Source organism: Rhinoraja longicauda, chromosome 7 (genome assembly GCF_053455715.1).
Source record: "Rhinoraja longicauda isolate Sanriku21f chromosome 7, sRhiLon1.1, whole genome shotgun sequence".
NCBI lineage: Eukaryota > Metazoa > Chordata > Chondrichthyes > Rajiformes > Arhynchobatidae > Rhinoraja > Rhinoraja longicauda.
Window position 1 is genome coordinate 3,891,415 of NC_135959.1, and position 288,358 is coordinate 4,179,772.

General features: G+C 46.9%; 3 protein-coding genes and 2 non-coding genes across 15 annotated transcripts; 2 read left to right on the forward strand and 3 right to left on the reverse strand.

Annotated features, from left to right (window-relative positions):
• Positions 1-5,050: 5,050 nt before the first annotated feature.
• trnap-agg (transfer RNA proline (anticodon AGG)) lies at positions 5,051-5,122 on the reverse strand. The gene has a single exon. It is a non-coding gene; the product is annotated as a tRNA-Pro (tRNA).
• A 4,767-nt stretch (positions 5,123-9,889) lies between these two features.
• On the forward strand, positions 9,890-9,961 carry trnap-agg (transfer RNA proline (anticodon AGG)). Its single transcript has one exon. It is a non-coding gene; the product is annotated as a tRNA-Pro (tRNA).
• Positions 9,962-57,019: 47,058 nt separating this feature from the next.
• On the reverse strand, positions 57,020-86,357 carry LOC144595044 (52 kDa repressor of the inhibitor of the protein kinase-like). Of its 3 annotated transcripts, none has more exons than XM_078401993.1 (5): positions 86,121-86,357; positions 75,826-75,946; positions 73,127-73,240; positions 72,975-73,011; positions 57,020-67,345 (listed from the first exon to the last, which is right to left on the reverse strand). In XM_078401993.1, exons 1-5 carry the CDS (start codon positions 86,210-86,212, stop codon positions 63,519-63,521), a joined length of 4,191 nt encoding a protein of 1,396 aa, XP_078258119.1. In that variant the 5' UTR covers positions 86,213-86,357; the 3' UTR covers positions 57,020-63,518. The 3 variants fall into 3 exon arrangements, with proteins under 3 accessions (XP_078258119.1, XP_078258120.1, XP_078258121.1); XM_078401994.1 differs by lacking the exon at positions 86,121-86,357 and adding an exon at positions 78,714-78,828; XM_078401995.1 differs by lacking the exon at positions 86,121-86,357 and adding an exon at positions 76,047-76,143.
• Positions 86,358-93,866: 7,509 nt separating this feature from the next.
• emsy (EMSY transcriptional repressor, BRCA2 interacting) lies at positions 93,867-221,337 on the forward strand. Of its 9 annotated transcripts, none has more exons than XM_078401999.1 (21): positions 93,867-94,084; positions 100,106-100,216; positions 101,854-101,953; positions 104,179-104,253; positions 107,834-108,009; positions 112,021-112,173; positions 114,401-114,660; positions 115,884-116,130; positions 119,960-120,136; positions 123,349-123,492; positions 124,298-124,474; positions 125,780-125,925; positions 127,166-127,339; positions 129,855-130,068; positions 131,974-132,024; positions 138,588-138,749; positions 140,556-140,711; positions 144,955-145,121; positions 145,768-146,193; positions 151,507-151,980; positions 158,261-160,226. In XM_078401999.1, the coding sequence occupies exons 2-21, from the start codon at positions 100,147-100,149 to the stop codon at positions 158,468-158,470; spliced, it is 3,759 nt and encodes a 1,252-aa protein (XP_078258125.1). In that variant the 5' UTR covers positions 93,867-94,084; positions 100,106-100,146; the 3' UTR covers positions 158,471-160,226. The 9 variants fall into 9 exon arrangements, with proteins under 9 accessions (XP_078258125.1, XP_078258129.1, XP_078258127.1 ...); XM_078402003.1 differs by having other exon boundaries at positions 114,401-114,549; XM_078402001.1 differs by having other exon boundaries at positions 93,867-94,079.
• Positions 221,338-247,723: 26,386 nt separating this feature from the next.
• LOC144595445 (transforming growth factor beta activator LRRC32-like) lies at positions 247,724-264,437 on the reverse strand. Its single transcript, XM_078402949.1, has 3 exons — positions 264,085-264,437; positions 251,186-251,277; positions 247,724-249,659 (listed from the first exon to the last, which is right to left on the reverse strand). Exons 2-3 carry the CDS (start codon positions 251,270-251,272, stop codon positions 247,785-247,787), a joined length of 1,962 nt encoding a protein of 653 aa, XP_078259075.1. The 5' UTR covers positions 251,273-251,277; positions 264,085-264,437; the 3' UTR covers positions 247,724-247,784.
• Between the last annotated feature and the right edge of the window lie 23,921 nt (positions 264,438-288,358).

The window sequence follows — 288,358 nt, forward strand, 5'->3', positions numbered from 1 at the left end:
CTCATGGTTTCTGATTCATCGGAGTGCTGTTCCAGTATCCAGGTCGGCATCGAGTCATAGAGTAATGAGGAGGAGAGGAGGTAATCAATAATACAAGAAATTATTAGACTTAGACTTAACTCATACATTCATAAGTTCCAGGAGCCGAATTCGGTCATTTGGCCCATCGAGTCTACTCCACTGTTCAATCATGGCCGACCTATCTATCCCTCTCAACCCCATTCTCCTGCCATTTCCCCATAACAGACGTACAGCATAGAAACAGGCCCTTCGGCCCAACTTGCCAACATGTCCCATCTATACTAGTCCCACCTGCCGGACACTTTAGAGATACAGCGTGGAAACAGGCCCCTCGTCCCATCGAGTCCATGCTGATCAGTGATCACCAAATACATTAGCACTATCCTACATGCTAGGGGCAATTTATAATTTTACCGAAGCCCATTAGTCTACAAACCTGTACTTTTTTGGAGTGTGGGAGGAAACCGGAGGATCCGGAGGAAACCCATAAGGGTCACGGGGAGAATGTACAGACTCTGTACAGACAGTGACCGAGGTCAGGATCGAACCCGAGTCATTGGCACTGTAAGTAGACAATAGACTATAGGTGCAGCAGGAGGCCATTCGGCCCTTCGAGCCAGCACCGCCATTCAATGTGATCATGGCTGATCATTCTCAATCAGTACCCCGTTCCTGCCTCCTCCCCATACCCCCTTACTCCGCTATCCTTAAGAGCTCTATCTAGCTCTCTCTTGAATGCATTCAGAGAATTGGCCTCCACTGCCTTCTGAGGCAGAGAATTCCACAGATTCACAACTCTCTGACTGAAAAAGGTTTTCCTCATCTCAGTTCTAAATACGCGTATTAGTAGGGTTGCCAACTATCTCACTCCCAAATAGGGGACAGGGTGACGTCACCGCCCCGTGCCCCACGTGACCTCACCCAGCCAGCTGCCCGGGCGGCCGCCATTGGTGGAGCGGGAGCACGTGGCCGGTGGCTGGGTAAGGTCATGTGGGGTGCAAAGCGATGACGTCCCTTATTTGGGAGTGAGGAAGTTGGCAACCCTAACTGGCCAACATGTCCTGAATACACTAGTCCCACCTGCCTGTATTTGGTCCATATCCCTCCAAACTGGTTCTATCCATGTACCTGTCTAACTGTTTCTTAAATGTTACGATAGTCCCAACCTCAACTACCTTCCTGGCAGCTTGTTCCACACACCCACCACCCTTTGTGTGAAATATTTACCCCTCAGATTCCTATTAAATATTTTCCCTTTTACCTTAAACCTGTGTCCTCTGGTCCTCGATTCACCTGCTCTGGGAAAGAGACTCTGTGCGTCTACCCGATCTATTCCTCTCATGATTTTATACGCCTCAATAAGATCATCCCTCATCCTCCTGCGCTCCATGGAATAGAGTCCCAGCCTACTCAACCTCTCCCTGTAGTTCACACCCTCTGGCCCTGGCAACATCCTCGTAAATCTTCTCTGTACCCTTTCCAGCTTGACAACATCTTTCCTATAACATGGTGCCCAGAGATGAACACAATACTCCAAAGGTAGACACAAAAAGCTGGAGTAACTCAGCGGGTCAGGCAGCATCTCTGGAGAGAAGGAATGGGTGATGTTTCGGGTCGAGACCCTTCTTCAGACTGATGTCAGGGGGGCGGGACAAAGAAAGGATATAGGTGGAGACAGGAAGACAGTGGGAGAACTGGGAAGGGGGTGGGGAAGAGAGGGACAGAGGAACTATCTAAAGTTAGAGAAGTCAATGTTCATACACAATACTCCAAATGCGGCCTCACCAATGTCTTATACAACTGCAACATGACCTCCCAACTTCTATACTCAATCGGCTGACTGATGAAGGCCAATGTGCCAACAGCCTTATTGACCGCCCTATCTACTTGCGAATCCACCTTCAAGGAACCATGCACCTGCACGCCTAGATCCCTCTGCTATACAACATTCCCCAGAGCCCTACCATTCTCTGTGTATGCAAAACAAAGCATTTCACTGCACCCAGGGTGAAGGTGATAATAAGCTATAATTGAAGGGGATCACAAAATGCTGGAGTAACTCAGCAGGTCAGGCAGCATGTAGGAGAGAGGGAATGGGTGACGTTTCGGGGCCGAGACCCTTCTTCAGACTCAAGGTCTGAAGGAGGGTCTCGACCCGAAACAACACCCATTCCCTCTCTCCTAGATGCTGCCTGACCTGCTGAGTTACTCCAGCATTTTGTGATACCGCAGTATAAGCTATAATTGAATGATTGGGTTATCGATGGTCAGAATACAGCCGGGTGGGCTGAAGGGCCTGCTTCCACGCGTCAAACGTCCTCTGTCCATTTCCCTCCACAGATGCTGCCTGACCCGTTGAGTTTCTCCAGCACTTTGTTTTCTACTGAAGAGTTGGTCTCGTCCCGCCAGCCTAATTTTACTAATCCCTCTTGGTGCCTCCTTAATGACAATGTTTGCTCTGTACTACCTGCCTGTTGTTTATTCATTACTTACCCTTTGAAGTAGTTATTACATTACAAAGAATAAGAGACCTCTTCCTTCATGTGCCCCATTAAAGTGATAACCAATTCTTGTTTACAGGTAGAGATTTGTTTAGATTTTAGCTGCAGTGATCAAAGCCTTAACACACAAAAACATCAAGTAATCCCAGCGTTTAGGAACACAGATTTTTTTTCTCTCTCTGTGCATAAGAGAAAAGGTTTATTGTTTAACTCTTTCTCAACTCCAGGAGAATGTAGCAGTTATTCACAGGAATGTGTAGGGGAAAAAAACTGCAATAGGCAATAGACAATAGACAATAGGTGCAGGAGTAGGCCATTCGGCCCTTCCAGCCAGCACCGCCATTCACAATAGACAATAGACAATAGACAATAGGTGCAGGAGTAGGCCATTCAGCCCTTCGAGCCAGCACCGCCATTCAATGCGATCATGGCTGATCACTCTCAATCAGTACCCCGTTCCTGCCTTCTCCCCATACCCCCTCACTCCGCTATCCTTAAGAGCTCTATCCAGCTCTCTCTTGAAAGCATCCAACGAACTGGCCTCCACTGCCTTCTGAGGCAGAGAATTCCACACCTTCACCACTCTCTGACTGAAAAAGTTCTTCCTCATCTCCGTTCTAAATGGCCTACCCCTTATTCTTAAACTGTGGCCCCTTGTTCTGGACTCCCCCAACATTGGGAACATGTTTCCTGCCTCTAATGTGCCCAATCCCCTAATTATCTTATATGTTTCAATGTGATCATGGCTGATCATTCTCAATCAGTACCCCATTCCTGCCTTCCCCCCATACCCCCTGACTCCACTATCCTTAAGAGCTCTATCTAGCTCTCTCTTGAATGCATTCAGAGAATTGGCCTCCACTGCCTTCTGAGGCGGAGAATTCCACAGATTCACAACTCTCTGACTGAAAAAGTTTTTCCTCATCTCCGTTCTAAATGGCTACCCCTTATTCTTAAACTGTGACCCCTTGTTCTGGACGGGGATCGCAGGTCGACGCGGACTCGATGGGTGAAGGACCTGTTTCCACTCTGTATCTCTGAACTAAAATATACTAAAGCTTTTGAGGGCAGGATTGAACCCAGGTCTCTGGCACTGTGAGGCAGCAGATCTACCAACTGTACCACTGTTCCACCCTGAAGGTTTACGGTTACATAGAAAATTGGTATCAGTTTATTATTGTCACGTGCACTTTGCATGCTACCTAGTCATATCATACTATACATGAGTACAATCAAGCCATACAGAAGTATAATTTGATAGTGTAAAGAGAAAAATACCAGAGTGTAGAATATAGTGTTACAGCTTTATGGTATTACAGTTATAGAGAAAGTGCAGTCTCTAAAAAAAAGTGCAAGGTCCGCAATGAGATTAGGAAAAAGGGAAGTACAACGAGACCTGGGTGTCCTTGTACACCAGGCTCTGAAAGTAAACATGCAGGTACATCAGGCAGTGAAGAAAGCTAATGGCATGTTGGCCTTCATAAAGCGAGGATTTGAATATAGAAGTAAAGAGGTCCTTCTGCAGTTGTACAGGGCCCCGGTGAGACCACATCTGGAGTATTGTGTGCAGTTTTGGTCCCCTAATTTGAGGAAGGACACCCTTGCTATTGAGGCAGCGCAGCGTAGGTTCACCAGGTTAATTACAGGGATGGCGGGACTGTCATATGAGGAAAGATTGGAAAGACTGGGCTTGTATTCACTGGAGTTTAGAAGGATGAGAGGGGATCTTATAGAAACATATAAAATTATAAAAGGACTAGACAAGCTAGATGCAGGAAAAATTCTCCCAATGTTGGGGAAGTCCAGAACCAGGGGCCACTGCCTAAGAATAAAGGGGAGGTCATTTAAAAGTGAGATGAGAAAAAACTTTTTCACCCAGAGAGTTGAGAATTTGTGGGATTCTTATATTTAATGTACCGAGCAATGAAGGCAAGCATGCCGTACGTCTTCTTTACCATCCTATCTACTTGTGCTGCCTCCTTGAGTGAGCTATGAACTTGGACTCCAAGATCACTCTGCAATCAATGCTGTTAAGAGACTTGCTCCTCAACTCTCTCATTGAAAGTTAGATAGAGTGGATGTGGAAAGGATGTTTCCACTGGTGGGAGAGTCTAGGACCAGAGGTCATAGCCTCAGAATTAAAGGGCGCTCTTTTAGATAGGAGGTGAGGAGGAACTTCTTTAGTCAGAGGGTGGTTAATCTGTGGAGCTCGTTGCCACAGAGGGCTGTGGAGGCCAAGTCAGTGGATATTTTTTAAGGCGGAGATAGACAAATTTGTGATTAGAGCGGGTGTCAAGGGTTAAGGGGAAAAGGCAGGAAAATTGGATTAGGAGGCAGAGATCAGCCATGATTGCATGGCGGAGTAGACTCGATGGGCCGAATGGCCTAATTCTACTCCTATAACTTGTGATCTCCCCTTATATTCAACCTTCCAAAGTGCAACACCTGACACTTACTCGGGTTAAACACCATCTGCCCTTTCTACTCCTGTTGTATCTTCCAACTTCCAATTCTGGTGTGGAAAACGAGGGCTCGTCCGGGATTTGAACCCGGGACCTCTCGCACCCTAAGCGAGAATCATACCCCTAGACCAACGAGCCAGATATGTATGTTGCATCTATCATTGTCATGAATACAGTTGCAAGCTTCATGTGAACAAGGAATTTCATTGCACTCTGGTTTATATGACATTAGAAATAAAGAAACATTGAAAGTAGGTGCAGGAGTAGGCCATTCGGCCCTTCGAGCCAGCACCGCCGTTCAATATGATCATGGCTGATCATCCAAAATGAATACCTCGTTCTGATTTTTTCCCCATATCCCTTGATTCTCTTAGCCCTAAGAGCTAAATGTAACTCTAACTCTCTCTTGAAATTAAATTAGTTTAGTTTAGTTTATTGTCACATGTACCGAGAGACAGGGAAAAGCTTTTGTTGGAAGTTAACCAGTCAGCGGAAAGATTATACATGATTACCATCGTGCCATCCATGGTGTACAGATACAGGGTAAAGGAAATAAGGTTTAGTGCAAGATAAAGTCCAGTGAAGTCTGATTAAAGTTAGCTCGAGGGTCTCTAATGAGGTGGATGGGAGGTCAGGACCACTCTCTAGTTGGTGTGAGGATGGTCCATTTGCCCGATAATAGCTGGGAAAAAATTGTCCCTGTCCTGCTGTTACTCCAACATTTTGTGTCTATCTTCAGCATTGGAGCACATGGTATTGGGGGCAGGGTATTGACATGGATAGAGAACTGGTTGGCAGACAGGAAGCAAAGAGTAGGAATTAACAGGTCCTTTTCAGAATGGCTGGCAGTGACTGGTGGGGTGCCGCAAGGCTCGGTGCTGGGACCCCAGTTATTTACAATATATATTAACAATTTAGACAATAGACAATAGACAATAGGTGCAGGAGTAGGCCATTCGGCCCTTCAAGCCAGCACCGTCATTCACAATCAGTATCCTGTTCCTGCCTTCTCCCCATACCCCCTGACTCCGCTATCCTTAAGAGCTCCATCTAGCTCTCTCTTGAATTTAGACAAGGGAATTAAATGTAACATCTCTAAGTTTGCAGATGACACAAAGCTGGGTGGCAGCGTGAGCTGTGAGGAGGATGCTGTGAGGCTGCAGGGTGACTTGGATAGATTGGGTGAGTGGGCAGATGCATGGCAGATGCAGTATAATGTGGATAAATGTGAGGTTGTCCACTTTGATGGCAAGAACAGGAAGGCAGATTATCATCAGAATGGTGTCAGAGATGTTCTATCTCTGGAGAACATGGACAGGCGATGTCTCTGAATGCTTTCAAGAGAGAGCTAGATAGAGCTCTTTAAGGTAGCGTAGTCAGGGGTATGGGGAGAAGGCAGGAACGGGGTACTGATTGTGAATGATCAGCCATGATCACATTGAATGGCGGTGCTGGCTAAAAAGGCAGAATGGCCTCCTCCTGCACCTATTGTCTATTGTCTATTGGGTCGGGATGCTTGCTTCCATCTGCATACTGAACGATATTGATCAGGCACCATTTGATCTACTGTGTAGGAATGAACTACAGATGCAGCTTTACACCGAAGATGGACCAAAATGCTGGAGTAACTCAGTGGGTCAGGCAGCATCTCTGGAGAGAAGGAATGGGTGACGTTTCGGGTTGAGATCCTTCTTCAAACTGAGAGTCAGGGGAGAAGGAGTGTGGAGACATGGAGGGGTAAGGTGTGAAAATGATGGATCATAGGAGACCATGATAAGGAAATGTGGAATGGTCTGAAGAAGGGTCTCGACCCATTCGTTCTCCTGTGCAGCTGTTCCTGCAACACCTTGTGTCCATGTTAGATCTACTGCACGCTCAGACGCCAGCTCAGAGATGTACAACACAACTTGCTGCCCTTGGATGGTTACCATGGTGAGGGCTTGTTGTACACTTCCTCAAAGGAATGTTCCAAGGCAAAATGCAGAGAGAAATGAATTGGCTGTGTGAGGAGTGGGGTTGACAGCAGTCGGGCAGAACGCCTCTCCTCTGTTCCTCAGCCAGCTCTAGACTTGCTGCAAAGCTGGCCCACGTCTCACCCCACCTGTTTGCAATCTGCCGACGTTCAGCTTAGTTTACTGTAGTGTAATGTAGTGTAGTATAGTGTAGTGTAGTGTAGACTAGTGTAGTGTAGTGTAGTGTAGTGTAGTGTAGTGTAGTGTAGTGTAGTGTAGTGTAGACTAGTGTAGTGTAGTGTAGTGTAGTGTAGTGTAGTGTAGTGTAGTGTAGTGTAGTGTAGTGTAGACTAGTGTAGTGTAGTGTAGTGTAGTGTAGTGTAGTGTAGTGTGTCGTGTAGTGTAGTGTGTAGTGTGTAGTGTAGTGTAGTGTGTAGTGTAGTGTAGTGTGTAGGTGTAGTGTAGTGTGTAGTGTGTAGTGTAGTGTAGTGTGTAGTGTAGTGTAGTGTAGTGTAGTGTGTAATGTAGTGTAGTGTAGTGTAGTGTGTAGTGTGTAGTGTAGTGTAGTGTGTAGTGTAGTGTAGTGTAGTGTGGTGTAGTGTAGTGCAGTGTAGTGTAGTGTAGTGTAGTGTGTAATGTAGTGTAGTGTAGTGTAGTGTGTAGTGTAGTGTAGTGTGTAGTGTGTAGTGTAGTGTAGTGTAGTGTGTAGTGTAGTGTAGTGTAGTGTAGTGTAGTGTGTAGTGTAGTGTAGTGTAGTGTAGTGTGTAGTGTAGTGTAGTGTAGTGTGGTGTAGTGTAGTGTAGTGTAGTGTAGTGTGTAGTGTAGTGTGTAGGTGTAGTGTAGTGTAGTGTAGTGTAGTGTAGTGTAGTATAGTGTAGTGTAGTGTAGTGTAGTGTAGTGTAGTGTGTAGTGTGTAGTGTAGTGTAGTGTGTAGTGTAGTGTAGTGTGTAGTGTAGTGTAGTGTAGTGTGTAGTGTGTAGGTGTAGTGTAGTGTAGTGTACTGTAGTGTAGTGTGTAGTGTAGTGTAGTGCAGTGTAGTGTAGTGTAGTGTAGTGTAGTGTGTAGTGTAGTGTAGTGTAGTGTGTAGTGTAGTGTAGTGTGTAGTGTAGTGTGTAGTGTAGTGTAGTGTGTAGTGTAGTGTAGTGTAGTGTAGTGTAGTTTAGTTTAGTTTATAACCATATAACCATATAACAATTACAGCACGGAAACAGGCCCGTTCGGCCCTACCAGTCCACGCCGACCACTTTCTCTGACCTAGTCTCATCTACCTGCTCTCAGACCATAACCCTCCAATCCCCTCCCATCCATATACCTATCCAATTTACTCTTAAATAATAAAATCGAGCCTGCCTCCACCACTTCCACTGGAAGCTCATTCCACACAGCCACCACCCTCTGAGTAAAGAAGTTACCCCTCATGTTACCCCTAAACTTTTGTCCCTTAATTCTGAAGTTATGTCCCCTTGTTGGAATCTTCCCCACTCTCAAAGGGAAAAGCCTACCCACGTCAACTCTGTCCGTCCCTCTTAAAATTTTAAGAACCTCTATCAAGTCCCCCCTCAACCTTCTACGCTCCAAAGAATAAAGACCCAACCTGTTCAACCTCTCTCTGTAGCTTAAGTGCTGAAACCCAGGCAACATTCTAGTAAATCTCCTCAGCTTAGCTTAGTTTAGTTTAGTTTAGTTTAGTTTAGTTTAGTTTAGTTTAGTTTAGTTTAGTTTAGTTTAGTGGCATGGTTCTCATAAGTGATAGGAGCTGAATTCTATTGGAGAATCAGGGATAAAGGTGAGGTCGGAGATGTAATGCTGAGGCTCTACAAGGCGCTGGTCAGACCACATTTGGAGTATTGTGAGCAATGTTTGGGCGCCATATCTGGGGAAGGATGTGCTGGCTCTGGAGAGGGTCCAGAGGATATTTACAAGAATGATCCCAGGAATGAGTGGGTTAATATATTGTACTGTAATTAATTTATTAGCCAAGTGTGTAAAAACATACAAGGAATTTGATTTGCAAAATATAGTCATACCAAAAAAGCAACAAGACACACAACTACATAAAAATTAACATAAACATCCACCACAGCGCACTGTGATGGAAGGCAATAATGTATTATCTTCTAGTATAAGAAGATAACTGCAGATGCTGGTACAAATCGAAGGTATTTATTCACAAAATGCTGGAGTAACTCAGCAGGTCAGGCAGTTTCTCCCGAGATGCTGCCTGACCTGCTGAGTTACTCCAGCATTTTGTGAATGTATTATCTTCTTCTTTCTTCCCGTGGTCGGGGCATTCCAACCATCCACATTCGTGGTGATCGAAGCTCCCGCAGTCGGGGCGGTCGATGCTCCCGTGATCGGGGCGGTCGAAGCTCCTGTGGCTAGGAGCTCCCGAAGTCGGTCCCTAACCAGAGACCGCGAGCTCCACGATGTTAAGATGGCAGGCTCCCGCAGTTGGTGCTCCCGAAGTTGATCCCTGACAAAAGTATCGCAAGCTCCACGATGTTAAGTCCGCAGGCTCCCGCAGTTGGAGCTCCCGGCATCGATCCCCAGCAAGAGACCACCAGCTCCTCGATGTTAGGCCGCAGTGCGGACGGAGATACGATACGGACAAAGTCGCATCTCCATCGAGGAAAGAGATTTTTACAGAGGGATTGACTGGATACTATTCGTGATTATGTTATGTGCAGAGTCTGAATGGATTCGGAAGGCACTTTTCTGTTGAAAGCAATCAGCAGAAAACATTGATTACAACTGTATCAATCATGCACGGAAAATAGAACTGACTTAGCCTTATGACTTTAGAGGTACAGCGAGGAAACAGGACCTTCCGCCCACCGAGTCCCGCGACGATCAGCGATCACCTCGTACACTAACACTATCCTAAGCACTAGGGACAGTTTATAATTTTACAGAAACCAATTAGCCTACAAACCTGCACATCTTGATCTAATCTGGCTCGTTGGTCTAGGGGTATGATTCTCGCTTAGGGTGCGAGAGGTCCCGGGTTCAAATCCCGGATGAGCCCTTAATGCGGTGTTGGCTCAAAGGGCCAAATGGCCTCCTCCTGCACCTATTTTCTATGTTTCTAAGTCTTTGGGAAGAAACCTGAGCTCCTGGAGAAAACCCACGTGGTCAGGGGAGAACTTTCAAACTCCATACAGACAGCACCCATGATTAGGATCAAACCCGTGTCTCTAGCGTTGCAAGGCACAACTGTGCTGCCTGCCCTCGAGCTTATTTCACAGTGGGGTTAGGCATATCTTGAGGTAATTTTGTGGTGGAGTGAGACTAGGGTTGCCAACTGTCCCATATTAGCCGGGACATCCCATATATTGGGCTAAATTTGTTTGTCCCGTACGGGGGGCCGTATTAGGCCCAGGGGGCGCTGTGGGCCCGGACACTGTAGGCCTGGGGGCCGTGGTAGGCCCGGACAATGTAGGCCCGGACAGTGTAGGCCCGGAGGCCCAGGCGCTTCCTGACGGAGGTTGCATAGCAACCCGCCTCCCGGCCTGGGCGGCCGCCATTGGTGGAGAGGGAGCACGTGGCCGCCGGCTGGGTGCGGTCACGTGAGGCTCAGGGTCAAGGGTCAACTTTTGTCCCTTATTTGGGAGTGAGAAAGTTGGCAACCCTAAGTGAGACATACCTTGAGGTGATTTCACAGCAGAGGTAGGCATAGACAATAGACAATAGACAATAGGTGCAGGAGGAGGCCATTCGGCCCTTCGTGCCAGCACCGCCATTCAATGTGATCATGGCTGATCATTCTCAATCAGTACCCCGTTCCTGCCTTCTCCCCATACCTTGAGAAAACTCTTCATTATCCTTTTGACCTCGCTGAGACTGCCATTGATGCCAGTCTGTGCAGAGTTTGGAAGCAACGTCGAGAGGCACCCTCATTGCTTCTGGTCTTTTCCCCAGATCCATCACGGACATCAAAGACTAGAGCCGTATCATCCCATCAATCTTTTGGATTGGAAAGCCAGATTGCAAAGATGAAAGAGCAAAGTGCTAATATCAAACACGCCCCTTGGCCTTTCTCTCCCCTCACTCTCACACCCTCGTGTCTTTCCCGTGTTGGAAGGGGGCCAATGCAGGGCCCACATCAGCGAGGTTGCCTAGGCAACAAGGCCTGGATGCGGTCCATGCGAGCCTAGCTGTTCCGAGGAGTGAATACTACCAGCAACTTGTCCTGGACAAGAACGGTTGCCAACTGTCCCGTATTAGCCAGAACATCCCGTATATTGGGCTAAATTGGCTTGTCCTCTATGGGACCACTCTTGTCCCGTATTAGGTCCGGGGGACGCTGTAGGCCCGGACACCGGAGGCCCGGACACTGTAGGCCCCGACGCTGTAGACCTGTACACTGTAGGCCCGGACACTGTAGGCCTGGACACTGTAGGCCCGGACACTGTAGGCCAGGACACTGTAGGCCCCGGGGGCCGCGTTAGCCCAGACATTGTAGGCCCGTAGGCCTGGGCGCCGCCTAATGGCGGTTACGTAGCAATCCGCATCCCGGCCCGTGCGGCCGCCATTGGTGGAGCTGGAGCACGTGGCCTCTGGCTGAGTGAGGTCACGTGGGGCGTGGGGTGGTGGCGTTACCTTTTGTCCCTTATTTGGGAGTGAGATAGTTGGCAACCCCTAGTCGCCGCCAAGTCTCACATATGAAAACACAGGCTTGTTTTACACCCTGAGCTCCCAGCCAAACCTCTGCTACCGACATCAAAGGCAACGTGAATCAGAGTTGGCAAATGTCCATCAGTTCCCTTCACGTCTCAGTAGCTGAACAAACCTTCTCAATGACCACTGACTCCATCGACTCGTTCAGTTCAGTTTATCGTCACGTGTACCGACGTACGGTGAAAGGCTTTTGGTGCGCGCTAACCAGTCAGCGGAAAGGCGCAGCTGACAAATATTTGAACCCCTCCCCCCCATCTCCCATTCCCACACTGACCTTTCCGTCCTGGGCCTCCTCCGCTGTCAGTGTGAGGCCGCACGCAAATTGGAGGAACAACACATTCCGCAGACGTACAGGTTTGTAGGTTAATTGGCTTGGTATACACGTAAACTGTCCATAGTGTGTGTGGGATAGTGTTAATGTGCGGGGATCGCTGGTCGGTGTGGACACGGTGGGCTGAAAGGCCTGTTTCCACACTGTATATATGTAATTCTTTTTTGTGCACAATCCGCAGGCATTGCCACTTTCATTTCACTGCATACACTGCAGTGTACAAGGCCTGCATGCGGTCCGTGCGAGCCTAGCTGTTCCGAGGAGTGATACACTGGAATTTAGAAGGATGAGAGGGGATCTTATCGAAACGTATAAGATTATTAAGGGGTTGGACACATTAGAGGCAGGAAACATGTTCCCAATGTTGGGGGAGTCCAGAACCAAGGGCCACAGTTTGAGAATATGGGGTAGGCCATTTAGAACAGAGATGAGGAAAAACTTTTTCAGTCAGAGAGTTGTGAATCTATGGAATTCTCTGCCTCAGAGGGCAATGGAGGCCAATTCTCTGAATACATTCAAGAGAGAGCTAGATAGAGCTCTTAAGGATAGCGGAGTCAGGGGGTATGGGGAGAAGGCAGGAACGGGGTACTGATTGAGAATGATCAGCCATGATCACATTGAATGGCGGTGCTGGCTTGAAGGGCCGAATGGCCTCCTCCTGCACCTATTGTCTATTGTCTATTGTGTATGAGTATGTGACAAATAAACTTGACTTGACTAAACTAAACACCTCATATTTCGCTTGGGCAGCTCACAACGCAGCGGTATGAATATTGATTTCTCGAACTTCAAGTAACCCCCTTGCTTTCCCTCTAACTCTGTACCTCCCCCCCATCCTAGTTTTCTGACTAGTTTCACTGCCTCATTGTCACCTTCCTCTCAGATAACAATGGACCATTCTCCATTTTCCTTGACCATCCTCACTTTTGATTTGTGTTTACACACCGTACCCTTCTATATCTCTATGTCTCCCTCTCCCCCGACTCTCAGACTGAAGAAGGGTCTCGACCTAAAAACGTCACCCATTCCTTCTCTCCAGAGATGCTGCCTGTCCCGCTGAGTTACTCCAGCACTTTGTACCTGTCCATGTTCTCCAGAGATGCTGCCTGTCCCGCTGAGATACTCTAGCACTTTGTACCTGTCCATGTTGTCCAGAGATGCTGCCTGTCCTGCTGAGTTACTTCAGCACTTTGTACCTGTCCATGTTCTCCAGAGATGCTGCCTGTCCTGCTGAGTTACTCCAGCATTTTGTGTCTATCCTGCGGTATGAATGTTGATTTCTCTAATTTCAAGTCACCCTGCGCCCTCGCTCTCTCCATCCCTCCCCCACCATGGTCGTTGTATCCGTATAATCCCTCTTCCACAGCCAACAATGGACCGTTGTGGGCTCCACCTTTCCTTGGTCACCGGTGCTGGCTCTGAGTTGTTCTGAACCTTTTCAAGATACAGATTAGCCAGAAAAAGCAGCCTACCAGAGAACTGGGAGAAATTCAGAGTCCAGCAGAGGAGGACAAAGGGCTTAATTAGGAAAGGGAAAATAGATTATGAGGGAAAACTGGCAAGGAACATTAAAACTGACTGCAAAAGCTTTTATAGATATGTGAAGAGAAAAAGATTAGTTAAGACAAATGTAGGTCCCTTGCAGTCGGAAACAGGTGAATTGATCATAGGGAACAAGGAGATGGCAGACCAATTGAACAAATACTTTGGTTCTGTCTTCACTAAGGAAGACATAAACAGTCTGCCGGAAATAGCGGGGGACCGGTGGTCTAATGAGATGGAGGAACTGAGGGAAATCCAGGTTAGTCGGGAAGTGGTGTTAGGTAAATTAAATGGATTAAAGGCAGATAAATCCCCAGGGCCAGATAGGCTGCATCCCAGAGTGCTTAAGGAAGTAGCCTCAGCAATAGTGGATGCATTAGTGATAATTTTTCAAAACTCTTTAGATTCTGGAGTAGTTCCTGAGGACTGGAGGGTAGCTAATGTAACCCCACTTTTTAAAAAGGGAGGGAGAGAGAAAACGGGGAATTATAGACCAGTTAGCCTAACATCGGTAGTGGGGAAAATGCTAGAGTCAGTTATTAAAGATGTGATAGCTTCACATTTGGAAAGTGGTGAAATCATCGGACAAAGTCAGCATGGATTTACAAAAGGCAAATCATGTCTGACGAATCTTATAGAATTTTTCGAGGATGTAACTGGTAGAGTGGATAAGGGAGAACCAGTCGATGTGTTGTATCTGGACTTTCAGAAGGCCTTCGACAAGGTCCCACATAGGAGATTGGTGTACAAACTTAAAGCACATGGTATTGAGGGTTCAGTGTTGAGGTGGATAGAAAATTGGTTGGCGGACAGGAAGCAAAGAGTAGGAATAAACGGGTCCTTTTCGGAATGGCAGGCAGTGACTAGTGGGGTACCGCAAGGCTCAGTGCTGGGACCCCAGTTATTTACAGTGTATATTAATGATTTGGACGAGGGAATTGAATGCAACATCTCTAAGTTTGCGGATGACATGAAGCTGGGTGGCAGTGTTAGCTGCGAGGAGGATGCTAGGAGGCTGCAGAGTGACTTGGATAGATTAGGCGAGTGGGCAAATGCATGGCAGATGCAATATAATGTGGATAAATGTGAGGTTATCCACTTTGGCGGCATGAACAGGAAAGCAGAGTATTACCTGAATGGTGACCGATTAGGAGAAGGGGAGATGCAACGTGACCTGGGTGTCATGGTACACCAGTCATTGAAAGCGAGCGTGCAGGTGCAGCAGGCAGTGAAGAAAGCGAATGGTATGTTGGCATTCATAGCAAGAGGATTTGAGTTTAGGAGCAGGGAGGTTCTACTGCAGTTGTACAGGGCATTGGTGAGACCGCACCTGGAGTATTGTGTGCAGTTTTGGTCTCCTAATCTGAGGAAAGACGTTCTTACCTTAGAGGGAGTACAGAGAAGGTTCACCAGATTGATCCCTGGGATGGCGGGACTTTCATATGAAGAAAGACTGGATAGACTAGGCTTGTACTCGCTGGAATTTAGAAGACTGAGGGGGGATCTTATAGAAACATATAAAATTCTTAAGGGGTTGGAGAGGCTAGATGCGGGAAGATTGTTCCCGATGTTGGGGGAGTCCAGAACCAGGGGTCACAGCTTAAGAATAAGGGGGAAGTCTTTTAGGACCGAGATGAGAAAACATTTCTTCACACAGAGAGTGGTGAGTCTGTGGAATTCTCTGCCACAGAAGGTAGTTGAGGCCAGTTCATTGGCTATATTTAAGAGGGAGTTAGATGTGGCCCTTTTTGCTAAAGGGATCAGGGGGTATGGAGAGAAGGCAGGTACAGGTTACTGAGGTGGATGATCAGCCATGATCATATTGAATGGCGGTGCAGGCTCAAAGGGCCGAATGGCCTACTCCTGGCCATTGTTTCTATGTTTCTATGACCTCTAGCTTCTCTCTCAAGTCAAGTCAAGTCTAGTTTATTTGTCACATACACATACACGATGTGCAGTGAAATGAAAGTGGCAACGCCTGCGGATTGTGCAAAAAAAATTACAATTACAGCATATAAATTTAAATTAATACAGACAAAAAAAATGTAGTCCCTGGAGTTATAAAAGTTAACAGTCCTGATGGCCTGTGGGAAGAAACTCCGCCTCATCCTCTCCGTTTTCACAGCGTGACAGCGGAGGCGTTTGCCTAACTGTAGCATCTGGAACAGTCCGTTGCTGGGGTGGCAGGGGTCCCCCATAATTTTGCTGGCTCTGGATCTGCACCTCCTGATGTATAGGTCCTGCAGGGGGGCGAGTGTAGTTCCCATGGTGCGTTCTGCCGAACGCACTACTCTCTGCAGGGCCATCCTGTCCTGAGCAGAGCTGTTCCCAAACCAGACTGTAATGTTGCCGGACAGGATGCTCTCTACAGCCCCAGAGTAGAAGCATTGAAGGATCCTCAGAGACACTCTGAATTTCCTCAGCTGTCTGAGGTGGTAAAGGCGCTGCCATGCCTTACCCACCAGTACGGCAATGCCCCTGATTCTCAGTCCGAAGAAGATTTTCGACCCGAAACGTCACCTATTCCTTTCCTGCAGAGGGTAGTCGCACAGGCCCGATCCACCCGCTGAACAACCGTTCCCTCGACGATTGGATCGATGACCGGTACCCATCCCGGTAGGCCCGACACCCCCCACAGGCCACCCAGGGGACTGCGGAGAAGCCAGGCCGCAAGGCCTGCCTAGACCTCTGAAGAAGCCTCAGTAGCGGCAGCAATGGGAGCCTCGGCAGCGGAAGCCTCGGCGGTAGCAGGCAGTGAGGAAAGCTAATGGCTTGTCGGCCTTCATATCGAGAGGATTTCAGTATAGGAATAAAGAGGTCCTTCTGCAGTTGTACAGGACCCTAGTGAGACCACACCTGGAGTACTGTCTGTGTGCAGTTTTGGTCTCCAAAGTTGAGGAAGGACATTCTTGCTATTGAGGGCATGCAGCGTAGGTTTACTAGATTAATTCCCGGAATGGCGGGACTGTCGTATGTTGAAAGACTGGAGCGACTAGGCTTGTATCCACTGGAATTTAGAAGGATGAGAGGGGATCTTATTGAAACATATAAGATTATTAAGGAATTGGACACGCTAGAGACAGGAAACATGTTCCCAATGTTGGAGGAGTCCAGAACCAGGGGCCTCAGTTTAGGAATAAGGGGTAGGCCATTTAGAACGGAGATGAGGATTTTTTTTTTTCAGTCAGAGAGTTGTAAATCTGTGGAATTCTCTGCCTCAGAAGGCAGTGGAGGCCAATTCTCTGAATGCTTTCAAGAGAGAGCTAGATAGAGCTCTTAAAGATAGCGGAGTCAAGGGATATGGGGAGAAGGCAGGAACGGGGTACTGATTGTGAATGATCAGCCATGATCACATTGAATGGTGGTGCTGGCTCGAAGGGCTGAATGGCCTCCTCCTGCACCTATTGTCTATTGTCTATTGCCATGAAGAACAATGGAGGACCCATATCAGTGTAAATGATAAGGGGAATAACATTTAGTGCAAGGTAAAGCCAGCAAAGTCCACACTGACCATCGACCACCCATTCACACTAGTTCTATGTTAGTCTAAGTTTGGCACCGTTCTTCAGACATCTTTTTTGTAGTTTGTAGGAAGGAACTGCAGATGCTGGTTTAAACCGAAGATAGACACAAAATGCTGGAGTAACTCGGCGCGACAGCCAGCGTCTCTGGAGAGAAGGAATGGGTGACGGTTCTGGTCGAGACGATCACAATCAGCCACAATCACTATCATACTTTATTAGCCAAGTGTGTTTTGCAACATACGAGGGGCTTCATTTGCCGTAAAGCCACAACAATAAAAAGCAACAGGACACACACAATACATTTTAACATGAACATCCCCCACAGTGACTCCTCCACATTCCTCACTGTGATGGAAGGCGAAAGAAAGTTCAGTCTCTTCCCTTCTTTGTCCTCCAGCGGTCGGGGGCCTCGAGCCTTCCGTTGATGGGATGATCTTGACTCCCGAGGCCGGCGGCGAGCCTTCCTCGTCGGGGCGATCAAGCTCCTGCATCCGGGAGGGGGGGAGGGGGGGAGGGGTCTCAGCTATCCCGCGCCAGGCGATCTACCCCGGGTCGGGGCCTGTCGAACGTCGTGCGGCTTTTGGAGCTCCCCGACGCCTGTCTCAACCCGAGACTGCGAGCTCCGCGATGTTCTTCTTCAGGGAAAAGGGAAATAATATGGTGCGTGATATAGGGAGATATAGAACGAATGAGTAAAAAAAGGAACAACGGTAAAGGGAACAGGCCACTGCTAGCTATTTGCTAGGTGAGAACGGGAGCCTGGTGCAGAGGGATAGAGAGAGAGGGGATGCAGGGGTTACTTGAAGTTAGAGAAATCAATGTTCATACCGCTGGGCTGTGAGCTGCCCAAGCGAAATATGAGATGCTGTTCCTCCAATTTGCATTTGACCTCACTCTGACAATGGAGGACAGAAAGGTCAGTGTGGGAATGGGAAGGGGAATTAATGTGTGTAGCAACCGGGAGATCAGGTAGGTTCAGGCGGGCTGAGCGAAGGTGTTCAGCGAAATGATCGCCCAGTCTGCGTTTGGTCTCGCCGATGTATAGGAGTCCACATCTTGAACCAAGCTTACAGTAGATGAGGTTGGAGGAGGTGCAAGTGAACCTCTGCCCAACCTGAAAGGACTGTCGGGGTCCCCTGGACAGAGTCGCGCAAGGAGGTACAGGGACAGGTGTTGCATCTCCTGTGGTTGCAGGCGAAGGTACCTGGGGAGGGGGTGGTTTGGGTGGGAAGGGATGAGTTAACCTGGGAGTTGCGGAGGGAACGGTCTCTGCGTAAGGCGGAGTGGGGTGGAGATGGGAAGTTGTGACTAGTGTTGGGATCCCGTTGGAGGTGGCGAAAGTGTTGGAGGATTATGTGCTGTACGCGACGGCTGATGGGGTGAAAGGTGAGGACCAGGGGGACTCTGTTCCTGTTGCGACTAGGGGGAGGGGGAGGGGGAGCAAGGGCGGAGCTGTGGGGTACTGAGGAGACATGAGTGAGGGCCTCATCTATGATGGAAGCTAATGTAATGTAATGACAGCTAACAATGGCCTGTTTCCTTTACCATCGTCACCAGGGGGCGCCGCACGGTGGCTGCCTCGCCTACAGTCTGTCTGTCCTTTTCAAACTCTTTTTGTTATTTTTGGTAAGTTTTAAAAGTTTTTATAAATGTTCTCTGGTTTGTTTTATGTGGGGGGTGTGGGGGAGGGGGTCGGGGGAAACGTTTTTTTCAGTCTCTTACCTTGCCGGAGATGCGATTGTTTTCCGGATCGTATCTCCGGTCGCTCTGCGGCCTAACATCGTGGAGCTGGCGGCCTTGCCCGAGACTGATTTTGAGCCCCACCATGGGGCCGTGGACTTACCATCGGAGCCTGCGATCCCTTGCCTGGAATCGACGCTCCAACCACGGCCTGCAGACTTTATCATCAAGGAGCTCGCAGTCTCGGGTTGAGACCGACGTCGGGGAGCTCCAAGCCGCACGAAGTTCGACAAGCCCCGACCCAGGGTTGATCGCCCGGCGCGGGGGAGCTGAGATCCTCCCCCCTACCGATGCAGGATCGTCCCGATGAGGAAGGCCCGCCGCCGGCTACGGGAGTCAAGATCGTCCAGTCAACGGAAGGTTCGAGGCCCCCGACCGCTGGAGGACAAAGAAGGGAGAGATTGAACTTTTTTTCGCCTTCCATCACAGTGAGGAATGTGGAGGAGTCACTGTGGTGGATGTTCATGTTGAAATTTATTTTGTGTGTCCTGTTGCTTTTTATTGGTATAACTGTACGGCAAATGACATTCCTCGTATGTTGCAAAACATACTTGGCTAATAAAGTATGATTGTGATTGTGATTTTAGCGTATCTTTCATTCATTTGTTCTATATCTCTCTACATCACTGTCTATATTGCTCGCTTCCCTGTCCCCTGACGAGTCTGAAGAAAGGTCTCGACCTGAAATGTCACCCTGAACATAGAATCAGGAGCAAAGAGGTCCTTCTACAGTTGTACCGGGCCCTGGTGAGACCGCACCTGGAGTACTGTGTGCAGTTTTGGTCTCCAAATTTGAGGAAGGATATTCTTGCTATTGAGGGCGTGCAGCGTAGGTTCACTAGGTTAATTCCCGGAATGGCGGGACTGTCGTATGTTGAAAGGCTGGAGCAATTAGGCTTGTATACACTGGAATTTAGAAGGATGAGGGGGGATCTTACTGAAACATATAGGTTAATTAGGGGATTGGACACATTAGAGGCAGGAAACATGTTCCCAATGTTGGGGGAGTCCAGAACAAGGGGCCACAGTTTAAGAATAAGGGGTAGGCCATTTAGAATGGAGATGAGGAAGAACTTTTTCAGTCAGAGAGTGGTGAAGGTGTGGAATTCTCTGCCTCAAAAGGCAGTGGAGGCCAGTTCGTTGGAAGCTTTCAAGAGAGAGCTGGATAGAGCTCTTAAGGATAGCGGAGTGAGGGGGTATGAGGAGAAGGCAGGAACGGGGTACTGATTGAGAGTGATCAGCCATGATCGCATTGAATGGCGGTGCTGGCTCGAAGGGCTGAATGGCCTCCCCCTGCACCTATTGTCTATTGTCTATCCCCGCAGGGTTGCGTCCTTAGCCCCCTACTGTACTCCCTGTACACACATGACTGTGGGGCCAGGTTCAGCTCAAACTCCTTCATCAATTTTGCTGATGACACTGTGGTGGTGGGCCGGATCTCCGACAACGATGAGAAGGCCTACCGGGAGGAGGTGGCTGATCTGGCACTCTGGTGTCAGGACAATAGCCTCCTCTTGAATGTCAAAAAAACTAAGGAGCTGATTGTGGACTTTAGAAGGGCTCAACATCCAAGGACGTACACGCCACTGGAGATAAATGGGTCTACTGTGGATAGGGTGAGCAGCTTTAAATACCTGGGAGTCCGCATCGCAGAGGATCTGACATGGACAACACACATTGCCGCACTGGTGGGTAAGGCAAGGCAGCGCCTTTACCACCTCAGACAGCTGAGGAAATTCAGAGTCTCTCTGAGGATCCTTCATTGCTTCTACTCTGGGGCTGTAGAGAGCATCCTGTCTGGCAACATCACAGTCTGGTTTGAGAACAGCTCTGTCCAGGACAGGAAGGCTCTGCGGAGAGTAGTGCGTTCGGCAGAACGCACCATGGGAACTACACTCGCCCCCCTGCAGGACCTATACATCAGGAGGTGTAGATCGAGAGCAAGCAAGATTATGAGGGACCCCTACCACCCCAGCAACGGACTGTTCCAACTGCTACGGTCAGGCAAACGCCTCCACTGTCACGCTGTGAAAACGGAGAGGATGAGACGGAGTTTCTTCCCACAGGCCATCAGGACTGTTAACTTTTATAACTCCAGGGACTAAATTTTGTCTTCTCTGTATTAACTTTATTTATATGCTGTAACTGTAATTCCTTTTTGTGCACAATCCGCAGGCATTGCCACTTTCATTTCACTGCACATCGTGTATGTGTATGTGACAAATAAACTTGACTTGACATTCCTTTCCTCCAGCGATGCTGCCGGTCCTTCTGTGTTACTCCAGCATTTTGTGTCTTTTCATGTGGTTTGTTAAGAATCGAGTAACCAACTTGGGCGGCACAGTTGCACATCAGTAGAGCTACTGCTTTACAACGCCAGAGACCTGCGTTCAATCCACACTACGGGTGCTGTCTGTGCGGAGTTTGTACGTTTTCCCAGTGACCTGCGTGGGGTTTTTTTCCCGAGATATTCGGTTTCCTCCCACACTCCAAAGACGTGCGGGTTTGTAGATCAATCGGCTTGGCATAAATGTAAACATTGTCCCCAGTGTGTGTAGGGTAGCGCTAGTGTGCGAGGATCGCTGGTCAGCGTGGAGTCGGTGGGCCGCATGGACCTGTTTCTGCGCTGTATCTCTAAACTAAACTAAACTAAACTAAACTCTGCCAAAGAATCGCTGCACAGGCAAGTCCGTGTGAAAAGACAATGAAACAACAGGCAGGAATGTTTTCCTTGCTGAGGATTAAAGTGGGATCCAAGGCTGGAAAGGGATTAGATTCCATCTGGAAGCTGCTTGCATCTGATACACATTAAATAATATTTCACACATGGTGGCTGTTATTTTTCCAACCTTCCGTGTGGCTGATCAGTCATTTAACTGTTGTCCACCTGGCAGTGTTCAACATCGTTCTGTCTTCAAAGTTTACCGACTCTCCAAAGATTTCTTTCTTTGCTTTGGGCTTCTGAGGACTGGAAACTGGACTGCACGGTGGCGCGGCGGGTAGAGCTGCTGCCTCACAGTGCCAGAGGCCCGGGTTCGATCCTGTGTGTATAACAGTGTTCGATCCTGAACTCAATTATATTTTATTGCCATATGTACCCTCCCACACTCCAAAGATGTACAGGTGTGTAGGTTAATTGGCTTGGTAAATGTAAAAATTGTCCCTAGTGGGTGTAGGATAGTGTTAAATGTGCGGGGATCGCTGGCTGAAAACTTTTTCAGTCAGAGAGTTGTAAATCTGTGGAACTCTCTGCCTCAGAAGGCAGTGGAGGCCAATTCTCTGAATGCATTCAAGAGAGAGCTAGATAGAGCTCTTAAGGATAGGGGGTACGAGGAGAAGGCAGGAACGGGGTACTGATTGAGAATGATCAGCCATGATCACATTGAATGGTGGTGCTGGCTGGAAGGGCCGAATGGCCAACTCCTGCACCTATTGTCTATTGTCTATTGTCTATACAGCACCGCCTTTGACACCATAAATCACTCCATTCTCCTCACCCGACTTGAAACCTCCTTTAACATCACCGGCACAGCCCTATCCTGGTTCAAATCTTACCTCTCTGACAGGCACCAGTTCATCTCCATTAACAACTGTAAATCCCCCACCGCTCCCCTCCCCCAAGGTGTCCCCCAAGGCTCAGTCCTTGGCCCCCTCCTCTTCATCCTCTACCTGTTCCCCCTTGGTCAATTAATCCGCCGTCATGGTCTCAACTTCCACTGCTTCGCCGATGATATCCAGCTCCTCATCTCCACCAAGTCAATCTCCACCACCACACACTCTACACTGACAAACTGCATCACTGAAATAAAATCTTGGCTTCAATCAAATTTCCTCAAACTCAACTGCAACAAATCTGGAATCATCATCATTGGTCCAAAAACGCTCACCAAATCCACCCAAAACTTCATCCTCAATATTGATGGTCTCCCAGTATCCACCTCCCCTCACATCCGGAATCTTGGAATCATCTTTGATCAAACCCTCTCCTTCGACAAACACATCAAACACATCACAAAGACAGCCTTCTTCCACCTCAAAAACATTGCCCATCTCCGTCCATGCCTCTCCTCCACAGCTGCAGAAACCCTCATCCACGCCTTCATCACCTCCCGTCTGGACTACTGCAACAGCCTCCTCTATGGCGCACCCTCAAAAATCATCAGTAAACTTCAATACATTCAAAACTCCGCTGCCCGTCTACTCACCCACACCCCGATCCGTGACCATATCACCCCCATCCTTTACAAACTCCACTGGCTCCCCATCCCCCAGAGAATCCAGTACAAAATCCTCCTCATGACCTACAAAGCCCTCCATAACCTGGCCCCATCCTACCTGACCGACCTCCTCCACAGGCACACTCCCACCTACACCCTCCGCTCTGCTGCTGCCAATCTCCTATCCCCCCACATCCGGACCAAACTCAGATCCTGGGGGGACAGGGCTTTCTCCATCGCTGCTCCCACCCTATGGAACTCACTACCTCAAACCGTCAGAGACTCCTCCACACTCACCACATTCAAAACATCACTGAAGTCTCACCTATTCAGTACTGCCTTCAACCACTGAAGGTCACCTCACCTTCTGTCTCCTTTCTCTGTTCGTTTACTTATTTATCTATTTATTCACTTCCCTATGTTCTCTAAATCCCTGTAAAGCGTCTTTGAGTGTATGAAAAGCGCTATATAAATGTAATGTATTATTATTATTATTATTATTATTGTCTGAAGAAGGGGCCCGAAACGTCCCCCATTTCCTTTTCTCCAGAGATGCTGCCTGTCCCGCTGAGTTCCTCCAGCATTTTGGGTCGATCTTTGCTCCAATCCACACTGTCTGGCTTTCCTCACCCCCTGCGGTTCCCTCCCTCACACGTTGCTGAGGCTTGGGACCCGTCCCATTGCTCTCTGTCACACTGGCTAGAGTTCGGACAGACAGTGCAGTCTGGCTTCCCCACGCTTCCAGCATCACTCACTCAACACTGGAAAGGAAGAGAGTATTGACACTGAGAATATCACGTCAAGAGCGTTTAATTCTCACATGCGTCGACAATGGAACAATTAAACTCTTTACTTGCTGCAGCTTGACAGGCCTGTAAACGCAATACACAACACACCGATCAGCACAAAACATTATGGCCTGATGAGCCAAAACATTATGCCCACCTGCCTAATATGCTGTTGGTCCTCCGTGTGCAGCCCCATACGCAGCAGGGTGCGATGCACTGTGTATTGTGACACATTCCTCCCGTGACCACCATTAACATTTTCCGTGACTCGTGCCACAGTCGACCTTCTGTCGGTTCGGACCAGACGGGATAGCCTTCGTTGCCCTCGCGCATCGATGAGCCTTGGGCGCCCAACACCCTGTCTGTCGCCGGTTTGTGGTTTGTCCCTCCTCGGGCCACTGTCGGTAGGTACTCACCACTGCTGACCGGGAGCACCCCACAAGCCTTGCCGTTTCAGAGATGCTCTGACCCAGTCGTCTGGCCATAACAATTTGGCCCTTGTCAAAGTCGCTCAGGTCTTTACTCCTGCCCATTTCTCCTGCATCCTACCCATCAACTACAAGAACTGCCTAATATATCCCACCCCTTGACAGGTGCCATTGTAACAAGATATTGTTGGCTCGAAGGGCCAAATGGCCTCCTCCTTCACCTATTTTCTATGTTTTTATGTTTCTATGAGAACACAGACATGTGATGTTTAGGGTCGGGACCCTTCTTCAGTCTGATTTGGCCACACGATCTCTCAGCAATGAGGGAGGTCACAGACAACGGTAGATGTCACCTGTTCCATTCCTATACAAAACGTCACCTATCCATGTTCTCCAGAGATGTTGCCTGACCCGCTGAGTTACTCCAGCACTCTGTGAAACGTCACCTATCTATGTTCTCCACAGATGCTGCCTGACCCGCTGAGTTACTCCAGCACTCTGTGAAACGTCACCTATCCATGTTCTCCACAGATGCTGCCTGACCCGCTGAGTTACTCCAGCACAATGTGAAACGTCACCTATCCAGAGACCCGGGTTCAATTTTGACCACGGGTGCTGTCTGTACGGAGTTTGTACGTTCTCCCCGTGACTGTGTAGGCTTGGCCCGGGTGCTCCGGTTTCCTCCCACATTCCAAAGACGTGCGGGTTTGTAGGTTAACTGGCTTCTATAAATTGTAAACTGTCCCTAGTGTGTGCAGGGTAGTGCTGGTGTACGGGGTGATCGCTGGTCGGTGCGGACTCAGTGTCCCGAAGGGCCTGTTCTAAAGTTTAAAATCATTGTTTCTTTTATTATCTGCAGACAGTGGTAATGTCAGCCAAAACATTATGACCACTGACAGGTAAAGTGAATAACATTGATTATCTTGTTATAATGGCACCTGTCAAGGGGTGGGATATATTAGGCAGCAAGTGAACAGTCAGTTCTTGTAGTTGATGGGTTGGATGGAGGAGAAATGGGCAGGAGTAAAGACCTGAGCGAGTTGTTGGGGGACATGCCGAACTTCCATAGCCTTCTAAGGAAGTTGAGGCGTTGATGTGAGCTTTCTTGGCCATTGCTTCAATATGGCTGGTCCTGGCCATGGGCGTCACGGTGGCGCAGCGGTAGAGTTGCTGCCTTACAGCGAATGCAGCGCCGGAGACACAGGTTCGATCCTGACTACAGGCGCCGTCTGTACAGAGTTTGTACGTTCTCCCCGTGACCTGCGTGGGTTTTCTCCGAGATCTTCGGTTTCCTTCCACACTCCAAACACGTACAGGTATGTAGGTTAATTGGCTTGGTAAATGTAAAAACTGTCCCTAGTGTGTGTAGGATAGTGTTAGTGTGCGGGGATCGCTGGGCGGCGCAGACTCGGTGGGCCGAAGGGCCTGTTTCCGCGCTGTATCTCTAAATCTAAAAATAATCCAAAAACAGTTGCTGGTGATATTTACTCCTGGGAACTTGAAGCTTGCAACCAACTCTACTTTGACGCTGTCAATGTATGTTGGGGTGTGTGAAGGTATTCGCTTCCTGAAGTCCAGAACCAGGGGCCACAGTCTAAGAATAAAGGGGAGGCCGTTTAAAACTGAGGTGAGAAAAAACTTTTTTACCCAGAGAGTTGTGAATTTGTGGAATTCTCTGCCACAGAAGGCAGTGGAGGCCAATTCACTGGATGAATTTAAAAGAGAGTTAGATAGAGCTCTAGGGGCTAGCGGAATCAAGGGGTATGGGGAGAAGGCAGGCACGGGTTACTGATTGTGGATGATCAGCCGTGATCACAAATGAATGGCGGTGTTGGCTCGAAGAGCCGAATGGCCCCTCCTCCTGCACCTGTTTTCTATGTTTCTATGTTTCTAAGTCGACTACTACCACTATCTTTGGTATCACAAAATGCTGGAGTCAGGGCCGTCTTAACGCATGGGCCTGATGGGCACTTGCCCGGGGGCCCACGAGCATAGGGGCCCCATGCTGATCTGTGTATGTTAAGTGACCTGCAATTAAATAAATACTACTTTAAAAATGTAGGTTCAATAAGTGCTTTTTTCGCAACATTTTCGGTCCCTAAGTGCTTCTCACAGCGATCTGTAAGTGCTTTTCGCAACAATGTAGCACCCTAAGTCCATCGCTAAGTGCTTTTCGGTAAGTGCTTTTCGCCGGCACGACAGGGGGGGGCTGGTGGGGAAAGGGGGGTGGGGGAGAGTAACGGTAGGGGCCCCAGTACACTGCTTTGCCCGGGGGCCCATATTGCTGTAAAAACGGCCCTGGCTGGAGTAACTCAGCAGGTCAGGCAGCATTTCTGGAGAGAAGCAAATGTCACCCATTCCTTCTCTCCAGAGATGCTGCCTGACCCGCTGAGTTACTCCAGCATTTTGTGATACCTTCGATTTGTACCAGCATCTGCAGTTATTTTCCTATACTACCACTATCTTCATCACTGTCTCTATGGTTGTGTAACAAGCTGCCGAGTGTCCTACCTTACAACAATGAGGACACTTCAGAAGTAGTGGTGCCATGCCTTGGGGCACGCTACAGTTGTGAAACGCCCTGGACACCTTTGCCTTTCTTATTCCTCAATGCGTTTGCTTCTCTGAAACGTCGTGAATGACAGGGTCTTTGATGAAGGGGACAAAGCAGATTGGGTGGGAGGGCTGTGGCCCAGGATAGAGTTTCGGGCATTGTGGAAGTGGTACAAAGTCATCGGAAACTCTACCGCTGTGTCACAAGTCAAACCTCTATTGAACTGCAGGTCGACACAAAATGAACCAAAGTCGAGTCGAGTTGTGCAGGAAGGAACTGCAGATGCTGGTTTAAACCAAAAACGCTGGAGTAACTCAGCAGGTCAGGCAGCACCTCGGGAGAGAAGGAATGGGCGACGTTTCGGGACGAGACCTTTCTTCAGACTGACGTCGACGTTGCTGCAAGGAATGATCTTCGTTGTACCTGTAACCTCAGACCACAACAAACTCAACTTGAAAGTCCGAAGAAGGGTCTCGTCCCGAAACGTCACCCATTCCTTCTCTCCCGAGGTGCTGCCTGACCTGCTGAGTTACTCCAGCGTTTTCAGTTTAAACCAGCATCCGCAGTTCCTTCATGCACAACTCGACTCGACTTGACTTTGGTTCTGGGCACACGGCTCGAGAAAGCATTAGTGTGGAAGGGAATAAGAATGGAATGGGAATACTTTATTGCCACGTGTGACTGGGCACGGCAAAATTCTTTGCTTGCATACACATTGTATACAAACAGCGGCCCCCTACGACGCTGACAAGTTACAAAGCACGTCGGCTCCCCCTTTAGTTCTCCCATCCCCCCACGGCGGTCACCCCTCTCCGGCCTCCCATTGTCCTTTGTTCCCTCCCCCCCACCCCCACGCCGGTCCTCCATTTTTCTTCCCCCTCCCCCCTCACGGCGGATTGTCCACACCGCGTGGTCGCCGCGGCGAAGCTTCGCTGCCGCACGGTGGTGCAGCGGTAGAGTTGCTGCCTTACAGCGAATGCAGCGCCGGAGACTCGGGTTCGATCCTGACTACGGGCGCCGTCTGTACGGAGTTTGTACGTTCTCCCCGTGACCTGCGTGGGTTTTCTCCGAGATCTTCGGTTTCCTCCCACACTCCAAACACATACAGGCATGTAGGTTCATTGACTGGGTAATATGTAAAAATTGTCCCTAGTGTGTGTAGGATAGTGTTAATGTGCGGGGATCGCTGGGCGGTGCGGACTCGGTGGGCCGAAGGGCCTGTTTCCGCGCTGTATCTCTAAATCTAAAAAAAAAATCTAAACCCACCGGGTCACCTCCTTGGATGGAGAGCACTGTAGATTCAGTAGAGATACGCTGAGCCAGAGGGATAAGTCACAGTTGGCCAGTCTTGTATCTGCTTGCGTGTAGAAGATTAAGGGTTGAGCATCTGAAGCTGATTAAAGGATTTGCAGGGAATGCCAATGGTTTTACTGCACATCGCCTGCCTGTAGACCAAAGCAGCCCACATTGCAATCTCCTTGTTGTAACACACACCTTACCCTGTCAGCAGATCCCTGCACTCCTGACCTTCATGTTGTGTTTACACCGATCAGCCAAAACATTATGACCACCTGCCTAATCTGCTGTTGGTCCTCCGTGTGCAGCCCCATACGCAGCAGGGTGCGATGCACTGTGTATTGTGACACATTCCTCCATTGAAATTTTCTGTGACTTGTGCCACAGTCGACCTTCTGTCGGTTCGGACCAGACGGGATAGCCTTCGTTGCCCTCGCGCATCGATGAGCCTTGGGCGCCCAACACCCTGTCTGTCGCCGGTTTGTCCCTCCACGGACCACTGCTGACCGGGAGCACCCCACAAGCCTTGCCGTTTCAGAGATGCTCTGACCCAGTCGTCTGGCCATAGCAATTTGGCCCTTGTCAAAATCGCTCAGGTCTTTACTCCTGCCCATTTCTCCTGCATCCAACACAGCAACTTCTGTTCACTTGCTGCCTAATATATACCACCCGTTGACAGGTGCCATTGTAACAAGATAATCAATGTTATTCATTTCACCTGTCAGTAGTCATAATGTTTTGGCTGATTGGTGTATAGTGGGACTCAGATAGGACACTGCACAACCTCCAAGTCGTTTAGAAGGATTAGTTTTAGCTTTAGTATTAGTGATGCAGCACAGAAACAGGCCTTTCAGCCAAACTGAGTCCACTCCGACCAACATGTCCCACCTACATTAGTCCCGCTTGCCTGCGTTTGGCCCATATCCCTCCAAACCTGTCCTATCCATGCACCTGTCCAATTGTTTCTTAAACTTTACAATAGTCCCTGCCTCAACTACCTCCTCTGGAAGCTCGTTCCATGCACCCACCACCCTTTGTGTGAATAGGATACCCCTCAGATTCCTATTAAATCTTACCCCCCTCACAATAGACAATAGACAATAGACAACAGGTGTAGGCCTTTCGGCCCTTCGAGCCTGCACCGCCATTCACTGTGATCATGGCTGATCATCCACAATCAGTACCTCGTTCCTGCCTTCTCCCCATATCCCTTGACTCTGCTATCTTTAAGAGCTCTATTTCACTCTCTCTTTAAAGCATCCAGGGAATTGGCCTCCACTGCCTTCTGAGGCAGAGAATTTCACAGATTCACAACTCTCTGGGTGAAAAAGTTTTTCCTCATCTCCGTTCTAAATGGCCTACCCCTTATTCTTAAACTGTGGCCCCTGGTTCTGGACTCCCCCAACATTGGGAACATGTTTCTTGCCTCTAGCCTTACCTTAAACCTATGTCCTCTGCTTCTCAACTCCCCAACTCTGGGCAAGAAGGTACAAACTCCATGGAGACATCACTCGTAGTCAGGATCGAACCCGGGTCTCTGGAGCTGCCCTTACAATGTCCAATGACACTGTTGTATAATTTGAAGTCTTTGATGATATTGGCTGTGTTTTTGAGGCAGCGCCTCAGGTCGATCCCTTCAGTGGTGGGGAGGTCAGTATCCGTGATAGGCCGGGCGGTATCTACCACTCCTATGCAACCTCCTTCGATCCTGGGCATTCGAGTTGCCGAACCAGGCTGTGATGCAACCAGCCAATATGCTCTCCACTGAACACCTATAGCAGTTCACGAGAGGTGTCAACTTCTCTACATCGGCGAGACCAAGCGCAGGCTTGGCCATCGTTTCGCTGAACACCTCCGCTCAGTCCGTCTTAACCTACTTGATCTCCCGGTGGCTCAGCACTTCAACTCCCCCTCCCATCCCCAATCTGACCTTTCTGTCCTGGGCCTCCTCCATTGTCAGAGTGAGGCCCAGCGCAAATTGGAGGAACAGCATCTCATATTTCGCTTGGGTAGTTTACACCCCAGCGGTATGAACATCGACTTCTCTGACTTCAGAGAGTCCCTGCTTTCCCTCTCTATCCATCCCCTCCCCCTTCCCAGTTCTCCCACTAGTCTTTCCTGTCTCCGACTACATTCTATCTTTGTCCCGCCCCCTCCCCTGACATCAGTCTGAAGAAGGGTCTCGACCCGAAACGTCACCTATTCCTTCTCTATACGGTGTTTCAGTTCCAGCTTTAGTTTATTGTCGCTTGTACCGAGGTACAGTGAAAAGCTTTTGTTGCGCCAGTCAGCAGAAAGACAAAACATTATTGCAATCGAACCATTTACAGTGGAACCGATACATGATAAGGGAATGTGTGCAGGAAGTAGCTGCAGATGCTGGTTTAAACTGAAGATAGTCACAAAACACTGGAGTAACTCAGCGGGACAGGCAGCTTCTCTGGAGAGAAGGAATGGGTGACGTTTCGGGTTGGGTCTGAAGAAGGGTCTCAACCTTCTTCCACAGGGGTGGAAGGGGCCACAAGGGGCCACAGTTTAAGAATAAGGGGTAGGCCATTTAGAACTGAGATGAGGAAAAACTTTTTCAGTCAGAGAGTTGTGAATCTGTGGAATTCTCTGCCTCAGAAGGCAGTGGAGGCTAATTCTCTGAATGCATTCAAGAGAGAGCTGGATAGAGCTCTTAAGGATAGCGGAGTCAGGGGGCATGGGGAGAAGGCAGGAACGGGGTACTGATTGAGAATGATCAGCCATGATCACATTGAATGGCAGTGCTGGCTCGTAGGGCCGAATGGCCTCCTCCTGCACCTATTGTTTATTGACTTGTTTTAATACAGTGAGGAGTTTTGTTTGCGTGTTATCCAGACATATCATGCTTACAGAAAATATTTCTCTTCCTTCAAGCAACAATTAGTCAAGCAACAATTAGTGGCTGAGTTACTCCAGCATTTTGTGAATAAATCAATTAGTGGTCAGCTTTGGGATCTAATCGTGCTCTTTCAAAACCCAAGGACAAAAGCCAACTTCCGCTCAAACTGTAATCAGTTAATCCACTGAAGACTAGAGATGGAGTCTTGGGATCGTTCTTATCTTTGTGCTCGTGGCCAGTGGAACGGCTGATTAGTAGTTGGCCAGGTTCCACCGGCAGATGACAAGGTTACCAAAACCCGGCATAGGTGCCCTCTCTAGTTCACGATCAGCCCGAAGAAGTGTCTCTACCTACGGTTGCCAACCTCCTCACTCCCAAATACGGTACAAGGTGACGTCACCGCCCCGCGCCCAACGTGACCTCACCCAGCCAGCGGCCACGTGCTCCCGCTCCACCATTGGTAGAGCAGGAGCAGGTGGCCGCTGGCTGGGTGAGGTCACGTGGGGCGCCGGGGCGGTGACGTCACCAGTTGTCCCTTATTTGGGAATGAGGAAGTTGGCAACCCTACTAATATGGGACAAGGGCGGTCCCGTAGGGGACAAACTAATTTAGCCCAAAATAGGGGATGTCCCGGCTAATACGGGACAGTTGGCAACCCCATCTCCACCTGAAATATCACCTATCTTTCAAGGCAGATGTAGATGGATTCCTGATTAGTACGGGTGTCAGGGTTATGCAGGGAATGAGGGGGATTTGGATCACGTGCAGGCAGAAGAGATTAACTTAGCTTAATGTTCAGCACAGTAATTGTGGGCCGAAGGGCCTGTCGCTGTGCTGTACTCATAGAATCATAACATTTTTAGTCAGAGGGTGGTGAATCTGTGGAATTCTTTGCCACGGAAGGCTGTGGAGGCCAAGTCAGTGGATATAATTAAGGCAGTGATAGATAGATTCCTGATTAGTGCAGGTGTCAGGGGTTATGAGGAGAAGGGAAGAGAATGGGGTTAGGAGGGAGAGATAGTTCAGCCATGTTTCTATGGGACAAGTCTGTGATTATGCTGGCTGTTTTCCTGAGGCAGCGTGAAGTGTAAATGGAGTCAACTGCGACCCCTGGTTCTGGACTCTCCCGACACGAGGAACATTTTTCTTAGAAAGGCTGGATGCAGGAAAAATGTTCCCCATGTTGGGGGAGTCCAGAACCAGGGGGGTCACAGTTCAAGAATAAGGGGTAGGCCATTTAGGGCTGAGATGAGGAAAAAAGTTTTTACCCAGAGAGTTGTGAATCTGTGGAATTCTCTGCCACAGAAGATAGTGGAGGCCAATTCACTGGATGCATTCAAGAGAGAGTTGGATATAGCTCTTAGGGCTAACGGTATCAAGGGATACGGGGAGAAAGAAGGAACAGGGTACTGATTCTGGATGATCAGCCATGATCATATTGAATGGCGGTGCTGGCTCGAAGGGCCAAATGGCCTACTCCTGCACCTATGTTCTGTTTCTATGATTGAATGGCGGAGTAGATAATGGGCAGAATGGCCCAATTCCTCTCCTATCACTTATGAACCGATGAATTTATGAACTTATCCATGTTCTCCAGACATACTTCCCAACCCATTGAGTTACTCCAGCACTTTGTCTCCTCCCTAGTTCTTCATTGTTATCTTCCTGCAGATGAAGACCCTCTTCCCATCTCAATTGGAATGTTCCCATGGCTCCAAAGACAATTTATTTTTAATAAAAGGAGACACATAGTTCTGGAGTAACTCAGCGCATCAGGCAGCATCTTTGGAGAACATGGATGTTTATCAGGCAACTGAACCGTCCTACCACCAACTAGAGAACAGTCCTAACAATAGACAATAGACAATAGGTGCAGGAGGAGGCCATTTGGCCCTTCGAGCCAGCACCGCCATTCAATGTGATCATGGCTGATCATTCTTAATCAGTACCCCGTTCCTGCCTTCTCCCCATACCCCCTGACTCCGCTATCCTTAAGAGCTCTATCTAGCTCTCTCTTGAATGCATTCAGAGAATTGGCCTCCACTGCCTTCTGAGGCAGAGAATTCCACAGATTCACAACTCTCTGACTGAAAATGTTTTTCCTCATCTCCGTTCTAAATGGCCTACCCCTTATTCTTAAACTGTGGCCCCTGGTTCTGGACTCCCCCAACATTGGGAACATGTTTCCTGCCTCTAACGTATCCAACCCCTTAATAATCTTATACGTTTCGATAAGACCCCCTCTCATCCTTCTAAATTCCAGTGTATACAAGCCGAGTCGCTCCAGTCTTTCAACATACGACAGTCCCGCCATTCCGGGAATTAACCTGGTAAACCTACGCTGCAGATGAAAGCATATCGGTCCTTTCATGGTGAGTGCTGGATCTCAGCTGGCCATTTGAAGTTAGTGTGTAATTCTGAGTTCAATACCCACCTCCTTTCCGCACCTTATTTTTAATCCCTCATTGATGGGTCGGTGTTGCTGGTAAGGCCTCTCTCGTGAGCTCAGAATCCCGGTAATTATTTGAGACGAGGCATGTGATCGGTGCAGGTGAGTTTACTTGGTGAAAGACACATCCTGGAGATGGGTGGCACGGTGGCGCAGCGGTAGAGTTCCCGCCTTACAGCGCCTACACTCGCCAGAGACCCGGGTTCGATCCTGACCACGGCTGCTTGTCTGCACGGAGTTTGTACGCTCTCCCCGTGAGTTCTCCTGCGTGGGTTTGTATTTGGGGCGTGCAGCGTAGGTTTACTAGGTTAATTCCCGGAATGGCGGGACTGTCGCATGTTGAAAGATTGGAGCGACTAGGCTTGTATACACTGGAATTTAGAAGGATGAGAGGAGATCTTATCAAAACGTATAAGATTATTAAGGGGTTGGACACGTTAGAGGCAGGAAACATGTTCCCAATGTTGGAGGAGTCCAGAACCAGGGGCCACAGTTTAAGAATAAGGGGTAGGCCATTTAGAACGGAGATGCGGAAAAACTTTTTCAGTCAGAGAGTTGTGAATCTGTGGAATTCTCTGCCTCAGAAGGCAGTGGAGGCCAATTCTCTGAATGCATTCAAGAGAGAGCTAGATAGAGCTCTTAAGGATAGCGGAGTCAGGGGGTATGGGGAGAAGGCAGGAACGGGGTACTGATTGAGAATGATCAGCCATGATCACATTGAATGGCGGTGCTGGCTCGAAGGGCCAAATGGCCTCCTCCTGCACCTATTGTCTATTGTTTTTCCCGGGTGCTCCAGTTTCCTCCCACACTCCAAAGGCGTACAGGTGTGTAGGATAATTGGTTTGGTATAAATATAAATTGTAACTCTGAACTAAAACTAAACTGAACCACAGATGCTCCCTGGTACCTGGCGTTGGCAATCAGTTCCTGAGGCCGGGAGACAGAGTCCAACGATGATCATAAGGGCATAAATGATAGGAGTAGAATTAGGCCATTCGGCCCAACAAGTCTACTGTGCCATTGAATCATGGCTGATCTATCTCTCCCTCCTATCCCCATTCTCCTCCCCATAACCTCTGATATCTGTACTAATCAAGAATCTATCCATCTCTGCCTTAAAAATATTCATTGACTTGGCTTCCACAGCCTTCTGTGACAAAGAATTCCACAGATTCACCACCCTTTGACTAAAGAAATTTCTCCTCATCTCCTTCCTAAAACATAATTAGTCCTTTAATTCTGAGGCTATGACCTCTAGTCCAAGACTCTCTCACTAGACATACACATAGACTATAGTTGCAGGAGTAGGCCACTCGGCCCTTCGAGCCACCACCGCCATTCAATGTGATTATGGCTGATCATCCACAATCAGTACCCCATTCTTGCCTTCTCCCTCTATCCCTTGATTCCGCTAGCCCCAAGAGCTCTATCTATCTCTCTTTTTGAATGCATCCAGTGAATCGACCTCCACTGCGCTCTGTGGCAGAGAATTCCACAAATTCACAACTCTCTGGGTGAAAAAGTTATTCCTCATCTCAGTTCTAAATGGACTTAAACTGTGGCCCCTGGTTCTGGACTCCCCCAACAAGTAAACCACTAGTGGAAACATCCTCTCCACATCCACTCTATCCAAGACTTTCACCATTCTGTATGTTTCAATGAATTCCCCCCTCATTCTTCTAAACTCCAACGAGTAGCAATAGTTGAAAGAGAGACTTGACCAACACCTGCCCATCTGCGTTCGAGGAGAGGTGAGATGCGAGGAGAGACTTGCCTGACACTTCAATGGACTCTGATGTGTCGGTGGTGACAGGTAGAGTCATGGCAGGGCAAGGTGTCGGCTTACCGCTGTAGTTGATGTTTGAGGTTCTCCCCTATCTGGAAACAGCAGCTGGAATTCTTGTGGAAACATTAAAAGCCGTAGCTAAATGGGTGGCTCTCTCTGCTCTGGTTCAGAGGGCTGTGGGTTCAAATCTCACAGGAGACGCCAGCACATGGGTCTTGGCTTTTGGCATGGTGCCCAGTGCTGAGGGAGGGCTGTGCTGCCTCGGCAAGACCAGTGGCATAATTAGGGACCTGCCCCGGAAAGACCAGCAGCATAATCACGGACCTGCCTCGTAGGGTTGCCAACTTTCTCTCCCAAATAATGGATAAAAGGTGACTTCACCGCCCCCCCACCCCCCCCCCCCCCCCCCCCCCCCCCCCCGTGACCTAACACAGCCATCGGCTCCTGATCCACCAAATGCCGGCCGCCCGGGCTGGGAGGTGGGTTGCTACGCAATCTCCGTTAGATGGCGCCCGGGCCTCTGGGCCTACACTGTCCGGGCCTACAGCGGCTCCTGGGCCTACAGTGTCGGGGCCTACAGTGGGCCTATTACGGGACAAGGGCGGTCCCATGTGGGACAAACCAATTTAGCCCAAAATACAGGCCGGCTAATACGGGACAGTTGGCAACCCTATTGCCTCGGCAAGGCCAGCAGCAGAATCAAGGACCAGTCTCACCCCTGTCACTCCCTCTTCTCCCCTCTCCCATCAGGCAAGAGGTACAGAAGTTTGAAAACGCACACCTCCAGATTCAGGGATAGTTGCTTCCCAGCTTTAGACTTTAAACTTTAGAGTTACAGCGAGGAAACAGGCCCTTCGGCCCATCGGGTCCGCGCCGACCAGCCCGTGCACTTGCACTATCCTACACATTAGGGATCATTTAGGTTTTTTTTACCAGGCCAATTAATCTACGAACTTATACGTCAAAAGATCGTAAGTGATACAAGTAGAATTAGATCATTCGGCCCATCAAGTCTACTCCCCCATTCAATCATGGCTGATCTATCTCTCCCTCCTCACCCCATTCTCCTGCCTTCTCCCCATAACCTCTGAAATCTGCACTAATCAAAAATCTATCTATCTCTGCGTTAAAAATATCCACTGACTTGGCCACAACAGCCTTCTGTGGCAAAGAATTCCACAGATTCACCACCCTCTGACTAAAGAAATTTCTCCTCATCTCCTCCCTAGAAGAACGTCCTTTAATTCTGAGGCTGTGACCTCTAGTCCTAGACTCTCCCACTATTGGAAACATCCTCTCCACATCCACGCTATCCAAGCCTTTCACTATTCTGTTTGTTTCAATGAGGTCCCCCTTCATTCTTCTAAATTCCAGTGAGTGCAGGCCCAATGCCGACAAACGCTCATCATAGGTTAACCCACTCATTCCTAGGATCATTCTTGTAAACCTCTCCAGAGCCAGCACATCCTTCCTCAGATATGGTGTCCAAAATTGCTCTCAATATTCCAAATGTGGCCTGACCAGCGCCTTATAGAGCCTCAGCATTACATCCCTGTTTTTGTATACAAGCCTTCTTGAAATAAATGCTAGACCTTTGAAATATAGAAACATAGAAAATAGGCGCAGGAGCAGGCCATTTGGCCCTTCAAGCCAGCACCGCCATTCATTGTGATCATGGCTGATCATCCACATTCAGTAACCCGTGCCTGCCTTCTCCCCATATCCTTTGATTCCACTAGCCCCTAGAGCTCTATCTAACTCTCTTTTTAATTCATCCAGAGAATTGGCCTCCACTGCCTTCTGTGGCAGAGAATTCCACAAATTCACAACTCTCTGGATGAAAAAGTTTTTTCTCACCTCAGTTTTAAATGGGCTACCCTTTATTCTTAGACTGTGTCCCCTGGTTCTGGACTCCCCCAACATTGGGAACATTTTTCCTGCATCTAACTTGTCCAGTCCTTTTGCAATTTTATATGTTTAAGCATCTTTAATCAGACTTTATCTTGCACTAAATGTTATTCCCTTTAACCCGTATCCACGGTTGGCCGAAGGGCTTGTTTCTGTGCTGTATCTCTAAACTAAACGAAAAAAAGACGCAGAGATTATTTGTTGCGAACAAGATGGCTTTGACAATGTAATTAATGGGGAAAGCCTGTTACTTTTGCCTGTCCACTATAAGTTTTTATCGATCCCAGATTTTGGTATGTAATAATCATGCTGAGATTGCTAAAGTTCGTCTCTGTTGTAGAGAATAATGATATCCTGCTGAGACTGACTGATGTGGCAGATTTGTGAGGCATTAGAGGGCTATTCAAGAGGGATATGACCTCTGGAACGGCCAAAATGGAGCTCAACAAGGTCAAGAACACACTGACATCAATATCTTGGCACAGCTACTTTTACTGGGATAAAGTACAGGAAAACATCAAAGGAAGCACAGAGGGTGTTAATAGCCAAATCGAGTGATTGAGATATGCTTCAAAGTGTAGCTAAATGAAAGATAATCACCGGTGGCTCTACATGGAGTCTTTATTAAAAAATTGACCATGGTTTTAACGGATTCAGTGTCTTCAAATTCCTGACACAAAGCTTTCTTGCAATGACTCCAAGTTGCAAATAAAATATAGGTGCTATTTAGGAGGGCCCTGACCCACAACATCTATATACTAAAACTCTTGTTTGTTTGTTTGTTCCTGAACTACAACCAAAACGGTACACGATAGCGCGACAATTTTAGGCCCACCTTACTCACCGTCGTCCCTTTGGTGCTAATGGAAGAAGTCTCATTGGAATCGGTGTTATATTTTTAAAGTTATTCACATTTAAAAGTTTAAATCTATCGCATAGGGAGGGAGGGAGGGAGGGTAGTCGAGGGAGGGGGTGGAGGATAAGGGGGGTTGAGGGGGATGGAGTGGGGGGGGAGGGGAAGGGAGGTTGAGGGGGAGGGGGAGTGGGAGGGGGAGAGGGAGGGGGAGGGGAGGCAGGAGGGGAGGGGAGGCGGGAGGGAGAGGGGAGGAGAAGAGGGGAGGGAGGGTAGTGGAGGGAGGGGGTGGAGGAGGGAGGATAAGGGGGGGTTGAAGGGGATGGAGTGGGGGAGGGGAAGGGAGGGTTGAGGGGAGGGGGAGGGGAGTGGGAGGGGGAGGGGGAGGGAGGGAGGAGAGGGTGCTGCACCAATGCAGGAGATGTTTGGGCCCAACAGGTCCACTTGGTCTAGTTGTCTTTATTGGTGTGGATTTATTATTGCCATATGGACTACGATATGGTGTGAATGGTGATTTTTCTAATCTCAAGTGCCCCCCTTAATCATGTTCATAAGTGATAAGAGCAGAATTAGGCCATTCAGCCCATCACTGCCATTAAAGCATGGCTGATCTAACTCTCTCTCCAAACCCCATTCTTATGCCTTCTCCCCATAATCTCTCTCTCTCCTCACCTTATTCCCTCTCTCTCCATCCGTCCCCCATGCTAGTTGTCCAGGCAGTTCCACTGTTCGCTACCATACATCCCTTCATTTTCATCCCTTCCACAGCCAACAATGGACCATTGTGGGCTCCACCATTCCTTGGTCACCGGTGCAGGCTCTGTTTTGTTCTGAACCTTTTCATACCTCTAGTTTCCCTCTCCCCTGATTCACAATCTGAACAAGGGTTTTGACACGAAACATCATCTATTTCTTCTCTCCAGAGAGGCTTCCTGACCCGTTGAGTTTCTCCTACATTTTGTGTCTATCTACAATGAGAATGTCCATTTCCCTCCACAGATGCTGCCTGACCCGCTGAGTTTGGCTTAGTTTTAGTTTAGAGACAGCAAGGAAACAGGCCCTTCGGCCCACCGAGTCCACGCTGACCAGCTATCCCCGCAGATGTACACTACCTTACGCACACTAGGAACCATTTTACATTCGTACCAATTAACCTACAAACCTGTACTTCTTTGGAGTGTGGGAGGAAACTGAAGATCTCAGAGAAAACTCACGCAGGTCACGGGGAGAACGTACAAACTCCGTGCAGACAGCAGGGCCGTCTTAACGCATGGGCCTGATGGGCACTTGCCCGGCGGCCCACGAGCATAGGGGCCCCATGCTGATCTGTGTATGTTAAGTGACTTGCAATAAATAAATACTACTTTAAAAATGTAGGTTCAATAAGTGCTTTTTTCGCAACATTTTCGGTCCCTAAGTGCTTCTCACAGCGATCTGTAAGTGTTTTTCGCAACAATGTAGCACCCTGAGTCCATCGCTAAGTGCTTTTCGGTAAGTGCTTTTCGCCGGCACGACAGGGGGGGGGGGCTGGTAGGGAAAGGAGGGTGGGGGAGAGTAACGGTAGGGGCCCCAGTACACTGCTTTGCCCGGGGGCCCATAATGCTGTAAAAACGGCCCTGGCAGACAGCAGCCATAGCTGCTGTGCCACAGTGTTGCCCAGAGTTACTCCAGAAGGATATTTTATTGCAGAATAACTTCAAAGAAAGTCAGATGGTGTTAATAGCCAAATCTAGTGATTGGGATATGCTTCAAAGAGTAGCTAACTGAACGGTGATTGCCAATGGCTCAACATGGAGTCTTTGCAAAGGTTTTGATCTAGAGATTAGCAGAATCATTGGCTTTAAATTCCCAACACAAAGCTTCATGCAATGACTCCAGATTGCAAACTAAATATAGGTATAATAAACAAGGTTCTGACCGGAAACATTAGCTGAACAGTAAACCCTCATTATCACAGACCTCTTTATAACGGATTTTGGTTATAGTGGACAGACCTTTGTTTAATCTGAAGAAGTGTCTCGACCCGAAACGTCACCCATTCCCTCTCTCCAGGGATCCTGCCTGTCCTGCTGTGTTACTCCAGCTTTTTGTGTCTACCTTCGTTTGGTTTAGTTTAGTTTAAAGATACAGCGCGGAAACAGGCCCTTCGGCCCACCAAGTCCATGATGAGCAGCGATCCCTGTACACTAACATTATCCTACACCCACAATTTACAATTATACCAAGCCAATTAACCGACAAACCTGCACGCTTAGAGTGTGGGAGGAAACCGGAGATCCCGGAGAAAACCCACGCAGGTCACGGGGAGAAGGTACAAACTCCGTACAGACGGCGCCTGTAGTCGGGATCGAACCCGGGCCTCCGGCGCTGTAATGCAGCAACTCTACCGCTGCGCCACCGTGCTGGCCCTCGTGTCTCACATCATGTGATGTGTTGATATTACAAATGAAAAAACACTAGTGACAAAAAGTTAGCCAATGTGAAATAGGAAAAGAACTAAGTTAAAATTAAGTGCAGAAAGAAATCACGAGGATATTGCCAGGACTGGAGGGATGGAGATGTGGGGAGGAGGTGGGCAGACTAGGATTTTATTCCTTGGAGCTAGGAGGTTGAGATGAACTTATGGACTGAGGTGAACTGGTGAACGGAGTTTGTACGTTCTCCCCGTGACCTGCGTGGGTTTTCCCCAGGAGCACCGGTTTCCTCCCACACTCCAAAGACATGCAGGATTGTAGGTTAACTGGCTTGATAAAATTGTAAAAATCATCGCTAGTGTGTGCTAGGATAGTGTTAGCGTGCGGGAATCGCTGGTCGTCGCGGACACGGTGGGCCAAAGGGCCTGTTTTTGCGCTGTGATTTCCCAATCTCGTTGTACCCCTGTACAATGACAATAAAGATATATTGTATTGTATTGTGTCTCTAAACTAAACTAAAGACCAACCAACATTCAACTTGCCACCTTGACATTCCTATTTGGCTGATTTGATTCCCATCAAGTTTAAGCTGCGAGATCAGCGAGATAAGTTAACAGAATAAGCTTGAAAAGGATTGCAATACATGTTTGCTTGGGTTAATAATTAATAATAAATCCCAAAGAAATTGTGAAGAGCAATAAGCAAATGCAACCTGCTGCCTTGCACACGAATGTTTGCATCGTCTGATGTTTGCTTCTGCCTGAAGAAGGGTCTCAACCTGGAACGTCACCCATTCCTTCTCTCCAGAGATGCTGCCTGTCCCGCTGAGTTACTCCAGCATTTTGTGTCTATCTTCGGCATAATTCAATCAAATGTAAATTGGGTAAGATGGGACAAGATTGAAGGTAAATTCAATGCTGGCATTTATGTCAAGAGGACTGGAATACAAAAACAGAGAATGCCGAGGCTCCATAAGGCGCTGGTCAGGCTGCATTTGGATTGCTGTGAGCAAATCTGGGCCCCACATCTGAGGAAGGATGTGCTGGCTCTGGAGAGGGTCCAGAGGAGGTTTACAAGAATGATCCCAGGAATGAGTGGGTTAGCATATGATGAGCGTTTGACAGCACTGAACTCTAATCGTTGGAGTTTAGGTTGAGGGGGGACCTCATTGAAACTTACAGAATAATGAAAGGCATCGATAGAGTGGATGTGGAGAGGATGTTTCCACTGGTGGGAGAGTCTAGGACCGGAGGTCACAGCCTCAGAATTAAAGGGCGCTCTTTTAGAAAGGAGGTGAGGAGGAACTTCTTTAGTCAGAGGGTGGTTAATCTGTGGAACTCATTGCCACAGAGGGCTGCAGAGGACAAGTCAGGGGATTTTTTTAGAACGGATGTCAAGGGTTATGGAGAGAAAGCAGGAAAATGGGATTTGGAGGCAGAGGCAGAGATCAACCATTATTGAATGGCGTAGTCGACTCTAAGGGCCAAAAGGCGTAATTCTACTCCTATAACTTGTGACACAAAAAGCTGGAGTAACTCTGTGGGTCAGGCAGCAACTCTGGAGGCGGCACAGTGGTAGAGCCCCAGGTTTGATATTGACTATGGGTGCTCTCTGTACAGAGTTTGTACGTTCTCCCTGTGACCCCGTGGGTTTTCCCCGGGTGCTCCAGTTTCCTCCCACGCTCCAAAGAGATGGAAGGGTAATAGGTTTGTAGGTTAATTGACCTCTGTTAATGGTAAATTGTCTCTAATGTGTATAGGATAGTGCTGGTGTACAGGATGATCGTTGGTTGGCATGGATGCGATGGGCCGAAGGTCTCTTTCCACTCTGTATCTCTAAAGTCTAAAGCCTTATTTTTTTAATGGTGTCATGCTTGTCACATTTTGTAATACCTCAAATCACTTTTCAGATAATTACGAACTTAAAAAAATGTAATCTCAGTTGCAATGCAGGGAACATTGGGATTAAGTTTATTCAGGTCATAAATGATAGGAGCCATTCGGCCCATCAATAGATAATAGACAATAGGTGCAGGAGTAGGCCATTCGTCCCTTCGAGCCAGCACCGCCATTCAATGTGATCATGGCTGATCATTCTCAATCAGTACCCCGTTCCTGCCTTCTCCCCATACCCCCTGACTCCGCTATCCTTAAGAGCTCTATCTAGCTCTCTCTTGAATGCATTCAGAGAATTGGCCTCCACTGCCTTCTGAGGCAGTGAATTCCACAGTCGCTCCAGTCTTTCAACATACGACAGTCCCGCCATTCCGGGAATTAACCTAGATGGGCCGAAGGGTCTGTTTCCACGCTGTATCTCTAAAGTCTAAAGACTTATTTTTTTAATGGTGTCATGCTTGTCACATTTTGGAATACCTCAAATCACTTTTCAGATAATTAAGAACGTTAAAAATGTAATGCAGGGAACATTGGGATTGGGTTTATTCAGGTCATAAATGATAGGAGCAGAATTAGGCCATTCGGCCCATCAAGTCTATTCTGCCATTCAATCATGACTGATCTATCTTTCCCCCTTAACCCCATTCTCCTGCCTTCTCCCCGTAACCACTGACACCCGGACTAATGAAGAATCTATCTATCTCTGCCTTAAAAATATCCATTGACTTGGCCTCCACAGTTTTCTGTGGCAATGAATTATTATTGTCACGAGTACCGAGGTGCATTGAAAAGCTTGGTTTTGGATGCTAGGTGAAATGCATAGAATACAACGTGCTGGAGTGACTTAGCCAGTCTGGCGACATCTCTCGACATGGATAGACGTTTCCAACTCTGGCTTGTGAGGCAGCAGCTCTACCAGCTACGCCACTGTTTCGCCTTAGAGAATGTAAAGAGGGTGTTCATACAACAGCATCACCATTGTTTGGTTTAGTTTACTTTAGTTTAGAGATACAGTGCGGAAACGGGCCTTTTGGCCCATCAAGTCCACGCTGACCAGCGATACCCGCACATTAACACTATCCTACACACATGAGGGAACAATTTTGGTCTCCAAATTTGAGGAAGGATATTCTTGCTATTGAGGGCATGCAGCGTAGGTTTACTAGGTTAATTCCCGGAATGGCGGGACTATCATATGTTGAAAGACTGGAGCGACTAGGCTTGTATACACTGGAATTTAGAAGGATGAGAGGAGATCTTATCGAAACGTATAAGATTATTAAGGGGTTGGACACGTTAGAGGCAGGAAACATGTTCCCAATGTTGGGGGAGTCCAGAACAAGGGGCCACAGTTTAAGAATAAGGGGTAGGCCATTTAGAACTGAGATGAGGAAAAACTTTTTCAGTCAGAGAGTTGTGAATCTGTGGAATTCTCTGCCTCAGAAGGCAGTGGAGGCCAATTCTCTGAATGCATTCAAGAGAGAGCTAGATAGAGCTCTTAAGGATAGCGGAGTCAGGGGGTATGGGGAGAAGACAGGAACAGGGTACTAATTGAGAATGATCAGCCATGATCACATTGAATGGCGGTGCTGGCTCGAAGGGCCGAATGGCCTCCTCCTGCACCTATTGTTAATTGTCTATTGCCTAATTGTTACATTTACACCAATGCCAATTAACCTACAAAGATGTAAGTCCTTGGAATGTGGGCGGAAACCGGAAATCCCGGAGAAAACCCACACAGGTCTCGGGGAGAATGTGCAGGAATGAACCCAGGTCTCTGGAAATGTAAGGCAGTAAGTAGCTCTACAGTCGACTTGGTCAATTCTAAAGCCAATAGTCAATTCTAAAGACAGATAAAGCATAAACAAAGTATTTAGTAGCACAGAGACTTGATTAATGGCAGCAGATGGTGTGTGGGTGATATCATGGCTCCCTCCCAACGTAAGTAGGGTCATGCATCCTTTAAGGCACTTTGCCTCATGATCCTACCTCTAACCTTTTGACCACCTTTAAGTTTGAAGACTTCAGCTTGTGTTTTGAGTCTCAGCAGGCAGCCCCTTGCCATGTCGGAGTGCAATGGCTCCAAGCTTTTCCAGGTGTCATGTGGTCTGTAAGCAAGCCCGCGTGCTGAGCCCATGCCTTCCCTTATCACTTTTCTCGCCCACTGAGTAAACTCTTTCAAAATGATACATGTCACTCCCCTGCTGTCTAATGGCACTTGACATCAGCTGGGAGATCAAAGGTTAACACCCAACTCTATTCAATCCAATATCCACATATTAAACATTAACTGCTTTTCGGCAAGCAAAGTTTTTTTTTTAAACCTACTTGCACTAGATGCACAGGGACTCTTGCCCAAAGTCGGTGAATCAAGGACCAGAGGACATAGGTTCAAGGTGAAGGGGAAAAGATGTAATCGAAATCTCCGAGGGGTAAATTTTTCACACATAGGAACAAGCTGCCGGAGGAGGTAGTTGAGGCTGGGACTATCCCAACGTTTAAGAAACAGTTAGACAGGTACATGGATAGGACAGGTTTGGAGGGATATGGACCAAATACGGGCAGGTGGGACTAGTGTAGATGGGACAGGATGGATGGTGTGGGCAAGTTGGGCCGAAGGGCCTGTTTCCACACTGTATCACTCTATCACTTTAGTTGTAGCGTTAGAGTTGCTGCCTTACTGCACCAGAGACCACGGTTCAATCCTAACTACAGGTGACGTCTGTACCGAGTTTATATGTTCTCCCGTTGACCTTGTGGGTTTTCTCCAGGCGCTCCGGTTTCCTCCCACACTTCATAGATGTGCAGGTTTGTCGGCTGATTGGCTTCGGTAAAAATTGTAAATTGGCCCGAGTGTGTGGGATGGTGCTAGTGTACGGGGTGATCACTGGTCGGCACAGACTCGGTGGGCCGAAGGGTCTGTTTCCGCGCTGTATCTCTGAAGTCTAAAGTCACAGATGGGTAGGATACAATCACAGAGAAGGGCCTTATTTGTAGAAGATTTGGGTTTATTATTGTCACCTGTACTGAGGTTGTGTGAAAAGCTTTGTTTCGCTTGCTATCCAATCGAAACAGATAAACGTATAAGATTATTAAGGGGTTGGACACGTTGGAGGCAGGAAACATGTTCCCAATGTTGGGGGAGTCCAGAACAAGGGGCCACAGTTTAAGAATAAGGGGTAGGCCATTTAGAACTGAGATGAGGAAAAACCTTTTCAGTCAGAGTTGTGAATCTGTGGAATTCTCTGCTCAGAAGGCAGTGGAGGCCAATTCTCTGAATGCATTCAAGAGAGAGCTAGATAGAGCTCTTAAGGATAGTGGAGTCAGGGGGTATGGGGAGAAGGCAGGAACGGGGTACTGATTGAGATTGATCAGCCATGATCACAGTGAATGGCGGTGCTGGCTCGAGGAGCCAAATGGCCTCCTCCTGCACCTATTTTCTATGTTTCTATGTAACTAGTGTACTTGGTGAGCAAAGGGCTTTTTTCATGCTGTATCTCCAAAGTAAACTGAATTCAGGAGGTCAGACGGCATCTCTGGAGGACAAGGTGAGATGTCATTAATGATTGAAGAAGGGTCCCAACCCGAAACGTCGCCTGTGTTCTCCAGAGATGTTGCCTGACCCATTGACTTACTCCAGTGCTTTTGTGTTCTTCTATTGCCAAAGGAAGTTCTCTCCGGCCTGTAAGATACTGCCTGAGGAGAAATCAATGGTGACAATGTGGTTGTACCACCAGACTTGTAACCTAAAGGGTCTGAATAAGAAGCATGGATTAATACATCCCCAGATAATCAGGGCAATTAAGTGCCGTTAATTAAATAAATCCAGCATAAATGGCCATCTGATTCATTTTAGGAATGTCCTTCATGAAAAGCAGTCCTTACCTGGTCTGGTCCACATATGACATTGGACCCACAGCCCATTGAAATAGCCGAGCAAACGTCCCAGTCAAAGTAACTTGCTGCAATTATTTCAGAAATAATGGATCCCAAAAATGTCCCATGACAATATTGCAGAGGGGAGATTTCCCCGGGTGTTCTGGTTTCCTCCAACGGTCCAAAGACGTACAGGTTTGTAGGTTATTTGGCCTCTGTAAATTGCCGCTAGCGTGCAAGGAATGGAGTGGATGTGAAAGTGGGATGACATCGAACTAGTGTGAACAAATGATCGGAGTGAACTCAGTGGGCCGAAAGGCTCGTTTCCATGCTGTATACCTGAATCAAACTGAAAAGAAAATAAACTCCCTCTCCCCTTAATCGTTTAGTGCAAACCTTTATTCCCTCCCTTATGTACATCTCCGGCTTCCTTCAATGTAATATATTCTGTTTGATTTTATGTTGTAGGAAGTTCCAAATCCTCACCACTTGTTAGATAAAGAAATTTCATCCGAATTCCCTATTGAATCATTTGTAAAGCAATGGGAGAGTGGGTGAGTCTTGGACTAGAGGTCACAGCCTCAGAAGGGTCTCGACCCAAAACGTCACCCATTCCTTCTCTCCAGAGATGCTGCCTGACCCGCTGAGTTACTCCAGCTTTTTATGTATACCAGAATTAAAGGACGTTTCTTTAGGAAGGAGATGAGGAGGATGATGGCGGCACGGTGGCGCAGCAGTAGAGTTGCTGCCTTACAGGGAATGCAGCGCCAGAGACTCGGGTTCAATCCTGACTATGGGTGCTGTACTGTACGGTGTTTGTACGTTCTCCCTGTGACCTGCGTGGGTTTTCTCCTAGATCTTCGGTTTCCTCCCACACTCCAAAGACGTACAGGTTTGTAGGTTAATTGGCTGGGCAAATGTAAAAAATGTCCCTAGTGGGTGTAGGATAGTGTTAATGTGCGGGGATCACTGGGCGGCGCGGACCCGGTGGGCCGAAGGGCCTGTTTCTGCGCTGTATCTCTAAAACAAAATCTAAATTTCTTTAGTCAGAGGGTGGTGAATCTGTGGAATTCTTCACCACAAAAGACTGTGGAGGCCAAGTCAGTGGATATTTTTAAGGCAGAGAGATAGATTTTTGATTAGTGTGCGTGTCAAGATTAGGGGGAGAAGGCAGGAGAATGGGGTTAGGAGTGAGAGATAGGTCAGCCATGATTGAATGGCAGAATTGACTCAGCTCCTATCCCTTATGACCTTATGACAATGGGTTTTATAAGAAGTGACTGGCTCAGTTAATTAAAAGTTAATTGGTTAAAAATATTTTTTTTTCTCTAATGTCTAAAAAGGTGCTTTTACATTTTAAAATCCAGTAAAATTGCCCTAATTTTTTTTTTTTTAGCAGAAATACAATGGACATGAGATTGTTTACCACATTTTAAAAATAATTAATTGGCCTAAAGAACGAAGTGCTTGAGAAACTCAGGAGGTCAGGCAGCATCTGTGGAAGGTAGACACAGAATGCTGGAATAACTCAGCTAAGACAGGCAGCATCTCTGGATAGGAGGAATGGGTGACGTTTCAGGTCGAGACCCTTCTTCAGACTCGGTGGAAGGAATGGACAAACTATGTTTTGTGTTGGAACTCATGATTGATTGGGGTAGGAGGGAGAAAGCTGGGCAAAGAGGTCGGGGCGGGACAAAGCCTAGAAAGTCATGGTAATGTAATAGGATACAATATTTTTCCATTACTAATGCATTAAGTAATATATAAAAACAAATCCTTGCAAAATAGAGAAATATGGATTAATGCCATTGAAACAAAAATGGCGCAGGTATAAAGTAGACGTATCAGTCTCGCATGTTTTTTGATTTGGCCAGATCTCACTCCACGCTGTGTTTACTAAAAGCACTATTTCAAAATTACTGTCTGATTACAATTGGGTTCTTTCATGGTGAATTCTTTCCGGTTGCCTGTTTGCTTTGATGTCACGTTTTTCTTTGATCTGCTATACACAAAGCTTTGCCAGAGAGAGGGTTGGTCAGGGGAAACTTCAATGGGGAAAATAAACTGCTGAGCAGACTGTTAAGCAGAGATTGTTTACACTAACCTCCAGACCCAGAGGTAACTGTAGTCTTAGGATAATAATCCGTGTGTAGTGCTTTACGACTTTACATTGCAAAGAAGCTCAAGAGAGCAGCTGGATAGCAAAGGGCCACCTAAGTACCCCACCAGGTCTCCTTAATCTTCTAAAGATACTGTCTACAGTAACATTGACATGCGCACTCAAGTTTTGTTTTCGGCCAAGAATGCCTTTCAATGAGTGTAGATAGATGGCAGGTCAGGACCACACTCTAGTTGGCGATAGGATGGTTCAGTTGCCCGATAACAGCTGGGAAGAAACTGTCCCTGAATCTGGAGGTGTGGCTTTTAACACCTGTACCCCTTGCCTGATGGGAGAGGGGAGAAGAGGGAGTGAGACTCATCCTTGATTATGCTTAGGAATCATAATCATCCTTGATTATGCAGATGCTTGTATACACTGGAATTTAGAAGGATCTTGTATACACTGGAATTTAGAAGGATGAGAGGGGATCTTATCGAAACGTATAAGATTATTAAGGGGTTGGACACGTTAGAGGCAGGAAACATGTTCCCAATGTTGGGGGAGTCCAGAACCAGGGGCCACAGTTTAAGAATAAGGGATAGGCCATTTAGAACGGAAATGAGGAAAAACTTTTTCAGTCAGAGTTATGAATCTGTGGAATTCTCTGCCTCAGAAGGCAGTGGAGGCTAATTCTCTGAATGCATTCAAGAGAGGGTTAGATGGAGCTCTTAAAGATTGCAGAGTCAGGGGATATGGGGAAAAGGCAGGAACGGGGTACTGATTGAGAATGATCAGCCATGATCACATTGAATGGCGGTGCTGGCTCGAAGGGCCAAATGGCCTCCTCCTGCACCTATTGTCTATTGCTGGTTTACACCGAATATAGACACAAAATGCAGAGGTAACTCAGTGGGAGAAGCAGCATCTCTGGAGAGATGGAATGGGTGACATTTCGGGTCGAGACCCTTCTTCTGACTGGGAGTCAGGGAAGACGAAGTCCAGAGATATGGAAGGGTAAGGTGTGAAAATGGTTGATGATAAGTTAAGAGTAAGGACCAGCTCCGCTAGGCGGACAGTACTGGTGGAGGGAAATTGGCTGGTACTGTGGTTGAGGAAGAAACGGCCAGCTTTAAGTCCTTCCTGGTTGGGTATGAATGCGCAGTGTGACTATCACCAGGTCTCCTTAATCTTCTAAAGATACTGTCTGCAGTAATATTGACAGGTGCACTCAAATGTTTTCGGTCAAGAATGCCTTTTATAAGAGAGTGTTGGTAGATGGTAGGTCAGGACCGCTCTCTAGTTGGTGCTCGGATGGTTCAGTTGCTTAATAGCTGGGAAGAAACTGTCCATGAATCTGGAGGTGTGTTTTCACACTTCTGTACCAGCCCTGTTGCCATCTGTCTTAAAGCACATGTATCAAAGAAAATTTATCAACTTATTGGGTACGGCATTAAAAGAACTTCGACATCAATTGCCTATCCCTAATTAAGTCTGCATGTTAAGATTGCCGGTAAACACCGATCAGCCAAAATATTATGACCTGATGAGCCAAAACATTATGACCACCTGCCTAATATGCTGTTGGTCCTCCGTGTGCAGCCCCATATGCAGCAGGGTGCGATGCACTGTGCATTGTGACACATTCCTCCAGTGACCAACATTAACATTTTTTGTGACTTGTGCCACAGTCGACCTTCTATCGGTTTGGACCAGACGGGATAGCCTTCGTTGCACCCGCGCATCGATGAGCCTTGGGCACCCAACACCCTGTCTGTCGCCGGTTTGTGGTTTGTCCCTCCTCGGACCACTGTCGGTCGGTACTCAGCAATGTTGACCGGGAGCACCCCACAAGCCTTGCCGTTTCAGAGATGCTCTGACCCAGTCGTCTGGCCATAACAATTTGGCCCTTGTCAAAGTCGTTCAGGTCTTTACTCCTGCCCATTTTATGGCTGAGGGGCTGGTGCAGAGAGCAGGGATTTTGATTTCTGGACCACTGGGATCTCTTCTGGGCTAGGGGTGACTTGTACAAAAGGGACGGGTTACATCTTAACAGCAGGGGGACAAACATTCTGGCAGGCAGGTTTGCTAGTGTGACACCTGTGGCTTTAAACTAAGTAGTGGGGGGGAGGGGTTGACAAATTGTGAATATGAAGATGAGGTAAAAAAAAGGGAATACAGGAGATATTGCAAAAGACTCTCGGAAGAATGGGAACAGAAGTTCTAGAGGGGAAAAGAAATTAAGGACAGGGCCAATTGTGACCGATGTGAGAGGGGAGGTGAATACAGAAGTTAAAGTGTTGTACTTAAATGCGCGTAGTATAAAAAATAAAGTGGATGAGCTTGAGGCTCAGTTAGTCATGGGCAAGTATGATGTTGTAGGGATCACTGAGACATGGCTACAAGAGGACCAGGGCTGGGAACTGAATATTCAGGGGTACACAACGTATAGAAAAGACAGACAGGTGGGCAGAGGGGGTGGGGTTGCTCTGATGGTAAGGAATGATATTCATTCCCTTGCAAGGGGTGACATAGAATCAGGAGATGTTGAATCAGTATGGATAGAAATGAGAAATTGTAAGGGTAAAAAGACCCTAATGGGAGTTATCTATAGGCCCCCAAACAGTAGCCTCGACATAGGGTGCAAGTTGAATCAGGAGATAAAATTGGCGTGTCAAAAATGTAATGCTACGGTGGTTATGGGAGATTTCAACATGCAGGTAGACTGGGAAAATCAGGCTGGAAATGGACCCCAGGAAAGAGAGTTTGTAGAGTGCCTTCGAGATGGAGTCTTAGAACAGCTTGTACTGGAGCCTACCAGGGAGAAGGCAATTCTGGATTTAGTGTTGTGTAATGATCCTGATCTGATAAGGGGACTAGAGGTAAAAGAGCCATTAGGAGGCAGTGATCACAACATGATAAGTTTTACTCTGCAAATGGAAAGGCAGAAGGGAAAATCGGAAGTGTCAGTATTACAGTATAGCAAAGGGGATTACAGAGGCATGAGGCAGGAGCTGGCCAAAATTGACTGGAAGGAGGCCCTAGCAGGGAAGATGGTAGAACAGCAATGGCAGGTATTCCTGGGAATAATGCAGAGGTTGCAGGATCAATTTATTCCAAAGAGGCGGAAAGACTCTAAGGGGAGTAAGAGACACCTGTGGCTGACGAGGGAAGTCAGGGACAGCATAAAAATTAAGGAGGGGAAGTATAACATAGCAAAGAAGAGTGGGAAGACAGAGGATTGGGACTCTTTTAAAGAGCAACAAAAGTTAACTAAAAAGGCAATACGGGGAGAAAAGATGAGGTACGAGGGTAAACTAGCCAATAATATAAAGGAGGATAGCAAAAGTTTTTTTAGGTACGTGAAGAGGAAAAAAATAGTCAAGGCAAATGTGGGTCCCTTGAAGACAGAAACAGGGGAATTTATTATGGGGAACAAAGAAATGGCAGACGAGTTAAACCGTTACTTTGGATCTGTCTTCACTGAGGAAGATACACACAATCTCCCAAATGTTCTAGGGGCCGGAGAACCTAGGGTGATGGAGGAACTGAAGGAAATCCACATTAGGCAGGAAATGGTTTTGGGTAGACTGATGGGACTGAAGGCTGATAAATCCCCAGGGCCTGATGGTCTGCATCCCAGGGTGTTTAAAAAAAAAATCCATCTGGGGAAGATGTTGTTGCTATTTTAATGGTCCAGTTAATTAAAATACAGGTCTATCTCAACGATTTTCCGGCAAATGAGGAACCAACACCTCCTTTAACCCGGACAAAATATGTGAGAGAGCACTTGGAATCTCCTCCCCCCCACCAGTAAATCTGGCGTCCAGGCCGGTGAGGCGGCCGATCTCAACCTCATCGGGACTTCTGCGGGCGATTGGCAGAACAAATTTGCCCCCCTGCGGCCGGGGCTCTGGACCTCCAGCCCGGCCGGAGCCGGCAGATCCGTTCCCATGACCTACTTCCGAGGCCGGGCTTTGCGGGCCGGTATCTCGGCTCGGTGGCCTAGGCGGAACGTTCCGGTACCGTTGGACTCCTGTCAGAAGCCGTGACCTCTGTTGGTCCGGTAAAACGGATAACCCAGAAAGGCTCTGGAACCAAGGGTGCCGGAATATCGGCTGTGGACCTGTGCCAAGTTTTCTTTGTGCTCTTTCAGACAGCAAGAGCAGTGTGCAATGTCGCCTAATTGCTCGTGGATTGTGATTAACTTCCTTGCTGATTTGGCTAAGAGGTAGTAGGATTTGGGATGGGAATTGGGCAGTCTACCTACTCACTATCTGTTGTTAACATGGAGGTAGCATGTGGCTTGCAGTGAACCCTTCCAAGTCAAAGCCCACGGAGACACATTAGGTAACAAGCAGCCTGTTTGTTGATAATTACAGTTGCTTGTGGAAATAATTCACAGCATATATTTGGAAAGAGTGAAGGGGGGAAACAATACTTTTTACACCAAGCTGTATTTTGATCCTGTCTTCTTGGAGCATTCTGGTGATCAGCACTTGTTCTTATCTGAAGTTGCATCATCAGGCACCTTGGGTATCCACCATCTACATGGGGGGGATTTTTTGAGTATTTTCCTATTAAACCAGTTTGTTCTTTGCTGGGAATTTGAGGGCGGAAAGCAATGGATTCAGATAAATTTCTAATCTATCAGGCTAATTTCCTCAAGGGGCTACAATGGATGATATGTAGGTATCACAAAATGCTGGAGTAACTCAGCAGGTCAGGCAGCATCTAGGAGAGAAGGAATGGGTGACGTTTCGGGTCGAGACCCTTCAATCTATTGGCATAGACAATAGTACCCAATGCAGCAGTTATGCTTGAATTTTGTCTTTAGAAACCAGGAACTTCAGATGATTAATACTGGAGTAACTCAACGGGTCAGGCAGCATCTCTGGAGAAAAGGAAAAGGTGGCGTTTGGGGTTGGAACCCTTCTTCAGACTTTGTTGACGGAACAGTCCAGTCTGGTTGACAGACAGAAAGCAAAGAGTGGGGATAAATGGGTCCCTTTTGGAATGGGAGGCAGTGACCAGTGGGGTACCGCAAGGTTCGGTGCTGGGACCCCAGCTATTTACGATATACATTAATGACTGAGACGAAGGGATTAAAAGTACCATTAGCAAATTTGCAGATGATACTAAGCTGGGGGTAGTGTGAATTGTGAGGAAGATGCAATAAGGCTGCAGGGTGACTTGGACAGGTTGTGTGAGTGGGCGGATACATGGCAGATGCAGTTTAATATAGATAAGTGTGAGGTTATTCACTTTGGAAGTAAGAATAGAAAGGCAGATTATTATCTGAATGGTGTCAAGTTAGGAGGAGGGGGAGTTCAACGAGATCTGGGTGTCCTAGTGCATCAGTCAATGAAAGGAAGCATGCAGGTACAGCAGGCAGTGAAGAAAGCCAATGGAATGTTGGCCTTCGTAACAAGAGGAGTTGAGTATAGGAGCAAAGAGGTCCTTCTACAGTTGTACCGGGCCCTGGTGAGACCGCACCTGGAGTACTGTGTGCAGTTTTGGTCTCCAAATTTGAGGAAGGATATTCTTGCTATGGAGGGCGTGCAGCGTAGGTTCACTAGGTTAATTCCCGGAATGGCGGGACTGTCGTATGTTGAAAGGCTGGAGCGATTGGGCTTGTATACACTGAAATTTAGAAGGATGAGGGGGGATCTTACTGAAACATATAAGATAATTAGGGGATTGGACACATTAGAGGCAGGAAACATGTTCCCAATGTTGGGGGAGTCCAGAACAAGGGGCCACAGTTTAAGAATAAGGGGTAGGCCATTTAGAACGGAGATGAGGAAGAACTTTTTCAGTCAGAGAGTGGTGAAGGTGTGGAATTCTCTGCCTCAGAAGGCAGTGGAGGCCAGTTCGTTGGATGCTTTCAAGAGAGAGCTGGATAGAGCTCTTAAGGATAGCGGAGTGAGGGGGTATGGGGAGAAGGCAGGAACGGGGTACTGATTGAGAGTGATCAGCCATGATCGCATTGAATGGCGGTGCTGGCTCGAAGGGCTGAATGGCCTACTCCTGCACCTATTGTCTATTGTCATTTCTCCTGCATCCAACACATCAACTTCAAGAACTGACTGTTCACTTGCTGCTTAATATATCCCACCCCTTGACAGGTGCCATTGTAACAAGATAATCAATGTCATTCACTTTGCCTGTCAGTGGTCATAATGTTACATAGAAAATAGGTGCAGGAGTAGGCCATTCGGCCCTTCGAGCCTGCACCGTCATTCAATATGATCATGGCTGATCATCCAGCTCAGTAGCATGTACCTGCCTTCTCTCCATACCCCCTGATCCCTTTAGCAAAAAGGGCCACATCTAACTCCCTCTTAAATATAACCAATGAACTGGCCTCAACTACCTTCTGTGGCAGAGAATTCCACAGACTCACCACTCTCTGTGTGAAGAAATGTTTTCTCATCTCGGTCCTAAAAGACTTCCCCCTTATCCTTAAGCTGTGACCCCTGGTTCTGGACTCCCCCAACATCGGGAACAATCTTCCTGCATCTGGCCTCTCCAACCCCTTAAGAATTTTATATGTTTCTATAAGATCCCCCCTCAGTCTTCTAAATTCCAGCGAGTACAAGCCCAGTCTATCCAGTCTTTCCTCATATGCAAGTCCCGCCATCCCAGGGATTAATCTGGTGAACCTTCTCTGTACTCCCTCTAAGGCAAGAACGTCTTTCCTCAGGTTAGGAAACCAAAACTGCACACAATACTCCAGGTGCGGTCTCACTAAGGCCCTGTACAACTGCAGCAGAACCTCCCTGCTCCTAAACTCAAATCCTCTTGCTATGAATGCCAACATACCATTCGCTTTCTTCACTGCCTGCTGCACCTGCACGCTTGCTTTCAATGACTGGTGCACCATGACACCCAGGTCACGTTGCATCTCCCCTTCTCCCAATCGGTCACCATTCAGGTAATACTCTGCTTTCCTGTTCTTGCCGCCAAAGTGGATAACCTCACATTTATCCACATTATATTGCATCTGCCATGCATTTGCCCACTCGCCTAATCTATCCAAGTCACTCTGCAGCCTCCTAGCATCCTCCTCGCAGCTAACACTGCCACCCAGCTTCGTGTCATCCGCAAACTTAGAGATGTTGCATTCAATTCCCTCGTCCAAATCATTAATATACACTGTGAATAACTGGGGTCCCAGCACTGAGCCTTGCGGTACCCCACTAGTCACTGCCTGCCATTCCGAAAAGGACCCGTTTATTCCTACTCTTTGCTTCCTGTCCGCCAACCAATTTTCTATCCACCTCAAAACTGAACCCTCAATACCGTGTGCTTTAAGTGTGTACACCAATCTCTTATGTGGGACCTTGTCGAAGGCCTTCTGAAAGTCCAGATATAACACATCGACTGGTTCTCCCTTATCCACTCTACTAGTTACATCCTCGAAAAATTCTATAAGATTCGTCAGACATGATTTGCCTTTTGTTTTGTTTTGGCTCATCGGTGTATATGACAATTAAACTTTCTTTACTCATAGTCATAGTGTAGAAACAGGCACTCGTCTGCAGAACTTCGTCTCCTCTGCCACTAACTAAAATGGCAGGATTACCAGATCCACAGATATCAGTAAAGATAACATTCAATAGCCATGAGGAGCTAATCCATAACAATTTAGTGTCAGCTGTCAGAACGACCCAACTGACATTGCAGGAAGTGTTTAGGAAGTGCAGATGCCAGTTTAAACCAAAGATAAACACAAAGGTCAGGCAGCATCTCTGGAGAAAAGGAATAGGCGACGTTTCAGGTCGAGGCCCTTCTTCAGACTGAGAGTCAGGGCTGTTTTATCCATGTACGTTTCTTAAACTTTGCAATAGTACCTGACTCAACTGCCTCCTCCGGCAGCTCGTTCCATACACCCAACACCCTTTGTGTAAAAACGTCACCTCAGGTTCCCCATTAAATTCCCCCCTCCCCCTCACCGTAAACCTATGTCCTCTGGTCTTCGATTCCAACCTTTTCAGCTTGACATGGTGCACTGAACTGAACAATACTTTAGACGTGGCCTCACCAACGTCTTATATAACTGATTCCCCTACTCTGGGCAACAGACTGTGTGTCGATAGCAAGATAATGTTTGGAAGCTTAGAACAAGTTGCGGTCCATCTTCAACGTAGGGTTGACCTTATGAATAGGATTGAAGATAATGGCTTCTGATTTGTGTATCTAAGTAGAGTAAACCTCTACTCATCCAAACCTCAACGCCTGGCAGGTCGAATGCAAAACAGAGGCAGTGGAAGAGTTGAGACACAATGTCACATAGTTTCTGTATCAGACTCGGATAGAGATATATTTGGCGGCACGGTGGCGCAGCGGTAGAGTTGCTGCCTTACAGCGAATGCAGCACCGGAGACCCGGGTTCGATCCCGACTACGGGTGCTGTCTGTACGGAGTTTGCACGTTCTCCCCGTGATCTGCGTGGGTTTTCTCTGAGATCTTCGGTTTCCTCCCACACTCCAAAGACGTACAGGTATGTAGGTTAATTGGCTTGGTAAATATGAAAATTGTCCCTAGTGGGTGTAGGATAGTGTTAATGTGCGGGGATCGCTGGGCGGCGCAGACCCGGTGGGCAGAATGGGCTCTGTTTCCTCGCTGTATCTCTAAACTAAACTAAAGAGAGCTTGTAACATAATGGGCTAGTTATAAAATAAAGGCCGACACGAAATACTTGAGTCTGGGCAAGTTCCATCTTTTCATGAAAAAAGGAGGAAGGAAAAAGGTTTGAGAAGGGAGATGGTGGGAGGTATCTAAAAGAAAACACATCAATCTTCTAAAATTTCAATTTATTGTAAAATACAGATACACGCAAAATGTTTTCAACATCTAGACTGCAGAAATAAGCCCAAGAAGCTATAGTTTTTTGCAACACTGAACATAAAACAGGAACACGAAAGCGTGACTTATCCCATTGCATTTACGTACCACAAAAGGTAACAATTCTGACAAAGTTCTTTCATAATTAATGAGAAAAAGTTATAAGATTAAACGAGTGCATGTTCGTTTCTCAAGTACTTATAGTTTTGAGGGCCAGTGGTGCATTGAACCTGTAGCAGATCAATTATAAGAAGTGTCCCACACATTGTGTAGAAGGACCTATTCAAAAGGAAGACACCAGCATTAACACAAATGATCACTATTACTACTTGCACCAGGAGCTATCGATATGCCTTGTAATATTTTATTTTAAATGACAAAAAACAGAGCAACAAACATTCCCAAACAAGCTTTACAATTTGAAAATAGATGCGATTCATTGTACTTCTGGTGTAAAGCTGATCGTTGTGGGAGAGAGGAAAAGACTCGGCAGTTCTTCAAAGCAGCCCGCTGTACTTGGGGAGTGAGAAAGCAGAATCCCATTCCTATGACGTCAAGACAGACTGAATTCCATGTTTATTAGTTTTTTAAACATACAGCTCCTTTCAGGGCGACCTCTGGAGAAATGGTGTGTGTGTGTGTGTGTGTGTGTGTGTGTGTGTGTGTCTGTGTCTGTACGTGTGTGTGTGAGATATATATATATATATATATTTTGGGAATTCCAGGTATGTTTGGATGTTTTTTCATCCACTTCTGGATTTTCCCTTTTTAAGCATCTTCTCTTGAAACTTAAAAACAATAGCTTTACATTTACTCAAAGTGAACACGTCAACTTCCTTGCAGCTGCACTATGCCGCTAACTACTCACAATCAGCGAACGTTTATCCAAAGAACCAGCATTGCTCCACGCCATCCATCCCATTCTCCCCCCCGCGCTTGCCATCTTACTTGTACACTGACTATTTACATCGGCAAGGATTCAGATTGGGTGTCTTGTCCTGAAAGCGACAAACTATAATACACCATTCGTACAATCCTTCCAGTACTTTTTCACACAGACTGTCGTCATTGGACAGCAGAAGTCTCGACGGTGTCAAAATGCTACATAACACCCATAATAATCAATATGAAACTCACCGAGAGCAAATGGAAGGAGGAAATTTAACTAAACCAATCCCAACGTTCAAAGCAGGGGATAATGCGATGATTTTAAAGCCCCCCCGGCTGTAACGATGGTCAACTAAGTGAAAAATATATAAATTAAGCACGGTCTCTCCTTTACTGCTTGCAAGTGCTGCCTAGATTGCCAAGTTAGAAAATACCTGTGCCGTTTAATTTTAAAACAAGCGTGCTGTAAAGAACATTACAAAAGAATCACACCACGTTACCAAATCTGTTTAAGCGGCTTACAAAATGGACCCGGGTTTTTTTAGGTTATTTTTTTTCACACACACACACACAATACAAATTTGACACTGACAAAAGGCAGTCTTTCGAAACACTCCAAAATTTAAAAAATGCACACCCTTCTGCAACGGTGTGTTAAATATATACAACCCACTCATGAAGTGAAGTTTTATATGACAGAAACAGGTTAATAAATTAAACCATACAAATCGGAGTGGAATGTGAGAAAGAACCAACCTACTGAAAAACAAGTCAAAAGACCAATGTTCATCGTGATTATTTATTCACAAAGTGCTAGAGTAACTCAGCAGGTCAGGCAGCATCTCAGGAGAGGAGGAATGGGCGACGTTTCGGGTCGAGACCCTGTTACTCCAGCACTTTGTGAATAAATATCTTCGATTTGTACCAGCATCTGCAGTTATTTTCTCACACTAATGTTCATCGTGATGTCAATAAATTCTCCAGGTCACTAGGAGCATGAAGAGAGCTCCCTCTTGTGGCCTGGCCTGAAAATGAACAGCACAAAGCAATAGACACAAAAAGCTGGAGTAACTCAGGCGTCTGAAGAAGAGTCTCGACCTGAAACGTCACCCATTCCTTCCCTCCAGAGATGCTGCCTGCCCCTTCGGTTACTCCAGCTTTTTGTGTCTATCTTCGGTTTAAACCAGCACCTACAGTTCTTTCTTACACAGCACAAAGCAATATTTGGTCCCATTTGTTCCCTCCTCAGCTAGTCGACTTCTATCTGGTGGCCACTGAAACGTTCGTAAAAGGGAGCCCGCCAGGCATTTCACCCCCTGTTAATACCAAGGTGAACATGCGCCAGAGGCAAGGCCAGACAACATTAAATTCAAGGAAAGACACATAAAATGCTGAGGTAACTCAGCGGGTCATCCCTGGAGAACGTGGACAGGGTGATGTTTTGGGTCTGGACTTTAAGAAGGGTCTCAGCATGTTAAGTTGTGCAGGAAGGAACTGCAGATGCTGGTTTATATCGACGATAGTCACAAAATGCTGGAGCAACTCAGCAGGTCAGGCTGCAGCATCTCTGCAGAAAAAGAATAGGAGATGTTGCGGGTCAGAAACCTTCTTCAGACTGGACTGTTCCGTCAACAAAGTCTGAAGAAGGGTTCCAACCCCAAACGCCACCTTTTCCTTTTCTCCAGAGATGCTGCCTGACCCGTTGAGTTACTCCAGTTTTTTGCCTCTATATTAATCATCTGAAGTTCCTGGTTTCTAAAGACAAAATTCAAGCATAACTGCTGCATTGGGTACTATTGTCTATGCCAATAGATTCTAACACAGAAACCAGGTACAGTGGTTTCCCCTATATACACATCACCCATGTTGTGTAGGAAAATAACTGCAGATGCTGGTACAAATCGAAGGTATCACAAAATGCTGGAGTAACTCAGCAGGCTCAGGCAGTATCTAGGAGAGAAAGAATGGGTGACGTTTCAGGTCTCGACCCTTCCTCAGACTGTTGAAGGGTCTCGACCCGAAACGTCACCCATTCCTTCTCTCCTCGATGCTGCCTGACCTGCTGAGTTACTCCAGCATTTTGTGATACCTACATATCATCCATTGTAGCCCCTTGAGGAAATTAGCCTGATAGATTAGAAATTTATCTGAATCCATTGCTTTCCGCCCTCAAATTCCCAGCAAAGAACAAACTGGTTTAATAGGAAAATACTCAAAAAATCCCCCCCATGTAGATGGTGGATACCCAAGGTGCCTGATGATGCAACTTCAGATAAGAACAAGTGCTGATCACCAGAATGCTCCAAGAAGACAGGATCAAAATACAGCTTGGTGTAAAAAGTATTGTTTCCCCCCTTCACTCTTTCCAAATATATGCTGTGAATTATTTCCACAAGCAACTGTAATTATCAACAAACAGGCTGCTTGTTACCTAATGTGTCTCCGTGGGCTTTGACTTGGAAGGGTTCACTGCAAGCCACATGCTACCTCCATGTTAACAAGATAGTGAGTAGGTAGACTGCCCAATTCCCATCCCAAATCCTACTACCTCTTAGCCAAATCAGCAAGGAAGTTAATCACAATCCACGAGCAATTAGGCGACATTGCACACTGCTCTTGCTGTCTGAAAGAGCACAAAGAAAACTTGGCACAGGTCCACAGCCGATATTCCGGCACCCTTGGTTCCAGAGCCTTTCTGGGTTATCCGTTTTACCGGACCAACAGAGGTCACGGCTTCTGACAGGAGTCCAACGGTACCGGAACGTTCCGCCTAGGCCACCGAGCCGAGATACCGGCCCGCAAAGCCCGGCCTCGGAAGTAGGTCATGGGAACGGATCTGCCGGCTCCGGCCGGGCTGGAGGTCCAGAGCCCCGGCCGCAGGGGGGCAAATTTGTTCTGCCAATCGCCCGCAGAAGTCCCGATGAGGTTGAGATCGGCCGCCTCACCGGCCTGGACGCCAGATTTACTGGTGGGGGGGAGGAGATTCCAAGTGCTCTCTCGCATATTTTGTCCGGGTTAAAGGAGGTGTTGGTTCCTCATTTGCCGGAAAATCGTTGAGATAGACCTGTATTTTAATTAACTGGACCATTAAAATAGCAACAACATCTTCCCCAGATGGATTTTTTTTTTAAACAAAAGGGAAAAGGACATCTCATTTTCCAGATAACGTTTGCATCGAATTAAACTCCAATGAACTAGCCTGCAATTTCAAAATATGACTAATATGTCAGTAAGTGTCGTTGTTCCCTCCCTCTCCCCAGACTTTGTTAATTTTACAAGTGCACAGGATGTGTATTTGGACAATTGCTCACATATATATCTAAGATAGGGAGCCAAGAGTTCTTGTCCCAGTGAATATTTTTTATTCAATCTTTCAGCGGGTAGGGTGTTTTTATTCCATTATGAACTTCGATTAAAATACCTGTGTTCGCAGCAGATTCCTCCCTCTCCCAAATGAGCCAGTTTCTCAAATCACTTTACTAACACATCCCTGGGATGGCGGGACTGCCATACGAGGATTGGAAAGACTGGGCTTGTATTCACTGGAGTTTAGAAGGATGAGAGGAGGTCTTATGGAGACGTATAAAATTATAAAAAAGACTGGACAAGCTAGATGCAGGAAAAATGTTCCCAATGTTGGGGGGAGTCCAGAACCAGGGGCCACACAGTCTAAGAATAAAGGGGAGGCCATTTAAAACTGAGGCGAGAAGAAACTTTTTCACCCAGAGAGTTGCGAAATTATGGAATTGTCTGCCACAGAAGGTAGCGGAGACAAAATCACTGGATGAATTTAAAAGAGAGTTAGATGGAGCTGTAGGGGCTAGTGGAATCAAGGGATATGTGGAGAAGGCAGGCACAGGTTACTGATTGTGGATGATCACAATGAATGGCGGTGCTGGCTCGAAGGGCCAAATGGCCTCCTCCTGCACCTATTTTCTATGTTTCTACGCATGAATGGTAACTCCATCAATGTTTCCCCACATCTCCCCCCAGTATTGAGACGGAGTTCATGGAAAACAAATAATTTAAAGTAAGTAACTCCTGGTGGTCATGAGATGTGATCTATTCGATTTAAATGCAGTATTTTCTCCGGTGTTAAACGGATCTAGATTAAGTAGCCTTTTCTCATTTTTAACCTTGATCATGAGAATGGGTTGAATGTGTTGAGTGGTATGGGCATAAAAACAAGTGAACTAGATTATTTCGGAAGACATTCATGAATTGCCAACGAGTCTGAGCGTGAAGGAGGACACATTGGCATCTCTACTGGGGAGACTGGATATGATGCAGAACAACAAAGAATGTTCACAGAAAACTAATAGCAATAGACACAAAATGCTGGATTCACTCAGCAGGACAGGCAGCATCTCTGAATGGGTGATGTTTCGGGTTGACACACTTCTTCAGACTCGACCCTAAACGTCACCCAATCCTTCCCTCCAGAGATGCTGCCTGTTCTGCTGAGTTACTCCAGCATTGTGTGCCTATATTCGGTGTACATCAGCACCTGCAGTTCCTACGCAAGGTATTCTAAATACAGGTGCTCCTCAGCTTACGATGGGGTTCCGTTCCGAGAAACCCATCACAAACCAAAAATATTGTTAGTGGAAATGCATTTAATACACGCGATCACGTGGCCGGAAGCGAGCGGCGGCTCGCTAAGGGTCGCTGCCCTTTGCACCATCACAAAGTCGAAATATCGCAAGTGGAAGCATCGTAAGCCGGGGAGCATTGGTACACGATTACTAATGGTTTACTATTTAGAATATCTCATGTAGAGAGAAAAATAAAAATTCACCGATTGGCTTCCAATACTGAAATTTAGCAACGACAGAACAATAGTTGAATCATATACTCTGCTTAATGTTGAAAGTGGGGAGGGAGAAGGGATTGGAAAGATGGAAGATCAGCTTGGCGGAAAATGTTTGCACTCACAGCTCAGAACCCAATGCATGACTGAAGAGGTCTGGTAATTCACAGCACAAGCTCAGACAGAGTACCCAGAGGAATGCCACGCAGCCATACCCTCACATACCAAGGCTCGACGGCAGCCAAGTTCAACGTTCAAGGGGTAAGTAGACCTAGGCAAGGACGCTGCATACTTAAACAGAGTATTTCACACAAACAAAAACGTCATTCATGCATCACGTTCAGTTTTTATCACCTGCATACCAACTTTTTAAGAAACTTAACATTGATAATCTCGGTGGGGACCGTAGCTGAAACAACGCATGGCGCTCTTTTAAATTATCCTCGGGCAGGGCTTTACACATGGATGGGTCTTTGGCAAGTTTCTCTCCGTTTTCTTTTGGCCCAGGCAACAATGCTCAAAATCAGAGATGATTGAAGGTGGACGGAATGGCACGGCATGGAAGGGGAAGCCTTAAAGATAATTTGGGGGGGGGGGGGGGGGGAGGCAGAGGAGGGAGGTTAAGTAAATATAACAATGAATGAAAGCACTCCAAAATTAGCATACTCTCCTCATAATAAACATCTCTGAGAAACCCATGCAAGAGTCATCATTTAAACATGCCCAACCCGACTTGGTCACAAGATTTAGATGCACTGTATTAAATTTACTCAAAAGTAGCACAGAAACATTTTATTGTACAGCTACTTCAGAACTATTTACATTACTTACACTAGAAATGTTCATTTCTGAATTTTCTTCGGAATTTTTAGCCTCCAAAATCTTTATTCCTTCGTCATTAACATCCTGAGTGCAAACACTCACACTGTCCACTTCCACCGTGCTGTCCACTGGTGGTTCCTGTATTTCCACTGTCTCTGTACAGTGCTCCACCTCCACCTCCTCCACAGTCCCTGCATCCGAGCCGTGCTCCAATTGCACCGTGTCAACCTGCGGACAACCCTCGATCACCACATCGGGCGACTGTAACTCCAATACGTTCGGTACGGGGTACTGTTGTGCGTTACTGTCACCCGCGTCCGAATGGTCCGTGATCTCTGCAGCGTCAGGCGCAGGGTGCTCCGGGATCATCAAGGCACTGGGCAGAGGGTGGTTGTGTATCTCTGTGACTGTAGCCTCTGGGTGGTGTTGGATCACCACTATGGTGGACCCCGGATGCTGGTGTATCTGGGCCGTCACGCACGCAGGATGCTGCTGTACCTCCGCAGCGGCGGGCTCAGGATGGTCCTGGACGACGCAGGCACTGGATTCCTCAGCGACGGGCTCAGAATAGTGCTGCATCGTCGCGGTCGCAGGCTCGAGGTCGCTAGGAATGACCATGGCACAAGGCTCCGAATGCTGTACCTCAGAGGTGGCAGACTCCAAGTGGAGCTGTGTCTCTGAAATGACTGCCTCTGAAGGGTGCTGGATTACCGGGCCGCTAGGCTGAGGATGGTGCTGGATCTCTGTACTGGGAGGCTCGGGATCTTGGTGCATCTCTGTGGTGACCGATACTGACTGGGGTTGGATTTCCAAGACTACTGGCTCTGGGCATTGATGCATGGGCGTGTCACTTGGCTGCAACTCTGCCTCACCTGGTTCGGGAGGGTGCAGCTGGTCTGCAGCCACAGGTTCCAGACCGCTCTGCACATCTCCCTGCCCCGACTCTGGATGGCACAAAATCTCTGCCGTGACGGCTTCTGGCTGGTGTGGCAGTTCTATGGCAATGGGCTCCAGAGGTTGCTGCAAATCTGCGGTACTGGGCTCGGGGTACTGGTCCACCTGCATGACGCTCTCTTCTGCATGTTGGCTCAACCCTGCAGCACTGGTCTCGGGGTGATGCATCTCCTCCGCCCTGCCTTCAGGGTGATGCTGCAACTCCACAGTACCTCCCTCCATGTGGTGCTGCAACGTCACGGCCACCTCTTGCACGTGGTGGGGCAGCTCCACGGTGCCTCCCTCCAGCGGCGCCTCGAATGCCACCACCCGCATGTCCGAGTGGTGGCTCACCTCCACTACCTGGTGCTCCAGTGCCAAGCCGTTCACCTCGGAGCCCTGCTGTATCTCCATTCCGTTCACCTCGGAGCCCTGCTGTATCTCCATGCCGTTCACCTCCGAGCTGTGCTGTATCTCCATGCCGTTCACCTCGGAGCCCTGCTGTATCTCCATGCCGTTCACCTCCACCACTGTGCCCTCCACGTGGTGCAGGACCTCGACGTTGCTTCCCACCGGTTCCTGCTCGGGCTCGGGCTCAGCCTCGGGCCCGGCCTCCTGCGGATGGTGCTGCAATTCCACGCCGCCTTCTGCCGGGTGCTGGGTGACGATCATGGTGCTGCCGGCGGGGAGCTGCTGCAGCTCCACGGTGCTCCCCTCCGGATGCTGGGCCACCTCAATGACACCCCTGCTCGCATCGCAGGCCTCCAGGATGGTTCCAGACGACGGGTGGTGCAACACGATCCCGCTGACCATGGTGTGACTCACCACCTCCATGCAGTCACCGTCTACCTCATACAGGGGGCCAGTGTCTGCAGCCAAACTACTTATTTCCACCTGGGTTCCGTCGCGATTGTTCACTTCCACCTGAACGCCATCCGCGTCCGCCATGTGAGCCAACTGCATTTTCTCCGGGTACAGCTTAGCGTAAGTGTCGACCATCATGTCATAGTCATGCTTGGCGTCGTAGTTAATGTGGATCAGTGCCAGGCTGCTGGTCCTTTCCTCGGCTGGAGTGGCTTTCAAGTAGGCTTTGAGTCGCCTCCTTCCAACGTCACACTTGTCCGTGTCCAGCTTAATGATCGGAAGGTTGGAGATGATCTTCAGCAAAGTGTAGACGTTTGGAAAGAACTTGATGTCCGGGTGACGAAGGGTATCAGATATCGTGCTTGGTAGCTTGACATCTCGGCTGCGATGTTTCCATTTGATCTTCCAGCAGTGCAGCTCCGCGGAGAGGGTTTCAGGATTTGGGAGGTCATCTTTGTACATGTCAGCCATGTTTTCCTCTCCCGTGTTATACTTCAGCTGTGCCATAACGGAGGGCACCAACGACAGGCACTTGAGGGCCCTTAGCTGCTGCTCAGCGAACATGTCCTCGATTTCTAAAATAATGTGATCCAGAAACGGGGCGGTGATGGCTTCCTTGTAGTAATTTTCCGGATTCTCCTCGGACATCTCTTCGTTCTGGGGCGGCCGACGGCATCTCCACGGCAACTTCAACTCGATCCCCATTTTGAAGGACAGGTTGGTGGCTTCCTCGAGCCAGAACTCGTGGTACACTTCAATGTTGTCCCTCACCTCGTTCAGTGAGTGGAGGACGGCAGTCAGAGTGCTGGAGGCAAAGTAGGTGTCCAAAGCCTGAGCCTGGAGGTTTTTGCCGAAGGCCCTCGTGTAAGAGAGGACGTTCTTCAAGACCATGAGAGAGACGATTATTTCGAAGTCTCGCATGGTGGATGACAGCATGCTGGCTTGGGTCACTATTGCCGCATTCCACCTGCCGCATGTGTCGTAGCTGATCTCGTCCAGGCACGTCACCAGCACCTCGTAAATGTCCACCAGGATCTCAAAGGTGTTGTGCCTTTCGTACCAGTTGACCTGGAAGAGCTTTTTCAGCTCTTTCGCCTTTTCCTCGTTCGTTTGGTAGGCAGTATCAATGCCGACTTCAAAAACCTTCTGGAGCTGGGGCGATACACAAAAAAACGATACTATGTTATCCATCAAGTTCAGCACCATGTTGATACCAAAAATCAAGCTGGACTTGGCCATCCATATATTCAGCGGGTACGAGGAGCAGGGAGTACACAGTGCCTTTGGACACTGTTGGAGGATGCTCGCCACGACCACTTGCTTCTTGTAAGACATGGTCCCAGAGCCGTTGTAAGCTTGTCCACGACAGTAGTACATATTCAGCCCCCACTTCTCCGTGAGGGTTTCGTGGATCCGACTTGCCAAAAGCTCCCCTTCTAGCTCGCAGGGTAGGAACCCAACAAACTCTTGCCGCAGGGAGTCAGATTCATCTATGAACCTAATGAGCAGAGTGACGAAGTCAACCCCGGCTATGTTGATCACGTCATCGGTTATGATCGAGAAGAAGTTGCTGTCGCGGATTTCTCTCAGGACCTCCTCCCGTATGCACATCTCACAGATATCCAAGAGGTCCTTCTGCAAGGACTTTGGGCAATACACTGCGTTCACAGCAGTCGTCTCAAACCTCTTCCGTAGGACCTCGTCGCCTGCGTTCATTCTGAATTCCAGCAGTGCTTGGATGTTATCCGGACTACTGCACAAATTACCCACGTTTTCAGAGCCAGATCCTCCCAAGGGAACGTTTTGCCGCCCCAACAGCAGTAGAGTTTCAAATAAAACTTTGAGAAATTCTTTATTCTCTCTCTCTTCAGGCGTCTGGCTCACAGGCTCTTGCAGAAGAGCAGAATCCTCAAGGCCTGTTGCACCCTCCAGGTCAGATTTCTCCAGTTCGTTGGCTGGCTCCTGCTTGCATTGTAGTCCTCTCAAGACATCACCGTCAGCTTAAAGATTAAAAAGAGATGTGAAACCTTTAATGCAAACATGTGAATGAGGAGCAGGCCCGGGTCACTCAGAACCAAAGCCAGCTCCACCATTTAATGAAATCACAGCTGATATGATTGCAGCAACAACTACAAGCTCCTGTACACCCCTGTTTATCAAAAATCTCTACATTAAAAGAATTCAGATTCAGCTTCCACTATTCTTTGGGGAAGAATGCAAAAAGTCACCTGAAAGAAACCATTTCCCTCATCTATTAGTCTGAAGACCCAAAAGGACATCTGTCCTTTACCTCCACAGATGCTGCCTGATCCGCTGAGTTTCTCCAGCACTGCTTTACTGAAGACTCCAGCATCTGCAGTTTCATATGTCTCCCTCATCCCATGCCTTTTTATTTTTCCGGCCAATTTGCAGATTTTCCCCACATTAAATTCCATTTGCCGACTTACTGGACCTGTATCCTTTTTTATTAATCGATATATACGGAGTTTGTACGTTCTCCCCGTGACCTGCATGGGTTTTCTCCGAGATCTTCGGTTTCCTCCCACACTCCAAAGATGTACAGGTATATAGGTTAATTGGCTTGGTGAATGTAAAAATTGTTCCTAGTGTGTGTAGGATAGTGTTAGTGAGCGGGGATCGCTGGGCGGCTCGAACTCGGTGGGCCGAAGGGCCTGTTTCTGTGCTGTATCTCTAAATCTAAAAAATCTAAAATATCATTTGGGAACAAAAAATAATAGTTAGGCAAACTTTTCATGGGTAGAATAGCCTTAAAATAAAATTTAAACATGACTAGAGGTACTCACCCAGTTACTTATTAAACTAAGAAAGACACAAAAAGCTGGAGTAACTCAGCGGGACAGGCAACATCTCTGGAGAGAAGGAATGGGTGACGTTTCAGGTCGAGACCCTTCATCAATAAAAAACGCTAACTCTCGTTTTCCACTTCCCGTGACTTTCAGTCTGAAGAAGGGTCTCAACCCGAAATGTCACCCATTTCTTCTCTCCAGAGAGGCTGCCTGTCCCGCTGAGTTACTTCGGCATTTTGTGTCTATCTCTGATTTAAACAAGCATCTGCAGTTCTTTCCTACTTATTAAACTAATTTAGGGAGGGTCGGGTGTGGGGGGGGGGTTGTACAATTGCAGTTACCAAACTCAATTACATTTCTACTATAAATTTGATTTCTGTCAACCGTAAGTTCGAAACTCAAAAAATTAAAGTAACAATGCCAAGATTGAAAGGAAATGGCCAAAGACTGAATGAACGGCTATTGTTTCAATGATATAAAATAATACGCAATTCAAAAATCACAAGTTCCAAAAATCAAAACTACAAGAATGTCTTTGGGTTCTGATATGCACAATTAATTGTCAGCAAATATTTAAAAGGACTGAAGAAACTGTAATATGAGGGAATTCATGAATTCATCCATTAAATTCTCCACATGATTAACGCTAAATCATTACATATAATCAAAACCAGGATAAAATTACCCACAAAATGCTGGAGTAACTCAGCAGGTCAGGCAGCATATCGGGAGAGAAGGAATGGGTGACTTTTCGGGTCGAGACCCTTCTTCAAAATTACCCATACAGATGCAAAAGTGGGTTTAAGAGGCTTTTGGGATAGGCACATGGATATGCAGGGAATGGGGTGATATAGATTATGTGCAGGCAGGTAAGAGTTGGTCTTGGCCTCATGTTCGTCAGACATTATGGCATAAAGGGTCTATTCCTGTGCTGTACTATTGTATGCATCGCATCCAAAGCACAGGCGATGGAGATCAGGCAGGGAGTAGTCAAGTACATTAATTAGCTCAATGATCTTACGATAGTGGAGCAGGATCAAGGAGCAATTACTGCTCCTCTGTTATGTACTTTAAAAAAAACACCATCATCACTGAATCAAAGAATATTAATTTTCAAAACCATGTACGTATTCATTATAAATTAGCAACTGGAACAGGATAAGCTTACTTCACACAGGCAGCAATAAGGTTGATGGCATGTGCAAATTATTTAAAGATTTTGACCATTTTTTTTGTTTTTAGATGCGGTACTTCTGGTACGTTTTAGCAATTATTTAATGATTTTTAGCAATTATTCATGACATAAATACCGCAAAGTAATGCCTGGAATACAAAATTTAACTAAGAATAACAGATTAATGAGTTCAAATCAATGAAAGATCAACACAAAACTCAATGGCAGAGTGATAAGTGCAGGGAATGGTCAGCCAGATGTGTTCAGGAGGAGGAAAAATAATAGAATAAATTTAAGATCCAAAAAGAAATGCCACATTAGCAGTCTGACATTCTTGAAGATATATTCGGACAGAGCACATGGTCTCCATATTCTGTAATTATCCAGTGTGACCTGCTACATTAAAAAAGTAGTAGGATTTAGAGTAAGAGAAGGTCGGGACATAGCTTTCAAAATAAGCTTTTGCACAAAAGCCCTGCTCTTTATTATCAAAAGGAAATGGAAAAAAAATGCTTGGAAATATGTACAAAATAACGTCCCCTGCCCAGCCCGTTATTAATTAGCCATCAATTATGACATTTAACAAATTCCTCAGGTACTTCTCTCTGTCACGAGCACCCTCGTTAAACATTGCATTGTGATTTCTACATTAAATGCAACCGCCTTTGCCCTTTTCCACCAAGAATTTGCTCCGTTATTCCCTTCAAGCTCATACTTCCAATGTTCCCAATCTCTCATGGTCACACGGCTCCCAGGATTATTTCTAAAGCCCCTTTCAATCACATTATTTGCAAAACTTGCACATGAGCTTCCCAAGCTCGGTCATTGTACTGGACTCAAAACCTCCAAATTTTGTTTAACATAAAAACGGTCACAAAATAAACGCATATTTTTATGGCTCTGACGTGGGTTATCAGGAACGAACCTGAAACACAGGTAAATCTAGTTTAGTTTATTATTGTCACCTGTACCGAGGTACAGTGAAAAGCTGTGTAGAAAAGAACTGCAGATGCTGGATTAAATCAAAGGGTGACACAAAATGCTGGAGTAACTCAGCAGGACAGGCAGTATCTCCGGAGAGAAGGAATGGGTAAAGTTTCGGGACGAGAGCCTTCTTCAGACTGACAGTGAAAAGCTTTTTTGGTGCATGCTATCCAGTCAGCAAAAATACTATATTGTCAAGCTTGAAAGGGTTCAGAAAAGATTTCCGAGGATGTTGCCAGGACTAGAGGGTGTGAGCTACAGGGAGAGGTTGAGCAGGCTGGGTCTCTTTTGCATGGAGCGCAGGAGGATGAGGGGAGATCTTAGAGGTGTACAGAATCATAAGAGGAATAGATCGGGTAGATGCACAGTGTCTTTTGCCCAGAGTAGGGGAATCGAGGACCAGAGGGCATAAGAAGGGGAAAAGATTTAATAGGAATCCAAGTGGTAACTTTTTCACACAAAGGGTAGTGGGTGCATGGAACAAGCTGCCAGAGGAGATAATTGAGGCTAGGACGATCCCATCGTTTAAGAAACAGTTAGGCAGGGACATGGATAGGACAGGTTTGAAGGGTTTTGGACCAAGCGCAGGCAAGTGGGATTAGTGTAGCTGCGACATAAGCAAGTTGGGGCGAAGGGCCTGTTTCCGAACTGTATCACTCTATGACCACACGTGATTATAATCAAGCCGTCTACAATGTATAGATACAGGATACAGGGAATAACGTTTAGTGCAATAACAGAGTTGCAGAAAATCACAAGATTGCAAAGGCAGTCAATCTTAAAAAAATGTAAATTAGCCTACCACAAGAAATGATACAAAAGTGAGTGGTTGATGACACAAAAGTGAGTGGTTTTGCTGATAGTGAAGATGGTTGTGAAAGATTGCAGCAGGATCTACATCGATTGGCCAGGTGGGCTGAGGAATGGTTGATGGAATTTTATAGAGAAGTGTGAGGTGTTGCATTTTGGGACATCGAACAAAGGCAGGACCTGCACAGTGAATGGTAGGCCTCTGGGGAGTGTTGTAAAGCAGAGGGATCTAGGAATGCAGGTGCATGGTTCCTTGCAGATCGAGTCGCAGGTAGATAAGATGGTCAAAAAGGCTTTTGGCACGTTGGCCTTCGTCAGTTAGAGCACTGAGTATAGACGTTGGGAGGTCATGTTACAGTTGTATAAGACATTGGTGAAACCGCATTTAGAATAGTGTGTTCAGTTCTGGGCACCATGTTATAGGAAAGGTATTGTCAAGCTTGAAAGGGTTCAGAAAAGATTTATGAGGATGTTGCCATGACTAGAGGGTGTGAGTTATAGGGAGAGGTTGAGTAGGCTGGGTCTCTATTCCTTGGAGCGCAGGAGGATGAGGGGTGATCTTATCATATCATATCATATCATATATCTACAGCCGGAAACAGGCCTTTTCGGCCCTCCAAGTCCGTGCCGCCCAGTGATCCCCGTACATTAACACTATCCTACACCCACTAGGGACAATTTTTACATTTACCCAGCCAATTAACCTACATACCTGTACGTCTTTGGAGTGTGGGAGGAAACCGAAGATCTCGGAGAAAACCCACGCAGGTCACGGGGAGAACGTAGAAACTCCTTACAGTGCAGCACCCGTAGTCAGGATCGAACCTGTGTCTCCGGCGCTGCATTCGCTGTAAAGCAGCAACTCTACCGCTGCGCTACCGTGCCGCCCACCTCTTATAGAGGTGTACAAAATCATGAGAGGAATAGATCGGGTAGATGAACAGTCTCTTGCCCAGAGTTGGGGAATCGAGGACCAGAGGACATAGGTTCAAGGTGAAGGGGAAAAGATTTAGTAGGAATCCGAGGGGTAACTTTTTCACACAAAGGGTGGTGGGTGTATGGAACAAGCTGCCAAGCAGGTAGTTGAGGCTGGGACTATCCCATCGTTTAAGAAACAGTTAGACAGGTTTGGAGGTTTGGAGGGATATGGACCAAGTGCAGGCAGGTGGGACTAGTGTGCTGGCTGGTGTGGGCAAGTTGGGCCGAAGGGCCTGTTTCCACACTGTATCACTCTATGACTCTAACTCTAGCTACAGTACCATTTGTTAAAAAACTATATATCCAGAGTGTTTTATTGTCATATGTCCCAGATCGAGCAATGAAATTATTTCTTGCAGCAGCACAACAGAATATGTTACAATATAATAAACAAGACAAACAATTCAGTCTGTGTATGTGTATTTTATTTATTTATATATGTATGCGTGTGCGCACACACACACACATCCAAGATTGCGCCCAACCCAGGCGACTATTTGTATGCTAGCCACAGAAGCAGATCTATAAACTCATATTACAATCACTCCATACTTTTAAATCTTTATTCCTACGGCAACATTTCTTACTTTAACTATGATATGCCCTTGTTATGTATCTATACGCTGTAAATGGCTCGATTGCAATCATGTATTGTCTTTCTGCTGACTGGATAGCACGCAAGAAAAGCTTTTCATGTGCACCTTGGTGGTACACGTGACAATAAAGGAAACCGAAACTCACACTTACACATAAAAACACCAAATAAATAACAGTGCAAAAAGACAAAACCAATGCCCCCAAGTTTCTATAGTTACTATATAGTTATCCCCATTACTGCTTGGGATATACACCTTCATCTCACAATGCAGTACTTACTTCTTGGGGCCTTCACCCTCAACAGATCTTCCTCAGTCTGCAACAAGGGAAGATGAAGACATTTTGTTACCGTAACGTTTAAATGTTCATTTTATGAGATGCCTCTTAAACGATGATCATCATTGCAAACGACGATTGAGATAATAACTTACCAGCTCTTTTATCAGCTTATGTTTTCTGTGTTTGCCTTCAGGTTTATTCAGATGACTTGTCAAGTCAAACAAGGTTGGCACAGCATTATCCTTGAGGACTGTTCTGTAAGGGCTCTAGAAGAAAATTGTATGATATTAAATGTTTCATTTTGATGTCAAACACCTTATTTACGTTAGTTTCTATTTCTCACTTTCTCCATTCCTCTATCACAAAGCTCCAACAGCCTCAGTTTTTTATTTTGCTGCCCGAACAAAAACTATAAGTTATTCAATTGCTACAGACATCTTATAAAAGAGCGTTTAATTTTTCAGAAGTACTGAAAACAGAACAATTATTTTTTTACTTGCAGCGGCATTACAGATCTGTAAACAGTACTCACACATGCAACAAAAAGTCAATAATCTTTTAAAAAACCCACCATTAATGCAAAACAAAAGCCCGACATTCCTAGTGCAACCAAGACGTAGAAACATAGAAAATAGGTGCAGGAGGAGGCCATTTGGCCCTTCAAGACAGCACCGCCATTCATTGTGATCATGGCTGATCATCCACAATCAGTAACCTGTGCCCAACTTCTCCCCATATCCCCTGATTCCAGTTTGTGGTTAATGGGCAGTTTGTAGTGTTCAAGAGTTCGAGAGCCTGATCGTTGTTGGGAAGAAGCTGGTCCTGAACCTGGAGGACCGACATTTTTGATCCCGAGATGCATTAGTATTTTGTCAAAATAATATACTAACTTTACCTTGTGATACTAGTATCTCTTCACACATACACATGTGTGAAAAGTTTTGACTGATGCAAGATGAACTAAGCAGCTTTTGAATGGATACAGAACAAAGCAAGCAGAAGGAGTGGAAGAAAACAGATTAAAGACCATCAATTTGTCATAATTCCTTATCAGCGCAAAATTAGGCCATTCAGCCTATTGCTCCACCACGCAACCATTTTTTGATCTATTTTTCCATCTCAACCCCATTCTTCTACCTTCTCTCCGTAACATTTGACACCCTTACTAATCAACTTTACAACGAAAAAGTGAACCTATAACAGTAGATGCACGAGCTGTCATCGTCCTAAATTGCAAAATAGTTTGTGCAACGTGGCAAATGTAAAGTAGATAAGGGAAAACCAATGAATGTGGGGCTTTGGACTTTTGGAAGATCATTGATAAAGTCCCAGGCAAGTGGTCCCTGTGAAAATTAAAGCACAAAATTAAAGAGAATATACTGGTCTGGATTTTTTTGAATGGCTACAGACAGGAAAAAGCAGGGATAAAAAGCAATTATTTGCTACTATAATGGAAATGAGTGCTTTTGGGCACAGCTTTTCACAACATGCATCAACAATTTGGATAAGGGAACTGGAACTAATACCTTTAGTTTTTCAAACCACACAAAACATTAGGAAGGTAGGATTGAAAGGATGCAAATAGAGTTCAAGGCAATTTAAGTAAATTGAGTAGATATGTAAAACACATCTGGCCCTAACGAATGATGGACGTGGCTAAAAACACCAAATGACTTACTCCTGTCCCTATTATCTATGATGCTGGCTGTAATGTGCAGAGTCTCTTACCCAGAGTAGGTGAATCGAAAACAAACGTTTAAGGTGAAGGGGAAAATAATTAATAGGAATCTGAGGGGTAAAACAAAGGGTGGTGGGTGTATGGAACAAGCTGCCAGAGGAGACGTTGAGGCTGGGATTATCCCAACATTTAAGAAATAGTTGGACAGGTACATGGGATAGGACAGGTTTGGAGGGTTGTGGACCAAACGCGGGCAGGTGGGACTAGTGTAGCTGAGACATGTTAAGCACGTTGGGCTGAAGGGCCTGTTTCCACACTGTATCATTCTATGACTGTAACACTGAAATACCAAGGTAAACTATTATTCCATCTGCAGAACACCCCTTCTCACTCGCCATCATTCCCTGCTCAATCTGGTCAAGGGCATAGTGATCAGGACTTCAACACCTTTATTAGTTCTACAATTTATTCTAAGTACAGCAAACCCTCATAATAACGGATCGCGGGGGGGGGGGGGGGAGAAAGAGGGAAATTGTGTCTGTTGTTGCCGATTGTCTGCTATAACTGGGTGTGGGGGATAAATAGTAACAAGTTGAACCTAAGGCTGGATAAGAAGAAACACAGCATCTGGGGGGAGGGGTTAAACCAACAGGAATTCATAGGCTGGGAGGGGGGGGGGGGGGCAAAGTGCCTCCGGCCCCACACACAGTGTGCCTGGGATGGGCCCAGTTCTCATGCCACCTTCATGCTGCTCACCCTCTCCACTCCCACAACCAGAAACGCGGCACGTGGCGCCAGCTCTTCGGGTAACCTCGCTGAAGCGGGGGCGGGGTGCAACGGGAGCCTGGTGGTTACCGGGTGACTGAGGCACGTGTTGCCTGGATGACGCAGGTGCAGTGACGTGCTGCGTCTGCTTCCAACACCCCGATATCTCGCTTTGCGGCAGCCGATGCAAACCCGTGCTCAATGCAACGCTTTTCAAGAGAGTCTTACTGCTCGCTCTCATCCCGTCGACACCTTTCCACTGCCCAACACTGTGCGGTGTGCTGCGCGCTGCCCACCTACCACCACTACCACCAATGGACCAAAATCCATTACGTAGAGGTCCGTAGTTTCGAGGGTTTGATTTGATACAATTTTCAAAAGCTTGCCAAAGTATGAGTTCCAACTTACATTGGTGCATATTAGATACTGTTCGAAGTGTCTCGCACACAGCCTGTACTGTTTGTGAAGCTGCTCTGCGGAACGGTTTTCTAGATCGGCTCTCCGACAGTTCTCCACCCATTTCTGGCACCTACAGTAATACAAGAAGAGTAATATTGCATTTTACCCAAGAGTTCTCAAATTTTAAATGACTGTAAAATAAAATCCGTGCCAAGAACGTTTGCTTTTACCAATATTTATTTAGAAGATCAAAGGTCTGCCCCAGTATACACCGATGGATAGTACAAACCCTCAACATTCAGATCCACGTGAAAATGATTTACTTTCACTATTGACTGGAAAACTTTAGTTATCCAAGGTCCCGACCAGCAACATCACCTGTGCATGTCCTGTTCTGTTCACCCATCCTGTTTTGTTTTTACACATAGAGTGGGGACCTAGTAATGGAGACTTGGAACGCAGTGCCAGGGGTGTTGGTGGAGGCAGATTGGATAGTAGCATTTAAGAGGTTTTTAGATAGACACATGGAAGGTAATGGATCGGGTATAGGTAGACAAGATCTGCTTCACTTGGCATCATGTATTGGCACAAACATTGTGGGCCGAAGGGCCCATTCCTCTGCTTTACTATATTCTCCAGGGATGCTGTGGGACTTGCTGAGTTACTCTAGCACTTGTTATTTTTATATAAAGTGATAGACATTGCTCGTTTCTTTCTCACACCAGCATCATCTTAAATAAATTAAGTTGCATTTGCCTATGCAACTGCATTTAATCAATTTTTCTATCAATATTTTTATCTTCTAATGCTTCCATGTATCATGGGACATCTTCCCATCCTAAAGGCAGTAAGCAAATGCACAATTGTGTCGTTGACTTCCATCAGGAATGAGCACCGTCTATCTATTCAAGAATAGAATTGATCCTCTCCATCTGTAGTTACAGGGATAGGAAAGGTTTCAAGGGAAATGGGCCAAACACAGGCAAACGGGACTAGCTTAGATGGGCCACCTTGGTCGGCATGGACGAGTTGAAATGAAGGGCCTATTTCCGCGCTGTATCACAAAAACTTTTGTGACTACATCACAAAAACCCGCGGACCAGAAAACTCAAATAGAGCATGGGCCAGGGTAGAAAGGGAGGAAAGGAAGCAGCAACTGTGACTTAATAATTTGATTTATTCAAGATTTATTTCATACTTTGTGGGAGTCTTTAGCAAGGCCAGGATTTATTTCCCATTCAAAAGAGTGGCAAGCCATTTTCTTGGAACTACTGGAGCTATCTGGCAAAGGTCTCTCACAGTGCAGTTGGGAAGGCCATGCCACAATTTGACCAGAGCAATACATTATCTAGGCAGGACATGGTTTGGGGAGGGAAAAGGCAAGCCACGGGTCTTGGAGTTTCAATGAGCCTAGGTGATAGGATTTGCTGGCCTGGCATGTAATATCAAAGCAATCTTGATGAGTAACAGCAGTATCATCTGTAGGCCGTATGGACTATAGTCACAAAGGGCTGAGGTGGAGGGAGTGAATTTTTCGGTTTGTCCATGTTTTGTCCTGGAGATAGACACAAAGTGCTGGAGTAACTCTGCAGGTCAGATAGCATCTCGGAGAAAAAGGATGAGTGACGTTTTGGGTTGAACCCTTCTTCAGACTGAAAGTAGAGCCCCCTCCCATCTGAAAAAGGTTCCCGACCGGAAATGTCTCTCATCTCTTATCTCCAGAGATGCTGCCTTACCCACCAAGTTACTCTAGCACACTTATTCCAGTGTCTATCTTCATCAATAAACAAAGCATTTTACATCCAATGGCTTTTGTCTGAATTCGGTCTGGATTATTTTGCTCATCTGTGCACAGATGAAACAGTGCCAACACTGCCATTGTGGGATTTGCTAGGAAAGGATTTTGTGTAAACCAGCATCTGCAGTTCCTTCCTACTACTTTGATTTGTCCTGGATTGCTTTAAGCTTCTTAAATTGTACAGACAATGGCCCAACTACTGACTTGCGGCAGAGAGGCATGCACTGCGGACAATTGCCGCAGAGGCACAGATGTGGCACTGGCTGTGGCAAAGCGACGGCAGAACGTCACACGAGCAGAAAAAAAAGGAACTTCTCTCATCCAGGCACATGGAAAGTAAAAGAAATTCTGGACATCACAGGACAGAAGAAGGCGAGGCGGTAAGTTTTGATGAGGAAGGAACTGCAATGCTGGTTTACACCGTAGACACAAAATGCCGGAGTAAGTCAGTGGGACAGGCAGCTTCTGAAGGAGGGTCTCACCCCTTTACTCCAGAAATGCTGCCTGACCTGCAAAATTATTCCAGCATTTTGTGTATCTTCGGTGTAAATCAGCAGCAGCAGTTCCTTCCTAAACAAAAAATATTTTCACTGTAACTCGATACACATGACAATAAACTGAACCTAAACTGATTTGAAGTGTGTCCTTCCCCTCCTGTCTGTGTGACAATCTGTATTTTGCCTCTACTGTATAAACCAGCATCTGCAGTTCCTTCCTACACATCTTGCCTTGCCCTGGATTGATTTAAGCTTCTTGAATGGAGCTTTACGCATCCAGGTAAATGGAAAGTTAAAAAAAAAAAAATTGAGGACATGACAGGACTAAAAGGTGGAGGCGGCGGCGAGGCAGAGTTTTGGTGAGGGGCAGGAAAGTAGCTGAGCACTTTCGCGCCTGCGCTGCTGGACGGCGAGGCCTGGCGTCGGAAAGTGGAAACACAAGCCTGAAAATGATCTGTATTTTTTTAATATATATAAAACGCCACCCTCGACGTCTCCCTCCCCCCTCCTCACGGCATCCACGCGACACTCCCCACCCATCCCCTCCCCTCTCTCCCGGGACACTTTAATGGGAGGGGGAGGGGGAAGGAGTGAGTGCTCACCTCTCGGGGTCTCTGGGAAACCTGAAGAAGGGTAGGTCCGGGTAATTGGTGCTGCCCCTGCTACAATTCGGGGCCGCGCAGAAATTCGGCATGTTTTGTATTACCCCCCCCCCCCCCCCCCCCGGGCCCTCTAGCCTGACCTCCCCCCACCACCCCGTCAATTCGAGGAGGGGAGCGGGAGCCGCGCTGAAGCTGCTGGGCCGGGAGGTCCGCCCGCCTGGTCCTCCCACAGTCCACAATGCGCCGCGCCACCGCGCCAAAATCACTATGTATCCAACTGCGGAAAAATGATACAAAGTGCTGGAGTCAAACTCAGCGGGACGGGGGGGGGCGCCCGCCTCTGGAGGGGGCGCCTCTGACCTCTGGAAGGGCACCTCCTTGTGTAGGAAGGAACTGCAGATGCTGGTTTACACCGAAGATAAGATACAAAAAGATTGTAGTAACTCAGCGGGACAGGCAGCAGCTCTTCAGAGAAGGGAATATGTGATGTTTTGGTTCCCTTCTTGTACTCAGAGTCGGGAGAGGAAGATTAGAAGGTAGACACAAAAAGCTGGAGTAACTCAGCGGGACAGGCAGCATCTCTGGAGAGAAGGAATAGGTGACGTTTCGGGTGGAGACCCTTCTTCAGGGAAGGGGGCGGGACAAAGATAGAATGTAGTCGGTAAAACTAGTGGGAGAACTGGGAAGAGGGAGGGGATGGAGAGAGAGGGAAAGCAGGGACTATCTGAAGTTAGAGAAGTCAATGTTCATAACGCTGGGGTGTAAGCTACCCAAGCGACATATGAGGTGCTGTTCCTTCAATTTGCGCTAGACCTCACTCTGATAATGGAGGAGGCCCAGGACAGAAAGGTCAGATTGAGAGTGGGAGGGGATGTTGAAGTGCTGAGCAACCGGAAAATCAGGTAAGTTAAGACAGACTGAGCGGAGGTGTTCAGCGAAACGATCGCCAAGCCTGTGCTTGGTGTCGCCGATGTAGAGAAGTTGACACCTGGAACAGTGGATACAGTAGATGAGGTCGGAGGAGGTGCAAGTGAAGCCATGCTTCACCTGGAAAGACTGTTTGGGTCCTTGGATGGAGTCGAGGGGGAGGTAAAAGGACAGGTGTTGCATCTCCTGCGGTTGTGGGGAAAGTACCTGGGGAGGGGGTAGATTGGGTGGGAAAGGATGAGTTGACCAGGGAGTTTTGGAGGAAGATTAGAGACATGTGAAAGGGTACATCAAAGCAGACAACATTCAAGGAAATGTATAGGAAGGAACGGCAGATGCTGGTTTAAACCGAAGACACTCAAAGTTGGAGTAACCTAGCGGGACAGGCATCATCTCTGGATAGAAGGAATGGGTGACCTTTCGGTCGAGCCCCTTCTTCAGATTGGGTGTCAGGGGAGATGGAGTGTAGAGATATGGACGGGTAAGGTGTGAAAACGACAGATCAAAGCAGACGATGAACATTTTGGGTCTATCTTCGGTGTAAACCAACATCTGCAGTTCCTGCCTACACATACGGAAATGAACATTAGTTCATTGTTGGTGACAATAATAGATACAATCAGTAAAAGGAATCAGGATAGTGAAACTAGTCAGAGAACTAGGGTGGCGTAGGGACAGAAAGGGAAAGCAAGCTTTACTTGAAGTTAGAGAAATCTTTATTGATACCACTGGGTTGTAAGCTGCCCAAGCAAAATATGAGGATTATCATTTATCAAATTGGATTTTAAACATGACCCATTCTGGTGTAATCCCCTTTAAAAAAATTTTTTTTTAATCTTGTGTTTAAATAGGCCCACCTCGCTTATGTTCACCTATAGGTCTATAATAGTGATGTTTAAAGAGTCGTTTTTTAGGATTTTAGCTTTGAAGGCGTTATCAATACAAAAACAGATCTCAGTGAAAAAAGACATCCACAAAACTTTCAATGGTGCTCAGCTTCAGGGCAAAGAGGCATTGGAGTATTTTCAACAATTTCAAATTTCTGCAGGAACAGCATTTAGTGACCAATGGTTACTGGAAAATCCAATTTTGACATATTTAAATTGACTTTTGGTTTAAAAATGGCATTGACACGGTTAGGATTTTAAATGAAAGTTGATCTACGTGGTTATGCAAATTAAACCTGCTTCTCACAACATCCTTTTTTCTATGATTGTACAGAACATGCCCTTAAGCTCAATTTGCTCATGCTGACCAAGGTGCTTTCCTAGCAGAGAAGCAATCCCAGGGGAAAAGTTGCTGGATAGTGACAATCCACCAATACATAATTTTTTAAACAAGTGATTTTGTTCAGAAACCTATCTGATTCATATAGCTCAATTACATATTCTTTATCAAGCAAACAAAATATAATGTAGAAACAAGGATCTGCTGATGCACGTTAACAAAAAAAAGGGACACAAAGTGCCGAAGTAATTCAGATGGTCTGGCTGCGTCTCTGGAGAACATGGACAGGTGTCGTTTTGGATTGTGATCCTTCTTCAGGCTGATTGTAGCAGGGAGGGGGAGAAAACTGGAAGAGGAGAGGCAGGACAAAGCGTGCCAGGTAATGGGAATACAGGCAAGGAGTGGGGGTGGTTGATAGGCAGATGGTTGGAACAAAAGCTAGAGATTAAAACAGGTATGAGACGAAAGGATTGAATAGTTGTGAATTGTTAAGCCAGAGGAAGAAATGTGGGTGGAGGGAGAGGGGAGAAATCAGCGCAAGTGGGGAACAGGGTGGGATGGTGGGGGTGGTGCAGATATTATAATATTACACTTGGTATTTAACAGCTCATTAAATGCAAGGCAGATAGTTAGCAAGTTTAGACGATCGATATTTCATAGGCAGAGTGTGGTTATTAATATATCAGACCCAACAAATCATACTTTAATGTGAAGGCTAAAATTGATGCAGTGCACAGGGCAACAAAAAGCACAATTTCATATTACAATAGGATTGAGCTAACAGAAACAGACAATTTCAAATATGAAATGAATTATAATAGTTGCAGAATTAACAGACAATTATGGACTGGCTCATACTACCATGGATTAATAGTCTGTTGGTTTATTGATAGCAATAATCTTATCAGTTTCAAAGTTGTATTGTATCTGTGTAAACATACAATCAATTTAATGTAAAGCCTGTACTGGAGTTCTGCCTTAAGCCACAAAGAACCATTGAAGAGGCACGTGGTTTGATGCGAGTCTGGCAGTTTTCTGGAGCAAATGGGGTGGGGTGGGAGACAATGCTAGTCAGAGGGTTTAAACAACCATCACAAAATAGAATACATGATAGTGTGTTTATTCTTGAACAACAAATGTAAGTGTCTATACGCAGAAGTGGTTAATGATCTGAAGTACTCGGAGAATGTTAAGAAAATATAAGCAAGGAAGGTGATAATGACTTAATCGTAGAAGTCTCCCGGAATGATCAACACAGAAATAAAAATACAGGCTAGAGCCAGACCAAAAAGAGACAAAACAAATCTCCATTGTAATATCATTTAGGTATCAGCCATGAATTGCAAGTTAGTTCATTTCAGAGTTTAACATGACATCTCCAGTGACATACAGGACAAACGGCGACTCAACCTGCAAATTAATCTTTTGGGAATCCTGCATCAGCGCTCCCAAAAGCCTTCGCTCTGATTTCAGAATCCTCTCGCCATTTAGATCTCATAGCCTATGCCTTGGAGGGAAGAGTCGACAATATATCCAAGCACGGTTTGCATACTGCTGCTCAGCTACTGAGGTTTGAATGAGTTCTTTCCTACACATTTTCTCTGCTCCACTGCAAAATCTCCTCAAGGTATGACACGAAAAGCTGGTATTTATTTCACAAAATGCTGGAGTAACTCAGCCGGTCAGGCAGCATCTCAGGAGAGAAGGAATGGGTGACATTTCGGGTCGAGACCCTTCTTTAGGTATGCCTACTTTGAGGAAGTTCTCCTCCTCTCTCCAACGCGGGTTCTGCAACACTCTCTCGCTGCTCTCCCTCTGTGATTCCTCCTGCTCTCCAGCCACGTTTTAACCCAGACGCATTAGCCTGCTTTGATCTGTCGTTTTCACACCTTTCTGTATCTAGCTAGTCTCCCTCTCCCCTGGCTTCCAGGCTGAAAGGTCTCGACCCAAAATGTCACACATTCCTTCTCTTCAGTGATACTGCCTGTCCCGTTGAGTTCCTCCAGCATTTTGTCTATCTGAGGTTTGAATGAACTTGGTTCAGGAGAATAGTTGTTGTTGATTGAGCAATTTCCCCATTAGTTCTGAAGATGTGCTCTACTCCCATGGAAGGTCTGTTGGAAGGTGAGATGCAACATTGGAGTACTGTGTGCAGTTTTGGTCTCCAAATTTGAGGAAGGATATTCTTACTATTGAGGGCGTGCAGCGTAGGTTTACTAGGTTAATTCCCGGAATGGCGGGACTATCATATGTTGAAAGACTGGAGCGACTAGGCTTGTATACACTGGAATTTAGAAGGATGAGAGGAGATCTTATCGAAACGTATAAGATTATTAAGGGGTTGGACACGTTAGAGGCAGGAAACATGTTCCCAATGTTGGGGGAGTCCAGAACAAGGGGCCACAGTTTAAGAATAAAGGGTAGGCCATTTAGAACTGAGATGAGGAAAAACCTTTTCAGTCAGAGTTGTGAATCTGTGGAATTCTCTGCCTCAGAAGGCAGTGGAGGCCAATTCTCTGAATGCATTCAAGAGAGAGTTAGATAGAGCTCTTAAGGATAGCGGAGTCAGGGGGTATGGGGAGAAGGCAGGACCGGGGTACTGATTGGGAATGATCAGCCATGATCACATTGAATGGCGGTGCTGGCTCGAAGGGCCGAATGGCCTCTTCCTGCACCTATTGTCTATTGCAGTAAGAAAGATTGAGAAAAGGGACTAATATGCAATCTTGTTTGACGCTTTTTTGCCGAGGCTCTTTTATAAACCTATTAGTTAATAGCATGGCCTGTACACTACCATGGAATAAACGCAAGTGGAGATAAATCTGTGTCCAGCCAAATTTGAGAAGCATGTTCCACAATAGTCATACAGTAATTCAGCAAGGAAATGGGCCATTCAACCCATGGTTGGTAAAATTGTAAATTGTTCCTAGGTGTGGGGTGATAGCTGGTCGGTGTGGACTCGGTGGGCCGAAGGGCCTGTTTCCATGCTGTAAATCTAAAGTGTATAGACTACTGAGCTGACCTGGGACTTGCTGAATCTGTCGAAAATGAGGTAGGGCTGGCATGAACACCACCCCCACTATCCAACGCAGGCCTCCAAGAGGATTAGAACGGCACTGGAATGGTCTGCCTAGGTCGCTGAGGAGGGGGGGGGGCTGAGATACAGGTCCGCAAAAGTCTGCCTCGGAAGTCGAATACGGGAATGGATCCACCGACTCCAGCTGAAGTTCCAGAGTCCCGGCCGCAAGGGGCAAATTTGACCCGCCAATATACGCGCAAGTCCCAGTGAAGTTGAGATCAGTTGCCTCACCAGTGTAGGTGCCACATTTTAGGGGGAACTTCCGTAGGGGTAGGGGAAATTTCAAGTGCGCTCTTGTAACCTTATCCTGATCAAAGGAGGTGCCGGAAAATCAGTGGTGGACCCGTATTCCTGAACAAAACACAATACCGCTGAATGCTGGTGACATTTTCTGAAGTATTTTTCCAGTCCTTAACAGGATGTAACACACTGGGATAGGAAAGATGCGGAGAGTCATGCCCCAGGCTCAGACAAATGGGACCAGCTCAGTTAGGTGATATGGTGAGCTTGGATCATTTTGGCCAAAGAGCCTGTTTCCGTGCTGTATAGCTCCATGATTATTTCCTTGGAGCAGAGAAACTTAAGAGGTAAACTGTTCATAATTTCCTAGATGGTGAAAGGCTTTGATGGGGATAGGCGAATGAAAAATACCAAATATGGAATGTAACATTCATTCATTATACTTGCCTCACTGACAATTGAACTCAAACCATCTTTTCACAGCTTTTGATCCATTTTTCAGCCTCACTCCATCAAAGATGTTCATCTTGGTCTATAACTCCCACACTTTCTCTGCAAACTAAAACTAGTTATTCCCCTTTCCCAACTTCAGCAAAGGTGTTTAAGCTTAATGTCCATTTCTCATTTCACAGATGCTGCCTCGCCTGCAGAGGATGATTTTGACTTGCCTATCCCCATGAATGTCTCCCACCACCAAACCTGCACTTCCTCTAACCTCATCTATTGTATCCGCTGTTCCAGATGTCAACTTCCCTACATCGGCGAGACCAAACGCAGGCTCGATGATCGTTTCGCTCAACATCTTCGCTCAGTCTGCCTTAACCAACCTGATCCCCCGGTGGCTGAGCACTTCAACTCCCCCTCCCAGTCTGACCTTTCTGTCATGGGCCCCCTCCATTGTCATAGTGAGGCCCACCGCAAATTGGTGGAACAACATCTCATATTTTGCTTGGGCAGCTTACACCCCAGCAGTATGAACATTGATTTCTCTAACTTTAGATAGCTCCTCTGTCCCTCTCTTTCCCCTCCCCCTTCCCAGTTCTCCCACTGTCTTTCTGTCTTCAACTACATCCTTTCTTTGTCCCGCTCCCTCTCCTGACATCAGTCTGAAGGGTCTCGACCAGAAATGTCACCCATTCCTTCTCTCCTGCCTGACCCGTTAAGTTACTCCAGCAGTTTGTGATACCTGTCACCTATCCATGTTCTCTCTCCAGAGATGCTATCTGACATGCTTAGTTACTCCAGCACTTTGTGTCTTTAGACTTGAGATATAGCATGAAAACAGAAACTTCAGCCCACCGAGTCTGCGCCGACCAGTGATCACCTCCATACACTAGCACTATTCCACACTCGACACAACTTACTATTTATAATAAAGCCAATTAACCTACACAGGTGGGGGAGAGGGGGCGGAGGGAAGGTGGGGGAGAGAAAGATGGGTGGAGAGAAAGAGGGGGGGAGAGAAAGAGGGGGGGGGAGAGAAAGAGGGGAGGGAGGGGGAAGGTGGGGGAGAGGGAAGGTGGGGGAGAGGGAAGGTGGGGGAGAGGGAAGGTGGGGGAGAGGGAAGGTGGGGGAGAGGGAAGGTGGGGGAGAGGGAAGGTGGGGGGGGGGAGAGGGAAGGTGGGGGGGGGAGAGGGAAGGTGGGGGGGGGAGAGGGAAGGTGGGGGGGGGAGAGGGAAGGTGGGGGGGGGGAGGGAAGGTGGGGGGGGGGGGGGGGGAGAGGGAAGGTGGGGGGGGGGGGGGGAGGGAAGGTGGGGAGAGGGGGGTAGGGGAGACCTCTCAGTTGCCTTGTCCTGCGCATGCGTGCCCCCGGGGCCCGCGGGCGGGCGAGTCCCGACTCCCGCTGACGGACAGAGACTCCTCTCCCTCCCTCCCTACTCCCCCTCTCCGGGCCGGCGGAACATTCTGGAAGCGGCACCCCGCGCCGCGCTCACCTCTCCGGGTCTTTGGGGAACCTGAAGAAAGGGATCTCGGGGCAGTTGGTGCTCTTCCTGCTGCAGTTGGGCGCCGCGCAGAAGTTCGGCATGGCCACTCCGCTCTATCAGCGTTTAAACACGACGCCTTTGTCCGCTCTCGGCGCCCCCTTCTCCAGCCTCAGCGGGCGGACGGACGAGCGGGATGACTGTAGGCCGCAGCTCCTGCCGTCGCCAAGGGCCGCCCGACGTGCTGACGTCACCGCGCAAGCTGGCTGACCGTTCGGGAGGTCCTCCAGTATCCCACAATGCAAGCGGGAGGCACCAAAACCCCGCAGATGCCGCAACCCCGAGGCAAAAACCCGGCAGATGCCGCAATCTCGAAGCAAAAACCCCGCAGATGCCGCAATCCCGAGGCAAAAACCCGGCAGATGCCGCAATCTCGAGGTAAAAACCCCGCAGATGCCGCAATCCCGAGGCAAAAACCCGGCAGATGCCGCAAACCCGAGGCAAAAATCCGGCAGATGCTGCAATCCCGAGGTAAAAACCCCGCAGATGCCGCAATCCCGAGGCAAAAACCCGGCAGAAGCTGCCATCCTGAGGCAAAAACCCGAGAGGAGAGCCATGTGTGTGGAGTGATTCCGACCGAGCTTACCCCCGTTCTGTCGGAATTGCTCATAGGACCTATGGCCTGGGTCCCTTCCCGAGAGCCGGCCCCAAGCAACATGAGCCGCCATTCCGAGGTGCCCAGCGATCCGTGACGTGGAGAGGCGCGTATTGTACAGGCTGCTCCTGCACACACTCCACCTCCCCGCCCTCGTCTTCCGTCCGGACATGCCCTGGCGGTCCATGTTACCACCTGACGGCGGGAACGGTCCCCAGTGCAGGTTTCTCTATGAGGGTGTCCTCCCCCTTTACATCGGGGACCTGGGGTGCAGAGTGTTGCACAAAGCCATGGCCTGAGCCGGTTCACGGACCCGTCAGCCGCTTGTCACTTATGCGGCGAGGAAGAGACCGTGTACCATTTGTACTTACAGTGTGAGAGGTTTCAGCCCGTTCAAGTATCTGAAGGGGCTGCTGCTCAAGTTTTGGCTCCATTTTAGTTCCATGCTCCTGATTTTTGGGCACCCAGTACAGAGAGGGGAGGGTCGGGAGAGGGTCACCCTGTCGGTCTGCTCCAGGGCCTGGCCACGATGGCCCTTCGTGGGTCCAGGCACCGGGCAGTAGAGTCGACGGCCGCACAGGGGTCAACTGCCGACCCCTTTTCCGGGCTTACGTCCATGCTCGCATAGCCCTGGAGAGGGAACACGCAGTGTCCACGGGGACGCTGGAGGCCTTCCGTGGGAGGTCGAATGTATTCTTGACAAAATTGGCGGAATTTAAATTTGCTACCTTTTGTTTGTAAACTGCCAATATATGCAGATTTTGATTTGATCGCGTTACTACTTTGTATGTTTGTTTTTGTTTTGGAATGAAGTATTTGTATATTTATCAAAAAGGTCAGGGGCAGAGTTTTGCTCTCTCCACATGGCTGGGGAAAAAAGAGGCAAAAAAGAGGCAGTTGCTGCAATCCCGAGGCAAAAACTGAGCAGATGCCGCAAACCTGAGGCAAAAAACCGGCAGATGCCACAATCCTGAGACAAAAACCGGCAGATGCCACAATCCTGAGGCACAGCGGTAGAGTTGCTATCTCACATCGCCAGAAGCCTAGGTTCAATCCTGACTGTGGGTGCTGTCTGTATGGAGTTTGTACGTTATCCCCGTGACCACGTGGGTTTTCTCCGGCTGCTCCAGTTTCCTCCCACACTCCAAAGATGTACATGCTTGTACGCTAATAGGCTTCAGTAAAAGATTGTAAATTGTCCCTCGTGCGTAGGATAGTGTTAGTGTACGGGGTGATCGCTGGTCGGTGCGGACGATGGGCCGAAGGGGCAATTTCCACGCTATTTCTCTAAATTAAACCTGGCAGACACTGCAATCCCGAGGTACAAAACCCGGCAGTTCAATTTAGTTTGTTGTCACGTGTGCCGAAGTACAGTGAAACGCATTTGTTGTGTGCTAAGCAGACTGCGTGAATCCGGAACCAGGGGTCACAGTTTAAAAATAAGGGGTAGGCCATTTAGGAATGAGATGAGGAAAAACTATTTTCACTCAGAGAGTTGTGAATCTGTGGAATTCTCTGCCACAGAAGGCAGTGGAGACCAATTCACTGGATGTTTTCAAGAGAGAGTTAGATTTAGCTCTTAGAGCTAATGGAATCAAGCGATATGGGGAGAAAGCAGGAATGGGGAACTAATTTTGGATGATCAGCCATGATCATATTGAATAGCATTGCTGGCTTGAAGGGCTGAATGGCCTACTGCTGCATCTATTTTCCATGTGGTCTATACATGATTCGTCCTTGGTCTACTCAGCGCCCCTTCTCCAGACTCGGCGGGCGGGATGACTGAAGGTCGCAGCTCCTGCCGTCGCCCAGGTCCACCCGACACACTGGACTTCACCGCGCAAGCTGGCTGACCGCTGGGGGAGTCCTCCAGTATCCCACAATGCAAACGGGAAGAACCAAAGCCCGGCAGATGCTGCAATCCAGAGGCAACAAAAAGCAGTGGAGACCAATTCTCTGAATGCTTTCAAGAGAGAGCTAGATAGAGCTCTTAAGGATAGCGGAGTCAGGGGGTATGGGGAGAAGGCAGGAACTGGGTACTGATTGAGAATGATCAGCCATGATCACTGTCACTGCACTGAGTAGCTCCTTCAGTGACAGTCTCCTTCGACCCAAGTGTGTGAAGGAGAGATATAGGAGGTCCTTCCTTCCCGCTGCTGTGAAACTGCACTACTAGCACTGCACCCAGCAGACGAGTCAACAATAACAGCTAAGAACACACAGAAAACTGATGGCAATTTATGTATTTTTATTTATGATGAATCATCATATATATATCATATCATATATATACAGCCGGAAACAGGCCTTTTCGGCCCTCCAAGTCCGTGCCGCCCAGCGATCCCCGTACATTAACACTATCCTACACCCACTAGGGACAATTTTTTACATTTACCCAGCCAATTAACCTACATACCCTGTACGTCTTTGGAGTGTGGGAGGAAACCGAAGATCTCGGAGAAAACCCACGCAGGTCACGGGGAGAACGTACAAACTCCTTACAGTGCAGCACCCGTAGTCAGGATCGAACCTGAGTCTCCGGCGCTGCATTCGCTGTAAAGCAGCAACTCTACCGCTGCGCTACCGTGCCGCCCTATGATGGAGTAACTCAGTGGGCCAGGCAGAAAAAAATGATCTCTTGCTCTATTGCTATCCACTTTGCTACTGTAACACTAAATTTCCCCGGTGTGGGACGAATAAAGGAATATATTATTTTTATTATTGAATGGTGGTCCTGGCTCGAACGGCCAAATGGCCTACTCCTGCACCTATTGTCTATTGTCTATGTTGAGGCAAAAAAAAATGGCAGATGCTGCAATCCTGAGGCATGAAACCCGGCAGATTTACAATCCTGAGGCAAAAATCCCGGCAGGTGCTGCAATTCTGAGGCATGAAATATCCGGCAGATGCTGCAATCCTGAGGCATGGAACAAACTGCTGGAGCTGCTAGAAGTCAGGCAACTTCTGTGGAGGCGAATAGACAGACGGTGATGGGTCTGTCTGCTGCAGTTTGCCTGTTCCCCACTATGCAAAGTGCTTGACTATTATCTGCGGTTTCTACATGAAGCAACTTCTTTGACATTGGTACCTTTCCTTGAGGCAAGAAATAAACTGCCATAGAAACTCAGCAGGTCTACTTTAGTTTATTTTAGAGATACAGCGTGGAAACAGGCCCTATGGCCCACTGAGTCTGTACCAAACAGCAATCACCCATACACTAGTTCTATCCGACACACTAGGGATAATTTACAGAAGCCAATTAATCTACAAACCTGAGATAGACACAAAAAATGCTGCAGTAACTCAGCAGGTCAGGCAGCATCTTTGGAGAGGAAAAAATAGTTGGCATTTTTGGTTGGAACCCTTCTTCAGTCCAACCTGAATCGTCATCTATTTTTTTCTGCCTGGCCCACTGAGTTACTCCAGCATTTTGCGACTATCATTGGTGTAAACCAGCATCGGCAGTTTGTTCCTATACAACCTACACACGGGGGTTGTGAGAGAAAACCAGGACTCCTGAAGAAAACCCTCATGGTCACGGAGAACATACAATCTCCGTACAGACAGCACCCGCAGTCAGGATCAAACCCGGTTCTCTGGCGCTGGAAGGCAACAACTCTTCCACTGCATCACCATGGCACCCTCATTTCTGGGCAGGCAGCATCTGTGGAGAGAAATAGATAGATGAGGGTCTGTCTAGCAGCTTTTTGTCTGTTCCCCACAATGCAAAGAGGTCAACTGGATCAGCCGCTTTGCTTCTTGTACGGAACAATCCTTTTTGACATTGTCACCTATCCTTGCCAAGCAAGTCTTACAATATTTCTGTGTACATAAGCTTGGTACATGTTCAGAGAGCACCTTTTCAGTCCTATCCTAATGCAGGGTTTTACACAAACCTTTGCCCCAATAGCTTCTTCCCCGCTGTTATCAGACTCCCATAAACTAGGATGTTCCATAAACTATTCTTCCAACCTACCTCATTTTGTACATTGGACTTTTGCTCTGTAATTGTATTGTAAAGCTGTAAGATTATTTTTTGCATGACTTGTTATACTTGTGTATGACTTGATTGCACTCATTTTGTTTTGAGTTTTAGAGATACAGCGTGGAAACAGGCCCTCGGCGACCAGCGATCCCCGCACACTAACACTATCCTACACACACTAGGGACAATTTACATTTATACCAAGACAATTAATCTACAAACTTGTACGTCTTTGGAGTGTGTGGGAGGAAACCGAAGATCTCGGAGAAAACCCACGCAGGCCATGGGGAGAACGTACAATCTCTCTGTACAGACAAACATACCTGTCGTCAGGATCGAACTCGGCTCTGGCACTGTAAGGCAGTAGCTTCACCGGCAGGTCACTGTTGCACGTTGTTTATTGTATGTCATCTATAAGTATTGTGCTTACTGGGCCGTTATGTTACTGCTTGTAAGAATTTTTTCCCCCACCTAAGTAGGTGCTCATAGAATGGCAGTAATGATAGGGAATAAAGGTAATAGTTTTGGTGATACCAATATCTGACATCTATGACAGTTTGCCTGTATAGAAAACACTAGTGAAGGTATATATGGTTTTACAACTTTTTGATTATTTTTGAAATATTTTTAGCATGTTTTTGTTCTAAAGAGTTAAACTTTTTAACTATGTGCAGTCTTTCAGAGCACCAAGGACTTATGGGTTTTTGTGCTAGCATTGTGGTTATTAATTATATGCTGGTTAATACACAAAGTGCTGGACACAAAGTGCTGGAGTAACTCCGCAGGTCAGGCAGCATCTCAGAGAACATAGTAGGTGACATTTCGGGTCGGGACCTTTCTTCAATTTGATTACAGGCTGGGGGAAGAAGAAAGCTTGAAAATGGGATTGTAAAGGTGGGCAGAAGAAATCTGGAAAGAGGAATTGTAAGGCCGGGTCGAAGAAAGATGGAAAAGGTGATTGTAAAGGGTGCAGGGGGAGAAGACGGCTGGAAAAAGGTCCTTTTCCAGCTTCTCCCTCTCCCAACAGTCTGAGAAGGGCAATGTGGCAGGCAGCACCTCTGGAGAGAAGGAATGGTTGACGATTCGGGTCGAGACCTTTTATTCAGCCTGAGAGTCAGTCTGAAGAAGGGTCTCGACCTGAAATGTTACCCATTCCTTCTCTCCAGAGATGCTGCCTGACCCGCTGAGTTACTCCAGTTTTTTGTGTCTATCTTTGGTGTAAACCAGCATCTGCAGTGCCTTCATACGCATTTAGTCCGAAGAAAGGTCTCAACCCAAAATGTCATCCATCCATATTCTTCAGAGATGCTGTCTGACTCGCTGACTTACTCCAAGACCTTGTGTCCTATTCCAAAGAGCACTATCCTCCTTTCCTAGTCTAACCGAGGAGCTGAAGCCCCAGATTGTTGGAACCATAAATCACCCCTATTCCAATTGCAGATACCATTGTTTATTTTTTGAGTATGTGTGTATATATTGTGTGTATATATGTGTGTGTATACATGTGTGTGTGTGTGTGTATATATATATATATATATATATATATATATATGTGTATGTGTACTTGTATGTGTATATATACACACTGAACTTTGTTTACTCTCTCGTTTATCATATTGTTTACAGTGCACTGTTTACATATTCTGTTGTGCTGCAACAAGAATGTCATTGTTCTATCTGGGACATATAACAGTAAAATACTCCTGACTCTTGATAGACGCAAAAAGCTGGAGTAACTCAGCACGTCAGGCAGCATCTCTGGAGAAAAGGAATGGGTGACGTTTCAGGTCGAGACCCTTCTGCAGTCTTAAGACCCAAAACGTCACCTATTCCTTTTCTCCAGAGATGCTGCCGGACTTTGCTGGCTTGCACTTTACCTTGCACGAAACCTTATTCCCTTATCATGTTCACTGTAAATGGGTTAACGCGCAACAAAAAGCTTTTCACTGTACCTCGGTACACGTGACAATAAACTAAACTGACCCGCTGAGTTACTCCAGCTTTTTGTGTCTATCTTCGGTTTAAAGGGGTGATAGGTGAGAAGGCAGGAGAATGTGGTTAGGAGGGAAGAGATTGATCAGCCGTGATTGAATGGCGGAGTAGAATTGATGGGCTGAACGGCCTAATTATTCTCCTATCACTTATGAAGTTATGAACTGCATGGGGTGGCATGGTGGCACAGCTGTTGGAGGTTACTGCCTCACAGCGCAAGAGACCCAGGTTCGATCCTGACTCCGGCTGCTACCTGTATGGAGTCTGTACATTCTCCCCCGTGGGCTTTCTCCAGCATCTGCAGTTCCTATAGAGACGTATAAAATCATAAAAGGATTAGACAAGCTAGACGCAGGAAAGATGTTCCCAATGTTGGGGGAGTTCAGAACCAGGGGACACAGTCTAAGAATAAAGGGAAGGCCATTTAAAACTGAGATGAGAAGAAACCTTTTCACCCAGAGAGTTGTGAATTTGTGGAATTCTCTACCACAGAAGGCAGCGGAGGCCGATTCACTGGATGAATTTAAAAGAGAGTTAGATAGAGCTTTATGGGCCAGCGGAATCAAGGGATATGGGGAGAAGGCAGGCACGGGTTACTGATTGTGGATGATCAGCCACGATCACAATGAATGGCAGTGCTGGCCTCCTGCACCTATTTTCTATGTTTCCTTCCAACACCTCTTCCAATTGCCCTTGACCCAAGACCATGTTCCCAATGTTGGGGGAGTCCAGAACAAGGGGCCACAATTTAAGAATTAGGGGTTGGCCATTTAGAACTTTTTCAGTCAGAGAGTTGTGAATCTGTGGAATTCTCTGCCTCAGAAGGCAGTGGAGGCCAATTCTCTGAATGCATTCAAGAGAGAGCTGGATAGAGCTCTTAAGGATAGCGGAGTCAGGGAGTATGGGGAGAAGGCAGGAACGGGGTACTGATTGAGAATGATCAGCCATGATCACATTGAATGGCGGTGCTGGCTCGAAGGGCCGAATGGCCTACTCCTGCACCTATTGTCTATTGTCATGGATGGAGCTCAATGGGAGAGCAGGCGAGCAGCTGATTGGTCGAGCCCCTCCCCCACTGAGCCCGCCCCTTTGGGAGGACGGCGCCGTGCATGTCGGGATCGTGGAGGACCAGGCCGTCCGTCCATCCGTTGGCGCCATCACCCGCAGTCGAATATCGGCGGACTAAACCCCTCCCACGCTCCTGTTTTTTTCCTCCCTCCCCCCCCCCCATTCGAGAGGGGCGAAGATGAAAGAAGGACAAAGGATGCCGAGCGTTTGGAGCGGGATAAGCGCGGGGGCTCGGCGGCTCCAGGTTGCCCGGACTCGGAGAGCCCGTGAGGTGAGGTGAGACCAGGAGGCGGCTCCGGGAATGTTCCAGAAGGTAGAGGACGGGAGGGAATGAATGTGGCTGTAGTGAGGGGGTGGTTGGGGTTCCTGTTTCCGACGGGTGGCGGCGGCGGGGTCGCGACGGTGGGGACCGGCTAGGCCTCGCCGGGCAAACACTGGCCGCTGCGCACGCGCGGCCGGCGTAATCTGTCTGACTAATGGGATCCGGATCTAGGACGCCTCCACCTCCACCCCCCATACACCACACCTCCCACCTCCACCCCCCTACCCTCCCACACCCTACCCCCCACCACACGCACCCCCATACCCCCCTCACCCAACCAACCCAACCCCCCCACCACACCCCCAAACCCCCCTCACTTCACCCCCATACCCCCCCTCACTTCACCCCCATACCCCCTCACTTCACCCACCCCACCCCCCTCACCTCCATCCCCCCTCACCTCCATCCCCCCTCCCTCATCTCACCTCCTCCACCCCCATCCCCCATTCCCACCCCCATCCCCCATTCCCACCCCCCAAGCTAAGAGTGTTGTTCAATTGTCACAGGTAGCACCCACACAACAGTGAAGCTTAGTAGCAACAACGGTGTTGTTCAATTGTCACAGGTAGCACCCACACAACAGTGAAGTTTAGCAGACACATGAGTGTTTAATTGTGACAGGTAGCACCCACACAACAGTGAAGCTTAGCAGACACACTAGTATTTAATTGTGACAGGTAGCACCCTCACAACAGTGAAGCTTAGTAGCAACAAGAGTGTTGTTCAATTGTCACAGGTAGCACCCACACAACAGTGAAGCTTAGTAGACACATGAGTGTTTAATTGTCACAGGTAGCACCCACACAACAGTGAAGCTTAGCAGACACATGAGTGTTTAATTGTGACGGGTAGCATCCACACAACAGTGAAACTTAGTAGGAACGAGAGTGTTCAATTGCCACAGGTAGCACCCACACAACAGTGAAGCTTAGCAGACACATGAGTGTTTAATTATGACAGGTAGCACCCACACAACAATGAAGCTTAGTAGGAACATGAGTGTTCAATTGTGACAGGTAGCACCGACACAACAGTGAAGCTTAGTAGCAACAAGAGTGTTGTTCAATTGTCATGGGTTGCACGCACACAACAGTGGACCTTAGTAGCACCAAGAGTGTTTAATTGTCACAGGTAGCACCCACACAACAGTGGACCTTAGTATCACCAAGAGTGTTCAATTGTCACAGGTAGCACTCACATAACAGTGCTTAGTAGGAACGAGAGTGTTCAATTGCCACAGGTAGCACCCACACAATAGTGAAGCGTAGTAGGAACAAAAGTGTTCATTTGCCACAGGTAGCACCCACTAGCAGGGAACCTCCTTGCCTGAGATCTTCTGTTGGTGGCATGATTTGTTTGGCCTCTCTTCCAGTTTTTATTCAATAGACAATAGACAAAAGGTGCAGGAGTAGGCCATTCGGCCCTTTGAGCCAGCACCGTCATTTAATGTGATTATGGCTGATCATTCACAATCAGTACCCCGTTCCTGCCTTCTCCCTATAACCCCTGACTCCACTGTCTTTAAGAGCTCTATCTAGCTCTCTCTTGAAAGCATCCAGAGAATTGGCCTCCACTGCATTCTGAGGCAGAGAATTCCACAGATTTACAACTCTCTGACTGAAAAAGTTTTTCTCATTTCTGTTCTAAATGGCCTACCCCTTATTCTTAAACTGTGGCCCCTGAATCTGGACTCCCCCAAAATTGGGAACATGTTTCCTGCCTCTAACGTGTCCAATCCCTTAATAATCTTATATGTTTCAATAAGATCCCCACTCAGCCTTCTATATTCCAGCGTATACAAGCCTAATCGCTCCAGTCTTTCAACATATGACAGCTCCACCATTCCGGGAATTAACCTAGTGAACCTAAGCTGCCTGACCTCAATAGCAAGAATATCCTTCCTCAAATTTGGAGACCAAAACTGCACACAGTACTCCAGGTGTGGTCTCACTAGGGCCCTGTACAACTGCAGAAGGACCTCTTTGCTCCTATACTCAACTCCTCTTGTCATAAAGGCCAACATGCCATTAGCTTTCTTCACTGCCTGCTGTACCTGCATGCTAACTTTAAGTGACTGATGAACAAGGACACCCATATCTCTTTGTACTTCCCCATTTCCTAGGGACACCATACAGATAATAATCTGCCTTCCTGTTCTTACCACCAAAGTGGATAACCACACATTTATCCACATTAAACTGCATCTGCCCACTCACACAACCTGTCCAAGTCACCCTGCATCCTCATAGCATTCTCACAGTTCACACTGCCACCCAGCTTTGTGTCATCCGCAAATTTGCTAATGTTACTTTTAATCCCTTCATATCATATCATATCATATCATATCATATATATACAGCCGGAAACAGGCCTTTTCGGCCCACCAAGTCCGTGCCGCCCAGCGATCCCCGTACATTAACACTATCCTACACCCACTAGGGACAATTTTTACATTTACCCAGCCAATTAACCTACATACCTGTACGTCTTTGGAGTGTGGGAGGAAACCGAAGATCTTGGAGAAAACCCACGCAGGTCACGGGGAGAACGTACAAACTCCTTACAGTGCAGCACCCGTAGTCAGGATTGAACCTGAGTCTCCGGCGCTGCATTCGCTGTAAAGCAGCAACTCTACCGCTGCGCTAATTCAATAATGTATATTGTAAATAGCTGTGGCCCCAGCTCCGAGTCTTGCGGTACCCTACTGGTCACTACCTGCCATTCTGAAAGGGACCCGTTAATCCCTACTCTGTTTCCTGTCTGCCAACCAATTTTCTATCCATGTCAGCTCCCTACCCCCAATACCATGTGCTCTAATCTTGCCCACTAATCTTCTTTTATAATTGACTCCAGCATCTTCCCCACCACTGATGTCAGGCTAACTGGTCTATAATTTCCCGTTTTCTCTCTCCCTCCTTTCTTAAAACGCTTTCCTATTAGGAACAAAACTTCCCGTAGAAGTTCATAGCTGAGGTTAATCTTGTGTAGTGTTTAATAACCTGATGGTTGTTGAGAAGAAGCTGTTCTTGAACCTGGTGGTTAAGTCTGAAGAAGGGTTTGGATGAGGGGATTGAAGGCTTTGTGGATTTGGATGAACGGATTGAAGGGTTTGTGGCCAAGTTTGCAGATGATACGAAAATAGGCAGAGGGCAGGTGGTGTAGAGAAAGCAGGGACTCTGCAGAAGAACTTGGACAGATTGGGAGAGTGGGCAGAGAAGTGGCAGATGGAATATATTGTAGCAAAGTGTGGAGTCATGCATTTTGGTAGCAGGAATAAAGGCATAGACTATTTTCTAAATGGAGGGAGAATCCAGAAATCGGAGGTGCAAAGGGACTTTGCTGGTGCAGGATTCCCAGAAAGTTAATTTACAAGTCGAATTGGTAGTGAAGAAAACCAGCGCATATGTCAATAGACAATAGGTGCAGGAGCAGGCCGTTCGGCCCTTTGAGCCAGCACCGCTATTCAAAGTGATCATGGCTGATCATTCTCAATCAGTACCCCGTTCCTGCCTTCTCCCCTACCCCCTGTCTCCGCTGTCCTTAAGAGCACCTATTTTCTATGTTAGAACTAGAGGTCATAGCCTCAGAGGTAAAGGACATTCCTTTTGGAAGGGAATTAGGAATTTCTTTAGTCAAAGGGTGGTGAATCTATAGAATTCTTTCTCCAAAAAGGCTGTGGAGGCTGTCAATGGATATTTTTAAGGCAAGAGTTAGATAGATTCTTGATTAGTATGGGTGTCAGGGGTTATAGGGAGAAGGCAGGAGAATGGGGTTAGGAGGGAAAGATAGATCAGCCATGATTGAATGGCGGAGTAGACTTGATGGGCCAAGTGACCTAATTCTGCTCTTATCATTTACGACCTGATGAGCTTACGGTGTTGTCCCGTAACATCACCCATTCCTTTTCTCCAGAGATGCTGTCTGACCTGCTGAGCTACTCCAGCTTTTTGTATCTATCTTCGATTTAAACTAGCATCTGCAGTCCCTTCCTACACGGTTAAGTCAACAGTGTTTGATTGTCATATGTATCGACAAAGGAATAATGAAATTCTTACTTGCAGCAGTATAATAGGGCTCTAAATGTAATACAGATAGATAATATGTAAGAATATGCATTCAAGAGAGAGAGAGATAGAGCTCTTATGGATAGCGGAGTCAGGGGGTATGGGGAGAAGGCAGGAACGGGGTAATGATTGAGAATGATCAGCCATGATCACATTGAATGGCGGTGCTGACTCGAAGGGCCGAATGGCCTCCTCCTGCACCTATTGTCTATTGTCTATTGAAACAAAAAAAATCAATCAAATTATAACCCCAATGATAGTGTAAAAAAATTCAAATCCTTATTACATCCAAAGACAGCCCAGAGTATATAGTTGACATTAGTGTTTGTTGTCAAAATGCTGGAGTAACTCAGCAGGTCAGGCAGCATCTCAGGGGAGAAGGAATGGGCGACGTTTCGGGTCGAGACCCTTCTTCAGTCTGAAGAAGGGTCTCGACCCAAAACGTCGCCCATTCCTTCTCTCCTGAGATGCTGCCTGACCTGCGGAGTTACTCCAGCATTTTGTGAATAAATACCTTCGATTTGTACCAGCATCTGCAGTTATCTTCTTATACTTAGTGTTTGTTGTGTTCAAGAGCCTGATGGTTGTTCGGAGAAACCAACAACTTGAACCAGGTTGTCACGGTTTTTAGACTCCTGTACCTTCCTCCCAGTGGAAGGATAAAGGGTTTTTAGAGCATGGCCAGGGTAGTATGGGTCTTTGATACTGGCTGCTTTGTCAAGGCAGGGTCTCCAACAAATCCCTTTGATTAGTACATGTTTACATAGCAGTTATAGACGTACAGCACAGAAACTGGCCCTTTGGCCCACTTTCTCCACATCAATCAAACTAACAGACCCATTTGGCCAATAACCCGCTCAACCATTACTATCCATATCTCCAGCCAAATGTCTTTTAAAAGTCGAAGATGTATCCGCTTCTGTAGCTTCTCTTGGCAGCTAATTCCAGTTTTATTCTGCACTGCACAGATAGTGAGCAGATTCAGCAGATAGTGAGCACACTGTAGTGAGCAGTTTCAGATCAGTCTATAGTGAGCAAATTTCAGGAAATCCTCAAGTATAGAAACATGGTTTTTAAATAAATCTTAAACTCACAATCTCAGTTTTAGAACAACTTTAAATTTCCAGACAGGTTTTAAGCAGTGAACTGGCTTCTCAAATTGCTGCAAACCGTGTTGTGAAGAGACTCCCACAGTGCTATTAGACAAGCTTCCAGGTTTTAAACAGTGGGCAAAGAAAGAGTGGTGATATATTCAACTCTGTTGGATGAAGTGATAGAGTGCAATTGATGTAATTCTCACATGCCTGGCACTCGTGTTCATCCAGGTGCTATGAACATTACTTTGCAAAGTAAAAAGTACAGTGGGAAATTTGATAGGCATTTTTTGTGTTGTAATATTGCATTTATTGATTATTGATTAGTATGGGTGTGAGGGGTTGTGGGGAGAAGGCAGGAGAATGGGGTTGTGAGGGAAAGATTGAACAGCCATGATTGAATGGCGGAGTAGACTTGATGGGTCGAGACCTAATTCTGCTCCTATCACTTATGAACTTATTTATCGTGTCTTAGTTCCATTTTTTCTCCAGATTCAGCCTCTGTCAGATAAGATGCAATAGTGCTGTTGGTATTTGTGTTATGAACTTTATGAAACCGGTGTGCAACATTTATTGGCGCATCATTTGTTTTACTGAAATAATTGTAACACTGAGGGAGAGTTTTATTGTTACGGTGATTGTCTGAGATGATTTGCAATTGCTCCTTCACATGTGAAAATGCATCAGAAAAACAGATTCATGCAATTTTACGCAAAAAGGTGATGTTTGCTATTATTTAATTCTTATAATTCCTATAGATACTTCTATTTCAAATGTTATGTGGCAGAGTAATTAAAACTCACTCTTTCCCCTTTAGTTGCAGAGTTAGGCCAACCCTGTAGGACGTCACCCATCGCTATGCCTGCTGTTTGGCCGACTCTTCTGGATCTCAGCAGGGATGAGTGCAAGAGAATACTCCGAAAGCTTGGTAGTCAAGTTTACTGTTTTGTTTTCATATTCATGTGGAATCTTCAGAGATACTTAGAAAAGTACGTCAGAGAAACAGGCCCTACACTGCCAGTGCTGAAGATGATGCCAAAATAATCTAATCTGATCTGCCTGCACATGATCACAGAACATTATTGGGGGAGGGGGGGGGGGTGCTTAGAGTAAAGAAGACACAAATGCTGGAGTAACTCAGTGGGTCCGGCAGCATCCCTGTAGAACATGGATAGCTGACGTTTCGGGCCCGGACCTTTCTCCATGTTCTCAAGGGATGCTGCCTTTCCTACTGAGTTACTCCAGCACTTTATGTCTTTTTCTGTAAACCGTCATCTGCGGTTCCGTTTTTACATGGGGACATAGTTATGTGTTGCAATCAGCCTTGCTATCCCTGGGTTAGCAAGAAAAGGAAAATAAATGTAGACAGTGTTCCTATTTTGATTGGGTTTCCATTGATTTTCATTGATTAATCTGTTTAGATATTAAATAAATGCCTCTGGCTTTGATATCTATTGTATTTAAATAGTCCGGTGTTTCCTATTGAGGATAGGGCTTGAACAAAGATTAAAATAGTCACCAGAGGGATGGGCTAGGGAGGGAATTAAGAAAGTTGATTGGAGTAGTGAATTGGGGAGACAAGGCACTGCAGATGCTGGTTTACAACAAACAAAAAAAGACACACAGGTGCTGGAGTAACTCAGCGGGGCAGGCAGCGTCTCTGGAGAACGTGGACAGGTAACGTTTTGGGTTGGTACCCTTGTGGTAGGGGGGAATAAAGTTGGAAGAGAGGGGGCAGGACAAAGCCTGCCAAGTGATAGGTGGATAGACACAAAAGGGCTGGAGTAACTCAACGGATCAGGCAGCATCTCATTTAGAACAAACGAATGAAAGATATGTAAAAAGTAACGATGATCAAGGAAGGGTGGAGCCCACAATGGTTCATTGCTGGCTGTGGGCTAGATGATAACGAGTTATACAGACACAAACTCAACAGGACGATAATGAAACTCGTACGAAGACTTGGGTGGGTGAGGGACAGAGAGAGAAGGGTCATTTGAAGTTAGAGAAATCAATATACCAATTCGGTTGTAAGCTGCCCAAGTGAAATATGAGGTGCTGTTCCTCGGCTCCACCATTCCTTGATCATCTATACCTTTTGCATATCTTACATTCTTTTGTTCTATATCTCTCCATATCACCGTCCATATCAATCGTTTCCCTTTCCCCTGACTCCTAGTCTGAAGAAGGGTCTCGATCCACCGGAAAATTTCCACCAGGTGGCGCTGACAATGACTGTCTTGTCAACAGTCTGTCTTTTCCTTTGTGTTTTAATTGCATGTATTAAATGTATGATTTTAGTGTTCTTTTGTTTGTTTTATGTGGGGGTTGGGGGAAACTTTTTCTAATCTATTTAACTCGACGAAGATGCAATTTTTTTTCCCGTAAAGTATCTCTGTCGTTGGTGCGTATGAAAATTGTTGGTGCGCCTGTATTTAAATGAAAAATCAGAAATATGGTTGGAAGATAATCCTTTGGAAAAGACAATATAACAATATACATTTTCTTGGATGGACAGTAAGTGCGTAGATTACAAATATGATTTTCCTTTTCCTCTTTTTCTAGAACTCGAAGCTTATGCTGGTGCTATCAGTGCACTCCGTGCACAAGGTGACCTTACAAAGGAAAAGAAGGATCTGCTTGGAGAATTGGCCAAAGTTCTTAGGTAAATTATATCAAAAGAAAATATTTAAGTTCTGTGTTCTCAATTTGTGTACCTTTTTACAGATCCTATCCCCAGTCTTATTTGTTTAGTTTAGTTCAATATTGCCACATATACAGTGGAGAAACGTTTGTCTTCATGTTATCCAGTCAAAGAAAAGACCATCACTGAACACAATCAAGCTGTCCATAGTGCACAGAGAAAGGATACAGCATTTATTGCAAGATAAAGTCCAATTAAAGATAGTTCAAAGGTCTCCAATGGAGTAAATAAGAGGTCAGGACCACACTCTAGCTAACGAGAGGACCGTTCAGTTACCTGATAACAGCTGGAAAGAAACTGTTCCTCAATCTGGATGTGTGCATTTTCACACTTCTGTACTTCTTGCCTGATGGGAGAGGGGAGAAGACGGAGTAACTGTGTTAGACTAGTCCATGATTATCCTGGCGGATTTGCCGGATTTTCTTTTGTTTGTCTCCGACACATTGGCCAAGTATGCATATACAAGGAATGTGCCTTGGTGCTCCGCTCACAAATGACAACACAAACATACAGTTAACAATTAAGAATAAAGCATAACCACATCAAAACAATAAGGATTCAACATTACGGTCTAAACATGTGGGTGAAAATAAACCAGAGCAAAAAAGAGACTACAGACTTTGGTTATTGAGTAGAACTATCACTCGTGGAAAAAAGCTGTTTTTATGTCTGGCTGTGGCTGCTTTGACAGTCCGGAGTCGCCTTCCAGAGGGAAGTGCTTCGAAGAGTTTGTGGCCAGGGTGAGAGGGGTCAGAGATGATCTTGCCCGCTCGCTTCCTGGCCCTTGCAGTGTACAGTTCGTCAATGGGGGGAAGGTTGCAGCCAACAACCTTCTCAGCTGTGCGAACGATCTGTTGCAACCTCCGGATGTCGTGCTTGGTGGCTGAGCCAAACCAGATCATGATGGGGAAGGTGAGGACGGACTCGATAGCAGTATAGAATTGGACCATCATTGCCTGTGGCAGATTGTGTTTCTTCAGTTGCCGCAGGAAGTACATACTCTGTCGGGCCTTTTTGACTGTGGAGTAGATGGTGGCCCCCCATTTAAGGTCCCTGGAGATGATGGTTCCAAGGAACTTAAATGACTCCACAGATGTGACTATGGTGTTGTTGATGGTGAGTGGGGGGAGGGGAGGGGGATCTCTTCGAAAGTCTACAATTAATTCCACTGTCTTGAGAGCATTGAGCTCCAAACTTGGAGTCCCAACACGAAATGACACTTATCCATTTTCTCCAGAGATGCTGCCTGCCCCCCGGGTTACTCCAACTTTTTGTGTCTATGTTCAGAATCAAAAGTAGTGTCAGCAAAAGGGTATTTGTGCAGTAAATGTTTTGGATCTGGAATACACTTTTGATGGGGATGTTGTCTGTTGAAAAGAGGGCCAAGATAATACTTGAAAGGGGAAAAAATCTAAATCGGTGAGAACATGTATTGTCTTTAATGCAGAACTTCCCAAGTCGTTTCCAATGAGCATTATTAATTAAATTTGGGAAACCAAAGGAAGAATGTATTGCGGGGTGATTTATGGGAGGTGGAAATATGGAAAATGCCCTTTTTTCCCACCCCTGTCTGTAATTGGAGATCACCAAAGCTTGTTTGCCAATAGCTGGAGGCGATGGATAGAATTGAGAAAAAAAATGAAGATTTAAAAATAATGGTACTGCGTGACCAGATGCCAATATTCTCAGTTAGAATGGGGGGAAATAAATTCTGAATTCTTTCCGAAATCTTTTTTTCAAGAGATGTAGAGTCCCTTGCTCCAAGTAGGGAATCAAGAATCAGAAGACAAGTTTAAGGTGAGGGGGGGGAACGATTTTAATAGGAACCTGAGGGGTAACTTTTTCACACAAGGTGGTGGATGTATGGAATTAGCTGCCTGGGGTGGTAGTTGAGGCAGGTACTATCGTAACATTTCGACAGGTACATGAATTGGACAGGTTTAGAGGGATATATATATATATATATATATATATATGCAGGCAGGTAGGACTATAGTGTAGGTCGGTGTGGGCATGTTAGGCTGAAGGGCCTGTTTCCATGCTGTAAGACGATGACTAGAATTAATAAAAGGGTAGAAGACTACTAATTGACAAAGGGTGAAAGAAGTTTCACAGAGAAGCACTGGAATGGTCAATACCACCTCAATTTCAGGGAAAGTTGATGATTTTTCTTTCCCCTGCAACAGCATTTCGACAGAACGCCATCGTGCTGAAGTTCGAAGGGCCGTTAACGATGAAAGGCTGATGACTATTGCACATCAGTAAGTTTATCTGCAAAATTCAAACTTGTTTTCTGAAGAATTTACTTACCTTTTTTGCTTGGGTTGTATTCTTCAATACTTCGGTTTCCCAGTAGGGTCTTTCTTCATCGGAAGTTACCTAGTGTTCAGCACAGATATAATGGGCCACAGAGCCTGTTCCTGCATTCCACTAATCTATGTTCTATGTTTTTAATGCGTAGTATCATCACCTTGTTTACAGTGGGAACTGCAAATTAAGACACATTTAGTATTGAATCTTGCAGTTATTCCAACACATGTGCTGGATGCTTTTTGTAGCCATCCAGTTTAGATCATATTTTCCATGTGTGAAATTTGGCTGAATGCAATTGCGTTTTTATTTGACAGGAACTTACAAGTTCTACATGTATCAAGTAAGTCTAGACAGTGAATATTGATTGGATTTGAGAGAATTCTTGTGGGGAGGGAGTGATTATAATTGATCCTATTTGTATACACTCCATTATCCAGAAAAGGCTCCTACACTGTCTCCTGTACAGAGATAAATCCGATTACCATCGTTAATATTTCAGGGTGAAGACCTTTCATCACACATACAGTGCTATTATGTTATTGTCCTATTGACAAAGGATTTTAAACCTGGAAAGTTATCTCTGTCTAAAGAAGGGTTCTGACCAGAAACATCACCTATTATTTTTCTCCAGAGATGATGCCTGACCTGCGGAGTTACTCCAGCATTTTGTGTCTTAAACCAGCACCTGCAGTTCCTTTCTTCACAAGTTAACTCCATTTCTGTTCCCACAGATGTTGCCTTACTTGCTGAGCGATTGCAGCATTTTCTGCTTTAATTCCCATTTCTGTGCGTGTCCATTCCCTCAGTGCCTGAGAAGCTAGTAATCCTTGTATCAATGTAGTAGGAAAGAAAACGGCAGATGCTGGTTTAAATCGAAGGTAGACACACAATGCTGGAGTAACTCAGTGGGTCAGGCAGCATCTCTGGAGAGAAGGAATGGGTGACGTTTTGGGTCGAGACCCTTCTTCAGACTGAAGAAGGGTCTCTACCCGATACGTCACCCATTCCTTCTGGCCTGCTGAGTTACTCCAGCATTTTGTGCCTACCTAATCCTTGTATCAACGTAGATTGAGTATCCACAGCCCTCTGGAGAATTCTGAACATTTAGATGTAGCTTTCTTCATTGAAGTTAACAACTCGCTCTTTCTGGATGTGTTGCTTCATTGTAGCATACGGAGTTTGGCTTTAGGGATGTAAACCTCTCCCAGGTGTTTGCTTTTGAATACTCAGATGTGCAAGAAATAGAGGGATATGGATTACATGCAGGCCAAAGGATTGTGTCTGAAGAAGGGTCTCGACCCGAAACCCATTTCTTCTCTCTAGAGATGCTGCCTGTCCCGCTGAGTTACTCCAGCTTTTTGTGTCTATCTTCAGTTTAATTTGGCATCATGTTTGGCACAGACGTCGTGGGCCAAAGGGCTTCTTCCTGTGCTGTATTGTTCCATGAAATGCGCTCCTCTATGATGGCATAGACAGGAAAAAGAAACAAGCTTTGCGTTGCATTTTACATCCCAGATGCTTCCACATATTTCAAGTTATGCAGATCTCACACAGTTGCTTGTATGATTGCTAATTCAGGTTTTCGTTTAGTTTTTAGTTTAGAGATACAGTGCGGAAACAGTCCCTTCGGCCCACCGTGTCCGCGCCGACCAGCGATCCCCGCACATTAACACTACAACACGACCCTACACACACTAAGGACAATTTTACATTCATACCAAGCCAATTAATCTACAAACCTGTACGTCTTTGGAGTGTGGGAGGAAACCAAAGATCTTGGAGAAAACCCACGTGGTCACGGGGAGAATGTGCAAATTACATACAAGCACCCGTAGTCAGGATCGATCCCGGGTGTCTGGCGCTGTAAACATGGAAACAGAAAATAGGTGCAGGAGTGCACCATTCAGCCATTCGAGCCAGCACCGCCATTCAATGATCATGGCTGATCATCCAGAATCAGGACCCCGTTCCTGCGTTCTCCCCATATCCCTTGATTCCGTTAGCCCTAAGAGCTATATCCAACCTTCTCTTGAATACATCCAGTGAATTGACCTTCATTGTCTTCTGTGGCAGAGAATTCTACAGATTCACAACTCTAGGTGAAAAAGTTTTTCCTCAGCTCAGTGCTAAATGGCCTACCCCTTATTCTTAAACTGTGATCCCTGGTTCTGGACTCTCCCAACATTGGGAACTTTTATCCTGCTTCTAGCCTGTCCAATAACCTTATATGTTTCTGAAAGATCCCCTTTCATCCTTCGAAATTCCAGTGAATATAAGCCCAGTCAATCCATTCGATCATCATATGCCAGTCCTGACATCCTGGGAATTAACCTGGTGAACCAATGCTGCACTCCCTCAATAGCACGAATGTCCTTCCTCAAACTAGGAGACCAAAACTGCACACAATACTTCCGGTGCGATCTCACCAGGGCCTGGACATCTGTACAACTGCAGTAGGATCTCCTAGCTCCTATACTCAAATCCTCTCACTACGAAGGCTATACCTGCTTTAAGGCAATAGCTCTACCACTATGCCACCGTGAAGCCCTAATTAAGGTGACTAGGTGCAATTATGGAAACGATTCTCCAGAGTCTGTCCATGCAGTAAAATCAAGTGATGCAAGATTCAAGCTTTAAAGTAAGAGTACATTACATTCTCCTCTCTTTTGGCTTCATTTTTCCATGTCGTCATATTATGTGTTCGCTGCTCATGCAGAAGAAATGTTAAGCTGGCAAGAATCCTCTTGTTCGGTTCCAACAGTAAAGTTTGAGAAGCAGGTGACTGAATTTCTGAAGTTTCAGAGGTAAACACTTCAGAATACCATAATAGATAAATGATTTGAGGGCCACTGTACTGGTTTCTTGCCTGATGCAAAACTTCTGAAATATACTCTTACTTCTATGCACAGATTTGGTCAGTTTGTCTTATCTGCTTCAGGGCCCTTCTTACCGTCTGTGTTAATTTTTCTGCCCAGTGCCAGCTTTTGCTCCTTAGAACATAGTTCTGTGTTGTGCCATTTCTATGTTGTGCCAACAAGGTTCTGTGATGTGCCATTTCATAATTGTTTTTGTGCTTTGGTCTTTTGTGTTTTATTTTCCATTCATTTGTTTTGAAAAAGTTCAAATCATAGTTGGAAGGTGTGTGTGAGAGATGGGATGTACTGATGAGAAAATGAAGGTTAATTAGGGCACCTTTACAACTAATCTCATTTTGATAAATTTTATGTTGGGGGGGGACTTTTCTTGTTAAACTTTTCTTGATGGAGTGCAATTGCAAATAAAAATATTTTGCATACTGTGATGAGGAACTAAAAGCATTGCAGATATGAAGAAGAGATAATTACGAGCTTGACATAAACTTTGTTATGAAGTATTAAATTGTCCAAGAATGTCAATCAGGTGGTTATTTAAATTTGCTTTTGATGATCAACATTTCTAAGTTGTATAAAAAACAAAGTTGTTGTTTGCATTGAATTACATTGTTACATTGTAATACACAATTACATTGTGTATGCATTATGCTTGCAGCATGTCTGGGCCAAACAGCTCAGCTGAATGGTCCATTGAAGGTCGTCGACTTGTCCCCCTTATGCCCAGGCTGGTTCCTCAGACAGCATTCACAGTGACAGCGAACGCAGTGGCTAATGTAGCAGCCCTCCATAATGCCACTCTTCCATCACCAGCTGAAACTGGTAACAAAGAAGGTGAGCTTCTTCTGTTGAGCCCCGGCTGGTCACTTTAATGTAATTCATTTTTAAAACTAAGAAACAGCCTGCCTTTGAAAGAGGAGGGTATCCAAAATGATGTAGTTGAATGCGATACTGACAGGTGCTGAAGGAATTCTAATCAAGCTCAAATTGATGCAGTGTTGCAGTAAAGCCATAGACTGTACAGCCAGGAAGCAGGGTCTTCGGCCGAACTCGTACACGCCGACCGAGTTGATGAACCGAGCTAGTTCCACTTCCCTCCCTCCACCTGGCCCACATCCCTCCAACCTTTTGCATGCATGCACCTGTTCAAGTGTTTCTCAACCTTCTGATTCTTACTTACTAGCCAATTCTGATTCCATTTGTTTAGCTCGCCCCAGATGCCATGTGATCAAACCTTCCAAACCAGCGTACCATGTGGCACCTGGTCAGAGGCCTTGCTAACCCTCATGTGGACCATACCTACTGAACTACCCTCATCAATCTTCTTGGTCATCTCTTCAAATATAATCTCAAATCAGTTGGGGAGGCAAGATTTCCCAGGCTCAAAGTCATGCTGACTAGCTATCATCAGTCCTTGCCTTTCTAAATGCATGAAGTTCCTATTTCTCAATACAAACTCCATCCTCTCTTACCTTCTCCTCTATGCCTCCTGTAGCATTTGTACCCTAATCATTAAGCTGCCAGTTCTGTCTCTCAGTCATGTTTCTGTAAGCGCTATAATATCCCAGTTCCATGTTCATAACTACGCCTTGAGTTCATCTGCTTTACCAGTCAGGCCTCTTGTATTGAAATAAATACAGTCTAAACCATTAGATTTCCCTGCCGTGCTCTTGTCTGTCCTGCTTGTTAAACTTGTTTTCCTCTCCATTGCCTCAACCTTCTATCTACCTCGCTACTGCTATGGGTCTCAACCTCTGACCAGACGAGTAGCTCTCGCGAATCTCCCTGCTAAGGTATTATCCCCCTCCAGTTCAGGTGCAATCCCTCCCTCTTGTACACATTACCTCTGCTCTAGAAGAGATCCCCATGATCCAAAAACCTGAACTTCCCACCTCATCGTTTTTCTTGTTGATAAAAGACTTACTGTTTTGCTTCTTAACTCGGGTATCATGATCAAATGAATTGTATTCATTTTAGATCTGCCTACTTCCAATTTCTATTAAGCTTAAAAGCAAATTAACTGGATTTGGTTGTATTTAACAAATAGCAAAGTTCAATCAGCCATCAGCAAAGAGCTACTCATTAAATGTTAGACATGGCTACATCCTTTAATTGCAGAAGTTTTGCATTGACTGTTTGCAGAAGCATGCCCCAAACTTTGCTGCCTTTAAATCTGCCAAGTTTTTTTTCAGTTGTTCTGAATGTCTTTGACATTTAATAGAAACTTAAACATTGTCAAAGATAGAATAAACTAAAATGCTCTACAAGTAAAATAATAATCTAGAGTTGCAGAATCATACAGCACGGAAACAGGCCCTTTAGCCCAACTCGTCCATGTCGACCAATATGCCCCATCTAAGCTAGTTCCACTTGATCCATATCCCACTAAACCTTTCCTGACCACCCATCTTAAAGCAACAGCCACGAAAATACACCATCGCCTCTACTTCCTTAGGAGGCTTAGGAGGTTCGGCATGTCCCCTATAACTCTCACCAACTTCTACTGGTGCACCATAGAAAGCATTTTATCAGGATGCATCACAGCTTGGTTTGGGAACAGCTCCATCCAACACCACAAGAAATTGCAGCGCATTGTGGACGCAGCTCAGACCATCACACAAACCAACCTTTCCATTGACTCATAACATCATAAGGTCATAAGGAATAGGGGCAGAATTAGGCCATTTGGCCCATCAAGTCTACTACACCATTCAATCATGGCTGATCGATCCCTCCCTCCTAACCCCATTATCCTGCCTTCTCCCCATTACCTCTGACACTCGTACTAGAATCTATTTAACTGCCGTAAAAATATCCACTGACTTGGCCTCCAAAGCCTTCTGTGGCAAAGAATTCCATAGATTCACTACCCTCTGACTAAAGAAATTTCTCCTTATCGCCTTCCTAAAAAAATGGCCTTTAATTCTGAGACTATGACCTCTAGTCCTAGACTCTCTCACTAGTGGAAACATCCTCTCCACATCCACTCTATCCAAGCCTTTCACTATTCTGCATGTTTCAATGAGATCCCCCCTCATTCTTTTAAACTCCAGCGAGTACAGGCCCACTGTCAACAAACGCACATCAGAGGTTAACCTACTCATTCCTGGGATCATTCTTATAAACCTCCTCTGGACCCTCTCCAGAGCCAGCACATCCTTCCTTGGATATGGTGCCCAAAACTGCTCACAATATTGCAAATGCGGCCTGACCAGCGCCTTATAGAGCCTCAACATTACATCCCTGTTTTTGTACACAAGCCCTCTTGACATAAATGCTAGCATTGAGTTTGCTTTCTTTAGTACCGATTCGACTTGCAGATTAACCTTTTGGGAATCCTGCACCAGCACTCCCAAGTCCCTTTGCACCTCCGTTTTCTGGATTCTCACCCCATTTAGAAAATAGTCTATGCCTTTACTCCTACTACCAAAATGCATGACTCCACACTTTGCTACACTATATTCTATCTGCCCCTTCTCTGCCCACTCTCACCACCTGTTCAAGTCCTTCTGCAGAGTCCATGCTTTCTCTACACTACATGCCTCTCCACCTATTTCCGTATCATCTGCAACCTTTGCCACAAAGCCTTCAATCCCATCGTCCAAATCATTAATCAACATGAAGTGTAGTGGCCATTTATACCTCATGCTGCCTCAGCAAGGCCAGCAGCATAATCAAGGATGAGTCGCACCCCGGCCACCGCATTCTCCCCTCTCCCATCAGGCAAAAGGTATAGAAGTGTGAAAAAGCGCACCTCCAGATTCAGGGACAGTTTCTTCCCAGCTGCTATCAGGCAACTGAATCATCCTACCACAACCAGAGAGCAGTCCTGAACTACTATCTACCTCATTGGTGACCCTCGGACTATCCATGATCAGACCTTGCTGGCTTTACTTTGCATTACCGTTATTCCTTTATGTATCTATACACTGTAAATGGCTCAATCGTAATCATGTATTCTCTTTCCACTGACTGGATAGCACACGCCAAAAAGTTTTCGCTGTACCTCGGTACACGTGACAATAAACTAAACTAAACTAAGCTTGTCCAAAAGTATAAAAGCAAAAATGTAAAATAAAATTATTCTTGGTTTTTCTTAACAACCATATAATTATTATTCACCCACATGGTTTCACAGATGCTGGAATCTGAGATAGAATCAAAGGGGGTGGATTGTCCCTTCAAGTTCCTGCCCCGTTGTACTCGATGGCGTTTCAGATTTTTTTTATACCTGCTCCCTTCCCCATTAAAATGGGGATCACTAAAGTTGCAGACATGGAGAGGCTGCTGAGAAAAGACGGCAACATTTTAACAAATGGTTTGGATATTATTGAAGGAATGCCACATTACTTTCTTTGCTGATGAAATGCAGCCAGGCTTGGTGGTCAAACATGTAAAACTTTGATAAATATAATTTATTTTGTATGATGTGCCAGCCATTGCAGTTAGTGGTACAATCCATAGCTGCACTGATTGCAGTGCAGACATTGGACACAAGATGGCACCAAATGCAAGCTTTCTCATTGAATTTCTTGCAAGTAACATCTTAACTTTTGTGTCGGAAGGAACAGCAGATGCTGGTTTAAACCGTAGATACAAAAAGCTTGAGTAACTCAGTGGGTCAGACAGCATCTCTGGAGAAAAGGAATAGGTGATGTTTTGGGTCATGACTCTTCTGCAGAAAGGTCTCAACCCAAAACGTCACCTATTCCTTTTCTCCAGAGATGCTGTCTTGACCCGCTGAGTTACTCCAGCTTTTTGTGAGTACCTACAGTCTTAACTTTTCTTTGATCTGTCTGAGCTGTTAATTTAAAATGAAACAGGTTTTGCTTTGTTTTCTTTTAGTGATTGTTTGTTATTCGTATACAAGTACCACTCCCACCCCAACATCAACAACGATGCCCAGCGGGAGTGTAGCAACGGTCAAGTCTCCCCGGCCGGCTAGCCCTGCTTCCAATGTTGTCGTACTGCCAAGCGGAAGCACAGTCTATGTAAAAAGTAAGTGCTCTTCCTCTCATTTTACATATGGACTATTTCCAAAGCCCAATTTGAAGCATGGAAATTGGGTGTTCTAGGTACTGTATTTTGTTCCTGGTTAAAAAGATTACATAAAATTAGATAGACGCAAAAGATTGGAGTAACTCAGGGGCTCAGGCAGCATTGCTGGAGAAAAGGAATAGGCAGAACTTCGGGTCGGAACCATATTCTATGCTTGCTCTACAGTGATTGCATGGAACATACGGTTGTTTTAGTTTAGAGATACTGCATGGAAACTGGCTCTTCGACTCAGTGTTCATGCCAACCATTAATCACCCATTCACACTAGTTCCATGTTATCTCACTTTCGCATTCACTCACTACACACTAGGGGCGATTTGCAGAGGCCAATTAACCAATGCAGGTTTTTGGGATATGTAGGAAACCCATGTGGTTCCAGGGAGAATGTGCACACCTCACATAGTCGGGATTGAACCTGGGTCTCTGGCACTGTGAGGCAGTGGCTCTGCCCACTATGCTGCTGCCCCTGCTGGCCAGTTGTCTGCGCCACAGTAAGCAACAAGCAAAGTATTGGAGAATCAACAAGTATGACATCAAAACAGCTGCTAAAAATGATCAGAACTAGGATAAGTTTTGATGAAAGACCACTGACCTGAAACATCAATTTTGTTTTGTACTATACACATACTGCATGACCTTTTAAGCATTTATACCAGGACAAACATTTCCCTCTGCATCTTTTAACTTTGGAGTTTCTCACCATTTAGCAAGCTGCTTCTGTACACTTTCCAGCCACACTTTTTCCTGCAAGATATTTTAATGAAATGATAAAACCCTCACCAATGGCCTAATGAACATGTTTAATGTCTTATGGCATTAACTGTACATGCTGAGCAATCCTGGCTTTGATATCTTGTCGATGCAGTTAGCTAAGTTCAGCTGGAGAACTAATTGCAGCAGCAGAATTTACTATTGCCACCCCTAGGTAGTGATGAATCCCATTTGCTTCTCTTTGACTTTTTGCTTTGGGTAAATGGTTGTGTATAAATAAATAAGTAGAATTTAAGTTTGATGCGTTCACGGTTTAGTTTAGAGATACAGCATGGAAACAGGCACTTGATCTCCCGGTTGCTCAGCACTTTAACTCCCCCTCCCATTCCCAATCTGACCTTTCTGGCCTGGGCCTCCTCTATTGTCAGAGTGAGGCCCAGTGCAAATTGGAGGAACAGCACCTCATATTTTGTTCTGGTAGCTGGCACCCCAGTGGTATGAACATTGACTTCCCTAACTTCAAGTAGCCCTTACTTTCCCTCTCTTTCCATCCCCTCCCCTTCCCAGTTCTCCACCAGTCTTACTGTCTCTAACTACATTCTATCTCTGTACCGCTCACTCCTCTGACATCAGTCTGAAGAAGGGTCTCGTCCCGAAACGTCATCCATTCCTTCTCTCCAGAGATGCTACCTGTCCCGCTGAGGTACTCCAGCATTTTGTGTTTACCGTCGATTTAAACTAGCATCTGCAGTTCTTTCCTACGCACTTTGTCACACCTAATCCACACTAATCATTGAACACCTGTTCACTCTAGTTCTGTGTCATCCCACTGACTCATCCGCTTCCCACACGCTGGGGCAATTTACAGGGGCCAATTAACCTACAAACCTGCATGCCTTTGAAATGTGGGAGGAAACTGGAGCGCCTGGAAGAAGCACACATGGTCACAGAGAGAAGAGATTCAAGATTCAAGATATCTTTATTTGTCATCCAAAAAACAAGTTTAGTCACCTACAGTCCAACAATAAAAGCAATAAAATAAGCAAATTACACAACCCCAACCAACACACAAAAAAAAAGAAACATCCATCACAGTGAGTCCTCCAGTCCCCTCCTCACTGTGATGGAAGGCCAGAATGTCTTTTCCCTTCCCCTGCCGTCTTCTCCCGCGGTCAGGCTGGTGTCGTTGCACCAGGTGCAAACTCCACACAGATAGCACCCGAGGTCAGGATCAAACCCGGGTCTCTGGAGTGTGAGGCAGCAGCAATTCCGCGGTGCTCCTGTACTGGTTGAAAGGCACGTGAAAAATGCACATTTCAACTTATGGATAACTGAAACTATGGTGGCAAGAAAGGTAGTGACAGCAAGCTGGGGGGGAAACATATCTTTCTATTTTCCTAAATTTTGTCGACTGCAGCTCATTAACTTTGTGGGCTAACGAGTTTTTACTGTACAGGCGTCAGCTGCGCAGATGAAGATGACAAACCTCGGAAACGAAGGCGTACAAACTCATCAAGTTCTTCCCCTGTGGTGCTCAAAGAGATTCCCAAGTCAGCCATGCCAGTTGCCAAGGCAATTGCAGTTCCCGTCGGAAGCAGCCCGAAAGTGAGCAACATTATGCAGAGCATTGCAAACTCCATTCCCTCGCACATGTCACCGGTGAAGATTACCTTCACAAAGCCCACAACCCAAACGACAAACACAGCTACTCAGAAGGTAAGTCAGTTTGTGTAGGAAGGAGCTGCAGATGCTGGTTTAAACCGAAGATAGACACATAAAGCTGGAGTAAGTAAGTGGGACAGGCGGCATCTCTGGAAAAAGGAATGGGTGAAGTTTCGATTCGAGACCCTTCTTCAGACTAGTTAGGGATAAGGGGAACGAGAGATATAGACGATGATGTAAAGAGATAAGGAACAATGAATGAAAGATATGCAAAAAAGTAACGATGATATAGTGCCTTGGGTTTAGAAACAAAATGGGGAAAAGGCCTATTTGATTGACCGCACATTCCAGTGGAACTGCCTGAACTAATATATCCTGTATTAGTTCCTATTACCTGGATTGTTGCATTATGTTCCATGGCAGGGAAAGAAAAATTAACTGAAGTCTCCAAATCTGATTGCTCTCCAATTTCACTCTGCATTTGGCAAATGTGGCAGTTAGAGCACTATTGAACCATTGAGTACTGTTGAGTACTGTGAATAGTAGATAAGGTTAGCGCAATGCTGCTTTGACTTCACAATTGGGCAGCCCACTCCTATTTTCATGCTTAAATGTAGCTAGTCCCCTCAAAATAATACTTCAGTATGAGTAAAGGATGGTAAAGAAATGGGAACAAAAAGTAACGGTATTCTCAAGTTCACAAGTGTGGGTGTGTGTGGAGTAGATGAGAAAGTGGAATAACACTGGAACTAACTTGAATGAGTGATTGATGCTAGGTATGGGCTCGGGTTGAAGGGCCTGTTTCCATGCTGTATCTCTAAACTAAACAAGTAGCTTTGTTAATTAGGCAAACAAAAATGAATAATTATGAATCATGAAAAATTAATTTGTAAAAATATATTTTACTCAATGCATTACATTAGTAGATCCTGCTACATTATATCCGAGATGACATTTCCAAAAAGCACTTAATTTTCCTTGGAGGACTTTGTCCTGAACTGCTATCTACCTCATTGGTGACTCTCGGACTATCCTTGATCAGACTTTGCTGGCTTTACCTTGCACTAAACGTTATTCCCGTATCATGTATCTATACACTGTATGGCTCGATTGTAATCATGTATTGTCTTTCCGCTGACTTGATAGCAAGCAACAAAAGCTTTTCACTGCACACGTGACAATAAACGAAACTAAACTGAATTGGAACCTCGTGGTGATAAAAAGTGGTACAAAATGTGTAGAAGATGCATAATTACTTTGCGTTTGTTTTTAAATAGGTGATAATTGTAACTACATCGCCGAGTTCAACGTTCGTGCCCAACATTCTGTCCAAGTCTCACAACTACGCGGCTGTCACCAAACTCGTGCCAACGTCCGTCATCACCACCACCACCCAGCGACAGCCAATGGTCATCACTGCCACCCAGCCACCCTTTAATGTGGGCAGCATTCCTTCGTCCTCTGCTACTGCTATGTCACTGATATCATCGTCATCTTCTGTGGTAATGTCAACAATAGCTCAAGGTAATGGAAAAATGCATTTGTTTAGAACGGTCTCATTATAAATGTCCACCACTGATTTTTCAGCAACTGATGGTGTGGCACCTCCTTTGATCTGGGCAAAATGCCGATGTGGAAACGATTCTTTGCACCTGCAGTGCACATGAGCATCCTCATCTTCCCATGTCTTTGGAATGTCCATGGAATCCTTTTTTTCCCCATGTTTTGTAGGATCACTGAATTCTCAGTGATTTGCAGAGTCCAGTTGTAGCATTTCTAAAACTTTTTATCCAAGCACAATGGTTATATGACATCAGAGCAAAGCATTAAAATATCTGCAAATCTTAACTAAAAACTGATGCCCTTTGAATACAGCTATCCAATATGAAAGCCGCAGAAGTTAAATTGCTGTGTAGCTGGCTGACACCTCGCTGTACTTCACAGAGACACAGCTTTCGCAGCCCCCTGTCGTATCAAAAACAACAATCCTGGGAGTCTCACGCCTTGTAATATGCAAGCTCCCATATGTTTAATTTAAAAAAAAATCTGATTGGGAGCATGTATGAGTCTCGGGACCTCGAGTTGCCTGATTTGAGATCGTGAGTGGACCCGGCTCGGGGGGCAGATGGAAAGCACACAACATAGTAAACTTTTACTTTAAGTTGTGTGCCAGTGACTGTGCTTTCTCGTTTCCCGTCTTCTCCCTTCTTGTTCTCTGGATAAATCAACATGCCGAACGGGGGCAGCAACCCGCATTATTATTATTATTATTATTATTATTATTATTATGAAGAATGATTATCACGTCCCTTCTGTTGGTCCGGTGAAATGGGTAATCCGGTAAGGCTCTGGAACCAAGGGTGCCGGAAATTGGTAGTGCGCCTGTATATCAATTCCTCCAAGCTTTCATTTTGAATGCTGATGCAGATTAGGACGACCAACAGTTTAGCGCCTGTTTGAATTGGGATAACACCACCAAATAGTAAGTATGGGGCGGCCCAGTGGCGCATCTGGTAGAGCTGCTGCCTCACAGACATAGAGAGCCCGGGTTTTTTCCTGACCCCGAGTGCTGGCTGTGTGGAGTTTGCATGTTTTCCCTGTGACCGTGCATTTCTTCCGGGTGCTCCGGTTTCCTCCCACAACCCAAAGACATGGGCTAATTGGCCTCTATCAATAGCCCCTAGTGTACAGGGAATGGATGAGAAAGCGGGATAACATAGAACTTGTGTGAACGGGTTTAGTATAATGATACAGCGCGGAAACAGGCCCTTTTGGCCCATCGGGTCCGCGCCAACCAGCGATGCCTGCACATTAACACTATCCTATACCTACTAGGGACAATTTAAAAAAATAGTTACCAAGCCAATTAACCTACATACCTATATGTCTTTGGAGTGTGGGAGGAAACCAAAGATCTCGGAGAAAACCCACGCGGGTCACGGGGAGAACGTACAAACTCCATACAGACAGCACCCGCAGTCGGGATCAAACCCGGGTCTCCGGCGTTGCATTCGCTGTAAGGCTGCAACTCTACCGCGGCGCCACCGTGCGACGACGGTCGATGGTCGGCATGGACACACTGGGCCGAAGGGCCTTTTTCAATGCTCTATGTCTAAAAGTAGACACTGAAATTTGAGTAGATTATTGAGACAAATGCATGAGTTGCTTGGTCTTGAGTTCAGCTATGAATGTTTTAAATCTTTACTCTTGGCAACCAAGACGACAAGCACTTGGACATCGCTTTTCAATGAACTAATGCTGATATCCAGCTTTCACAAATAGCACTCGCCTGGTGGGAAATGCAACGTAGGCGCTCACAGCTGTGATGTGTACGGATGAAATATTGCATCTCGTGATGTGATCTACAGTGCACTGGCCACTGCCCTTTGCTGTAAGATATTCAAATATATTTATTATAATTCCATACTGCCCCAAAGTCAATAAAATAAAGAGCCACTATTAAAATACAAAAAAACACTCAATAAGGTTCCATTAGGAGAAATGAGAAAACATATATTTCCTCTTTCTAGGGATGTTGCCTGGTGGATTAACGTCAAGAGTCGAGTCAAGTCAAGAGTTTTATTGTCTTGTGTCCCAAAACAGAACAATGACATTTTTACTTGCAGCAGCACAACAGATATGTAAACATAGTACTTATTCACAAAATGCTGGAGTAACTCAGCAGGTCAGGCAGCATCTCAGGAGAGAAGGAATGGGTGACATTTCGGGTCGAGACCCTTCTTCAGTCTGAAGAAGGGTCTCGACCCGAAACGGTAGCGCAGCGGTAGAGTTGTTGCTTTACAGCGAATGCAGCGCCGGAGACTCAGGTTCGATCCTGACTACGGGTGCTGCACTGTAAGGAGTTTGTACGTTCTCCCCGTGACCTGCGTGGGTTTTCTCCGAGATCTTCGGTTTCCTCCCACACTCCAAAGACGTACAGGTATGTAGGTTAATTGGCTGGGTAAATGTAAAAATTGTCCCTAGTGGGTGTAGGATAATGTTAATGTACGGGGATCGCTGGGCGGCACGGACTTGGAGGGCCGAAAAGGCCTGTTTCCGGCTGTATATATATGATATGATATGTAAACATAGTATGTTGCAAACATCATAATAGACAACAAAAAAGGTGTGTGTGTGTGAGCATGTGTGTATAAAAACACACAATAGTGCAAAGTCAAAAACAATGCCTCCATGTTTAGTTTAGAGATACAGTGTGTAAACAGGTCCTTCGGCCCACCGAGTCCATGCCGACCAGCAATCCCCGCACACTAACACTATCCTACACACCAGGGACAATTTACATTTATACCAAGCCAATTAACCTACATCCTGTACGTCTTTGGAGTGTGGGAGGAAACCTAAGGACTCGGAGAAAACCCACACAGGTCACGGGGAGAACGTACAAACTCCATACACCTGTAGTCAGGATCGAACCCAGGACCCAGGGCGCTGTAAGGCAGCAACTCTACCGCTGCGCCTCCGTGCCGCCCATCTATGTAGTTCAGGGCTTATTTGGAATCAATAGCCTGGTGGTTGGAGAGTAGAAGCTGCTCTTGAACCTGGACATTACAGTTGTCAGACTCCTATACTTTATTAATGTCAGCCAGGAATCTTAGCTGAACTCTTCAGCTTTTCAAATATTGCTGTTGTTTATTTTCTAATATCCACCTATGCCCAGATATAATATCTCATTGGAAAATTGCAAGTCTAGCAGTATATAGTTCTCAGGATTCTGCATGTCTTTGATTGTGTTCAGATTTTTGGAGTACACTTATTATTATAGTAGAAACAAGACACAAAGTGCTGGAGTAACTTAGTGGGTCAGGTAGCATTCCTGGAGAACAGACTGAAGAAGGTCCTAACCTGATACGTCACCACCAGTGACACCAAAGATAGACACAAAATGCTGGAGTAACTTAGTGGGCCAGGCAGCTTCTCTGGAGGGAAGGAATGGGTTATGATACAATGGACAATAGGTGCAGGAGGAGGCCATTCGGCCCATCGAGCCAGCACCGCCATTCAATGTGATCATGGCTGATCATTCTCAATCAGTACCCTGTTCCTGCCTTCTCCCCATACCCCCTGACTCCGTATCCTTAAGAGCTCTATCTAGCTCTCTCTTGAATGGGTTTTGGGTTGAGACCCTTCTTCAGACCTATTATAGTGTCTATATTAAGGAATCAGTCTGAAGAAGGGTCTCAACCCGAAACGTCACCCATTCCTTCTCTCCAGAGATGCTGCCTGCCCCGCTGAGTTACTCCAGCATTTTGTGTCTACCTTGAGGAATGAAGGTTTGTGCTGGAACAAACTGCCTTACATTTATAAAAGTACTATTCCTTTTCTCCTCTGACAGGTGCATCTGGCACTGCGGTAAAAGTCACTGCAGCCAGGCTTCAGTCTCCTAAAACCCCGACCCAGATCTTGACCCAGTTTCCCAAACAGCAGCAGCAGCAGATTTCCCAATCTCCACAGCAGCAGTCTCAGACCTCGCCCGGTATCAAACCCACCATTCAAATCAAACAAGAGTCTGGTAAGTTAAAAATGTAGTCATTATTTTATATAAACCTGTAGAAAATCATGAGGGGAATAGGTAGGGTTTTAGATTTGATTTAGATTTAGAGATACAGCGCAGAAACAGGCCCTTCGGCCCACCGGGTCCGCGCTGCCCAACGATCCTCGCACATTAACACTATCCTACACCCACTAGGGACAATTTTTTAAAAACATTTGCCCAGCCAATTAACCTACAAACCTGCATGTCTTTGGAGTGTGGGAGGAAACCGAAGATCTCGGAGAAAACCCACGCAGGTCACGGGAAGAACGTACAAACTCCGTACAGTCCAGCACCCGTAGTCAGAATCGAACCCGAGTCTTCGGCGCTGCATTCGCTGTAAGGCAGCAACTCTACCGCTGCGCCACCATGCCGCCACTGTGAAAGCACAGAGTTTTCTTCGCCCAGTGTAGGGGATTTGAAGACAAGGACATAGGTTTAAGATGAGAGGGGCGAGGTTTATTATGAACCTGAGGGATTTCACTCAAGAGTGTGGTGGGTATATGGAATGAGCTGCCAGGGGAGGAAGATACAATACCGCATTTAAAAAACACTTGAACCGGTACAAGGATGGGAAAGGTTTAGAGGGATCAGGGGCAAGTGGGAGCAGCTTAGACGGGGTATCTTGGTCGGCATGGATGACCTGGCCCAAAGTGCCTGTTTCCGTGCTGCATGGCTCTATGACTCTAAACTTAAGATAACTGGGTAGTAACAAAAATATGGACTTTATTGCATATATGCATCTGGAAATTGTGTGCAGATCTCGTCACCCCATTACAGGAAGGATGTGGAGTCTTTGGAGAGGGTGCAGATGATGTTTACCAGAATGCTGCCTGGATTAGAGGGTATGAGCTATAAGGTTGGACAAACTTGGATTGTTTTCTGTGGTGCATCAGATGTCGAGGGGAGACCTGATGCAGAGCGACAGACCCAATAGACATATATACATGCATATCACACAAAGTTATATAAATCACCAGGACCAAGAACACTGGGAAGCCTGTGAAGAAATTACAGGATCCATGGCTGATATATACTTTACCCTTAAAGGTAAAGGTGATGGAAGACAGGCTGAGGTGATGGAAGACTAGCGAGTAGTTAATGTTGTGCCTTTAACAGTGAGAAACCTGGGAACAATGGACAAGTAAGCCAAACATCTGGTAGGCGAGTTACCGGAGGGGATTCTGAAGGAAAAGATATGGGTTATCCAGTAGGGAGAGCTTGGCTTTGTGCATGAGAGATTGTATCTCACACATTTGAGTATTTTGAAGAAGTAACCATGAAGGCAGGGCAGTAATGTAGTCGTCTTGGTTTCAATACTGGGTGAATCTGACACTGAGATGATGAGCTAGATGTATCTGATCTCTGAATTGAAGGGCGACACAGTTGTGCAACGGTAGAGTTACTGCCTTACAGCGCCAGAGAGCCAGGTTAGATCCTGACTGCGGTTGCTTATCTGTATGGAGTTTGTACGTTCTCCCCGTGACCTGCGTGGGTTTTCACCAAGATCTTCGGTTTCCCCCTCACACTCCAAAGACGTACAAGTTTGTAGGTTAATTGGCTTGGTATAATTGTAAAATTGTCCCTAGAGTGTGTAGGGTACTGTTAATGTGTGGGGATTGCTGGTCAGTGGGCCGAATGGACTTTCCACGCTATATCTTCAACTAAACAAGACTAAAAGGATGTGATGGCTTAACTGTGGACGTGAAGATGGTGCGAGAAGAGGAAAAGTCTGATTTGAGACCATGTCTTCAGAGTGAATTGTTCTATTAAGAAACGCTCCTGGTTTTGTTCTCTGACTTCTCTATCCACAAGGTAGAGAAAGTTTCCTAACCTGACACTTACACAATCTATGTCACAAGAGAATCTTTTGGTAATTTTATGAATCCTCTATACCTTGCTTCAAGAAAGGAAGCTGGAACTGACCAACCGGTTTTACAAAATTGTATGGTTCTATTATTTCTGTTTGCTATCTCCACCTTGAGTTTCCATCACATCTTCAGATCATAATCATCAGATGATTCTGGCACGATTAGATTTTTAGATTTTTTTTAGATTTAGAGATACAGCGCGGAAACAGGCCCTTCGACCCACCGAGTCTGCACCGCCCAGCGATCCCCGCACATTAACACTATCCTACACACACTAGGGACAATTTTTACATTTACCCAGTCAATTAACCTACATACCTGTACGTCTTTGGAGTGTGGGAGGAAACCGAAGATCTCGGAGAAAACCCACGCAGGTCACGGGGAGAACGTACAAACTCCGTACAGACGGCGCCCATAGTCAGGATCGAACCTGTCTCCGGCGCTGCATTCGCTGTAAGGCGGCAACTCTACCGCTGCGCCACCGTGCCGCCGTTGTGTCAGCAGAAAAAATGTTGGAAAGAAAATACAACATATTAGTGCAAATGAGCATAAGCAAAGCAAAGTCCCTTCAATTTAACTGCATAACATAGTTTTACTGATCAGTTTTAATTGAAATAGCTTTTGAAGTGTCAAGTTGGTTGGTAGGTACTTGTTTTCAGATGGGTTGTATTAACAGCGTGCCATAAAGTGAGATTTTAATCGAAACTCAAATTTTTAATAGCATCAACAGCTGAGTTGTGTCTGTTCTAATTGAGTAATTAACTAGAAATTTGTTTCAGTTGCAAATGGACTTGAGTGTGTTAGGATTCATTAATAAGGTAAAATGGACAATGGATTTTAAGCCACTAGTAAATGGGGAAATCCATCTGGATTTAAGCATAGCACACTTTTTTTTGTTGTAAATTGATTATATTACGTACAGTACATCTGATCTGTTTGGATACCATGCAAAACAAAGCTATCCACGATACCTCAGTATGTGTGACACTTATAAACCCAAATTTAGAAAAAAAAATTAAAGCAATTTATATCTTATAATTTTGTCACATCCCATTATATTTCCCGTTTGTTAATCATCGACTACAATATATTTGGAAGGTGGTGATCCTATTTCTTCTGGCTCGATAATCTTTGCTGGGTGAAGTTGAAACTGTCCTCATGTAGTGCAATTCTTTTCAAGACAAATCACTTCCAACCTCTCTCCATAATTTATTGTAGTGCAATCTAGACTGTTAAATCTCGACTGAGCAGGAGAGTGTTGTATTATGTCTCTGCCCCTGTGACTGACGGCCTGAATTATAGCTTGCGTTTTTTTCGCAGGTGTGAAGATAATAACGCAGCAGATGCAGCCTAGTAAAATTCTGCCAAAACCAGTCACAATGTCTAGTACGAGCACTTCACCCATCATGGTGGTTAGCAGCAACGGTGCTATCATGACAACCAAACTGGTTACTACACCAACAGGTAAGTGCTATTTAAGATAGACACAAAGTGCTGGAGTATCTCAGCGAGTCAGGCAGCATCTCTGGAGAATGCGGATAGGTGATGTATCGGGTCGGGGCCTTTCAGACTGATTGTGAGGGAGGGGGTGGGAAAGGAAACTGGAAGAACAGAGGGGCAGAGGGCATGACAGAGCCTAGTCGGTAATAAAGTGAACATAGGCGAGAGGGTTTTTGGATAGGTAAATTGTTGGACAACGGCCAGAGATAAAAAGACCAGTGTGCGCCCAAAAGGATTGCGAATTGTGAAACTCGAGGATAGAAAAGTTACAAAATCTGAAGGGATACTGTTGGGGGGGGGGGGGGGGGGTGAGAAACTGGTGCAAGATCAGCTTGAGTTCAGGGGTGGGGAGGGAGGGGTGAAGAAAAAAAGAGGATCTTGGGGGAGAAGAGGAAAGGGGGTGATTTGTGGGTTAGTTAAAGTCAGAGAATTCAATGTTCACGCCATTGGGTTGTAAGCTGCCCATGAAGGCCTGAGATGCTGTTCCTTCAGTTTGCTTCTTTGCGCAGGACAGAATGGCCTGTGGGAATGGGAAGCAGAGGTACAAAGGTTAGCAACCAGGTGATTCAGTAAGCCTTGACGGGACGAGCGCAAGTGATATTTATACAGGACTTAAACCTGGCATGACAGGTTGCCCAAATCCCGGTGGTGTCTTCTTCGATTTGAAAGTCATTGACATTTGCGGGTCTGTGTAAATAAATTTGTATGTGAGATTTTATTGGTGCCTGAGATATTGTATTAAATGTATGTGCCTCCTGTTATGTACCAGGTACCCAAACTACCTATACGCGTCCTACGTTGAATCCCACCATCAGTGCCCGTATGGCAGCTTCTCCAGGATCTGCCACTTACATGAAAACTACAAGTGGGAGTATCATCACTGTGGTACCAAAATCACTCGCCACGTCACTTGGTGGAAAGATTATCAGCAGCAGCATCGTGTCTGGTTAGTTTTTTCTTTGGTTTAAAATACAGTGGGGAAACGGGCCCTTTTGCTAAGCGAGTCCATGCCGACCGACCATTGATCACCCATGCACACTAGTTCGATGTTATCCCACTTTCTCATCCACTAGTGGATTGGGAGTTGGAAGTGCATGGGGAGTCGTATTTACAGGGTGGCGCGGCGGTAGAGTTGCTGCCTTTACAGCGGAGACCCGGGTTCGATCCTGACTACGGGTACTGTCTGTATGGAGTTTGTACGTTTTCCCAGTGACTACGTGGGTTTTCCGCAGGTGCTCCAGTTTTCTCCTACATTCCAAAGACGTACATGTTTGTAGGTTAATTGGCTTTGGTAAAAAATTGTAAATTTGTCCCTAGTGTGTGGGATAGTGTTAGTGTATGGGGATCGCTGGTTGGCGCGGACTTAGTGGGCCAAAGGGTCTGTTTCTGCGCAGTGTCTCTGAACTAAACTAAATCAAGGGCAATTGTTCAGTGGCCAATTAGCCTACAAACACACACATCTTTTGGGATGTGGGAGGAAACCGGAGCACCCACACGGTCACAGGGAGGATGTCAAACTCCACACAGTTAGCACTCGAGGTCAGGTCTGATTGAACCCAGGTCTGTCGCACTGTCAGGTACTCCATCAGCTGCCCCACTGGGCTGCCCTATTGCTCACCGGTGCAGGTGTTAACCACACTCAAAAGACTCTGGTGCACCACCAACAGGGCGGTGAAATTTGGCTGTAGTTTGGAATTCAGAAGTGAATCGTAAAAATCTTGTCGCATTGCACTTTTAAAAAATCTGCACATTCTTTGCAGCCACAACATTATATTCAGAATTCTGTTTTATTTACTCTTTTACACTACCTGACATACTCGCGTATGGCATGTTTTCACTGGATAACAAGAATAGCAAAGTATTTCCACTATATCTTTGTACGCATCACAATAACATACCCATGCCAATTAGTGAACTTTGATCCACCATGTGTATGGTTTCTCCAACAAGGGATCCATGTGACTGGTATGTTCACAAGAAAAAAATGAAACTCTTTAACTTTTTAATTCAAATTGATAATATATATTTTTTTTCATTACTAATACTTGTCTTCTCCTTGGGACTTAAGGTGCAGGAGTGGTAATATTCTGTTCATGTGTCTTTGTAGTTGCTAATAATTTTATTTCGTTTCTTAATTTCCTGTCTTCCTTTGGAGAAGGTTTGGCATACGATAAGAGTTGTTCAGCTGAATTTATGCCTAAACAAACCTAAATTTATTCAGTGACGTTCCTTATTAATGCATTGCCATTAGGGACAACAACAAAAATAACAACTATACCAATGACCTCTATGATGTCGAAGCCAAATGTTATTGTTGTGCAGAAGACTGCAGGGAAGGGAACGACCATCCAGGGTATTCCAGGAAAAAATGTTGTCACGACGCTGTTAAATGCAGGGGTGAGTATATCGCTAACTTTCAGACGTTCGGTAGAAACAAGTCTGAAGAAGGGTCCCAACCCAAAACGTCACCTATCCATGTTTTCCAGAGATGCTGCCTGACCTGCTGAGTTAATCCAGCACATTGCAACCTTTTCAAAAGTTCAGGGTCATGTCGCCTCTCCATAGTAATTTTACGGTTAAGGTCACAAAAAACGTAAGCTTCCACAACATTAGGAGCTAGAAACAGTGGAAAGCAAGGATGTTCATTTTGTCAAGGAAGTTGTTATAATTAAAATATACAGACTGGAAATAGGTCTTTCAGCCCACGATCGCCTGTATACTAGTTCTATCCTACGCACTTGGGACAATTTACAAAAGCCAATTAACCCGCTAACCCGCACATCTTTGTAATGTGGAAGAAAACAGAAGCACCCGGAGAAAATCAACATGCAAACTCCGTACAGATCGAACCAGGGTCTCTGGCGCTGTAAGGCAGCAACTCTACCGCTGCGCCACAGTGCCGCCCCACGGATTGGATTTGAGCATTCGCTATTCACCGATTTCCCATTCTCTTGTAATGAGAGCTTGTTTTTTTGCTTTAATTAAAAGAAAGTAAAGGGAAGAAAGACTTAATCATCCCAGCCATTGCTACTTATCTTCTGTGATGGATATCAAAAGAATGGTTTGATTTCGTAGGCATAAGGAACTGCTGATGCTGGTTTACAAAAAAAAGACAGTGATGGGGTAACAGCAGACCGGGCAGCATCTCGGGATGGGCGGTGATTTGGTTCTGGACCCTTCAGAGTGATTTGGGGGGGGTGGGTGACAAAGGAAGTTGGAGAAGAGGTGGGGCAGAACAAAGTCTGGCAAGTGGATACAGGTGAGGAGGGTTTTTGATTAGCAGATGGTTGGTCAAAAGCCGGATATGAAAAGTGTGAGATAGGAGATAAGAATAGAAGAGGCATGCAGTTTGAAGCAAGAGGGAGGAATTTAAGTGGAAGTTGTGGTGGGGGGGGGGAGAGAAATGGAGGGGGGGGGGTGAAAACAAAGGGTTTTCACTCTACCTCAGTACACGTGACAATAAACTAAACTAACTAACCATTTGGCCTCACTCTGGCAATGGAGGAGGTTCATTAGTAGATGGTTTGAATCAAAAAAGCTGAGGGCATATCAGTCAAGAGAGAAAATCATGTGATGTTCATGATAGGTTAGAATCTGTACTTTAAATCTTCCTTCATGACCCTTTGTTTTCATTCAGGGTGAGAAGACCATTCAGGCAGTACCTGCAGGGGCAAAACCAGCAATTATCACGGCAACCAGACCTATCACTAAAATGATTGTAGCTCAGCCAAAAGGGTTGGGTTCGTCAGTACAACCCACCACAAAAATTATCCCCACTAAGATTCTCTACGGACAGCAAGGGAAAACGCAGGTGAGTGGGTTCTCAGGCGGCAGAAATAAGACATAGGAAAAACTGGCTGATGGAGACTGTGATCTCAGATGTTTATTGTTCATAATAATAATAATAATAATTCATTTATTTTATATAGCGCCTTATCACATGCTCAAAGCGCTTTACAAAAACAATTAACATAGAAACAAACAGACAAACTATCCTGAGTTCATAATAGGAGCAGAATTAGACCATTCGGTCCATCAGGTCTACTCCACCATTCAATCATGGCTGATCTATCTTTCCCTCTCAACCCCAATCTGAATCCTGCTCAACCACCATTTTGCGGATGGTTGGGTTGCTATGGGAGAACCATTGCAGCCGATTGTCCAAGATTGGTGGGAAGCTACTCTCAGCTTGGCCATTCAGCTGATTCAGGGTAAAAAACCAGGTCAGGAGAGAAATCTCTGTCAACTATGTATGCCTGAGACTGTCACTGTCAGAGTGAGGCCATATACAAACTGGAAGAACAGCACCTCATATTTCGCTTGGCCAGCCGTATGAACATTGATATCTAATTTCAAGTAATCCTGGCATTCCTCCCCATCCCACCCCACTCTCTCCCACTCTTCCACATCCTAGCCATCGTACTAGTTCACATCCTTATACTCCTGTTGTTAGCACATCTTACCCAGCCAACAATGGGCCAATATGGATTCCACGCTTCCGGAGGCCATCTGTTGCCGTCCCTGTTTTGTTCTGGCCTTTTCTTGCCTCCATTCTCTTGTTCCCCCACCTCCCCTCCTTCGGATCCGAAACATCACCTATTCCTTTGCTCCAGAGATGCTGCCTGACTCGCTGAGTTACTTCAGCATTTTGTGTCTATCTGAGCTCGACACCCGCAGGCTACCGGGCATCAGTGAGTTTAAGCACAACTTGGATGACTTGCTTTATAATCATGGTTTTTTTGTAAATGGTTTGAAAATTGGACAGGAAACAGAGGTTTTTTTTCGTTTCGGGTCATTCAGCGTGGAAACTGGCCCTGTGGACCAACTTGGTCAGGACGACCAAGATGCCCCATCTACACCAGTCCCACCTGCCTGCATATCCCTCTAAATCTTTCCAATCCAGTTTAGAGATACAGCATGGAAACAGGGCCTTTGGCCCACTGAGTCCACGGCGACCATCGATCACCTGTTAACACTAGTTCTACATTATCCCAATTTCTGATCCACTCCCTACACACCGGGGACATTTTAGAGAGGACATTTACACACCTGCACTTCTTTGGGATTTGGGAGGAAACCAGAGCAATGAAGGCCGTCATTGGGCATTTTTAAGGTGGAAATTGACAGATTCCTGATTAGTAAAAGTGTCGGGGTAATGGGCAAAGACAGGAGAATGGGGTTGAGGGGAAAGCTAGATAATCCATTATTGAATGGCTGGTGACGACTTGATGGGCCAACTGGCACAATTGCTCATTTGACTGATGAATTTATGAACACCTGGAGCAAACCCGCCTATTGCTGCTGGATTTAATGGATAGAAATTGTGCTATCTCCAAGCTTACTCAATGTAGGGACTAAGTTTCCAAAGGTTATTGCCTCCTTTGGGACTAAACGTAGGGACTAGGTGTCTGAAGGTTATTAAGTAGAAACATAGAAAATAGGTGCAGGAGTAGGCCATTCGGCCCTTCGAGCCTGCACCGCCATTCAATATGATCATAGCTGATCATCCAGCTCAGTAACCTGTACCTGCCTTCTCTCCATACCCCCTGATCCCTTTAGCCACAAGGGCCACATCTAACTCCCTCTTAAATATAGCCAATTAACTGGCCTCAACTACCTTCTGTGGCAGAGAATTCCACAGACTCACCACTCTCTGTGTGAAGAAATGTTTTCTCATCTCGGTCCTAAAAGACTTCCCCCTTATCCTTAAGCTGTGACCCCTGTTTCTGGACTTCCCCAACATCGGGAACAATCTTCCCGCATCTAGCCTCTCCAACCCCTTAAGAATTTTATATGTTTCAATAAGATCCCCCCTCAGTCTTCTAAATTCCAGTGAGTATAAGCCTAGTCTATCCAGTCTTTCTTCATATGAAAGTCCTGCCATTCCAGGGATCAATCTGGTGAACCTTCTCTGTACTCCCTCTAAGGCTAGAATGCCTTTCCTCAGATTAGGAGACCAAAACTGTACACAATACTCCAGGTGTGGTCTCACCAAGGCCCTGTACAACTGCAGCAGAACCCCCCTGCTCCTATACTCAAATCCTCTTGCTATGAATGCCAACATACCATTCGCTTTCTTCACTGCCTGGTGCACCTGCACGCTTGCTTTCAATGACTGGTGCACCATGACACCCAGGTCACGTTGCATCTCCCCTTTTCCTAATTGGCCACCATTCAGGTAATACTCTGCTTTCCTGTTCTTGCCGCCAAAGTGGATAACCTCACATTTATCCACATTATATTGCATCTGCCATGCATTTGTCCACTCTCCTAATCTATCCAAGTCACTAATCTATCCAAGTAATAACGGTTGCTTCTCTGTGCAGGTTCTAATTAAGCCCAAGCCGGTGGCCTTCCAGGCCACGATGGTGAGTGAGCAGACCCGCCAACTGGTGAGTGAGACTCTACAGCAGGTATCAAGAGCGACCGAGGGGAGCAACATGGCCGCTCAAGAAAGCAGTCTGAAAGAAGAAGCACAACCTTTCGCTGAGAGTGGCAGTGGAAGTCTGGCCTCCAGTGACTCCGTACAAAGCTCACAAGGTACAAAGGCGCTGCATGTTTTTATTTGTAAATATTTGAGAAAATGGGAATTAGATCAGTTTGTGCACGTATTTAACAGAAAATGGAAGGTCAGAGTGCAGAAGAAGCAAAGCTGACGTGTGAATAACATATTTAATACCTGCCTTCTCGGCTTCTTCCACCCCTCCTGCCCCCTCCCCCCCTAAATCAGTATGAAGAAGGGTCCTGACCCAAAATGCCACCTATCCATGTTCTCTAGAGCTGTTGAGTTACTGCAGCATTTTGTGTCCTCCTAGTTTCTAGTAGCTAATCATAATCATACTTTATTAAGCCATGTATGTTTTGCAACATACGAGGAACTTCATTTGCCATACAGTCACGCCAATAAAAAGCAACAGGACACACAAAATACATTTTAACATGAACATCCACCACAGTGACTCCTCCGCATTCCTCACTATGCCACTGGTGTTTTCACTGGTGGGGGAGTCTAGGACCAGAGCCCAGAGTCTCAGAATTAAAGGGCGCTCTTTTAGAAAGTAGGTGAGGAGGAACTTCTTTAGTCAGAGAGTGGTTAATCTGTGGAACTCATTGCCACAGAGAGCTGTAGAGGCCAGGTCAGTGGATATTTTTAAGGCAGAGATAGACATATTCTTGATTAGAACAGATTATGGTGAGAAGGCCTGAAAATGGGATTAGGAGGCAGAGATCAGGCATGAATGAATGACGGAGTAGACTCAATGGACCGAATGGCCTACTTCTACTCCTATAACTTGTGAACTATTTCCCCCCACCTGCCTATATTCTGCACTCAGTATCTTCCCCTTTGTTTCCTATCTATTGTATTTGAGTTTAGCTTGATTGTTTTTATGCATAGTGTTATCTGATTGATTGGATAACCTTCAAAATAAAGCTTATCCTTGTATCTCGGTGTCCGTAATAACATGTGCCCATAATAAACCAAACCTAAACTTTTCCCAATTCATTTGTATGTTTTAAGTACTTAAATGTTTTTTTTAAAACTCTTCCTCCTGTCATTTTTTTTATTATGACAAAACCTATTTGAACATAGTCCTAATTAGAACATAGCCCTAATTAGTCAGTCCTAGTCCTAATTAGATTTCGTAAATTAGCAGAATTCCTTTAAATAGATAATGGACACCTAATTTGGTTGGGTGAGAATGCATGACAGATTGTGAATAACCTAACATCAAAAATAATCAATTTGCAAATTATTAGAAAAATGTTTAAATATTTTTAATTTTACACGCAATTTATATAAAATGCCATCCTTTAATGTTGTGCTACTTTGAGCATTGTTTGATGAATCTGTGAACTGCAGTCATGCTAATGTCATTGATTACTAATATTTATATATTGAAATCTTTTTGCATTTAGTTTTATTGTTTTGAGAAGATTCATTTTATCGTTGGTGGGCATTTTTAGGGAGAGTAGTAGGGCTGATTTTTGTTCCAGTTGAGAAACATATTGAAGTCGTACAAGGTATTAAGTAAATAGAAATGTTTCTTCATTTGCTCTGACTTGCCTCTTGGTAATTGGCGGCAGAAGAGAAAAACAAAAGTAGTCTGAATTTCATTTCAGAATGTTGCAAGATGCAGGATCGCACAAAAGCAAATCGTTGGTTTAAACTTTACTTTTATACAAGATCGTCGCGTTAATGTTAATCCAGGTTTAGTTTCAGCTCCAGTGGTTGGAGTATGCTGTTAAAAGCAGTAAACGCTGCTGTTTAATGATATCGAACAGTTTTCATTGTTGCTAAACATGGATTTTAGTGCCCTCTCCGAAGAAAGGGAGAAAGACTACCTCAAATGTGGAACTTAGTTTGTTGAGGTGGCATATTTAAATACAAAACCTTGTGGTCTGCCTTAACCCCCGCTTGTTGTTTTGTCTTGATTGTCACACTAGGCAAAAGCCGATCGTACATCGAGGTACAGAAAACCCGAAATAATTATTTGAGTAAGTGTGGATATTGTGCTGTCCATTTATTTATTTTTTAAGCTGCCCACCCTTGTAAGTCTACATGGGATGTGATGCACCACATGTATTTTGTGTTTTCTTCCTCTTTTTTAGTTTAATTCTTTTGAATATAGTGTTATTGTTCATTTCAGCTCATGCAGAATGTTTTATAATCATAAGACTCGCTGAATGCCTTATTTTTGTGTGTTTCTGTTCCATATTGCCCATTTCAACTAATTTGTTCTCTTTCAATTGACAATTTTAACATTCCAGTCATGCTGGAGATGATAATTTTTTTGCACATCTGCACCTATTGAATCTGTAGAGCTGTTCCAACAGGATGAGTTTAGACGTGAACATAAATAGCCATCTTTCAGAGTGAACGTAAATGTAGTTAAGCTAAAATGATGCAAGAGGAGTTGTATACTTAATGCGTGGAAAGGACCTGCAGATGCTGGTATATACAGAAAATAGACACACAGTGCTGGAGTAACTCAGTGGGTTAGGCAGCATCCTAACTTCAAAACCTAACTTCAGCCATCTGCCTCACCTGCTGAATTACTCCAGCACTTTGTATATTCAGTGCACTGGGATCACATCTGACTTGGGCAAACAATTGTAATCAGATTCTTTGCATGTGATGTTTGCAAATTTTGATCTGCTGGCATTTACACAACATGTATTAGTAGCATACTACATAAGTAGGGCGGCACAGCGGTAGAGCTACTGCCTTGCAGTGCCAGAGACCCGGGTTCAATCCTGACAATGGGTGCTGTCTGTACGGAGTTTGTATGTTGTCCACGTGACCTATGTGGGTTTTCCCTGGTTGTTCCGGTTTCCTCCCACACTCCAAAGGCATGCAGGTTTGTAGGTTATTTGGCTTGGTATAAATGCAAAAAAAATTGTTCCTAGTGAGTGTAGGGTAGTGTTAATGTGCGGGAATCGCTGGTCGGTGCGGTCTCGCTGGGCCGAAGGGCTTGTTTCCCTGCTGTTTCTCTAAACTAAATACTACATATTAATATTAGTAGAACTGTGCATTCATTGCATATTCTTCTTTTGGATTTAAAAGTCAGCTGTGTTCTTTTCCTATTTCGTATCCTCTGGAGTTCACAGCCTTCTCCCATTTTGTGTTTCAGACATGCGTTGTACTTTCCCATCCAGGTTTGATATTTCTAGGGGTCTTAATCCTTAATAGTTGGTCAGCTTTTTAAATGCTTCAATCTGCAGAAAACATTATCTTTTCTCATGTAACCTGATGGTTATATTATTTGTGTGTTAAGTGTAATTAAACTGCATTTTGTAGATGTAAGGGAGTAGTCTTTAGACTTCAGAGATACACCACGGAAACAGGCCTGAGGGCCCACCGAATCTACGCTGACCAGCGATCACCCTGTACACTAAGCTACACACACTTGGGACAATTTTATAACTTACCAAAGCCAATTTACCTACAAACCTGTGCGTCTTTGGAGTGTTGGAGGAAACCGGAGCACCCGGATAAAATCCACAAGGTCACAGGGAGAACGAACAAACTCCGTACAAACATCGGCCGAAGTCAGGATCGAGCTTGGGTCTCTGGCGTTGAAAGGCAGCAGCTATACTGTTGCGCCACTGTGCCGCCCTGTTATCAGTTATATACAAGCTAGTTTCATTTCTTAATTAACACTAGAGATCACATCTATATACTAAAACTCTCGTTTGTTTGTTTGTTCCTGAACTACAGCCAAAATGGTACACGATAGCGCGACGATTTTAGGCCCACCTTACTCACTGTCATCCCTTTGGTGCTAATGGAAGAAATTTCATTGAAATCGGTTATATTTTTTAAGTTATTCACATTTTAAAGTTCAAATCTATCTCCTAGGGAGGGAGGAGGGGGAAGGGACGGAAGGGGAGGAGGGAGGATAAGGGGGGCTGGAGTAGGGGGAGGGGGAGATGGAGGGAGGTGGGGGGAAGGAGAGGGTGCTGCACCAATGCAGGTGAGGTTTGGGCCCAAAGGGTTCACTTGGTCTAGTATCGATATAAACTCTAGCGATGTGGGGTTATGCAGCTGGCAGAGCAGCTGCCTCGGTGTCAGATAACCCGGGTTTAGTCCTGATCTTGGGCACTGTTTGTGCGGAGTTTGCACATTCTTCCTGTGACCAAGCGGGTTTCCTCCCACATCCCAAAGTGTGAGCGTGTAGGCTATCAGGGCCTCTGTAAATTGTCCCTAGTGTGTCGGGAATGGATGTGAAAGTGAGATAACATGGAACTACTGCAAACAGGTGGTCGGCATGGACTTGGTGGACCGAGGGACGTGTTTCCATGCTGTATCTTTCAATCAATTCAATTAGTTTGAGATCTCTAAGGCAGGCAGAGTAACACTATTTGCAGTAAAACCTATGGGTGGCCTTGAACTATGTTTCACATTTTTCTATTGGCACTAATTTGGATTTTAATGTTTTGATTTGTCCACATAAATCTAGTGCTTTATAGACCAGTGAGTTAAAGGTTTCTGTAGTACTTTGAAGAAAACCACATGTTCATCTATTGGGACTTTTTCCAACTATGGTTGGATTATTTCTTGTCTACACCTCCTTTCACCATTCCAACCCTATCATTCATCTCTCCATCTCCTTAAAATACAGTGATAGATGGTCTCAAACAGCACACTAGGGTGGCACGGTGGCGCAGCGCTAGAGTTGCTGCCTTACAGCACCAGAGACCTGGGTTCAATCCTGACTACGGGTGCTGTCTGCATGGAGTTTGTACGTTCTCCCATGACCTGCGTGGGTTTTCTCCAGGTGCTCTAGTTACCTCCCGCACTCAAGATGTGTAGATTTGTAGGTTAATTGGCTTCAGTAAAAAAAATATTTTGTAAAAAGTTAATGTGCAGTCACTGCGGACTCGAAGGGCCTCTAAACTAAAATACTAAATGTTTTGAATTTAGCAACAGGAGCTAGATTCTAACGCAAGGCTGAATGTGTTCTCTTCGTCTTGATCTTTAAATGTAACCTGTGTCTAGATGGTAGGTTGGCTAGGGCATCGGATGGAGGACATGTAGGAGTGTGTAGGGGTTGGGTGGCTGCAGTGACTGAGAGTTGGTGCAAAATTAACAACAGTAATTTATGTAGACACGAGGAACCGCAGATGCTGGTTTACACAAAAGACAGTGCTGAAGTAACACAGCAGGTCAAGCAGCATCTGTGCTAAGGTGACTTTGGTTTGGGGGGGGGGGGGGGGGGGAGATGGAAGAGAGGTGGTGGTGGTGGTGGGACAAAGCCTGGCAAGTAATCGGTGGATCCAGGCGAGGGGAGGGTTTTGTTGGTAGATGGATGGACAAAGGGCAGAGATAAGGAGGTAAGGATAGTAGAGGAGTGAGTTCAGGTCAGGGCATTGTCAAAGAGCTGGGAAGCAGCAAGAATCACAGAAGGGGGGCAGTGAGAGAAGGTCTCTCAGAACGCATTGGAGAGTGAGGAACTTGCCTAAATCTCCCAAGTCTCCTTTGAAGGAGATTTCAATTTACATTAGCTTTCTCATTGAAAATGCTTATCAAGCATTATTCTGTTCAATGTTTGTCAATGAGTTTGCATTAGTCTCTATTGAAACATGGCCAGATTTGGCAACGTCAGCGTTTTTAAGATTCGTGTGGGTTTTATGGGTTCAAGCCCTGATCATATGAGCAGAGACTATATTCATTTCATTAGTGGGAGTGCTGTGATGTTGAATATCTTCCTGTGAAATTGAGATCCAATTTATCCTTTCATTTGTACATTAAAAAAAATGTCATTACACTTTGCAATGAAGCAACCTACACCGATCAACCAAAACATGACCACTGACAGGCGAAGTGAATAACATTAATTATCTTGTTACAATGGCACCTGTCAAGGGGTGGGATATATTAGACAGCAAGTGAACAGTTAGTTCTTGAAGTTGATGTGTTGGATGCAGGAGAAATGGGCAGGAGTAAAGACCTGAGCGACTTTGACAGGGGCCAAATTGTTATGGCCAGACGACTGGGTCAGAGCATCTCTGAAACGGCAAGGCTTGTGGGGTGCTCCCGGTCAGCAGTGGTGAGTACCTACCGACAGTGGTCCGAGGAGGGACAAACCACAAACTGGCGACAGGGTGTTGGGTGCCCAAGGCTCATCGATGCGCGAGGGCAACGAAGGCTATCCCGTCTGGTCCGAACCGACTGTGGCACAAGTCATAGAAAACTTTAATGGTGGTCATGGGAGGAATGTGTCACAATACACAGTGCATCGCACCCTGCTGCGTATGGGGCTGCACACGGAGGACCAACAAACAGCATATTAGGCAGGTGGTCATAATGTTTTGGCTCATCAGGTCATAATGTTTTGGCTGATCGGTGTATATCAATCAACTAGTATCACTGCAGATAATCTAATTGTTTATCTATTTTTGGCCATTGCTTAATATGTATGGGTGTCAGTGGTTATGGGGAGAAGGCAGGAGAATGGGGTTGAGAGGGAAAGATAGATCAGCCATGATTGAATGGTGGAGTAGACTTGATGGGCTGAATGGCCTAATTCCGTTCCTATATGAACGTATGAAATGCAAATACCATTTAGTAACGTCGGATTAAATGTGCCATATTGTTGTTAAGAGAAATATTGAATATTTCATCAGGAAACAAAATTAAACCTGTTTTGGAAACTATGGAAAACAGCGGACACTGGAGCGTAGTCTTTGATTGTTCCCTAAATTATGTGTTTAATGTTGGTATGTTGACCATCTTGCAAAAGAGCCTAGTAACTACCAATAAATTAGATTTCAGAGTAATCGGAAAGCCAAGTAACCATTTGGTGATGGAAATACTTAATTTATGTATTTTAGCAGAGGAGCATTGAGTTCGGATTAAAAATCCAGTTTTGTTGAACGCTATGGTCAGAGAATAAATTGAGGGGAGGAAAAGAAGTTAGCCTTCCTGGAATTTGCTTTTACAGCATATTTATTAATGGTTCAATGATGCATTTATTGTCGAATGTGCAAACGGACAGTTAAATTATTTTCTTACATGCAGTTCAGTACAGTATTCCCATAATCAAGCTCATCCTCGATTAGCAAGAGTACAGAAATAATCTACTGAGCCCGCACACAAGAGGCGCCATGTTTTGGTGCCATTTTCAAAGCCCAGTCCACGCTTTAGTTCTTATGAGCCCGATCCAGGTAAGCCCCATGCTGCTGCAAGCCTCCAGCCATCGCCTTCCTTGGACGAGACGACCCTCTCCTCGCCTGTCCAGGATGAGGGGAGATCTTATCGAAACGTATAAGATTATTAAGGGGTTGGACACGTTAGAGGCAGGAAACATGTTCCCAATGTTGGGGGAGTCCAGAACCAGGGGCCACAGTTTAAGAATAAGGGGTAGGCCATTTAGAATTGAGATAAGGAAAAACTTTTTCAGTCAGAGAGTTGTGAATCTGTGGAATTCTCTGCCTCAGAAGGCAGTGGAGGCCAATTCTCTGAATGCATTCAAGAGAGAGCTGGATAGAGCTCTTAAGGATAGTGGAGTCAGGGGGTATGGGGAGAAGGCAGGAACGGGGTACTGATTGAGAATGATCAGCCATGATCACATTGAAAGGCGGTGCTGGCTCGAAGGGCTGAATGGCCTCCTCCTGCACCTATTGTCTATTGTCCACCATTGTGTCCTGGGGGCACCTCCTGCAGCTGACCTTGCGGGTGCAGCAGGCCAGACCCTGGTTCCTTCTCCTACCGAGCTTGGTCCTCGCCCGTCACGTCCATCACTGTCTCTGGCTCCATCCTCCCGGTTTTCGGGGGACGAGCAGGGGTCGACTCAGCGGCTTTCCTATACAGACCGCCGTCCGCCGGGTCCTTCGGTGGCCAGCACAGCAGCTCTCCCTATGGGCCATGGGTCAAGATTTTCCACAGCTCCTGGATCAATACATTAAAAGTCTAGCAACTGCCCACAATGTTACTGTAACCTTGCACATGGTTACCTTTACATGGATGGGACAGGTTTGGAAGGATGTGGGCCAAACACAGGCAGGTGGGACTAGTGTAGCTGGGACTTGTTGGCCGTGTGCACAAGTTGGACCGAAGGGCCTGTTTCCACGCTGTATCACTCTATGACTCTATTACTTCACTTTATTGATTGATGAAAATAATATTTGTTCGGAAATCCTTTTTTGAGCATCTATCCTTCTTGATCCGATATCATGAGTGTTTGGGGGCATCTTTAATCGATTAAATATCATCGTGTTGTGTCAACATCCACACACTGACACTTTCCATCCTGTATCGACAGAGGGAAACAAATAATTTGCTGCAACTGAACAGTGCTGAGTAGGAATTGTAATCTCTGCACATTTACCCCAACTGAGATCAGTTAGCTCGCCCTAGCAATCTTCTGCTCTGTGTGGGTGATTACTACACTGATTCTTAAGTGGGCCTTAAGAGTTTTCAGATTTGAAGCAAAGGAGAAAATATTTGACCTTCAGCTGCCGAGTTAAACCACATGGATTGTTACTTGTCTCGCAAAGTATAATGCTAATATATGTGAGATTCCACAGCTTTAATAAACGTTATGTTTCTTTTTCAGACTCTCAGCAAGTGGTTCATGTCATTTCGTCGAGAAGCCAAGATTGGAGCGAGCATGAAGTTGCCATGGACACCACCCCCACTATTATTTACCAGGATGTATCTGGGGAATCGCAGTCAGCAACGTCCACCATTAAAGCCCTACTAGAGCTTCAGCAAACAGGTTTGCAACTCCAAACTTGAGGAAGGACATTCTTGCTATTCAGGGAGTGCAACGTAGGTTCACGAGGTTAATTCCCGGAATGGCGGGACTGTCGTAGGTTGAAAGACTGGAGCGACTGGGCTTGTATACTCTGGAATTTAGAAGGATGAGAGGGGATCTTATTGAAACATATAAGATTATTAAGGGATTGGACACACTAGAGGCAGGAAACATGTTCCCGATGTTGGGGGAGTCCCGAACCAGGGGCCACAGTTTCAGAATAAGGGGTAGGCCATTTAGAACGGAGATGAGGAAACACTTTTTCACTCAGAGAGTTGTGAAGCTGTGGAATTCTCTGCCTCAGAAGGCAGTGGAGGTCAATTCTCTGGATGCTTTCAAGAGGGAGTTAGATAGAGCTCTTAATGATAGCGGAGTCAAGGGATATGGGGAGAAGGCAGCCATGATCAGCCATGATCACATTGAATGACGGCGCTGGCTCCAAGGGCCAAATGGCCTACTCCTGCACCTATTGTCTATTGTCTTTTATTTATTCTTTTATAAGTTCATAAGTTCAGAATTTGGCCATTTGCCCATCAAGTAATCATGGCTGATCTATCTTCCCCTCGTAACCCCATTCTCCTGCCTTCTCATAACCCCTGACACCTGTACTAATCAAGAATCTTATGTATCTCTGCCTTAAAAATATCCATTGACTTGGCTTCCACAACCTTCTGAGGCAATGAATTCCACAGATTCACCACCCTCAGACTAAAGAAATTTTTCATCATCTCCTTTCTAAAGGAACGTCCTTGAATTCTCAGTCTCTGGTCCTAGACTCTCCCATTAGTGGAAACATCCTCTCCACATCCACTCTATCCAGGCATTTTACTGTTGCTGCTAACATTCTGTAAAGCTAATGAAATTGCCATAATAATGTTATAGGAGCAAAATTAGGCCATTCAGCCCATCAAGGTGGCATGGTGGCACAGCAGTAGAACTGCTGGTTTAAAGGCAGAGAACCGGGTTTGATCCTGACCTTGGGTGCTGGCTGTATGGATTTTGTACGTTTCTTCGTGACCTGCATGAGTTATCTCTGGGTGCCACGGTTTCCTCCCACACGCGAAAAACGTACAGATATATAGGTTAATCTGGCTTTGGTAAAAATTGTATCTTGTGCATAGAATAGTGCTAGTGTACGGGAATCACAAGTCGGCATAGTATACACTGGAATTTAGAAGGATGAGAGGAGATCTTATCGAAACGTATAAGATTATTAAGGGGTTGGACACGTTGGAGGCAGGAAACATGTTCCCAATGTTGGTGGAGTCCAGAACAAGGGGCCACAGTTTAAGAATAAGGGGTAGGCCATTTAAAACTGAGATGAGGAAAACCTTTTTCAGTCAGAGAGTTGTGAATCTGTGGAATTCTCTGCCTTCTGAGGCCAATTCTCTGAATGCATTCAAGAGAGCTAGATAGAGCTCTTAAGGATAGCGGAGTCAGGGGGTATGGGGAGAAAGCAGGAACGGGGTACTGATTGAGAATGATCAGCCATGATCACATTGAATGGTAGTGCTGGCTCGAAGGGCCGAATGGCCTCCTCCTGCACCTATTGTCTATTGGCATGGACTCGGTGGGCCGAAGGGCCTGTTTCCGTGCTATGCACACTCGGGGTCTCAGGGGGAACGTGCAAACTACATACAGACAACACCCGTAGTCAGGATCACATCCGGGCCTGTGACACTGAGGCAGCATCTCTACCACTGCACCACCGCCCCATGCCGCCTGTTTCACACATGTCTCTAAACTTGTGTTTTTATTTGGTTGTAGGAAAAGAAAAGCTGGAGTCTAAACCTCGTCAGCCAACTATTGACCTCAGTCAAATGGCAGTTCCAATCCAGATGACACAGGAAAAGAGACAGACTCCAGAAAGCCCGGCCATTACTGCTCTCGATTCGGAGCTGGCTTCTGAGTACTTCAGCACTGGCAAGTGTTTATCTGAACTTGCGTTTTTGAAAAAAAAAACTTGTTCTGGAATTTAAACTAAGAGAGTTCAAGAGATAATTATTTATTTGTCTAGCTTTTATAGACGAACCCACAGACCAAACAGAAGTATTCTCTTGCAGTCCCTCTTTGACACCAGACGTTCACAGCCTTGGAGGCATAGAAACTTTTTTAAGTTGATCGAGTGCCAGGTTGTAACGGAGTGCAGCAGTGATAACAGCAGGGATTCATCCTTTATTGCTAATCCAGTGTTAACCCATTGATGCTATCCTTTGTAAAACGCAAAAGTGCTGGAGTAACTCAGCGGGTCAGGCAGAGAAAAGATAGGCGACGTTTCGGGCGGAGACCCATCTTCAGACTCTGCCACCATGTCCACGCCTTCGCTCTTCAACTGAGTGGGGTGGCAAGGTGGTGCAGCAGTCGAGTCACTGCCTTACAGCACCAGAGATCCAGTTTCGATCCTGACTATGTGTGCTGTCTGTGTGGAGTTTTTTTACATTCTCTCTGGTGAGTTATTTTCCCTGGGAGCACCGGTTGCCTCCCACACTCCAAAGATGTACAGTTAATTGGCTTTGGTAAAGTTTGTAAATTGTTCCTAGTCTGCAGGTAGTGCTAGTGTATGGGGATTGCTAGTCAGCACAGATCCGGTGGGCCGAAGGGCCTGTTTTTGCGTTATATCTCTAAACTAAACTGCTTTCCATTGCTTCGTTTTGGGAGAGCTTGTCCAATCAAGTTTAATTCCTTCAGTTCAGGAATACCACCAAGAGCCACAAGGGATTTCCTTTGCTAATTATCCACCAAGAAGTGTATGAAGGAACTGCAGATGCTGGTTTACACCAAAGATAGACACAAAATGCTGGAGTAACTCAACGGGTCAGGCAGACTGAGCTAAAGAAGGGTTGCGACCCAAAATGCCACCTATTTATTTTCTCCAGAGATGCTGCCTGACCTGCATACTCCAACATTTTGTTGCCGGCCTTGTTTTGTTCTGGCCTTCTCCATCTTTCATTCTGAAGAAGGGTTTCGGCTCGAAACATCGCCTATTCCTTTTCTCTAGAGATGCTGCCTGACCCGCTGAGTTACTTAGGCATTTTGTGTCTGTAATCAAATGGAGAGTCTGAAGAAGGGACCCGTCCAAAACGCACCTTTCAACATCATCCAGAGATGCTGCTTGACCCGCTGAATTACTCCTGCACTTTGTGTTTTAATCAAAAGATATTTTGTGAGATGAGGATTTTTAATGTGGATATTTTCAAACGTAGTTTGGTCCCCCTCAGTAATTGGTATGACTCAGTAATTGGTCAGTAATTGGTATGACTAGAACTATCTCATTTGTTTATTTCATTTTGGGGAAATGCCAGATATCAGCATTAAACATCTATCAAGCTCAGCTGTTGAAGAAGAGATCAGAAAAGTTTGTCTGGGGCACTTGGGGGCCAGAAAACAAAATTGCTCCTATAGTAAGTGTAGAAAATTCTAATGGGTCTGGATCATTAGTGTGATTGCTTTGTATATTGAGCATCGACTGGAATTTTAAGCGGGTATGAAGAGGATAATTGGCACACATTCTGTGCACTATTCTCCACACGGTGAACTCTCGCTTGTCATTGTCAGATGGTTGTGATTTTTGATTGCATATTCCCTTGGCACAGCCTGCCTTCTTTAACCCAATAAACAGACTATCTACACAAATATATAAATCGGAGAGCTATGTAAACACCCTAAGGATTACTTCCATTCGTTTCATAACTGGGTTCCAAGACCAGCGAGAGCTCGCTCGTTGAAACATTTTGGACGCGTGCTTTTCCCCTTGTTCTGATTTATTCACCAAATAAACCAAAGGAACAGTTAATTGCAAATGAATGAAAAAGAAATGCAATTATTTGGGTAGGCGCGAGGATCCGCAGATACTGGCTTACAAAAAATGACACACAGTGCTTGAGTAACTCAGCGAGTCAGGCAGCATCCCCTGAGAACATAGAGAGGTGACGTTTCGGGTCGGGACCCCCCTTCTGTCTGACGAAGGGTCCTGACCTGAAACGTTCCCTATCCATGTTCTCCAGAGGTGCTGCCGGACCCGCTGAGTTACTCCAACATTTGTATCTTTAAAAAAAAATATTTTGATATTGCCCATCTGCTTTTTAGGCAGTCCCTCAAAGATCAAAGATGGGTTTTTTTAAAATCCATTTTTCTTCTTTGGATTCTGAGGAGGTTTATGAAAGGAATGCAGACCCTGCAGACTGCCCGAGCAGAGAATAGAGATTTTTCTTGAACAACAGGAGAGGCGGCCCTTTTGTAAATTTTATGTCATCACTCTGCAAAAGATGTATATGGGAAGGTAGACACAAAATGCTGGAGTAACTCAGCAGGTCAGGCAGCATCTCGGGAGAGAAGGAATGGGTGACGTTTCGGGTCGAGACCCTTCTTCAGACCCACAGAGGGGGAGCAGTGAGAGAGCATGTTGCTAAACTCTCGTCGAAGAGAGGAGGAGAACTTCTTCATAGTAGACATACCTTGAGGAGAATTTGCAGTGGAGCGGCAAGATGTGTAGGAAAATAACTGCAGATGCTGGGACACAAACTCAGCAGGTCAGGCAGCATCTGAGGAGAGACACAAAATGCTGGAGTTACTCAGCGGGTCAGGCAGCATCTGAGGAGAGACACAAAATGCTGGAGTAACTCAGCGGGTCAGGTAGCATCTCAGGAGAACACAAAATGCTGGAGTAACTCAGCAGGTCAGGCAGCATCTGAGGAGAGACACAAAATGCTGGAGTTACTCAGCGGGTCAGGCAGCATCTCAGGAGAACACAAAATGCTGGAGTAACTCAGCAGGTCAGGCAGCATCTCAGAAGATATATGTGAGAAGGCGGGTTCAACTACTGCATATGTTGTCACAAATGCTGAAATAACTCAGTGGGTCAGGTCGCATCGCTAGTGAAGACGGATAGATGACGTTTTGGGTCGGGATCCTTCTTCAGATTGATTGTACCAGGGAGAGCAGGGAAATTTTCCCCCCGACCCCTCCCCTCCACAGTCAGTCTGAAGAAGACCCGCTGAGTTACTCCAGCATTTTGTGCCTACCACCAAGAGGTTTGGTGAGCGAATTAGACAATAGACAATAGACAATAGGTGCAGGAGTAGGCCATTCAGCCCTTCGAGCCAGCACCGCCATTCAATGCGATCATGGCTGATCACTATCAATCAGTACCCCGTTCCTGCCTTCTCCCCATACACCCTCACTCCGCTATCCTTAGGTTTGGGTGTGAACTGTTAAATAACCTGCAAAAGCAAATTCCTAAAAGTGCTCTTACCTCAAGTTAAGTGGCGACTTTGTACACCAATGTGTGCCACTGCCTTCATGAGAGTTATTGAGATTGAGACCAAATAGAAAATTATTTTAAGTTCAGTGTATTTGCATTTATTGAAAACTGAATGTATAGGAAAGACCTGCAGATGCTGGTTTGTACCAAAGATGGACACAGTAATCTTTCAGTCTGGAGAAGGTTTCTCACTCAAAACGTCACCTATTTCTTTTCTCTGGAGATGCTACCTGACCCCCTGGGTTACTCCAGCATTTTGTGTCCATCTTCAGTTGAAAACGGAATCTAATTTCATTGATTCGGCACCGTAGACCACGTTGTTGTTGCCAGCTAACCTCCCTTGTCTGGTCTGAAACTGGATCCTCGGACATCCTTTCAGTATGAAGAAGGGTTCTGACCCGAAACAGATAGGTGAAGTTTTGGGTGGGGACCCTTCTTCTGACTGATTGTAGCAGGGAGAGCAGGGAAATTTCCTCCCCCCACCCACACACCCCTCCGCACTACAATCATTTTGAAGAAGGGTGCCAACCCAAAATGTCACTCATCAGCTGTCTCCAGAGATGCTGCCTGACCCGCTGAGTTACTCCAGCACTTTGTGTCTATCTTCGGTATAAACCAGCAGATAATCCACAGTTCCTTTGTACAACAAACTACTGCATCACAGCTTCACAACCTGATGAAAGTGTGAACCAGCGAATTAGAAAATGTACTACATCTGCTTTTCTGAAGAAATGTTCCTTTTAGATTCAGGGCAATTGCAAGAAGGGAAACGTTTACACCTTGATTAATAACTAGACTTTTTGCTTTCGCTTCCTGCTTTTTCAGTATACATACTGTTACAGTATTAATGCGCACCTATTTTTATTACTTGTTCCTGCTGCTGACAACACATTCATTACGTTACAGGGAAAAGCATCAAAGTGGCAATCTCCAGTTCGAGCATTGGCTCTGGGGAAGTGGCATTGGCCTCCCTGCTCTCAAGCGGTCAGCAGCAGCAGACAGCACAGCATTCTGCAGGGGTGAAATCAGTCCCAGTATCCTCCGCGATCGCTGTCACACACATTCTTCAGCAGGTAAGTACTCAGCTCGAATACTGTGCCCAACCTGTCAGCAAGTTACACAGCCAGTGAGGGTTTGCAACAACAAAAAAACCATGGAGAGTTTTATTTGCTTTTACGGGAAATGTCCCTTTCAAGAAGTAGAATGCTGACCCGTGATTATATTGACGCATGCTGCTATGAATTTTGAAAATGCTTGAGTTTAGTTCGGATTAGTTTAGTGATACAGCAAGGAAACAGGCCCTTTGGCCCACCGAGTCCACGCTGACCATTGATCGCCCATTCACACTAGTTATACCACTGCACACTAGGGGCAATTTCCAGAGGGCCAATTAACCTACACACCTGCACGCACGTCTTTGGGATGTGGGAAGAAACCAGAGCACCTGGAGGAGACCCATGCTTGCGGTCACAGGGAGATCATGCAAACTCCACACAGACAGAACCTGAGGTCAGAGTCAAACCCAGGTAACCCATTCGGCCTGCTTGATGCAACAGCATTCCCTAATTTTATCAATCGCGTTATATCCCAATCATATTGTGGAAATGCGTTATAGCAGATCTACCTATCTACATGCAAGGAAAACTTAATCCATTTTGGCACACATACAACATGCATTAATTTTCTCTTGGGTTGCTCATTCCCCAAACCTTCACGCAGATCCCGATAAAGCTGCAAGCGATTACGGAGCAGGCTTCCGCAGCCAAAAAAGAGGACTCGGAGGCTGAAGAAAGCGAAGTAGAAGAGGGTGACACGTTGGACCCACAAACTGGTCTCTTCTACAGGTCAAACACCTCGATGCTGCCGCCGGCTCAGCCGCAAGAGAAGCCTCCGCTTCAACCTCGGGAGGTGGCGCAGACTAAATTGCCAGCGCTGCAGAAATCGGCGGCGGTGGCTGCAGCCCAGGCCGCGCAAGCCATGGTGCAGGTGATCGCAGTCAAGGCGCAACAGCAGCTTCCAAAGCTGCCGCATCAAGCACAACCCAAACCGCAGCCACAGTCTCCACACCCGCAACAACAGCCGGAGAAATCCCAGCTAGCCATTAAACAGCAGCCAGTCTCAACGGAGCAGCACCTTCCTGGACAGGTAACCCCATACCGTGATCGGCGGACCATTGCATTGGTTAACATTTTCAATGCTGTTTCTCATAGGATAGACAGGGGTCGGAGGGAGCGTTAGTATCCTGTTTGGAAGTAGTCACTAACGTTCACGCACAAAGTGGTGTATTCTCATTGATGGCCAGGAAAGTTTTATACTTTACAGATAAAGAGCAGAAACAGTCCCTTTGGCCCACCAAGTCTGTGCCGACCAGCAATCATCCCGTACACTAGCACTATCCTGCACACTAGCGACAATTTTACAATTGTACCGAAGTCAATTAACCATCAAATCTGCACATCTTTGGAGTATGGGAGGAAATCGAAGCACCCGGAGAAAACCCATGCAGTCACAGGGAGAATGTACAAACTCCGTACGACAGCACCCATGGTCAAGATCGGACCCAGGTCTCTGGTGCTGTAAGGCAGCAACTCTACCGCTGTGCCACTGTGCGGCCCATGTTCTCTTTAAGATTTCTATGAAGCATCTTTGGGGTGGAGATGGGGAGAGGAGATTTTTACCATATTGAAGGCCCAATATAATTGGAAGCTCTGGTGCGTATTTACACGCATTTGCAATCATAGAATCATACAGTGTGGAAACTGACCCTTCGGCTCAACTTGCCCACGCCGACCAACATGTCCCATCTACACTGCACCCACTTTCCTGCGTTTGGCCCATGACCCTCTAAACCTGGCCTATGCACGTACCTGTCTAATTGTTTCTTAAACGTTTCGATAGTAACCTCAACTACCTCCTGCAGCTTATTCTATACACCCACCACTCTTTGTGTGAAATCTAAAACCTATTCCTTTCTCTATCCTGGAAAATAATTGGAGCTCGGACTTGGTCAAGGAAAACTCGGACCTAAATCACAGAGCCGTCCCTAAATATTTGTTCAAAATCACTGAAAAATTGCCCAAGGAGAAAATGGCCATGGGTTGTGGAGGCACATATTTCAAACCCTGTTGAGAACAAATATAGTTTTGTAGATACGGTTCAATTGATCGATCCTACACCCCCATTAGGAAGCTCTTATTCAGTCGAAGCAGAAGTTGGCAGAATCAAGACCGCAATAGACAATAGACCGCAGTGGTAACACGAAGCAAAGCTTGAAATGTCAACGATGTTGGCTGCAGTGGCTTCAGTCAAATCAGGGTTACTGGGCTAAGCTTTAGAGATACAGCGCAAAAACGGGCCCTTCGGCCCAACAAGTCCATACTGACCAACGATCACCCCGTACACCAGCAGTATCCTACACACAGGGGCCGAAGCCAATTAACTTACAAACCTGTACATCTTTGGAGTGTGGGAGGAAACTGGAGCATCCAGAGAAAACCCATGCGGTCACAGGGAGAACGTACAAAGTCCATGCAGACAGCACCCGTAGTCAGGATCGAACCCGGGTCCCTGGCTAGTTCAGATCATGTATTTTCAAAAAAATAGTCAAAAGTTGTCAAATCACTCTATCCGTGCCTCAATCCCAGCCTTTAGAAAGAAACCAGAAGCTTCACTTAGAAAGTAAAGTTTAGAAAGTTTAAAAGCCACAAGTACTGGAGTAAGGTAGTGGGTCAGGCAGTATATCTAGAGCACATGGATAAGAGGTTTTGGGTCAGGATCTAAGAACGGTCCCAACCCGAAACGCTGCTGATATGTGTTCTCCAGAGATGCTACCTGACCCACTAAGTTACACCAACACTTTTTTTTGTTGTAAACCTGCTGTTGCTCTCACTGTTTTTAAGTTGTAATTCCTTATCAACACTGACTTTAAGCACATAATTAATATCATGTTTTTCTGGTTGTGATTAAGCAAGAATGAGAAGTGAGCTATAAAAACCAGAATATCTTGATATCATAAATTGGAGTCTAGGTCTTTTGATGTTGCCATAGTTTACAGTCATTGCAACGTACTAATGTATAATATGATATTGTGTAGAAACAAAGAACTGCAGATGCTGGTTAATGCACAAAAAGCCACAAAGTGCTGGAGTAATTCAGCCAGTCAGGCAGCGTCTCTGGAGAACATAGATGGGTGACGTTTTGGGTCGTGATCTTTTTTTCCAGACCGAAAAAGTGTCTTGACCCGAAACGTCACCTATCTATGTTCTATGGAGATGCTGCCTGACCCGCTGAGTTACTCCACCACTCTGTCCTTTTTAAAAATTATATTGTGTGGTTTTTCTGGAACAGTTTATATGGTCGGTGACACTTTACTGCTATTTTGTTATCCATGTCCAACTCTTAACTTTTACTCCATTTACTTAATACTTGTCCTTATTTGTAACTGTCTTTGGGGACATTTTATTCTGTATTCACAACCCTTTGCTTTTAACCAACTTATTTTAAATTCTAAGATTTTCTTCCTCTGTTCTGGAACAGAAGAGCGGTCTTTAGCTGGCAAATGCATTTGGCCTGTGTCTGTTCCTTTAATTGGCTCAGGTTCTCTTCCCTCATTCCAGCTTTGCCCCCCTGGAGTGTTTATTGATTTCAGTTGCAGCATGAGGACTGCAGTAGCTGCTTTGCCAAGACTGTGGTGTCTACAGTAGACGACGTTAGCCAAATCACTTGGAGTAGCATTATCCTTCCAAGTTGAGTGCTTGGATTTCTAACCTAAAATTCAGTATGTTTAAATTCTTTATAAAAAGCAGCAAAGTGCTTTGCAGCTCTGGCAGATAGTTTGATGGGATTGGGTCTTTGTAATCTACAATTACACATTGTTTACTCCCAATCTCAGTGTGCTGTTTAGGCTTTTAGTTTGGAGAAACAGCGCGGAAACATGCCCACCGAGTCCACGCCGACTAGCGATTCCTGTCCACTATCCTACACACTAGGGACCATTTACAATCTTGACCGAAGCCAATTAACCTACAAACATGTACGTCTTTGGAGTGTGGGAGGAAACCGGGGCGCCCGGGTAAAACCCACGGGGAGAACGTACAAACTCCGTAGAGACAGCACTGTAGTCAGGATTGAACCCGGGTCTCTGGCGCTGTAAGGCAGCAACTCTACCGCTGCGCCCTAGATGATCAACTCACTGGATGATTTTTAGTATATCCCCGTCTATGATGAGGCCACCTAGAAGTAGGTTCTCTTCAAGTTGCTCAGTGTCTTTAAGCTACTGTGCACAAAGCGTGACTGTCAAAAGTACAGCAAGGTGTCTTACGCAGTTATAATTATCAGAAAAGATTGAAGAGATTGGGCTTCTTTTAAAGAGGAGATTATGAAGCAGTTTCATATCATAGACATAGAGAGGTTGCCACGTGAGAGATTCAAACTGTAAGACAACCACCAGTACAAGCCAGTCTATAACTTGGGAGAAACTCTCTTAATTGGTTGGAATATGGGATTCGCATGTTGTGGTTTGGATGAATAGTGTAGACGGATTTAAATGGGGAAGTATGTGCACGTGGATTAAAGAGCAAAAATCTATATACATAACGTTAGTTGATATATGATGAGAAGATGCTAGTGTGTAACATAAACCCTGGATCATTTGAACCAGGCATTTAAACATTAGTGTAATATTGATTGCTCTGCACTTGGCTAAAAAATTGGTCATGGAGATTATCAGAAGATTAGATATTGAACTTGATCTCTGGATTCTGGTCTGGCTTGTCATTCTACCTCAGCAAAGACTCAAACATAACTTATGCATTCCTGTTTATCTGGATCAGCTATTCCAGTGACTGAGATTACCAATGCAGAGACTAAACAGGCACAGTTTGGTGCAGTAGATTTGTCTCACTAGAAACGGAATTAACATGATACACACACAAGGTAGACACAAAATGATGGAGTAACTCAGTGGAACAGGCAGCATCTCTGGAGAGAAGGAATAGGTGACGTTTTGGGTCAAACCCCTTCAATTAATATGAAATCCTTTCGATATCAACAGATGGGGAAGATTTTCATCTTCCTGCATTCCTAAAATCACCTCAAACAGAAATCTTAGTATCTCAGCCAATGAAACTGATGAGATAGGTTACATTTAAGACATATTTATTTTAATTATTTTCAACCCCAGATGGATTTATAAGGTAATGTTTCATGTTTTATTTCTTTAGCTAGGCTAAGTTGTAAGTTATTTTTTAAATAAAAATAATTAATATTCAAATTTTCTAATTTCATTTGTGTAGCTAGTTGAGTATTTTCTCTCTCTTCCCTTCCTTGCTGAGATGCAGCACTATGGATTCTATCTGCCCTCCAATGTTCTTCATAAGCGGCTGCTGTACACGTGTGAGATTGGTTGCAGTGTTGGGAAGCTGTCCGACCATGGGCAGCTTCACAGCCAAGCCTAATCCTCATTCGCTGGACACCTGTGCGCAAGCAAGTCCAAGGAGCCACTAGAGGCTGCCGAAGGTGGACTCGTGAGCAAATCCCAGAGTGCTGAAGGGCCGGGGCGGGTCAGGCAGCATCCGTAGAGGGAATAGATGGACGCCATTTCTGGTTGGGACCCTTCTTCAGACTCTAAAGGAAGTTGGAACTCAGAGTCTGAAGAAGAGTCCTGACCCAAATGTTGTCTGTCCATTCCCTCCACAGATATGGCTTGACCCGCCGAGTTCCTCCAGCACTTTCTTGTTTGCTCAAGACTCCAGCCTCGAGTTTGAGCTGTGCTCGGTGATTAGCATTCAGGGTAAAAAAATCTCTGTCCAATTTGCCTTGCACCTTTGTTATTAATCTAGCATGCTGCGGTCCCTTCTAGAATTCCTACTAAAGCTCAACTTTAAAAATCCAATGCCTCAACACAGACCAGTAACAAGTCTTAGAACTACCTCCTCTACAAAAAATAAGATGCACAGTGCTGGAGTAACTCAGGCAGTATCTCTGGAGAACATGGATAGACGAAGTTTCGAGTCGGAATCCTTCTTCAGCCTCTGAACGAAGTCTGAAATCTTTGGAGTCTGAACAAGGGTCCAGGCACACCTATTAGTCACAACTACCTGGTCTATATAGCTCCTTTTCTTTCTGATCCAAATGTGATAGGAACGAGGGTAATGGGTGGTGACGAGTGGTGGAAGATTCAGGTCCCAAATCACCCTACTGTGACATTCCAGTTCTTGATTCACTCGGTGAAACGGAGCACCAAGCTTCAAATGCTGGAAACTGAAATTTTTAAAAACCCAAGAAAAATGATGGAAATGTTCGGCAGCACCTTGCAAGGAAAGATGGATTAATGTTGCAGGCCTTCATCAGAAGTGGTGTGACACTGAGTAACTTCTTGAAAAGAAATTCCAGACTGTTCTGCTCTGTTCTCCCATTGTCATTTAATGATTATTGTAGGGCTTCTGTTGACATTTTCAGGCACACCCTCCCATCATAAGCCAAGGAGCAACAGTCACCAAAATAACTTTTGGGAATTTCCAAGCCACTACCATCACGAAAAAGGCCTGTGGCAGCTCAGAGAGCTCAGTACTGGCAACAAACTATTACACGGTGCAATCTTCCAAAAAGTCCACGGAAACAGATATTTTAAAGATCTCAATGATGGAGGCCCAGATCGAAATGAATGAGGAAGCCTCCAATGTAGACGCTAGAAAAGAGAGGAAGTCCACCGTGCAGAAAGTAAGCACTCCGCAGTCAGCTCATTCGAGTCAGTTCCAAAAAGCAGCTGCGGAATCCGCGGCCAAAGACAAGGAAAGCAAACAGAACCCAGAGAACACCCTTCCACCCAGGGCAGCAGAGGGAGCTGGCAAGTCTACTCAGAGCCACTTTCTTCAGATTCAAAATGTAACGCGAGAGAAGTTTGATGATATATCTGCAGATATCCTTATTCAGGTAAGCATACGTGTATCTGTTTAAAATCTTGACACAGCCCCGACGTGCATGTAGTGCACAGACTCTGTGATCTGTCACCTGTCTATGGCACCAAGAGAGAAATAAAGTCAAGACAGGTTAGCAGCATTTTGCAGGGATAACAAAGGACACGAAGTGCTGGAGTAACTCGGGGGGGTCGGGCAGCATCTCTGGAGAACATGGATGGGTGACATTTCGGGTCGGGGCCCTTCAGATTGGGACAGGTTTTGTTCCAAGCGCAGTTGTAAGCGGTTCTAAGTTGCTTCTGAACTTTAGTTACAGACTTACCCAGCTGTGAAATTTATGCCTGAAAAATAACACTCCTTGTAAAGTAAAAGTTCATTTAAAATGGCAGTCTTCACGGAAAAAATATTACCACATGCAAAGATACTGAAGAGCCTAATCTCAGCTTGGAGTCGAACAACTAAACAAAAACGATTCCTCGTGCTAGATATATTTTTCTTTTCTGGATGTTATTCAGCTCTAGGAGAGGACTGGTAGGGTCAGCTAGTCCTCAATTCCCCTTCCCGTTTTAACATTTAAAGGTATCAGAGTGTGATCTGGCCCAGTCCATAATATCTTTCAAAGTCTGAAAGAAATGTTCACAGATATTTTCAAAATCAAGTTTTGTGAAAACCTTCAATCTTCAAAAAAAAAAAGGCACAAGACCAGAATAAAGCAAGTACCAGAGAGAGGTTTGATTATGGCCTCTGCCTTTACGTCTGATGGCCATATTAATTTATGCATTGAGCCACACAAGGCAAGCGGATACCAGGCTTAATGCCTGCTATGTACAAGCTCAAGTTACCACACTGGTGGAAATTTAGCTATTGGAATTAGTTTTGGTATCCTGAATTAGAGTGAGAGTCTATGAGAGTGAATTGGAGCTAGTGCCATTGGCCTGCATTTGGCCCATATCCCTCTAAACCTTTCCTTTCCATGTACCTGTCCAAATGACTTTTAGTTATTTTATTGTTCCTGCCTCACCTATTTCTTATGGCAGCTCATTCTACATACCTACCAGCATCTGTGTGGGAAAGGTTGTACCTCGGGTTCCTATTAAATCTTTCCCCTCTTGCCTTAAATCTATGAACTCTTGATTCCCCTACCCTGGGGGGAAACAAAAGACTGTGCATCCATCCTATCTTTTCCCCTTGTGATTTTTTTACATCTCTATAAGATTGGCCTCCTGCACTGCAATGGATAAAGTCCTAGCCTGCCCAACCTCTGTAACTCAGCCCCTCGATTCTTGGAAATGTCCTTGTAACTCGTCTCTGCCCCTTTCCAACTTAGGGGTGTAATTTCTTCAAATTATTAAGGGAAAACCTAAGTATCTTCAATTGCAGATTACTATGCAATAACACCTACTGAAAAAGCCGCATGCAAGAATATATAGAAGGTTGAATTGAGTTTTGGTTGTGTATCACCCTCTGATTTAATTGCAGGTATTTGCTGACCTAGCTGAATTATATGAATTAGTTGTCAAAGGTTGACCAGGGCATACAAAACGCCAACTCGCTAGTTTTAGTGTTGTTTAAAGATACAGGCCCTTCGGCATCCCGAGTCTGCGCCGACCAGCGATACAAGCACACGAACACTATCCTACACACACTAGGGATAATTTACAATTATGCCAAGCTAATTAACCTATAAACCTGTACTTTGGAGTGTGGGAGAAAACCCATGCGGGTCACGGGGAGATCGTACAAACTCCATACAGGCAGCACCCGTAGTCAGGATCGAACCCGGGTCTCTGGCGCTATAAGGCTGCAACTCTACCACTGCACCACTTTGCTGCCCACCTTATTGATTTTAAAAGATAGGGTAAGTCTGGGAGAGAGAACTATCCAGGAAAATTGAATCATTCACATTTACCACCAAGCAAATTTTGACATTTTTGGAATTAGAAAAATGAAAGAGAAAAAAAAAGTAAGATTAATTAAGACAAGGAGAAACATAGTCTTGTATGATGTTAGAAACACAAGAAGTAGAAGCAACAGCCCTTGGCGCCTGTTCTGTATCTGATCCCTTACCCCACCGCCTCGTTCAGGCACAAGCCACACATCCTTTGATTCCCTTTATTTTTAAAAAAATCAATTGATCTCTTGAATATATTTAGTGTGGTGTCTGTACCCCTTTTGTTCAAAAGATCCCCTTTCCTCTGGGTGAAGAACTTTCTTCCTACAGTTGTACTGAATGGCTGATCCCTGATTTTGAAACGGTGATCATCTTTCCAGTTACTCTGGCTGGTGGTGAAAAAGGGGGGGGGGGGGGGGGTGAGAATTGTCAATGCATCTCCCTTATTCTCACTTATTAAGGCCCATAATAATTTTGTATGTTTTAACATGATTGCCAATCTGTTCTTCTGACCTCGTGAGAATTCAGGCCCAATCCGGACAATTAATCTGGTCCTTCAGGGCGGCACGGTGGCTCAGCAGTAGTGTTGCTACCTTACAGAGACCCGGGTTTGATCCTGACTACGGGTGCTATCTGTACGTTCTCCCCGTGGCCCGTGTGGGCCCTCTCCGAGATATTTGGTTTCCTCTCACACTCCAAAAACTCTACAGGTTTGTGGGTTCATTGGCTTGGTACAAATGTAAATTGTTCCAAGTGTGTGAGGGAGTGTTAATGTGCAGGGATTGCTGTTCGGTGCGGGCTTGGTGGGCTGAAGGTTCCTGTTGCCGCGCTGTATCTCAAACAAAACTAATCTTTGCCACATTCCTTCATGCACACACAATCCTTCCTCAGACAGGGAGTGCTGACCTGTACACATTATTTCACGTGCCTTGGCCAAGACCCTGTTATTTGGAGCAAGACATCTATTCTCTCATGCTTAAATCCTCGTGTTGAAGGCCTTCCTAATTGCTTGTTATATCTGGATATTAATGTGTATTGCTCTATGTACGTAGACACTCAGGCCTGGGTGTGTGTGTGTATACATATATATATATGTGTGTGTATGTGTGTATATATGTATATATGTCTGTATATGTGTATATATGTGTATACGTGTATGTATACGTGTATATATGTATGTATACGTGTATATATGTATGTATGTGTATATATATGTATGTATGTGTATATATGTATGTATATGTGTATATATGTATGTATATGTGTATATATATATGTATATGTGTATATATATATGTATATGTGTATATATGTATATGTATGTATATATATATAGTCTAATTTTTAAATTCCTGATCTTCTAATCTATCTCGATGCAACCCTTACCCTTTTTTATTTGCTTCTTCTCTGTGGTTATAACACTATATTCGGCACTGTTTATTTTGTTATTTTTCTGTTTTTTTGCACTAATGTACTTAATGTATGGTAAGATTGATTAAATGGCACGCAAAGCAAAGTTTTTCACTGTATCTTGGTGCACATGACAATAATAAACTAAAACCTAATCATAATTCTGCCAGAGGAGGTAGTTGAGGCTGGGACTATCCCAGCATTTAAGAAACAGTTGGACAGGTACATGGACAGGACAGGTTTGGAGGTATATGTACCAAACGCAGATAGGTGGAACTAGTGTAGTTGGGGCAAGTTGGCCGGCGCAGGCAAGTTGAGCCTGTTTCCACGCTGTTTCACTCTATGACTATATATTCTGTCTATCATGTGTTACCTCTATATTTCCCTGCGCAGAGACGCAGCTGGTAGAGCTGCTGCCTCACAGCGCCAGTGACCTGGGTTCGATCCTGACCATGCGTGCTGTCCGTGTGGAGTTTGCACGTTCTCCCCGTGACCAGGTGGGACCCTCTGGGTGCTCTAGTTATCCCCCTACATCCCAAAGATGTGTGGGTTGGTCCTTTGGCCTGTAATTAAAAAGAAATTGCACTTAGTGTTTAGGGAATGGATGAGAGTAGTATAATATTGAACGAGTGTGAACAAGTGATCAATGTTCGGTGTGAACTTTAGTGGGACGACGGGCCTGCTTCTCAGCTGTATATCTAAAACGAAAAACTATCTTCCTCACAGCCCTCATTGCCACTTGGTGACAATGAATGCCTTATTGAATTACATTAACAAATTTTACTCTTAGCAAATAACTAATACAATAACCGCACTTTTTTGTTTACAAATTAGGGTTTAGTTTAGTTTATTGCCACGTGTACCAAGGTACAGTGAAAGGCTTTTGTCGCATGCTAACCAGTCAGCAGAAAGACAATTTATTGTCTTATAATCGATACATCTACAGATACATGATAAAGTGAATAATGTTTATTGCAAGATAAAGTCCAGTAAAGTCCGATTAACGATAGTCTGGGGGTCTCCAATGAGGTAGATAGTAGTAGTTGTAAGTTGCAATGTCCTGTCCCACAAATCCTCAGTGTGAACATCACTGTACCAAAATCACTGTAACAATTTTCTTGTTAGGAGGGAATTAATTTTTCAGGGGAATTTATCTATAATGTAAAAGTCAGTAAAACTTTCATTAGTTGCGTTTAGAAATTAAATCTGTTGCAGAAAGTAGTGCACAAACTGATTAGTTTAGTTTAGAGAGAGAGCCCAAAAACAGACCCTTTGGCCCACTGAGTCCGAGCCGACCAGCGATCCCCGCACACTAACACTATCCTACACACACTTGGGACAATTTACAAATAAACCAAGCCAATTAACCTACAAGCCAGTACGTCTCTTGGAGTGTGGGAGGAAACCGAAGCACCCGGAGAAAACCCCTTGCGATCGCGGGAAGAACGTGCAATCTCCGCACAGACAAGTATCCGTGATCTGTTAAGGTTTGGTGTTAGTAGATTGCATTATGGAGCATAATCAATTTATACAATACATCACTGCAGAACAGAACAAATTAATGAGAGTGTGCAGAGTTACCAAGTCCACAGGGTGACAGTTAGTTAATGAGGGAAAAGGTAAGCTGGTTCGCCTTTAGTCTGGAATTGAAATATTCATTGAATATTGCCTTTTAGCTGTCCTTTGAGGGCTTCCTTCTTTTCCTTTTTCATTCATTTTCTAACCCAACTAATATTCTTTATGTTCGATTCTCACATAAATGATTTCTTATAATTTCGGCCATAGTCTTTTTACTTTGTTATATATTTTGTCGCAGACTTGATATTCTTTTAAATTGTGCTTAGTAATTGGATAAATAATTGCATGAAGCTGAAGTTTGCTGATAGGATTTTGGTCGTTTGTCTATTGATTGCAAAAAAATTGGAAGTGGTACTAAATTTATGTAATGCATTGGTGAGACTGGGGCGACATCGTACATTCACTTAGCTTGTTATAAACAAAATATTAGTAATAGAAAGTTATCACATTTAATATATTTATACCAGAAATAAAAAGCTTTGTTTATGAAGAATGAAACGAAAAATTAAACCATCTTGAAAATTAAGTGACCATTCTAATGAGAGCTTTCAAAATTAAAAAAGTTGTTGAAAGAGCAATAAAGTATTTCAGCCGATTGCCAAATTGATAGTAGGATCACACAAGGCAACTTTATCTCAATGGTAGGACTTTTGCCTCTTGCACTGGACTGTTTGAAAATATCTATTTGAGCTGTAAGATATTTTAGAGACACGTCAATGTGCTGAAAGGCGCTATAGCAATGTAGGTTCTTTCCTTGAAGACAAGACACAAGTTGGAATCCTGTGGAAAAAAAACACAAAGTACTGGAGGAACTAAGCAGGTCAGACCGCATCTGTGGAGGGAAAGGACCAGTGACATTTCGGTTCGGGCCCCTTCTTCAGACTCTGAAAGAAGTTTGAAGTGTTCAGTCTGAAGATGGGTCCTGACCCTAAACGTCAGCTGCCCATTCTCTCCACAGACCTGGCTGACCTGCTGAGTTCTTCAAGCACTCCGTTTTATTTTGCCCAGGTTCTTCTGTTGGTCAACAGTGGAGGAATGAACAAAAATGTCCTTGAAATATTTTTCTACATAAGATTATTAGCCTGTATTCAGTAATTGAGAAGATACAAATAGAAAGGTTTAGTTTAATTTAGAGATACAGCGTGGAAACAAGCCCTTTGGCCCAGCAAGTGTGCGCTGGCCAGCGATCCCCATACACTGGCACTATCCTGCACACTGGAGACAATTTGCAATCTTTACCTAAGCCAATTCACCGACAAACCTATCTCTTTGGAGTGTGCGTCTTTACAGGTATCGCAAACATTTAAGATATTTTTTACCAGAAAAGGCAAATGGGTGAAGATAGGCAGTCAAAGATTTAGTACTTGCATGCTGTTTGATTGCAATGTTAATGATCAATGTTTTCCCTTTGTCCTAGTCTATACCACAGTATTCCATACCAAGTCAATCCAGCTCGAATGTAGTCGTCGAACCCAGTGGTCTTTTGGATATCACAAACTTTACCAGCCAAAGGATCGCTGATGAGGAGTCTGTACAGTATTCAGCCATGGAACAAGATATGGACAGTAGCAACGAGGAAGGTCCAGAACCCAGTTCAACAGACAGCATGGCTGGTCAGCCTCCTTGAAAGACCGGCTCTACTTGAGCAACTAAGATGTTCTACTGTGTCTTGAGAAACTTTTCCATGAGGTGACAAGTGTTTTTTTTAAGAATGTGTACATAGAAACTGTTTTTGGTAGAAAAAAAACATTGTAAAGAAGATTCTGTATACGTACATTTAGAACTTTTAAAGTGAAATAGGTCTTTTAAAAAAAAAAAAAAAGATTGAAGAAGGCTCAATCATTTTCATTTGACTGAAAACTAACCACACCAAGAATTCTTCTTGCCATTCCCAAGAGAAACGTTGGACATATTATTGAAGCCTTTTGGGAAGCAGTCAAAAGAAGACGTACTATTGTGTCGGTAGCTGTCCGGGACTGGAGGTGGGCTCTCCTCAGGGCAGTAAATATCTCTGCACCATTAATAATAAAAAGTTCCCACCTGATATCGAGACATACAGAATAATTACCAATTAGCCTCTTCGCATGCCCGCTGGCTATGTCACACTCGAGATTACTTGTTTACGTCTATTGTGCTAATTTTGTTATGTTAATTGTGTGGATTTATTGATTATCTGGAAATTGAAAAGATGGGAGTTTTTAATAAGACATAGGAGCAGAATTAGGCCATTCAGCCCATCAAGTCTACTCCGCCATTCAATCATGGCTGATCTATCTCTCCCTCCAAACCCCATTCTCCTGTCTTCTCCCCGTCACCCGTACTAATCAAGAATCTATCTGTCTGCCTTAAAAATATTTATTGACTTGGCCTTCACAGCCTTCTGAGACAAAGAATTCCACAGATTCACCACCCTCTGGCTAAAGAAATTCCTCCTCATCTCCTTTCTAAAGGTATGTTCTTTTATTCTGAGGCTGTGTCCTCTAGTCCTAGACTCTCCCACTAGTAGAAACATCCTCTCCACATCCACTTCATTTTCCGGTATCCATTAATGGGTGAGTACTTTGCCTTCAATCATTCTTCCAACTCGGGTCATTTAAAACAAAAAGTCCTACGGGAAGACGGACAACTTGATTTTCCTTTCAAGTTCTTAGTTTTCGAATCTGGGAAATTCATGGAAGATTTTGAGGTAAAACTGAAATTACAAAAATATACTTCTGAGAGCATTTGATAGTTCCAATTAGTGGTATGAATGTTGATTTTTCTAATTTCAAGAAACTCCTGCATTCCCTCTTCCCCACCCTAGTCTTAGTTTTTCTTTAGTTTTAGTGATGCAGCGCGAAAACAGGCCCTTTGGCCCACCGAAATCAGTGATCCCCGCATATTAACACTATCCTACACCCACTCGGGACATTTAATTTACCAGGCCAATTAATCTACCGGTCCCACTCTTTGCATCCTTGTTATCGCATCTTCCCCAGCCAATAATGGGCCATTATGGGCTACACCCTTCCTGAGGTTATCTGTTGCCGGCCCTGATTTGTTTTGACCTTTTCTTGCCTCCAGTTTATCCCCCATCTCTCCATTTTCAGTCTGAAGAAGAGATGCTGCCTGACCCGCTGAGTTACTCCACCACTTTGTGTCCATTTAAAGATGATGACGTTTGTTCAACTGACTGACAGATCATTAACAAGATCACGTATATAAGCTTGAACTATGAGGTAAAACACTTAATCTGGCAATGCTTCAGAATTATCACTTCATCATAATGGAGCTTTGAGATGTCTTGAAGTCATGAAAAGCACTGTAGATATATAGGGTTGGTTCTTTCATTGATTTATCAACTGTGGAAGAATAAAGGAAAATATGCTGTGCGTTTTTCTAAACTAGGCTGTTTGGCTGTTGCATTTAATTAAAAGGTTAATATTTTTGATTGGACTTCAAAAGAATAGGTGTGTCGGCATGAAGATATGCTCTGATTATTGAAGCAAAATGGGTCAGCGCAGACCTTAGTGAAAAGACCATGAATGCTATGCCATGATGTCACCTTCAATTCTCACAAACTTCTTGGCATCTTTTGAAATCTCTTAATGTCGCAGCGGTGGAGTTGCCGCATTACAGCGCCAGAGACCCGGGTTCGATCATTGTTCTTTATCCCTCTACATCATCATTTATATCTCTCGTTTCCTTTATCCCTAACCAGTCTGGAGACGGGTCTCGACCTGAAACATCACCCATTCTTTCTCTCCAGAGATGCTGCCTGTCCCGCTGAATTACTCCAGCTTTTTATGCCAATCTTTGGTTTAAACCAGCATCTGCGGTTCCTTCCTACACATGATACTAAAAAATGTCAGCTCTGAACATGTTTCCATCGTAAGACAGATTCTACTTTCATGATTCATTAAAGAGGCAGTGTAGCAATAGAGTCCCCAGGGTTGCATCACCCAAATTGAGTGTTATCGACACGTGGAAATTGTGGGTAATTATTTGCTGTGCTCCAGACAGAATTATCGAACAAAAGCTTTCAAATTATTTTTTGTTGCAATGATTGAAAAAGAAAAAACTTTCAGCTGGAGTCGACGAGCTTTGGAAAGAAAGGCTGGCTCTCACGCCCAAGAGACTGGGATGGTTGCATGATCAACACTCAAGAGTCAATTTATTGTCACATGTAATAATTAAGGTGCAGTGAAATTTGAGTTACCATACAGCCATACTAAGTAAAAAGCAACAAGACACACAGCCACATAAAGTAAAATTTAACATGAACATCCACCAGATTCCACATTCCTCACTGTGATGGAAGGTAATAAAGTTCAATCATTTTCCTCCTTGTTCACCCACGGTCGGGGCTGTTGAACCGTCCGCAGTCGCCGCTGCCGACTGTCCGAGGCCCTCGCGTCGGGACGATCGAAACTCCGACATCGGGGCGGTTGAAACACTCTCCGCGGCACGGAGCTCCCGAGAGTGGGCCTCTTCTTACCAGAGACCGCGGGCTTCTCGATGTTAAAGTCCACAGGTCTGATGATCGTAGACATTTTCCATGGGCAAGAGTTATTATTTTTCATCATAAGAGAGGGCAGAACTGTGGGATGAACTTGCATGGGTTTCTCAATAGAACTGAGCAGGATTGTTGTTTAGTTTAGAGATACAGTTCTATCCTACACACTGGGGACAATTTACAGAAGCCAATCAACCTACAAACCTGCGACACTTTGGAATGTGGGAGGAAACCGGAACACCGGGCGATAACCCAAGTGGTCACAGGGAGAACGTACAAACTCCGTACGGACAGCACCCGTGGTCAAGATTGAACCCGGGTCTCTGCCACTGTAAGGCGACAACTCTACTCGCTGCGCCACCGTGCCGTCCAAACAATGATAAGGGGCCTAAGACAACGCCCGTAGTCAGGATCGAACTCGGGTCTCTGAGGTTGTAAGCCAGCAACTCTACCGCTGCGCCACTGTGTTCATTTTAATGGCCAATTGCTCTATGTACAAGAATCTTTTTAAAATTAGTTGCACGGGTGTAACTGATTAGATGCAATGTCGTGGCTCTACAAGGCGCTGGTCAGGCTGCATTTGGAATATTGTGAGCAACTGTGGGCCCCGTATCTGAGGAAGGATGTGCTGACTCTGGAGAGGGTCCAGAGGAGGTTTACAAGAATGATCCCAGGAATGAGTGGGTTCGTTTGCTCGTGTGTCAGACGATGTTCTGCCATCCCTTTACCACAGCCAGTGCCATCTCTGCGGAGGTCGTCCGCAGTGCTTGCCTGTCCGCCGAAAGTCAGTAGGTGGGCCATTGACAAATGCAATGTGGAGAGGTACAGACAGAGGTACAGACAGAGTCCGAGAAGCCCCACTCCTTCAGGTTGAGTCCGCAACGCCCCACTCCAGTGCGGATGCGGTTTAGGGCTCTCCAGGTGGTATAAGGCAGGTGGGGTCCTGGTGCCATCTGTTGTTTGGTTTTGGTACCTGGCATGGTCGGCTCTAGTTCCATGAAGCTGTTGCGACTCTTCAAGCGTTTCTTGACATGTTGGTGATTGTGCAAGGGGTGACGGGGGTCTGTGTCCGCATTGAAGCATTCTACTGCAGCTGCCCGATCACGTCTTCGAGATTGAGGGCGTGCAGCGTAGGTTTACTAGGTTAATTCCCAGAATGGTGGGACTGTCATATGTTGAAAGACTGGAGCGACTAGGCTTGTATACACTGGAATTTAGAAGGATGAGAGGAGATCTTATCGAAACGTATAAGATTATTAAGGGGTTGGACACTTTAGAGGCAGGAAACATGTTCCCAATGATGGGGGAGTCCAGAACAAGGCGCCACAGTTTAAGAATAAGGGGTAGGCCATTTAGAACTGAGATGAGGAAAAACTTTTTCAGTCAGAGAGGTGTGAATCTGTGGAATTCTCTGCCTCAGAAGGCAGTGGAGGCCAATTCTCTGAATGCATTCAAGAGAGAGCTAGATAGAGCTCTTAAGGATGGCGGAGTCAGGGGGTATGGGGAGAAGGCAGGAACGGGGTACTGATTGAGAATGATCAGCCATGATCACATTGAATGGCGGTGCTGGCTCGAAGGGCCGAATGGCCTCCTCCTGCACCTGTTGTCTATTGTCTAAAGGCTTGGAGCGTTTTCTCCTCCCTGGGCGACACAGTGACGCAGCGGTGGAGTTGCTGCCTACCAGCGGCAGACACCTAGGTTCGATCCTGACCATGGGTGCTATTGTACGTGGTTTGTACGTTCTCCCTGTGACCACATCGGTTTTCTATGGGTGCTCTGGTTTCCTCCCACACTCCAAAGATCTGTAGGTTAATTGGCTTCTGTAAATTATCACTAGTGTGTAGGATAGATTGTTTGATGGCTTGGACTCAATAGGCCGAAGGGCCTGTTTCCACTCTGTATCTCCGAACTAAACTACAATCAGTCCGAAGAAGGGTCCTGACCTAAATTGTTGCTATGAGGTTGCAGGGTGACTTGGACAGGTTGTGTGAGTGGGCGGATGCATTGCAGATGCAGTTTAATGTGGATAAGTGTGAGGTTATCCACTTTGGTGGTAAGAATAAGAAGGCAGGTTATTATCTGAATGGTGTCAAGTTAGGAAAAGGGGATGTACAACGAGATCTTGGTGTCCTAGTGCATCAATCACTGAAAGGAAGCATGCAGGTACAGCAGGCAGTGAAGAAAGCCAATGGAATGTTGGCCTTCATAACAAGAGGAGTTGAGTATAGGAGCAAAGAGGTCCTTCTACAGTTGTATAGGGCCTTAGTGAGACCGCACCTGGAGTACTGTGTGCAGTTTTGGTCTCCAAATTTGAGGAAGGATATTCTTGCTATTGAGGGTGTGCAGCGTAGGTTTACTAGGTTAATTCCCGGAATGGCGGGACTGTCGTATGTTGAAAGACCGGTCGGTGCGACTAGGCTTGTATACACTGGAATTTAGAAGGATGAGAGGGGATCTTATCGAAACATATAAGATTATTAAGGGGTTGGACACGTTAGAGGCAGGAAACATGTTCCCAATGTTGGGGGAGTCCAGAATCAGAGGCCACAGTTTAGGAATAAGGGATAGGCCATTTTGAATGGAGATGAGGAAAACCTTTTTCAGTCAGAGAGTTGTAAATCTGTGGAATTCACTGCCTCGGAAGGCAGTGGAGGCCAATTCTCTGAATGCATTCAAGAGAGAGCTAGATAGAGCTCTTAAGGATAGCGGAGTCAGGGGGTATGGGGAGAAGGCAGGAACGGGGTACTGATTGAGAATGATCAGCCATGATCACAGTGAATGGTGCTGCTGGCTCAAAGGGCCGAATGGCTTACTCCTGCACCTATTGTCTATAATGCATTGTTTTATAGATACAGCACAGCCTTCGGCCCACCGAGTCCACGACGACCAGTGATCCCCGCACACTAACGCTATCCAACACGCACTAGGGACAATTTTACATTTATACCAAGCCAATTAACCTACTAACTTGTACGCCTTAGGAACGTGGGAGGAAACCAGAGATTCAGGAGAAAACCCACGCAGGTCGCGGGGAGAACGTACAAACTCCGTACAGACAAGCACTCGTAATCGGGATGGAACCCGGGTCTCTGGTGCTGTGTGGCAGCAACTCTACCGCTGCGCCACTGTGTCACCCCGTTATTTATGCTGCTAATTGGACCCTGACGTTGAAATAGACTTGGCTTCTACATTCAGGACAGAGTGGAAGAAATTGTGTGAGGAAAGGTTCCTTTAACTGAGCCAAACCTTGGACTTCTTGCAAAAGAATGGAAATTACTGTTCAGTACTCCTGGGAGAGAAAGTTAGAGAGAGAATCTGAGTTCAGTTGAACTAGTTTCAATTATGTTCTAAGCTTTAAAATCACAGCTGGACTAGTTTATAGATTTGGCTGAATTTCCTTGCTATTAAATTATAGTAGCAAGCTGGATTTCCCAGTATCTGTTTAAAACAAAAAGTTCATTATACTGTGAGATCATTTCTGCACCAAGCTATTTTTAATCGTCTTATTTCCTCTTCACCTGCCTTCTGCTGCAACATCTCCCAGGCTTCAATAATTCCTAGACTGGGCCACCATGGGCCAAATGGCCTCATTCTATGCTACCGTGCTAATTGCCCAGCTATCGGAAGGATAGTTTTAGTTATAGTTTTAGGGTTACAGCGCGGAAACAGGCCCTTCGTCCCACCGAGTCCGCACCGATCAGCACATTAACACAAGCCTGCCCACATGAGGGACAATTTACACGTATACCAAGTACACAATAGGTGCAGGAGTCGGCCATTTGGCCCTTCGAGCCAGCACCACCATTCAATGTGATCATGGCTGATCATTCTCAATCAGTACCCCGTTCCTGCCTTCTCCCCATACCCCCTAACACCGCTATCCTTAAGAGCTCTATCCAGCTCTCTCTTGAATGCATTCAGAGAATTGGCCTCCACTGCCTTCTGAGGCAGAGAATTCCACAGATTTACAACTCTCTGACTGGTCAGTGCAAACCCAGTGGGCCGAAGGGCCTGTTTCCACACTGGATCTCCAAAGTCTAAGGAAAGAACCAAAGCAGAAATAATGGACGTAAAGATTTGCAGGTTAGTTGGCTTTGGTAAAAACTGTAATTGTCCACGCGTTAGTGTTAGTGTGAATCGCTGGTCGGCATAGGCTCGGTCCACCGAGGGGCCTGGTTCTGCTCTGTATCTCTCGTCTAAAGTCTAAGGAACCTGTTCTGTTCATTAATTGGATGCATTTCCAACATCCCGCATAAAGACTTAGTCACCATTTCCTGTTGACAGTCCAAACCATTCAACCAACAAAGTCAGGATTGTTTACGCCAAGATTCCCTGAAACTGATGACTAATGAGTGCATGAAACCTGTATTCCCAGTCACAAAGTGTATGGGACGAGCTGCCGGAGCAGGTGCCTTCGCAACGTTTAAGAAACTTTTAGACAAGTACCTGGAGAGGACAGGTTTAGAGGGATATGAGCCAAACGTAGGTGTTTGTCGATTTATAAACACTGAGTACAACAGTAAAACCAGACATGGATCTACAGTAGGCAGGTGGGAAAACAGTTTACAGATTCCAGTTTAGTTTATTGTCACGTGTACCGAGCGAGGTACAGTGAAAAGCTTTAGTTGCGTGCTAACCAGTCAGCGGAAAGACAATACATGATTACAAAACATGACTAGTGTTGTTGGGGCATGTTGGCCGGTGTGGGCAAGTTGGGCCGAAGGGCTTGTTCTTGAGGCATGTTGGCTGCTGTGGGCAAGTTGGGCTGAAGGGCCTGTTGTTGGGGCATATTGGCCGGTGTGGGAAAGTTGGGCCGAAGGGCCTGTTTCCACACTGCATCACTCTGTGACTCAATCAGTCACAGTTGCAAAACTGATTCACAGGAAATCTATTCCCACGTATAGTTTTAGACAACAGAGTTATTTTGGAAAATAACCCCTCTTGAGTGATGTAATTGTGTCTGCCGCATTATTAGCTAAGCACATCTTCAGATCAATGAATGGTACGTTATTGTCACCTGTGGCATGTCACAGTGGCATGCTTTGTTTTGTTGCTTACCGTAGCCAAGTATGCAAAGAGTCACCACGTAAAGGGCGCTGACAAACTGACAAAAAAGTGTTCAATGTTGTCTCTAATGCTCCCCTTTTGTTCTCGGTGGTGGCCCCCTCCCCCCACGCTGGGTCCCCCTTTGTCCTCTTGGGACCCCCTTTGTTCTCAGCCCCTCCCCCTGTCCCCCCATGCTGGGTCCCCCCTTGTTCTCACCTCCCCCTAGGGTTGCCAACTATCTCACTCCCGAATAAGGGACAAGGTGACATCACTGCCCCACGCCCCACGTGACCTCGCCCAGCCAGCGGCCACGTGCTCCCGCTCCACCATTGGCGGCCGCATGGGCAGGGAGGCGGGTTGCTATGCAACCTCCGTAAAGTGCCGCCTGGTCCTCCACACCTGCACCTGTCCGGGCCTACACTGTCCGGGCCTACACTGTCCGGGCCTACACTGTCCGGGCCTACACTGTCCGGGCCTACACTGTCCGGGCCTACACTGTCCGGGCCTACACTGTCCGGGCCTACACTGTCCGGGCCTACACTGTCCGGGCCTACACTGTCCGGGCCTACACTGTCCGGGCCTACACTGTCCGGGCCTACACTGTCCGGGCCTACACTGTCCGGGCCTACACTGTCCGGGCCTACAGCGCCCCCCCCCCCCGGGCCTAATATGGGACAAGGGGCTAATACAGGACAGTTGGCAATCCTACCTCTTCCCACCCCCACCCCCCCCCCCCCACTCTGGATCCCCCTTTATTCTCTTGGGACCCCCTTTGTTCTCAGCCCCCCCCCTCCCCCCATGTTGGGTCTCCCCATGTTCTCAGCAGCCGCCCCCTCTCCAGGTCCCCCTTTGTTCTCTTGGCTCCTCACCCCCCACGCTGGGTTCCTCTTTGTTCTCGGAGGCCACATGTCCTCGACCGACCACCAAAGCCCCGTCGCGTACCCGCCCCACCTCCGCCGCTGGGTCCCCTCCAGCCGCCCACCGCGAGCTTCCTGGGATCAATCCTGGAATTCCCTCCCAAATCGTTGCCTCCACTCCTCTCACTTTCTTTAAAAAACTCATTATGCGTCATTGTGCGGGTCAGGCAGCACGTCTGGAGAAAAGGAATGGGTGACGTTTTGGGTCGAGACCTTTCCTCAGACTGAGAGTCAGAGGAAAAGGAACTGCAGGTGCTGGTTTACACCGTAGAGAGAGAGACGCAAGATGCCGGAGTAACTCAGCGGGTCAGGTCGCATCTCTGGAGAGAAGGAATGGGTGACTTTTCGGTTAGAGACCGAAGGAGTCTCGACCCGAAGACGTACAGGTTTGTAGGTTAATTGTCTTCAGTGAATTGTCCCTTGTGTGTGGAATCATCGTTGCTATCCCCCGAGGTGGAGGGTGACGGTCTACGTTCCTTCACAGAACGAAGATGCCTGTGCGTGTGTTTATTTAACGTGCATTTGATGTTGCAGTCCAAGAAGCACACGGTCCTTCACAAATCAATCAACTAATTCCAACGGCAAAGGAACCAAGGACGATTGGAGCTGATAGATCTGTTGCAGCCTTCATCCGCCTTCACGGCGGCACGGTGGCGCAGCGGTAGAGTTGCCGCCTTACAGCGAATGTAGCGCCGGAGACTCTGGTTCGATCCTGACTACGGGCGCCGTCTGTACGGAGTTTGTACGTTCTCCCCGTGACCTGCGTGGGTTTTCTCCGAGAGCTTCGGTTTCCTCCCACACTCCAAAGACGTACAGGTATGTAGGTTAATTGGCTGGGCAAATGTTAAAAAATAATAATAATTGTCCCTAATGGGTGTAGGATAGTGTTAGTGTGCGGGGATCGCTGGGCGGCGCGGACCCCGTGGGCCGAAGGGCCTGTTTCTGCGCTGTATCTCTAAATTTAAAAAAAACAACCGTTGAGTTACATATAAAATTATAAAAGGACTGGACAAGCTAGATGCAGGAAAAATGTTCCCAATGTTGGGTGAGTCCAGAACCAGGGGCCACACAGTCTAAGAATAAAGGGGAGGCCATTTAAAACTGAGGTGAGAAGAAACATTTTCACCCAGAGAGTTGTGAATTTGCGGAATTCTCTGCCACAGAGGGCAGTGGAGGCCAATTCACTGGATGGATTTAAGAGAAAGTTAGGTAGAGCTCTAGGGGCTAGCGGAATCAAGGGATATGGGGAGAAGGCAGGCACGGGTTACTGATTGTGGATGATCAGCCATGATCACAATGAATGACGGTGGTGGCTTGAAGGGCCGAATGGCCTCCTCCTGCACCTATTTTCTATGTTTCTAACTGAGCGTCGATCCTGAATGAGTTAAGCATCAGGCTGCTTCCACTTCAGTCTCCCAGTGTGTGTCCGAGGATGGTTTAGTTTATCTTTATTGGATTTCTAATGGGAAGCTAAGAAAGAGTCAGGTCCCGGGAGGATTGGGGAACATCGGCTCAGGGAAAGTTGGCCAAAATTGCAGACCGAAATATATCACAACGGGATGTTGTGGCAGAGATGGGGAGGGGAGAGAGAGAGACAACAGAGTGTCTCGTTTCTAGTCCCTCACGGGATACCTGGGCCACAGGCCAAACCTCAAAGCATTTCCAGTGTTATGGAGAAGATAGCAATGGGTTTCATTGACCTGAAATGCACTGTTACAGAACCGGGCTCGGAGATGGGGTATAAGTAATAGGAAGGAGAATTACTGTGGAACAGAGACTGGCGAAGAGAGGAGAGGAGAGGGACGTCGGCTCACTGGGTGATACACTAGGGTTGGCAACTGTCCCGTATTAGCCGGGTCATCCCATATATTGGGCTAAATTTGTTTGTCCCATAAGGGACTGCCCTTGTCCCGTATTTGGGCCTGGGGAGCCCTGTCAGCCCGGGCACGGTAGGCCCGGGGGCCGCTTTAGGCCTGGACACTGTTGGCCAGGGGGGCACTGTAGGCCCGGGGGCCACTGTAGGCCCGGACACTGTTCGCCCAGGGGCCGCTGTAGGCCCAGAGACTGTAGGCCTGGGGGCCGTTATAGGCCCGGACACTGTAGGCTGGGGGGGGGGGGCACTGTAGGCCCAGACAGTGTAGGCCCAGACAGTGTAGGCCCAGACAGTGTAGGCCCAGACAGTGTAGGCCCAGACAGTGTAGGCCCAGACAGTGTAGGCCCAGACAGTGTAGGCCCGGAGGCCCCGGCACCGCCTAACGGAAGTTGCATAGCAACCTGCCTCCGGGCACGGGCAGCCGTCATTGGAGGAGCGGGAGTGCGTGGCCGCTGGCTGGGTGAGGTCACGTGGGGCGCGGGGCGGTGACGTCACCTTTTGTCCCTTATTTGGGAGTGAAAGTTGGCAACCCATTGAAACACACGTCCAAGGGAAGGTGACGGCTGGAGGCCCTGCAGCAGCCTGGGGCTCGCCTGGATCGGGCACCGCTCCATAAGACCCAGAACGCGGACTGGACTTGCCTCTTGCATGTGGGTTCAATGTACCATTTCTGTACACTTTGCTCATCGGGGATTGTGCTTAGATACGGCAATACTGTACTGGTCTGTTTGTAAGAAAATAATTTCACTGTATGTCTGCACTTCGGATATGAAGAGGAAGATTGTAAAATCTTGTCCCATTCCTTATTCTCCCTGCTCCCCTTGGGCAGAAGATCCAGAAGCTTGAAAGCACGCACCCCCCAGACTCACAAACAGTTTTTCCCCTCTGTTATCAGGCTTCTGAACGGCCCTTCCATAAACTAGGGTACTGTCCAATTCACCTCTACCCCGTTGCGGACATTTTAGATTTTAGATTTAGAGATACAGAGCGGAAACAGGCTCTTCGGCCCACCGAGTCCGCACCGCCCAGCGATCCCCGCACGTTAACACGATCTTACACACACTAGGGACAATTTTTACATTTGCCCAGCCAATTAACCTACATACCTGTACGTCTTTGGAGTGTGGGAGGAAACTGAAGATCTCGGAGAAAACCCACGCAGGTCACGGGGAGAACGTACAAACTCCGTACAGACGGCGCCCGTAGTCGGGATCGAACCCGGGTCTCTGGCGCTGCATTTGCTTTCAGGCGGCAACTCTACCGCTGCGCCACCGTGACGACTTTGGACTTTGTGGAACTGATGCGCTACAATGCTGAGAACTATATTCTGCACTTCGTATCTTTTCCTTTGCGCTACCTATTGTACGGGTTTAAGGCCTAGATTGGGGGACAGTCATAACTCCCCCCCCCACCGGGTGGAAATCGAGGCCATGGCTTTAAGGTCAGAAGGAACGTTCATGGGAAAGTTTTTAGACACAGAGGGTGGTGGGTGCCTGGAATGTACTGCCAGGGGTGGTGTTGGGGGCAGATACGATAGTGTCTTTTGCAGATGGAAAAACAATGATGGAAATGAAGGAAAATAGATCATGTGTAGGCAAAGGAGACTTGTTTACCATGGCATCTATAATGCACGGACATTCACAAGTTGTAGGTGTAGAATTAGGCCATTCGGCCCATCGAGTCTACTCCGCCATTCAATCATGGTTGATCTCTGCCTCCTAGTCCCATTTTCCTGCCTTCTCCCCATAACCCTTGACACCCGTTCTAATCAAGAATTTGTCCATCTCTGCCTTAGAAATATCCACTGTCTCGGCCTCCACAGCCCCGTGTGGCAATGAGTTCCACAGATTAACCACCCTCTGACTAAAGAAGTTCCTCCTCACCTCCTTTCTAAAAGAGCGCCCTTTAATTCTGAGGCTGTGACCTCTGGTCCTAGACTCTCCCACCAGTGGAAACATCATTCACAAAATGCCAGAGTAACTCAGCAGGTCAGGCAGCATCTCAGGAGAGAGGGAATGGGTGACGTTTCGGGTCGAGACCCCTTTTCAGACTGATTGTTTTTCCAAAGTCCCTTTTCTACTAGATTGTTCTATGTTCTGTGTAACTCTCTGGATATCTTTAGAGATACAGCGCGGAAACAGGCTCTTCGGCCCAACAAGTTAATACTGACTAACGATCACCCTGGCTAGCACTACCCTACACACTAGGAGTGTGGGAGCAAACCGGAGCACCCGGAGAAAACCCACGCGGTCACAGAGAGAACGTGCAAACTCTGTACAGACAGCACCTGTAATCGTGATCAAACCCGGGTCTCTGGCGCTGTAAGACAGCAGCTCTACCACCGCACCGCCACGCTGCCCTTTACGCTGGGAAAGTGCATATCAATGCAATGCGGTCCTGATAATACCTTTTAAAGCTTTCAACCCTCAGTCTCTGATCTATGTGGAGACGAGGAACTTCAGATGCTGATTTACACAAAAGGGGACACACAGTGCTGGAGTACTGTGGCGGCACGGTGGCGCAGCGGTAGAGTTGCTGCCTTACAGCGCCGGAGACCCAGGTTCGATCCTGACTACGGGCGCTGCCTGTACGGAGTTTGTACGCTCTCCCCGTGACCTGCGTGGGTTTTCTGCGAAATCTTCGGTTTCCTCCCACACTCCAAAGAATTGCAGGTTTGTAGGTAAAGTGGCTTGGTAAATGTAAAAATTGTCCCTAGTGCGCTTTGGATAGTGGTAATACGTAGGGATTGCTGGTCGGCGCGGTCTCGGTGCTCCAAAGGGCCTGTTTCTGCGCTGTATCTCTAAACTAGTCTGAACTAATGTATCTCAGCGGGTCAGGCAGCATCTCTGGAGAACAGGGATACGTGATGCTTTGGGTCGAGGCTGAAAAAGTCTGATCGATGTTTAAAAATCCCAGATGAGGACTATGTGACCTATCTATCCAGTCCACACAATGTTTAATTAACATGGTTACATCTCCATGCCAACAACTCAGCAGCAAACATCTACATGAAATACTCACAACAGGCTGCTAAAATTGCTTTCCCTTTCCGCCCTAATTTCTGGGACATTATGGAGTTCATTTAATTTGGTTTTAGGAGATGACTAATTGTAGGACTATGCTGGTGAAGATAGGGTTTTGAAGTTCAGTGGTTAGCTCGAGTTGAGGTTGGTTTGTGTGATGTTATGACACAGCCCAGACCATCACACAAAACAAACCCTTTCATGGACTACACCTCGCGCTGCCTCGGCAAGGCCAGCAGCATCATCAAGGACCAGTCTCACCCCGGCCACTCCCTCTTCTCCCCTCTCCCATCGGGCAAAAGGTACAGAAGTGTGAAAACGGACACCTCCAGATTCAGGGACAGTTTCTTCCCGGCTGTTAGCAGGCAACTGAACCATCTAAAGGTCCTGAGCTACCAGAAACCTCATTGGAGACTCTTGGACTAACTTCAATCAGACTTTACTGGACTTTATCTTGCACCAAAGGTTATTGCCTTTATTCCCTCTATCATGTACGCTATGGACAGCTGGATTGTAATCATGTATTGTCTTTCTGCTGACTGGTTAGCACGCAACAAAAAGCTTTTCATTGTACCTCGATACACGTGACAATAAACGAAACTAAATGAAACACTGGTGAGAGCTATATTCTGCACTCTGTCTGCTTTCCCGTGTACGTGAGTTTAGACAGACATCTTGTTAGACGTGGAACAGATGGGCTGTCGTATTTCCATGCCGTATGACTCCATGAAGACAGAGGTTCACCTGCACCTCCTCCAACCTTATCTATTGCATCCGCTGCTCTAGATGTCAACTTCTCTACATCGGCGAGACCAAACGCAGGCTCGGTGGCTGAGCACTTCAACTCCCCCTCCCACTCCCAGTCTGACCTTTCTGTCATGGGCCTCCTCCAGTGCCATAGTGAGGCCCACCAGAAATTGGAGGAACAGCACCTCATATTTTGCTTGGGCAGCTTGCAGTCCAGCGGTATGAACATTGACTTCTCCAACTTTAGATAATTCCTCTGTCCCTCTCTTCCCCCCCTCCCCTCCCCCTTCCCAGTTCTCCCACTGTCTTCCTGTCTCCACCGATATCCTTTCTTTGTCCTGCACCCCCTGACATCAGTCTGAAGAAGGTTCTCGACCCGAAACGTCACCCATTCCCTCTCTCCTAGATCAAGTCAAGTCAAATTTATTTGTCACATACACATACACGATGTGCAGTGAAATGAAAGTGGCAATGCCTGCGGGTTGTGCACAAAAAGAATTACAGTTACAGCATATAAATAAAGTTAATAAGTTACTATTAGTGTCGACAAAGATTTAGTCTCTGGGGTTATAAAAGTTGACAGTCCTGATGGCCTGTGGGAAGAAGCTCCGTCTCATCCTCTCCGTTTTTGCAGCGTGACAGCGGAGGCTGCCTGACCTGCTGAGTTACTCCAGCATTTTGTGATACCTTCGATTTGTACCAGCATCTGCAGTTATTTTCCTACAATACGTCCACCTGAAATGTCCGAGCAAGCCATTATCGATTAGGAATTGGCAGCAAATGCTGGCTTTACCCATTAGACTTTACACTTAGGTACAAGATTCAATTTATTGTCACGTGTACCAATTAAGGTACAGTGACATTTGAGTTACCATACAGCCATACTAAGTGAAAAGCAACAAAACACACAGCCACATAAAGTAAAATTTAACATGAACATCCACCACAGCGGATTCCACATTCCTCACTGTGATGGAAGGTAATAAAGTTCAATCATCTTCCTCTTTGTTCACCCGCGGTCGGGGCTGTTGAACCGTCCGCGGTCGCGGCTGCCGACTGTCCGAGCGTCGGGGCGGTTGAAACTCTCTCCGCGGCATGGCGCTCCCGAGTCGGCCTCTTCTCACCAGAGACCGCGGGCTTCACGGTGTTAAAGTCCACAGGCCCCGCGGTTGGAGCTCTCCGCAGTCGATCCCCAGCAAAGGATCGCAGCTCCACGATGTTAAAGTCCGCGGCATGAAGCGCCAGGATAGGCCGCCAACTCCTCGATGTTAGACACAGTGTGGACGGAGATACGACACGGAGAAAAATCACATCTCTGTCAAGGTAAGAGATTGAAACAAAAAGAGATTGACTTTAGAGATACAGCGCGGAAACGGGCCCTTCGACTATTGGTAATTGGATGAATTATTTCTGTTTCCTTACCACACAAACTTGTCACACCCAAGTAATGGCTCGTTTGCCAACCAACAAAGATTGTTGTCCATCTGATAGTTTTCCAGTGTAGGAAGGAACTGCAGATGCTGGTTTACACCGAAGATAGACACAAAACGCTGGAGTAACTCAGCGGGACAGGCAGCATAGAAGGAATGGGTGATGTTTCAGGTCGAGACTTCTTCGGTCTGAAGAAACTTCTAAGTCAGTGGATATTTTTAAGGCAGAGATAGACAAATTCTTGATTAGAATGGGTGTCAAGAGTTACGGGGAGAAGGCAGGAAAATGGGATTAGAAGGCAGAAATCAGCCATGATAGAATGGTGGAGTGGACTCGTATTATATATTTTTTATTTTTTCATATTTCAGATACAGCGCGGAAACGCCTTTTCGGCCCACCAAGTCCGCGCCGCCCAGCGATACCCGCACATTAACACTATCCTACACACACTAGATGGGCCGAATGGCCTAATTCTACTCCTATAACTTGTGAACTTGCGCACTCTCCAGAGATGCTGCCTGTCCCACTGAGTTACTCCAGCATTCTGTGTCTATCACCAATAGTCTTCCAATGTAATGTTTGCTATAAAACTAGAGAGAGGGCAAGAGAATAGGGTTAGGAGGGAGATAGATCAGCCATAATTAAATGGTGGAGTAGACTTTAGTTTACTTTAGAGATACAGCGCAGAAACAGGCCCTTTCGGCCCACCGACTCCGCGCCACCCAGCGATCCCCACACATTAACACTATCCTACACACACTAGGGACAATTTTTACATTTACCCAGTCAATTAACCTACAAACCTGTACTTCTTTGGAGTGTGGGAGGAAACCGAAGATCTCGGAGAAAACCCACGCAGGTCACGGGGAAAACGTACAAACTCCGTACAGACGGCGCCCGTAGTCAGAATTGAACCTGAGTCTCCGGCGCCGCATTCGCTGTAAGGCAGCAACACTACCGCTGCGCCACCGTGCCTCACTTGATGGGCCGAATGGCCTAATTCTCCTATCGCTTATGGGCTTATGAATTTATGATCCAAAACCAGACCATGTACTTAGGCTGGGAGATTCCCCACGTCTGGCCAATGTCCATGCAGACGTAGGAGGCAGGATCGTTCAAACTGTTCTCATGGTCTGGGTCCCATGAGTTGACAATCTCCAGAGCTGCCAAACCTCCCACCATGATGATACGTGCTTTGGAAGAATGATGATGGAAAATCAGTGAGCGGGCTTTTCTGGAACTGGAGTTTGTATTCCTCGTTAAGCCAACCCGAGATTGTAAGAAAAGACACAAAGTGCTGGAGTAACTCAGCGGGTCAGGCAGGGACTTACTCCAACACCTTGCGTTGGTTTTTTTCTGTTGTAAACCAGCAGCTGCTTTTAGTTTTGAGAATACAGAGTGGAAACAGGCCCTTCGGCCCATCGTGCCGACGCCGACCAGCGAACGCCCCTTAAACTAGCACTATCCCACACACTGGGGTCAATTTACAATACACAGAAGCCAATTAACCTACAAACCTGCGTGTCTTTGAGGCGTGGGAGGAAGCTGGAGCACCCGCTGAAAACCCACGCAGGTCACGGGGAGAACGTACAAACTCCGTACAGACAGCGCCCGTAGTCAGGATCGAGCCCGGGTCCATGGCGCTGTGAGGCAGCGATCATTCTGTGAATGATCAGCCATGATCACATTGACACAAGGGAGAGCTTGATAGAGCTCTTAAGGATAGCGGAGCCAGGGGGTATGGGGAGAAGGCAGGAATGGGGTACTGATTGAGAATGATCAGCCATGGTCACATTGAATGGCGGTGCTGGCTCAAAGGGCCGAATGGCCTACTCCTGCACCTATTGGCTATTGAATGGCGGTGCTGGCTCGAAGGACTGAATGGCCTACTCCTGCATCTATTGTCTATTGTCTATTGAATGATGGTGCTGGCTCGAAGGGCTGAATGGCCTACTCCACTTATTGTCTATTGTCTATTGAATGGTAGTGCTGGCTTGAAGGGCCGAATGGCCTACTCCTGCACCTATTGTCTATAGCCACCTGTTATTGTACATTTATTTTGTGTTGTAGGATTCACGGGGCTGTAAATCTGCAGCAAGTAAGTACTGAAGAAATGGTCTCGGCCCGAAACGTCACCTGTTCCATCTCTCCAGAGATACTGCCGGTCACGCTGAGTTACTCCAGCATTTAGTGTCTATCTTCGGTGTAAACCGGCACCTGCAGTTCCTTCCTGCGCTGTACAAAAAGTACTTGATTGGTGCATGGCGGTGGACACGACTTTTGTACAGGGCCCAAGTTGAAATGTATCCGTTCACCAGATCCTGACACCAAAGATATGCGGCAGTCAGTGTTGATCCAAGTGGAATTCTGAGGACGTTTCTTTGACCAGGGATTGAGCAGAAGGGGTAGCCCTCCACTGAGAGAGCGGCTGAGTCAAATAACAGATGCTGTTCAGATGTGGTGAGCACAGGAATTAGATTGTGATAGAGTGAGTCATAGAGTGATACAGCATGGAAACAAGCCAATTGGCCCAACTCGCCCACACCGGCCAACAATGTCCCAGCTACCCTAGTCCCACCTGCCTGCGCTTGGTCCATATCCCTCCAAACCTGTCCTATCCATGTACCTGTCCAACTGCTTCTTAAACGATGGGATAGTCCCAGCCTCAACTACCTCCTCTGGCAGCTCGTTCCATACACCCACCACCCTGTGTGTGAAAAAGTTACCCCTCAGATTCCTATTAAATCTTTTCCCCTTCACCTTGAACCTATGTCTTCTGGTCCTCGATTCACCTACTCTGGGCAAGAGACTCTGTGCATCTACCCGATCCATTCCTCTCATGATTTTGTACACCTCTATAAGATCTCCCCCTCATCCTCCTGCGCTCCATGGAATAGAGACCCAGCCTGCTCGACCTCTCCCTATAGCTCACACCCTCTAGTCCTGGCAACATACTCGTAACAGTCCTGGCAACATCCTCCTCCGGGTGGGAGGAGGCAGGAGAGGAACAGGAATAGAGCTACACAAAATCTCCGCTGTAATGCCATTTGCAGGAGAGAGCACGTAGATCATCAGACTGGCTAGTCTTTGCCAGACCAACGACTAAGCAGATGCATTCACCAGTGTATATGATCTATATAGAAGACAGACGCAAAATGCTGGAGTAACTGAGCGGGACGGGCAGCATCTGTGGAGAGAAGGAATGGGTGACGTTTTGGGTCGAGACCCTTCTTCAGCCTCGGCCTGAAACGTCACAGAATTCCTCAGAAAGCAGTGGAGGCCAATTCTCTGAATGCATTCAAGAGAGAGCTAGATAGAGTTCTTAACGATAGCGGAGTCAGGGGGTATGGGGAGAAGGCAGGATAGGGGTACTGATTGAGAATGATCAGCCATGATCACATTGAATGGCAGTTTTTATTCACAAAATGCTGGAGTAACTCAGCGGGTCAGGCAGCATCTCAGGAGAGAAGGAATGGGTGACGTTTCGGGTCGAGACCCTTCTTCAGACTGATGTCAGGGGGGCGGGACAAAGGAAGGATATAGGTGGAGACAGGAAGATAGAGGGAGATCTGGGAAGGAGGAGGGGAAGAGAGGGACAGAGGAACTATCTAAAGTTGGAGAGGTCGATGTTCATACCACTGGGCTGCAAGCTGCCCAGGCGAAATATGAGGTGCTGTTCCTCCAATTTCCGGTGGGCCTCACCATGGCACTGGACCTGCTGAGTTACTCCAGCATTTTGTGAATAAATATCTTCGATTTGTACCAGCATCTGCAGTTATTTTCTTATACTACATTGAATGGCGGTGCTGGCTCGAGGGGCCGAATGGCCTACTCCTGCACCTATTGTCTATTGTCCTTCTCTCCAGAGATGCTTCCTGTCCCGCTGAGTTACTCCAGCATTTTGTGTCTATCTTCGATTTAACTACACATAGATGATCTATACATTAACTACACATAGATGATCTATACATTTATATGATCTATATACATGTGTATATATATATATATATATACATACACACACACTGAACTTTTTTTTCTCTCTCATTTATTATATTGTTTACTATGTTTACATATTCTGTTGTGCTGCGCACTCTTATAGACAATAGACAATAGACCATAGTTGCAGGAGTAGGCCATTCGGCCCATCGGCCCCGTTCCTGCCCTCTCCCCTCTCCCCATATCCCCTGACTCCGCTATCATTAAGAGCTACATCTAACTCTCTCTTGAAAGCATCCAGGGAATTTGTCTCCACTTGCCTTCTGGGGCAGAGAGTTCCACAGCTTCACAACTCTCTGAGTGAAAAAGATTTTTCGTCATCTCCATTCTAAGTGGCCTCCCCCTAATTCTTAAACTGTGGCCCCTTGACTCTTGACACTTGAGCGGACCAATAGAAGACAGAGGATGGACACAAAACGCTGGCGTAACTCCATGAGGGCGGGCGCGGTGGCGCGGCGGTAGAGTTGCTGCCTTACAGCGCTTGCAGCGCCGGAGACCCGGGTTTGATCCCGACCTCGGGTGCAGTCTGTATGGAGTTTGTACGTTCTGCCCGTGACCTGCGTGGGTTTTCTCCGAGATCTTCGGTTTCCTCCCACACTCCAAAGACGGGCAGGTTTGTAGGTTAATTGATTTGATAAATGTAAAAATTGTCCCTAGTGGGTGTAGGATAGTGTTAGTGTGCGGGGATCGCTGGGTGGCGCGGACCCGGTGGGCCGAAAAGGCCTGTCTCCGCGCTGTATCTCTAAACTAAGTTCAAGGAAAATGTATAATAGATCATTGTTATCAAGGGGAAGGTGACAACGAGGCATGCAATGTAAAATTGAATCAGGAGGACAGTCAGATTCTTTTAGCTCTTAGTTTAGAAGGATGAAGGGGGACCTCATTGAAATATACAGAATAATGGAAAGCTTGGATAGAGTGGATGTGAAGAGGATGTTTCCACTAGTGGGAGAGTCTAGGACCAGAGGTCACAGCATCAGAATTAAAGGACGTTCTTTTCAGAAGAAGATGAGGTGGAATTTCTTTAGTCAGAGGGCGGTGAATCTGTGGAATTCTTTGCCACAGAAGGCTGTGGAGGCCAAGCCAGTGGGTATTTTTAAGGCAGAGATAGATAGATTCTTGATTAGTGCGGGTGTCAGAGGTGTCAAAGACGTACAGGTTTGTAGGTAAAATTGGCTTGGTGTAAATGTAAAAATTGCCCCAGGTGTGTGTGTGTGTGTGTGGGATAGTGTTAATGTGCAGGGACCGCTGGTCGGCGCGGACCCGGTGGGCCGAAGGGCTCTATCTCTGAACTAAAGTAAACTCAGCGGGACAGGCAGCATCTCTGGAGAGTCGGATGATGTTTCGGGTCGAGAGCCTTCTGCTCCTCGGGGGGTGAATGTATCTGCCCAGTCATTAGTTTGGCAAAGACCAGCCCCTCTGACGTGCCCCTTGACATGTATCATGGCAAGGGATGACTCCTGAGTTCGAGCCAGTCATCCAACGACTGGAAGAAGCTGTACTCCTGACTCACATCATTTCTATATTTGGAAGATTCCTTTCACATGCCACATCCCAGAGGGAGAATTTTGTTTTTGGACTCCCCAGAGTAACAGATGAAAGCAACGATTGGAACGCAAGTCTGAAGAAGGGTCTCGACCCGAAACGTCACCCACTCCTTCTCTCCAGAGATGCTGCCCGACCCGCAGAGTTACTCCGGGTTTTTGTGTCTACCTTCGATGAGAAGCCAAAGTTGGCACTCATGCAGTTGAGGGGAAGGTTTGAGAGGACAGGAATCTGATGTCGTGGGCGTCACGGTCGCGCAGCTGGTAGTGCCGCTGCCTCACAGCGCCAGAGACCCGGGATTGATCCTGACCTCGGGCGCTGCCTTTGTGGAGTTTGCACGTTTAGACTAGTTTCGTTTATAGCCACGTGTACGGAGGTACGGTGAAAAACTTTTGCTGCGTGCCATCCAGCCAGCGGAAAGACTGTAGAAAGTCTGAAGAAGGGTCTCGACCCGAACCGTCGCCCATTCCTTCTCTCCTGAGGTGCTGCCTGACCTGCTGAGTTACTCCAGCATTTTGTGAATAAATACCTTCGGAAGACTGTCCATGATTACAATCGAGCCATTTACAGCTGCCTACAGACACATGAATAATGTTTAGTGCAAGATAAGGTCCAGTAAAGTCCGATCAAAGATGGTCCTCTGGACCCTCTCCAATGCCCCTCTTCAGATATGGGTCCCAAAGCTTCTCTCAATACTCCCAAGTGCAGTCTGACCAGTACTTTATAAAGCTCAGCGTTACATCCCTGTTTTTACATTGTGTATGAAGGAACTGCAGACGCTGGTTTAAACCAAAGATGGACACAAAATGGTGGAGTAACCCATCGGGACAGGCTGCATCTCTGGAGAGAAGGAATGGGTGACGTTTCCGGTCGAGACCCTTCTTCAGTCTGAGCGTCAGAGGAGAAGGAGTCTAGAGATATGGAAGGGTAAGGTGTGAAAATGACAGATCAAAGCAGATGGTGATAAAGGACAAGTAGAATGGTTTGTTGTCAGCTGATGGGCTGATGACAACGAGGCATACAGTTAAGGACTGCTCTCCACAACCAGAGAGCAGTGCTGAACTACTATCTACCTATCCTTGTTCAGACTTTGCTGGCTTTACCTTGCACTGAATGTGCTGTGCTGTTATGCTTTATGTATGTGCTGTTATGTTTGTGTGCCATTGTATGTTCGTTCTTAGTGCCTGAACTGATGTACAGCACTTTGGTCAACGTGGGTTGTTTTTAAATGTGCTATACAAATAAAATGGACTTGACTTGACTGAACGTTATTCCCTTATCATGTATCTATACAATGTAAAATGCTCGATTGTAATCATGCATTGTCTTTCCGTTGACAATAGACAATAGGTGCAGGAGTAGACCATTCAGCCCCCTCGAGCCAGCACCGCCATTCACTGTGATCATGGCTGATCATCCACAATCAGTACCCCGTTCCTGCCTTCTTCCCATATCCCTTGACTCCATTATCTTTAAGGGCCCTATCTAACTCTCTCTTGAAAACATCCAGAGTCAAAGCATTGGCCTCCACTGCCTTCTGAGGCAGAGAATTCCACAGATTCACAACTCTCTGGGCTGAAAACGTTTTTCCTCATCTCCGTTCTAAATGGCCTACCCCTTATTCTTAAACTGTGGCCCCTGGTTCTGGACTCCCCGAACATCGGGAACATGTTTCCTGCCTCTAGCGTGTCCAATAAACAATAGACAATAGGTCATTTGGCCCTTCGAGCTAGCACCACCATTCAATGTGATCATGGCTGATCATTCTCAATTAGACCTGCGTGGGTTTTTTTCGAGATCTTCGGTTTCCTCCCACACTCCAAAGACGTACAGGTATGTAGGTTAATTGGCTGGGTAAATGTAAAAATTGTCCCTAGTGGGTGTAGGATAGTGTTAATGTACGGGGATCGCTGGGCGGCACGGACTTGGTGGGCCGAAAAGGCCTGTTTCCGGCTGTATATATATGATATGATATGATATGATATGATAGTACCCCATTCCTGCCTTCTCCCCATACCCCCTGACTCCGCTATCCTTAAGATCCCTGAGTAATCTTATATGTTTCTATAAGATCCCCTCTCATCCTTCTAAATTCCAGTGTATACAAGCCCAGTCGCTCCAGTCTTTCAACATATGACAGTCCCGCCATTCCGGGAATTAACCTCGTGAACCTACGCTGCACGCCCTCAATAGCAAGTTAGCTGGTTAGCACGCAACAAAAGCTTTACACGTGACAATAAACTAAAACTGAACTGGATCCACGTCACTCATTTTGACACCGGCTTTGTCTCATCAGTAGACCTGGAGCGGTCACAGCAGAGGGCCTCTCATTGAAACCATCTGGAGACTGGGCAAGGCTTGCGAATTAGTGATTGTACCGTCATCTCAGATGAAAGAACAGGAAACATCAACGAATTTGAACCCAGCATTAGTCAGGAGAAAAACAAGGATATGAACCAAACAGGAAATTGGGAAAATATTTCTTTGGAATCGTTTTTCTGGGATTGAGCTAGTTATAGATTCTAACTTTTTCACCTTTTCACGCAGTTTGGCCCTGGTCGCGGTGACTTCACAGGGAGATTGGAAATGTGCAAAGTTGTACTTAACCCTCAGCTATTTCCTGTACATCATTCCCCGTGAGTCAGTCCCCTCTGGGATATTTTAATATATTTAACATCGACGCCTCCAGTTTAGTTTAGTTTAGAGATATAGTGCAGGAACAGGCTCTCTGGCCCACTGAGTCCGCGCCGACCAGCGATCACCCTGTATACCAGCACTACCATGTACATACCAGAGACAATTTACAATCTTTACTGAAGCCAAATAATCTACAAACCTGTGGAGGAAAGAACTGCAGATGCTGGTTTAAATCGAAGGCAGACACGAAATGCTGGAGTAACTCAGCAGGTCAGGCAACATCTCTGGAGAGAAGGAATGGGTGACGTTTCAGTCTGAGGAAGGGTCTCGACCCGAAAGGTCACCCATTCCTTCTCTCCGGAGATGCTGCCTGACCCGCTGAGTTACTCAAGCATTTTTGAGTCTACAAACCTGTACGTCTTATGGAGTGCGGGAGGAAACCGGAGCACCCGGAGAAAACCCACGCAGGTCACGGGGAGAACGTGCAAACTCCGCACAGACGGATCCCGCAGTCAGGGTTGAACCTGGGTCTCTGGCGCTGCAAGCACTGTAAGGCCTCTGTAAAGCACTGTACCGCTGTGCCACCGTGCCGCAAGTTCTTCATTACTTGCTGGAGAAGAGGTGGCACGGTGGCGCAGCGGTAGAGTTGCCGCCTTACAGCGTTTGCAGCACCTGAGACCAGATTCGATCCTGACCGCGGGTGCTGTCTGTACGGAGTTTGTACGTTCTCCCTGTGACCTGCGTGGGTTTTCTCCGAGATTTTCGGTTTCTTCCCACACTCCAAAGACGTGCAGGTTTGTAGGTTAATTGGCTTGGTACAGTATCTGTAAATTGTCCCTAGTGTGTGCGTAGGACAGTGTTAGTGTGCGGGAATCGCTGGTCGGCGCGGACCTGGTGGGCCGAAGGGCCTGTCTCCGCGCTGTACCTCCAAACTAAAAAAAATAAGAGAAAGATCTTAAAATTAGAGTGGAGTTATTAAGAGTCTGAAGAACAGTTTTGACCCAAAAAACTTTTTATCTTTGAGGTTATTCGGTGTGGAAGTTTAACACATGAGGAGTTGCACTACCTGATGGACTCATGTATGGGATTGAAAGGTAGATCAGCCATGATCGAATGGCAGGGCACACTTGATGGGCCGAATGGTTTAATTCTGCTCCTAGAACTTATGAACTTATGATGGCAGGCAAGACAAAGTTGTACACTGTATCTCGTATTCACGACAATAATTAACCGATACTGCAAGAAACCCTCTGTATAACGTCTGAAGTAGTGTCTCAATAGACAATAGGTGCAGGAGGAGGCCATTCGGCCCTTCGAGCTCGATCGAAGGTCTCGTTCCAAACCGTCACCCATTCCTTCTCTCCAGAGATGCTGCCTAACCCGCTAAGTTACTCCAGCATTTTGGGTCTATCTTCAGTGTAAACCAGCGTCTGTTGTTCCTTCCGAAACATTTCGTCCGCTGTTCCTCGCGTCTACTAGGGTCAATCGCACGCCACTAATCTGTGCCTTGTTTCTCTCCTAGATCCCAACAAGTGACCTAACCTTAATCGAGACATTTATCAAAGGTAGACACAAAATGGTGGAGTAACTCAGCGGGACTGGCAGCATCTCTGGAGAGAGGGAATGGGTGACGTTTCGGGTCGAGACCCTTCTTCAGACTGAGAGTCAGGGGTAGCGGGAAACCCAGAGATAAGGAAGGGTAAGGTGTGAAAACAAGACATCAAAAGAGTTGTTGGTCAAGGAAACTATGAAATAGATCATTGTTAGCTAGGGGAAGGTGACAACAAGCAAACAGACTGAGAAAGACCCATCTGAAGAAGGGTCTCGTCCCAAAAGTCACCTATTCCTTCTCTCCAGAGATGCTGCCTGTCCCGCTGAGTTACTCCAGCATATTGTGTCTATCTTTGGTGTAAACCAGAATCTGCAGTTACCTCTTACACATCTCTGACATGTCCTTCGGCCCACATTCTCTTCTCCCCGTGACCTGTGTGGGTTTTCTCCGAGACCTTCGGTTTCCTCCCACACTCCAAAGAAGTACAAGCATGTAGGTTAATTGGCTTGGTAAATGGAAAAATTGTCCCTAGTGGGTGTAGGATAGTGTTAGTGTGTGGGGTTCGCTGGTCGACGAGGACCCGGTGGGCTGAAAGGGCCTGTTTCCGCGCTGTGTCTCTAAACTAAACTAAACCAAGCCAATTAACCTTTAAACCTGTACGTCTTTGGAATTTGGGAGAAAACCGAAGATCTCGGAGAAAACATTTGACATTTCCACGCTGGGGAAAATGGTTCTCTGACTGTCAGCCCGATGGACATCTCTCATATTTATTCACAAAATGCTGGAGTAACTCAGCAGGTCAGGCAGCATCTCGGGAGAGAAGGAATGGGTGACGTTTCGGGTCGAGACCCTTCTTCAGTCTGAAGAAGGGTCTCGACCCGAAACGTCGCCCATTCCTTCTCTCCCGAGATGCTGCCTGACTTGCTGAGTTACTCCAGCATTTTGTGAATAAATACCGTCGATTTGTACCAGCATCTGCAGTTATCTTCTTGTACATCTCTCATAACTTGATACACATCTATCAGCTCTCCCCTCAGTTTCTGCCGTTCTAGAGAAAATGATCCGTTTGTTCAACTTCTATTTATAGCAAATGCCCATCTAATCCAGGAAGTATCCTGCTAAACCTCTTCTGCACTCTCTCCAAATCCCCCATATCCTTCCTGTAACGTGTTGGCCAGAACTACATACAATACTCCAAATGCAGCCTAGCCAGTGTTTTATAAAGCTGCAAAATCACTGTTTAGAGTCTTCCATTTAGTTTTCGTTTGGATATCTATCTCTCCCTCCTAACCCCATTCTCCTGCCTTCTCCCCTGACACCTGTATTAACCAAAAATCTATCTATCACTGCCTTAAAAATATCCACGGTGGCGCAGCGGTAGAGTTGCTGCCTTACAGCGAATGCAGCGCCTGAGACTCAGGTTCGATCCCAACTACGGGCGCCGTCTGTACGGAGTTTGTACGTTCTCCCCGTGACCTGCGTGGGTTTTCTCCGAGATCTTCGGTTTCCTCCCACGCTCCAAAGACGTACAGGTATGTAGGTTAATTGACTGGGTAAAATGTAAAAGAAATTGTCCCTAGTGTGTGTAGGATAGTGTTAATGTGCGGGGATCGCTGGGCGGCACGGACCCAATGGGCCGAAAGGGCCTGTTTCCGCGCTGTATCTCTGAACTAAGTTCAAGGAAAATGTATAATAGATCATTGTTATCAAGGGGAAGGTGACAACGAGGCATGCAATGTAAACTTTAATCAGGAGGACAGTCAGATTGTTTTAACTCTTAGTTTAGAAGGATGAAGGGGGACCTCATTGAAACATACAGAATAGTGTAAAAGCTTGGATGGAGTGGATGTGGAGAGGATGTTTCCAATAGTGGGAGAGTCTAGAACCAGAGGCCACAGCCTCAGAATTAAAGGACGTTTTTTTCAGAAGAAGTTGAGGTGGAATTTCTTTAGTCAGAGGGCGGTGAATCTGTGGAATTATTTGCCACAGAAGGCTGTGGAGGCCAAGCCAGTGGGTATTTTTAAGGCAGAGATAGACAGATTCTTGATTAGTGCGGGTGTCGGAGGTTATGGGCAGAAGTCAGGAGAATGGGGTTAGGAGGGAGAGATAGATCAGCCATGATTGAATGGTGGAGGAGACTCGATGGGCCGAATGGCCTAATTCTACTCCTATTCCTCTGACTGTATGAACTCAGCGGGCCAGGCAGCATCTTTGGAGAAAAGGAGGAGGTGATGTTTTGACTGAAAGATAGGGGTGGGGGGGGGGGGAAGAACTGGGGGCGTGAAAAGGCCAGAACAAAGCAGGGCCGGCAAAAGATGACCTCAGGAAGGGTGGAGCCCACAATGGCCCATTGTTGGCTTGGGAAGATGTGCTAACGACAGGAATGCCTTAATTAATCCCTTAATTAAATCCTTTACACTATCAAATTGCAGGGAGATGCCGCATTGCAAGCTGCTGGTATTGTGTACGAGACTGATGGAAATCCCCTCTGACACCAGATACCATTCACATCATTGAGAGTTAACGAGGCTTCCTTGTATCAAATGTTTCAGGAACATGATCAGGGGAACAATAGACAATCTGGTATTGTGCTCAAGGGTAGAGTTGAACCCATCGGTGGACTATTACTGGAAAGAGATTGAATGACAGTGCACGTCATGGGGTGTTCTGAATAGACGATTATCTGTCTGTGTAGGAAAAAAACTGCAGACGCTGGTTTAAATTGAAGGTAGACACGCAATGATGGAGTAACTCAGAGGGTCAGGCAGCATCTCGGGGGAGAAGGAATGGGTCACGTTTCGGGTCGAGACCCTTCTTCAGAGTGTTTACATCGGCGAAACCAAGCGCAGGCTCGGCGATCGCTTCGCTCAACACCTGCGCTCGGTCCGCATTGACCAAATCTCCCGGTGTCTGAGCACTTCAACTCCCCCTCCCATTCCCAGTCTGACCTTTCTGTCATGGGCCTCCTCCAGTGCCATAGTGAGGCCCACCGGAAATTGGAGGAACAGCACCTCATATTTCGCCTGGGCAGCTTGCAGCCCAGTGGTATGAACATCGACTTCTCCAACTTTAGATAGTTCCTCTGTCCCTCTCTTCCCCTCCTCCTTCCCAGATCTCCCTCTATCTTCCTGTCTCCACCTATATCCTTCCTTTGTCCCGCCCCCCTGACATCAGTCTGAAGAAGGGTCTCGACCCGAAACGTCGCCCATTCCTTCTCTCCCGAGATGCTGCCTGACCTGCTGAGTTACTCCAGCATTTTGTGAATAAATACCTTCGGTTTGTACCAGCATCTGCAGTTATTTTCTTATATTATATGACCGCAGAAGAAGATGCAATTGATGGAAGTACAAGGAGCAGAAGCCCTCGATGTTAAGGAACCAAATTAGACGCAGTGATCAGGCAGTGTGTACAACAACATGTGTGAACATGCCTCTAGTTTAATTACACGACATGTTGTAAGATGAAAGGTCATGGACTCTGACACTGCCTTTCCCCGAAATTTCACACCCTTGCCTTTGAAACACTTCCAGGGAATTTTCCAATCTCCAACCAAACCTGAGTCTCTGGTGCTGTGAGGCAGCAGTTGTCACGGGGTGGCACGGTGGCTCGGCGGTAGAGTTGCTGCCTTACAGCTCCAGGGACCCGGGTTCGATCCTGACAAAGGGTGCAGTCTGGACAGAGGTATCTCTAAAACAAAGAAAACCTGAAGCTAAACTGTCCTTTTAATATTCCTAGGACCCTTATCATTATTTGTGCGGCACGGTGGCGCAGCGGTAGAGTTGCTGCCTTACAGCGCCAGAGAACCGGGTTCAATTTTGACTACGCGTGCTGTCTGTACGGAGTTTGTACGTTTTCCCTGTGACCGCCTGGGTTTCCTCCAGGTGCTCTGGTTTCCACCCACTTTCCAAAGACCTGTGGGTTTGTAGGTTATAGACAATAGGTGCAGGAGTAGGCCATTCGGCCCTTCGAGCCAGCACCGCCATTCCAATATGATCATGGCTGATCATTCCCAATCAGTACCCCGTTCCTGCCTTCTCCCCGTATCCCCTGACTCCGCTATCCTTAAGAGCTCTATCCAGCTCTCTCTTGAATGCATTCAGAGAATTGGCCTCCACTGCCTTCTGAAGCAGAGAATTCCACAGATTCACAACTCTCTGACTGAAAAAGTGTTTCCTCATCTCCGTTCTAAATGGCCTACCCCTTATTCTTAAACAGTGGCCCCTGGTTCTGGACTCCCCCAACACTGGGAACATGTTTCCTGCCTCTAACGTGTCCAACCCCTTAATAATCTTATATGTTTCAATAAGATCCCCTCTCATCCTTCTAAATTCCAGTGTATACAAGCCGAGTCGCTCCAGTCTTTCAACATACGACAGTCCCGCCATTCCGGGAATTAACCTAGTAAACCTACGCTGCACGCCCTCAATAGCAAGAATATCCTTCCTCAAATTTGGAGACAAAAACTGCACACAGTACTCCAGGTGCGGTCTCACTAGGGCCCTGTACAACTTGCTCCTATACTCAACTCCTCTTGTTATGAAGGCCAACATTCCATTGGCTTTCTTCACTGCCTGCTTTACCTGCACGCTTCCTTTCAGTGACTGATGCACTAGGACACCCAGATCTCGTTGTACGTCCCCTTTTCCTAACTTGTTAAAAGGTTAATTGGCCCTCTGTAAATTGCCTTGAGTGTGTTGGGAGTGGTTGAAAAAAATCGGACAACAGAACTAGTGAGAATGGGTGATCGACGGGCAGCCTGGACTCGGTGGGCTGAAGGGCCTGTTTCCATGTTGTATCTCGAAACTAAACTAAACTAAATTAAAGTTAAATAAATAAAACTCTACCAACTCTGTGCTGCCCATTGTTCCCTCTAGGTCTTTGCTCAATTCCCAATGCTCATGGAGTTTGTATTTCTCCCCGTGACCGCGTGGCTTATCTCAGGCTGCTATGGTTTCCTCCCACACTCCAAAGACGTACAGGTTTGTAGGTTAATTGGTTGCCGCAAAATTGTAAATTGTCCTAGTGTGTAGGATGGTGCTAGTATATGGGGCGATCGCAGGTGGGCCACAGGGCCTTTTCTGCCCTGCGCCTCTAAAGCCTGAAGCCTAATGTGCTTTTTATTCTGAGGCTGTGCCCTCTGGTCCTCGACTCACCCACTCGCAGAACCATCGTCTCCACAGACGTGTAGACGCTGTGAAGATCGACGCAAAATGCCGGAGTGACTCAACGGGGCAGGAAGCATCTCTGGGGAAAAGGAATGGGTGACGTTTCGGGGCAAGACCCTTCTTCAGACTGACCCGAAATGTCACCGATTCCTTCTCTGCATCGGCAGTTCCTTCCTGCAGGCAATCTGGTGGGTTCGCAGTGAGCATCTCTCAGTCTTAGGGGTTGCCAACTATCTGACTCCCAAACACGGGGCAAGGTGACGTCACCGCCCCGCGCCCCACGTGACCTCACCCAACCAGCAACCACGTGCTCCCGCTCTACCAATGGCGGCCGCCCGGGCCGGGAGGCGGGTTGCTACGCAACCTCCGCTAGGCGGCGCCCGGGCCTCCGGACCTAGACTGTCTGGAGCTAAAATGTCGGAAACCTAAACTGTCGGGGCCTAGTGTCGGGGCCTAGAGCGCTCCCCGGGCCTACAGCGCTCCCCCGGGCCTACAGCGCTCCCCCGGGCCTACAGCGCTCCCCCGGGCCAAAGTGCCCGGGCCAAAGTGTCCGGGCCAACAGTGTCCGGGCCTACAGTGTCCGGGCCTACAGTGTCCGGGCCTACAGGGCCTACAGCGGACAAGTGGCCTACAGCGTCCGGGCCTACAGCGTCCGAGCCTACAGCGTCCGGGCCTACAGCGTCCGGGCCTACAGCGTCCGGGCCTACAGCGTCCGGGCCTACAGCGTCCGGGCCTACAGCGTCCGGGCCTACAGCGTCCGGGTCTACAGCGCCCCCCTCGGGCCTAATACGGGACAAGGACAACCTAATATGGTTAGGGACAAACCAATTTTGCCCACAATATGGGATGTCCCGGCTAATACGGGACAGTTGGCAACCCTACTCCATCTGCTGTCATTGTCACGAGGAGATCACAAGACCAGGGTGTGGCACAATGCTTGCAAAACACAAGACGTATAATTTGACCAAAATGTTAATTCATTCTGATTGCTACTGTACTTTCTACAAACCAAGTCGCCCAGATGGGGCTGTGTGAGTGTGTGTCATAATCCATGCCAAATGTTGACTCTGAACATTCCACTCTCTTCCCCCCCCCCCCCCCCCCGTCCCACCGCCCCTGGTTAGCCTGCTGCTCTCACCAGCTGGTTTCACTCTCTCTCTCCGCAAAACACAATGTGCAGCGAATTGTGAACGCAGCCCAGACCATCACACAGACCCACTGAAGAAGGGTCCCGACCCCGAAACGTCACCCATTCCTTCTCTCCAGAGATTCTGCCTGCCCCGCCGAGTTACTCCAGCATCTTCGGTTTAAACCACCATCTGCGGTTCCTTCCTACGCAAGCCAACCTCCCTTCCGCTGACTCCATCTACACCTCACGCTGCCTCAGCAAGGCCAGCAACATAATCAAGGACCAGTCTCACCCCGGCCACTCCCTCTTCTCCCCTCTCCCATCGGGCAAAAGGTGCAGAAGTGGGAAAACGCACACCTCCAGATTCAGGGACAGTTTCTTCCCAGCTGTTATCAGGCAACTGAACCGCTCTGCCGCAACCAGAGAGCATTCCTGAACTACTATAAGACTGTCTTTGATCGGACTTTACCGGCTTTAACTTACACTACACATTACTCCCGTTATCGTGTGTCTGTAGACTGTAAATGGCTCGATTGTAATCATGTGTTGTCCTTCTGCTGACAGGTAAGCACGCAACAAAAGCTTTTCACTGTACCTCGGTGACAATAAACTAAACCAAACTAATGTGCTGGAGTAACTCAGCGGGTCAGGCAGCATCTCTGGAGAACATGGATAGGTGACATCTCACAGCGTGCTGGGGTAACTCAGCGGGTCAGGCAGCATCTCTGGAGAACATGGATAGGTGACGTTTCACAGAGTGCTGGGGTAACTCAGCGGGTTAGGCAGCATCTCTGGAGAACATGGGTAGGTGACGTTTCACAGAGTGCTGGAGTAACTCAGCGGGTCAGGCAGCATCTCTGGAGAACATGGATAGGTGACGTTTTGAGTCGGGACCCTTCTTCAGACTCCTTCAGTCCGATGAAGAGCCTCGACCTGAAACATGGATCATTGTTTCAATGGTATTTATTCACAAAATGCTGGAGTAACTCAGCAGGTCAGGCAGCATCTCAGGAGAGAAGGAATGGGCGACATTTCGGGTCGAGACCCTTCTTCAGACTGATTCAATGTTTCAATGGTAGTCACAAATTGCTGGAGTATTTCAGCGGGACAGACAGCATCTCTGGAGGGAAGGAATGGGTGACGCTTCGGGTCGAGGCCCTTCTTCAGACTGAAACGTCACCCATTCCTTCTCTCCAAAGATGCTGCCTGTCCCGCTGCGTTACCCAGCATTTTGTGTCTACCTTCGATTTATAGTTGTTTCCTACACATTGGTTCAATGGTTCTTTATTATCATGTGCATCATGTTCACCTACACACTGGAGTTTAGAAGAATGAGGGGGGGACCTCATTGAAACATTCAGAATAAAGAAAGGCATAGATAGAGTGGATGTGGAGAGGATGTTTCCACTGGTGGGAGAGTCTCGGACTAGAGGTCACAGCCTCAGAATTAAAGGGCGCTTTTTTAGAAAGGAGGTGAGGAGGAACTCGCAAAGTCAAGAGAGAGCTAGATAGAGCTCTTAAGGATAGCGGAGTCAGGGGGTATGGGGAGAAGGCAGGAACGGGGTACTGATTGAGAATGATCAGCCATGATCACATTGAATGGCGGTGCTGGCTCGAAGGGCCGAATGGCCTCCTCCTGCACCTATTGTCTATTGTCTATTAACACTATCCTAACACACCAGGTATAATTGACAATGTGACCGAAGACAATTAACCTACAAACCTGCACGTCTTTGGAGCGTGGGAGGAAAATGGAGATCTCGGGGAGAAAACCCACGCAGGTCACGGGAAGAACGTACAAACTCTGTACAGACAGCGACCGGTCGGGATCGAACCCGGGCCTCTGACGCTGTGAGGAAGCTACTCTACCTGCTGCGACACCGTGCCGCCAATCTGGAGGGGGGGGGGACACGGTAAACCCCAACGGTTCTTCCGACCGTCCCTAATCCAGCGTCTGCCGCCGTGGGCGACTGGCTCCAACCTCCATTGTCGGCGCCCTTTACGTATTGACTCTTTGCATACTTGCACTGTAGGCCAACAAAGAATCTCACCGCACCAAGTGCACGTGACAACAAAGAATCAATCAACCTCCCTCCCTGTGAAGGCTGTGGAGGCCAAGTCAGTGGATATTTTTAAGGCAGAGATAGATAGATTCTTGATTGGTACGCCGGGTGTCAGGGGTGATGGGAAGAAGTGCGAGACCAATTTTTTTTTCTCCCAGAATCTTGAGTGCCTGGAACGAGCTGCTGTGTGTGGAGGTTGCAGCAGATACATTAGAGGTATTTAAAAGACTTTTTGGAAAGGCACATAGATATGCAGGGAATGGAAGGAAATGGGTTATGCGCTGGTAGATAAGTGATGGTCTGGGCAACATGGTTGGCAGAGACAAGATGGGCTGAAGGGCCTGCTCTTGTGCTGTTAGGAAAGAGGAGGGATGGTATTTAAAACCAGAGGGGGGGGGGGGGGATATGGGTGGACAAGGATAAAAGGGGAGGGGGGAGGGAAAGGGACCTCCTTTCCTTAGACTCCTTTTATACATCATGTTGCTTCGGCAAGGCCAGCAGCATAATCAAGGGCCAGTTAGCTTGTAGCTATGCCATTTAGTGTTTTTGGATCTAGATTTAGAGATTTAGAGATACAGCGCAGAAACAGGCCCTTTCGGCCCACTGGGTCGGCGCCGCCCGGCGATCCCCGCACATTAACACTATCCTACACCCACTAGGGACAATTTTTACATTTGCCCAGCCAATTAACCTACAAACCTGTACGTCTTTGGAGTGTGGGAGGAAACCGAAGATCTCGGAGAAAACCCACGCAGGTCACGGGGAGAACGTGTTGGACAATTCCACGCTGGGAAAAAAAGGTTCTGTCCACTCTATCTGGGCCTTCCGTCATTCTATACACTTCTAGCACATCCCCCCTCAACCTCCGATGTTTCAGAGAAAATAATCCAAGTCGATCCGACCTCTCCCTGTAGGTGAGACCCTCTAATCCGGGCAGCATTCTGGTAAACCTCCTCTACACCCTCTACACATGCTTCCAGTAATGGGGTGACCAGAACTGGATGCAATACTCCAAATGCAGCCTAACCAAAGTCCCCCCCCCCCCTCCTCGACTCCATCCAAGGACCCAAACGCTCTTTCCAGGTGAGACAGAGGTTCACCTGCACCTCCTCCAACCTCATCTACTGTATCCGCTGTTCCAGGTGTCAACGTCTCCACATCAGCGAGACCAAGCGCAGGCTCGGCGATCACTTCGCTGAACACCTCCGCACAGTCGGTCTTAACCTACCTGATCTCCCGGTGGCTCAGCACTTCAACTCCCCCTGCCATTCCAAATCTGACCTTTTGTGTCCTGGGCCTCCTCCATTGTCAGAGTGGAGATCCCCATTCTCATCCCCAAATTGGAGGAACAGCACCTCATATTTCACTTGGGTAGTTTACACCCCAGCGTTATGAACATTGACTTCTCTAACTTCAGATAGTCCTTGCTTTCCCTCTCTCTCCATCCCCTCCCCCTTCCCAGTTCTCCCACCAGTCTTACTGTCTCTGACTACATTTTATCTGTGTCCCGCCCCCTCCCCTGACATCAGTTTGAAGAAGGGTCTCGACCCGAAATGTCACCCATTCCTTCTCTCCCGAGAGGCTGCCTGACCCGCTGAGTTACTCCAGCATTTTTGTGCCTACCTTCGATTCAAACCAGCATCTGCAGTTTTTTTTCCTACAAAGTCCTATAGAGATGTATCATGATTTCCTGATTTTTATACTCAATGCCCCTGGCAATGAAGGTAAGTATCTCATAAGCCTTTTAGTTTAGTTTAGTTTAGAGATAAAGCGCGGAAACAGGCCCTTCGGCCCACCGAGTCAATAGACAATAGACAATAGGTGCAGGAGTAGGCCATTCGGCCCTTCGAGCCAGCACCGCCATTCAATGTGATCATGGCTGAACATTCTCAATCAGTACCCCGTTCCTGCCTTCTCCCCATGCCCCCTGACTCCGCTATCCTTAAGAGCTCTATCCAGCTCTCTCTTGAATGCATTCAGAGAATTGGCCTCCACTGCCTTCTGAGGCAGAGAATTCCACAGATTCACAACTCACTGACTGAAAAAGTTTTTCCTCATCTCCGTTCTAAATGGCCTACCCCTTATTCTTAAACTGTGGCCCCTTGTTCTGGACTCCCCCAACATTGAGAACATGTTTCCTGCCTCTAACGTGTCCAACCCCTTAATAATCTTATACGTTTCGATAAGATCTCTCATCCTTCTAAATTCCAGTGTATACAAGCCTAGTCGCTCCAGTCTTTCAACATACGACAGTCCCGCCATTCCGGGAATTAACCTAGTAAACCTACGCTGCACGCCCTCAATAGTCCGCACTGAGCAGCAATCCCCGCACACTAGCGCTATCCTACACCCATTAGGGACAATTTATATTTATATCAAGCCAATTAACCTACAAACCTGTACGTCTTTGGAGTGTGGGAGGAAACCGAAGATCCCGGAGAAAACCCACGCAGGTCACGGGAAGAACGTACAAACTCCATACAGACAGCACCCTTAGTTGGGATCGAACCTGGGTCTCCAGCTGCAAGCGCTGTAAGGCGGCAACTCTACCGCTGCGCCACCAGGTCGCCCTTCTGTGTGGTGTGCATTTCCAAGCAGATAACAAGCCTGGTTTCCTGAAGAGAGAGGCTTCCCTTAGCAATGGGACATTTAACATTCTTCTTGAGAAATGATTCAAATCTATCCCCGTAGCATTTGCAGTAATTTGTCTACATCTGATTGTAATCCCCAGCTGACAACTCTCATTTGGAGCGAAGCAAACCAAAACAAAGCAAACCAAAGCAAAGCAAACCAAAACCGGGACGCATCACAGCATGGTTTGGGAACAGCTCCCTCCAAGGACGCAAGAAATTGCAGAGAGTTGCGGACGCAGCCCAGACCATCACACAAACCAACCTCCCATCCATTGACTCCATCTACACCTCACGCTGCCTCGGCAAGGCCAGCAGCATCATCAAGGACCAGTCTCACCCCGGTCACTCCCTCTTCTCCCCTCTCCCACCGGGCAAGAGGTGCAGAAGTGTGAAAACGCACACCTCCAGATTCAGGGGCAGTTTCTTCCCAGCTGTTATCAGGCAACTGAACCATCCTCTCATCAGCTTGAGAGCGGTCCTGATCGCCCATCTACCTCATTGGCCACCCTCAGTATCTTTAATTGGATTTAATTTGGACTTTATAGACAATAGACAATAGACAATAGGTGCAGGAGGAGGCCATTCGGAGAATTGGCCTCCACTGCCTTCTGAGGCAGAGAATTCCACAGATTCACAACTCTCTGACTGAAAAGGATTTTCCTCATCTCAGTTCTAAATGGCCTACCCCTTATTCTTAAACTGTGGCCCCTTGTTCTGGACTCCCCCAACATTGGGAACATGTTTCCTGCCTCTAACGTGTCCAACCCCTTAATAATCTTATACGTTTCGATAAGATCCCCTCTCATCCTTCTAAATTCCAGTGTATACAAGCTCAGTCGCTCCCGTCTTTCAACATATGACAGTCCCGCCATTCCGGGAATTAATCTAGTAAACTTACGCTGCACGCCCTCAATAACAAGAATAAACTAAACTGAATCTGGGCTGCACGGTGGTGCAGCCTTAGAGTTGCTGCCTTACAGCGGATGCGGCGCCGGAGACCCGGGTTCGATCCCGACTACGGGCGCCATTTGTACAGAGTTTGTACGTTCTCCCCATGACCTGCGTGGGTTTTCTCCGAGATCTTCGGTTTCCTCGCACACTCCAAAGACGTGCAGGTTTGTAAGTTAATTGGCTTGGATAATGTAAAAATTGTCCCTAGTGGGTGTAGGATAGTGTTAATGTGCGGGGATCGCTGGTCGGCGCGGACCAGGTGGGCCGAAAGGGCCTGTTTCCACGCTGTATCTCTAAACTAAACTTTAAATAAACTAAATAGAACGGTATAGCCAGGAACAGGCCCTTCAGCCAACAATGCCTGTGCCAAATGTTGGATTTAGTTAAGGATGTTTAAGTGTGGACCTCTACCTCCCTTCTACCTCATTGGAAACTTTGAACTATCCTTAATCAGACTTTACTGGACTTTTTCTTGCAATGAACGTTATTCCTTTTACCTTGCGTCTGTACACTGTGGATGACTTGATAGTAATCATGTATAGTGTTTCGGCTGACTGGTTAGCACACAACTAAGTAAAGTGAAGGGCGAGGAGAAGAGAGAAGGTACGTCTAGTACCTTTAGAGAGAAGATGAGGAGGAGTTTCTGCAGTCAGAGGGTGGTGAATCTGTGGAATTCATTGCCACAGACGGCTGTGGAGGCCAAGTCATTGGGTAATTTCTGAAGCGGACATTGATAGGCTCTTAGTACGGGTGTCTGGGGTTACGGGGTGAAGGCAGGAGAATGGGGTGGAGAGAGAATGATAGATCATAGAAACATAGAAACATAGAAAATAGGTGCAGGAGTAGGCCATTCAGCCCTTCGAGCCTGCACCGCCATTCAATGTGATCATGGCTGATCATCCAACTCAGTATCCCGTACCTGCCTTCTCTCCATACCCCCTGATCCCTTTAGCCACAAGGGCCACATCTAACTCCCTCTTAAATATAGCCAGTGAACTGGCCTCAACTACCTTCTGTGGCAGAGAATTCCACAGATTCACCACTCTCTGTGTGAAAACCATGATTGATCAACGATGATTGAATGGCGGGTGTAGGCTCAATGGGCTGAATGACCTCATTTTGCTCCACTGTCGGAACCCTTCGGCCCAACTAGCCCACACCGGCCAACAAGTCACAGCAACACCAGTCCCACCTGCCTGCGTTTGGCCCATATCCCTCCATACCTGTCCTATCCATGTACCTGTCTAACAGTTTGTTAAACATTATGGAACGTTATGAAATGTTAATAGTTCCTGCCTCAACTGCCTCCTCTGGCAACTCGTTCCGTACACCCACCACCCTTTGTGTATAAACGTTACCCCTCAGTTCCCTATTAAATCTTTCCCCCTTCACCTTGAACCTACGTCCTTTGGTCCTCGATTTACCTACCCGATCTTCTCATGATTAGGTAGATGCTCAGAGTCTCTTGCCCAGAGTAGGTGAATCGAGGACAGAGGTTTAAGGTGAAGGGGAAAAGATTTTAAACAAGAGCATCCTCTCGACATCCACTCTATCCAGACCTTTCACTATTCCACAAGTTTCAATGAGCTCCTGCATAAGACCGCAATGAGAAGTTCTACCAACGAAATCTGAGCCAAACATGTATTTTTGTTTCCCTCTGTCATAGAGTCATATAGTGATACAGTGTGGAAACAGGCCCTTCGGCCCAACTCGCCCACACCGGCCAACAATGTCCCAGCTACCCTAGTCCCACTTGCCTGCGCTTGGTCCATATCCCTCCAAACCTGTCCTATCCATGTACCTGTCCAACTGCTTCTTAAACGATGGGATAGTCCCAGCTTCAACTACCTCCTCTGGCAGCTTGTTCCATACACCCACCACCCTTCGTGTGAAAAAGTTACCCCTCGGATTCCTATTAAATCTTTTCCCCTTCACCTTGAACCTATGTCCTCTGGTCCTCGATTCCCCTACTCTGGGTAAAAGACTCTGTGCATTTACCCGATCTATTCCTCTCATGATTTTGTACAGCTCTATAAGATCACCCCTCATCCTCTTGCACTCCATGGAATAGAGACCCAGCCTGCTCAACCTCTCCCTGTAGCTCACACCCTCTAGTCCTGGCAACATCCTCAGAAGGCAGTGGAAGCCAATTCTCTGAATGCATTCAAGAGAGAGATAGATAGAGCTCTTAAGGATAGTGGAGTTAGGGGGTATGGGGAGAAGGCAGGAACGGGGTACTGATTGAGAATTATCAGCCATGATCACATTGAATGGCGGTGCTGGCTTGAAGGGCCGAATGGCCTCCTCCTGCACCTATTGTCTATTGTCTATTGTCTATTGTCTAAATCTTTTCTGAACCCTTTCAAGCTTGACAATATCTTTCCAATAACATGGTGCCCAGAACTGAACACAATATTCTAAATGCGGTCTCACCAACGTCTTATACAACTGCAACATGAACCAACGTCTTATACAACTGCAACATGAGTCTCTGTCGAAGAGGTTATAATGGGATTAGGAGGGAGAGATAGATCTGCCATGATTGAATGGTGGAGTAGACTTGATGGGCCGAATGGCCTAATTCTTCTCCTATCACTTATGACCTTATTCCCAAAATGCTGGAGTAACTCAGCAGGTCAGGCAGCATCTCAGGAGAGAAGGAATGGGTGACGTTTCGGGTCGAGACCCTTCTTCAGACTGAAGAAGGGTCTCGACCCGAAACGTCACCCATTCCTTCTCTCCTGAGATGCTGCCTGACCTGCTGAGTTACTCCAGCATTTTGGGAATAAATACCTTCGATTTGTACCAGCATCTGCAGTTATTTTCTTATACTTATGATCTTATGATCTTTTTGAATGCCGTTGAGCGGTTGCTGCTTGAAGAATGTGTCTCTTTCAAGTGGTTTGTTTACCTTGGCGATCTCGCACTGAAACAGCCAGACCTCCCCCACCATCTTTTCAAAGACCGAGCTTGACTACCCCCACTGACGAATTCCTGTCTTGGCACTCTCACTCCTGCCGACAGGTAAGGCTTCAATATGCTCCATTACTCACACTGCCTGCCATTTTTTCACAAAGATAGACACAAAAACTCAGCGGGTCAGACAGCATCTCTGGAGAGAAGGAATGGGAGACGTTTCGGGTCGAGACCCCTTCCTCAGACCGAGTTACTCCAGCTTTTTGTGTCTCTCTTCAGTTCAAGCCCGGCATCTGCTGTTCCTTCCTACACACCTCTCCACAAAGGAGGTATTTATTCACAAAATGTTGGAGTAACTCAGCAGGTCAGGCAGCATCTCGGGTGAGAAGGAATGGGTGACGTTTCGGGTCGAGACCCTTCAAGGGTCACCCATTCCTTCTCTCCCGAGATGCTGCCTGACCTGCTGAGTTACTCCAGCATTTTGTGAATAAATACCTTCGATTTGTACCAGCATCTGCATTTATCTTCTTCACAAAGGATCCTCGGGTTGTAGGCAGTGTGCGTTGTCGGCCGCTTCCAATCACTAAATGTGTTTCCGTTTAATTGTCCATGTTCGGCGCGGGATCATTCTTGGATCCCGTGAGGTTCTGGCTGCGCTCAAGACGAGAGACCTTGTTATGACAGGCTTGTGGGTTTGGCTTCATCCATTCCCTCGCTCACAAGGGACGTGAAGACTTGCCAAGATCACCGTGACTCATAGCCACCAATGAGATCATCCTAGCACTGGGGAGGGGCTTTAAAGAAACTTGCAACTATTCCTCAGCTCAGCTTCAGTTTAGTTTTATGGTCGTGTGTGCTGAGGTACAGTGAGAAGCTTTTGTTGCGTGCTCTCCAGTCAGCGGAAAGATAACACGTGATTACAGTCGAGACCGGGATGGAACCCGGGTCTCCGGCGCTGCAATCGCTGTAAGGCAGCAACTCTACCGCTGCGCCAACGTGCAGCTCTTTGACATTTACACCCTGGAAAAAAAGGTTCTGACTGTCAACTTCATAACAAGAGGAGTTGAGCTTCATAACAAGAGGAGTTAAGCTTCATAACAAGAGGAGTTGAGTACAGGAGCAAAGAGGTCCTTCTGCAGTTGTACAGGGCCCCAGTGAGACCGCACCTGGAGTACTGTGTGCAGTTTTGGTCTCCAAATTTGAGGAAGGATGTTCTTGCTATTGAGGGCGTGCAGCGTAGGTTTACTAGGTTAATTCCCAGAATGGCGGGACTGTCGTATGTTGAAAGACTGGAGCGACTAGGCTTGTATACACTGGAATTTAGAAGGATGAGGGGGGATCTTATCGAAACGTATAAGATTATTAAGGGTTGGACACGTTAGAGGCAGGAAACATGTTCCCAATGTTGGGGGAGTCCAGAACAAGGGGCCACAGTTTAAGAATAAGGGGTAGGCCATTTAGAACTGAGATGAGGAAACACTTTTTCAGTCAGAGAGTTGTGAATCTGTGGAATTCTCTGCCTCAGTAGAGAATACCTTATACTTAGCTAATGTATTGACAATATCTTCCATACGAGGTAATGGATATGCATCAAGCTCCGTGAACTGGTTTATAGTTTGAGAGTAATCAATGCAGAGTCGCTTTCTATGTCTCTCCAAGGGGTCCCTAACCACAACAACTTGTGCCCTCCAAGGGGAAGAGCTGGGCTCGATGCTACCTTCTTGTAAAAGATTAGTTACTTCTGTGTTGATAAAGTTTTTGTCATCTTTACTAAAATGTCTTTGTAGCAATTGGCTTGCACTTAGAGGATAAATTAGTGAATAATGAAGGACATTCAACAGATGCAGCAGAAAAACAGACGAGGAAAAACATTTTCAGTCAGAGAGTTGTGAATCTGTGGAATTCTCTGCCTCAGAAGGCAGTGGAGGCCAATTCTCTGAATGCATTCAAGAGAGAGCTAGATAGAGCTCTTAAGGATAGCGGAGTCAGGGGGTATGGGGAGAAGGCAGGAACGGGGTATTGATTGAGAATGATCAGCCATGATCACATTGAATGGCGGTGCTGACTCGAAGGGCCGAATGGCCTCCTCCTGCACCTATTGTCTATTGTCCATTGTCTAACCTGCTGTACACCAATCAGTCAAAACATTATGACCACTGACAGGTGAAGCGTATAACATTGATTATCTTGTTACAATGGCAGCTGTCAAGGGGTGGGATATATTAGGCAGCAAGTGAACAGTTAGTTCTTGAAGTTGATAATAATAATAATTTATTTGTCATATGTAGGTTGGCACAGGATCAACGGTACAATGAAATGTATTTGACAAGACAACAGGTCACCTCAGCAGTAATATTCCAAGGATAAATAAGATAAAAATGACATTAGTAAGGTAAAAAGACAATATTAAAAATAGGTGACAGAGGTTCACCTGCACCTCCTCCAACCTCATCTATTGCATCCGCTGCTCTAGATGTCAACTTATTTACATCGGCGAAACCAAGCACAGTCTCGGCGATCGCTTCGCTCAACACCTACGCTCAGTCTGCATTGACCAACCTGATCTCCCGGTGGCTGTGCACTTCAACTCCCCCTCCCACTCCCAGTCTGACCTTTCTGTCATGGGCCTCCTCCAGTGCCATAGTGAGGCCCACCGGAAATTGGAGGAACAGCACCTCATATTTCGCCTGGGCAGCTTGCAGCCCAGTGGTATGAACATTGACTTCTCCAACTTTAGATAGTTCCTCTGTCCCTCTCTTCCCCTCCTCCCCAGATCTCCCTCTATCTTCCTGTCTCCACCTATATCCTTCCTTTGTCCCACCCCCCCTGACATCAGTCTGAAGAAGGGTCTCGACCCGAAACGTCACCCATTCCTTCTCTCCCGAGATGCTGCCTGACCTGCTGAGTTACTCCAGCATTTTGTGAATATTAAAAATAATCATCGTTTATGATTTGAAATGTGTGTTTATGAGTTCAGAAGCCTGATGGCCTGATGGTAGAAACTGTTCTTAAGTCTGGTGGTACGCTCAGCCATACTCCTGTATCGTCTGCCTGACGGTAACAAGGAGAACAGCCTGCGTGCTGGGTGGCTGTGGTCCTTGATGATGCTGCGTGCCTTCCGCAGGCACCGCCGGTAGAATAAATGTCCTGAGTGGCCGGGAGACAGTTGCCAGTGATGTGCTGTGCCGCCTTCACCACTCTCTGTAGTGATTTGTGCCTGTGGGCAGAACAGTTCCCGTACCAGACTGTAATGCAGCCCGTCAGCAGCAGGCTTTCGATGGTGCATCTGCAGAAGGTTGTGAGGATGCTGACGTTCATGCCAAACTTCCTCAGTCTTCTCGGGAAAAAGAGCCGCTGGCTCACAATAATCTTTATTATTGTGTCCGTGTGCAGTGTGATGTGTTGGATGCAGGAGAAATAGGCAGGAGTAAAGACCTGAGCGACTTTGACAAGGGCCAGATTGTTATGGCCAGACGACTGGGTCAGAGCATCTCTGAAACGGCAAGGCTTGTGGGGTGCTCCCGGTCAGCAGTGGTGAGTACCGACCGACAGTGGTCTGAGGAGGGACAAACCACAAACCGGCGACAGGCAGGGTGTTGGGCGCCCAAGGCTCATCGATGCGCGAGGGCAACGAAGGCTATCCCGTCTGGTCCTAACCGACAGAAGGTCGACTGTGGCACAAGTCACAGAAAATGTTAATGGTGGTCACGGGAGGAATGTGTCACAATACACAGAGCATCGCACCCTGCTGCGTATGGAGCTGCACACGGAGGACCAACAGCACATTAGGCAGGTGGTCGTAATGTTTTGGCTCATCAGGTCATAATGTTTTGGCTGATCGGTGCACATGATAAGGGAATAATGTCCCGATCCGGGCGTCTGCCATTGGTGGAGCTGGAGCACGTGGCCGCTGGCTGGGTGAGATCATGTGGGGCATGGGGCGGTGGCGTCACCATGTCCCTTATTAGGGAGGGAGATAGTTGGCAACCCTCGATACAGCACCGGAGACCCGGGATCGATCCCGACCTCGGGTGCTGTCTGTGTGTGTGAAGTTTCCACGCAGAGAACGCATGAAAATATCCGACATTTCCTGTTGCAGATCAGGCAGTCAAGGAGCTGCCTGTCAGCCTGGTGAAAGGGCAATTAGATTGGCCTCCCTTGGCCAGCTGTCTCCAATCAAGTCTAGCCTTCATTTACAGGGCTAAGTATTTACAGCATTCGGTCAAATCTTCAACTTCATTGAACTTCAAGCAACTGAAGTCAAATTGTTGATCTAACTTTAAGGAACCCAGCCAAAACTAAAAAGACAAAGTTGATTTGGTTTATGTTTAGTTTAGAGACACAGCGCGGAAACAAACAGGCCCTTCGGCCCACCGAGTCCGCGCCGACCAGCGATCCCCGCACACTAACACTACCCTACGCACACTAGGGACAATATTACATTTATACCAAGCCGATTAACCTACAAACCCGCACGTCTTTGGAGTGTGGGAGGAAGCCGAAGATCTCAGAGAAAACCCACGCAGGTCACGGGGAGAACGTGCAAACTCCGTACGGACAGCGCCCGTGGTCGGGATCGAATCCGGGTCTCTGGCGCCGTGAGGCAGCGACTCTATCGCTGCGCCACTAGTGAATCAAAAGTGCAAGGGCTGTGCACTAGAAGGTCGTACAAGCCAAAAGGAGGCAAGTCATGACTTGGGCAGCTTGCAACCCAGAGGTATGAATATTGATTTCTCTAACTTCAACTGACCCTCGCATCTAGGGGTTGCCAACTTCCTCACTCCCAAATAAGGGACGAAAGGTGACGTCACCGCCCCGCACCCCACGTGACCTCACCCAGCCAGCGGCCACGTGCTCCCACTCCACCAAAGGCGGCCGCCCGGGCCGGGAGGCGGGTTGCTGCGCAAGAACACACTCGGCCCACACTCCGTTAGCCAACACTGTCCGAGCCTACAGCGACCCCTGGGCCTACAGTGTCCGGGCCTACAAGTGCCCCCCCGGGCCTAATACAGGTCAAGGGCGGTCTCGTACGGGACAAACAAATTTAACCCAATATATGGGATGTCCTGCTAATACGGGACAGTTGGCAACCCTACTTGCATCCCGTCTCTCTCTCTGTCCCTCCCCCCCCCTCCCACCCTAGTTGTCCCACTAGTTTCACTGTCGTCCTGTTGAGTTTCCATGTCTGTATAACTCATTATCACCCTCCCCACAGCCTACAATGGATACGGACCACGTACAGGCAGAGGAGATATGGTTAACATGGCATCATCTTTGGCACAGATATTGTGGGCCTTAAGTGCCTGTTCTATTGTTCTAAAATGCCAATAGATTTTGCCTCCACTCCCAGCCCAGTGGCACAGCGGTAGAGTTGCTGCCTCACAGCAACAATAGACAATAGACAATAGACAATAGGTGCAGGAGGAGGCCATTCGGCCCTTCGAGCCAGCACCACCATTCAATGTGATCATGGCTAATCATTCTCAATCAGTACCCCGTTCCTGCCTTCTCCCCATACCCCCTGACTCCGCTATCCTTAAGAGCTCTATCTAGCTCCCTCTTGAAAGCATCCAGAGAACTGGCCTCCGCTGCCTTCTGAGGCAGAGAATGCCACAGATTTACAACTCTCTGACTGAAAAAGTTTTTCCTCATCTCCGTTCTAAATTACCTACCCCTTAATCTTAAACTGTGGCCCCTGGTTCTGGACTCCCCCAACATTGGGAACATGTTTCCTGCCTCTAACGTGTCCAATCCCTCAATAATCTTATGTTTCAATAAGATCCCCTCTCATCCTTCTACATTCTAGTGTATACAAGCCTAGTCGCTCCAGTCTTTCAACATACCTAGGAATTACCGGGAATTAACCTAGTGAACCTACGCTGCACGCCCTCAATAGCAAGAATATCCTTCCTCAAATTTGGAGACCAAAACTACACACAGTACTCCAGGTGCGGTCTCACTAGGGCCCTGTACAACTGCAGAAGGACCTCTTACAACTGCAGAAGGACCTCCTATACTCAACTCCTCTTTTTATGAAGGCCAACATCCCATTAGCTTTCTACACTGCCTGCTGTACCTTCATGCTTCCTTTCAGTGACTGATGCACTAGGACACCCAGATCTCGTTGTACGTCCCCTTTTCCTAACTTGACACCATTCAGATAATAATGTGCCTTCCTATTCTTACGACCAAAGTGGATAACCTCACACTTATCCACATTAAACTGCATCTGCCATGCATCCGCCCACTCACACAACCTGTCCAAGTCACCCTGCAACCTCATAGCATCCTCCTCACAGTTCACACTACCACCCAGCTTTGTGCCATCTGCAAATTTGCTAATGTTACTTTTAATCCCTTCATCCAAGTCATTAATGTATATTGTAAATAGCTGCGGTCCCAGCATCGAGCCTTGCGGTACCCCACTAGTCACTGCCTGCCATTCTGAAAGGGACCCATTTATCTCCACTCTTTGCTTTCTGTCTGCCAACCAATTTTCTATCCATGTCAGTACCCTACCCCCAATACCATGTTCCACCACAGACCCGGGTTCGATCCTTACCATGGGCGCTGTCTGTAAGGAGGTTGTGCCTTCTCCCCGTGACCGCGTGGGTTTTCTCCCACATTCCAAAGGCGTGCAGATTTGTAGGTTAATTGGCTTCTGTAAATTGTCCCTAGTGTGTAGGATAGAACTTGTGTACGGGGTGATCGCTGGTCGGTGCGGTCTCGGTGGGCCTGTTTCCACACTGAATCTCTAAAGTCTGAAGAGTAATTCCACAGCCCAGTTTTCCTATCTGAGTATGTGCCTGTGGTTTGTGGTCACAGATGGCCTGTGGGGTTTAGCAGCCCCGTGGATCACAAGCATGAACAACAAAAGGCCTGGGGCCCTGTTCCTTAACTGTGGAAAGAATTTACTGGTCAAATGACTAAACACTTAGTCACGGGTGTTTACTTGACTGCTCAGCAGGGGGCCGTGACACGTCCAGATGACACCAAACCACATTTTTAGGTTGTTTGTTAACATAGAAACATAGAAAACAGGCGCAGGAGGAGGTCATTTGGCCCTTCGAGCCAGCACCGCCATGCATTGTGATCATGGCTGATCATCCACAATCAGTAACCCATGCCTGCCTTCTCCCCATATCCCTTGATTCCGCTAGTCCCTAGAGCTCTATCTATCTCTCTTTTAAATTCATCCAGTGAATTGGCCTCCATTTGGTGATTTCCACAAATTCACAACTCTCTGGGTGAAAAAGTTTCTTCTCACTTCAGTTTTAAATGGCCTCCTCTTTATTCTTAGACTGTGGACCTTGGTTCTGGACTCCGACAACATTGGGAACATTTTTCCTGCATCTAGCTTGTCCAGTCCTTTCATAATTTTATACGTCTCTATAAGATTCCCTCTCATCCTTCTAAACTCCAGTGAATACAAGCCCAGTCTTTCCAATCTTTCCTCATATGACAGTCCCGCCATCCCGTGGATTAACCTGGTGATCCTACGCTCTTCTTCCTCAAATTAGGAGACCAAAGCTGGACACAATACTCCAGATGTGGTCTCACCAGGGCCCTGTACTTGTAGCCTTGTCTCGTCCCAGAGGTTGTGTTTATCCGAGTCTTGCTGTGAAGAACTAGTTTTTAGACTGAGGCAATTTTTTAGGCGATTTACCACACGGTCAAAAGATGGTCATATCCTTGAGGAGGTGGCACAGAGGTGGAGTTGCTTGCCTCACGGCGCCAGAGACCCAGGTTTGATCCTGACCATGGGTGGCTGTCTGCACTGAAGCCAATTAACCTCAAACGTCTATGTCTTTGGAGTGCAGGAGGAACTCGGAGCACCCGGTGAAAACTCACGCAGGGTCACAGGGAGAACGTGCAAACTCCGCACAGACAGTGAAAACCCTTTTGTTATCTGCCATCCTCGTGTATAATCTCTCTTTATCTTTCTCCCTCCCTATCCTTCACACTTTCTTCCTCACTCTCACCTTTTCCCACTCTCTCCCGCGTTCCTCCCCTCCCTCAACCTTTCCTTCCAAAACTCCCCCCTCACTCACTCTCTCTTACTCTTTCATCTGTTATTCCCCACTCCCTCATTACCTCCCTCATCCTTCCCTCCCTCATTTTTTCCCCCTCCGTCACACTTTCTCTCCACCCTTCCCCTCCATCAGTCCCCCCTCCATCACACTTTCTTACTCTTTCCTCCCTTAATTCCTTCCCTCCTGCAACCTTCCCTCCCTCACTCTTTCCCTCTTTCCCTCCCTCCCTCCCTCTTCACCCCCCCCCCCTTCATTTCTTCCCTCCTTCAATCTTCTCTCACTCAATCTTCCCTCCCTCAACCTCCCCACAACCTAGGGTTGCCAACTGTCCCATATTAGCCGGGACATCCCTTATTTTGGGCTAAATTGGTTTGTCCAGTACTGGACCCCCCTTGTCCAGTATTAGGTCCGGGGGACACTGTAGGCCTGGACGCTGTAGGCCCGGATGCTGTAGGCCCGGACGCTGTAGGCCCGGACGGACAGTGTAGGTCCAGATGCCCGGACGCTGCAGGCCGGACGCTGTAGGCCCGGACAGTGTAGGTCCGGAGGCCCGGGCACCTAATGGAGGTTGCGTAGCAACCCACCTCCCGGCCCGGGCGGCCGCCATTGGTGGAGCGGGAGCACGTGGCCGCTGGCTGGGTGAGGTCACGTGGGGACGCTGGGCGGTGACGTCACCTTGTCCCGTATTTGGGAGTGAGAAAGTTGGCAACCCCTACCTCAACCTCCCCTTCCTCAATCTCCCCTTCCTCAACATCCTCTCCCTCATCCTTCCCCTCCATCACTCTCCCCTCCCTCACTATTTCTCACGCTTTCCTCCCTCATTCCTTCCCTCCCACAACCTTCCCTCCCTCATCCTTTCTCCCCCATTCTTCCCCTCCCTCACACCTTCCCTCTCTCATTCTTTCCCACCTTCCCTCCCTCCCTCTTTGCCCCCCCCTCCCCTCATTTCTTCCCTCCTTCAATCTTCTCTCCCTCATTCTTTCCCTCCCTCCCTCACTCATGTTCATGTTCATAAGTTGTTGGAGCAGAATTAGGCCACTCGGCCCATCAAGTCTACTCCGCCATTCAATCACGGCTGATCTATCTCTCCCTCCTAACGCCATTCTCCTGCCTTCTCCCCATAACCCCTGACACCCCGTACTAATCAAGAATCTATCTCCGCTTTAAAAATGTCCATTGATTTGACCTCCACAGCCTTCTGTCGCAAAGAATTCTACAGATTCACCACCTTCTAAAGAAATTCCTCCTCATCTCCTTCCTAAAGGAACGTTCTTTTATTCTGAGGCTGTGCCCTCTGATCCTAGACTCTCCCAGTCCTTTCCTCCCTCACTCTTTCTCTCCCTCATCCTCCCTCCGCCCCCCCCCCCCCCTTTGTTTAGTTTAGTTTAGTTTAGTTTAGTTTAGTTTAGAGACACAGCGTGGAAACAGGCCCTTTGTCCCACCGGGTCCGCGCCGACCAGCGATCCCCGCACACTAACACTATCCTATACACAATAGGGACAATTTTTACATTTACCAAACCAATTAACCTACATGCCTGTACATCTTTGGAGTGCGGGAGGAAACCGAAGATCTCGGTGAAAACCCACGCAGGTCACGGGGAGAACGTACAAACTCCGTACAGACAGCGCCCGTTATCGGGATCGAACCCGGGTCTCCGGCGCTGCATTCGCTGTAAATGGCTTCGGCAAATTGTAAAATTGTCCCGAGTGTGTAAGGCCAGTGCTAGTGTACGGGGGATGGGGGGGGATCGCTGGTCGGTGCGAACTTGGTGGGCCGAAGGGCCTGTTTCCGGGCTGTATGTCTAAAGTCAAAAGTGTAAAGTCACAGCACAGGAAAAGGCACAGATTAAGCAATCACTCTGGCTATTATTTTTGAATAAAGTATAAATACACACTTCGTGGCTGGAAAACAAGATTAAAGGTTATTATTGTTCTTCCCTTCCCCTTCCTTTGCGCTGATCGCAGCCCAGCCCAGCTCACAAGTAGATGAAGTGTACAGATTGGCGTTGTTTCTTTCTGCATATGTGGGCGGTCCCCTTTGTAATAAATCCCTAAGGCACAGGAGTACAGCGGCCAAGTTGCTGCCTTACTGCGCCAGAGACCCGGGTTCCATCCCGACTACGGGGGCTGTCTGTACGGAGTTCATGCCAAAGATAATAGAGCAGAGCAAGATAGACCACTCGACCCTAAAAACCGTGGTAAATCACGGCGCCATTTTAGTCGGCAGAAACTTGCAGAAACATTTAAAAAGAAAAAGAACAAAAATCTGTGAATTGATAGATGAGATATATTCTGCATTTTAATGGTATCATCACACACACACTGTTCCCCCAAAACACACTGCGAGAGGCATAGCGAACGGCGGGTTTTGCCTACTAAAATGGCGGACGTTACGCTCCTTTGCGTACTACACTTCAATATAGGCGATTTCAACGGAGTGGTCCATCTTGCTCCTCTAGTATCTTCGGTTTGCACGTTCTCCCCGTGACTGCGTGGGTTTTCTCCGGGTGCTCCGGTTTCCTCCCACACTCCAAAGACGTGCAGGTTTGTGGGTTAAGGTGCAGGATATAACGAGTTTACTTTAGTTTAGTTTAGTTCAGAGATACAGCGCGGAAACAGGCCCTTCGGCCCACCGGGTCCGCGCCTACCAGCGATCCCCGCACATTAACACTACCACACACACACACTAGGGCCAATTTTTACATTTTTATGCTCAGCCAAATAACCTACAAACGTGTACGTCTTTGGAGTGTGGGAGGAGACCGAAGATCTCGGAGAAAACCCAGGCAGGTCACGGGGTGAACGTACAAATTCCTTACAGACAGCACCCGTAGTCGGGATCGAACCCGGGTCTCTGGCGCTGTGAGGCAGTAGCTTTACTGCCACACTCTCTGTACGGGGTAGTGTATGGGTGATCATTGGTTGGCACGGACTTTGTGTGTTGAAGGGCCTGTTTTCACGCCGTACCTCTAAACTAAATCCTCAGTGTAAAGAAATTTGCCCCATGCATATCCTTTAAACTTTGCCCCTCTCACCTTAAAGCTATGCCCTCTCGTCTGACCGATATTTCGAGGCGAATTAGGTTCTGACTCTCAGGGGGATATATGAAAGCTTACTGGTGTCTCTCAGTCCCTCTCTCTCTCTCTCTCAGGAGGATATGGTTGACGTTTCGGGTCAAGAGACCCTTCTTCAGACTGAGAGTCCAGGGGACAATAGACAATAGACAATAGACAATAGGTGCAGGAGGAGGCCATTCGGCCCTTCAAGCCAGCACCGCCATTCAATGTGATCATGGCCGATCATTCTCAATCAGTACCCCGTTCCTGCCTTCTCCCCATACCCCCTGACTCCGCTATCCTTAAGAGCTCTATCTAGCTCTCTCTTGAATGCATTCAGAGAATTGGCCTCCACTGCCTTCTGAGGCAGAGAATTCCACAGATTCACAACTCTCTGACTGAAAAAGTTTTTCCTCATCTCTGTTCTAAATGGCCTACCCCTTATTCTTAAACTGTGGCCCCATGTTCTGGACTCCCCCAACATTGGGAACATGTTTCCTGCCTCTAACGTGTCCAACCCCTTAATAATCTTATACGTTTCAAGGGAGAGGGAGACACAGAAATAAGGATGGGTGAGGTGAGAGATGCTGTCTGTACGACTCAGTGTTGGTCAGCATTGGAATAAATCGGGTAGATGCCCAGTCTCTTGCCCAGAGTCAGGGAATCGAGGACCAGAGGACATAAGTTCAAGGTGAAGTGGAAACGATTTAATAGGAATCCGAGGGGTAACTTTTTCACACAAAGGGTGGTGGGTGTATGGAACAAGCTGCCGGAGGAGGTAGTCGAGGCTGGGACTATCCCAACGTTTAAGAAACAGTTATACAGGTTCATGGATACGACAGGGTTTGGAGGGATATGGACCAAACGCAGGCAGGTGGGACTAGTGTAGCTGGGACATGTTGGCCGGTGTGGGCAAGTTGGGCCAAAGGACCTGTCTCCACACTGTATCGCTCTATGACTATGAATGAATATTGAAACATCCACACATGTCCACATCAGTGATACATCATCTCTCCATGATGTATCTCCGTCCCTTGGCATCTTGACACCAAGCTACCAGATAGGTCTGTTGTGGCCCCTCAAGTCAATGGGAAAGTGCATTGCGAAGCGCACTCTTTAGCTCTTTCCATTGCATTACATAGAAACATAGAAACATAGAAAATAGGCGCAGGAGGAGGCCATTCGGCTCTTCGAGGCAGCACCGCCATTCATTGTGGTCGTGGCTGATCATCCACAATCAGTAATCTGTGCCTGCCTTCTCCCCATATCCCTTGATTCCACTAGCCCCCAGAGCTCTATCTAACTCTCTCTTAAATTCATCCATGATTTGGCCTCCATTGCCCTCTGTGGCAGAGATTTCCACAAATTCACAACTCTTTGGGTGAAAAAGTTCCTTCTCGCCTCAGTTTTAAATGGCCTCCCCTTTATTCTAAGTCTGTGGCCCCTGGTTCTGGACTCCCCCAACATTGGGAACATTTTTCCTGAATCTAGCTTGTCCAGTCCTTTTATAATTTTATATGTCTCTATAAGATCCCCTTTCATCCTTCTAAACTCCAGTGAATACAAGCCTAGTCTTTGCAATCTTTCCTCATATGACAGTCCCGCCATCCCAGGGATCAATCTCGTGAACCTACGCTGCACTGCCTCAATAGCAAGGACGTCCTCCCTCAAATTAGGAGACCAAAACTGTACACAATACTCCAGATGTGGTCTCACCAGGGCCCTATACAACTGCAGAAGAACCTCTTTACTCCCATATTCAAACCCTCTCGTTATGAAGGCCAACATGCCATTAGCTTTCTTCACTGCCTGCTGTACCTGCACGCCAACTTTCAGTGACTGGTGTACAAGGACACCGAGGTCTCGCTGCACTTCCCCCTTACCTAACCCGACACCCTTGAGATAATAATCTGCCTCCTTGTTTTTGCCGCCAAAGTGGATAACCTTGTAGTGAGCGTTATTGTTCAAAGGTCTTTATTCGTAGGTAACCGTAACAAACTGCAACCTAATCTCATCTCTCCAGCTGGGCGCCAGACACAACTATACCTCGCGCTCCCGCATCTCGTGACTCGTTAGCCCAACCGAGGGTTCAAGACCCCCCCGCTAATCCGTATGTCCCTACATGACCCCCCCCAGAACCCTCGAAACCATACCACACGGGTGCCCGGACCTCCCTCCCGGAACGCGTACGGAGGGGGGAACCGATACCGCCAATGTGACGGGAGGCGGGGAGGTCGCCGCCGCCGGAGGCGATGGAGTGGCCCCGGAAGCGGAGGGCGTAGGCGACGGAGAGCGCTTGATCGGGAACGGGGGCCCGGGCCCAACCATAGGCGGCGGGGGGCTGAGGGGTGGCAAACAAGGCGCCGCTGGCGGCACCAGGGGGGCGGCCATAGGCCGGCCCCTGCGCGGCGGCTGGGACACCGACACAGGGAGGTCCTGGTCCAAATGGGCCAGCTTGAGCCGGGATACGGAAACGAGTTCCTGGCGATTACCCACCTGTAAGGTAAAAGTGACAGCCCCTCTCTTCAGTACCTGAAACGGGCCCTGATAAACCGGCTGAAGAGGGGGGCGGTGGGAATCTTTCCGCAGGAACACAAAATCACAGTCCCGTTATTGTTCAAAGGCCTTTATTCGTAGGTAACCGTAACAATCTGCAACCTAATCTCATCTCTCCAGCTGGGCGCCAGACACAACTATACCTCGCGCTCCCGCATCTCGTGACTCGTTAGCCCAACCGAGGGTTCGAGACCCCCCCGCTAATCCGTATGTCCCTACAACCTCACATTTATCTACATTATACTGCATCTGCCACGCATCTGCCCACTCACTCAACCTGTCCAGGTCACCCTGCAACCTCCTAACATCCTCGTCACAGTTCACACTGCCACCTGCATCTGCAAACTTGCTAGTGCTGCTTCTAATTCCCTCTTCCAAATCATTAATATATATGGTAAACAGTTGCGGCCTCAACACCGAGCCTTGCGGCACTCCACTCGCCACTGCCTGCCATTCTGAAAAGGACCCTTTTACTCCTATTCTTTGCTTCCTGTCTGCCAACCAATTCTCTAGCACAGAGGGAAAGAGGAAGAGAGTTTTGTTTCCAGCTCTACGGTACATTTTTCCACCATGAGTAATGGCAATTTTTTTTTTACAGCATTTGGAAAACAATTCCTTTTGTATTAATCAAACAGGTCACAATTTAAAAATGGAATGATGATTGGTATGCTTTTCCAAGCTAAGATCCTCCTCCATTGTCAGAATGAGGCCCAGCGCAAAATTGGAGGAACAGCACCTCATATTTCGTTTGGGTAGTTTACACCCCAGCGGTATGAACATTGACTTCTCTAACTTCAGATAGTCCCTGCTTTCCCTCTCTCTCCATCCCCTCTTCTCCCACTAGTCTTCCTGTCTCCGACTAGATTCTATCTTTGTCCCCTCCCCTGACATCAGTCTGAAGAAGGGTCTCGACCCGAAACGTCACCCATTCCTTCCCTCTCGAGATGCTGCCTGCCCCGCTGAGTTACTCCAGCATTTTGAGTCTACCAAGGACCCTTCCTCTCTGTGCCTGCGTTTGGTCCTGACCTCTGGAGCTGTGTCTGTGTGGAGTTTGCACGTTCTCCTTGTGACCACGAATGAATGAATGAATGAATGAATGAATGAATGAATACTTTATTCTCACGTGGGACAAGTCACAGTGAAATTCATTGCTTACATTCCCAATATATGCAAATAGTTGCCCATAGTCGCTAAGAAAGTTACAGAGTACCCCCGCGCCAGGTCCCCGTTTGTTCTCCACCCCTCCCCCTCCCTCAGGGCAGCCCCCCCCCCCTCATTGGGTCCTCCGTTGTTCCTCGAAGTTAGAGAAATCAATATTGATTGGGATGTAATACAATACAATACAATATATCTTTATTGTCATTGTACAGGGGCACAACGAGATTGGGAATGCGCCTCCCATACGATGCAATAAATTAATTAGCTAGTCAGTATTAATTTAAACAACCCAATGAAACAAATTGTAACAGTTTTAAAACAGAATAAAGTGCAAGTAGATCTGTGCCGGTTCACTGTGCGATGTGACCATCCGGCTCAGCAGGACCGGTTCATAGCAGCTATGGCCCTGGGGATGAAGCTGTTCCTGAGTCTGGAGGTGCGGGCGTAGAAGGCCTTGTATCATCTGCCCGATGGTAGAAGTTCGAACAGACTGTTGCAGGGGTGTGAAGAGTCTTTGTGGATGCTGGTGGCTTTTCTGAGGCATCGTGTGTTGTAGATGCCCTCCAAGGCTGGTAGCTGTGTTCTGATGGTCCTCTGAGCTCTATGGACTACCCGCTGAAGAGCTTTCCTCTCTGCCTCCGTGCAGCTGAGGTACAACACAGGGATGCCATGCGTTAGGATGCTCTCTATGGTGCAGCGGTAGAAGGTCGTCAGCAGTTGTTGGGGTAGACCAGACTTTTTCAGTGTTCTCAGGTAGAACAGTCGTTGCTGTGCCTTCTTGACCAGCGCAGCAGTGTTAGTGGACCATGTTAGGTCCTCCGAAATGTGAGTGCCCAGAAACTTGAAGCTGGACACTCTCTCCACACTGTCCCCGTTGATAAAGATCGGGGCGTATTCCCCATTGTGTGACCTACGGAAGTTGATGATCAGCTCCTTGGTCTTGGTGGTGTTTAGGGACAGGTTGTTATCAGAGCACCAGTCCGCCAGGTTGGTGATCAGCCCAAGCTGCTCAAGTGAAATATGGGGCGCTGTTCCAACTGAGTTACTCCAGCTTTTTGTGTCTATCTTCGGTTTAAATCAACGTCTGCAGCTATTTCCTACACAGGATCGTAAGAGAAGATTGAGTTCAGCGGTAAAATGTAAATGTCCTGTTAAACAAATTTTAAATTGACCATGTAGTTATTTTTATCGGGAACTTACAACAAAACTCAATTCAAGTCTGATCCAAGATGGCGGCACTGTGGCGCAGCGGTAGAGTTGCTGCCTTCCGCCGCCAGAGAACCCGGTTTCGGACCTGACTACGGGCGCTGTCAGTATGGTGTTTGTGCGTTCTCCCCGTGACCTGCGTGGGTTTTCTCCGGGCGCTCCGGTTTCCTCCCCCACTCCAAAGACGTGCAGGTTTGTCAGTTAATTGGCTTGGTGTAATTGTAAATGGTTCCTCGTGTGTGTGTGTGGGATAGTGTGTAAGTGTGCGGGGGTCGCTGGTCAGCACGGCCTGGGTGGGCCGAAGGGCCTGTTTCCGCGCTGTAACTAAAAACTAAACAAGTCGAAGGTTTGCTTGTCATCAGCTTGCTCCCCTCCACAGTGCAAGAGGTCGACATTCTTTTGAGTCGCCAGGATTCTTCCCAGTTATAAAACAAAGTCGAATGTTTGTTTATACTGTTTGTGGTCATCGGCATGATGTGTTTATATTGAGAACGAGGAAGAATGCCCGAAAGTTTACTGGCACATTGAGAAACCAAGTGCGATCTCATTTTGCAACGACGTACAGGTTTGCAGGTTAATTGGCTTTGGTAAAAAGGTTGTAAATTGTCCCTCGTGTGTGTGTGTAGGATCGTGTTCGTGTGCGGGGATCGCTGGTGGGATCGGACTCGGTGGGCCCTCAGTGGCAGAGAATTCCACACATTCACAACTCTCTGGGTGAAAAAGTTTCTTCTCACCTCAGTCTTAAATGGCCTCCCCTTTATTCTTAGACTGTGTGGCCCCTGGTTCTGGACTCCCCCAACATTGGGGAAAAAATTCCCTGCATCTAGCTTGTCCAGTCCTTTTTATAAATTTTATACGTCTTTCTATAAGATCCCCTCTCATCCTTCTAAACTCCAGTGAATACAAGCCCCAGTCTTTCCAATCTTTCCTCATATGACAGTCCCTCCATCCCGGAGATTAACCTCGTGCGAAGTTAACACTTTAACTCCCCCTCCCATTCCCACACTGACCTTTATGTCCTGGGCTTCCTCCACTGTCAGAGTGAGGCCCAATGCAAATTGGAGGAACAGCACCTCATATTTCACTTGGGCAGCTGCTTACAAACCAACGGTATCAATATTGACCTCTCAAACTTCAAGTAACCCTTGCTTTCCCTCTCTCTCTCTCCGTCCCCTCCCCAACACTAGTTCTCCGACTAGTTTCACTGGTTAAATATCACTGATTGTGTGCCTCGTTGTCACCTTCCCCTCAACTAACAATGTACCATTCGACATTTTCTTGACCATCGTCTCCTTTCAACTGAGATGGCGGCACAATCACTAAATCGCAAGCACTGCTCAGTCTCCAGATGGTTTCAATTAGTGAGAGGCTCCTCGACTGTAACATTTCCAGGTCGACGGATGATACAAGTCTGGTGTCAAAATGAGTGACGTGGACTCAGAACAGTTTAGTTTATTGTCACGTGTACCGAGGTACAGTGAAAAGCTTTTAGTTGCGTGCCATCCAGTCTGCAAAAAAGACAATACATGATTACAATCGAGCCATTTCCAGTGCAATAGAAATACATGATAAGGGAATAACGTTCAGTGCAAGGTAAAGCCAGCAAAGTCCCATCAAGGATAGTCTGAGGGTCACCAATGAGGTAGATAGTAGTTCAGGACCGCTCTCTAGTTGTGGAGGCCAGTCCTAAATGTACGCCTCGATGTCACCTCCCCTTCAGCGAGCAATGAACCATTCTACATTTCCTGTAAGAAAATAACTGCAGATGCTGGTACAAATCGAAGGTATTTATTCACAAAATGCTGGAGTAACTCAGCAGGTCAGGCAGCATCTCGGGAGAGAAGGAATGGGTGACGTTTCGGGTCGATTCCTTCTCTCCTGATTCTACATTTCCTTATCACCGTCTGCATTGCTCTGTCGTTTTCACACTTTACCCTTCCACGTCTCTGTGTCACCCTCTCCCCGGACTCTCTGTCTGAAGAAGGGTCTCGACCGGAAACGTCACTCGTTCCTTCTCTCCAGAAAGGGTGGCGCGGCGGTAGTGTTGCTGCCTTACAGCGAATGCAGCGCCGGAGACCTGGGATCCATCCCGACTACGGGCGTCGGTCGGTACGGAGTTTGTACGTTCTCCCCGTGACCTGCGTGGGTTTTCTCCGAGATCTTCGGTTTCCTCCCACACTCCAAAGACGTGTAGGTTTGTAGGTTAATTGGCTTGGTATAAATGTAACAATTGTCCCTACCCTAGAAAGGTATAGGATAGTGTTAATATGCGGGGATCGCTGGTCGATGCAGACCCGATGGGCCGAAAGGGCCTGTTTCTGCGCTGTATCTCTTTAAAAAAAAAAGATGCTGCCTGTCCCGCTGAGTTACTCCAGTATTTTGTGCCTATTTTCAGTGTAAACCAGCATCTGCAGTTCCTACCATACACAAATTCAATGCTTACACGGTTACCGATTTGAACGACAGTCAGAGAGAGAGATCTCATCGGCATTCCAGAGAGTAATTCCTCGTGTACATTTTTTCCTTGCTGCCTAAATTAACAGTGAAGTCTTGTGCCATCAGTGCGAGCATATGTGTCCGATTAGTGTGGAATGCCTCTGACTCTGACCTTTTGCAGATGCATGAAGCCCTTGCCAAACCCTATTGAGGTTGGGGCATGTGGAGCGAGCTTAATTAGTCTGTGGTACTAGGAAAAAGGCTGGATACGAAACAGATCAAGGTTCTGCAATGTGAGGTTAGAAACAAGGGACTACAGATGCTGGCTTGCACAAAATGCCCCAGTGGCAATGTGGCGCGGTGGTAGAGCAACTGCCTGGCAGCCCGATCGCTCCAGTGACCTGGGTTCAATCCTGACCCCTGGTCCTGCATTCCCCCTCTCGTTTCCTCCTGCACCCCAAAGGTGTTCTAAATCGGTTGGTTATCGTGGAGCTCATTGCCACAGAGGGCTGTGGAGGCCAAGACAGTGGATATTTTTAAGGCAGAAATAGACAAATTCTTGATCAGAATGGGTGTCAAGGGTTATGGGGAGAAGGCAGGAAAATGGGATTAGGAGGAAGAGATCAGCCATGGTTGAATGACGGAGTAGATTCGATGGGCCGAATAGCCCAATTCTACTTCTATAACGTGCACTTGGGAAGGCGAGAGATATCCAGTAAATATCTATTATTAAGAAGGGTCTCGACCCAAAACGTCACCCCTTCCTTCTCTCCTGAGATGCTGCCTGACCTGCTGAGTTACTCCAGCATTTTGTGAATAAATACCTTCGATTTGTACCAGCATCTGCAGTTATTTTCTTACAGTAAATACAGGCAATAGACATACAATGATACAGGTAACAGGCACAAAGTCACGAGAGGAATAGATAAGGTAGACATAGAAACATAGAAAAATAGGTGCAGGAGTAGGCCATTCGGCCCTTCGAGCCAGCACCGCCACTCAATGTAATCATGGCTGATTATCTAAAATCAGTACCCCGTTCCTGCATTTTCCCCATATCCCTTGATTCCGTTAGCCCTAAGAGCTAAATCTAACTCTCACTTGAAAACATCCAGCGAATTGGCCTCCACTGCCTTCTGTGGCAGAGAATTCCGCAGGTTCACAAATCTCTGGGTGAAAAAGTTTTTCCTCATCTTAGTCCTAAATGGCCCACCCCTTATTCTTAAACTGTGACTCCTGGTTCTGGACTCCCCCACATCGGGAACATTGTTCCTGCATCCAGCCTGTCCAATCTTTTAAGAATTTTATATGATTCTATAAGTTCCCCTCTCATCCTTCTGAATTTCAGCGAATACAAGCCCAGTCGACCCGTTCTTTCATCATATGTCAGTCCCGCCATCCCGGGAATTAACCTGGTGAACCTACGCTGCACTCTCTCAATAGCAAGAATGTCCTTCCTCAAATTCGGAGACCAAAATTGCACACAATACTCCAGGTGCGGTCTCGTCAGGGCCCAGAACAACTGCAGAAGGACCTCCTTGCTCCTTAGCTCAAATCCTCTCGCAATGAAGGCCAACATGCCATTAACTTTCTTCACTGCCTGCTGTACCTGCATGCTTACTTTCAGTGACTGATGTACAAGCACACCCAGATCTCGTAGCACCTCCCCTTTTCTGAATCTGAAACCATTCTGATAATAATCTGCCTTCCTGTTCTTGCCACCAAAGTGGATAACCTCCCATTTATCCACATTATAGTGCATCGGCCATGCATCTGTCCACTTACCCAACCTATCCAAGTCAATAGACAATAGACAATAGGTGCAGGAGTAGGCCATTCGGCCCTTTGAACCAGCACCACCATTCAATGTGATCATGGCTGATCATTCACAATCAGTACCCCATTCCTGCCTTCTCCCCATACCCCCTGACTTCGCTATCCTTAAGAGCTTTATCTAGCTCTCTCTTCAATGCATTCAGAGAATTGGCCTCCACTGCCTTCTGAGGCAGAGAATTCCACAGATTTACAACTCTCTGACTGAAAACGTTTTTCCTCATCTCCGTTCTAAATGGCCTACCCCTTATTCTTAAACCGTGGCCCCTGGTTCTGGACTCCTCCAACATTGGGAACATGTTTCCTGCCTCTAACGTGTCCAATCCCTTAATAATCATATATGTTTCAATACGATCCCCTCTTATCCTTCTAAATTCCAGTGTATACAAGCCCAGTCGCTCCATTCTTTCAACATACGACTGTCCCGCCATTCTGGGAATTAACCTCGTGAACCTACGCTGGGCTCCCTCAATAGCAAGAATGTCCTTCCTCAAATTTGGAGACCAAAACTGCTCACAATACTTCAGGTGTGGTCTCACCAGGGCCCTGTACAACTGCAGAAGGACCTCTTTGCTCCTACACTCAACTAACCCTTGTTATGAAGGCACTCCTCTTGTTACGAAGGCTATGACTCCCGTTAGATCAGAAGAACCCTGTCAGACATGTGCATTAACGACCCAGTTTTAATGAAGATCTGGGCCTTTCAATGTCCACTGACACTAACAATTTATTCCTAGAAATACTTATCTCATTGAATTGAAACTCCTCAGTTCCTTTGACTGGATTTGAACTCACAATGACGATATCATACTGAATGGGGAAAGGTCTGGATAGAGTGGATGTGGAGAGGATGTTTCCACTAGTGGGAGAGTCTAGGACCAGAGGTCACAGCCTCAGAATTAATGGATGTTCTTTTGGGAAGGAGATGGGGAGGAATTTCTTTAGTCAGAGGGTGGTGAATCTGTGAAATTCTTTGCCACAGAAGGCTGTGGAGGCCAAGTCAGTAGATATTTTTCAAGCAGAGATAGATAGATTCTTGATTAATACAGGTGTCAGGGGTTATGGGAAGAAGGCAGGAAAATGGGCTTGGGAAGGGAGAGATAGATCAGCCATGATTGAATGGCGGAGTAGACTTGATGGGCCGAATGGCCTAATTCTGCTGCTGTCATTTATGATCATGAGTCCAGACCTCGAACACTGTTCGGCATGGGCGGCGCGGTGGCGCAGCTGTAGAGTTACTGCCCTGCAGCGCCGGAGACCCGGGTTCCATCCCGACTACGGGTGCTGTCTGTACGGAGTTTGTACGTTCTCCCCGTGACCTGCGTGGGTTTTCTCCGAGATCTTCGGTTTCCCCCCCGACACTCCAAAGACGTACAGGTTTGTAGGTTAATTGGCTTGGTGTATGTGTAAATTGTCCCTAGCGTGTGTAGGATGGTGTTAATGTGCGGGGATCGCTGGTCGGTGCGGTCCCAGTGGGCCGAAGGGCCTGTTTCCACTCTGTGCAACTAAACTAAACTAAATGGTTAATAGATATTTTGTTTATTATTGTCACGTGTAACACCTAGTCATAGAGTCACAGCATTGAAACAGGCCCTTCGGCACAGCTCATCCATGCCAGCCAAGATGCCTTGTATTTAGTTCGAAGGTCTCCAGTGGGAGGTAAGGACCGCTCTCTAGTTGTTGTGTGGATGGTCCAGTTGCCTGATAACTGATATGTTTAGTTTTGGTTTAGAGATACAGCGCGGAAACAGGCCCTTCGGCCCACCGAGCCCGCACCGACCAGCGATCCCCGCACACTTACACTATCCTACACACACTAGGGACAATTGCCTAGTATAAGAAAATAACTGCAGATGCTGGTACAAATCGAAGGTATTTATTCACAAAATGCTGGAGTAACTCAGCAGGTCAGGCAGCATCTCAGGAGAGAAGGAATGGGCCTGATGACTGATATATTCTCGTGTTCTTGTTTTTATTCAGACTAGACGACTTGAACATAAAATCTGAAGAAGGGTCTCAACCCGAAACATCATCCATTCCTTCTCTCCAGAGTTGCTGCCTGCCCTGCTGAATTGCTCCAGCATTTTGTGTCTATCTTCGGTTTAAACCAACGTCTGCAGTTTCTTCCTATGCATGAAATCAACTGAAACAGCTTCTGCTTCCTCGCGACCGAGGGAACTGCGTTCTGGTGGTGAGACAATCTTGTTTTCAACAGAGAGTTAGATTTACTGTAGCTCTTAGGGCGAAGGGAATCAAGGGATGTGGGGAGAAAGCAGGAACGGGGTACTGATTGTGGATGATCAGCCATGATCACATTGAATGGCGGTGCTGGCTCGAAGGGCCGAATGGCCTACTCCTGCACCTATTTTCTATGTTTCTATGTTTCTATGTTTGCGTGATTATGCTGTCACCTCTCAATACACTCAAATCAGTGCAGAGAAAGTCCTCCTAAACAGCCATGGCAGAGGTTAAGTCTGCAGACCCATTAATCCCTGTTGTTATGACAAACTTCTAACCCTTTCCAGACACAGACTGAAAGCATTTCCTCATGACGTGAAACTAGCCGTGATAAGAGCTTCAAAGTATTACAGATTCACCAGGCTTCCTAACCGGTTTCTGTCTATATGTGACTCAGCATCTGGGCGAATTATTAGTTTAGTTTAGGAAGGAACTGCAGAATCTGGTCTAAATTGAAGGCGGACACTAAACGCTGGACTAACCCAGCGGTCAGTCAGCATCTCTGGAGAAAAGGAATAGGTGACGTTTCGAGTCAGGACACCTATTCCTTCTCTCCAGAGATGCTGACTGACCCGTTGAGTTACTCCAAACTTTTTGTGTCTATTAATAGTTTAGTTTGGTTTAGTTTAGTTAAGTTTATTTTAGTTTAGTTTAGTTTAGTTTAGTTTAAAGTAACAGCATGGAAACAGGCCCTTCGGCCTACCGAGTCCGCGCCGACCAGCGATTCCTGCACACACACACTATCCTACACACACTAGGGATCATTTGCAATTTAATCCAAGCCAATTAGACAACAAACCGGTTTGTCTTTGGAATGTGGGAGGGATCCGGAGATCCTGGAGGTTACAGGGAGAAGGTACAAACTCCTTACAGACAGCACCCGTAGTCAGGATCGAACCCGACGTCGAGAGGCAGCAACTCAACCGCTGCGCCACCGTGCCGTACATAGTCTGACGGTGTAGATTCATGCGGCACGGAAACAGGCCCTTCGGCCCAACTTGCGTCTGCTGACCAAGATGCCATCGTCTAAGCTGGTCGCGTTTGGCCCCTATCCCTCCAAACCTTGTGTGTAGGAAGGAACTGCATATACTGGTGCTGTGCAGTGCAACCAAGACAGTTCGCAGTTCATAGTTTAGCAGGTACCCAACAACTCTCACCAAATTGGGCACAGCGGTAGAGTTGCTGCCTTACAGCGAATGCAGCGCCGGAGACCCAATTTGCTCACACCGGCCAACATGTAGTCAGTAAGAAATAGGTGCAGGAGTGAGCCATTCGGCCCTTTGAGCTAGCACCGCCATTCAATGTGATCATGGCTGATCATCCACAATCAGTACCCCGTTCCTGCCTTCTCCCCATACCCCCTGACTCCACTATCCTTAAGAGCTCTATTTAGCTCTCTCTTGAAAGCATCCAGAGAATTGACCTCCACTGCCTTCTGAGGCAGAGAATTCCACAGATTTACAACTCTCTGAGTGAAAAAGGTTTTCCTCATCTCCGTTCTAAATGGCCTACCCCTTATTCTTAAACTGTGGCCCCTGGTTCTGGACTCCCCCAACATTGGGAAAATGTTTCCTGCCTCTAACGTGTCCAATCCCGTAATAGTCTTATATTTCAATAAGATTCCCTCTCATCCTTCTAAATTCCAGTGTATACAAGCCCAGTCGCTCCAGTCTTTCAACATACGACAGTCCTGCCATTCCGGGAATTAACCTAGTGAACCCCTAATCCTATTAGGTGAACACTAGTCCTACCAGCCTGCGCTTGGTCCATATCCCTCCAAACCTGTCCTATCCATGTACCTGTCCAACTGTTTCTTAAATGTTGGGATAGTCCCAGCCTCAACTACCTCCTCCGGCAGCTTGTTCCATACACCCACCACCCTCTGTGTGAGAAAGTTACCCCCTCAGTTTTCTAAAGTCTTCACAAAAACTGTCTGGAAGGAACTCATGTTTAAAAGTCTCCACCTGCTGAAGATTAAATATTTATATGTTTCTGGAAATAGAGTGAAACAGATGATTCCCTTACAAGGATCAATTTAATTCTGAACAGACTTTGAGAGGAAGGCAACTACTTAAAAATTAACTAGTCTGAAAGTCTGAACATTTCTCTCAGGATGGAAAAAATAAAATAAAATTTTCGAGGACGTAGCTTTAATGTGAGAGGAAAGTTCAAAGGGGATGTCGTAGAGACAGAGAGTCTAGAGAGTGGTACAGTGTGGAAACAGGCCCTTCGACCCAACTTTCCCACACTGGCCAACATGTCCCAGCTACACTAGTCCCATCTGCCTGTGTTTGGCCCATATCCCTCCAAACTTGACCTATACATGTACCTGTCTAACTGTTTCTTATACGTTGGGATAATCCCAGCCTCAACTATCTCCTCTGGCAGCTTGTTCCATACACCCACCACCCTCTGTGTGAAAATGTTTGCCCTCAGATTCCTATTAAATCTTTTCCCCTTCACCTTAAACCAATGTCCTCTGGTCCTCGATTCCCCTACTCTGGGCAAGAGACTCTGTGCGTCTACCTGATCTATTCTCATGATTTTGTCCACCTCTATAAGATCTCCCCCTCATCCTCCTGCGTTCCAAGGAATAGAGTCCCAGCCTACTCAACCTCTCCCTATAGCACACACCCTCTAGTCTTGGCAACATCCTCGTAAATCTTCTCTGTACACTTTCCAGCTTGACAACATGAATGTGTAGGCAAATTATTAACACAGATGGTGGTGGAGGCCTGGAACACACTGCTGGGGTTAGTGGTGGATAGGGTTGCCAACTTCCTCACTCCCAAATAAGCGGCCATGTGCTCCCGCTCCACCAATGGCGGCCGCCCAGGCCATGAGGCGGGTTGCTATGCAACCTCCGTTAGGTGGCGCCCGGCCCTCCGGACCTAGACTGTCCGGACCTACAGCGGCCCCCGTGCCTACAGTGTCCGGGTCTACAGTGCCCGGGCCTACAGTGTCTGGGCCTACAGTGTCCGGGCCTACAGTGTCCGAGCCTACAGTGTCCGAGCCTACAGTGTCCGGGCCTACAGTGTCCGGGCCTACAGTGTCCGAGCCTACAGTGTCCGAGCCTACAGTGTCCGGGCCTACAGTGTCCGGGCCTACAGTGTCCGAGCCTACAGTGTCCGGGCCTACAGTGTCCGGGCCTACAGTGTCCGGGCCTACAGTGTCCGGGTCTAATACGGGACAAGGGCGGTCCTGTACGGGACAAGCCAATTTAGCCTAATATAAGGGATGTCCCGGCTAATACGGGACAGTTGGCAACCGCAGTGGTGGAGGCAGATACGATTGTGGCATTAAAGAAACATTTGGATAGGCACACAGATGTGCAGGGAATGGAGGGGTATGGATTATATACAGGCAGATAAGAACAAAGAGTACAGCATTGGAACAGGCCCTTCGGCCCACAATGTCAGTGCTGAACATGATGCCGAGACCAATTTAATTTAGACTTTACTTTAGAGATACAGCACGGAAACAGGCCCTTCGGCCCACCGAGTCCGTGCTGACCAGCGATCACCCCGTACACTAGCACTATCCTACACACACTAGGGACAATTTACAATTTTACCGAATCCAATTAGCCTACAAACCTGTACATGTTTGGAATGTGGGAGGAAACCGGAGCACCCGGAGAAAACCCACGCGGTCACGGGGGGGAAACGTACAAACTCTGTGCAGACAGCACCCGTAGTCAGGATGGAGCCCGGGTCTCTGGCGCTGTGAGGCAGCAACTCTACCGCTGCGCCACCTCGCTGTTACCAGGCTACTGAACCGACCTCTCACCAGCTAGAGAGCGGTCCAGGCCTCCCATCTCCCTCATTGGGGACCCTCGGACTATCTTGAATCGGACTTTACTGGACTTTATAGTCCAGTGTTTATAGACACCAGACGTTTTCCCCTTTATCCTGCATCTGTACAGTGCGGAAAGCTCGATTGTAATCATGTGCTGTCTTTCAGCTGACTGGGTAGCACGCAACAAAAAGCTTTCCCCTGTACCTCGGTTAGCAGTAGCTCGGTACACGTGACAATAATAAACTCAACTACACAGACTTGTCTCAGAGGCAGGCAGGGAGGTGGGAGGGGAAGCAAGGGGGCAGAGGCGATAGCAAGCACTCAGACACTGAAGATTAGACCCAAGAGGCGGTAACAACAGGAACAAATTAACTTCCCGGGCCAAGTATTTGATTTGGCTTCCATTGCATAAACGTCACGGTTTATCTTGCCAACTGTGGTTTAGTGGGCAACAGTTCAAGTCTCACTACAGAGATCTATGTAGAAACATAGAAAATAGGTGCAGGAGGAGGCCATTTGGCCCTTCGAGCCAGCACCGCCATTCATTGTGATCATGGCTGATCATCCACAATCAGTAACCCATGCCTGCCTTCTCCCCATACCCCTTGATTCCGCTAGCCCCTAGAGCTCTATCTAACTCTCTTTTAAATTCATCCAGTGAATTGGCCTCCACTGCCTTCTGTGGCAGAGAATTCCACAAATTCACAACTCTCTGGGTGAAAAAGTTTCTTCTCACCTCAGTTTTAAATGGTCTCCCCTTTATTCTTAGACTGTGTGTGGCCCCTGGTTCTGGACTCCCCCAACACCGGGAATATTTTTCCTGCATCTAGCTTGTCCAGTCCTTTTATAATTTTATATGTCTCTATAAGATCCCCTCTCATCCTTCTAAACTCCAGTGAAGGAGATCCAGTGAAGCCTCACGGCGCCAGAGACCCCGGTTCGATCCTGACTACGGGAGCTGTCTGTACGTAGTTTCTTCCTTCAGCCTGTGACCGCATGGGTTTTCTGCGGGTGCTCCGGTTTCCTCCCGCACTCCAAAGACGCGCGGGTTCGTAGGTTAATTGGCTTCTGCATATTGTCCCAAGTGTCGGATAGAGCTAGAATACGGGGTGATCGCTGGTCGGCGCGGACTCAGAGGGCCGAAGGGCTTGTTTCCACGCTGTGTCTCTAAACGAAAACCAAACAGAAGACTGTTTTGTCCTGTGCCAACTTCTGGCAGGTGATAGGTGGGTAGAGGTGAGTGGGGGGGGGGGATTGGCAGATGGGTGGAGTGAGTGACAAAGGCTAGAGGTCAAAAGGAGAGGGTGTTGGATAAGGAGTGAAGAGCAAGCTGGAGGCAGCGATGCATGTCAAAGGGGGTGGGGCGGGGAACAAGGGAGATTTAAGGGCCTGTCCCACTTAGGCGATCTTTTTGGCGACTGCCGGCGACTGTCGTAGCAGATCGCCAAACTTTTATTTTACCCGACGACAATGATCACGACAATGACCACGACAATGCCGAGTCAGGTCGAGATTACAGCGTCTTCTGAAACATCGCGAAATTCCCACGCTGTCAATGCTTCTCCGGCGTCCTGGTTTTCGCTGAAATCACTGACAAGTCGGTAAGTACTTGAGAGTTTTGAACTATAACACCTTGTATGGGTTACTTAAAAACCAAGCTTCACTGTAACAAGGAATAAACCGGATTTCCTTCCAGTTTACTAATAGCTATATTAAAAAGTGGTTCAGTGGATTTTTGTGAAAAGTGTGTGGGCATTCTTTGAAAATGTACGGGAGATGCATATCTGGTTTCTGGGTTGCATATCTGGGGTTGGAGCCCACTTTAAATGTAATGGCTGATGGCCATAAACATCACGAAAATTCCCACGCTTACCTGATCGTCAAACTGTCTCCTCCAATCTACCTGTCAAATGTCCTGACAATAAATAAATTGGTTAAACACAAGCATTTTATGGTATTTTGAAATGACTTTACTTATTTTAATATTATGTGCTTCTAAATGTATCTAAGAGAACCTAGCAAACCTGGGGACAGCAGGCGACAGACGATCAGTGAGCAACCCGTCCACTAGCACTATCCTGCACACTAAGGATAAATTATAATTTAATCAAAGCCAATTAACCTACAAATCTGCATGTCTTTGGAGTGTGGGAGGAAATCGGAGCACCGGGGGAAAACCCAGGCAGTCACAGGGAGAATGTGCAAACTCCGTACAGAGAGCAACTGTAGTCAGGATCGAACTCAGATCTCTGGTGCTTTAAGGCAGCAACTCTACCGTTATGCCACCATGCTGACCAAGCCAGAGTACACAGGACCAGAATTCCAACTTGGCATCTATGTTTATTATTTGTCCTTATCTAAAGGATAACGTAAGTGAATGCTTTATTTGTGTTAAAGTGCCCACAACTTTGAGTACATTGGTGGACAAAAATGGACGGCACGATGGCGCAGCGGTAGAGTTGCTGCCTCACAGCGCCAGAGAACCGGGTTCGATTGTGTCATGTGTACCGAGTTTGTACGTTCTCCCCGTGACCGCGTGGGTTTCCTCCGGGTGCTCTGGTTTCCTCCCACATTCCAAAGGCGTGCATGTTTGTAGGTGAAGCGTGCGCGTGCGCGTGTGCGGGACTCTCGGGCGGGCGAGGCCAGCGAAATCAGCGATAACAGCGGCACGGTGGCGCAGCGGTAGAGTTGCTGCCTTACAGCGAATGCAGCGCCGGAGACTCAGGTTCGATCCTGGCTACGGGCGCCGTCTGTACGGAGTTTGTACGTTCTCCCCGTGACCTGCGTGGGTTTTCTCCGAGATCTTCGGTTTCCTCCAAAGACGGACAGGTATGTAGGTTAATTGACTGGGTAAATGTGAAAATTGTCCCTAGTGGTGTGTGTAGGATAGTGTTAGTGTGCGGGGATCGCTGGGCGGCGCGGACTCGGTGGGCCGAAGGGCCTGTTTCTGCGCTGTATCTCTAAATAAAAAAATCCTGCTTTGAGGATGTGTATTACAGAAATGAGTCGCTTAAAGCTTAAATAAAGTTTAAGTAAATTGGAATTTTCATTCGCCTCACAACAATTTAAGCGACTCAACCTCAGAAGTTAAGCAGCGTGACTTCGAGCTGGAGAAACTATTGAGACCACAACGCTTGGATCTGGATCCCAACTCACCTACTGCAGCAAAGGAATGGAAGCACTGGCTTCGTACACTAAATAACTTCTTTGATGAGCGTGGCGACATTGCACCAGACAAATTCAGGACATTAATTTCGCTCTGTCTCTCATGATGTATATGATTACATAGAGGAATGTACAACTTATGATTCTGCTATTGATGTACTAAACAGACTCTTCGTTAAGACACCCAATGTAATATTTGCTCGACACCTCCTTGCTACTCGTAAACAGAAACCTGGCGAGGCACTTGATGAGTTTTTACACGAACTTCAAAGACTTAGTAAAGACTGTGCCTTCAAAGCAGTTACAGCTGATCAATATCAACAGGAACTTATTCGAGACTCGTTTATCAATGGTTTGGCATTGCCTTTAATACGACAGAGACTATTAGAAAACAAAAACCAGATTGATTCCTGGGATGGCAGGACTTTCATATGAAGAAAGACTGGATAGACTCGGCTTGTACTCGCTGGAATTTAGAAGATTGAGGGGGGATCTTATAGAAACTTACAAAATTCTTAAGGGGTTGGACAGGCTAGATGCAGGAAGATTGTTCCCGATGTTGGGGAAGTCCAGAACAAGGGGTCACAGTTTAAGGATAAGGGGGAAGTCTTTTAGTACCGAGATGAGAAAGTTTTTTTTCACACAGAGAGTGGTGAATCTGTGGAATTCTCTGCCACAGAAGGTAGTTGAGGCCAGTTCATTGGCTATATTTAAGAGGGAGTTGGATGTGGCCCTTGTGGCTAAAGGGATCAGGGGGTATGGAGAGAAGGCAGGTACGGGATACTGAGTTGGATGATCAGCCATGATCATATTGAATGGCGGTGCAGGCTCGAAGGGCCGAATGGCCTACTCCTGCACCTATTTTCTATGTTCCTATGTTTCTAAAACCTTGGATTTACGGTCAGCTTAGTCAAGTCAAGTCAAGTCAATTTTATTTGTACAGCACATTTAAAAACAACCCACGTTGACCAAAGTGCTGTACATCAGTTCAGGTACGAAGCTTACAATCAAGCTTACTCATTAGACTTGGCTCAGAGAAATTCAGATGCTTATGGCTCATCTAATGTGTATTCTGCTGCAACTACTACAGAAGAATCTCACCCAAGTACTAATATGGAGCAAGCTGAAACAATTTCTACTGATAAATGTGCCCTTGCTGCAGCATACACTTATCCAAAAAGGAAGTGTCACTTTTGCGGGGGTAATATTCATAATAGAGAGAGATGTCCTGCTCGAGAGGCAACTTGTAATAGCTGTAGCAAGAAGGGACATTATTCTAGAGTTTGCAAGTCCAAAGCAAACTACTAAAAGTGTGACGGCTGCCATGTAAATGCCGTCTTTATGTGCAATCACAACTGCATTTCCTCAGAGCTTGTCTCACACAGCTACAACGGTATCCATCAATGGCCATACACCTAATGTACTTTCTGGCAGTTCAGAAAGTTTTATAAGTGAGCCAGTTGTGTCTCGACTAAATCTAACCATAATTCCTTCAAATAGCGAAATCTCGATGGCTCTGACATCTCTCAATGCTCAAGTTATTGGATCTTGTATTGTAGACTTTATTCTGAACAAAACTAGTTATAAATCTGTATGTCTTGGTATTTTGGTAAATTTGTGTAGCGATATAATTCTAGGTCATGATTTTCAGCAACAGCACAGATCACTTCAAATGATGTATGAAGGAACTATGCCTGATCTTGTATTGTCAAAGCCACCAGTATTGTGTGTTTTTTAGACAATAGACAATAGGTGCAGGAGTAGGCCATTCGGCCCTTCGAGCCAGCACCGCCATTCAATGTGATCATGGCTGATCATTCTCAATCAGTACCCCGTTCCTGCCTTCTCCCCATACCCCCTGACTCCGTTATCCTTAAGAGCTCTATCTAGCTCTCTCTTGAATGCATCCAGAGAATTGGCCTCCACTGCCTTCTGACATGGGGAGAATCTAAAATCTAACATTAAATGAGGCTAAGTCAATTACATCAGTGTCATCAATTAATATTCTTGGTTATTGGGTTGGAAATGATATGATCAAGCCTGATCCAGAAAGACTCCGCCCACTCCAAGAGATACCTGTTCCAGCTACATTAAACTCTCTACGAAGAGTTCTTGGCATGTTTGCATATTATGCCAAGTGGATACCAAATTTCTCTGACAAAATTCAACCTTTGAACCTTTGAATTCAACCAGGAGAACTGGGAAGTGGGAGGGGAAGAGAGGCCCATTCCTTCTCTCCTGAAATGCTGCCTGACCTGCTGAGTTACTCCAGCATTTTGTGAAAGTCCCTCTCTTCCCCCCCCTACCCCTTCCCAGATCTTCCACTGTCTTCCTGTCTCCACCTATATCCTTCCTTTGTCCCGCCCCCCTGACATCAGTCTGAAGAAGGGTCTCGACCCGAAACGTCGCCCATTCCTTCTCTCCTGAGATGCTGCCTGACCCGCTGAGTTACTCCAGCATTTTGTGAATAAATACCTTCCCCGATTTGTACCAGCATCTGCAGTTATTTTCTTACATTAAAAACAGTAAAATTCATGAATGGAGGATTGAATTATCTGCATATAGTTATTCAATTGAGTACCGCCCTGGTAAGGATAATGTTGCTCCGGATACATTAACTCGAGCATTTTGTGCCTCTGTTCATTCTTCTGCACTCACTGATTTTTACAATGGGCCTGGAGTCACTCGTATGTTACACTATGTTCGTTCCATAAACTTACCTTTCTCTACAGAAGATGTGAAGATGAGGTGTGAAGAAGTCTGAAGAAGGGTCTCGACCCGAAACGTCGCCCATTCCTTCTCTCCTGAGATGCTGCCTGACCTGCTGAGTTACTCCAGCATTTTGTGAATAAATACCTTCCCCGATTTGTACCAGCATCTGCAGTTATTTTCTTATACTATTGTGCTTCATGTAGAATCTGTGCTGAATTAAAACCAAGGTTTTTCCGTCCTGAAGAAGGAAGATCGATCAAAGCTACTCGTCCTATGGAACGTTTGAGTATTGACTTCAAAGGGCCTTTGCCATCCTCCTCTCAAAATGTTTATATACTTACCATAGTTGATAAATATTCGAGGTTTCCATTTGCCTTTCCTCGTCCAAATATGTCAGCTGCTACGGTTATCAAATGTTTAGATCAACTGTCTTCATTCTGTGGATTTCCAAGTTACATACATTCTGATGGGGGCACCTCATTCATGTCAAAAGATTTAAAGGACTACCTTTCTAATAGAGGAATTGCAATGGTACTCTACTGTTTTAAACGTCACTTTAACTCCGGACCCTGAAACTGCTCTATTCGGGAATTCCACAACGCTTGAGAAGCTAGACCATAATGCTCGCACAATCTTGGTTTATGGCATGGTAATTGCCAACAGATGTATTTTGAAACTATGGAAATCAGACTCTGCTCCTCAGTTTGAGACTTGGTTAAGAGAATTAATGGGCATCTTACACGTAGAGAGGTTGAGATATGAATTGTCTGGCAACCCTCAAAAGTTCTTCAACATATGGAACCCAGTGCTGCAGCATATTAAGGACAAGTAAAACTATCCCCTCAATGCCACAGGCTTTTGTACCTTCTTTGAATCCAGCAGTGAAAATACTGAAATATTTGACTTGTGAAAATGACCTCGCCTCATGTTTTTGTGCTTTTGTTTTTTTTGTTTATGTTTAAAAAATATATTTTTTTATTTTTTTATTTATTTGTTTGTTTTTGTTTGTTTTTGTTTTCATGATTATGTAGGTAAGGGGAGGGATGGGGTTTACTGTTGTTGTTATATGCACTGTAATTAATTAAATTAAAAATGAAAAAAATAAACATTAAAAAAAAAGATTTAAAGGACTACCTTTCTAATAGAGGAATTGCAACAAGTAAAACAACACCATATCATCCTATCAGTGCAGTAAAGAATCAACATCAAGCTCCTCCTATTCACATACAAAGCCTGAACGGGCTTGCCACCCCTCCCCCCCCCCCCCCCCCCATATCAAGAATCTTCTAACCCACCACTCTATCTCCAGGTCCCTCAGGTCGGCCGACTTAGGGCTACTCACTACCCCGCGGTCTAGGCTTAAGCTCAGGGGTTGCAGCTCCTAGACTGTGGAACAGCATCCCTCTCCCCATCAGAACTGCCCCCTCCATCGACTCCTTTAAGTCCAGGCTCAAAACCTATTTCTACTCCCTAGCGTCTGAGGCCCTCTGAGGGGGTGCTGTGAACTGTTTATGTGTGTGCTGTTATGTTTGTGTGCCATTGTATGTTCGTTCTTAGTACCTGAACTGATGTACAGCACTTTGATCAACGTGGGTTGTTTTTAAATGTGCGTACAAATAAAATTGACTTGACTTGACTTGACTATTGGAAATGGTCAGGTTGAGAGGTACAACGGAATCATTTGGAAAGCAGTGAAACTGGCTTTAAAGTCAAATGACATACCATGTCTGCAGTGGGAATGTGTTCTACCAGATGCATTACACTCCATCAGATCTCTACTGTCAACCGCTACCAATACTACTCTACATGAGTGGTTCTTTAACTTCAAACGGCGTTCTTCTAGTGGTACTTCTCTGCCATCATGGTTGACTAGCCCTGGGCCTGTGTTGCTTCGTCGATATGTCCGATCAAATAAGAATGAGCCCTTTGTTGATGAAGTTGAACTGACTGATGTCAACCCTTCTTATACAACTATCAAGTATCAGGATGGACGTCAGTCAACTGTCTCACTTCGTGACCTTGCACCATGACCATCTTCTCCATCAGCTCCATCACTCCTTGACAATATTAATCGAGAACTTCCTTCAACATTCCCATCATCCCCTATGAAAACTTCTATAAGTAATTTCAAAATTGAAAATGTAAATAACAATATGAGGAGTATATTCCTTGTATACACTGGAATTTAGAAGGATGAGAGGGGATCTTATCGAAACGTATAAGATTATTAAGGGGTTGGACACGTTAGAGGCAGGAAGCATGTTCCCCGTGTTGGGGGAGTCCAGAACAAGGGGCCACAATTTAAGAATAAGGGGTAGGCCATTTAGAACGGAGATGAGGAAAGACTTTTTCAGTCATAGAGTTGTGAATCTGTGGAATTCTCTGCCTCAGAAGAATTCTCTGAATGCATTCAAGAGAGAGTTAGATAGAGCTCTTAAGGATAGCGGAGTCAGGGGGTATGGGGAGAAGGCAGGAACGGGGTACTGACTGAGAATGATCAGCCATGATCACATTGAATGGCAGTGCTGGCTCGAAGGGCCGATTGGCCTCCTCCTGCACCTATTGTCTATTGTATTGTCTATTGTCTATTGAAGTTGATGACCAAGCAATATATGTACCACCAGCCATTGAAGCACCATTATCTCCTGATGCCCCAGTGCTGCGATGGTCATCAAGACATACTAAACCCCCTGACCGTCTCAACTTATAAATAGGAGGGGAGAATGAAGCGTGCACATGTGCGGGACTCTCGGGCGGGCGAGGTCTGCGGAATCAGCAATAATTTCCAGACGCTTTGAAGATGTGTATTACAGAAATGAGTTGCTTAAAGCTTAAATAAAGTTTAAGCAAATTGGGGCAAAGGGCCTGTTTCCGCGCCATATCTCTAAAGTCAAAAGTCCAAAGTAAAGTCTAAAACTTGTTCATAAATATAGCTTAATTTTTAATTGGTAGTTTTGTTTTTTAAAAAAATGTATTTATTTTTATTTTTACAGAACTTTTTAGAAAACAAGCCCTCCCACCCTTCCCCCCACCCCCCCTTATACTAACCCCAAATAAGAAAAAAGAAGAAAAGAAAGAAAGATTAAAGATTGCCTGGGTGTTGGGGGTCCTGCACACGCCCCATGGAATTCCAAACAGAATAAACTGTATATATATATATATATCTCTCTCCCACGGGCGGCACGGTAGCGCAGCGGTAGAGTTGCTGCTTTACAGCGAATGCAGCGCCGGAGACTCAGGTTTGATCCTGACTATGGGTGCTGCACTGTAAGGAGTTTGTACGTTCTCCCCGTGACCTGCGTGGGTTTACTCCGAGATCTTCGGTTTCCTCCCACACTCCAAAGACGTACAGGTATGTAGGTTAATTGGCTGGGTAAATGTAAAAATTGTCCCTAGTGGGTGTAGGATAGTGTTAATGTACGGGGATCGCTGGGCGGCACGGACTTGGAGGGCCGAAAAGGCCTGTTTCCGGCTGTATGTATATGATATGATATGATAAAAGGACCATTGAGAATATGAACAATTCTTCTATATATATAGGCCCATCTTTTGTAAATAAGGACGCCAGATATTTTAAAAAGTATCATATTTGTTCCTTAAATTATAAGTAATTTTTTCAAGTGGGATACAGTTAGAAATTTCATTATTCCAAAGGTCCATACTTAAATAGGAATCAGATTTCCAAGTAACTGCGATAGTTTTTTTGGCTACTGCTAATGCAATTTTTATAAATTCTTTCTGATATTTATTCATTTTAAGTTGTGGTCTTATTCCTTCAACATCACCCAATAACAAAAATCTTGGGTTGTATGGAAGTTGTATTCCGATAATCTGTTCTAGAAAACTTCTTAAGTTTGTCCAAAAAGGTTGTATTTTTGAACAGGACCAAGTAGAATGAAAAAAAGTACCAATTTCTTGATTGCACCGAAAACATTGGTCAGATAAACTTGAATTTATTCTCTTTAATTTTTGTGGTGTGATATATAATTGATGCAGAAAGTTATATTGTACTAGTCTAAACCGAACATTTATTGTATTTTTCATACTGTCAAGGCATAGTTTTGACCAATTTGTTCCATCAATATTAATATTCAAATCCATTTCCCATTTTCGCCTTGATATATGAATTCCTTTGAATTGATAGTTTGAACGTGTCCTCTGTGCTGTAAAAAAATGCGCTGATACTCGGAATGTAGTTCTAAATCAACATTCACAAGTTGACATTTTAAAATGTGCAAGATGATATTTCATCAGTGCTAATTTAACGCAAAGCTGGTTAAAATCTGTAACAAACTGTGGTCAACACTGCAATCGTTGTGACTGATCAAATGTTGACTGATCACTATATCCAGTGTTTATACTCAAGTACGGGACGGCACGGTGGCGCAGCGGTAGAGTTGCTGCCTCACAGCGCCAGAGACCCGGGTTCGATCACGACTGCGGGCGCCGTCTGTACGGAGTTTGTACGTTCTCCCCGTGACCTGCTTGGGTTTTCTCCGAGATCTTCGGTTTCCTCCCACACTCCAAAGTCGTGCATGTATGTAGGTTAATTGGCTTGTTTCCGCGCTGTATCTCTAAACTAAATCCAAACTAAACTAAACTAAACTATATATAATACAATATATAATATACAATATACAATATATAATATATAATATATAATATATAATATATAATATATAATATATAATATATAATATATAATATACAATATACAATATATAATATATAATATATAATATATTTATATATAATATATAATATATAATATATAATATATAATATATAATATATAATATATAATATGTAATATGTAATATATAATATATAATATGTAATATGTAATATATAATATATAATATATAATATATAATATATAATATATAATGTATCTGATGTATGTAATATATAATCTATAATCTATAATATCTAATATATAATATATAATATATGATATATGATATATGATATATGATATACGATATACGATATACGATATACGATATATGATATATGATATATGATATATGATATATGATAAAATATAGGAGCAGTAGACAGACACAAAATGCTGGAGTAACTCAGCAAAGAGTCAGGCAGCATCTCTCAAGAGAAGGAATGGGTGACGTTTCGGGTTGAGACCCTTCTTCAGACTGAGAGTCGGGAGGGGGAGTCATAGAGTCATAGAGTGATACAGTGTGGAAACAGGCCCTTCGACCCAACTCGCCCACATTGGCCAACAATGTCCCAGCTACCCTAGTCCCACTTGCCTGCGATTGGTCCATATCCCTCCAAACCTGTCCTATCCATGTACCTGTCCAACTGTTTCTTAAACAATGGGATAGTCCCAGCCTCAACTACCTCCTCTGGCAGCTTGTTCCATACACCCACCACCCTCTGCGTGAAAAAGTTACCCCTCGGATTCCTATTAGATCTTTTCCCCTTCACCTTGAATCTATGTCCTGTGGTCCTCGATTCCCCTACTCTGGGCAAGAGACTCTGTGCATCTACCCGATCTATTCCTCTCATGATCTTGTACACCTCTACAAGATCACCCCTCATCCTCCTGTGCTCCATGGAATAGAGACCCAGCCTGCTTAACCTCTCCCTGTAGCTCACACCCTCTAGTCCTGGCAACATCCAGCATAGGTCCCAGCATTTTCCCAGCAGCCCTTCTTGAAAAGAGGCACAACATTTGTCACCCTCCAGTCCTCCGGTACCTCTCCTGTATTTAAGGACGACTCCTAAATTTCAACCAGGGCTCCCGCAATTTCCTCTCTAGTTTCCCACAATGTCCTCGGATATACCTGATCAGGCCCTGGAGATTTGTCTACCTTCAAACACGACAGTACCTTCAGCACTTCTTCGACAGTGACCCTGACTGCTCTCAAGGCACTTCCAGTGACTGCCCCAAGTTCCTCCGTCCTACTGTCTTTCTCCTCGGTAAATGCAGAGGAGAAATACTCATTTAGGACCTTGCCCATCTCCTGTGGCTCCACACAGAGGTGACGGCTTTGATTCCTGAGAGATCCCACTCTCTCTCTCTAGTTACCCTTCCCCCCCCCCCCCCTCATGTATTTATAACATATTTTGGGATTGTCCTTAACGCTACCCGCCAGAATTATCTTTGGTTTCCTTTTTGAGTTTACTCCTTAGTTCCCGAAACTCCTCCAGGGATGCACTTGATCCCAGCTGCCGACACCTGTCCCACGCGTCCTTCTTGTTTTTGACTAACGTCTTAATTTCCCTCGTCGGCCAAGCTTCCTTACGTTTGCCTTATCGAAACGTATAAGATTATTGAGGGGTTGGACACGTTAGAGGCAGGAAACATGTTCCCAATGTTGGGGGAGTCCAGAACAAGGGGCCACAGTTTAAGAATATGGGGTAGGCCATTTAGAACTGAGATGAGGAAAAACTTTTCAGTCAGAGAGTTGTGAATCTGTGGAATTCTCTGCCTCAGAAGGCAGTGGAGGCCAATTCTCTGAATGCATTCAAGAGAGAGCTGGATAGAGCTCTTAAGGATAGCGGAGTCAGGGGGTATGGGGAGAAGGCAGGAATGGGGTACTGATTGAGAATGATCAGCCATGATCACATTGAATGGCGGTGCTGGCTCGAAAGGCCGAATGGCCTCCTCCTGCACCTATTGTCTATTGTCTATTGTCTATTCACTTTGCCCTTCACATGGCGGCACGGTGGCGCAGCGGTAGAGTTGCTGCCTTACAGCGAATGCAGCGCCGGAGACTCAGTTCGATCCTGACTACGGGCGCCGTCTGTACGGAGCTCGTACGTTCTCCCCGTGACCTGCGTGGGTTTTCTCTGAGATCTTTGGTTTCCTCCCACACTCCAAAGACATGCAGGTGTGTAGGTTAATTGACTGGGTAAATGTAAAAATTGTCCCTAGTGTGTGTGGGATAGTGTTAATGTGCGGGGATCGCTGGGCGGCGCGGAGTCGGTGGGCCGAAGGGCCTGTTTCCGCGCTGTATCTCTAAATTTTAAAAAATCTAAAAATCTAAAGAAAATCTAGAAAATCACTCTAACGGGGACGTACACATCCTGAGCTTTCTTCAGTACAAAAACATCCCACTTGGCCGATGTTCCTTTCCCCTCTAATAACATGCTCCAGTCAACTTGAGCGAGACCTTCTCTCATACCCTCAAAGTTGGCCTTACCCCAGTTGAGCATTTTAACACGTGGACGTACAGTAGGCGTACAGTTTTGGTCTCCTAATCTGAGGAAAGACATTCTTGCCATAGAGGGAGTACAGAGAAGGTTCACCAGATTGAATCCTGGGATGGCAGGACTTTCATATGAAGAAAGACTGGATAGACTCGGCTTGTACTCGCTGGAATTTATAAAATTTGAGGGGGGATCTTATAGAAACTTACAAAATTCTTAAGGGGTTGGACAGGCTAGATGCAGGAAGATTGTTCCCGATGTTGGGGAAGTCCAGAACAGGGGGTCACAGTTTAAGGATAAGGGGGAAGTCTTTTAGGACCGAGATGAGAAAGGTTTTTTTCACACAGAGAGTGGTGAATCTGTGGGATTCTCTGCCACAGAAGGTAGTTGAGGCCAGTTAATTGGCTATATTTAAGAGGGAGTTAGATGTGGCCCTTGTGGCTAAAGGGATCAGGGGGTATGGAGAGAAGGCAGGTACAGGATACTGAGTTGGATGATCAGCCATGATCATATTGAATGGCGGTGCAGGCTCGAAGGGCCGAATGGCCTACTCCTGCACCTATTTTCTATGTTTCTATGACCCTCTCTGTCCCTATCCATAACTATCTTAAACCTAATCGAACTGTGGTAACTGGTCCCAAAAGGCTCCTCCACACACACACTTCATTAACCTACCCTTCCCAATTTCCCAATATTAGATCCAGCGTTGCCCTCTCATGTGTGGGGGCCTCCATGTACCGCTTAAGAAAACTCTCCTGAACACTGTTGAGGAATTGCACCCCATCTAAACCCTTCACCCTATGATTTTCCCGGTCTGTATTGGGAAAGTTGAACCCCCTACTACAACAACCTTATTTGACCTGCAGCTGTCTGCAATCTCCCGGCACACATTTGTTCTTCTAATTCCCATTGACTATTCGGGGGTCTGTAGTTCACCCCTGACAAGGTGATCATCCCTTTCTTGTTCCTCAGCTCCAGCCACATAGCCTCACTAGACGAACCGTCTATAATGTCACCTCTGAACACAGCCGTGACATCCTCCTTAATCAACAATGCAACCCCCCCTCCTCTTTTTCCCCTCTCCCCTGTCACTCCTGAAGCTCCTGTACCCCAGAACGATGAGCATCCAGTCCTGCCCCTCCCTTAAGGCAGAGACAGATAGATTCTTGGTTACTTCGGGGTGTCAGGGTTTATGGGGAGAAGGCAGGAGAATGGGGTTGGGGAGGGAGAGATAGATCAGCCATGACTGAGCGACGGAGTAGACTTGATGGGCCGAATGGCCTAATTCTACTCCTATCACTTATGCTGGTTTACAAAAAAAAGACACAAAGTGCTGGAGTTAAGGCCCAGTCCCACTTAGGCGATCTTTTTGGTGACTGCCGGCGACTGTCAAAGTCGTAGCAGATCGCCGAACTTTTCTTTTACCCGATGACAATGACCACGACAATGCCGAGTCAGGTCGAGATTACAGCGTCTTCTGAAACATCGCGAAATTCCCACGCTGTCAATGCTTCTCCGGCGTCCTAGTTTTCGCTGAAATCACTAACAAGTCGGTAAGTACCTGAGAGTTTTGAACTATAACACCTTGTATGGGTTACTTAAAAACTAAGCTTCACTGTAACAAGGAATAAACCGGATTTACTTCCAGTTTACTAATAGCTGTATTAAAAAAATATATTTTTTTAAGTGGTTCAGTGGATTTTTGTGAAAAATGTGTGGGCATTCTTTGAAAATGTACGGGAGATGTATATCTGGTTTCTGGGTTGCATATCTGGGTTGGGAGCCCACTTTAAATGTAATGGCTGAGGCCAAAAACATCGCGGAAATTTCCACGCTTACCTGACTGTCAAACTGTTGCCTCCAATCTACCTGTCAAATGTCCTGACAGTAAATAAATTCGTTAAACACAAGCATTTTATAGTATTTTGAAATGACTTTACTTATTTTAATATTATGTGCTTCTAAATGTATCTAAGAGAACCTAGCAAACCTGGGGACAGCAGGCGACAGCGACCGCTATAAGCTACGATACCTGGCGACAAGCCAGCTGTCGCCGAGAGATTTCAAACCGTCTGATTTCTCAGCGACGCGCCGAGATCCACTACGATCTTTGGAAGACTCCTCACGATCATGCCCGCGACACCCCGGCGAACTGTTGGCGACAGCCTAGTCACCGGCAGTCGCCTTAAAATCGCCTAAGTGGGACAGTTCCTTAACTCATCGAATCAGGCAGAATCTCTGGGGGGCAAGGACAGGTGACGTTTCAGGTCGAACCCTGCAGAACGGTCCCTGACCGAAACGTCACCTGTTCATCTTCTCCAGAGATGCTGCCTGACCCGCTGAGTTACTCCAGCACTTTGTGTCTTTTTTTTCCTACTACCCATCAGTTCAGTTCAGTTTCAGTTCAGTCCAGTTTATTGTCACGTGTACCGAGGTAAGGTGAAAAGCTTTTCGTTGCGTGTTAACCAGTCAGCGGAAAGACAATACATGATTACAATTGAACCTCTAGAGTGTACATGATACATGATAAAGGGAATGACGTCTATCCTGTCTCTACTCCAGAATTGTTCATTAATAAACAGAGAAAGCTTCAGTGATTTTAACAAAAACATATAAAATTATTAAGGGGTTGGACACGTTAGAGGCAGGAAACATGTTTCCAATGTTGGGGGAGTCCAGAACCAGGGGCCACAGTTTAAGAATAAGGGGTAGGCCATTTAGAACGGAGATGAGGAAAAACTTTTTCAGTCAGAGAGTTGTGAATCTGTGGAATTCTCTGCCTCAGAAGCCAGTGGAGGCCAATTCTCTGAATGCATTCAAGAGAGAGCTGGATAGAGCTCTTAAGGATAGCAGAGTCAGGAGGTATGGGGAGAAGGCAGGAACGGGGTACTGATTGCGAATGATCAGCCATGATCACATTGAATGACGGTGCTGGCTCAAATGGTGGTGCTTTTCCTGCACCTATTGTCTATTGTCTTAAAATGTTGTTTTACTGGATTCTTTCAGAAAACAATCCTCTCTTAAAGATGACAAGTAATTAACACACTCATTGGGAAGGCTGGCTCTGTCCTGGGGGCTGGAGTTGGATACGCGGGAGGTGGTCTTGGAGGGGAGGGTGGTCTCCTCAAACTGCGGAGCATCCTAGACAATAACAGCTCACCCCCTCCTCCGTGACACACACTGGTCAACCTGAGGAGCACCTTCAGCAACAGACTGGTCCCACCGAGATGCAGCACAGAACGCCACAGGAGATTTGTACCAGCATCTGCAGTTATTTTCTTATAGATCCTTCTTCCCTGTGGCTATCAAACTGTACAACTCCCCCCCCTTCTGTCGTGGGGTAGACTGAGACTGATTCCCTCCCCCCACTCCCCCCACCCCCCCCCCCTAATCTTTGCCAGTCCCCCATCCTTTCCACTCATCACTTTAATTTCATGTTTCGTGTATCTTTTGTCTTTATGACTGTTGGCAGATCAATTTCCCCCCCCTGGGATAAATAAAATTCTATCGTATCATAGAAACATAGAAACATAGAAAATAGGTGCAGGAGGAGGCCATTCGGCCCTTCGAGCCAGAACCGCCATTCAATGTGATCATGGCTGATCATCCACAATCAGTACCCCGTTCCTGCCTTCTCCCCATACCCCCTGACTCCGCTATCCTTAAGAGCTCTATCTAGCTCTCTCTTGAATGCATTCAGAGAATTGGCCCCCACTGCAGCTCTATCTAACTTGGCCTGCAGCTCTATCTAACTCTCTTTTAAATTCATCCAGTGAATTGGCCTCCACTGCCCTCTGTGGCAGAGAATTCCACAAATTCACAACTCTCTGGGTGAAAAAGTTTTTTCTCACCTCAGTTTTAAATGGCCTCCCCTTAATTCTTAGACTGTGTGGCCCCTGGTTCTGGACCCCCCCCAACATTGGGAACATTTTTCCTGCATCCGGCTTGTGTCCAGTCCTTTTATAATTTTTTACGTTTCTATAAGAGTACCGTATCGAATCGTTTCGTAACTCTCTGTGAATTTAATGGGGCCACGCGGTTTGGCTAGGCTGACACGGTGTGTAAAATATTACAGCGCTAGGAAAATAGGATCAGGATTGCCACTCATTCCTGCTATTCTTTGTTGGGATTCAGTCACTCCGCCAAATGTTTATTATTTTCCTGTTTCCACCTTTCCTGTTTGAATATAAAATCATGGAGTAAGAAATGCAGAGTGCGGTGCACAGTCTTTAACCCAGAGTAGAGGAATCGGGAACCAGAGGACATAGATTTAGGTGCAGCAGTAGTCCATTCGGCCCTTCAAGCCAGCGCCGCCATTCAATACGATCATGGCTGATCATCCAAAATCAGTGCCCCGTTCCTGCTTTCTCCCCATACCCCTTGATTCCGTTATCCCTAAGAGCTCTATGTAACTCCCTCTTCAAGTGAGAGGGGAAGGACTTAATAGGAGGGGTAGTTTTTTCACACAAAGATGTGGTGTGTCCGAGTTTCGTTCATTGTCACGTGTTCCCCAATGATCAGTGAAAATCTTTTGTTGCGTTCGAACCAGTTAGCAGAAAGACAATACATGATTACAATTGAGCCATTCACAGTGGACTCATAGAGTCACACAGCGTGGAAACAGGCCCTTCGGCCCAACTTCCCCACACCGGCCAACATGTCCCAGCTACACTAGTCCCACCTGTCTGCATTTGGCCCACACCCCTCCAAACCTGCCCTGTCCATGTACATGTCTAACTGCTTCTTAAACATTGCGATAGTCCCTGCCTCAACTACCTCCTCTGGCAGCTCGTTCCATGGGCAACCACCACCCACCATACACGAAGAAAGGGAATAACACGAACAACATTTAGTGCAAGATAAATCTAGTAGAGTCCGATCACAGGTAGTCCATAGGTGTATGGAACGAGCTGCCGGAGGAGGTAGTTCAAGGCAGGGACCATCGCAACATTTAAAGAACTTTTAGACAGGTACATGGATAGGACAGGTTTAGAGGGATCGGATCCAAACGCAGGCAGGTGGGACGGCATGGGCGGGTTGGTCCGAAGGGCCTGTTTGCACACTGCAGGGAGCCCCGCGTATGGCGGGAGTGTCCCGGGGAGCCGTGCGTGTCAATAGACAATAGGTGTAGGAGGAGACCATTCGGCCCTTCGAGCCAGCACTGCCATTCAATGTGATCATGGCTGAACATTCTCAATCAGTACCCCGTTCCTGCCTTCTCCCCATACCCCCTGGCTCCGCTATCCTTAAGAGCTCTATCTAGCTCTCTCTTGAATGCATTCAGAGAATTGGCCTCCACTGCCTTCTGAGGCAGAGAATTCCACTGATTCACAACTCTCTGACTGAAAAAGTTTTTCCTCATCTCAGTTCTAAATGGCCTACCCCTTATTCTTAAACTGTGTGGCCCCTGGTTCTGGGCTCCCCTAACATTGGGAACATGTTTCCTGCCTCTAACGTGTCTAACCCCTTAATAATCTTATACGTTTCGATAAGATCTCCTCTCATCCTTCTAAATTCCAGTGTATACAAGCCTAGTCGATCCAGTCTTTCAACATACGACAGTCCCGCCATTCCGGGAATTAACCTAATAAACCAACGCTGCACGCCCTCAATCGCAAGAATATCCTTCCGCAAATTTGGAGACCAAAACAACACACAGTTTCCTTCTGTCTTCTGTGTAGTTCCTTTCTATACACTCCAGATGTGGTAGGATGGTCCAGTTGCCTGATAACAGCTGGGGAGAAATTGTCTCTGAATCCCTGTCTGAATCTGGATGCAATGGGAATAAGATGGCCTCCCTGGCTGGTAATCAACAAAAAGTTCTTGCACAAACAGTGTCCCAGTGAGCCGTGTGCGTGGTGGGGGCGTCCCGGGGAGCCATGCCGATCCACCCGGCAAACAACCGCGGCGCCGACGACCAGAGCGGCGACCGATGACCGGGACACGCCCCGGTAGGCCCGACTTGCCCCACCGGTCTCCCAGGGGACTGCGGAAAAAAACGGGCGGCAAGGCCTGCCTGGGCCGAAGGAGCCTCGGTGGCGGGGCAGTGGGAGCCTCTGCGGTGGTGGGGCCTAGGTGGCAACGGAGCATCGGCGGGGGCAGCGGGAACCTTGGTGGCGGTGGTGCGGGGGGGGGGATGGCAAGACGTGGGAGGACCGCCGTGAATAACAATGGGGGCCCTGCGTGTGGGGAGACCGCAGTGAGGGACGTTGGGAGAACAAAGGGAGACCCGGTGTGGGGGAGGGGAGGGGAGAGGGCACTCTAGTTTTAGAATCCTCTGCCCAGGGGATAAGCCTGCGTTTGTATGTTTGTATGTTTGTACGTTCGTTTGTTCCAGTGAAGGCGCTGTGCACATGCCAGCCAGCCAACAGCCGCTTGTCCTTTTCTATTTTTTTCAGCGAAACATAGAAAATATGTGCAGGAGGAGGCCATTTGGCCCTTCGAGCCAGCACCGCCATTCATTGTGATCGTGGCTGATCATCCACACTCAGTAACCCGTGCCTGCCTTCTCCCCATATCCCTTGATTCCGCTATCCCCTAGAGCTCTATCTAACACTCTTTTAAATTCGTCCAGTGAATTGGCCTCCACTGCCCTCTGCGGCAGAGAATTCCACAAATTCACAACTCTCTGGGTGAAAAAGTTTCTTCTCACCTCAGTTTTAAATGGCCTCCCCTTTATTCTTAGACTGTGTGGCCCCTGGTTCTGGACTCCCCCGACATTGGGAACATTTTTCCTGCATCTAGCTTGTCCAGTCCTTTTATAATTTTATACGTCTCTATAAGATCCCCGCTCATCCTTCCAATTTCATCCTATCTCATCACTTTTAATTTCAAGTTTTTGTGTAGCTTGTTGTTTGTTGTGTCGGTCGGCAGATCAATTTCCATCCGGCGGTGAATGAAGTTTTTCATAGCATATCGTATCGTATCGTATGACTATCTGTACACTGTGGGGGCTCGATTATAATCGTGTATTGTCTTTCCGCTAACTGGTTAGCACGCACCGAAAGCTTTTCACTGTACCTCGGTACACGTGACAATAAACTGAACTCATAATAACTCATACCCACCACCCTTTGTGTTAAAATGTTACCCCTTGGGTTCCAATTGAATCTTTCCCCTCTCACTTTTAATTTATGCCCTCTGGTTCTCTAGTGTGTACAGGATAGTGTTAGTGGGAATCAGGGGGTATGGGGAGAGGGCAGGAACGGGGTACTGATTGTGGATGATCAGCCATGATCACATTGAATGGTGGTGTTGGCTTGAAGGGCCGAATGGCCTACTCCTGCACCTATTGTCTTTTGTCTTTTGCGTGCGGGGATCGCTGGTCATAGAAACATAGAAACATAGAAAATAGGTACAGCAGGAGGCCATTTGGCCCTTCGAGCCAGCACCGCCATTCATTGTGATCATGGCTGATCATTCACAATCAGTAACCCGTGCCTGCCTTCTCCCCATATCCCTTGATTCCGCTAGCCCCTAGAGCTCTATCTAACTCTCTTTTAAATTCATCCAGTGAATTGGCCTCCACTGCCTTCTGTGGCAGAGAATTCCACAAGTTCACAACTCTCTGGGTGAAAATGTTTGTTCTCACCTCAATTTTAAATGGCCTCCCCTTTATTCTTAGACTGTGTGGTCCCTGGTTCTGGACTCCCCCAACATTGGGAACATTTTTCCTGCCTCTAGCGTGTCCAATCCCTTAATAATCTTATATGTTTCAATAAGATCTCCTCTCATCCTTCTAAATTCCAGTGTATACAAGCCTAGTCGATCCAGTCTTTCAACATACGACAGTCCCGCCATTCCGGGAATTAACCTAGTAAACCTACGCTGCACGTCCTCAATAGCAAGAATATCCTTCCTCAAATTTGGAGACCAAAACTGCACACAGTACTCCAGGTGCGGTCTCACTAGGGCCCTGTACAACTGCAGAAGGACTTCTTTGCTCCTATACTCAACTCCTCTTGTTATGAAGGCCAACATTCCATTGGCTTTCTTCACTGCCTGCTGTACCTGCATGCTTCCTTTCAGTGACTGATGCACTAGGACACCCAGATCTCGTTGTACATCCCCTTTTCCTAACTTGACACCATTCAGATAACACTCTGCCTTCCTATTCTTACCACCAAAGTGGATAACCCCACACTTATCCACATTAAACTGCGTCTGCCATGCATCCGCCCACTCACACAACCTGTCCAAGTCACCCTAGCATATGAGGCACGGACTCAGTGGGTCGGTGGGCCAAATGGCTTCCACGCTGTGTCTCTGATCTAAACTAAACTTAACTCCCTCAACCCATCACCCCAGACACTGGAATCCAAACCAAAACCAGGGACAGTGGAATTCAAAACAAGAGCCGCCGAGCAACAAGGGCAGATAAACAGGAAGCCACCATCTCCGTGCAGGGAGCAACACTTCCTGAATGCAAAGGAAGGAAAACATCCGGAACTAATCCCGCAACCAAACAATCACGGGCTGACAGAGCCAGAATCCACATCCCCAGAGTCCAGAATGGATATCCCCAGTCCAGTTTCAGTTTTCACAGGTTCACAAGTTGCAGGAGTAGAATCGGGCAACTGGGCCCATCGAGTCCACCCCGCCATTCAATCATGGCTGATCTCTCCCTCCTAATCCCATATCCCACTTTTTAAGAAAGGAGGGAGAGAGAAAACGGGAAATTATAGACCAGTTAGTCTGACATCAGTGGTGGGGAAGATACTGGAGTCAGTTATAAAAGACGAAATTGCGGAGCATTTGGATAGTAGTAACAGGATCGTTCCCGAGTCAGCATGGACTTACGAAGGGGAAATCATGCTTGACTAATCTTCTGGAATTCTTTGAGGATGTAGCTAGGAAAATTGACAGGGGAGAGCCAGTGGATGTGGTGTACCTCGACTTTCAGAAAGCCTTTGACAAGGTTCCACATAGGAGAGTAGTGGGCAAAATTAGAGCACATGGTATTGGAGGTATGGTACTGACATGGATAGAAAACTGGTTGACAGACAGAAAGCAAAGAGTGGGGATAAATGGGTCCCTTTCAGAATGGCAGGCAGTAACTAGTGGGGTACCGCAAGGCTCGGTGCTGGGACCGCAGCTATTTACAATATACATTATGACTTGGATGAAGGGACTAAAAGTACCATTAGCAAATTTGCAGATGATACAAAGCTGGGTGGTAGTGTGAACTGTGAGGAAAAGAGTAGGCCATTCGGCCCTTCGAGCCAGCACCGCCATTCAATGTGATCATGGTTGATCATTCTCAATCAGTACCCCGTTCCTGCCTTCTCCCCATACCCCCTGACTCCGCTATCCTTCAGAGCTCTATCTAGCTGTGTCTACTTCGTGTCTACCTTGGATTGAAACCAGCATCTGCAGTTCTTTCCCATAGATTTATTCTCTTCGTTTCACTTCATTTACAATGAGACATAAAAAAAATACAGAGTGTGTGGGCTAGGCTTTGACGTGGTGGAGGGTCATCTTGTTGACCCGTTGCCTGCGGGCCAGGCAGCAGCCCAGCACGGTGGCAAACCCCAGGAGTCCACTCCCTAGTATCAGGACGAGGACGGCCCAGGTTGGCCGTTGGTCCCTGGGCGCCCCTTGGCAGAGGGCGGGCCTGGCGCTGAACAGGTAGGCCGGAGAGTGGCCGCTCAGGACCGGGTAGTGGCACAGCACCGACCACCTGTCCACCACCTCCACCTGGGCCAGCCACCTGACCCAGGCCGCCCGGCAACAGTTGAAGGGGTTGCCCGACAGCCGCATTGTCCGCAGCGTCCCGTTCAGTACCTCCATGGACCTCTCCTCCAGGAAGCCCAGCGCGTTGTCGCGCAGGTCCACGTTCTCCAGGGACAGGTTGCCCGCGGTGACCAGGAACTCGCTCAGGCGGTTGCGGGAAAGGTCCAGCGTCCGGAGGTTGGCGAAGCGCGACAGGTCGATGCTGAGCGAGGAGAGGCCGTTGCCCCCCAGGGACAGGCGGGTGAGCGGGACCTCAAGGCCGCCGAGACCCTCGGGATGGATGTCGATCCCGGAGTTCATGGACAGATCCAACTCCACCAAGGGCGTCTGACGGAAGGCGTGAGGCGGCAGGTGCCGGATGTTGTTGTTGTGGAGGTACAGGTACCTCAGCGTGGCGATCCCAGAGAAGAACATGCAACCGTCCTCCGAGTGGTTTCCAAGGCCGCGGCAGACGCTGAGATCGTTGTTCTGGAGGCGGAGGGTTTGAATGCTGGGGAGGCCGCTGAAGATGTCGCAGGGCAGGCGGTGGAGGTGGTTGTCCTGGAGGTAGAGGTACCTCAGGCGGCGGAAGCCGCGGCCGTGGAGGAACAGGTCCTGCAGGGAGTTGGAGCTCAGGTCCAGTTCCACCAGCGAGTCGAGGGCGTGCGGCCGGTCCATCACGAAGCCCCCGAGGCAGTTGCTGCTCAGGTTGAGGACGCGCAGGGACCGCATGCCGCGGAGGGACTCCCAGGGGACGGAGGTTATCTCGTTGTAGCTCAGGTCCAGGTACACCAAGTCGGGCAGGTGGGCCGGAAGGGCGGCCCGCGTTCGGTTCTCCCCGTGGGCCCGTTCCGATCCGGGGTGGTCCGGGGAAAGCCCCCGGATGGAATTGCGCGACAGGTCCAGGTGCCTGAGCCGGTTCCTCGCGGGGAAGGCCGGGAAAGACGGCAGGTTGTTGTCGCTGAGGTCCAGCCACTCCAGGCGGAACTCCTCGCCGGTCTCCTCCACCAGGAAGGCCTCCATGCTGTTCCTGCTCAGGTTCAAGACCCGCAGCTGCCTGAGGTCGAAGCCGGTGATGCAGGGGATGGAGTTGGTGGCCAGGTCGAGGACGGACAGGTTGGCCAGTGGCCCGAACGCCCCGGCCTCGATCTCCATGATGATGTTGTGCGCCAGGTTCAGGTGGGTCAGAGAGGGGCTCCCTCGGAAGGTGGCCCCCGAGAGTTTGGTGATGCTGTTCCTGGCCAGGGACACGCGCTCGAGCGAGGGGGCATCGCGCAGGAACTCCTCCACCGCCCCGGTGTACAGGGTGTTCCTGGACAGCTCCAGGCTCTTCAGGTGGGGCAGATGCCCGAGACCGCCCCTGCCCTGGTCCAGCAGGTTGTGCGCAAGGTTCAGCACCTCCAAGCGCGGCAACAGCGCAAAGGACCCCGGCTGGATGAACTCCAGGCGATTGGATTCCAGGTCCAGGTGCTGGACGGACTTGTACCGGGCTAAGCTCTCCGGCCACAGGTTCTGGATGCGGTTGACGGACAGGTCCAGCTTCCATATATCCCGCGGTAGACCCTCGGGGACAGCGTCGAGGGACTTGTTCCGGCACAAGGCTTCTGCCTCGATCTACGAGCCAAAGGGAAAAGCAAAATAAGTTTCCACCATGTGTGGCAAAGAACTGGTTTTTACTCGAAGACAGGCACAAAATGCACACCGTACACCGATCAGCCAACACAATACGACCTGACGAGCCAAAACATTATGACCACCTGGTCGTATGTTGAAAGACACTTCGAGCCAGCACCGCCATTCAATGTGATCATGGCTGATCATTCTCAATCAGTACCCCCCGTTCCTGCCTTCTCCCCATACCCCCTGACTCCGCTATCCTTGAGCTCTATCTAGCTCTCTCTTGAATGCATTCAGAGAATTGGCCTCCACTACCTTCTGAGGCAGAGAATTCCACAGATTCACAAGTTAGGAACAGGGGACGTACAACGAGATCTGGGTGTCCTAGTGCATCAGTCACTGAAAGGAAGCATGCAGGTACAGCAGGCAGTGAAGAAAGCCAATGGAATGTTGGCCTTCATAACAAGAGGAGTTGAGTATAGGAGCAAAGAGGTCCTTCTGCAGTTGTACAGGGCTCTAGTGAGACCGCACCTGGAGTACTGTGTACAGTTTTGGTCTCCAAATTTGAGGAAGGATATTCTTGCTACTGGGGGAGTGCAGCGTAGGTTTACTAGGTTAATTCCCGGAATGGCGGGACTATCATATGTTGAAAGACTGGAGCGACTAGGCTTGTATACACTGGAATTTAGAAGGATGAGAGGAGATCTTATCGAAACGTATAAGATTATTAAGGGGTTGGACACGTTAGAGGCAGGAAACATGTTCGCAATGTTGGGGGAGTCCAGAACAAGGGGCCACAGTTTAAGAATAAGGGGTAGGCCATTTAGAACTGAGATGAGAAAAACCTTTTTCAGGCAGAGAGTTGTAAATCTGTGGAATTCACTGCCTCAGAAGGCAGTGGAGGCCAATTCTCTGAATGCATTCAAGAGAGAGCTGGATAGAGCTCTTAAGGATAGCGGAGATAGGGGGTATGGGGAGAAGGCAGGAACGGGGTACTGATTGAGAATGGCAGTGCTGGCTCGAAGGGCCGAATGGCCTCCTCCTGCACCTATTGTCTATTGTCTATTGCCTCTGACTGAAAAAGCTTTTCCTCATCTCTGTGGCCCCTTGTTCTGCATGCTTCCCTTCAGTGACTGATGCACCAGGACACCCAGATCTCGTTGTACGTCCCCTGTTCCTAACTTGACACCATTCAGATAATACTCTGCCTTCCTATTCTTACCACCAAAGTGGATAACCTCACACTTATCCACATTAAACTGCATCTGCCATGCATCCGCCCACTCACACAACCTGTCCAAGTCACCCTGCAACCTCATAGCATCTTCCTCACAGCTCACACTTACCACCCAGCTTTGTGTCATCTGCAAATTTGCTAATGGTACTTTTAATCCCTTCATCCAAGTCATTCTAAAGGTTAGCACGTGACGAGAGCTTTCCACTGTACCTCGGCTCACGTGACAGTAGACCGGACTGAACGAACGAGACTCAAACTCGATGGCGAAGCTTATTTCAGTACTCACCGCCCTGCAGGGTGAGTGATCTCTTGGGCGGAACGTTGCCGCCACGCCCGTTAAGGCCACCAGAAGGAGGGCGGTCGGGAGATTCATAGTTCCTGCGCACAAGGGTGGAAGCAAAGGGGGGGATGCTCAATAAGATGAAAGCTGGCAGCAAACTCACACGCAAAAAACAAAAAACAACTGCGCGTTAAGCAGCACTGTATAATGGAGGAGCGACGGTGCTGGATTTTTTTGTACACAGGGCTATAATATACATTCCAAACAGTGCAGTAACACAAAACATGGCGTGGTGCAGAGGCAACTGTGCTGCACTGTGTCATTAGAAGCACCCTGTTATTAAGTGCCACCGAATGTTTAGACGATAACCGTGGTGAGAGATGGAATATTGGTGCCTGCGTTATGGAGCAGAGGCCGAGAGATGAGTTCCTCCTGTAAACATTCGGGAAAGGGTTTCGACCCGAAACGTCACCCATCCCTTCCATCCGGAGGTGCTGCCTTTCCTGCTGAGCCAATCCAGCAGGATTTAAACATAGAAACATAGACAATAGGTGCAGAAGGAGGCCATTCGGCCCTTTGAGCCAGCATTCATTGTGTTCGTGGTCGATTTGACGGATGTTTCATGAGGACATGAGATACAGGAGTAGCACCAGGACATTTGGCCCATCGAGACTGTTCTGGCCCATTGGCCCATCGAGCCATTGCCAGGGCGGCACGGTAGAGTTTCTACCTCACGACGCCAGAGAACTGGGTTCGATCCTGACTATGGGCGCTGTCTGTGCAGAGTTTGTACGTTCTCCCTGTGATCGCGTGGGTTTTCTCTGGGTGCTCCGGTTTCCTCCCGCACTCCAAAGACGTGTAGGTGAATTGGCTTCTGTAAATTGTCCCGAGTGTGTGTAGTGTAGTGCTAATGTATGGGGGGATTGTGGGTCAGCACAGACTCGGTGGGCTGAATAGCCTGTTCCGCACTGCATCTCTAAACTCCACTCAACTAAACTAGACTCTTGGATTGCTGGTCTTTAGACTTGAGAGATACAGTGTCCTTCGACTCACTGACTCCATGCCGACCAGCGATTCCCGTACAATAACACTATCCTACATTTTACCATTCTTGCTATTGAGGGCGTGCAGCGTAGGTTTACTAGGTTAATTCCCGGAATGGCAGGACTGTCATATGTTGAAAGACTGGAGCGACTAGGCTTGTATACACTGGAATTTAGAAGGATGAGAGGAGATCTTATCGAAACATATAAGATTATTAAGGGGTTGGACACGTTAGAGGCAGGAAACATGTTCCCAATGTTGGGGGAGTCCAGAACCAGGGGCCACAGTTTAAGAATAAGGGGTAGGCCATTTAGAACGGAGATGAGGAAAAACTTTTTCAGTCAGAGAGTTGTAAATCTGTGGAATTCACTGCCTCAGAAGGCAGTGGAGGACCAATTCGCTGAATGCATTCAAGAGAGAGCTAGATAGAGCTCTAAAGGATAGCGGATTCAGGGGGTTTGGGGAGAATGATCAGCCATGATCACATTGAATGGTGGTGCTGGCTCGAAGGGCCGAATGGCCTCCTCCTGCACCTATTGTCTATTGTCTATTGTCTAACGCCAATAAACCACCAAACCGCCAAACCTGTATGTCTTCAGGATGTGGGGGGAAACCGGAGCGCCCGGAGAAAACCCACGCAGGTCACAGGGAGAACATACAAACTCCGTACAGACAGCACCCATAGTCACGATCGAACCCGGGTCTCTGGCGCTGTGAGGCAGCAACTCTACCGCTGCGCCACCGTGCCGCCCCAAATCATTGTGGTATTTATGAATGTGCTTTATGGGTAAAGTCTGTATTGTATTGATATTTATATCATATCGAATGAAATTATTTAAATAGCAATATTATAGTCATAGTCATACGGCATGGAAACAGGCCCTTCAGCCCAACTTGCCTACACTGATGTCCAAAGGTACTAGAGGAGCAAGATGGACCACTCCATTGAAATCGCCTATACTGGTGTAGTACGCAAAGGAGCCATTTTAGTAGGCAAAACCCGCCGTTCGCTATGCCTCTCGCACTGCAATCAGTGTTTTGGAGGAACAGTATGTGCTATGATTCCATTAAAATGCAGAATATATCTCATCTATCAATTCACAGATTTTTGTTATTTTTGTTTTTAAATGTTTCTGCAAGTTTCTGCAAGTTTCTGCCTACTGAAATGGCGGCCGTGACCTACTACGGTTTTTAGGGTCGAGTGGTCTATCTTGTTCCACTAGTATCTGTGCTGATGTCTTTGCGGAGGTGCAGGTGAGACAGAGGTTTACCTGCACCTCCTCCAACCTCATCTATTGCATCCGCTGCTCTAGATGTCAACTTCTTTACATCGGCGAAACCAAACGCAGGCTCGGCGATCGTTTCGCTCAACACCTTCGCTCAGTCCACCTTAACCAACCTGATCTCCCGGTGGCTGAGCACTTCAACTCCCCCTCCCACTCCCAGTCTGACCTTTCTGTCATGGGCCTCCTCCAGTGCCATAGTGAGGCCCACCGGAAATTGGAGGAACAGCACCTCATATTTCGCTTGGGCAGCTTGCATCCCAGCGGTATGAACATCGACTTCTCCAACTTTAGATAGTTCCTCTGTCCCTCTCTTCCCCTCCCCCTTCCCAGTTCTCCCTCTATCTTTCTGTCTCCACCTATATCCTTCCTTTCTCCCGCTCGAAGGACAAGCGCTGGTGCTGGCTCGAAGGGATTAACCTAGTGAACCTATGCTGCATTGCTTCAATAGCAAGGATGTCCTTCCTCAAAGTAGGATACCAAAACTGCACACAATACTCCAGATGTGGTCTCACCAGGGCCCTGTACAACTGCAGAAGGACCTCTTTACTCCTATACCCTTGTTTTTCCTCTCTCTCCGTCCCTCCCCCATTCTAGTCGTTGTCAATGTCGGCCTGGTGAGTTTCATTATCTGTTACTTGTTTTCAGCTAACAATGGCCTGTTTCCTTTACCATCGTTCATTTTTTTCATATCTTTCATTCATTTGTTCTACATCTCTCTACATCACCGTCTATTTCTCTCGTTTCTCTTGCTTCTGACTCTCAGTCCGAGGAAGGGTCTTGACCTGAAACATCACCCATTCCTTTTCTCCGGAGATGTTGCCTAGGGCTGCCAACTGTCTCGTATTAGCCGGGACATCCCGTATATTGGGCTAAATTGGTTTGCCCCGTATGGGACCGCCCTTGTCCCATATTAGGCCCGAGGGTCGCTGTAGGCCTGGACGCTGTAGGTCCGGACAGTGTCGGCCTGGACATTGTAGGTCCGGACAGTGTAGGCATGGACGCTGTAGGTCCGGACACTGTAGGTCCGGACAGTGTAGGTCCGTCAGTGTAGGCCCGGACAGTGTAGGCCCGGACATTGTAGGTCCGGACAGTGTAGGTCCAGACAGTGTAGGTCCGGACAGTGTAGGTCCAGACAGTGTAGGGCCCGGACAGTGTAGGGCCCGGACAGTGTAGGTCCGGACAGTGTAGGGCCCGGACAGTGTAGGTCCGGACAGTGTAGGGCCCGGACAGTGTAGGGCCCGGACAGTGTAGGTCCAGACAGTGTAGGGCCCGGACAGTGTAGGTCCGGACAGTGTAGGTCCGGACAGTGTAGGGCCCGGACAGTGTAGGGCCCGGACAGTGTAGGTCCAGACAGTGTAGGGCCCGGACAGTGTAGGGCCCGGACAGTGTAGGTCCGGACAGTGTAGGTCCGGACATTGTAGGCCCGGACAGTGTAGGTCCGGACAGAGTAGGCCCGGACAGTGTATGTCCGGAGGCCCGGGTGCCGCCTAACTGAGGTTGCATAATAACCCACCTCCCGGCCCGGGCGGCCGCTGGCCGGGTGAGGTCACGTGGGGCGCGGGGCGGTGACGTCACCTTGTCCCTTATTTGGGAGTGAGATAGTTGGCAACCCCTAATGGTGTCTGACCCGCTGAGTTACTCCAGCTTTTTGTGTCGATCTTTACTCTGCCCTTATCTGCGTTCTGTGAGTGGTATAACAACCGTCCGTCGGGAATGACTTTCGTGGGGAGGTTGGGAAAGAGAGAGACTCCTCCACAACAGGCTGCATTTCTTGGGAAAATCTCCGTTGAATGTTTTCTCCGATCTGCCCAGTTTTTTTTAAAAAAATCATCATTCAGTGATGTAAGGAGATACTGTAAACCTCAATTAGAACCACAAACCAAAGATTTAATACAGACAAGAAGACTCCATTCAACTCCAGAGATATACAGTTATTGAGTCATAGAATGATACAGTATGGCAACAGGCCCTTCGGCCCAACTCGCCCACACTGGCCAACATGTCCCAGCTACACTAGTCCCACCTGCCTGCGCTGGGTCAATATCCCTCCAAACCTGTCCTATCCATGTACCTGTCCAACTGTTTCTTAAACGATGGGATAGTCCCAGCCTCAACTACCTCCTCTGGCAGCTTGTTCCATACACCCACCACCCTTTGTGTGAAAAAGTTACCCCTCGGATACCTACTAAATCTTTTCCCCTTCACCTTGAACCTATGTCCTCTGGTCCTCGATTCCCCTACTCTGGGCAAAAGACTCTGTGCATCTACCCGATCTATTCCTCTCATGATTTTGTACACCTCTATAAGATCTCCCCTCATCCTCCTGCGCTCCATGGAATAGAGACCCAGCCTGCTCAACCTCTCCCTGTAGCTCATACCCTCTAGTCCTGGCAACATCCTCGTAAATCTTTCCTGAACCCTTTCAAGCTTGACAATATCTTTCCTATAACATGGTGCCCAGAAGTGAACACAATATTCTAAATGCAGTCTCAGATTCCCCTCAGATTCCTCCTCATTTGAGGAAGGACATTCTTGCTATTGAGGAAGTGCAGCGTAGGTTCACAAGGTTAATTTCTGGGATGGCGGGACTGTCATCTGTTGAAGGAATGGGTCGACTGGGCTTGTATTCACTAGAATTTACAAGAATGAGAGGGGATCTTATAGAAACATATAAAATTATTAAGGGGTTGGACACGCTAGATGCAGGAAACATGTTCCCGATGTTGGGGGGAGTCCAGAACCAGGGGCCACAGTTTAAGAATAAGGGGTAGGCCATTTAGAACTGAGATGAGGAAAAACTTTTTCACCCAGAGAGTTGTGAATTTGTGGAATTCTCTGCCTCAGAAGGCAGTGGAGGCCAATTCACTGGATACATTCAGTCTGAAGAAAGGTCTCGACCCGAAACGTCACCCATTCCTTGTGAATTTGTAGAATTCTCTGCATCAGAAGGCAGTGGAGGCCGATTCACTGGATGCATTCAAAAGAGAGTTAGAGAGAGCTCTTAGGGCTAGCGGAAACAAGGAATTCTAGTCCGCACCGACCAGTGATCTCTGCACACTAACATGATCCTACACACACCAGGGAATTTTGTTTTACATTTGTACCAAGCCAATTAACCTACAAACCTGTGCGTCTTTAGAGTGTGGGAGGAAACCGGAGCTCCCGGAGAAAAACCCTCGAGGTCACGGGGAGAACGTAGAAACTCTGTACAGACAGCAGCCGTAGTCGGGATCGAACCCGGGTCTCTGGCGCTGTAAGCGCTGTAAGGCAGCATCTCTAGTGCTGCCCAATTTCTTGTGGTCTTGGGCAGAGTACTGTAGTTACCAAATCACATTGTGATACATCCCGATAGTTAGCATGCAATAGATAATTTTTCCACGCAACCGCTAACATTCTTTGGTTCTTCCCACATTCCCTGGGATAATGCATACAATGCATACAATGCATACAATGCATACAATGCATACAATAAAAAAATTAGTTCACCAACCCACATGTTTTGGGATATGGGAGGAAACCGGAGCATCCGGGGAAAGGGCGGCACGGTGGCGCAGCGGTAGAGTTGCCGCCTTACAGCGAATGCAGCGCCGGAGACTCAGGTTCGATCCTGGCTACGGGCGCCGTCTGTACGGAGTTTGTACGTTCTCCCCGTGACCTGCGTGGGTTTTCCCCGAGATCTTCGGTTTCCTCCCACACTCCAAAGACGTGCAGGTTTGTAGGTTAATTGACTGGGTAAAATGTTTTAAAAAAACAATTGTCCCTAGTGTGTGTAGGACAGTGTTAGTGTGCGGGGATCGCTGGGCGGCGCGGACTCGGTGGGCCGAAGGGCCTGTTTCTGCACTGTATCTCTAAATCTAACAAAAATCTAAATCTGAAAACCTATACATAAAACTTACAGACGGCTGTGGAGGCCAAGTCAGTGGACATTTTTAAAGCAGAGATGGATGGATTCTTGATTAGCGCGGGTTATGGGGAGAAGGCAGGAGAATGGGGTTAGGAGGGAGAGATAGATCAGCCATGATTGAATGGCGGAATAGACTTGATGGGCCGAATGGCCTAATTCTACTCCTATCACTTATGAACTTATGATCTTATGATATTCACAGCGAGTCCTTCCAAACATTGAAGTTTTGGTTACTACAAACCCAGCCCTCCATCTTCCTCCCCTATCACTCCTTTCTTTCCCTCCCCCCCCCCCACCTCCCTATCTCCCCAGTTCCTCACCTGGCCTCACACCTATCTCTCCCCTCCCCCTCCCCTCCCCCTCCCCTCCCCCCTCCCCTCCCCCTCCCCTTCCACCTTCATTCCTTCCTCCAGCTTCACAATTCGCAACTCTTCAATCCTTTGCCTGACATCTTCTGTCTTTCTCATTTCATTTTTCAACCCTCTGCCCGACAAAATATTCCCTCCCCTGTCCTGCAGAGAGAGAGAGGAGACACAGAGGGAGAGTAGTGAGAGAGGACCCCAGAGGTCTCGACCCGAAACGTCACCCATCCCTTCTCTCCCGAGATGAGATGCTGCCTGTCCCGCTGAGTTACTGCATCCGGCATTTTGTGTCCACCCTGTCCTGCAGAGTTACTCCAGCACTTTGACACTTTTTTTTGGTAAACCAGCATCTGCAGTTCCTTATACCTCTTATAGAGTACCTCTTGAACAAGCAGGGACTTATTTTCTTTTCTAATTGTGCTTTGCACTAAAGTCTTGTGTTTTCACACAGTCTTTTCTTTTTCAATTTCCTGACTTGCAGAATTTATTTATTTTATGTGTATTTTTATGTATAATTTATGTTTTTGTATGTTGTCTGAGTCATGGCGTCGTGGCTACTGCAAGCAAGATTGCCATTGTGCATGACCCTTACTGTACTTGTGCCTATAGCAATAAACTTGATTTAGTTTTGTTCAGCCTAGTTTAGTTCAGAGATACAGCGCGGAAACAGGCCCTTCGGCCCACCGAGTCCGTGCCGACCGACGACCCCCCCGCATATTAACACAACCCTACACACCACTAGGGATAATTTTACATTTTTATACCAAGCCAATTAACCCACAAACCTGCACGTCTTTGGGGGAAACCGAAGATCTCGGAGAAAAAAACCCACGCAGGTCACGGGGAGAACGAACAAACTCCGTACAGACAGCACCCGCAGTCAGGATCGAACCCGTGACCTGCGTGGGTTTTCTCCGAGATCTTCGGTTTCCTCCCACACTCCAAAGACGTGCAGGTATGTCAGTTCATTGGCTGGGCAAATGTAAAAATTATCCCTGGTGGGTGTGGGATAGTGTTAGTGTGCGGGGATCGCTGGGCGGCGCGGACCCGGTGGGCCGAAAGGCCTGTTTCTGCGCTGTATTTCTAAATCTAAATCTAAATCTATACAGAGCATTTCTGTTCTTATCACATAATGAGTGCCTGTTCCAATAATCAGAAGCATTTGACTCTGTGAATTAAGGTCCCATGGATGAAATATGATCAAGGTGCCATTTATGATCAATCACTGCATTATTTTTCGCCATTTAAGTGTTGTGTGAAATAACTCTAAAAATGTACATTGACACATTTTGTTTAGTTTAGATAGACACAAAATGCTGGAGAAACCCAGCGGGCCAGGCAGCATCTCTGGATAGAAGGAACGGGTCAAGCCCCTTCTTCAGACTGAGAGTCAGGGGATACATAGAAACATAGAAAACATAGAAAAATAAGTGCAGGAGTCGGCCATTTGACCCTTCGAGCCAGCACCGCCATTCAATATGATCATGGCTGATCATCTAAAATCAGTACCCCATTCCTGCTTTCACCCCATATCCCTTGATTCCGTTAGCCCCAAGAGCTAAATCTAACTCTCTCTTGAAAACATCCAGTGAATCGGCCCCCACTGCCTTCTGTGGCAGAGACATCTGCAGATTCACAACTCACTGGGTGAAAAAGTTTTTCCTCATCTCAGTCCTAAATGGCCTACCCCTTATTCTTAAACTGTGACTCCTGGTTCTGAACTCCCCCCAACATCGGGAACATTGTTCCTGCATCCAGCCAGTCCAATCTTTTAAGAATTTTATATGTTTCTATAAGATCCCCTCTTATCCTTCTAAATTCCAGTGAATACAAGCCCAGTTGACCCATTCTTTCATCATAATGCTGATGGAGAGGGAAACACAGAGATATGGAAAGGTGAGGCGTGAAAACGGGAGAACAAAGACGTGCAAGTTTGTAGGTTAATTGGCTTGGTGTAAATGCACAAAAAAATCGTCCCTAGTGTGTGTAGGATAGTGTTAGTGTGCGGGGATCGCTGGTCGGCACGGACCCGGTGGGCCGAAGGGCCTCTTTCCGTGCTGTATCTCTAAACTAAAATTCAAAACTAAACGAATGTAGATGGGGCGTGTTGGGCGGTGTGGGCAAATTGGCCCAAAAGGGCCTGTTTCCACACTGTATCACTCTATGACTCTCAATCTACCATCGCATAACACAGCACCCCTGACACCACAGCGCACCCACCCACTCACCCACACACCCACCCACCGTATCTCAGCAGAGCAGTAGAGAAGATCTTAAATTGCCCTTAAACTTTAGGTCAGTCAGTTAACCTTTGAGATCAGTTCACAAGTGTTAAGAGTCAAGAATGTTTTATTGTCTTATGTCCCGGATAGAATAATGACATTCTTGCAGCACAACTGGATATGTAAACATTGTACTCTGTAAACAATACCATAAGCGAGATTAAAAGTTCAATGTGTGTGTGCGTATATATATACACACACACACACACACACACACACACACACACACACACACACACACACACACACACACACATACACACACGCATACATACACGCACACACACATATTCACACACACACGCACACACATATACATACACATATATACATATATACACACACATATACACACACACACATATATACAGACACACATATACACACACACGCATATACACACACACACACACACATATATACACACACACACATATACACACGCATACACACACGCACACACATATTCACACACACACGCACACATATACATACACATATATACATATATACACACACACATATATAAACACACACACATGTACACACACACACATTCACACAAGCACACACACACATATACACACACGCACACACATATACATACATACACATACATAAATATGTATACGTACTCACGTTTATAGGTGCATGTGTGTATGTATATGTGCACACACACACATATACGCACATGTATAAATACACACACACACACACACACACACACATGTGTGTGTTTATACATATATGTATGTATATATGTGGAGCAAGACTGGAGGTCCATGATGCGGGGTGGTGGGGGGAGAGGGTGCGTTTTTGCATTGATCGAGCGCCTGTTTTTCCCCTCTCTGCTCCGTTCCCGTCGCCTTACCAAAGACACATTCTCATTGCACCCGCACCGCTGCAGTTCCAGACCCCCCACCCACCCCCCCACCCTCCATCTCCTGCTCAGAGACAAGGAGAAATGCCTCCCATCACCAGCCAGTCTACTAGCCCATGTTGTCAACTCACCCCTCCCTCCCTCTCTCTCCCTCTCCCTCTCCCTCTCCCTCTCCCTCTCCCTCTCCCTCTCCCTCTCCCTCTCCCTCTCCCTCTCTCTCTCTCTCTCCCTCTCCCTCTCTCTCTCTCTCTCCCTCTCCCTCTCCCTCTCCCTCTCCCTCTCTCTCTCTCTCCCTCTCTCTCTCTCTCTCTCTCTCTCTCCCTCTCTCTCTCTCTCTCTCCCTCTCTCTCTCCCTCTCTCTCTCTCTCTCTCTCTCTCTCCCTCTCTCTCTCTCTCTCTCTCTCTCAAAATAGCAACAAGGCCCGCCCCGTTTAAATGCCTATTTAAAGCAAAAATATATAAAATTGCAGATGATTGTCTAATTGCACATTGGCAACTTCCACGCTCGTCGGAATGCGGGAGAGTCTGGGAGACACACACAACGCCGACATCAGCTTCAACTCTGACTGCCGACAAGTGCAGTAAAGCGCAAAAGTGCTGGAGGAACTCAGCGGGTCAGGCAGCGTCTGTGGAGAGGGGAATGGAAACATAGAAACATAGAAAATAGGTGCAGGAGTAGGCCATTCGGCCCTTCGAGCCTGCACCGCCATTCAATATGATCATGGCTGATCATCCAGCTCAGTATCCCGTACCTGCCTTCTCTCCATACCCCCTGATCCCTTTAGCCACAAGGGCCACATCTAACTCCCTCTTAAATATAGCCAATGAACTGGCCTCAACTACCTTCTGTGGCAGAGAATTCCACAGATTCACCGCTCTCTGTGTGAAAAAAAACTTTCTCATCTCGGTCCTAAAAGACTTCCCCCTTATCCTTAAACTGTGACCCCTTGTTCTGGACTTCCCCAACATCGGGAACAATCTTCCTGCATCTAGCCTGTCCAACCCCTCAAGAATTTTGTACGTTTCCATAAGATCCCCCCTCAATCTTCTAAATTCCAGCGAGTACAAGCCGAGTCTATCCAGTCTTTCTTCATATGAAAGTCCTGCCATCCCAGGAATCAATCTGGTGAACCTTAGGAGACCAAAATGGGCAGACGGCGTCTAGGGTCCGGGTGTCCCCTCTTCAAACTCGATGGAGACGCCTCCCTTTCCAAACTGAGTCCCCTTTTGAGTAGAAACAAGCAAACTGCAGATGGATTTATTCACAAAATGCTGGAGTAACTCAGCCGGTCGGGCAGCATCTCAGGAGAGAAGGAATGGGTGACGATTCCTTCCCTCCTGAGATGCTGCCTGACCTGCTGAGTTACTCCAGCATTTTGTGAATAAATACCTTGCACAGGTTTGTGTAAGTCTACTCATAAGATTATTAAGGGGTTGGACACGTTAGAGGCAGGAAACATGTCCCCAATGTTGGGGGAGTCCAGAACAAGGGGCCACAGTTTAAGAATAAGAGGTAGGCCATTTAGAATTGAGATGAGGAAAAACTTTTTCAGTCAGAGAGTTGTGAATCTGTGGAATTCTCTGCCTCAGAAGGCAGTGGAGGCCAATTCACTGAATGCATTCAAGAGAGAGCTAGATAGAGCTCTTAAGGATAGCGGAGTCAGGGGGTATCAAATAAAATCACTGTACAGGAGGTAGATGAGAAAGTGAGATAACGTAGAACTTCGCTGGAGTTTAGAAGGATGAGAGGGGATCTTATGGGAAACGTATAAAATTATAAAAGGACTGGACAAGCTAGACGCAGGAAAAATGATCCCAATGTTGGGGGAGTCCAGAACCAGGGGGCCACACAGTCTAAGAATAAAGGGGAGGCCATTTAAAACTGAGGTTGTGAATTTGTGGAATTCTCTGCCACAGAGGGCAGTGGAAGCCAATTCACTGGATGAATTTAAAAGAGAGTTAGATAGAGCTCCAGGGGCTAGTGGAGTCAAGGGATATGGGGAGAAGGCAGGCACGGGTTACTGATTGTAGATGATCAGCCATGATCACAATGAATGGCAGTGCTGGCTCGAAGGGCCGAATGGCCTCCTCCTGCACCTATTTCCTATGTTTAACTAGTGTGAACGAGTGGATCAATGATCGGCGAGGACTCGTGTAGCTTCCTGTATGTCTGAACTTTAAACTCGAAAGTGTCCAAACGTCAAGACACAACGTGCTGGAGTAACTCAGTGGGTCGGGCAGCATCTAGGGAGAAAAGGGAATAGGGTTGACATTTCGGGTCTGAAGAAGGGTCTCGACCCGAAACATCTCCACCCATTCCTTCTCTCCAGAGATGCTGCCTGACCCGCTGAGTTACTCCAGCATTTTGTGTCTGCACTTCGATTTAAACCAGCATCTGGCAGTTCTTGTTTCCTACACAACTTTTGTTTTGTATGTGTGTGTGTGTGTGTGTGTGTGTGTGTGTGTGTGTGTGTGTCTGTCTGTCGTCTTCGTTGTAAACTCCTGCATCTGAAATATTGAATGGCAGTGCTGGCTCGAAGGGCACGGATTTCTTCCTGATAAACTGATACGAACAAGTCACACGCAGTCAGAATGCTTTCTTGTACTGAATGACAAGCTGAAGAAGGATCTCGACCCGAAACATCTCCACCCATTCCTTCCCTCCTGAGATGCTGCCTGACCCGCTGAGTTACTCCAGCATTTTTGTGTCTACCTTCACGCTAAATTTAAAAAAAGCTGGAGTAACTCAGCGGGTCAGGCAGCATCTCTGGACAGAAGGAAGGAATGAATGGGTTACTTGTTTTTTGGGCTACTCGTGTTTTATAAACAACCCTAAACAGCGGAGTGTCCAACAGCTAAACTACATTTTAAGTGAGCCGGGGGTGTCGAGTTTGCTTTAAGATACCTTTTTTTTGTTTTTGTTGTCTCGCTTTAAAAAAAGCTTGGCAGCTCCTCGGTTGTAAACGGAGTAAACAGTTTGGCTGAGTTTGGTGGTTTAGGAAGTGGACGAGGAAAATCATAGGACAGCCAAAATATCCAGCAGACAACAGACAGACAGACATACAGACATACAGACATACATACAGACAGACAGACATACAGACAGACAGACAGGGAAAAGCTAAGAATAATTGGAAAAGTCTTTACCTGTCTTGGAGTCAGGTTCGATGGAGAGTGGGGTGGGATAATTGAAATGCCCCGCTTTCACCTCTCACATCTTTGGCAGTCGCCTGTCTCAGTCTCAAGGCTAAGACTCTTGAGACCCACATTTAACACGAATGAAGGCGGATTTCCCCGCTCGTCGATCCCATTCCCCATTTACTGGTCGGGCAGAGGAGGGCAGAAGTCAGGAGCATGTCTCTCTCTCGCTGGGCGCGTTGTGTCAGGAATATCGACCCATATTAGGGAAAGGGGAAGATTGCGCTTCAGGAGTTGTCGAGTTGCATTTGGGATATTTGGCTCCGGAGTTAATTCGGTGCCTCTTTTCTTTTGAAACCTCCTCCTCCTCCTCCTCCACCGCTTACAGGAAACTCACGCAAAAGGAAAATGATGCAAAAGGGATCTCAGGGCGTTTCCCAACTCGGCGCCTCCAAGTCTTTATTATTCCAACATTATTACACGCTATTCGGAAGGCCACATCTGCAATTCAGTACACTGACTCGGTCCCGTTATCCTAAGGTTTAGATTTATCGACTCACGGAGTGATTGATACACAGCGTGGTAAACAGACCCTTCGGCCCAACTTGCCCACACCGACCAACATGTCCCATCTACATTAATCCTCCCCACCTGCCCGCACTTGGCCCATATCCCTGTAAACCTGTCCTACACATGTACCTGTCCAATTGTCCCTTTAAATCAAGTCAAGTTTATTTGTCGCGCACACACATAAATGGGATCCACGAGCGGAGATATACATTAATGACTTGGATGAAGGGATTAAAAGTGCCATTAGCAAATTTGCAGATGATACAAAGCTGGGTGGCAGTGTGAACTGTGAGGAAGATGCTATGAGGTTGCAGGGTGACCTGGACAGGTTGCGTGAGTGGGCGGATGCATGGCAGATGCAGTTTAATGTTTAATGGATAAGTGTGAGGTTATCCACTTTGGTGGTAAGAAAAGGAAGGCAGAGTATTATCTGAATGGTGTCAAGTTAGGAACAGGGGACGTACAACGGGATCTGGGTGTCCTGGTGCATCAGTCACTGAAAGGAAGCATGCAGGTACAGCAGGCAGTGAAGAAAGCCAATGGAATGTTGACCTTCATAACAAGAGGAGTTGAGTATAGGAGCAAAGAGGTCCTTCTGCAGTTGTACAGGGCCGTAGTGAGACCGCACCTGGAGTACTGTGTGCAGTTTTGGTCTCCAAATTTGAGGAAGGATATTCTTGCTATTGAGGGCGTGCAGCGTAGGTTTACTAGGTAATTCCCGGAATGGCGGGACTGTCATATGTTGAAAGACTGGAGCGACTAGGCTTGAATACACTGGAATTTAGAAGTATGAGAGGGGATCTTATCGAAATGTATAAGATTATTAAGGGGTTGGACACGTTAGAGGCAGAAAACATGTTCCCAATGTTGGGGGAGTCCAGAACCAGGGGCCATGGTTTAAGAATAAGGGGTCGGCCATTTAGAACGGAGATGAGGAAAAACGTTTTCAGTCAGAGTTGTGAATCTGTGGAATTCTCTACCTCAGAAGGCAGTGGAGGCCAATTCTCTGAATGCATTCAAGAGAGAGCTAGATAGAGCTCTTAAGGATAGCGGAGTCAGGGGGTATGGGGAGAAGGCAGGAACGGGGTACTGATTGAGAATGATCAGCCATGATCACATTGAGTGGCGGTGCTGGCTCAAAGGGCCGAATGGCCTCCTCTAGCACCTATTGTCTATTGACCAACATGTCCCATCTACATTAATCCTCCCCACCTGCCCGCACTTGGCCCATATCCTTGTAAACCTGTCCTACACATGTACCTGGCCAATTGTCCCTTTAAATGTTATTGCAGTCCCAGCCTCAACTACCTCCTCCGGCAGCTCGTTCCATACACCCACCACCCTCTGTGTGGAAAAAGTTACCCCTCATGTTCCTATTAAATCTTTCCCTCCTCACCTTAAATCTATTCTCCTACCGTGGGCTATCCCGTCCGGTCCGAACCGACAGAAGGTCTAATTTCTTGCGGTCTTGGATCAAAACCATAGTACAGCATTGGAGACCAGGGGAAATTGTCCAGGGTAATATCTGGGCAGAGAGGAGTGCGTATAAAACCATGAGAGGAATAGATTGGGCAGATGCACAGAGTCTCTTGCCCAGAGTAGGGGAATCGCGGACCAGAGGGTATGGGTTCAAGGTGAAGGGGAAAAGATTTAATAGGAATCTAATCACACAAAGGGTGGTGGGAGTATGGAACGAACTGCCAGAGGAGGTAGTTGAGGCTGGGACTATACCAATATTTAAAACTTAGATAGATATTTAGTCAGGACAGGTTTAGGGGGATATGGGCCAAACGCAGGCAGGTGGGACTAGTGTAGCTGGGACATGTTGGCCGGTGTGGGCAAGTTGGGCCGAAGGGTCTGTTTCCATGCTGTATCACTCTGACTCTATGACTCTATGACTCTATAAGTGTCCCATCAAGAGAAGCTAAACAGGCTGGGACTACATTCATAGAACATAAAACAGTACAACACAAGTAACAGTCATAGAGTGATACAGTGTGGAAACAGGCCCTTCAGCCCAACTCGCCCACACCGGCCAACAATGTCCCAGCTACACTAGTCCCACTTGCCTGCGCTTGGTCCATAACCCTCCAAACCTGTCCTATCCATATACCTGTCCAACTGTTTCTTAAACTATGGTATAGTCCCAGCCTCAACTACCTCCTCTGGAAACCTGTTCCATACACCCACCACCCTCTGTGTGAAAAAGTTACCTCTTGGATTCCTATTAAATCTTTTCCCCTTCACCTTGAGCCTATGCCCTCTGGTCCTCGATTCCCCAACTCTGGGCAAAAGACACTGTGCATCTACCGATCTATTCCTCTCATGATCTTATACACCTCTATAAGATCACCCCTTATCCTCCTGCGCTCCATGGAATAGAGACCCAGCCTGCTCAACCTCTCCCTGTAGCTCACACCTTCTAGTCCTGGCAACATCCTCGTAAATCTTTTCTGAACCCTTTCAAGCTTGACGATATCTTCCCTATAACATGGTGCCCAGAACTGAACACAATATTCTAAATGTGGTCTCACCAACGTCTTATACAACTGCAACATGACCTCCCAATGTCTATATTCAACCTTATCACCTTATTCACCTTATCTACCTGTGACTTGACCTTCAAGGAACCATGCACCTGTACTCCTTGATCCCTCTGCTCTACAACACTACCCAGAGGCCTACCATTTACTGTGTGGGTCCTGCCCTTGTTCGGCGTCAGGAAATGCAACACCTCACGTTCCTCTGTATTAAATTCCATCAACCGTTCCTCCGCCCACCTGGCCAATCGACCCAGATCCTGCTGCAATCGTTCACAACTTTACACGTTGCCCCTCTCACCTTAAAGCTGTGCCCTCTGGTATTTGATTGTTCCATCCTGGGGAAAAGGTTCTGACCGTCTACCCTATTTGTGCCTCTCATAATTTTATATACCTCCAGCAGGTCCACAGTTTCAGTGAAAGGTCTGTCCAACCTGTCCATGTGGCTAATACCCGCTAATTCAGGCAACATTCCGGTAAACCTCCTGTGCATCCTTCACAAAGTCTTCACATCCTTCCTGGAGCTCAGGTAAATGTGGGCGGCACGGTGGCACAGCGGTAGAGTTGCTGCCTCACAGCGTCAGAGACCCGGGTTCGATCCTGACTGCGGGTGCTGTCCGTACGGAGTTTGTACGTTCTCCCCGTGACCGCGTGTGGGTTCTTCGCCGAGATGTTCGGTGTCCTCCCACACGCCAAAGACATAGAGATTTGTCGGTTTATTGGCTTGGTATAAACGTAAATTGGTCACTGAAAGGAAACATCAGTCACTGAAAGGAAGCATGCAGGTACAGCAGGCAGTGAAGAAAGCCAATGGAATGTTGGCCTTCATAACAAGAGGAGTTGAGTATAGGAGCAAAGAGGTCCATCTGCAGTTGTACAGGGCCCTAGTGAGACCGCACCTGGAGTACTGTGTGCAGTTTTGGTCTCCAAATTTGAGGAAGGATATTCTTGCTATTGAGGGCGTGCAGCGTAGGTTTACTAGGTTAATTCCTGGAATGGCGGGACTGTCATATGTTGAAAGACCGGAGCGACTAGGCTTGTATACACTGGAATTTTGAAGGATGAGTGGAGATCTTATCGAAACGTATAAGATTATTAAGGGGTTGGACACGTTAGAGGCAGGAAACATGTTCCCAATGTTGGGGGAGTCCAGAACAAGGGGCCACTGTTTAAGAATAAGGGGTAGGCCATTTAGAACGGAAATGAGGAAAAACTTTTTCGGTGAGAGAGTGTTGAATCTGTGGAATTCTCTGCCTCGGAAGGCAGTGGAGGCCAATTCTCTGGATGCTTTCAAGTGAGAGCTAGATAGAGCTCTTAAAGATAGCGGAGTCAGGGGGTATGGGGAGAAGGCAGGAACGGGGTACTGATTGTGGATGATCACATTGAATGGCGGTGCTGGCTCGAAGGGCCGAATGGCCTACTGCTGCACCTATTGTCTATTGTCTATTGTCTATTGTCTATCACATTGAATGGCTCGAAGGGCCGAGTGGCCTACTCCTGCACCTATTGTCTATTGTCTATTGTCTATTGTCTATAAACTAAACTAAACTGAACTGAACTTAACTAAACTAAGAAGGTGGGTTGATGCTATTGTATTATGTGAGATCCCAAGGGAAAACGGCAGGAGAGAGGTTGGGATGTTTTTATGAGTTTCGGGATAAAAGATCCTCCTTTGTAAACTCAAAAAAATGTTTTCCCAAAGGGCGGTGAATCTCGGCCCCTTGCTATTCCAAGAAGGATGTGGAGGCAGAGATCATCAGAAGTATTTCACAAGTTCATAAGTTCATAAGACATAGGAGCAGAATAAGGCCATTCGGCCCATCAAGTCTACTCTGCCATTCAATCATGGCTGATCTATCTTTCTCTCTCATCCTCATTTTCTTGCCTTCTCCCCTTACCCCCTGTGACCCCACACTATACTCAAGAATCTGTCAATTTCTGCCTTAAGAACATCCGTTGCCTTGACCTCCGCAGCCGTCTGTGGCAATGAATTCCACAGATTCTCCACCCTCTGACTAAAGGAATTCCAACTCATCTCTTTTCTAAAGGTACGTCCTTTTATTCTGAGGCCGTGGCCTCTAGTCCTGGACTCTCCCACTAGTGGAAACATCCTCTCCACATCCACTCTATCCGGGCCTTTCACTATTCGGTAAGTTTCAACGAGGTCCCCCCCTCATCCTTCTAAATTCCAGCGAGTACAGGCGGCACGGTGGCGCAGCGGTAGAGTTGCTGCCTTACAGCGAATACAGCGCCGGAGACTCAGGTTCGATCCCGACTACGGGCGCCGTCTGTACGGAGTTTGTACGTTCTCCCCGTGACCTGCGTGGGTTTTCTCCGAGATCTTCGGTTTCCTCCCACACTCCCGAGACGTACAGGTATGTAGGTTAATTGACTGGATTAATGTAAAAATTGTCCCTAGTGTGTGTAAGATAGTGTTAGTGTGCGGGGATCGCTGGGCGGCGCGGAATCGGTGGGCCGAAGGGCCTGTTTCCTCGCTGTATCTCTAAATCTAAATCTACAGGCCCAGTGCCGTCAAATTTAAAGAGGACTTAAGGTGGAGTTGAAACATTGGGGGAATTGAGAGTTGTGGGAAATGACCCAGGAAGGATTTAAGGCTCGCTGCAAACCAGGCACAGCCATAGAGTCATACTGCACGGAAACAGGCCCTTCGGCCCAACCCTTCATGCTGCCCAAGAATGCTTTATCTATGCTAGTTCCTTTCACCCACATTTTGTTTCCAGATATACCGTGGAAACAGGTCCTTCAGCCCACCGGGTCCATGCTATCCAACAATCACCCGTACACCAGTTACTCCAGCATTTTGTGATACCTTCGATTTGTACCAGCATCTGCAGTTATTTTCCTACGTACGCCAGTTTAGTTTAGTTTAGCGACACAGCTCGAAAACAGAGCATTTGGCCCACCGAGTCCGCACTGACCAGCGACCTCGCACACGAACACTATCCTACACATACTAGGGGCATTTTTTTGGTTATTTATACTAAGCCAATTAAGCTACAAACCTGCACATCTTTGGAGTGCGGGAGGAGGCCGAAGATCCCAGAAAAAAAACCCACGCAGGTCACAAGGAGAACGTACAAACTCCATACAGGCAGCACCCGTAGTCGGGATCGAATCTGGGTCTCTGGCGCTGCGAGGCAGCAACTCTGCGCCACCTAAGATCCTAAGTTTCATATGAAGAAAGACTGGATAGACTCGGCTTGTACTCGCTGGAATTTAGAAGATTGAGGGGGGATCTTATAGAAACTTACAAAATTCTTAAGGGGTTGGACAGGCCAGATGCAGGAAGATTGTTCCCGATGTTGGGGAAGTCCTAACAAGGGGTCACAGTTTAAGGATAAGGGGGGAGTCTTTTAGGACCGAGATGAGAAAGTTTTTTTTCACACAGAGAGTGGTGAATCTGTGGAATTCTCTGCCACAGAAGGTAGTTGAGGCCAGTTCATTGGCTATATTTAAGAGGGAGTTAGATGTGGCCCTTGTGGGCTAAAGGGATCAGGGGGTATGGAGAGAAGGCAGGTACGGGATACTGAGTTGGATGATCAGCCATGATCATATTGAATGGCGGTGCAGGCTCGAAGGGTCGAATGGCCTACTCCTGCACCTATTTTCTATGTTTCTATGTTTCTAAGTTCACAAGTCATAGAGTGCAGAAGTAAGCCATTCAGCCCACCGAGTCTATTCGCGACAAAAGGCTTTTCACTGTACACGCAACAGTAAACTAAGCTAGCTGTATCTCTACACTCTGAACGACCTGATTGTAATCATGCATATAGACACAACAAGCTGGAGTAACTCAGCGGGACAGGCAGCAAATCTGGAGAGATGGAACGGGTGACGTTTCGGGTCGAGACCCTTCTTCAGACTGTAATATCTTTGCGCTGACTGGACTGCATGCGATTTAAAAAAAGCTTTTGGCTGTACTTCGGTAGACATGACAAACATGAACTGAACTTCAAGTAAATGCGTCGGTCGAAAAAAAATGTTGAAAAGCAGAAATGATCCCACATTCTTTGATCACATTGCAGAGAGGATGGGAATACATACCTTGCACAATCCTGTTAACGATCGACAAGAAGGCAAACACTTCAATGCAATCAGACCACACCGATCCTCTCAACCTGCAGACAGACGGGTCTGTGACTGAAACATCAACCCAGTACTTCAAAGCGATCACATTGGTGGGGAATTCCCCAGATACTGAAAGGTGCTCTGGTGATGTAAGTTCTTTCTGTCTTTCATTCGTTCTGCCTCTGGGCGGCTCGGTGGCACAGCGGTAAAGTTGCTGCCTCACAGCGCCAGGGACCCGGGTTCGATCCCGACTACGGGTGCTGTCTGTACGGAGTTTGTACGTTCTCACCGTGACCTGCGTGGGTTTTCTCCGGGCGCTCCGGTTTCCTCCCACACTCCAAAGACGTGCAGGCTTGTAGGCTAATTGGCTTGGTATAAATGTAAACTGTCCCTAGTGTGTATAGGGTAGTGTTAGTGTGCGGGGATCGCTGGTCGGCGCGTACACTGTGGGCCGCTGCGTCTGTAAACTAAACTAAACTAAACTTTCTTTTTTTCTTTTCTTCTTCGCTTCCTCTCTTCTTTCTCTCTTTAACTTCCCGTCCCTTTTTTTTCTCTCTTTCACATCTCTATCTCTTTTCTGTTCAGCTAATTACCAGAAAGGCTTTGATTGATTGAAACAGGCCCTTCGGCCCACCGAGTCCGTGCCGACCAGCGATCACCCCGTACACTAGAACTATCCCACACACAAGGCACAATTTACATTTATACCAAGCCAATTGCAGGAGGAAACCGGAGCACCCGGAGAAAACCCACGCGGTCACGGGGAGAACGTACAAACCCCTTACAGACAGCATCCGCAGTCAGGATGGAACCCGGGTCTCTGGCGCTGTGAGGCAGCAACTCTACCGCTGCGCCACAATGACGCCCAAACTAGACAATAGACAATAGACAATAGGTGCAGGAGTAGGCCATTCGGCCTTTCGAGCCAGCTCCGCCATTCACTGTGACCATGGCTGATCATCCACAATCAGTACCCCGCTCCTGCCCTCTCCCCAAATCTCTCGACTCTGCTATCTTTAAGGGCTCTATCCAACTCTCTCTTGAAAACATCCAGAGAATTGGCCTCCACTACCTTCTGAGGCAGAGAATTCCACAGATAGTCTGCCCTGTTCTACAACCCCTCTGCTAACGATTACATCGCTGGTCGAACATGGCAATGCATCTGCCTGTGTGTGGGAGGTTAGCTGCAAACCAAACAGTTAAGATGCATTAACCTGGATATCATTAACCAGTAATATACTTTGGTCTTTAATAAGTTTAAACCTCTCAGATTGTGTTATTCTCATGAAATGATTTTAACGGAGTCCCAGACAAAGCTATCCCATTACACTTGGCTAGCAGGCACCAACACTTTATTTCGAAGATGGACACAAAAGATGGGAAAGACGGAAGACACGAAACTCAGCAGGATGACAGTGAAACTGTTACGACAACTAGGGAGGGGAAGGGGGAGGGGGAGGGGAGACAGGGGATGCAAGGGACACTTAAAATCAGAGAAATCAATAGTCATACCACTGGGTTGTAAGCTGCCCCAGCGAAATATGTGGTGCTGTTCCTCCAATTTGTGTTGGGCCTTAAATTACAAACTTGCACGTCTTTGGAGTGCGGGTGGAAACCGGAGCACCCGGAGAAAACCTACGTGGTCACAGGGAGAACGTACAAACTCCGTACAGACAGCACCCGCAGTCAGGATCGATCCCGGGTCTCTGGCGCTGTGAGGCAGCAACTCTACCGCTGCGCCACCCTCTTTGATCTGAAAATCTCTAAATATGGCTAAATATGGATCATCTTACCCACAACCAGAGAGCAGCCCTGAACTACTATCCACCTCGTCGGTGACCCTCGGACTATCCTCGATCGGACTTTGCTGGCTTTACCTTGCACTAAACGTTATTCCCTTATTACGTATCCATACACTGTAAATGGCTCGATTGTAATCTTGCATTGTCTTTCCGCTGACTGGAGAGCATGCTACAAAAGCTTTTCACTGTACCTCGGTATACATGACAAGAAACTAAACTGCAAACTGGAAGCAGGCCCTTCGGCCCACCGATTCCGTGCCGACCCGCGCACTCATTCAATCCTACATCTAAAGTACAAACCTGCACGTCTTTGGAGTGTGGGAGGCAACTGGAGCACCCGGAGAAAACCCACTCAGTTGCAGGGGGAACAGACTATAGGCAAATAGGTGCAGGAGGAGGCCATTCAGCCCTTCGAGCCAGCACCGCCATTCAATGTGATCATGGCTGATCATTCTCAATCAGTACCCCGTTCCTGCCTTCTCCCCATACCCCCTGACTCCGCTATCCTTAAGAGCTCTATCTAGCTCTCTCTTGAATGCATTCAGAGAATTGGCCTCCACTGCCTTCTGAGGCAAAGAATTCCACAGATTCACAACTCTCTGACTGAAAAAGTTTTTCCTCATCTCAGTTCTAAATGGCCTACCCCTTATTCTTAAACTGTGGCCCCTTGTTCTGGACTCCCCCAACATTGGGAACATGTTTCCTGCCTCTAACGTGTCCAACCCCGTAATAATCTTATACGTTTCGATAAGATCTCCTCTCATCCTTCTAAATTCCAGTTAGAACTCCACCGTGTAGGCCCGGACAGTTAAGGTCGGGACGCCCGGGCGGCGTCTAATGGAAGTTGCATTGCAACCTACCTCCCGGCCCAGGTGACCGCCATTGGTGGAGCGGGAGCACGTGGCTGCTGGCTGGACGTACAAACTGCGTACCGACAGAGCCCGAGGTCAGGATTGAACCCGGATCTCTGCCGCTGCAAGGCAACAGAGGGTTTCCACTGTACTAAACCAAACTGAACTGACCCACACCCAAACGGAACGTACCCACACCCGACCAAGCTGAGGTTAGAAAAACAAAAACAAAAGGAAATGTAAAATCCCAGTCCAAGAACCAGGAAATCCACGTTATCAGATTCCTTGATCGCTGGAGTTCTGCTCGGCTGCATCCCACCTATCCTTTGCAAGCAAAAAAGGGAGAGGCCATTTGGCACTTCGAGCCTGTTCCGTCATTTTAGTTTAGTTTAGTCTCGAGATGGATCCCTGCAGTTGTACAGGGCCCTAGTGAGACCGCACCTGGGAGTACTGTGTGCAGTTTTGGTCTCCAAATTTGATGGAAGGATATTCCTGCTATTGAGGGCGTGCAGCGTAGGTTTACTAGGTTAATTCCCCGAATGGCGGGACTGTCGTATGTTGAAAGACTGGAGCGACTAGGCTTGTATACACTGGAATTTAGAAGGATGGGAGGGGATCTTATCGAAACATATAAGATTATTAAAGGGTTGGACACGTTAGAGGCATGAAACATGTTCCCAATGTTGGGGGAGTCCAGAACCAGGGGCCACAGTTTAAGAATAAGGGGTAGGCCATTTAGAACTGGGATGAGGAAAAACTTTTTCAGTCAGAGAGTTGTAAATCTGTGGAATTCTCTGCATCAGAAGGCAGCGGAGGACAATTCTCTGAATGCATTCAAGAGAGAGCTAGATAGAGCTCTTAAGGATAGCGGAGTCAGGAGGTATGGGGAGAAGGCAGGAACGGGGTACTGATTGACAATGATCAGCCATGATCACGGTGAATGGTGGTGTTGGCTCGAAGGGCCGAATGGCCTCCTCCTGCACCTATTGTCTATTGTCTATTGAAAACGGGCCCTGCGGCCCAGTTTAGTTTAGTTTAGTTTAGAGATACAGCGCGGAAACAGGCCCTTCGGCCCACCGGGTCTGCGCCGACCAGTGATCCCCACACACTAACACTATCCTACACCCACTAGGGACAATTTTTACATTTGCCCAGCCAATTAACCTACAAACCTGTACGCCTTTGGAGTGTGGGAGGAAACCGAAGATCTCGGAGAAAACCCACGCGAGTCACGGGGAGAACGTACAAACTCCGCACAGACAGCTCCCGTGGTCGGGATGGAACCCGGGTCTGCGGCGCTGTGAGGCAGCAACTCTACTGCTGCGCCACCGTGCTGCCGTAGTTGATCTTTATTTTACCTCCATCGCAACCTGCGCTGGTTCATGATTTTGTTTAGTATATTATTGTCACGCGCAGGGAGGTACGGTGAAAAGCTGCCTCATTGTGTGCTTTCCAGTCAGCGGAGAGACGGTACATGTTTACAGAGGTGAGAAAAAACCTTTTCCACCCAGAGAGTTGTGAATTTGTGAAATTCTCTGCCACAGAGGGCAGCGGAGGCCAATTCACTGGATGAATTTAAAGGAGAGTTAGATAGAGCTCTAGGGGCCAGCGGAATCAAGGGATATGGGGAGAAGGCAGGCACGGGTTACTGATTGTGGACGATTAACCGTGATCACAATGAATGGCTGATCATCCATTCTGGCTCGAAGGCCTCCTCCTGCACCTATTTTCTATGTTTCTGTTTTTTAATCAAGCAGCATCTCTGGAGAGAAGGGATGGGTGACGTTTCGGGTTGAGACCCTTCTTCAGACAAGGGTCTAGATCTGAAACGTCACCCATTCCTTCTCTCCAGAGCTGCTGCCTGTCCCGCTGAGTTACTCTAGCATTTTGTGTCTATCTACGGTGTAAACCAGAATCTGCGGTTCCTTCTTACACATGATTCTAATCCAGCCGTCTAACAGTGGACAGCTACAAGATAAAAAGTGTAACGTTTAGCGCGAGATAAAGTCCCTTAAAGTCCGATTAAAGATAATCCGAGGGTCTCCAATGAGGTAGGTGGGAGGTCAGGACCACTCTCTAGTTGGTGAGAGGGCGATTTAGTTCCCTGATAACAGACAGGAAGAAACTGTCCCTGAATCTGGAGGTGTGCGTTTTCACACTTCTGTACCTCTTACCTGATGGGAGAGGGGAGAAGAGGGAGTGACCGGAGGTGGGGGGTTGAGACTTGTCCTTGATTATGCTGCTGGCCTTGCCGAGGCAGCATCTGTGAACATGCTAAGACAATAGACAATAGGTGCAGGAGGAGGCCATTCGGCCCTTCGAGCCAGCACCGGCATTCAATGTGATCATGGCTGATCATTGCCAATCAGTACCCCGTTCCTGCCTTCTCCCCATACCCCCTGACTCCGCTATCCTTAAGAGCTCTATCTAGCTCTCTCTTGAATACATTAAGCTCCGATGTATTAACAAAATAATGTTTAGCAGCTCGGACAGCATCTCTGCCAAGGCCACAAAAGATTACAGAGAGTTGTGGATGTGGCCCAGTCCATCACACAAAACACCCGTTCTAACCAAGAATTTGTCTGTTGCTACCTTAAGACAGAGATAGACAAATTCTTGATTAGAACGGGGTGTCAAGGGTTATGGGGCGAAGGCAGGAAAATGGAATTAGGAGGCAGCCATGATTAAATGGCGGGAGTAGACCCGATGGGCCGAATGGCCTCATTCTACTCCTACGACTCCAGACTGTCAAAGCAGCCACAGCCGGACATAAAAACAGCTTTTTTCCATGTGTAGTGGTTCTACTCAATAACCAAAGTCTGTAGTCTCTTTTTTTGCTCTGGTTTATTTTCACCCACACGTTTAGACCGTAATGTTGTATCCTTATTGTTTTGATGTGGTTATGCTTTATTCTTAATTGTTAACTGTATGTTTGTGTTGTCATTTTTGTCAGCGGAGCACCAAGACACATTCCTTGTATGTGCACATACTTGGCCAATAAACTTATTCATTCATTCATTCATTCATTCATTCATTCATTCATTCATTCATAACTTGTTAGATAGAGCTCTTAATGATAGCGGAGTCAGAGGGTGTGGGGAGAGGGCAGGAACGGGGTGCTGATTGTGGATGATCAGCCATGATCATATTGAATGGCGGTGCTGGCTCGAAGGGCCGAATGGCCTACTCCTGCACCTATTGTCTATTGTCTATTGTGAACGTGTGAACTAAGCTGGAAATTGATCAATTCTTTTCCCAAACTCTTTCCAATCCCATTTCTTCTGAGTTCCAGACGGTGCTGTTTGACACTCATTTCCTGCCTGATCAGATTTGATGCACTCCAGGTCTTTGATTAATCCTCCGTTCCTTCCCTGCCCCAGATCACATCTCTCCCTCCCACATGCCTCGAAGAACTCCTCTTAATGCGTCACCCACCCATTGAGTTATGACTGGCTTTTCCAACTCATCAGCCTTGCTTTCGTTGGTCATGGTCTCACCTCACAGTCAGACGCTGAGAATTGATGCCTCATTCAGTACAACACTGGACTTTTGGGCAAGCAGATAGAAATAAAATGCTGGAATAACTTAGGTCTGGTGTCAGAGGTTATGGGGAGAAGTCAGGAGAATGGGGTTCAGAGGGAGAGATAGATCAGCCATGATTGAATGGCAGAATAGACTTGATGGGCCGAATGGCCTAATTCCACTCCTATTCCTTATGACCTAAAGACCTTATGTCTGAAGAAGGGTCTCGACCCAAAACGTCACCCTTTCCTTTTCTCCAGAGATGCTGCCAGTCCCGCTGAGTTACTCCGCTATCCTTAAGAGCTCTATCTAGCTCTCTCTCTTGAATGCATTCAGAGAAATGGCCTCCACTGCCTTCTGAGGCAGAAAATTCCACAGATTCACAACTCTCTGACTGAAAAGGTTTTTCCTCATCTCAGTTCTAAATGGCCTACCCCTTATTCTTAAACTGTGGCCCCTTGTTCTGGACTCCCCCAACATTGGGAACATGTGTCCTGCCTCTAACGTGTCCAACCCCTTAATAATCTTATACGATTCGATAAGATCCCCTCTCATCCTTCTAAATTCCAGTGTGTACAAGCCTAGTCGCTCCAGTCTTTCAACATATGACAGTCCCGCCATTCCGGGAATTAACCTAGTAAACCTACGCTGCACGCCCTCAATAGCAAGAATAGCTATAATGAAGACCTTTAACCAATGTGGATTGTTTTCTCGGGAGCGTCAAAGAAGCTGAGGGGAGAGCTGATAGAAATAGATAAAATAATGAGAGGCTTAGATAGGGTAGACAGTCAGAACTTTTTCCCCCAGGGTGGAAATGTCAAAGACTAGTGGGAATTGGTTTAAAGTCAGAGCGGCAAAGCATAAAGGAGATGTTAGATAGAGCTCTTAAAGCTCATGACCTTTCTGTCATGGGCCTCCTCCAGTGCCATAGTGAGGCCCACCGGAAATTGGAGGAACAGCACTTCATATTTCGCCTGGGCAGCTTGCAACCCAGCGGTATGAACATTGACTTCTCCAACTTTAGATAGTTCCTCTGTCCCTCTCTTCCCCTCCCCCTTCCCAGATCTCCCTCTATCTTCCTGTCTCCACCTATATCCCGCTCCCCTGACATCAGTCTGAAAAGGGGTCTCGACCCGAAACGTCACCCATTCCTTCTCTCCCGAGATGCTGCCCGACCTGCTGAGTTACTCCAGCATTTTGTGAAACAAATACCTTTGAGCTCTTAAGGATAGCAGAGTCAAGGGATATGAGGAGAAGGCAGGAACGGGGTACTGATTGTGGATGATCAGATGGGCCGAATGGCCTACTCCTGCACCTATTGTCTATTGTCTATATGTGCAGGGCATGTTTTAACACAGAGAATGGTGAGTGCCTTGGGTGGTGGTGGACGCAGATACAGTATTGGCGTTTAAGCTGTTATCACAGCAGTGGACACCCAGGTTCGATCCTGACCTCGGGTGCTGTCTGTGTGGAGTTTACACACGCTCCCTGCAACCGTGTGCATTTTTTCAGAAAATGCTCCATTTTTTTCAGAAATGCTCCAGTTTCCTCAAATGTGTGTGGGTTTGTGGGTTAACTGGTCCTCTGTAAAATTGCCCCTCGTGTGTATGATGTCAGTTCAGTTTATTGTCACGTGTACCGAGGTACAGTGAAAAGTGTTTGTCGAGTGCCAACCAGTCAACAGAAAGACAATACATGATTACAATCCATTACAGTGCGTGTGTACATGATAAGGGAATAACGTTTAGTGCAAGGTAAAGCCAGCAAAGTCCAATCAAGGATAGTCCGAGGGTCACCAATGAGGTAGATAGTAGTTCAGCACTGCTCTCTGGTTGTGCTAGGACGGTTCAGTTGCCTGATAACAACTGGGATGAAACTGTCTCTGAATCTGGAGGTGTGCGTTTTCACACTTCTGTACCATTTGCCCGATGGGAGAGGGGAGAAGAGGGAGTGACCGGGGGTTAGACTGGTCCTTGATTATGCTGCTGGCCTTGCCGAGGCAGCGTGAGGTGTAGATGGAGTCGATGGAAGGGAGGTTGGTTCGTGTGATGGGTCTGGGCGGCATCAACAATTTGCTGTCATTTCTTGCAGTGATGGATGGAGCTGTTCCCAAACCATGCTGTCCACTTGTGAGTTAAAGCCTCAGCCAAGCCCGATCGCCCAGCGAGCAGGAAGTGCTTGCTTCATGGGGTCCACGATTCATCAGAAGCAGGAGGCGACTGTCTGAGTTCTTCTTATCGAGTCCACATCACAAGATTAGAAATTGTTCAGGCAGAGCCAGAGCTGAACACACTTTAGTTTTAGTTTGAGTTTTTCGTTCTAGAGATACAGCGTGGAAACAGGCCCTTCGGCCCACCGGGTCCGCGCCGACCAGCGATCCCCGCACACTAACACTATCATACACCCGCTGGGGACAATTTTTACATTTACCAAGCCAATTAACCTACAAACCTGCACGTCTTTGGAGTGTGTGAGGAAACCGAAGATCTCGGAGAAAACCCACGCAGGTCACGGGGAGAACGTACAAACTCCGTACAGACGGCGCCCGTAGTCGGGATGGAACCCGGGTCTCCGGCGCTGCATTCGCTGTAAGGCAGCAATTCTACCGCTGCGCCACCGTGACCTCCCTCTTGGCAACAACATACAATTGTGTCATGCACTTCTTGTGCTTCTTGTCTGTGGAGGTGGAAAGGCTAACATCTCTCTAACACCCCTCGTTGCCCCACCTGTCTCCATCTTCCAAGGACCCCATCTCACCTGGACCCACCTGGTGGAGTGAGTGGGCAGATGCGTGGCAGATGCAGTATAATATAGATAAATAAATGTGAGGTTATCTACTTTGGCGGCAAAAACAAGGAGGCAGATTATTTTCTCAATGGAGTTAGGTTAGGTAAGGGGGAGATGCAGCGAGACCTGGGTGTCCTTGTACACCAGTCACTGAACGTTGGCGTGCAGGTACAGCAGGCAGTGAAGAAAGCTAATGGAATGTTGGCCTTCATAACAAGAGGATTTCAGTATAGGAGTAAAGAGGTTCTTCTGCAGTTGTATAGGGCCCTGGTGAGACCACATCTGGAGTATTGTGTACAGTTTTGGTCTCCTAATTTGAGGAAGGACATCCTTTCAATTGAGGCAGTGCAGCGTAGGTTCACGAGATTGATCCCTGGGATGGCTGTCATATGAGGAAAGATTGAAAAGACTAGGCTTGTATTCACTGGAGTTTAGAAGGATCTTATAGAAACATATAAAATTATAAAAGGACTGGACAAGCTAGATGCAGGAAAAATGTTCCCAATGTTGGGGGAGTCCAGAACCAGGGGCCACAATCTTAGAATAAAGGGGAGGCCATTTAAAACTGAGGTGAGAAGGAACTTTTTCACCCAGAGAGTTGTGAATTTGTGGAATTCTCTGCCATAGAGGGCAGTGGAGGCCAAATCACTGGATGGATTTAAGAGAGAGTTAGATAGAGCTCTAGGGGCTAGTGGAATCAAAGGATATGGGGAGAAGGCAGGCACGGGGTATTGATTGGGGACAATCAGCCATGATCACAATGAATGGTGGTGCTGGCTCGAAGGGCCGATTGGCCTCCTCCTGCACCTATTGTCTATTGTCTGTAAATCATTTCACCTAGCCCACAGCTGCACCTATTTTCTATGTTTCTATGTTACTATCCTCGGTTGTTTCCTTCCACACTCCAAAGACGTACAGGTATGTAGGTTAATTGGCTTGGTGTATGTGTAAATTGTCCCTAGTGTGTGTAGGATAGTGTTAATGTGCGGGGATCGCTGGTCGGTGCGGACTCGGTGGGCCAAGGGGCCTGTTTCCGCGCTGTGTCTCTAAACTATACTAAACTAAACTAAAAACATGCATCAATTCAAGAAGGTCTAGCTCGGTTTAGTTTAGCTTAGAGATACAGCGTAGAAACATGCCCTTCGGCCCACCCTGGAAGGGCCAAATGTCCTCCTCCTGCACCTATTTTCTATGTTTCTATGTTGAGTTGATTATTGTCACATGTACCGAGGTACAGTGAAAAGCTGTTGTCGCGTGCCAACCAGTCTGTCTCCATGTGCCGCTCCAATTGAATTGATAGAATTTACGCATGGTATTACCTGATCAGACTGGATAGCAGTGACCCGGGTTTGATCCTGACTGCGAGTGCTGTCCGTACAGAGTTTTTAACGTTCTCCCCGTGACCGCGGGTTTACTCCGGGTGATCTGGTTTCCCCCCACACTCCTAAACATGCAGGTTTGTGGGCTGAAGATAGACCCGAAATGCTGGAGTAACTCAGCGGGTCAGACAGCATCTCTGGGGAAAAGGACTAGGTCGAGACCCTTCTTCGGACTGTGAGTGGGGGAAAAGGGAAATGAGAGATTATAGATGGTGATATAGTGAGATATAGAACTAATGAATGAAAGATTTACAAAAAAGTAACGATGATAAAGGACACAGGCCATTGCTAGCTGTGGGCTAGGTGAAATGATTTACAGACAATAGACAATAGGTGCAGGAGGAGGCCAATCGGCCCTTCGAGCCAGCACCACCATTCAATGTGATCATGGCTGATCATTCTCAATCAGTACCCCGTTCCTGCCCTCTCCCCATAACCCATGACTCCGCTATCTTTAAGAGCTCTATCTAGCTCTCTCTTGAAAGCATCCAGAGGATTGGCCTCCACTGCCTTCTGAGGCAGAGAATTCCACAGATTTACAACTCTCCGACTGAAAAAGTTTTTTCCTCATCTCTGTTCTAAATGGCCTACCACTTATTCTTAAACTGTGGCCCCTGGTTCTGGACTCCCCCAACATTGGGAACATGTTTCCTGCCTCTAACGTGTCCAACCCCTTAATAATCCTATATGTTTCGATAAGATCCCCTCTCATCCTTCTAAATTCCAGTGTATACAAGCCTAGCCGCTCCAGTCTTTCAACAAGAACAGACAATGAGACTCTGACGACTTTGAGGCAAGTACAATGGTGTGGGTGGGGGAGGGATGGAGGGAGGGAGAGGGGATGCAAGGGTTACTTGAAGTCAGAGAAAAATCAATATTCATACCGCTGGGTTGCAAGCTGTCCAAGCGAAATATGAGGTGCTGTCAAACTCCATACAGACAGCGCCCGTAGTCGGGATCGAACCCGTGTCTGGCGCTGCATTCGCTGTAAGGCAGCAACTCTACCGCTGCGCCACCGTGCCGCCCAGTCAGAGAGTTGTAAATCTGTGGAATTCTCTGCCTCAGAAGGCAGTGGAGGCCAATTCTCTGGATGCTTTCAAGAGAGAGTTTTGGCCTCACTCTGACAGTGGAGGTGGTCCAGGACAGAAAGGTCTCAATGTGGGAATAGGAAGGGGAATTAAAGTGTTTGGCAACCGGGTGATCAGGTAGGCCCAGGCAGACTGAGCGGAGGTGTTCAGCGAAACGATTGACCAGTCTACTAATTGGCTAGAAACAAGCCCTTTGGCCCACCTTAGTCAGTGGGAGGGGATTTCCCCACGCACCTTAATTACTGTCTATGTCTGCTGGTTATCTCTTCACTCCTGTTCACACAAATACTCCCCAGGTTTACAGCATCAGATGATCTCATTGTTGCTCTCGTCAGCACCCTGTACTCCCCCAAAATGATAAAGCTCCCAACATGACCACATAACGTCAACTTAGCACCGATTCCAATGTTGAGGATTGCCACATTGCTAAAAAGGTTCATCTGCGAGTCGAATCGGTAGTAAGGAAGGCAAACGCATTGCGAGCATTTATTTCCAAGTGGGCGAGAATCCAAAAACAAGGGATGTAATGCTAAAGGCTCAATGAGACGCTGGTCAGGCCACACTTGGAGTATTGGTATAGAAGGATGAGAGGGGATCTTATCTCAGTCAGAGAGTGGTGAAGGTGTGGAATTCTCTGCCTCAGAAGGCAGTGGAGGCCAGTTCGTTGGATGCTTTCAAGAGAGAGCTGGATAGAGCTCTTAAGGATAGCGGAGTGAGGGGGTATGGGGAGAAGGCAGGAACGGGGTACTGATTGAGAGTGATCAGCCATGATCGCATTGAATGGCGGTGCTGGCTCGAAGGGCTGAATGGCCTACTCCTGCACCTATTGTCTATTGTCTATTGTCTATTGTCACCCATTCCTTCTCTCCAGAGATGCTGCCCGTCCCGCTGAGTTACTCCAGCTTTTTGTGTCTATCTTCGGTCTAAGCCAGCATCTGCAGTTCCTTCCTACAACCTAGAAAATAGGTGCAGGAGGAGGCCATTCGGCCCTTCGAGCCCAGCACCGACATTCAATATGACCATGGCTGATTATCCAAAATCGGTACCCCGTGCCTGCTTTCTACCCATATCCCTTGATTCCATTAGCCCTAAGAGCTATATCTAACTCTCTCCTGAATACATCAAGAGGTCAAGTCAAGTCAAGTCAAGTTTCCAGATAAGCACATGGAGGTGCAGGGAATAGTGAATCCATGGGCGACACGGTGGCACAGCGGTAGAGTTGCTGTCTCAGAGACCCCGTTTCGATCCTGACTAAGGGTGCCGTCTGTGCGGAGTTTGCACGTTCTCCCCGTGACCGCGTGGGTTTTCTCCGGGTGATCCGGTTTGCTCCCACGCTCCGAAGACATTCAGATTTCTAGGTTAATTGGCTTCGGTAAAAATTGTAAATTGTTCCCAAGTGTGCAGTGTGTGCTAGTGTACGGGAGCGATGGCTGGTCGGCACGGACATGGTGGGCCGAAGGGGCTCTTTCCGCTCTGTATCTCTGGGCACGGTGGCGCAGCGGTAGAGTTGCTGCTTTACAGCAAATGCAGCGCCGGAGACTCAGGTTCGATCCTGACTACGGGTGCTGCACTGTAAGGAGTTTGTACGTTCTCCCCGTGACCTGCGTGGGTTTTCTCCGAGATCTTCGGTTTCCTCCCACACTCCAAAGACGTACAGGTATGTAGGTTAATTGGCTGGGTAAATGAAAAAATTGTCCCTAGTGGGTGTAGGATAGTGTTAATGTGCAGGGATCGCTGGGCGGCACGGACTTGGTGGGCCGAAAAGGCCTGTTTCCGGCTGTATGTGTATGGTATGGTATGGTATGGTATGGTATGGTATCTCACAGCTCTCTGACTATAATCAGAATGGCGATCTGAAGCTGGGGAATTTAAAATGTATCAGGACTGCCATCTAGTGGAGATTTGAGTATAGGAGCAGGGAGGTTCTGCTGCAGTTGTACAGGGCATTGGTGAGACCACACCTGGAGTATTGCGTAAAGTTTTGGTCTCCTAATCTGAGGAAAGACATTCTTGCCATAGAGGGAGTACAGAGAAGGTTCACCAGATTGATTCCTGGGATGGCAGGACTTTCATATGAAGAAAGACTGGATAGACTCGGCTTGTACTCGCTGGAATTTAGAAGATTGAGGGGGATCTTATAGAAACGTACAAAATTCTTAAGGGGTTGGACAGGCTAGATGCAGGAAGATTGTTCCCGATGTTGAGGAAGTCCAGAACAATGGGTCCCAGTTTAAGGATAAGGGGGAAGTCTTTTAAGACCGAGATGAGAACGTTTTTTTTCACACAGAGAGTGGTGAATCTGTGGAATTCTCTGCCACAGAAGGTAGTTGAGGCCAGTTCATTGGCTATATTTAAGAGGGAGTTAGATGTGGCCCTTGTGGCTAAAGGGATCAGGGTGTATGGAGAGAAGGCAGGTACAGGATACTGAGTTGGATGATCAGCCATGATCATATTGAATGGCGGTGCAGGCTCGAAGGGCCGAATGGCCTACTCCTGCACCTATTTACTATGTTTCTATGTTTCTAGTGGTCGGTTCATACCAGCAGGAGAACTTTAAAGACACAGCATGATGCACAAGAGGATGAGGAGTCTGAAGAAGGGTCTCGACCCGAAACGTCACCCATTCCTTCTCCCCAGAGACGCTGCCTGACCCACTAAGTTACTCCAGCATTTTGTGTCTATCTTTGGTGTAAACCAGCATCTGCAGTTCTTTAGTTTAAATCGAAGGTAGACACAAAATGCTGGAGTAACTCAGCGGGTCAGGCAGCAACCTTCTCCCCGGAGATGCTGCCTGACCCGTTGAGTTACTCCATCATTTTGTGTCTATCTGCAGTTCCTTCCTACATGAGGAACAACACCTCATATTTCGCCTGGGCAGCTTGCAGCCCAGCGGTATGAACATTGACTTCTCCAACTTTAGATAGTTCCTCTGTCCCTCCCTTACCCTCCTCCTTCCCAGATCTCCCTCTATCTTCCTGTCTCCACCTATATCCTTCCTTTGTCCCGCCCCCCTGACATCAGTCTAAAGAAGGGTCTCGACCCGAAACGTCACCCATTCCTTCTCTCCTGAGATGCTGCCTGACCCGCTGAGTTACTCCATCATTTTGTGTCTATCTGCAGTTCCTTCCTACATGAGGAGTCGTTCTATCTATATACTAAAACTCTCGTTTGTTTGTTTGTTTGTTCCTAAACTACAGCCAAAATGGTACACGATAGCGCGACAATTTTAGGCCCACCTTCCTCACCGTCGTCCGTTTGGTGCTAATGGAAGAAGTTTCGTTGAAATCGGTGTTATATTTTTAAAGTTATTCACATCCAAGTACATGGATAGGACAGGTTTGGAGGGATATGGGCCAAACACGGTGGGACTAATGTAGCTGGGACATGTTGGCTGGTGTGGGCAAGTTGGTCTGTTTCCACGCTGTATCACTCTATGACACCAACCAGAGGACATTGGTTTAAGCTGAGGGGGGAGAGATTTAATGGGAACCTGAAGGGAAACCTTTTGCATAAAGGGTGGTGGATATATGGAATAGGTTGTCAGAAGACAGAAGAGGTCCTTCTGCAGTTGTACTGGTGAGACCCTAGTGAGACCACAGCTGGAGTATTGTGTACAGTTTTGGTCTCCTAATTTGAGGAAGGACATTCTTGCTATTGAGGGAGTGCAGTGTAGGTTCACGAGGTTAATCCCCGGGATGGTGGGACTGTCATATGATGAAAGAATGGAACAGCTGGGCTTGTATTCACTGGAATTTAGAAGGAATAGATGGGATCTTATAGAAACATAGAAAAATATTAAGGGATTGGACACGCTAGATGCAGGAAACATGTTCCCGATGTTGGGGGAGTCCAGAACCAGGGGCCACAGTTTAAGAATAAGGAGTAGGCCACTTAGAACTGAGATGAGGAAAACCCTTTTCACCCAGAGAGTTGTGAAGGCAGTGGAGGCCAATTCACTGGAGTTGTGAAGGCAGTGGAGGCCAATTCACTGGATTTCAGTCTGAAGAAGGGTCTCGACCCGAAACGTCACCCCATTTCCTTTCTCTCCAGAGATCCTGCCTTACCTGCTGAGTTACTCCAGCATTTTGTGACACCTTGGATGCATTCAAAAAGAGAGTTAGATAGAGCTCTTAGGGCTAACGGAATCAAGGGGGTATGGGGAGAAGGTAGGAACAGGTTACCTATTGTGAATGAAACCCAACAACCAGTCAAATTTAAACAGCCTCTCACACTGCCTTGAGGACATAAAATGTTGGATGGCACAGAACTTCCTCCAATTAAATGAGAGCAAGTCTGAGGTCATCCTATTCGGCCCCCCGACTCCATCAAATTGATAACAGGCAGTCTTGGAAGCCTATCCTGCCTAGTCAAACCGCATGTCAAAAACCTCGGCATGATATTTGACTCTGCATTAAAATTTGATAAGCAAGTCAACGCTGTGGTAAAAGCCAGCTTCTTCCAACTTCGAACCATAGCTAAAATCAAACCTTTCCTCAAATTCGACGACACAGAAAAAATCATTCACGCTTTCATTTCTCCCGCCTAGACTACTGCAACTCCCTATACACTGGGATCAGCCAATCTTCCCTGTCCCGCCTGCAACTGGTCCAAAACGCCGCAGCGAGACTCCTGACGGGTACCCGTAAAAGGGACCACATCACCCCGATTCTGGCCTCTCTCCACTGGCTCCCTGTACGGTACAGAATCAACTTCAAGCTCCTCCTATTCACGTATAAAGCCCTAAATGGACACTCCCCCCCCACATCAAAAATCTTCTAACCACCCTCTCTAACTCCAGGTCCCTCAGATCGGCCGACTTGGGGCTATTCACTATCCCGCGGTCTAGGCTTAAACTCAGGGGTGACCGCGCTTTTGCGGTTGCAGCTCCTAGACTGTGGAACAGCATCCCTCTCCCATCAGAACTGCCCCCTCCATCGACTCCTTTAAGTCCAGGCTCAAAACATATTTCTACTCCCTAGCGTTTGAGGCTCATTGAGGAGGCGCTGTGAACTGTTTGCGTGCTACTGTATGTTTTCATTTTTTTTTTCTATTGGAACCTAATCAAATGTACAGCACTTTGGTCAACGTGGGTTGTTTTTAAATGTGCTATACAAATAAAATTGACTTGACTTGACTTGACATTGAATGAAGGTGCTTGCTCAAAAGGCCGAATGGCCTCCTCCTGAAGCTATTTATCTATAAGAGTTAATTGAGACGGATATTATAACAATATTTAAAAGACACTTGGACAGGTACATGGATAGGAAAGGTTTAAAGGGATATGGGGCAAATAGGACAAGTTTAAGTGGTGCATCTTAGTCGGCATGGACTATATGGAACAGGCTGCCAGTGCAGGTAGTTGAACAAGGTACTATCACAATGAGTAGCTTAGTTTAGGGATACAGACAGGAAACAGGCCCTTCGGCCCACCGAGTCCGCACCGACCAGCGATCCCCGCACATTAACACTATCCTACACACGCTAGGGACAATTTACCTTTATATCAAGTCAATTAACCTACAAACCCGTACGTCTTTGAAGTGTGGGAGGAAACCGAAGGTCTTGGAGAAAACCCACGCAGGTCACGGGGAGAACGTACAAACTCTGTACAGACGGCACCCGTAGTCAGGATCGAACCCGGGTCTCTGGCGCTGT

What these genes read in the sequence shown, in the direction of transcription:
- LOC144595044 (XM_078401993.1), bottom strand. Translation starts at nt 86,212, where the DNA reads ATGCCGAACTTCTGCGCGGCGCCCAACTGCAGCAGGAAGAGCACCAAC. An exon ending in TTCCCCAAAGACCCGGAGAG is followed by an intron (nt 75,947 to 86,120) that starts GTGAGCGCGGCG and finishes GTATTACTGTAG; the next exon opens with GTGCCAGAAATGGGTGGAGA. An exon ending in ATAAGCTGATAAAAGAGCTG is followed by an intron (nt 73,012 to 73,126) that starts GTAAGTTATTAT and finishes CCCTTGTTGCAG; the next exon opens with ACTGAGGAAGATCTGTTGAG.
- LOC144595445 (XM_078402949.1), bottom strand. Translation starts at nt 251,272, where the DNA reads ATGAATCTCCCGACCGCCCTCCTTCTGGTGGCCTTAACGGGCGTGGCG. An exon ending in ATCACTCACCCTGCAGGGCG is followed by an intron (nt 249,660 to 251,185) that starts GTGAGTACTGAA and finishes TTTGGCTCGTAG; the next exon opens with ATCGAGGCAGAAGCCTTGTG.
- emsy (XM_078401999.1), top strand. Translation starts at nt 100,147, where the DNA reads ATGCCTGCTGTTTGGCCGACTCTTCTGGATCTCAGCAGGGATGAGTGC. An exon ending in GAGAATACTCCGAAAGCTTG is followed by an intron (nt 100,217 to 101,853) that starts GTAGTCAAGTTT and finishes CTCTTTTTCTAG; the next exon opens with AACTCGAAGCTTATGCTGGT. An exon ending in AACCCGAAATAATTATTTGA is followed by an intron (nt 132,025 to 138,587) that starts GTAAGTGTGGAT and finishes TTTCTTTTTCAG; the next exon opens with ACTCTCAGCAAGTGGTTCAT.